At 41.4% G+C, this 288358-nt stretch overlaps 11 protein-coding genes, 1 long non-coding RNA gene and 4 other non-coding genes across 47 annotated transcripts; 8 read left to right on the top strand and 8 right to left on the bottom strand.

The window, feature by feature from the left end:
• Positions 1 to 58915: 58915 nt before the first annotated feature.
• Positions 58916 to 69090, bottom strand: LOC118125098. The gene is made up of 4 exons (XR_004698795.2): positions 69026 to 69090; positions 62192 to 62292; positions 61815 to 61952; positions 58916 to 59170 (listed from the first exon to the last, which is right to left on the bottom strand). It is a non-coding gene; the product is annotated as an uncharacterized LOC118125098 (long non-coding RNA).
• Positions 69091 to 73548: 4458 nt separating this feature from the next.
• rplp1 (ribosomal protein, large, P1) lies at positions 73549 to 75765 on the bottom strand. Its single transcript, XM_035183679.1, has 4 exons — positions 75538 to 75765; positions 74509 to 74583; positions 73811 to 73934; positions 73549 to 73674 (listed from the first exon to the last, which is right to left on the bottom strand). The coding sequence occupies exons 1-4, from the start codon at positions 75607 to 75609 to the stop codon at positions 73592 to 73594; spliced, it is 354 nt and encodes a 117-aa protein (XP_035039570.1). The 5' UTR covers positions 75610 to 75765; the 3' UTR covers positions 73549 to 73591.
• Positions 75766 to 76287: 522 nt separating this feature from the next.
• On the bottom strand, positions 76288 to 84433 carry clptm1l (CLPTM1 like). The gene is made up of 18 exons (XM_035183442.1): positions 84186 to 84433; positions 82982 to 83190; positions 82693 to 82787; positions 82292 to 82481; positions 81972 to 82171; positions 81807 to 81885; positions 81479 to 81596; positions 81281 to 81375; positions 80875 to 80959; positions 80544 to 80647; positions 80032 to 80097; positions 79702 to 79752; positions 79529 to 79611; positions 79390 to 79424; positions 79226 to 79281; positions 78810 to 78854; positions 78437 to 78552; positions 76288 to 78254 (listed from the first exon to the last, which is right to left on the bottom strand). The coding sequence occupies exons 2-18, from the start codon at positions 83144 to 83146 to the stop codon at positions 78167 to 78169; spliced, it is 1671 nt and encodes a 556-aa protein (XP_035039333.1). The 5' UTR covers positions 83147 to 83190; positions 84186 to 84433; the 3' UTR covers positions 76288 to 78166.
• Positions 84434 to 84672: 239 nt separating this feature from the next.
• trnah-gug lies at positions 84673 to 84744 on the top strand. The gene has a single exon. It is a non-coding gene; the product is annotated as a tRNA-His (tRNA).
• A 149-nt stretch (positions 84745 to 84893) lies between these two features.
• On the top strand, positions 84894 to 84966 carry trnav-cac. Its single transcript has one exon. It is a non-coding gene; the product is annotated as a tRNA-Val (tRNA).
• Positions 84967 to 85845: 879 nt separating this feature from the next.
• Positions 85846 to 144830, bottom strand: ptk2aa (protein tyrosine kinase 2aa). 29 transcript variants are annotated; one of them, XM_035182060.2, is made up of 39 exons: positions 134088 to 134355; positions 131020 to 131151; positions 126684 to 126710; positions 120256 to 120500; positions 118731 to 118894; positions 117500 to 117587; positions 116997 to 117076; positions 116546 to 116608; positions 114500 to 114554; positions 109083 to 109223; positions 108772 to 108849; positions 108467 to 108574; positions 108018 to 108135; positions 107582 to 107612; positions 106626 to 106690; positions 106237 to 106323; positions 104413 to 104430; positions 102053 to 102109; positions 101237 to 101257; positions 100622 to 100654; positions 99109 to 99206; positions 98547 to 98631; positions 98349 to 98449; positions 98108 to 98223; positions 97893 to 97993; positions 97388 to 97477; positions 97061 to 97265; positions 96616 to 96727; positions 96388 to 96462; positions 94943 to 95050; positions 94254 to 94358; positions 91292 to 91354; positions 90922 to 90961; positions 90488 to 90591; positions 90068 to 90076; positions 89230 to 89385; positions 88989 to 89069; positions 88637 to 88722; positions 85846 to 88550 (listed from the first exon to the last, which is right to left on the bottom strand). In XM_035182060.2, the coding sequence occupies exons 1-39, from the start codon at positions 134104 to 134106 to the stop codon at positions 88424 to 88426; spliced, it is 3492 nt and encodes a 1163-aa protein (XP_035037951.2). In that variant the 5' UTR covers positions 134107 to 134355; the 3' UTR covers positions 85846 to 88423. The 29 variants fall into 29 exon arrangements, with proteins under 29 accessions (XP_035037951.2, XP_035037966.2, XP_035037954.2 ...); XM_035182075.2 differs by lacking the exons at positions 131020 to 131151; positions 134088 to 134355 and adding an exon at positions 144589 to 144830; XM_035182063.2 differs by lacking the exon at positions 100622 to 100654.
• Positions 144831 to 145687: 857 nt separating this feature from the next.
• Positions 145688 to 145759, bottom strand: trnah-gug. The gene has a single exon. It is a non-coding gene; the product is annotated as a tRNA-His (tRNA).
• Positions 145760 to 146850: 1091 nt separating this feature from the next.
• On the bottom strand, positions 146851 to 146922 carry trnah-gug. The gene has a single exon. It is a non-coding gene; the product is annotated as a tRNA-His (tRNA).
• Positions 146923 to 147638: 716 nt separating this feature from the next.
• dennd3a (DENN/MADD domain containing 3a) lies at positions 147639 to 167300 on the top strand. The gene is made up of 30 exons (XM_035183525.2): positions 147639 to 147792; positions 151009 to 151106; positions 151304 to 151459; positions 151632 to 151767; positions 151942 to 152057; positions 152155 to 152285; positions 152390 to 152501; positions 152601 to 152720; positions 152864 to 152962; positions 153055 to 153174; positions 153978 to 154093; positions 154298 to 154453; positions 154578 to 154674; positions 154762 to 154865; positions 155002 to 155207; positions 155298 to 155457; positions 155567 to 155723; positions 156162 to 156384; positions 157705 to 157784; positions 158228 to 158407; positions 158602 to 158772; positions 159290 to 159419; positions 159680 to 159787; positions 161823 to 161920; positions 163739 to 163893; positions 164207 to 164273; positions 164480 to 164552; positions 164652 to 164770; positions 165330 to 165467; positions 165597 to 167300. The coding sequence occupies exons 2-30, from the start codon at positions 151026 to 151028 to the stop codon at positions 165789 to 165791; spliced, it is 3804 nt and encodes a 1267-aa protein (XP_035039416.2). The 5' UTR covers positions 147639 to 147792; positions 151009 to 151025; the 3' UTR covers positions 165792 to 167300.
• Positions 167301 to 169475: 2175 nt separating this feature from the next.
• Positions 169476 to 220475, top strand: LOC118124389 (solute carrier family 45 member 4). 4 transcript variants are annotated; one of them, XM_035182103.2, is made up of 16 exons: positions 169476 to 169615; positions 171524 to 171605; positions 187988 to 189308; positions 207801 to 207989; positions 210341 to 210520; positions 210660 to 210850; positions 210947 to 211133; positions 211340 to 211798; positions 211881 to 212152; positions 212300 to 212461; positions 212776 to 212875; positions 212973 to 213053; positions 213146 to 213276; positions 213601 to 213669; positions 213770 to 213924; positions 214068 to 220475. In XM_035182103.2, the coding sequence occupies exons 3-16, from the start codon at positions 188996 to 188998 to the stop codon at positions 214240 to 214242; spliced, it is 2664 nt and encodes an 887-aa protein (XP_035037994.1). In that variant the 5' UTR covers positions 169476 to 169615; positions 171524 to 171605; positions 187988 to 188995; the 3' UTR covers positions 214243 to 220475. The 4 variants fall into 4 exon arrangements, with proteins under 4 accessions (XP_035037994.1, XP_035037993.1, XP_035037996.1 ...); XM_035182102.2 differs by having other exon boundaries at positions 169485 to 169656; XM_035182104.2 differs by lacking the exon at positions 169476 to 169615 and adding an exon at positions 169673 to 169877.
• Positions 220476 to 222463: 1988 nt separating this feature from the next.
• On the bottom strand, positions 222464 to 224489 carry LOC118125131 (G-protein coupled receptor 20). Its single transcript, XM_035183501.2, has 4 exons — positions 224322 to 224489; positions 223845 to 224101; positions 223627 to 223759; positions 222464 to 223438 (listed from the first exon to the last, which is right to left on the bottom strand). The coding sequence occupies exons 1-4, from the start codon at positions 224487 to 224489 to the stop codon at positions 222851 to 222853; spliced, it is 1146 nt and encodes a 381-aa protein (XP_035039392.1). The 3' UTR covers positions 222464 to 222850.
• A 4230-nt stretch (positions 224490 to 228719) lies between these two features.
• Positions 228720 to 230774, top strand: LOC118124392 (cilia- and flagella-associated protein 20). The gene is made up of 6 exons (XM_035182110.2): positions 228720 to 229107; positions 229742 to 229821; positions 229926 to 230037; positions 230158 to 230346; positions 230439 to 230552; positions 230655 to 230774. The coding sequence occupies exons 1-6, from the start codon at positions 229024 to 229026 to the stop codon at positions 230658 to 230660; spliced, it is 585 nt and encodes a 194-aa protein (XP_035038001.1). The 5' UTR covers positions 228720 to 229023; the 3' UTR covers positions 230661 to 230774.
• A 1655-nt stretch (positions 230775 to 232429) lies between these two features.
• On the top strand, positions 232430 to 233807 carry LOC118124393 (cilia- and flagella-associated protein 20-like). The gene is made up of 3 exons (XM_035182112.2): positions 232430 to 232985; positions 233068 to 233175; positions 233283 to 233807. Exons 1-3 carry the CDS (start codon positions 232737 to 232739, stop codon positions 233286 to 233288), a joined length of 363 nt encoding a protein of 120 aa, XP_035038003.2. The 5' UTR covers positions 232430 to 232736; the 3' UTR covers positions 233289 to 233807.
• A 979-nt stretch (positions 233808 to 234786) lies between these two features.
• LOC118124394 (cilia- and flagella-associated protein 20-like) lies at positions 234787 to 237179 on the top strand. The gene is made up of 6 exons (XM_035182113.1): positions 234787 to 234972; positions 235776 to 235855; positions 235958 to 236069; positions 236484 to 236672; positions 236803 to 236910; positions 237018 to 237179. Exons 1-6 carry the CDS (start codon positions 234889 to 234891, stop codon positions 237021 to 237023), a joined length of 579 nt encoding a protein of 192 aa, XP_035038004.1. The 5' UTR covers positions 234787 to 234888; the 3' UTR covers positions 237024 to 237179.
• On the bottom strand, positions 237177 to 251217 carry dgat1a (diacylglycerol O-acyltransferase 1a). The gene is made up of 17 exons (XM_035182108.2): positions 250771 to 251217; positions 248996 to 249083; positions 244268 to 244308; positions 244010 to 244095; positions 243645 to 243697; positions 243023 to 243128; positions 242610 to 242738; positions 242089 to 242163; positions 241885 to 241988; positions 241655 to 241693; positions 241331 to 241372; positions 241108 to 241152; positions 240571 to 240683; positions 240259 to 240324; positions 239946 to 240033; positions 239544 to 239606; positions 237177 to 239408 (listed from the first exon to the last, which is right to left on the bottom strand). The coding sequence occupies exons 1-17, from the start codon at positions 251067 to 251069 to the stop codon at positions 239262 to 239264; spliced, it is 1584 nt and encodes a 527-aa protein (XP_035037999.1). The 5' UTR covers positions 251070 to 251217; the 3' UTR covers positions 237177 to 239261.
• Positions 251218 to 252349: 1132 nt separating this feature from the next.
• Positions 252350 to 264716, top strand: zgc:63863 (uncharacterized protein LOC393372 homolog). The gene is made up of 10 exons (XM_047344145.1): positions 252350 to 252579; positions 253815 to 253869; positions 254773 to 254903; positions 255014 to 255094; positions 255854 to 256040; positions 256138 to 256239; positions 256702 to 256843; positions 257958 to 258142; positions 258852 to 258961; positions 260697 to 264716. Exons 1-10 carry the CDS (start codon positions 252510 to 252512, stop codon positions 260876 to 260878), a joined length of 1245 nt encoding a protein of 414 aa, XP_047200101.1. The 5' UTR covers positions 252350 to 252509; the 3' UTR covers positions 260879 to 264716.
• The last annotated feature ends 23642 nt before the right edge of the window (positions 264717 to 288358 follow it).

Below are 288358 nucleotides of genomic sequence, written 5' to 3'. Positions count from 1 at the left end.
CCAATTTCTAAGAAATGTCTTCAAGGTGTCGTTGAGATATTGTGTTGGTCACTGTGACCTTGACCTTTGACCACCAAAATCTAATCAGTTCATCTTTGAGTCCAACTGAAAGTAGGTACCAGATGTATCAGATTTCGTGTTCACAAGAATGGGAACAACAGAAAAACATAATGCCTCTCGTCCCTGGCTGGCGTCGATGCAGAGCGATTAAAACTGTGACTTGTTTCAGAAAGACAAGAATCAAATTGTTTCTATACGTGAATCGTCATGTTAACTTGAAAGGTCCAATTTAGGAAAAAGCCCAAGAACTGTTCACCCTTTTCAGTTTGGCAGTAATATCCAAGCCAAAGCACGAAGCCGTGTAAAACGTTCAATGGAAATATATTTCACATTTTTATGGCTCGTTCGTCCATCGGCCCAATATTCCTACTGCTGTCAAATGATTGTGATTTGTCCAAAAGATTGTTACCATATGAAAACAAAATGAACAGCTAACTCAGTCGTTTCCAAGTAGCAGTGGATGCATTGTGATAATACAAAACAATCTTGCTTTGCTACAGTTTTAAAAAAAACACCCATGAATAATATTCCATAGACGTATAATCGTCTAGCTTCAAATCTAAAATGGCCCCGGCCCCCCCCTCGGCTGCAGAACGTTACACAGTGTGTTAACATCTCAAATTTAACAGTAAAATGAGGCAGCACACTGGGCTTCAGCAGCCAGAGTTTCAATGTTACACAACACTTTTTTAACTCAGTATTTCCACCCTCTTCCTTTCTCTTACCCTTTCACTCGCTGTCGTCTCCGTGTCCCTGGGGAAGCTGGAGTTGACAAGTGGAAGACAAATCGGGCCATCACCACCCTAAATAGGGGACCCACTTTAAGCTGGCATAGAGGTTATAACACACACACACACACACACACACACACACACACACACACATGCATGCAACGATCAGAGTGTCATCATTTGGCATGTGACAAGAACTTTCAGAGCCTGAGAGATACATGCAGGGAGACATGGAGAGATACTCGCAGCACGGTACAGTTTGTGTAACTGTGCAGAAAGTCATGTAACAAACTTAGTAACTCTACCCACACACACGATGCACTGTCCCTGTGGTGGACACTCATTAGTCCCTTTAACACAGCCTGGTCAAAAAGCCAATGTTTTTGCCTTAATTCCACAAACCCACAGTGACGTCAGCCAATGGTTTGTGAGCTGCTGTTTTCGAAGCCTCGAGTTTCGTATTTTGTTCAGCGCCATCTTCGATTTTTAAACCAGAAATAACCATATTTGGAGGAGTAGGGGGGTGGAGCCTAACAGAGCAAGTGGACACTGCACGACCAACTACACCTGCGACAAGCTTTATCGTCTATTTCACTTAAAATCCGATGTTAATGCTATGATGCTATGATAATTTACGAAATGAACATCATGCTGTATTGCGGCAGACTCGAAAGAAGCGATTGAGACTATAAACTCTGTACAAAAAAGTTATCAGACATTATAAATCACATAATTTGGCAAATAGTGGAGTGGCCCCCTGTAGGTCATTCGAGAAAAAGCAGGTTTCAGCCTTTCCTGCACTGCTAACCCCAACCTAAATGCCTGACCCCCACCCATCTGTAAGCTGAACCATAAAACAGAGTCTTAAACCTCAAACCGGAGTCTCTGCCCTCAGGGACCCCAATAGTGTGTCCCCACAGCGATTCAAATCCCCAAGGGTTAGTATGTATTCAGGTTTAAGTCCCCACCAGGATATAAAAACAAGTGCCCCCACTCTCACATACACGTTCTTCATATGAATAATACATTACTATGTAAGAGCTGTCCTAAAGTCTAAAGAGAACCAGAGAGATGTGTGTGTGTGTGTGTGTGTGTGTGTGTGTGTGAGAGAGGCAGAGGATGTGTATGTGTGCACACACATATGAAAAACAAAGTGGGTGGGTGTCAGGGTGTGCGTGTGAGGTGGCGTTGCATTTAGAGGCGAGCAGCAGGTAAATTGAGGTCAGGTGAAGTCAAAAGAGAAAGCCAGCATCAGAGTCCCCGCACCCCCACACCCCACACACACACACACGCACACACACACACACACACACACACACACACACACACACACACACACACACACACACACACACACAAAGAGAGAGAGACACACACACACACATTTGTAAATGCATAATTGCAAACAGCAGTTGTCTGAATCCATTTTATCAGCATATTTTGCAGTTTATTATTAGAAGTCATTGTGTGTATTCTAATATTTCCCATGGGCCATGTGTGTGTGTTCAGTTTGTCAGGAAACAAAGCATCACGTGTCACAAAATGTGACTTTAGAGCCAAAAATGCATCATGTGCTCTAAAAACACTTTAGGGACGAATACAAAACATGAACTAATAATTAGAACACAATGACAAGACTGCAGTATGATATTTTCGTGAATGATTGCACTGTGGGTGACATGGTGGTATAGCGGTGAGCAGGTTCTAGGTTCAAATCCTGATTCTGTGTGAAGCCAGGCTTCAGACATGCAGACTTAGATAAATTGAAGACTTTAAATTGGTGTGAATGTGATTTGTTTGTCTCTGTAAAGTCATTTTTAGACATGAACTCAGTAAAATGTTGGGAGAATTGGGTCCTGATTCTCCTTCACATATGAGAAACACAGCAGGAGATTGTGCGGCTAAGACGCATTCACGACAACAGGAAAACCTCCGGAGTGTTCAGGTAAGAGGTGGCCTCTGGGTAGAGGATGCAGGAGGCAGGGTATAAATTCTGCTATAGACATCATGATCATCATCATTGGTCCTCATCACCTCTCAGAGCTCTCGAATGCCTACTAACTCCTGGGCTCACTCAGACACAATCTGAGTTGTGTAACGGGGGCTGGCAGGAAAACATCTAGAGAATGTCCGGAGCAAGTGACTCGGACACACAGCCCCTCTGGATCATTTCAGGAGATCTTAATCTCAGTGTTTGTCTGAAAGCAGCTTATGTTGTACCCTGCGTGTCGCTGGGGACGTGTGCAGGGCGTTCCCCCCCTGCCTCTCGCCCAATGTCGGCTGGGATTAGCTCCAGCCCTCTCTCGTCTCTTAAAGGATAAGCGGAATAGATAATGGATGGATTGCTCTGTGTGCTATACAATACAACATTGGTAAAACAAGTGGATTTGAACTGTAATGTTCTCATCCTCCCACAGCCATCCCCACAATGCAACAGTGTTTGGCTGCTTCCCAGGATCTTTGTTGGGTTGGACGGCTGCAGACTTCTCAATGTGGCCGCTCATCAGCTGAATGAGTTTCTGTAGCGATGAGTCGATTCCTCTCTCACTCGGTTTCCTCTTGCATAATTATCTTCCCTTACAGTTAACACTTTTCACACGTCAGTCCTTTTGAGCTCTTCTTCTGTGGCAGATTTGACCCCCGTTTGATTTCTGCAGTCAAGACACTGGGAGACGATAAGAACTCATTCACTCGTCAGGAATTTGTCAGTAGCAGAACACGTTACAGCAGCCTTTAGATACTTCTGCAGGATCAACTGGACTTTAAGGCTGATTATCTCTGAAAGACTCACTTTTAAAAATGCTCACTAGCCCAGCGACATCATGTCTTCAAAAAAAAACATGATGGAACACCACATAGAAGACTGTACCAACCCTGCTACTCTCTCCATGCAAGAAGAATAGCTGCTCTAATGTAGGAAGTTTCAGAATAGTAAATTATACCCAGTATGCTACCCTCTCTATCCAGAGCAAATTCCGGTGATGTGGAAATATACTTTGCTCCTGCACTGTAGTCCTATAATGAAAAACCCTGTCCCTTTCTTGACTTGTATCAATCACTGCTAATGTATTTTCTAAATGCATCAATCTCAGGATAATGGAAAATTAGCTTATTGAATCCACTATGATAACATTGTAGCCTGTGCTATCAATCAGGACCACGACACTTCATCTGACCTATCCCATGACCTACCTATCGAACTGTAAGGGCACGGTATGGTACCCCCCCACCACACTGCACACCATCACATCAGTGCACTAATCGATGTGTACATACATGCACTTTCATTAATGCAGAAGTAGCTGTAGCTTTTTGATACTGTCGTGGACACTGTGGACGAATGGACTGCAAAGGGAGTGCAGATGAGTAACATTTAAGTTTGATATTGCGCATTAAATGAGTAGTCTTATCAACAGGCGCCTGCACGGAGTTGGAGCAGCTGCAAAACACCATGTTTCAAATTTGAAGAGGTCTTCAATGGGTGTGACAGATTTCACACTTTCAATTAACCTGTCTAATCAGTGTGTTTTATCTGATGATGTTCGGCTTTCCTTTTATCGACGTCCTTGGATTGCACACATCATCACATCACATCGATTCATGTCAAGGTGATGCTACGGGCAGGTTTATGTCCCCATCGCTGATATTTACCTTTATGAGGTCTATTTATCTTCACCTCCCCACAAATCCATACCAGACGAAAAGCTGGCGTGTTCTCCGACGAGAAAGTTAAACTGTTTATGTGTGTTCTAGTTTTTTATTATCATTGCGGCTCCGGGAAAGTGTTGAGCACAGGCCTTGATCCACTTCTGATGCGTCTTGAAGTGGGAAGAGAGGGATCTTTAATTTTAGAATTTTGTTTTGTTTACCCCGCCACGCTCTGAGGAACGTGACAGCAGCTTCTCACCGCGCACAAACTAATCCTGAGCCGTGCACATGAGAGATTCGCGGGGAGTGAAAAGCGAGGGGATGAGAAGTCCTAACAGCCATGATATACACTGGGAGAAAGAGATTGAATGGAGATGCAGGGGCTTCGAGCGGACACTTAAGCGTCAACGGGACGAATAAAAACTCCTCAGTGGCGATCACGCAGCCGGTTCAGGGGCAGCGGGGAATGAGCGAGTTTACAAGATGTAATACCGTAAAGGACACAGGGAGAGGAGAGGAGAGGCTGATGATTCTGCGAGAGAAACTGCTCAGTGTTCTCAAAGCAGCTTGCAAGGGACACAGAGAATACAGGTGTGATTGTGCTGCCGACCAAACAGCTAAGAGGCAACCGCTGTTATTAAGCTGTCACAGCGGAGGTAAACTCACAATCACAAGGTGTGTACACGTGTATTTGTGAAATACAACTGTATTTGAGCTGCTCACACCCATTCTGCTGGATTTCCACACCACTACAAAGCATAACAAGGTAACCGTGGTAAACACCAGCTGACGTGTCGCTGCTGGACAGAAAACACATTTTAAATAACAAATTCTGGATGCTGCGTTCCCGAGTTATCCCCGTCTCCGCTCCTCCTCCTCCTCCTCGTGCTGTGCCCCTGTCATCGGCCGTGACACACACATGAAGATATTATTTACAGGGTGCAGAAATTATTGCCGTTGTTAAAATCCTTTGCAGTACACTAAACTTTCAGCTCCGGCCCAGAAAAAGAAAAGAAAAAAAGAAAAGTATGAAAAATTGTAAGCCTGTTATGGGGAACATCAATCCTGCTGTCTGGCTGTTTGTAAGCTGCACATGTACTTTTACTCTGCGCTGACCTTTTCCACACGTACATACAGAAGTGGCTGCGTTATTATAGAAAAAAGGTCACCGTGAATGGATGGTATGAATGTAAAGGAGGACGTGCACACCTGTATGTGTACGTACGTATATTCCAGGTCGCTGTGAACGGCCTTATAAACTTGTTTTTTTCGTTCCGTGTGAGCATGTGTGTGCTCACTTTCAGGTTTTGGGCCTGTAATTGCATCACTGCTGGAAACTCTCGATGCAGGTGGAGGGAATCCGAAATAAATCAAAAATAGCAATAACTTTTTTTTTCCCCCACTCACTCACATGCACGAGCTGCACATGCTGATCTCTTCTCTCTGGCACACGCCCATGCTGTAAAGTTCATTAGGGTATTTCCATGGCGACGCGCACACACAAAGACTTGCATATGCACACACACACACACACACACACACACACAGCTAAAACAGTATTTGCCCATAGAGTCTATTTCCATGGTTTAGTTGTGATGAATGGGACTCAGTTGAAGTCAATGAGATAGCGCAATGCCATAATTCAAGTCAACACACACTCATGCACGCGCACACACACACACACCACCAAGTGTGGGGAATAATTCAACATTTATGCATACACACACTTACAGACACACAGTCACATTTGTGCACAGAGTCAATGAGACCGCAGTGTACCATAATTCACTGTAAAAATAAATGCCCAGTGTGCATTATCTGTGCGACTGGCTGCTGCTGCGTGTGTGTGTGTGTGTGTGTGCGTGTGCGTATGTCTCGTGTGTGTGTGTGTGTTACAGGAAGTGAGAGAGTCTCCTTGAGGGGGTGACGTCAGTGCATCAGGACAAAAAAACACACATTTATGGGACAAATGTGATAAACCAATTCGTACTGCCTATTCTTGCTCATGAAAACTCACCTTATCTCACCTTTAAGATCTTTATTTAAGCTGTGACGTGGACAAAGGAACATTCTGCAGGAGAAGCATAAAGAAACTAAGTGCACGGGTTATGGGTTAAAGTAAATTTGCCTCTAATGAGGGTTTAAAGGAAAAGTACTACCTTGTACTATAATAAGTGCAGGTTAGAGAATTAGTTTGGGGAAAAAAGAGGCTGCTTTTGTGTAGGTTTCATCTTCTTCCCTCCCACATGTTTCTGGGGTATTTGAGGGGGTAAACGAAATGCGACTGCAAGTTCCTCGTAGCTTTCGGTAAATCTTCCTGAGGTCGTGTTTGACAGCTCTAATATTCTGACTGCCGGTGAAGACGAGGGAGATGTCTGATAAGATTGATCTGATTTTATTGAAAAGAGAATAAAAGGGATCAGGCTCTCTTATTCAATATGAGTCACCAACACAACACAGCAAGATGCAAAAGCCTACGAGGATGTACGAACATCGGTGAAGTACGGGCGTCAGCTGATGTATTAATAGTTGTTAGTCCCAGACAAATAATGCAAAGTGCACCGAGAAGACCTCGAATATGTTATCAGTAAATCCTTAATCATAGACTACGGAGGAAGTGACTCATAACAGGAGTTAAAAGTTGTTTCTGAAGACTTAAAACTTTCAACCCTCTCTGGTTTAGAAGTTTTGAGTCTGTTTAATAACAATAAAATCTCAACACGCCTGACAAAACATGATTTCCCATCATTTCAGGTTAAAATAACTAAATTTGGTGACTGTAACTTAAAGGTTAAGTTCTATTATTGTAACCATAATGAGCCCTTAAACTTTTTATGAGGATATTGTTTGAAGAAAAATTAGAAATAGAAATAAAGAACATGAGAAGAACACTTCCTAAATTTGTGGTTTTACTTCCTACTTCTTAACTCTTTTGGTTCGAAATCCGAGTCGATAAACAGCCAAAAAAACTTCAGATGTTAAAAACGAGGTGGTTATATTTACTGCATCATTATATTAGGTTATGAGTTTTCTGTTGAAATGCTGTTAACTGTAAATCAAAATTGTTGTTTTAGTCTTTTTTGCTAACTGGAGACAGTTTTAGTTTTTGATGAATGTTGCTTTTAAGTAAATGAAATACTGAATAACTTAATTGTATTTGTAATAAACTATTTCATAATATGTTTTACACATAACACCTTCCCTAATATAATGGCTCTATCATCTGTCATGCAACAAGCAATGCATGCCAATCAAATTATACAGCGTCACATTCTAAGATTGGATGTCTCTTTGTATTCATGCTTGTAATAGATAATTAACACTGCTCCCTTACAGTGATTAACAGTGTATCCATCAGTATAAGACATGTTTCCTCTGATTCCTCATTTTGATTCTAATGTATTTTATCGTCCCTCTGGGGAAACTTGTCCCTGGTTTCATCGTCTTAATTACAAAAAGCCACATAAATTAAAAAAAATATACAGCTCAATTAAACAACTAATAAATAAGTACATTACTCCATATGGCACATTACCACATGTCATCTTCTCCACTCATCCCAATCATGCACATTCGCAAGTGGCACGTGCAGCGGGTTAGTGAATCCAGAGCCGACACCCTCTCCCCCCCTTCGGTTGTTTTGTGGCAGCTACACTTTATATCACTTTCCTCTCTGAGAACGGAGTTTATCCGACCTGCTGTTGGTGAAAACAAGCATTAAATAGGATGAAAACCCTCCTCCTCTGGGCCTGAGAAAAAACAAATGAGGTCACAGCGCTTCACCCCCGCAGCTCTGAAGGAGACGTAACTTGCAGCTTTCGTTGAACTTCTTACTCTGTACCTCTCGAGCGCGACACCAGATTCCTCCTGTTAAGAGGCTGGATAAGTCCAGGCCACAAGGTTCACGAACAGAAGCCGTTAATAACACTTCTCCGTCTGCATCTCTTCATCTTCCTCCCCTCATTAACCCTCTCTGTCAGTTTATTCCGTTTCAGAGGATAAACTTTAGTACCTCTGCGGGGGAATTCTGTTGGTCAAACGCAATAAAAAAAGGATACACAATGAATTACACTGCGAAGTGAACTCACGCTCCACTCCCACTCGAGCATCAATCACGCGCTCACCCGTGTGCACACATGCAATCGCGCCAACGGGCACAGACACACACATATATATATGCAACCCACACAAGAGATATTAGGCTTCAATAAAACTCAATGCATCTGAAAACAAATGCAGTGCCTGCTACTGCTCTCTCACTCTCCGTCTCTCACTCCTTCTCGTCTCCGGCGATCCGTCCATCAACGATTCAGTTTCATCTCTCCCTCATTCTCTCCGGTATTCGCGCACATACTTAGCCAGCTAATTTTGACAAAGCTACAGTTTCAAGACTTGCGTTTCGGGGCCTTTTTTAACATAAAGATCTCCATCGGAAAACCCCATCTAAAACCAACCCAGCTTCATCTCTTTTTCTTTGCCTTGTTTCGACGAGCAAATGACAAAATTGTGCATCACAGCCCACATCTGCTAAGACGTGGGGCCTTCTGGTTATTCTGCACAGTCACAGCTGGTTAAACCTTGTCCCCTCCTGCTTTTTAATACAGCAGAATTCAAGATGAAGTCGTGTTCCATTACATACAGTATTTCTTCACTGTCAGCAGGATTACCATGAAATTTAGTTTCATTATCTAAATAAATGGGCCAAACCTGGATTTTCTTTCCCCCGGACTTTCTCAAACATGGCGAGAGGTTGGGGCGTTAGCCTTGGCAAATATATGCGTTTTCCAAGTGCCCTTCTAGGTCTTTTTTTTGTTTTCAGACAACCGAGCAAAGCACAAAAATGAGCTTGAGTTCATGACAAAAAAAAAGCAGATTGAATTAAATTGTTGGCGGGCCGGGGTAACAAATGGGGGCTGAACGAGAACAGTGTGGGTGGGATACAAGTGGAAAAGACAGGGAGAGAAATTCAGGTGTTAAAGCTCAGGTTGGTAAAACCTGAAAAAGCAAAGGCAGGCTACACTTATGCAACAGATACCCCCTCGTCAAAGCTGCGACGAAAACACATGGACGTGCAGTACCATGACAGTCCTGCGAGGGCCACAGGCACCAGCTTTGTATTTTACACAACTTTATTTATTGATCGGGACGTGAAAATCCAACCTGTAGTTAACATTTGTTTTTAATTAACTGGAGTCATCACAAGTGAGGATTTAAAAAATGTTGGTATCAGCGTTCATACTTAATGTGGACTTCTCTTCTTCTTTCTGTTTCTTTCACTATCATTCTTAACGGCATCACATCCCCCTGTCCGTCTCTCGTCCACCTCCTTCTATCACTCTTTCATTACTCTCTCACACCATCTCAGCCATATTTCTGTTTCTCTCCTTCTCTCTCTCGCTGGCTCTTCAAGCAATGCAGCCTGTCTGCTCAAATTTAGCTCCCATCAGTACCACACATACACACACACGCACACGCACGCACACACACACACACACACACACACACACACACACCACCACTGGAGGGGAAACAAATTATTCCAGGACAGGAGAACTGTTTTGTTTGGTTCACCCGTGTTTGTTTTCTCTCTCTCTCTCTCTCTCTCTCTCTCTCTCTCTCTCTCTCTCCCTCCCTCTCTTTCTTTCTTTCTCTCCCCCTCTCGCTCCAACAGATGGGGTATTTTAATGAAATCAGCCTTGCCTGTTCCCATCTGTGTGAGAAATGAATTTCACCATTTTTTAAATGAGGGAATTCACAATGAGACAGGCTGGAACGTAAGGGAACCCCGGCATCAAGTTTTTTGGTTGTTTTTTTCCCCTCAGCTCTTGTACCTTTTATACTTTAACTGCATTTGTCTGTGTCTCTGTGGCTTTTCTTTTCATACAAAACCTTTCTTACACATATTTCCTCTTTTATAACCCTGCACCACTTCTCTCGGTTTATCTATTCATTTATTTATTGGAACAGCACAACTCTGTTAACACTCACTGTCGATGATGGTTAAAACATTTCCACATTTTTTGGGGAACATGCATCTTCACATTCTTCCGAAGAGAAAGCGTTGTGAAGCAGCTGTTTAACTCAGAGTAAAGACTGGAAGAAACAGTGAGCCTGTCCTGATCATAGGAGACAATCCAGACAAGGATGTAGGACACGTCTCCCTGCCATTGTACAGAAGTGAAGGCAAACGTCCCAGATAAGGATGCAACCATTTTGCGCCTTTGAGCCAGTGCAGTAGTGAATGTGGTCTGGAGTCGAGGTATCAAAGTCAATATACATGCTCGACCAATCAGAAGTTACTGTCAGCTGTCAATCATGACATTTTTATAGCATCAAATAATTAAAACCACCTACTTGAGCAAAAGAATCGAGCCAAACCGAGCGCGCTCCTCTGGCTCTTCGTACATTGTCTAAGTTTACAAATTGTTGACACACGTGTCTGATGACACTGTTTGTGTGTGCGAGTGTGTGTGTCAGCACCGTAGAGAGAGGAAGGGAGCGAGCCGGGCTGATTTAATGAATGAACGCGCGCAGCTATGAAGACAGTTTTTACTCATTGAAGAAAAGTATCGATCATTATGTGGTGATCAGTGTTGACATTGTGGCGTCATTTTAATTTGGAAGGACAGACGTGATCACTGCATGGTTTCCACTGTATGTATTTACCCGTCTGTGATATATATATGTGTGTGTGTGTACGTTTTTTGTTGGTGGTTTCTCAGGCATTCTCAAACTCAAACTGAGAGACACTAGCTTCTTTTAAACAGTTTCCTCTGGCTTGTCTCTCTTGTAAGTGCTCCTGGTGGCCCACTGTGGTTCGATTAGCATAATGGCAAAGAGAGACAATCAAAGCTGTTGGTGATAGTCTCATTTACTTAGAGTACGTAGAGCCTGTGTGTTTATATATTGGAGCAGTTTCCTCCTGCAGGACACTGGGGAGCGCTTCATCCCAGTGCTTTCAATAAAAAGATATGGACACATGCCCTTAACGTGCAGTTTAGCAGGAAATAAACCAGAAAATAAACGTGTAAGTGACTGAAATTGTGTATTAATCTTGAAATAACAGTTAAACAATGCGTCTCATATTTTATTGTTGTATTTTCAGGACAATTGCCACAACTGTAAAAAGAGAGATAGTTTAAACTGTATATGTTTTCAGGATCAGTATCCATCCATCTTACTGCCATTTCCATGTCATTGAGCAAGGCATGAAATATCCAGCTGCCTCAGTGGATCAGTACAGAGACCAGCACTTTGTGTGGTGTTATTGTGTGTAATCTTTTGAGTCCACTGGATGTGGTTCAGTCATGTTCAGAGTTTGTGATCTTTTGTTCCATTTTCTTTTCATCCCTGTAGTTTTTCTGCTTCAAGTCTCTAAAAAATTGAACATGTTTTCTTTCCAATATGCTTTTGATGCGTTTGATGTTCAGCGTTGTACTTTACTTGTTTTAACTGGCACAGTGTGACTTCGTATTTTGATATTTGTATTTTGAACAGAGCCTCCTTCTTTCTTTTTCTAGAGAAATTACTGTTACTACCACCAAATATATAAAACCTTTGCAAATGAAATAACTTTCACAACCTTGCTTCACTTCGACTGTTGTTATCGTTGCGTTTTGAACATGTAAGAATAAGGTTTCTTTATGTGTGCTCCAAGTTGTAGGAGTCGGCACAGTTTGACAAACAGGGCTATCAATCAGGAAAGGTCGCCCACAGAAATGTTGACTTTTTGGAAACGTCGGGTTTTCATCTGTCACCAACATGGGGTGTGTGTTGTGTTTTCAAACGAGTGTTTGCATTTGTGTTTGCTTGTACACATGGGTCGGTGTTTGTAGAAAAAAAAAAAGAAATTACTCTTTGAGTGTGTGTTCCAGCACAGACTGCGTGTGCATGGCAGTGGGTGTTTTCTTAGGTGTGTTTTCAGGAAGGGAGCTGTCAGACATGACGACTGACGTCACACACAACCACCCACACACACACACAGACCTAAGTTGGCAGGTTAAAGCAGTTAGCTACTGAGAAAACAGAGAAGTCATTCAGGCAAACTGCACCTGCTTTTGAAACAGCTTAACGAGCAATTACACAGGGAAAAAAGACACACACACACACACTCACACACTCACACGCTCACACACACACACACACACACACACACACACACACACACAAAGATAGCTAAATTCAATTCCAGACAGACTATTGGGAAGAGGCCAGAATAATTACTGATATTACTCGCAAAAGTGAAATCGAGAGGGAGAGAGAGGATTAGAGAGTAAAAGAAAATGATTTCAAACATCTAAATTTAATAGAGAAGGAGCTCCCAGTCACTCTACCTGTGTGTGTGTGTGTGTGTGTGTGTGTGTGTGTGTGTGTGTGTGTGTGTGTGTGTGTGTCGCGTGCATGCGTGTGTGTGTGTGTGTGTGTGTGTGTGTGTGTGTGTGTCTCTGCAAAAAGCAGGTGATGCGTCAAATACACTCGTTGAGGCAGCAATTAAAATATGTAAATCCACGAGAGTCTGGGCAGAATCTGATAGGCCATGCTTAACAGCACTCAGTGTTAATTGTTCATGAATATACATGAGCCACGGCGACATATGATCAGAAAATACTGATGAATACATACACATGCATATGTTGATTATAAACATACAGTAGATTAGATAGATAAATGCAGGTATGTGTTTTACCCATATGTTTATGTAATGTACAGTAAACAGGTGTGTGAAACTGTACTCTGGGTGTGTGTGTGTTAGGTATTACTCATGTTGTGGGGACCTATACCTGTTTACAGTCACATTCAACTTTCGTGAGTCCCCATAATACAAATCGTTGTGTTTTAATGAGAGGATACATTTTATTGTTTGGGGTAAGTCGGTGGTCAAAGTCCTCTGAAGTCATGACGACACAAATGTGTATGTGTGTGTGCGTGTTTGTGTTTGTGTGTGTGTGGGTGCTTTGATTGTAAACAAATGAGCAAGCCTGCATCGTCCTTATAACCCTAATCAGGACTCGGGCTAGGTGCCTGGAAAATATGCAAATAATTACGGTTTCAAAAATATGGTAATGAGGTTTGAGCACAGAATTAATTAGACCTCGGTCGTTTCTACAGAGATTCTACAAAACCTAGCAGCCGTCAAACTGTGTGAAGTGTGATTATGGGAACATTTGCATATTATTCCTATTAAGGGACATTAGCGAGCCTCTTGGTCATATTAGACCTGAGAAACTGGTGTTTACTTGTTACGTTAATGAGGGATGTGAAAGGTCAATGAGTCAAAACCCCACAGTGGCTGGTGAGGTCCGGGGCCGGAAGAAAAAATGAATGAGTCATTTACGCCGAGGCGAAAAAAGTGTTGGACGACAGAACTTCATAATATGATATTTTGCATTAATATTTTAACATGCCACAATGTTACTATACGAACTGGATTCAGCAAGATGTAATCTGAAAGGTTTCACTTGTAGAGACAAACCCCAAAACTACAGTTTCCCTGTGCTTTAACGAAGCGTTTTAGGGTCTTTCAGCTTATTGTTTTGGTCGTCTCTCGATGCTTTCAGGAATCCTACAGAATTAACGAATAACTTCCAGTCACTTCCAACAAACAAACCTTGTGCTAAAAGCATTAATTAAAACAACCTATCCCATTCCCACAACACAACATCTCCAATAAACAAAACCTGTATCTAAATCCTAACAGACACAAGGCAAAGTTCCTATTAAATTCTACAGAAATAAGACTAATATATAATAAACAATTGCCAAATTTCTAAATTCATTTGGGCTCCAGAGAATTTCAATATTCACTCTCCTATTACCTCTGGTTTGGTCTCCTCCAGCTCCTCAGATACATGAGGGCTTTTAGCTTTCTAGTCATGTTAAGCTCTTTGATTATGTCCTCTGTCCTTTCCTTACAGCCGAGCAGGAAGTTGAGTGAGTTGAGTGCTCAGAACTTTGAGTGACTCATCATCCATTTTAATTTTGATATGAAAAAAAATAGATTTCAGGTTCTAGGATAAAGGCTCTACCATAAAATTGTCCTTGAGCGATTTCATGAACCAACGGCTCCTCTGGTGGAGCAGCTGGGTACTGTGTTTTCAAACAGAGGAGAAATCCCTGAACTTCATGAATCTGAAGCACAGCATCGCTCGCACAAAGAGGTTGGACCCTCAGCAAACAGCCGCTGGGTAAATAAAGGAACGACTGATGCCGATTAGCGGGCAGATATTCCTCTTAACAGTGTCGGCTTATCTCATGTCTCGGTGTCATTTTGTTCAGCGGCTCCTCTCTCTGTCTGTCATTTAGCAAGTTTCAGGTCAGTGGGCTCCAAGCAGGCTTTCAGCGGTACGCCCTCGCTCAAATTACAGACAGGAAATGTAGACATGAATGATAACCAGCGACAGGCTCCGCGCTCATAGAGAGAGCAAACAGCTTGTACAAATATCTGTGTGTGTGTGTGTGTGTGTGTGTGTGTGTGTGTGTGTGTGTGTGTGTGTGTGTGTCGAGTGTATTTAAAGGTGCGGGAAAGAGCCCCATTAATTATGCTCTGCTGTAACCTGTGTCGGGTGTGAAGCTTCTGTGCGTGTCTGTGTGTGCTGGGGGGTTTATCAGGGCTAAGCAGGATAAAATGAATCATTACTACAACATGAATCATTGCTGCAGCCTACCATTACCACGACTTCGGGGCCTGAACTTTTAAAGCTGAATAAGAGAAAACGGATTTAAGCGTCTCTTCAGGGGGCGGTAATCTCCGAGCTTCTGTTTTTCTGCGGCTCATCTACGTAAATGGGCATTTTCATAGAGAGATAAATAAACACAGAAGGTTGCGTCTTCCACTCTGGACAAAGCGGCCCATGGTTTGCTGTGTAATAAAAAAAGGAGCCGTTTGTAGGATTAGACAGTGTCACTGCACTCGAAACAGTGAGGCGTCTGGTTTGACTGCACAATTAATCCTCTTAGCTCAGTATGTTGCTGCCGTGCTTTGTGCGCCGCTCTTGATGTGGACACTCATACTCTGCAGAAGAAGCTGAACTTTGCAGGCTGGCAAACAAACGCTGAATGAATCAGCATGATAAATAAATCACACTAAATTGGCGTTTCATTTTCACGTCTCTGTTTTGTTTGGCGTCAGGTTCACGTTAGTCATTTTATGTTTGGGTGGAGGAGGATTTTTTTTTACCACTGCTAACTGGCGTGGAGTTATTTGTCCACATTGGCAGCGTCATTGAGTTGGCATGGAAGCTGTGGTAGCAAATGCAAGCAAGAGATGATTTTATATTAGTTTGTATCTGCATCTCATCCACACTTCTCACTAACTCTATGTTTATTGTTCGTCTCACATGTTCTGAATGTCTTCACTTTAAAAATCGTGTACGAAGCCCTGAACAGCTCCATTGTTGATCCAACCCATGAAACAGTCATCTAGGAGTAAAATCGCTAATCTCATTATTTACGAATATTTGGACGAGGCCCACACACTGAGCGACAATTAGCATGCTAACCAGCTAGCCTCGGCCTCGCCTGGCCACCCGCGTCTTGTAATACCACTTTGTACCTAAGGAGGCGATCACTGTGGCGTCCAGTCGGCCTTCAGACCAGTAAGAAAACACTTTCAACTGCAAGAAAAATAATGGTAAAGAGAAGAAAAAGAAGAAAGAGATAAAAGAGGTGAGATGCTGGTTTGTTGGTTTACATAATGATAGCAGAGACAGATTTAGAAAGTTTATTTTTGACCCCTGAAATGGCAGTTTACCACAAGCTGTTCCTCAACTTTCTATCACAACACATGAGCTTCATCAGCAGATGGTGTTTACCCACTTATTACAAAGTTGTAGGTGTCGCGTTAAAGGCCGAGGTTTAAAAGCTCATTCCAGAGGTGGCACTTTACTGATCTGAACTAACATTACAGCCGTTGTCAGCTGTTGTTGTAGCTGCTACACGTAATTTTTCTGCTTTTCAGCTGCTTTATATATAAGCGTCAACATTTAAAACTACTGCCTTTACAGACTTACAGTATATATCTGTCATATTCAATTCATGCATAGGAGCAGTCGGGGACCGCACACATCGACGAGTCACTTTTCCATCCATCTCAACAGCAAATCAATCATCGCACATGCATTCACATTCCCTCGAGGAAACTGGGTCATTACAGGAGTAGAAGACTACAAATATGGATGAACTAACCGACCCTCCTGTGTTTGCCTGGAATTCTTATCAAAACAAGTCCAGTGTGTGTTTTACTGTGTTAATCACTTTGTATCAGTGCCTCAGTAAAGCATGACTGGCAAATCTGTCTCTTAATGACTTTAATAGTTCCATCATTTCTCTATCAACCATCAACACTGGCATCTCACTCACACACACACACACACACACACACACACACACACCTGCATTCTTACTTTTCCAGTTGGCACATTTCTCCAGTTGCCGTAAATAATAAGGAACACCAACGTAGAATTTGTGTGTGTGTGTGTGTGTGTGAGGAACTTGTTGACTAATCTGACTGTGGAATTGAATTATGTCATCATAGAAACAAGGATTAGGTTATGGGATGTTTAAGAATGGTCAATTAGTGTTACTACCGCAACATATGTGAGAGGCAAACGAGAACGGCAGAGGCATGCAGTGGAAGAGAGCAGGAAGTGAAGAAAGAAGGGACAGAAGAAGAGAAAGAAACCATCGAGACTCAGTTTCTGCACCAAAGTGTCCATTCTGACCTCTGACCTGCCGAGAGTGGAGAACTGAAAAGAGAATATACTCTACCAGATCCCAACTGATAAAAAGTGAAGTTTTCTGGATGCCAGCTGTGTACAACAAGCGCCAGTAGCTTGTTGGGGGAGATGTCTGCGCCGTAAACAAACCTTACCTCGACCGAAGACACAGGACAACTGAGAGGTTTAAGAAAAAAAAAAAGGCAAGACGACAGGGAAGAGACAGAAACAAGGAGGAAAAAGGGGAAGAAGCGAAGAACCAAAGTGAAACAGTCATCAGACTTCAAAGTGTCCTTTTATCCTATCTGTTTAGAATTTTAAATCGGCTCCACCAAAACAAAAGATGAAACGATAATCCGATAATCGTTACAGCGTTTCACAGAGGGAACATATTTCTGAATATATTTATTTATGCGTTTATGGGATCGCGAGAGAGAGAAATGTGCTTAAAGCATGATAAAATGTTTAATTCAGGTTTAAGTAGATTTGTGTTTGTTACGTTTGTTTGTTGGATTTTTTTCTGGTCACAGTGGGCATCTGCACGCGTGCGTCAGAGTACGCGTTCCAGTGTGTGTGTGTGTTTACGGGAGAGAGAAAGAAAAGTGGGGGTTAATGGAATAAAGAGCTACTGTCAGCATGTGCGTTTACTCGAACCCGACCACATCTTGACATTTAGTCTTCACTGTATATCCTATCTGAACTTCATTTTGGTTTTCATGTATAGGGACTGAAATGTCCTTTTTTTTTCTTTTTGCGTACGTAAGGACAAAGTCACTGCATTCAGTGAGCTTGTGGGGCAAGGTACATTCATGTCATTTTCAATCATTTTTAAACAGAGTTTGACTTTAGTTAACTTTGACGTTACAAATTTGTAACGCTGACCAAACGTAAACTCTCCTGACAAACCTGATTTAGTAACTCAGAGAAGTGGAGAGTCAAAAATGGAGGAAACTGCCACATGAGTGGTGTTGGATGGCCGACAATTAGTGACTGGGGTTTTTGTGATACCATCTTTTCCCTCACGATAATTATTTCGATACCTGGACTTTGTGGCTTGGCCAATACTGCTACCAGTGCATTAAAAAATATATATATATCTAGTTATAATTGTCATAATTGAAAACAAACCCAAATAGTGGAATCTACAAACACATAACATTAACTCCCTTTACATTAAGAGATGCTTTATGAGATTTGTTATTGTTGTAATTGGCAACTCTGTTGCACCCATGGAAACTGAAGTCTTGAATATGGTTCATGACGCTGTTTTACTTGTGGGACTCTTTCTTTTCGGCTTATCGAGGCATTTCTGATGCTGGTATCGTTAAGGGATCATCTCTAAATACTAAGAAATAAAACTGAAGGTGAAATTGAAGGTAAGCAGCTCAGAAGAAAAGTAGCAAGACAAGATGTTAGGAAGAGCTTTGGTGAAACTGGGCTTTGAATGCACAGCTTCATGGCCAACTTTACCTCCACATCGTGCTCCTTTCTTGAAGGTATATTATCTTTACGTGATTAATGGATCAAAGTACAAATATGGAAGAGATATTTCATGGTGATAAATCTGCAAAGAGTTTATCACCCAGCTCTGCAGCTCCTCCTCAGCTCCTCCTCAGCTCTATGGAGCTTTACAGCATGTTCGAGTTTTGGTTTTACAGCCCACGAGTTTACCGACTACCTCTCGCCGCTCTCATCAACCTCGTTTCCAGCCACAACAGGCACAGCAATCACCAAACAAGCTCTGATAAATCCACCATCAATACTCGCCCAGCACCAGACAGTCCAAACTGGCAACCACCAGTGAACATGGTGGAGTATTTAGCTGCAGAGGCGACAGATATTTCCTTCAGGATCTCCTGGAGAGGAGCGACAAGAAACACGACTCTTATACAAATGTTATGCGTCTGCTGGTTTGCCACATGTGTATTTCCTTTCACATGCATTTTTACACATAAAGGAACCCTTAACTCACATGATCCAATTTAAAATAATTCTCGTTGGCTCTTGTGACTCAGCATGGGGTTTGTAAAATTGTTATTCGAGAATGAGAACTCAACCAAACTCATACCTCATTTAAACCTGGAATCAAAATGTGTTTTCGTTTGATTATATTTGGATATCACTTGACCACATGAAAGTCAATGCGCCCTGGATGCATGGAGGATGGATTGAGATCCGATCGGCCAAACCATGTCCGAAGGCGTTTATGGACCCATTGTGACCTTGTTGAACATAAGTGTCAATGCCAATGTGTTGTCAATCCACACACAACAACTGTGTGGGCAGAAGGAACAATCGCACACAATCGTTTCAAACCAGTGAAGCAGCAGCAGCTCGGCGGCTAGCAGCTGTTTGCCTCTCGGGTTATTCAAGACGACTGTGGATAGAGTGAAGTCGAGACCAACGAAAAAGCAAGTAACACAATAATGCAGCATCACCAAGACATCCATGAGCATCACTTATGACTAACTTCCCTTTTTGTTGTTGCTTTTTGAAGCTGCGCAAACGACATGAGGATGTCACCTGGACAGAGCAATCAGGGGACAATCAAATCTCAATGTGGACATCGGAGACACAAATGTAATCAGGATAAAATCTTATCAAGATACAATCTGGATATGAAACACATTTTAATACAGGTCAGTGTGCAGGAAGGTTTTCCTTTGTATAGTTGCTAAGACACCTGGTACAATATCGGAACGTGCTTGCACTACATAGCGGTTTGGAAAGTCGTTACTATGGAGGACACGCAGACAGTTTTGATGTCTGTATTCTCATTACTAAGCAGGCGAAGTTCATCAGTGGGCCAATCTCCCAAAATCCCAGAGTGTTTTTTTTTTAACAACTGTTAAATTAGTCTGGAGCTGCAGGCGCTTGGTTTAAAAAATAATAAACCGATATGTGCAGCCTGCTCTCCTGACCACTGCTCATACGTCCTCATTTGCATGGAAATGTCAATATCTCCAGGCCATGTAAACCTACACAAAGTGGACAGGGGCAGTGTTTCCATACTGGGAGTTTGCCTTTAACATGTGAAGAACGCAGTAACAGAATGTCTGTGTCAGACACAAAAACATAAAAAATCTCTGGAACATTCAGATGAGGGTGCCCCTGGGTAGAGCACGCAGGAGGCAGGACATGACACTACATATCAATTCTGATGGTGAAAGCAGTGTTTGACACCGGAGTCGACCCTTATCAGCAACAGCTTTACAATCTCCAGGTGGACGTCTTTGTCTGTTTCAACCCAAGATCATTTAACTCTTAGTTTTTTTTCCAGTTTTGCATCCATCGTTCATCATCATGTGTTGTCACTTGGGCTTACTCTGACATTTTTCAAATTTTGTACTATAGGGCTAGCAGGAAAAGTTCTGGAAAATGTCCGGAGTGACTGACTCGGATATTTGCGGTCTCACAAACAGCCCCAAACAGAACCAATGGAAGAATTAAAAGGCCTGGGTGATGGAAAGGAGAAGTGTAGTTGGTATTTTTGACGAAGGCCAATTGTAATAGGCACACCCCCTCCGCCAACACACACACAGATTTGACTCTATACCTTTCGGCCAGAATTATTGACCACATCAATGGGAAACTGGCCCCTGGACCTCGGACAGTGAGGGTCTCGGCCTGGGCAGGACCAGTGGTGGTGAGTGGGCAGAGGGTGAACACTAGCGTAGCTCTTTAAACTTGTGGATGAATTATAACATAATGTGAAATAAGCAAAAATAATTTTTGCCGCTGCCTAGAGCAACGGGTTCCCGAAGAGATCGATAGTTCGCGCGCCCGCCGTGGCCTCCCCCGCTCCGAACACGGCCTTGCCAACGCACATAGTCCATGTATACAAATATACACATTAGCACAGCCATAAACACATACTGTACGCACACACTACTGCTTTGAGTTGGCAACAGAGACAGACCATCTTTGTCATTCCTCTCTGTATATGTCTGTTTATATTCGCCCCCCTCTTTGAAGTGGTCATAGCATTGCGTGTTAGTTTTGATGCTCTAATGAATAGACAGTTTTCTTGTGACGCACTGGAAAATGGAAACTATGATTCTCTCTCTCTCTCTCTCTTTTCTTTAACTCGCTCCGTATTTTCTCTCACCCGAAGCGCTTCTCCTCATCTCCGCTGTCGCCATTTATCTGTTCGACCCGTCGCTGTATTTTTTGTCAGTTTCTACGCAAATTATGTCTCTGCGAATATCAATCTTGTGCCTTGTCTTCAGCCCATCTTTTTTTTGTCAGTTTATCATTCTTATCCCTTTGCTTGGTATCTTATATTCCACCTTGTTTTCTTCTCTCCGTGCTCGGTAAACAAAATTTGGATTCGAAACAAATTCCTTTTTGTTGACCCCTCGTTAGGGTTGTACATTTGTGCGTGGTTCTCCTTTTACATTTGCATGATGCTGTGTGGGGAAATGTGCAGGGCGTCATGGTGTGCTCATCATCATATTTGTGCGAGCTGGTTTTTCAGCAGAGGCCGAGTAATGATTAGAAGTCTCTGGCCAAACAGAGACAGAAAAACTGGAGAAAGATGCAAACAGATCAAGGCAGGTCAACACATTCCCTCTACTTGTATTTGCAAATTCTAGAAACACGTGATGAAGACAAATCAGTTACCTTTGGCATTTTACAATAGAAAACATTAAAGTTTCTTCCGCACACTTTGACTCTGGAACAGTTTTTCTCTCTTTTCTTTATGAGCCATATCCATTCTTCTGCATCTGTTTAGTTATTGTGGCTCTTTTCTTTTTATGACAAATGTGCATGGCAAGTTTTTTTTTATGCAGACTTAGTTTCACGCCTCGAGGCTCCATAAATTCAAAACTAATTCCTGTCAATATTGTTCGGTCGGTTAAGATACACAAACACCAATTTCAAAAGATTATTTTGAAACTGTTTTGAAGTTTTGTTTCTCTTGTAGGATTAAATGCACTGTCCAGGTTCGGGGCGTTTTATAAACATGTTGCTTCTCATCATGTTTAACCGAGAAGTGTTGGCCTGAGGTATAAATACATTTTAATACATGAATTTAAAATGCATAGGCACATTTATTTATCTTGGTACGGTTTGCAAAGGAAAGGGGCGGGAGCCACGGCCAAACCCGAGTGAACTATGGTAACGGTCCACCGAGCTGACACCAGCCAGTTCCCAGACTTTCCACAGTTGTCATATATCCAGGTCTGTGGGTATTCATGTATGTGTAAAAGAGGGGGGGGAGGAAAAAAAGAGTGCCTGTGCATGTGTGTGTGTGTGTGTGTGTGTGTGTGTGTGTGCGTGCGTGCGTGCGTGTCCATGATTGCTATCCCCTGTGTTGTGTGATCAGATTTGTCTCTTTTACCTTCAGGCGTGTTGTTTTTGTCTGCTGGCCAGTTTATAAAAAGCTGTGGACACACACACTCTCACACACAGGTTTGCACAGCTATACCTATCAGGACTTTGCATTGACTTCCATTCATTGTAAACAGCCTAACAAATACCTTTTCTATTACTTTAACTAATTCCTACCTAACCCTAACCTAACCACAATTTACAACTTACCCCGAACATTAACCAGGACCTTAGAAATTAAGTTATCTCGTTAGGACAGGACTTTGGTCCCCACAAGGTGTACTGGTCCTGACAAGGCTTTGCTGGAGAGGCCCTTAAGAGGCAATAGAAATGAGTATACACACACACACACACACACGTTAAAGACCCTTGTGGCACAGCAGTGCATAGTCATGGATGAGTGCCAATAATTCATATATACTGCCGTATTACTCATGTAAAATGCACACATGCATGCAAACACACACACACACACAGACGGTAAAGCCATTATACCCTCTTAGCTCCAGACACTCAAAGCTGTGTAGCAACGACAGCTGCTGTTGTCGAGGATAATAAAAGTAATATGAAATGTAACAACAATTTAGACCGAAGCTGTTATGAAACACACAAATGCACCAAGAATCCACAAAGACACTATTTAATGAAGGTATTCAATAAAAGCATCATAAAGCATTGTTAAAAAAAAATGTCCTTGTATTGTATCCCTGCTCTCATACGCAGAAGAAAATAAAGACAGAAATCACATTTGCTCCTAATGAGGACACAGTAATCTGCAGAGGCCAGCAGGTGTCAGGAGAAACGTTTCTGATCATTTAGACAAACAAATTACTTAGTGAAACAGAAACGAAACGATGCAATATCCCATAAAGTACCTGTAAGATGTGTCAAACACAAACACAGACACACTGCGATGAAGACACAGACACAATTCACATACTGTTTCAGTCCAGAATCAAATAAAACTGTAATAAACCCAAGGAGCCATTTACGTTGTTTAGGACGTGATGGCTCTTGCTGCTTATTTTATGCTGCATTACACTCAGGCACATGCACCGAACAGCCGAAGAGAACAGAGAGTAAACAATGGTGTGGGATAAAAATTAATAGAGTAATGCTGGGAAAGAAGAAATTCAAAAGAACTACTAAATCTTAAGTTGTTTTCTAGACAGGGTATATTTGGAAATTGGTTCAAAAAGTTGTCCAACAAGCACCAGAGTTTATCTTGTCCTCAGAACTGGCTTTTTTAAATTTGTGCACCACCATCTTGGGTTTTTTTTGGTAACCATATATGGAAGAGGGGGTGAAAGCTGCACACCCACCTACACCTGCAACATGCACCCATTGGACAGTACCTGCTGTCAATCACATAGAATCCACACACCAATGCATACAGTGCTTTATCATGAATCATCTCAAATGTCTCAAACTCAATGTTTTCCCGACTACTGCATGTGCTAAAACCCTAAAATAATTAAAGTAGCTATCCTGAACCTAAATATTCAACATTTTTGTCGGGATATGGCCCAAGCTCTATGCAGTCACCCTCTGCTGGTTATTCTGGAGAATGCAGGTTTGAGGCACTTCCCCATTGGCTTCACTTTCCAAAGTCCATTTTAAAATACAGTCTGTGGGCAACACAGACAGAGGCAAGATGTGATAATTGCTCCCATGCTGTAAATCCTGCGTGTCGTCTCATCTCTGCTCACCTGCATTGCTTGTTGGATAATTGATTTCAGAAAGTCAAAAATTGTCTGATGCAGCTCCTCCACCTCAAAGACGTGAGGGGAGCAGATTTCACACACTGTCCAACCAACTGACAAACACTTCTGATAAAGTACACTGACATTTTATGGCTGTATTTTAAGACAACAACAACACTGTGTTGAAAAAAAATGCAGCCTCCTGTTTGACATCCATGAAATAACTACACGTGGTGACAGAGCCGGGAGAAAAGAATGCATGGTCATCCAGCAAAACAATGACCTCCTTTTGCTTTAAGCTGTAAAAGCCTGTCTCGTATTAAATATTTTAAACCTGCCTTATCTGACTCAGTGTTTTGGTTCTGATAAACTCAGTAATTAAACTGGACTTCCCACACTGCGTTTCATCTTCTCACCAGTACCTATAGCAACACACCCACGGCAACCCTGCTCCTCGAGTGTGTGTGTGTGTGTGTGTTGTTTTTTAACGTGGTGCTAACTTCACAGTGAACAACTTTGGGCCCCAAGCTGACCAGGAAACAGAAAACATGCAGAATGAGAGACAGTGCTGAGGCTACAAGAGCAAACCAGAGGGAGCTCATACACGTTGGCCGCACAATACTGTGCTGCTATGAGAATTAAAACGTATAGAATGGCATGATGGTCTCAGAGGGATGTTATATATGGGCTGGGGAGTCAATGAAGTGGAAATTTTCCCTCCGTATCCTGTGACTGATTATCGTTTTATACAGGCAATCACTAATCTGTAATGGATTATGCATGGAGAGTAACTTTCCAAACTTTCCTGCTGGGTGCTGTGAAAAATTTGTGAGGCGAAAATGGAAATAACTCATTCCAGCGCTGTTTGTGTCTCGGGCCGGCGTCGTAAAAAACTCTTTTTTTTTTGGACCGCTGCAACTTTTTTCTGCTGCAACTTGGTCACAGCTTGTTGATTTTTCAGAGGTACAGTTTGTTTCCAGCCCGCGCTGCCACCTCCACCATTGCCTCCCACACACAGATACATAACGCACACAACTGGACAGCAGTCCCCTTGTGCTGCCCACTGACTCAGAGCCGTGACTCAGTGGATGTCGACTGCATGATTAAAGGAAAATTCCACCCTCAGGTACTTGCTCGCTCATCAGTCTGCGATGCTCAGTGCATTCCAGCAGTTAGTTTGTGATTAAGCATCGCAATTTACTCGTTCGCGGTACCCACTCCCGCTCAACCTGTCCTCTACTCCAGTTAATGCTTCCCTGCGTTTCCCAGAACGACTTCAACCAATCCCCTCGGATCAGAAATGAACTTGTTGCTTTCTGCTGTCAGTGTGTAGGTGGAGAGAGAGCAGCGGTGAGAAGCGAGAGAGCCAGATTTGTTCCCTATCAAGAAAAAGTGAGTCACGCTTCATTGGTGAAAATGCAACATGTCCGGAGGCTGCGATGCATTATGGACTGACCGTTACAGGCAAACCAGTGGGCGGAGAAATTCAGACCGAGTTCCTGTTTCTGTTCCTGGAAATATCTCACATGATGTAATGACATCCTCAATTTGTTTATATTTAGATTTTCCAGATATTTATGTACAAGACACTGTTCAGAGAGGGAGATCTTCCCGATCATTTAATGTCATGTTTAACAAGTTAATCCTCAGACTAAAATGTCATCATCGTCTTTCCAAACGTCTCCGAAGACAACAAGGCTGCAGCCAGGTTTTTATAAATACTCAAGTTGTTTCGGCGGCACAAACATAGACTTTATATAAAGATGGACGACATGACAGCTCCCCTAGGGTGAAGCCAAAGCGCCTCGATGACCCCGTCATGAATCCTGCCTCCTCCGTGTTTATGAATGGGACATGGAATGAACCAAAAAGTCAAAGTACAAAAATAAATTTCAATCAAACAAGGTTTCTGTCATTTTAGGTAGTTTGGTTTTAGTAATAATTTGATGCAATCAAAAGCGTGTGTATTGACAGGACCTCGGTACTTATTTCTAATTCCTATACGACACTATTTTGTATTTAAAATGTTTAGATTTTAATGTGTTTTTGTTTTGTGGAACAACCTGAATAAATCTTTTAGACCCCGAATATTGTTGTACTTTTGTCAATATCAAGAATGAGCCCTTCCTGGGATTTCTCCTCTCCCTGCACATTTCCACAGTTTATTTTTATTTTTATATACCATCTGTTAAATTTGAATTTATGCAAATAAACATTTACAAAATACTTTTTAGGAATTAGGAAAAGTAGCACTCGACAACAAAATGGACCCAGGTGTAAAATAAATGAGCACTTTATTCTTTACACTAACTCTTTTTCCCGTTAGTGTCAAGAAGATAGTTATTCCTATTCCCGGACTGATAATTGAAAGACTTTTTGCTCAAATTTCGTCAATTTACTGCTTCACTGTGGGAGAATAAATCCGATATCTTCTCCGGTATTTACTGCTCTACAGTATAAGCACTTCTGACATTGACAGTTTGTACTGTCCACAGTAAAATCCTGAGGTTTAACCACTACAAATCATCTCATAACATAGGAATATACTGGCCCGATTTCAGACCTCTCATCCTCCCCGGGAGGAAGTTGCTTGTGTATCGCCTGTAGACAGAGCTATTGGATTCACAGGGTGATGCTTGGAAATTAGTATGAAAATAAACCTGCCATCACATGGAGAATAATTGCTATGACTTGAAACCTTTAACCACAGGGGAATATTTCCCGCTGGATGTCGTCTCCTCTCCTCTCCTCTAACGCTTTCTGGTTAAATGTCAGAAACAATGAGGTTGTGTGATGATTTTATTACTATAACACTCCATCGCAGGAGCAGGACTGAGCACACGGACACACATTTTATTAATGTAAAACTAGAACAGCAGGCATGTAACACATGTGGTTCAAATACAGCGAGGGCCCTCATGTAATACAATCAGAAACAGCAGTTCGCGGGCGCCACACACACAAGCAGCATGTGCACACACGCACAGACCTACAGGTACTGTGAATAATGGCAGGTTTGTTCGTTTCGCTGGAATATTGAATTTATTATTCCTGTTGTGGAGGCAAGCAGACCGGATACATATTGGGTTGTTATGGTGAGATGGACAGATTTGGAAATATTACTCATGTAATCCACATTCCGGTAGAAAGCCCAACTCCACCTCTGCCTTTTTTTTTCAGCTTGACACCATTTACCACATTAAAAAAAAAAAAAAAAGGTTTGTGGTGAACAGTTTTCCCTTTGACGAAAATGTGTTTTAATATTGCAGAAGGCGGCATAAGAGTTTTCTTGTGCCAAGGTCAACTGAATCGGAGAGGAGGGAGACAATGGGCCTCCAGCAGCAACCACTCCAATGATCATCATCATTCTTGTGGCAGATACAGTCAAACTGACTTAAAAGACGTTGTGGCGTTCAATAATTATCTTCTAAGAAATATATCTCAGAAGTTCGGTCCAGACCACTGTCGTGTAATCTGTCCATTCTCCACAAGGGATAATAAATACTTTGGACTATGATGCCTTTAATCTGAATGTAGTGGGAGTTTAACTCACCCAAATCAATTTTGAATTAAAAGTAAATAACTAAAAGCAAGATGGCTAAGGAGTCGTGTAGTAGTCGGTTAGGTTGCTGGTTAGATTCCTGGGACCAGAGAGTGTGGCAAAGTCCCATGTTGTTGTTAAATGAAACTTTCCTACATACATCGTGGAGCAGAGGTTTAAATCTAATGCTCAAAAACCTGAACATCTGCCATTAACCAATTTAAACAAGGTTTGCGAAGTCAAAGAGTTTTGTTAATCCAACACAAAACAGAAAAGGTTAAGGGTAGAAGTACAAAAACATTCTTTCATTCAGCCCATTGCCAGATATCAGTAAAAAGATTTTAGCAAATTACAATAATATTGGTTATTTGTGAATGTGTTATGATGCAAACCCAATCTTGAGTAAAGGCAGGTCAACTTTGGAGTTGGGCGTTTGTTTTACAGCAGGATTACGCAAAAGCAGACACGTGAATTTAAATGTGGGTTCATAAGGGGACTGTTGGGCCTTGGTTTGAACTCAGTCCCATTTTAATGTATTATTGTGTGTAACACTTTTCTGTTGTTTAAAATGTTGTCGCTGAAGAAAAGGGTCATAAACAGCCGTGAAAAGGGTTTTCAAAGTCAACCATGATGCATGATGGGACAGCAGGGACCTCCCTCTTGCTAAATACATCTTTAAAATGGTGTTGTGTGATTACATAGGAAAGTAAACACTGCGACATGGAATTGACACACTGGATGGGAACCTTTGACTATAACCATTATGGGATATTGGAGCATTCATCACTCCCCCTCCACCACCGCCAGCAGCAGGAGAGTCTTGTAAGGTATCGTATTATCGTATATTTTATTTATCTGCTTTTGCATCTGTGAAGAATGGCACTGCTCATTGTTGTTGTCCGTCTTTCTTGGCGAAATTGTTTAGCAATTGGTAAAAAACAATGAATAGGCCTGTTGTTTCTGAGACAAATAACTCTCCGAAGTGAAAGTACCCTCCATCTCTCTGCTTCTTCTCCTTTTCTGTTTTTTTTTTCTTTTATTCCTCGCTTGTCTCCTCGAGGACCATTTCAGGGTCAGGAGAGGATTTTCAGGGCAGCGAGCCGAGGCGTGTTGGTTGTTGCTAATGATGATTTAAGAATTGAAGCTTATTCTACTGCTGTGCTGCCTGGAAGTCAAGCTGCATAACAGTGGGAGCTAAGTGCCAATAATTTGAAATGTAAAATGTACACAAATGTGAGTTTTATCTGATTTGACTGCTCAACCTGCGATGCAAACCGCAAAGACAAATAAAACAGACAAAAGTGATTTTCTGCGGGCGCAGACCTAAGACAGCGTTTTGTTTGCAGGCTTTTTGGAAATAAGTCTTTGGTAAACAATTCCTGTGCGCACACATAAAAAGACACACGCAAACCCATATCAGTTACATAAATGCACCCAAACTGCTGTTTATTGTTTATCTAGTCCCATGTGCAACCGACAGACCCACACAAATACAGACACATAATTCACTTATCGATTCTGCCAACCCAAATACATGAAGTAAAATATATATGCAGCGGAGCACACACACGGAACCACATAAATAGTGCATAGTGCAAACTCAAAGTGCTTCTTTGCATCAAAAGAATGAATGGGTTTAACGCAGATCCTGGCGAGACAGAAGGTTGAAAGCAGCCAAAAGATGTTCAGAATAAGAATAAGAAATAAGAGAAGATGTAAAGACTAGTAATACTGCACGGCGCTTGTACACCTCTGCACTTTAAGTCTATATAGATTGTTTCCACATTCATATGAGGCCCCTGTGACTTTTGACCACTGAAATCAAATCAGTTAATCTTTCAGTCCAAGCGACAACTGGTCAAAATTTAAAGACATTCCCAAAAGGCAAACTTGAAATATCCTGTTCAAGAGGCCAAAAGCATGTTCTGTTAAGCCACTGCTACCTTTACTAAAATCTTATCAGTTAATCTGAGGGTCTATGGGAACCTTTATGCGAAATATGAAAGGATTCTCACTGGGTGATCTTAAGATAACACGTTCACAGTCTAAGGTCACAGGTCACAGTGACCTTTGACCTCTAAAATGTAATCAGGTCATCCTTGAGTCCAAGTGAATGTTTGTGCCACATTTAAAGAAACTGCCTCGAGCCGTAGGAGATATTGCGTTCACAAGAAGTGGACGGATGGACAGAGTAAACAAGATTATATTTAACATCGTACATCCATCATCTGAACAGCTGATCTTTTGATGGCTACAATGGTTCACCAGCATATCACAGAACTGACATTTAAAGACAACCACCATTTAGTTTCCAATTAACTTCATCACCTCTGGACTGTGGGAGGAAGCTGGAGAACCCTTTGAAAACACTGGAAACATGCCAACTCATCACAGAGAGACCCTCTAGGAACCAGGATTCAAACCAAGAACCTTACTCCTGTGAGGCCACAGTGCTAAACTGCACAACCCAGTTTTACATAAATGATTTATCAGGTTTTTAATAAACACTGCTTTTAATACTTTAATTAGAACTGATTTATTGCTGTATTATTAGTTGATTGAAGACGTCAACAGAAAATGACTGGGGAACAATTGTTTTGTCTTCCATTACAATAACATTAATATTTGGGGAATTTCCAACCTGTAGATTGACAAGCAGTTTGAAGTACTTTGCCATTTTCTGACATTTCATTGACTGAATGATTAATCAATGAATCAAACTAATTATGAATCAACAGTGAAAATGGTAATTTGTCGTCTTGCTCTGTAAGAATATCCCACACAGAAAAATGAGCTACACAAACCTTAACAGGTTCCCTCAGACACAATCTCTCTCACAAACACAGAGATGCACGCAGCCCATTGTCAGTGATCTACGCCTCCATTACAACAGACACATGCACAAAGTCTCACACAGACAAACACACAGGCAGTCCAGCTCATTGCCAATGATGTATGTGTCCAATAGAGACAGTATTGATTAGCAGTACATGGCAACAATAAATATCCTACTGCCAACTGTAAAATATTCTGCTGCATGTGCGTGTGTGTGTGCGTGTGTGTGTGTGTGTCTGTGTGTGTGTGAGAGAGAGAGAATGAGATGGTGTGTGAGGATAGTTTAATGTGTAGTTAACTTTGTTTGTGTTCTTGTGTGCGTGCTTTGTGTCCTTTGTTCACCTCATCCTATAACTGTAAATACTGTGTGTGCGTTGGACAGTGTGAGTCAGTAACACAAACAGCCATAACTATAATTTGTGACTAACTGCGTCACCCTGTCCAAGGTACCAAGATATTTATACACACATTCTCCCAACAACCCAAATTAACTGCTCCGACAACTCTCCCTCTCTCTCTCTCACACACACACACACACACACACACACACACACACACACACACACACACACACACACACACACACACACACACACACACATAGCGTGTTTGTGAGATTGCTTGCAAGGTGCATAAAGCAGGTTGTTACCGGTCGGTTGCTGGTCAGTTGTTTTTGACTGAAATACGCAGACAGGGGATAGTGAAAAGTAATTTGAAGCATAAATGGGAACATTAAAAAAGAATTCCTCTCCAATATGAAACTCAAACAAAGTATATTATTGTATATTATAATATTATATAACAATTTCTGTGTGGTGATTCCAGAGACTCGCCTGATCAAACGTGAATTAGGAATAAAAGCCACCATGGAGCTGGACTGCCGGTGTAGTGATTGTATAAGGATTTGCACGAACAGGACACATTAATTAAGGACATGTACTGTATCCACAATTCTATGAGTCTGTCCTTTTAATCTGTCCATCTGGTACGTGAAACAAAAGCCTAATTTATGCTGTCGGCAGCCACGGTTCGTATTCACAATCCGGCGGCTCTTAATAAATACGTGACGTCTCTCAACCCCTCACACGACAGGATTATTTGGCCAGATGACCAGTTCAAGTCAGGAGTACGCCCCCATCAGGAGAGCTGAATCTGACCCATAGTCACGTAACAATCCTCGATTGTGCAGAAGGCATTCTTGTATTATAATGGAAAACCGAGACAGCACAACAACAGTGTGTACCAACATTGTTCCTGCTTTCTACCAGAGAGAGAAAAGTCCATTTTAATTTTCTAATTTGAGACATGATCCTACAGCCCAGAACAAAAAAAGCCCAGAGGATGAATTCAAGCAGATTTTTTTAGACTCGTCTTGTTCGTCACATCCACTTTGATGGTTGATGTGGTTGATTGAAGGCCTGTGGCTTGTTATGGCAAACTACATCAGAGCACTCGGCCAGTGTTTGTATGCGTTTGAAAGAAAAAACAAAAGCAAAGTCAATGCAAACTTCTGAGCTTGTAAAAATACTGATCAAGGCTCAAAAGGCTTGAAATGGTTTTTGTGTTGTCTATTCAAAAGGCAACCACATGAAAAAATGTAATCAGCATTTGAAAAACATTTCTACTCCGCGTCCTTTCAATATCATTAGCGAGGGGGGGGGGAGTTACTGCAAAACAGCCTTCTCCACAAGGCTGGTTTAGATATACACAAAGATATAAAACATCAATATTTCCTAAACGAGAAGTAAAGCACCCCCAGCTCGTGTGGAATAGGACATAACGGAGCCATGTGACTTTGTAGGTCAGAGTTCAATCAAACTAGAGGAGATGTGGTCAACCCCCCGACAGCTGGCGGATATAAAGCATCCCATTCCGCTCTGAAATGGAGACTGAAATCAGATTTGTCCACAGGCTGTGCAGATCATAGACTGGATATAAAGATGGATGACATGACAGCTTCCCAAAGGTGATTCCAAAAATCATCTTAAAATCCCCCTGGTGGCTGGCTGCAGTATAGCTCATAAACCCCACCACCTCCCGGTAAGTTTCATCTTAAAAAATGATTGAATGCTATGAAGACAGGATGAAACCTCATGCTGGACAGTGAACTGTGGCTCCAAATTATGTCTAAACTGCAAAAAGGCAGCCGGCACATGGATTTTTTAGCTTAACATTATATACAATGGGAGGAAGTGGTCATGCATAATCCATCTTTATAGACCCTCTATGGTGCAGATTGATCGTCATCTCCCTCAATCCTGTAATAAAGGCATAATCTGCACCTCAATCACATATTAGCTATCATTTTGAATGGCTTTTGCATACAGCACGATTTTGTCATCGTAACAGAAACAGAAATAATGAACACCACATACCCTGTAGACTTTTACCAACCTTCATCATATTTAAATGGTATGAAATCGTGTACAACCTTCATATAGATATTTCTCTCAGTGAGTCATGGGCTACAAATGTGCTACAGCCGCATAACTGTGAACTGTGATTCTTTCCCCCTTCTGTGCAGATGCCGCTGGGGAACAACCCTCGGGTCAAGAAGACCCCCCGAGGCACTGGTTCAGTCAGTGCTGAAGGTAGAGGTAGTGGATTTAATATGTAGCACAGGGAACCAAGATCAGAAACCCAATGAGATCCAACTCACTGATATGTCAACACCTGTCAGCAGAGCAGAGTCTGCCTCCCAGCTGCAGGCGATCCCACACTGACCTTTGACACGTGTCCTGAGAGAGGACCGACACATCACCGGGGAACATCACTGACAGGATAGCTGCATTATCGCCGTCCGCTATCCAATGAATGATCTTGGCTCATTCGAGAAATGTGAGCATAAGCCAGTCTCTCCTCAAGCTTGGAAACTGCAGAACAAGGCTATCTTTATTTTATTATGCCATCAGGACATAAATTCTCGAGCCGGAGACAAATCCTTGAGCTGCTTCAGTGGTGGTGAAAAGGAGACTGAATTTGTGGTCACAGTGGCAGCGCCCAGTGTGATTTTCCAGGGATGCAAGCACATTTTTCTGGTTCACACCTGTTGGCTCGGCAATGACATTAAGCTCAATTGTGGATAACAAAGTTGTGGTGGTGGTATGTGGAGCTTTTGGACCACGGAGAAATACAGATGAAGAACAAGTCATGTAATAGAGACAGTTTTCATGGGGTTTATTATATCTGTGAGACAAAGGTCAGCGGGTGTCATGAGCTGCTTTCAGACATGCACTGAAGTCTGGACATTTTCTAAAAGGGGCTGCATGTGAGAATGCAAAACGTCTGAGTCGGTTGCCATGGATATTTTATGGAACTTTTCCTGTCAGCCGCCCAGTAAAATCATGTGAGAATACAGACCAAAAAATTCTGTTCCATTCACAGGGAACGAGTAAGCTTGTTGATGTTTCTTAGGTGTGATGAACACAAAACACCTGGAAAGCCGATGAGATTCAAGGGGCCGACGCCAGTGTTGATGAGCCAAAATGTCAGCATCCAATTTTCGAGAGTCCATGTCTGAATAAAGCTTTACAGGTGTGTTACGCGTTTGAAGACATTGAGGTATCTCTACACAACCAAAAACGATGCACCAGTGTCATTGGTTTGAGTTTATTACTTGTTTACTCGATGCGTTTGAGTGGTCAATGGAGGAAAATAGTTGAAACATACTTTTATTCTGGGGTGAAAGAAGAAAGAGAGACAGAAGGAAGAAAGAAGAAAGAGTTGTGAGTGTGTCCGCCAAATCCTACTTCCTTTTCCTAGCAGCCATTTTAACATAGTAGGAAACAGTAACAGTTGGAGAGGCACAGATGTTACTAAAACCATTAACATGGCTTTGCTCTCTTTCAGTGTGCCAGTGCGCCATGACGGTGCGACAGGGAGCCAACATGTTCAATACTGGGACCTTGAAACTGCAGCAGAGTGAAGGAATCCAGACGTCACACATTAGAATATTTACACCTGAGTTTGTCCGACTGTAACGTGTCTAAAATATCTGCCACGAGAGAGTAATGGCAGCACGTTTAATTAGGTTTGAGCGATGAATAAGCAAACAACCTGCGACCAGCGGTGATGTCACGAGAGGAAGCAGGTGCGTTCCTCCTGAACCAATGAGCTCTGAGCAATGAAAACATAACCTCCTTGGGCGAGGTAATTGTTTTTTGAGGCAGTTTGTAGGATTACTGGAAAACTGCTGAACTGGACCAGTTAACCAGTGAACCAGTTAACTTTTGGAGAGGATTCGAGCAAGAGGGCAGATTTTCCCTTTAACATGGTGAGATTGTTTGCAATATTTGTGAATTCCTCAAGTAATAATGCAGAGATCTTTATGAAAATAATCACGCATGTGTATGGTGCTATTATCTATGAGCACTGTAAGTATGTATTATGGTGATGAAGTGGCCATTCAGCCTTGGTGGAGGTATTCGCTCTTTAAGTACCCTTCTGGTTTGAATTTGTTTTTGAAGAAGGCAGCACTCCAATCAAAATGAGAAAATCACCTGACGTGTTAGTCACATTTAATAATCGTCTAATGGAAAAATGAAATAACACGTCAGCGTGAAGCTTCTATCAAATTATGTTCAGATATAATCAGAACATGAGGTGATTTTCTCATTATGACTGTAGTGCTGCCATTTTTTTAAACACTGACATGAGATGCAACTTAACAAAATCTCAGAACGGTAACATTTGTTCCTGTTAGGTTTTGGGTTTGCAGGCCGACCAAACAACTATGGTGAAATTATTTTTAGCATTCATAAAAAATATCAGTGTCCAGTTTATCTAGGGTCATAATAAGATTCAAAATATTACAAATATAGGTGCGTCTTGTTTATCTACGGTAGCAATGATATCTGATATGATTAGTTTTTCCACCGCCAGTGGACAATGAGGAGATATTCACTGAATTAAAACGTGTGTTCCTTTAGAATCACTCACAAAATGACAGAAATAGAGAAACGGAGAAGAACAACACATTTGCAGACAGCAGTAAAATTTGTAAAATGGTGATTCCGAATGTGATTGTTCTCGATTGATCAAAAAAATTGGATTTTCATTGATATCAATTATTCAAAGAAAGTCGTTAGGTATTCATGAGTACAGGAGACAAAGTGGTTCCATTCTGGAGATATGACGGTCTGCTGAATGAATCCTACCTTTTCTCCTTTGAGCCGTTGCTTTCTACAGCCTTACTGAAGTTCATTTTTTTTAAATTTGCAAAAAAAGTGCTTTTCACACACTTCTATCACTTTCTCACACACACCCTCCCTGTTCTTAATTCAATTTCACATCCTTCTCAGTTTTTACTCTCTCCTCTTCATCCAGTGTCTTCAGTCACTTACCTCCTGTCTTTCTGTTGTTTGCTTTCTCAGTGCCGTGGTTTTCAGCCGTTTCATCTCCAGTTTAGTTTGAGGTTTACAGAATAACCAAAGAGAAAACGCAGAATAACAAATCAACAAAGAGGAGACAACGAGTGTAGAAAGGTTAATTGAGGTACTTGTATAATGTTTTGCTAACTTTGTATGGGACAATTTGTCCCTGCTGCCAACTATAATGCATCTAAAACCTAAATGTACTTAAGTGCATGTTTGTGATTCCTGTTTGCACCTGCCCAGTGTACGAGAATGGTGGTTTTCAGGTGTGTATGGAAAGTGATTACGATCCATATGGACCTAAAACGCTTGTGTGGAAGTATATCAGTTCTTACATAAGAATGTTGGTCCACGTGAGTCTCGATTAATTTTAGCATTCACTCAAAGCAGGGTTCATTATGAAACTGTAGTGGATCAGCTGAGTAGGCGGTCCTTCAGCGTCACCCCAGACTGTGGCCACATGTTTCCCAGACCACCTCCCAATATGGTCTGAGTGATCAGAACTCAAGAAGCATTCACACCTGAACTAGGAGCTGTGCCTGTTGCACACGTGAGCTGACATGTGACGGAAAATATAAGCTTTTATAAAAAGTTAAATCTCGTCCCAACTCTTGTGGAAATGTGAAGTTGATACTTTAAAATGAAAAACACACACTCGTGCTATTTCTCTCTTTCTCATGTTCTCAGTCACACTCGATTAATTTCCTTCCCTTTCTCCCATTATCTACCTCACGAGTATTCAATATCCATTCTGCTCTTTGTATCGCATTCAAACAGAAACATAATTTGGACGGACTTTTTACATTGAAAAGAAATAAAAATGAAATAAAATAGAGTAGTAAAAATAGGCAATGAGGGGACGGAGGAGGGAGGGAGACAAAGAGAGGCAGACTGGAGGAATGCAGGGAAACTGGATATCAAGTTTTAAAAGTTCCATGTGGAAGATTTCTTTGGACTCGCAAATGCTCACAGCGGGGTTTTTTTTCCAGGGTCTGACGGAACCTCGAGACCCTCATCAACTCCTGGATCATCGATGAAGGTCCAGCTCGCCTCCTGGCAGGTCATCAGGGGCGTTACTGTCAGTACCTGGTGGACTGGGAAGGTTATGGTCCTGAGGAGAGGTTGTGGGTCTCCACCATCGACTGACATAAAGACGGATGACACGTCTGCTCTTCCTCCCGCTATCTAGAAGTAAAGCTCAAATGTCGCTGTACGAGCGTCACCATCTTGTGCATTTGGAGCCAGAGTCGAGTGTAGTAGTGATCGGGGGACGGAGCGACGGCAGCAAAGCCCTGTTGATACATACTCCACCAACCTCGATTTATTTTTCAGAACATAAAATAACTAATTAAAGGATTTAAGACATATACCGCAGCCAGCCACTTTGGCTTCACTTTTCGCATGTCGTCCATCTCCATACAGTCCATCTCCACCAGCTACATTTCGGATGTGGACGTCGGGGGAGGTTTCATTGATCAGTCTGGGCCGTCAGTTGCCTCCTTAGAGCCATTATTGTTGTTTTATTTGTGTCGCTTGTTTCAGACCTCCACTTCCTGCCCTTGTTTTCCGCCTGTGTGATTGTCTGCTCCGCCCTAATTGGTTTCACCTCCGTCTCCTTGTCTTCACCTTCCTCGTGTATTTCTTCCTTGTGCCCCTCCTCCTCTGTTCCACTTTGTCTTTGTCCTCAGCACCAAACATCCCAGCATCTCTTCGTGCCTCAGTATCTCAGGTTTACTCGTCTGTGCTATTTCCTTTGCGTAGCTCTGTTGGATTTGTTTGCCTGAACCTCCGACGGCCTGTTTACCCTCCGTTTTGCAAGTAAAGACCTTCTCGTCTCGTGAGTTGTGCCTTTGAGTCCTTTTCTTTATGGTTTACCAGTTATTACAAGAGCTTGCAAGTGGATGCCATAACTTTAATGAGATGCTTATGAACAGCATGTTGCTACACTCACGTTATTCAACCCAGCATTCTGTGAAAGTGTTTTTTTTTTTTTTCTTTCTTTCTCAACATCTGGCATCAAGGGTTTACACATCCCCATTTTATAAGACTGGAGACAATTGAACATGAGTAATTACTGAGGTAGATGTGCAAGCAACAGTCTGGGGGAAGTTATTAAGAAGCAATATAAACAACAGACCGATCAACATCCTTAATGAGAACGTCTTGAGTAAAAATCGAAAGAACTCTCATCCGGAGTGTTGCACAATTGGCCGCGTCTACCTCACACAATCTCATCAGCAAACAAGAGCACAGAGACATTTGAGCTTTTGTGCAGATGATAAAAAAAAAAGAAACGTTTGATTAATTCTGGCATGAATTACAGTAAATATCCCGACAACAGATGTGCAATCACATTTCTTTTCCATGCAGCCTTCACTCAGTGAGGAAAGTGTCCATCATTGTGTCCAACAATACTCAGTGTTTATATGAATGACTCAGCGGTGCAGCTGGACCAATCCGAAACCCCTTCTCTCTCCGAGGCCTGTTCGTTGCAGATAACAAGTGTTGCCGTCCTCCACACATCACAGACAGATTGCTGTCGAGGCCTCGTCTACACGACTACGGATATTTTCCCCTTCTGTTTTTGAAAAAAAAAACTGAGTTCGCACAACTGTTGTTTATTTCCATCCAGAAGAAAACGCTGAGGCAAGCATACCGGGTCAGCAGGTGGCGACGGTCTACATCAACTATCCATCAAACACCAGAGAGAATCACCGGGGTCATGTTGGCAGAGGCAGACGCCTGTGAATGCTGGTAATGTGGTGTAGTAATGCTAAATTAAGAGTTGACTAGCAGTCCTAATCAACCAGAGAGAAACTGGTATAGGAAATTCAACTTGAATCGGCGTCATTTACACCGTGTGTTTAGTCTAAACATTAAAAAAGAAATTCTGCAGTTTTTTAATGCTAACTAGCTGCTGCCCTTAGACCGAAGCGGACACCTCCATCGCTGGACGCAAGTACCAAGACACGACGGGCCGATTGCCTTCACCATAGTTACGATTTTACTCTGACCTGCTCCGCACGGCAGAATATTATCCTTCTAAACTAGCTAGTGCGTTAACTTTTTTGAAAATATATGCACCTAAGAAGGCGTTTGTAACAATGGCCCTTTGTAGTGAGTTAAAACGGCGTTTGCATGCGGAGGAGAGGCCCAAACACAGAGGAAAAATCTGCATCAGTGTGGAGAAGGCATGGATGTGATGGAGCTGAGTAGCTAAAACATGAAGTGTACAGAAGTGATTCTGGTCACACACCAACTACGATGAGATATCAGTTATGGTCTTTAAATGCACAGTGAGCAACACTCACCTTGGTCAAACTGCCGGGGAGTTGGGAGGCAAACACTAGTGCAGAGGCTCATTCGCTCGTGTCGATAGTTTGACTGATTCTGCTGATGTATCTTCCCCACAGTTGTGTTTTCTATTATGTACACCCCCCCCCCCAACATTCTGTCTCTGTGTATAAATAGTGTATGTGTGAGAGTGCACATACCTACAGTAAAAACAGTGCGTGTGTGTGTGTGTGTGTGTGTGTTTGTAGTTTGTAGTCATTCAGGTCTTGAGTGGACTGCTATTGAATTGATTTACTGCTTTGTCACTTTGCTGCCTCGACCCAGAACTTACTGCTTACATTTATGGGTGTGCGTATGTGTGGTGTGTGTATGTATGTGTGTGTGTGTGTGTGTGTGTGTGTGTGTGTGTGTGTGTGTGTGTGTGTGTGTGTGTGTGTGTGTGTGTGGAAACGTTTCGTAAACGTTTTAAACAATCAATGGTAATTCATGTTAGAGAATGTCCCCAAGTGGACAGTAAAACTATTAAAAACATTCATAAAGTGTGTGTGTGTGTGTGTGTGTGTGTGTGTGTGTGTGTGTGTGTGTGTGTGTGTGTGTGTGTGTGTGTGTGTACGCAGAATCCGAAATGGAAATTAAATGAGAAGACAGATGGAGGAAGAGGGAGCCGGGGAAAGTTGTTGAAAACTTTGAATCAGATAATAAAATTCAGCTCTATAGCTTTTCTTTTTATATATATATATATATATATAAATTATTCACAGAAGGAGAGCCACGGGGAGGGAGCGAGGGAGGGTTAGAGAGAAAAACAAAACGAGAGGCAGGAGAGAAGAAGGGAAGGATACATGCCTGCGTGGTTATGGTGCAACATTCGACAGTGAAGGATGCCCATGCTGCCTGTGAGCCTGAAGTACATGTGTGAACCAGCAGGAGGTGAAGCGACCCAGCCTCTCTGACCAGGAACTGAGTTATTATCAACTATTATGCTTTTTTCTGACATTACATTGGACGGCTTTACCACTTTGTGCCTCGTTTAAAAAAAATAGGGCCTGGACAAATATGAAAAATAAAGTTTTTCAATAAAAGGGGTGAATCTATAGAACTATCTTGAGGATGAATTGAAAGCATGTAATACAATTTACAGTTTCAAATTAGAGTTATAGATAATGTAAGACACTTAATTCTTGTGATATTGGGTTTTGCCTTATGCGCTTGTGTTTGAGAGTAGGCATTATAAATTTTAGCCTACACATTTTTTGGTCAAATTATATATATTATTCTATATTTAGACAGAAAATTAACTATTGACTATTTTTATAAAAATATAAATCATATACATATAATTCATTTTTTTCAAGCTTCTAAATAAAGTTTTAGAAACCCATCTTTTAAATTTGCAGCAAAATTGCTCTTACCCCCAAGTCTTGGAAGTCACATAATTTTACATAATTAAAGTGCACTTTTCATTAAAATAAAATCTCAAAGTGCTGCGATTCATATGCATTATCATCTGCACAGCCGAACAACATGGGAGGCAAGGGTCAAATTATACATTCAAATACAAAAGTAATGGGATTAAAATAAAGTGCCTGGGAACAGAGAATAGTTAAAGTTTTAAAAAAAGTGTTGAGGCCTGTTCTATCCAAAGTTTGGTGCAGCTGCGTTTCAGAGCTGGGGGGCAGCTTCTGTGCTGGAGGAGCAAAGGGTCAAAAAGTCGTCAGAAGTGAGGCGGTGGATTTCGGGAGTTTGGGGCTGAGCAGCTCTTTCAGGCAGCCGAGCTCTGCTATAGGATCTCTGATACAGTAAGAAGAATTTTTAACTCTGTCCCGAAGGAAACGAGGCAGGATGGCTCCAAAATGATGGTGTTGCTGCTCTCGTAGGAGCCGACCACTGCTCTGAATATACAGGAGCTTTCTACAGACTCCCGACAGAGGAGAGACAGGAGTGAGGAGATGAGGAGCTGATTCTTTCTGCCTCTCTGTGCTAAAGTAAAAACATGTGAGCCATCGTAGCAAAGATTGCACACATCAGTTGAAACATGAATCCACACTTTCCATCGCAGGAACGTGCAGATCTCTGTTCATAAACCTACATGAAGCAAACTTAATATATTAGTATACAGTGTCAAATTCAAGGATTAAAATGGTTATTTTAAGGTGAAATATTTCAGGAAACTAAAGTAAAATCTAATTGAATATGCTTCAGTCTGTCACCAGTGTAAAGTCTCAAAACAATTATAATAAAAGCAGCACAAATTCTGCCTTTGTTCCATAAAAATACCCTTTATCCATCTTATTTCTAGCAGTTTAACACTATTCACTCTGACACAATCATCCTGTAAAGACGACAGAGTGTTGTTCAACAAACACACAGACCGAGTAACGCGAGGGCCGTGGGTTTGCCTGCAGTGATTGGCTGAGGGCCGGCAGCTCCTGGCATCAGTCACGCAGTCTGCGGCGGTGCTGATGAGGTTTTCAGTGGGAGCCATCAACAGGTGGCGGGGCGAACGCTCGCATTGCAGCTCCGTGCAGCCGAGCAGAACGACTTCAAAGACCGGAGCTCGCCGGTCTGTCAGACCCAGAGGAGCTGGAGGTTCTCGAGTCAGCGTCTAAATTAGGACTTACTTCTGTGGCCGATGACACGCTGGCACACACTCACACACACACACAGCTGACCACTGACGGTGTCCAGAGCCCAGAGTGGGTGCACTTTGACAGAGGAAAACTAGTGGCAATGAGTCACCGCGTGTGTGCGTGTACAATCATTGTGAGGACATTTTGGTTGGTCCTCACAAATTCAAAGGGCTGTTTGAGGTTAGGCATTTAGTTTGGATGGTAAAAGGGATAGTTCACCAAAAAAGAAGGAAAATTCACTCATTATCTACTCACCACTGTGCCGATGGAGGGGTGGGTGAAGTGGTTGAGTCCACAGAACACTTAAGGAGTCTCAGGGGTAAACAGTGTTTCAGCCAACCTCTTCTTCAGACGTAATTAAACAACAAGAACAAGCCCCGACATTCATATTTGACTCCAAACGAGGTCATTTACACAAGTTTGAAGCCTAATAGTCCAACAGAAGGGGCTACGCTAACGGACATAGCCGCACGAACGCGCGTGTGTGTTATTTTCATATCAAGGACTGATAAAAAGAAAGAACGAATGAAAGCTAGATACACAGAAGGAAACAAAGAGAAAGAGAGTTTAACAGAGAAAGTGAGCTTCACATTCTTTTTCTCTTTACAAAGACACACACACACCCACACACACGCATCCTTTTGCTGTGTGTTCAGTACCCTTCACCCTGTGTTGCTCTCTGCGTGGTGCAGTGACAATTTCTCCACAGTAAGTGAACACTACGTGAGTGTCCGTCTAATGTTTTTTCTTTCTTTTTCCCCCACAGGAATAATTCATCTGTGTGTGTGGTGGGGGCTTTGTGTTTTAGTGTAACATAGGCTGTGTGTACAATTCATCTACATTAGCAAGAGATTAACCTGCTCACCTTACACATCCATCACTCAGCACACACACACACACATGCACGCATGCACATACACCGCCTTAGGGAAGGGCAGCGGAGAAACACACCAACGTGTACATGCAAATAAGCAAAACACAGTGGTGCAGGGCTGCCACGACCGTGGGCACCGCGTTTAAAGACCATAACACCTTCCACCAAGCACACACATTAGTACAAATGTGACACACTCCGATTCACAGAGACATTCATCCCATAAGCCTTCTCCTCTGCAAACTTTCTTATATGTGGTGTCAGAGCAACTTTTTCCCATATTTTTCTCTCAGAAACTTAAACGAGCCGTGTAAAACTACCAGGAGGTCTTTCTATAAAATTGGATCATAATCCTGTGTGATGCTAAGCCTCAAAAAAACGTCTGCATCCGAACAGTGAAGCAGTCCGTGTATGATATACGACAATCAGAGAAGAAAGGGAAGACAGTAAATCTGATCACCCGGGTCACTTTAACATATAGTCACCATATATTGGGTTCACTGTACATGGTCCAATAGGGACTAGAAGCAATTTAAACTGAAACTCACTCACTCTCTCCACATGTCTGTCTTCGAGCCCTGTTCAGACCTAATATTAAAGGGGAATTTTGGTATTTTTCAAGTTAAGTTTTTAGATGTGGGTGTGTAAATGAATGAGACATACAAATCTTTTCAGTCCAGTAGATCTTCACTGGCAGCAGAGGCTACAATCTAAGCTAATGGGGCAACTGCGACAGTCCATGAGACGTCCACTAAACCAAACTAACACGTCTCGCTCAACCTGAACCAGCTCACAAAGGGAACAAGCTTTTGGACTTCAAGTGTATTTACAGGAGCAGTGACAAAGTGGAGAAGTACAGTAGAGATCAATGCTAATTATGTCCACATCCACACAAACACTTTCTCTCCTCTTGTGTCGAGCTCTCTTTCCCCAAAAGACTGATGTAGACACACTCATGCTGCACATTCCCTGTTTCTCTCTCTTTGTGAAAAACATAAAGCTTTTTCTGTGTCATGTTGACAGCAGGATAAAGTTTTGCAAAGCAGAGAAAGAGGAGGAAGGGATCCAGACTGGGAAGATAGAGGGGAGGAAAAGACGAGAGAGGGGGAAGCAGGGAAAGGGATGAAGGGATGAGGAAGAGGAGCAAGGGAGAGAGAGAAGAAATGATGCAGCGAAGGAGTGACGGGACGAGGGAATGAGGGATGGAGGGATTAAGGGACTGAGAGAAGGAAGAAGGAGAGAAAGACAGGGAGGCATTGTGCTGTGCGGCAGCCCCCGGTCGCTTGTTGCTTTGGTTGCTACGGCAACAGCAAGAGAGAGGACTGATAAGTTAACCAGATGGTTCGACTGAGAGGAGAAGCTGTGTGTGTGTGTGTGTGTGTGTGTGTGTGTGTGTGTGTGTGTGTGTGTGTGTGTGTGTGAGACGGCTGTTCCACTTCGTATTAGACTTTTAATTTCTTCGAGGAAGACTGACACTGGGGAACAGGTGAGGAACTCTGGGAAAACAAAGCCTTCCAATCTTTGCATTTTTACCCTCGTTCCCGTTTATCTTCCTCCTCATCACTTTTTTTTTCCTTTCTCCCCCATCTTTTTTGCATCTTTTTCTTTTATTCCCCTGCTGCTTATTTATTCGAGGTGTGCGGCCGGAGCCAAGGTGTGTGTGTGTGTGTGTGTTTCAGAGAGCGCAGGTCGTTGTCAAGGCCAACTAGAAAGAGAATTTTATCAGTTTAATTTAAAAGTGAGAGGGTGTGTGTGTGTGTGTGTGTGTGTGTGTGTGTGTGTGTGTGTGTGTGTGTGTGTGTGTGTGTGTGTGTGTGTGTGTGTGTGTGTGTGCGCGCGTGCGTGAAGAAAGACCAGGGGAGATGAAAGAAGAAACTTTTTTTCATCCTTTTATGAAGATTAATTTTTACAACCCAAAGGCCTCAAGCATGAGGACGAGGGGAGAACAGAGACTCTCAGGGTGAAGGGGAGGGAAGTAGGAAATAAGAAACATACGAGAGAAAGGAAGGGAAGGGCACACAAAAGAGCAAAGGGAAGGAATAAAGGATAGAAGTAAGCTAAAAGGAAATAAAACATCGAAAATCTGCTTTTGACGGTTGAACAGGTGGGACAAAGGAAAAGTTGCTGCAGAGACAGGTCTTAGAACAGATCAGGACTATAATCGCAAAAACAATCGTTACAATCATGTCTGCAGTGGTTTTCGAGGCACCTGTACTAAATGTGGTGGGAACATAGTGTGAAGCTCCCAAATATTTTCCCCTCGTTGGCAAGTGAGAAAACAAACTTTGGAGGAATGAGAAAGTTAGAGAGGATGGTCCAAAAATCACAAAAAAGCCTGGAACACAATACAAACCATTTATAAGTAATTGAAACCTTTAGTTAAAAGAATAGTTGGACATTTTGGAAAATGGGCATATTCTGAGAGTCGGATTAATTTCACTGTAACAGTTGTTTTTGTACTAAGACTTTTTAAGGATTATTCTTTCTGGTGCACATCTGTTCTAATGCATCTTAAAAAGAGGCTTGTGTGTAGGATTTAGTGGCCTCTAGTGGTGAGGTTACAGATTGCCATTACCTTCCTAAGAGAACTGGAACTACAGAGTCATGGTTTCAGGTGATTATTTACAATAATGAAAACATGATAATGAGATTGTTAGATATGCAAAGAAAACAATACTTATTATTATTTATTTAAAAAAAACACTGCATCAATAAAACATCTGCTGGATGTAAATATTTAGCAGTAATATTAAATATTCATAAATATTTCAAATAGCTTCAGCTTTATGTTGTTATGTAATTAAAAGTACATTTTTAACAGTGTGATTTTGTATAAAGATGCAGATGCATGAATTGGTCCTTTTGGGATTCATTCATGTTATTAAACAGTGCAAATACAAACAAATATTATTATTCTGAATATTTTTCAAAGTAGTTTGTACCTTGTGTACATGCATCATACTTCATACGTACATGTGACGCACACGGAAACAGAAACATGGTCATAGTTTCCTCAAAGGTGGTGGAGCAGCAGGAAATAAATAAATAGAAAAAATAGAGGAAAAAAAAACAGGGCTCTACAATTTATCCGGGGTGTGTGTGTGTTTCTAATTCTGCCTGTCTCCTCTGTTTGAGGTGTGCCACCCTGATGCCAGTCTGGCTGGTACGCGCGCGCGCACGCGCACACGCACACACACACACACACACACACACAAATTAACAGATGTTAGAAAATATTAGTATTTGTGAAAATGCACAAACACATAAAACTACGTACACATCCACGCTGAGGTGTGCTGGTCTTAGGCCAGCGGACGTCCAGTGAAAGACAACTTTGTCTGCAGGAGGAGAAGTAAGGGTGAAGGAAGGGAATGAGGGAGGAGAGCGGGAGAAGGGGAAAAAGAGAGAGGGGCTAGACAAAGACTAAAAAGGGGGGGGGAAGACGGGCATTGAAGACATTTTAGAGGAAAGATAAGTGAATCTCTGCTAATGCAAGAGGGGAAGAGGAAGGAGTGAGGGAGGAAGATGCAGACTAAAACTGCAGGGAAAGAGTCAGACAGATGGATAAATGGAAGATATGTGCAGATAAAGGAGGAGAGAAAAATAAATTGTGTGGGGAGATAAAGGGGTGCAGGGAAGGGGGGAGCTGCGGAGAAACAGAGAGTGTGTGTGTGTGTGTGTGTGTGTGTGTGTGTGTGTGTGTGTGTGTGTGTGTGTGTGTGTGTCTGAACAGTGTGGCAGCAGTAGCAGTAACATTCCTGGCTGAACAGATCAGCTGGCCCGAGGAGAAAGACAAACACAGGAGAGGAAACCACGTCTAGACTACTGCTAGTCTCACACACACACACACACACACACACACACACACACTGAGCAGAGGCACAGAAAACACACACATTTACAGACGCACATCAACCTGCTAGTTAGACAAGGTGGGCGACTGCCAAGCACTGCCAAGAACCTGGGAAGAAAGAAGGGAGGAGGGGATGGAAAAAGAGGGTGGAACAGAGATAGGAGGAAAAGAGGGGGCCAGGAAGAGACACAGGGAGACGTAGGCAGAAGGTTTCACCTAAATTTGACTTTCTATAAAGTTTCTGCAACGATAATATGGAAAAGCAGCAGATAAACAACGAAAGGAGGAAGCTGAAAACTGTTCTGACTCTTGAAATCAGGGCTATTTGGTAACTTCAGGATGCCAAGATATAACAACCACCACTTTGAATAATACTCGCCTGCAGTGTAATGTCTGTGGCAGCAGTTCCGTGAAAATAGTTTTTCTCTGCAGTGGTGGATCTAGGATTTCTTTTCGAAATCAGGGGCCATAAAGGTGCCAAAACGTACACAGAAGAGCCAATTATCCAAACCTCCAAGTCCTGATTCAGTGAGATGCACATTCAAGCACATCCTTGTTTTCGCAACATGTCACCTTTTAACTGAGGCAAGTGATTATTTGAAGACATTTGTAAAACCCTCAGTGTTGAGTAGAGTAAAAAGCCCCGACCAACCTCTACACTACAACACTAAATCAGATTTCAGATTATTATAAAAGAAATAGATTATTTAAGCACTGGCTGATTTTCAGCTCATTAAAAGCACTTGTCCCTGACCCATGAGCTAACAGTGTTGGACAGACATGTGTGTTCGGTGGTCAGTCCATGTTTCTCAGAGCAGTCCGGGTCTCCAGGTGAGTGACAGGTCAAACAGGCCGTGCCCTGATTGTTCCTTGGTCACAGGTAAGTCCGACTCCAAAGGCCAATCAGCTCTAGTTCCTGAAGTGGAAAATAGACTTCCTGTGACACTCCAACAAGTTTCCCCCAGCAGTGTCCTTGGAGCTGACCTTCTGCACTTTCTACCCCCTTCTCCTTCATGCTAGTGTTCAGTGTTTGCCACAGCAGCGTGTGAGGCAGCATGTAGCCACTCTCAGGCCACGCGATATAATATAAAGAAACTTTTAATAAACAGCCCCAGCTCAATCAGACAGAAAGCTGCAACCGGCAACACCACAGGCCGAGCAAACAGCCCATTCAATACAGGCAGGTTTAGAACCCGCATTGCGCAAATATGGAAAAAAAAAAAAGAAGCTTGGAGAAAGTTCAGTCAGGACACAGGCCTCTTAAGTTCCCTCTCGCTCCTCAGCAGTCATCTGCTTCCATGGTGTTCCACTTCCTGCCGGGGTCCAAGCAGGAAAGTCTATTCCTCTTGTGCACAACAAATCTAATTTCATTCTATTGCCCCAACATACATATTATATACAGCAGGGTTATATAGTATAAATCTGTTAGTGTCACAGGTTCATACCATTTATACTCTGGTCACTATCTCTTTGGAAAAACTGCAGATGGATTAGACCATTGTCGTCAGACCGTTGATTTATTGAACGAACCAGAGAATAAACCTCCCAGTTTGATGATTTGATCAATTTACAATTACTCAACTGATTGACTGGTTGAGATATGATCCAGAAAACACATCAGAGAAGACAACAGACTGAACGTGTAGGTCACCTGCGAAGCTCACCGCCATTTGCTTAGTGTTGCTGAATGAGGGAGTGACACACACACGCGCACACACACACACACACACACACACACACACACACACACACACACACACACACACCTTACTCATTGCTTATTCACAGCAGCTCAGTGAGACCGTGTTTCCAGGGACAAGCTGCTGCAGATGGATAGCTCATTGATAAATGTAGCCTCTCTCCTATTTTGATCTGTTGGGTTTATGGAAATCTATTCAAATGTCACTACAGGACACCAGACAATCTATTAAGACACGGCTGAGGAGCCCCCCCAACACGAGGGAGGCTGATGCTGAGCACACGCTCTCTCTCTCTCTCTTTCCTGTCTATATGGTTGTTTCTGAACTTTACTATATCACATGCCTCCATATATTAAAGTTGTTTTCTTTACAGTTTTTCTCCTGAGCCTAGTTTTACTACAGTATAACTACAGATAGATTCACAAAGAACCACTAACACTGCATGTCAGCTCCTTGGTGAACAAATAGGTAAATGGAGACACAAATATACATTTTTAAAGGCTGTATTTAATGTGGAGTAACAAAATAACCTCCAGAAAAAATAAAATAAAATAATAAAATAAACACACAAGAAATAATTTCAAAATCAATAAAATTAAACAAGGTAATGTTTTTTAAGGTCATGGCACAGCTGTCTGTGCCATGAGTAGTAGGAATAAAAAATGTGGGTGTTATTTTTTTATCAGTTTGGAACATCTGGATCTGGGGTATTATCCCATTTTACTATAAAAAGATCTGCCAAAACACATTGACATCTTTTTCAACTCGATACTTGGCTCTTCCACTTTGTTTTTATGAACTGACACGTTGGTTTTGCTTCCTCATCTTAATCCCAAGATGTTTGTCAATCTTCGACAGGTTCTGCTGAAAGATCTTGTCTCCATTAATTTTTTTTTCATCTGTCATACAAATCTTCCATTTATTGCCTCTGAAAACCTCCCGTGAGCACGATACTACCACGAGCGTGCTTCTAGCTAGAGCTGTCGTTACGCGGGTGATAACCTGCGTCTGGTACCTGCCAGATATAACCCTTTTCAGGACAGTGCGGGTTCAGGTTTGGATTTATCAGAGCACAGAGTCTTTTAGCTAATGCACTCAGCCCTCGGTGATTTCTTTTAGCCAAATAAAGCTGTTTTGTGTCTTTTTCTCACGAGTGCTAACCTCTTAGCTCTTCTTCCATACAGCAAATGGTGCTTATTTGAAATTTCCTTATTTTAAAAGAACTACGACTTAGCTTCTAGCCTGTGAAAAACATTTGGTGGTTGAATACTAAATGCAGGGGATGACACGCGGAAAAGGACCCAGGATGAATCTGATCTTCCAACCGCCTTTGTGGCAGCAGAGTCAAAGAATGTATTGGGTAAATTTCGGAGTTGGAGAAAAAGTCATAAAAAGTGCATTGAGCCAGAAAGTTCTGCTGTAAGCGATATTTCTGAGTTTTGTATCATAAAATACTCGATTATGGCTCATGCAAACATTTCTGTATTCATTATTGCTCTCAGGTCTGCCCTGGTTTGTTTTTCCTGCTTATTACATCCTAACAGATTGCCAAGAATGATGCATGTCATCTGAATCCATTGTCGCAATTAACACCAATAATCAAGTGTCATGAAAACAGAGGAATCACCTGCATCTGTGTTTCTACAAACCTACTGAGGCAGTGTCACATTATGAGGGCATTCAAAATACATTTAATAAAGCCGTTTGTCACAAAATTATTTTTCAATAAACTTTCATGACGCTAAATTATCACACTGGCTGTTGTTTCCCAGTGTTTTTCTGATACATACAAAAAGAAAGAGACAATGTGATTCATCGGACGTCACGCTCCATGCTCCAGTTCTGATTCTCTCATGCACATTCGCCAATGGACACGGGTCATCACAGGAACTCAATCCCCTGTATGTTCTCACAGCTTTCTATCATACCCAGCATTTATCCTACAGTAGCTCTTTCATTGGATTGGGTGAATCTTTGCTTCCCATGTGTATTAAGGGGCCTTGGGCAGCCATGACCTCGTTGCCAGTTGTCCAGTTACCTGTCCTCGGATCACTTTTGGCAGGAACTTGCCACTGCACACGAGGAACACAACCCAAGGGACCTGCTGTTTCGGAGATGCTCTGACCAAGTTGTTTGGTCATCGCAATTTGGCCTCTGTCAAAATTGCTCAGATCAGACTATGTGGGGGGGTTGATGTTGATATTGTGGCCACACATATTGAACTAGATGGGCACTCAAAGAACCATAATCATCCATAAATTATGTAAATTATTATTTTAAACCCGTTAAACATCCTTTCAACAAATTTCATGGTAATCCATATAATAGCTGTTGTGTAATTCTGCTAATTAACAAAGAAACAAACGAAAACAAACACAGGTAGTAATACTTTGTCTCGCTGAGTCGACAGTCCTTCAATCGGTGGACGTCCAAAAAACGAACCTGTCTCACAACAGTCAAACCCCAGCTCCCTTTCAGTCGGTGAATAATTCAACACTCTGTGATTTCTGCTTCACAATGATCGGGAAAGACGACATGGAAGGATCAAAAAGCGACGTCGCTTCAAGCCAGTTATTCTTATGGTAAACTTCTCTAGCACCTTCTGCATTTGGGTGCGTCCACATTTGTACTTGAATCTAAAATGATCCACTATGAATGTTGATGTCAGGTCTGAACTGGACCTATGAAACTACACATCGCTGCCTTACTCAACGAGAAAGTATGGAATCTCTGTTGCACACAAATATGAATTTAAATGACTTCACACGGCGCACATTGTGCACAACTGCAGTGTGAGTTACTGTTCATGATAACAACCAGCACTGCCAAGGCTAGTTTTCTGAAGGCTAAATGTGTGTGTGGTCTCTCCAGACAGGGCCCGCCGCCCACTCCCCTGACACTTGGGTGAGATATGAAGAGAGACAGAGTGCTGCGGAGGAAATATCCAAGTGTTGACAAGCTGAAACACACACTGCTTTCCTCCCTTTTCTCTTCCCTTTCCTCCGCTCGGCCTCTCTCCAGTACCATCTGCTCCCCACCTTTCTGTTCTGCATCTCTCCGAGGAGCAGACCTCCGACCACATGAAAATAGAAAGTATTTCATCTTTATCTAAGAGTGTGAGAGGAGGATCCTCCATCTCCGCAGCAGATTAGTGCACATTAGGGGAGTTTTCTCAGCAGTACTTCAGCGGTATTAGCAAACACAGATTGTTGGGGGTTTTCTGCCTTCAAATTTGAATGTTTGATTCAGAAAATTAGGATGTACTCTTCTTACACAGGGTTTTTCAGTGCAATGAACTGATAAATACTGGCCACCAGCCTCGTTCGACTCCACTAGAAGACTCTATGGGCACCGACACTGCTTTTATTTCATATTTTTCTCATGTAATTCAGGGTCATTTAATCTCCAGGTTAACTGATCTTTGTGCAGGAGGTAACATTGGAACACTTGGCACCGAGAGCATGACAAATGTTCTGTTTTTAGGCCTTGGCCGTGCGGTCAGTAAGGTTTTGTACTGGGCTTCAGTACAAGGTGTTGGGAAGAAAGATGGCTGGCTCTTGTAGAGGAGAAAAGAAAATACTGATTTGGATCTCAGCTTGAAAAGCTGAAGAATCCCTGACTTGCAGGATTGCAGATGGTCAAACAGCAGGTTCTGTTGACGTGTTGAAAACTGGGGGAAAGGAGAAAAAAGATTTTTTGGGGGGGGTTTGACAGAACTATGTGTTTACTTGTTTTGGTATAGAATATCATTTATTAATTACCAGAATATATATGTAAAGAATGAAACAACAACCTTAAGACGCCAGTGTGATGTTCTTACTGTGTTATTTTTATATAATTATTGGATTATTAGGGTTAGACTGAAGGGTCCGTCTGAACCCAACCGAGCCCAAAGGGGTTAATTTAAGCTGTATTGAGTTTGGTGGGTTACGATGTGGCAGGTTTGCAAAAACCTGTGAGTAAATAAATAATAAGTGGTAGAGTAGCATAAAACTAAACTCAGTACTAAATGTACTTCTACCACAAGGAACACAGTGTTGAACAGATACAACTTGGGACCAGTCATAGCTGTCAAAACATTTCATTCACATCCAGCTGCTTTAATATCCATCCTTTAGGCAACATTGTGAAAGTGCAATGCAGCAGTTAGATCCACTTTGTGGGGGAGCTGCAGTATTGGCTACTGTCGGCGTGAGGAGTCAAGCTGCAACCTTTGTTAAATCAGATGTGATGGCTGAGCTGTCACAGTTCGCTGTCCGCGGCCAAACTTCGCAGCCATTTTGTGTCCGGCTGTAAGCGAGCAGTCAGTCAGACTTGTCCTCGCTTCCTACTTCACTTCAACGCCGCCCCCCCCCTCCCTCCCCGTGCAAACTGTTTTCTGGTCGGTTTGGAAAGTTTGGCCCGAGCGCGATCATGGGTTCTGTGATTTACTCGTTTGCTGTTATTGACCCGCTGCAATATTAAGTCTCTTGGCAAGCGTGTTGGTGTTTTAACTGTCAGCTCCACAAAGGAGCAAATTTGTTTTGCCGTTGTGTTTCGGAGGTGTGTGCGTCTGGCACTGCTTGCGGGCTCACTGATCATCGACAGAGGTCAATCTTCAAATTGTGATGATAAATCGCGGCCTCTCCGCACATCTTGATTAAATGTTTTATTAACTTAAAGCTGGCCGTCATTGTTGTGTCCTCTCGGGTTGTATACGCTCATCTGCCAGTTTATCAGTCGCACAAATCCTATGATTATGGGTTCACTTTCTATTTTAGATGCTTTAAATCAACTCTATGGGATTTCTGGAAGCTGTAGTTTGCTGTATTTGCATGTGTTGTGACTTTTTGCATGCGTTTTCTTAATTTGCATGTTTTTTCTATTTGCACAGTGCGGTTGAGCCCTCTCAGCCTCCGTAGTTCCCTCTTATGCTGCACATTTTAAAATGGAGGGATGATTGGATTTTCTTGCCGTTAACTGAATGTGGGTTGTCATTCAAAATCCCGCCCTCACACACACTCACACACACACACACACACACACACTTCACTGAGACCGGATGAAGTGCTCTGTACGACACAGTGAAGATGACGACAAATTCACACAAACCGCTCATATTTGATTGTGTTCTCTACGTGACAGCGGCCTCCTCTGAAAGAACAGAAGTGATTTTTTGTGACCGGGCAAATGACACTTTAAATCCCCTCAGGAATAATAAACCGTGGGAGGTTAGTGACTGAGAGGTAATCCCCTCTCCTGAAGTGCTCTTCAGCAAAACACTTCAGAAATAAAAAAATAAATAAGAATCCAGTGACGCCGACACTGGACGACTGCAGTTTCGTGCAGCTTGTAGTTGTACGCGAATGCAACTGATGCAAGTGTGTGATTGTGAGGCAGGGTTGTGCAGCTCGTCTCCACTGCAGCAGCAGCAGCTTACGATTACATGCTGTACAGTTTTGTAATTTCACAATACTCTGTAAAGCCCGCTGTAAATCTTTTGGATTTTCCAATGCTTGGTTGCTGTGACAGTGCGTTTTTAGTATTATGGGGTGTCTGCTTTAGTAATAAACGATACATTACCCAGAACGACAAGACAGAGGTAATGCGAGTGTGAGTAAAGGAGGGAGAGGGAGAAAAACGACCCGACGGAGAAAAAGACAGCGTATGTATGTGTGTCAAAGAGAGGGGGACGGAGAGGGAGGAAGAGCGAGAGACAGACAGAATGCTCCTCTCCATCTCTCGAGCCTGAGGTGGCGTTGTGTTTGCCAATCTCTGCTTCTTCGTGTGTGTGTCTGTGTGTCTGTGTGTGTGTCTGAAGTGAGATATGGCAACAGTGCCATCTACTGCACGTTCTCATTCTGGGGGATCATTTTAAACTGTGTTAGAGGAAACACACAGACTGGATCATAAGAGATAAACACTGTGAGCTTCATTCAAACCCTCAACTTCCTGAGGAAAGTGTCATTAGACTGATTTAGTGTCTTTCTGCAGATACTTGAATCTTGCAGAAATAAAATGGGAAATCCATCACAATATTTAAAATTATTGTTGCATTGTGCTGCAGCTGTGAGCGGATACTGTTCATCAGCTTTCTTTCATGGTGCATTCACGGATGCTCAGAAACGTAACTGAGATTATCCTACGTGGATCCTGAACACACCATATTTAAATATCTATTCTCTACTAGATGTTCAAACTTCACAATACCTAAGGGTTCATATAGCTTCATATAAACATTACGCCGACACACTTTCATGTATTTGTTCTCGCTGTGACTCAGGGGATCCGACTGTCAGGCACTGGTGCCCCATACGTTACATACAGGGACATGAGATGGGAGACGCAGATGCACAGAGCAGAATGAAAGACAGGAAGAATTAAATATATAAAAGGATGACTAATGAACGAAGGGCTGCAAATTTCAATATCAATTAATTTTCTGACTATTTTTCTGATTAATTGACTGAAAGTTTGCTCTATAATATATGATTAGTTAAGAAACTTACAATAAATCTAAATTACATTCACGAGCTGGTTGCGACGTCATTTCATTCGACTGTGCACTCGTCTTGTGTCTGGTCTGAATGAAAATCAACTAAATCTTTAATCTTCTATGTATTCACATTAAACTTGACTTATCTGAAGAACTGTCTGATATCCATAGATATTCAGTTTACTCTCAAGGATGCACCGCTCCAACTTTTTCTCTCCCACCGACATGTTTGTTTCTCGCAGGATTCTCCTCTTCTCTCCCTCCGCCTCTGACCTGATACCGTTGTTAAAAAAAAATCACCTTCACTTAGGGAAACAACACAAACCAGCAACCTTGATGTTCAAATGTTCCACTAAAACATGTTCCCCAACACTGTTTTGCGGAGGCACCTTCGCTGCATCCTACAACATCTTTATCACAGGTAGTTTGTCAAAAGTTTTTTGTGACCCTCAGTTGGGAGCTGCCCAGTCTAGTCGTTCTCTTTTAGCTGCTGTTGCACTTGCAGGTTTGGCCCAGAGGCACTTCAGTAGCAGCTGGGAGGGCAAAGGGTGTTCCTCATTTCCTGCACGAGTTTTTACAAGCAGGTCTGGAAGGTTTCAGCCACTGGATTGTATTAAGTCATTGGATTTCCATCGGGCTACTGACCAGTCAAACAGTGGGGTCTCATTATCTGGATCATCTAGTTTGATATTAGCCATAATTATATTTAGTGCATTGAAAAGAAGTCTGTATGTTATGAGTGTCTGACGTGAATCTTGGGGCAGAGTTTTGTTTTTTTAGATCTACATTCAACAGCGGACTGAGTAAAACGTGACAGTGGTGTCACTTCAGGGCACGCCATCAAATACCAGACTTACAAAACAAGATGCCTGAGTTTTGGTCTGCCAACATTTTGTAAATGTGGCTGCGACAGGAATCGAGGAACAGAGTGCTGCTGTTTCTCGGCTCAGCCACTTCATGGAGATCTGTTTCAATGCCTCCACTTACAAAGAGAGTAATGTTTTCAGGCACCGGAGACATTGGTGTTTTTGAAATATCAACCTATAAATATGCAGATGGTATTTCCTCTTCAAAATGGATTCAAATCTTCTTCTGTGTGTGTGCTCCTGAGATGAGGGTAATCAGCAGTACTTATTTTTGCAATCACACACACACACACACACACACACACACACACACAGCTGATAAACTTTATCAACTGACACACACCTGTGTTTGTGCACTACCACACACACTTCTTGCTTGACTGTCAAGGCAGACACCTGCTACCATTATGTGTGCATGCATTAGTGTGGAAACTGTATAAATGTTGTTTGGAGATCTGAACAACACTCCTGGTTTGTGTACATGGCACACTTCACTGCACACTCTCAAACACACACTAAAATAATAACAGACATGGAGAGAACAACATTTACACACCTCTTTAGAGCTCGTCATTGTCATTGTATGCTGCAGTATAGGTCATAAACCCCACCTCCTCCATGTTAGTGGACTTTAAGTTAAGGTTAGGGTAAGTTTCCAATGTTAGGTTGTATATTATTAGTCAGATGTAGATTAACACAGGGTCAATGTTAAAATGAAATCCGCTCAGTGATAAGATCATATAAAATGTAAAATACAGACATGACAAAACCAACTGAATCTCCAGGAGAAGTGGAAACTGGCCACTTTCTAAACACGAAGGAAGCTTGCAGTGGAGTCCAGCACTGTCAGAGTCTGACTGACACTGTAAAGCCACTGAGAGGCGACATGTTATTCACGTCACATGCTGTCCGTGTGTCTCCGTGACCCAGAAGGTGACCAACTGTGCCGTCAGACTGTGGACGACCCATCTGTCAATCCACTGCTGCTGATGCAAGCAGGAGGACGTGTGCTCACGCTGGTTTGGAAATAGCCCCAAGTTTGATTTTAAGAAAAGGAAATAAAATATATATTTTCAATTGAGGCATAAGGTATAGTATTCTGTGTGTATCCCAGTAGACGGGAGATAGTGAAAGTGTGTGTTTCAACATATTAAAATGCCTACAATTGTTTAGACATCTGATGCAGTTGAACATGTCTCCCTGCAGTTTTGAACACATTAGCTACACATCTACTTTATGCCTAAAACACTGGACACTGAGGTTATGCTCATCGTTAAGAGGGTCTTTACATAATTTAATACTTCAAAAATAAAATTCTAAACTATTAAGAGGCGTACATTTAAGTTTTCGAATGTTTAAATGTGTCAATCTATGGTCAGAGAGAAGACTACGTGGAGACAAGATGAGGCTTTGTTTTCTGATGTTGCTGTACAGAGCTTTTCTGTCCATGATTTCAACATTATCAAGCTTTTATAGAGCACAAACTTTACAAAATAAAAAAATACATATTTTTCACAATTTTAATGGGGAGCTTATATATTTACAACATCACCACCTGACTCTGTATCGGTCAGAAACATTACGATGACGAACGCCAGCCACTCTGCTTTTGTCCCTCTGTCAACCTCTCTGTCCGTCACTCTGTCAATGTCAAGCAGCGAGAGGAAAGACCTGCATCAATCAGGCTGCGCCAGCGAGGGGCCCATTATTTCAGAGGGATTATGATATCGGAGCTCGTCGGGCCTGTGGGCCAACAGAGCGAGAGACGGGTAAATGTTGGGATTTTTAAAAAGTGTCTCCATTAACATCTCATCCAGCTCATCTAACTGTGCAAATATTTGCTGCTGTAAAGCCTGTTGTTTCTGAATCTGGAGCACTTGCACGCAAAGAGAATATCAAGGACCTTGATGGGTTTTATCTCCACACATGCAAACACAAGCAGTGTTGTGGCCTTCAGGAAGGGATTGGGGCAGAGCGAGTGCATTATGGATTCGAACATGAATGAATTGGAAAATAAAGGAAGGAGGTTTGCGGCAGAATGTCATTATTCAGTATGGATGGTGTTTATTTCTAATTCTGTGAGCGCGTCAAGGAGCATTTCTGATGCAAGTTTCCAGTCATACATACGCATGTTCATGCATGTGAACACACACACACACCTTCCTATCCTCTATTACTCAATGTGTTCATCACAGTACCACAGTGACCCTGACTGGTAACAAAGCTGTACTGCAGCGCCAGAAGGTGTGTGTGTGTGTGGTCCAGGTATATCTCATGTTATGAGGACCTAAATCTTTTTTCTGTCTTCAGGAAATCAATCTAAGTCAATGGGATGTCCTCTGAAGACACGATGGAGACACGTGTGTGTGTGTGTGTGTGTGTGTGTGTGTGTGTGTGTGTGTGTGTGTGTGTGTGTGTGAAGAAGAAGAAGAAGAAGTGAGGTCATCTTGAGAATTAGGTTGAGGTTAAGGCTTGGAAATGCATCTCACAATAAATGGGGGAATCTCGGTCTGTCTTTCGATTTTCAATTTTCTGAAAACTGCTAAATCCTAAAGTGTTGACTGAAGTTTTTCGGGATGAGCAGTTCTCGAGAAAACTTCATTGATTTTCTTGATGTGAAGAAAAAGTATGAGCTACACAGAGCAGACAGCACCTGGACAATGTGCAGCTCACACACTCAAAAGGTAAGTTTGGCTCGTTTTAGACATTTTCAGTCGTCAGTCACTTGTTAGTCTCGTACGCAATTTGTATCACTTCTATGCATTTTGAGGCTGGTTCCGGGTGTTTCTCTTGTCTCTTGTAATGTGTCTATGTCCCTCTGTTCTGCAGGAGTAAAACTTTCTCCCTAATCTAATTTCGTTCCTGCTTCCTTCCCTGTTCACTGCAGAGCTGGGTTTAGTTTGAAATGTTTGTGATTTAACGAACATCTAAAGGATTATTTATATGAATCACCCACGTTATTCCTGCAACTCACTCCTTCTTATAGCAACATTAAAGCCAAGTAGAAGCACCTTGATAGTCACATAAGCTCTATACTCACTTGCATGTTTTTCGTAGTCGGTCTTAAACGTTTTGATGCTGCCTCTCGTCTCTGTGGGTGGTGAATGAATTTAGAGCACAATCTGCTTATTCAAAGAACAACATCAGAGTAGAGGACTAAACGACAACTGTGCAACGCATTTCTTTTTCCAGATTTTGAGGAGCAGAGGAAACAGTTTTACAAATCAGGAGCTACAGTGAGAGACTCCACAGATGCAGGTTGTTGAATAAGACGCACATTCATTGGTCTGTATCATTATCGATTCGTTTTTATTCGTTGACGGGAAATTTCATACATTTCACCACAGTTCTCATTTTGAATTGTTACTTTTTACCCAGTTGTCAATGAATATTTTCCTTAATAGCTTTCATTAAATACGTCAACACACACTATCGTAGCGGGGAGGGGACCCGACTGCATCATGGCAGGTGCGTTTCTCAGGACCAGAGCGGGGAGCAGCATCGACTGTGAAGCTGTTTGGACGACGCTCTACACAGGAAGCTGCAAGATAGATTAACGCAGGCCAAGCAATCAGCCCCTACCGACAGGCACATTTTGAACGGGCACTGCACTAGTTCAATGAGTGTCCTCACAAGGACGGGGGCATGAGGAAGTGTGTGTGTGTACTGTAATTACTAGAGAAGATAAATCTTGTAAATGAAACAGACGGAAAGAAGAGGACTCTGGAGAGAGAGGGGAGGAGGGGAAGGAGGGGAGAGAGCACAGAGGAGGTGAAGAGGGGAGAGGGGGGGAAACAGAGGAAAGAGGAGAATGAAAGAATGTGAAGAAAGGAGGAGAAACTAAGGATGAAGAGAAGAATCGAGTCGGGGTAAGAGAGTCGACTGTCACGGTTTGTTTCATTGCATCATATATCAGTGACGAGAGCACGATGTAGAGAAGCAGGAGAGAAAGATGGAGACCCCTATTTATGGTGTCTTTGCATAACGTACATCTAGTGTGTGATTTCTCCATAGCAGACCACCATTACGAAATCAGAGGCAAAGGCGTGTAACACAACTCGCTTGGCGTGCTGGGTTCCTCTTTTACATAGACGTCAATACTGCATCTGCGTCAGTCCACTGTGCTAAAAGCCGAAACACCTTGCAATTCCGTGTTTGTAGCTTTAATACAGAACAGCAAGGCAGAATAAGAGGTGCCACATTCCCACCTGGAGCAAACTGTGTGAGACAGAAAGAAAAAGCAACATGGAGAAGCCACAGGAAAGGAAGTGTGTGTGTGTGTGTGTGTGTGTGTGTGTGTGTGTGTGTGTGTGTGTGTGTGTGTGTGTGGCCGTGCAGATTCTAAACAGAGCATTTTAGATGAATACGGGTACAAAGCCTGAGAGTCGGCACGAGGTGTAACAACCTGTGAGCCAGTGTTTTGCATTTCGAGGATCAGGGGATCCCGAGCGGGCACAAAAATACAACATTGGAAAATGAAAGACAGAAGAAAGCTCCGTGCAAACCGTGTAACTTACAGGGACAAAAAAGCACCTGGAGTTTGACACACAAACACAACTGGCCCACAAATACGTCCTTGTCCCTTGGAGAATAGTAACAATTCCCAAGATATACATGTAAGACCGACTATAACACACGGTGGAGTAAAGTGAGTTAATGACGTTCAATCATCCAAAAGAAGTGCAACAACTACTTCAGATCCAAATAAGTGGCACACGATCCGTTCAGGTACTAATGAGCACACAATGTAAACAAAGGAAAACGACCTGGAGGATAAAGATGCTGTCGAGTGGAATCATAAATTATTAAAGGTGAGGAAGCCAAGAGAGACATAAACTTTTAAAAAAAAAAAAAATACAAAAAGAACACGATGTCCACATCTCGACTCACTGGTACTCAGGTGTCACATCAAGTATCCCTGCTGGTTTCGCTCTGTAGGTTTAAGGGGAAACTAGTTTTTAACTAGACATAAAAGTAGAGTCTAATTTATTATCACACACACACACACACACACACACACACACACACACACACACACACACACACACACACACACACACACACACACACACACACACACACACACACACACACACACACACACACACACACCACTTTTAACTGTCCAGTGTCCGTAAGTTTGATTTTGCCCTCTTCACGTTGCCATGGGTAAACTTCTGGTGCCATAAATCACTTCAAGATTTCCTTCGGGTTTTGTCCATAAGATTTTGATGTTTGAGTTTAGAAAAGATCGAAATCAAGTCCGCCTCCATGAGAATGATCATCAGAGGAAGATTCGAAACTTGACGTGTTTGACAAGTTTCTCAAGCTGAAAATGGGAACTTTAGATACGTACATGCTCGCTGACCGCTCGTACATCCTTTGAAAAGTGCACGCAGAAGAAGTGTGTGTGTGTGTGTGTGTGTGCATTCGTGTTTGAGAGCACACTGGTAAAATTGAACTGTCATGGCCAGAATGGGCACTTTGATCATTTTATGTTCACAGGAGACAAGAATGTAGACGAGTTGAGCGGAAGTAAACGGAAAGGAGAGGAGAAGAAGCCAAAGCAAGGAAGAAAGGAAAGAGGAAAGACAGGAGAGAAGAGCAAAAGGAACAGGGGGTCGCAGGAAAGAGGAAAAGAAAGGGGTGGGAAGGCAAGGAGAGGAAAGGAAAAAAGAAAAGGAAAGGAAAGAAAGGGAAACTATGAAAAGAAGGGGAGAGGGACAAGGCATTAGAAAAATGTAAAGAAGAGAAAAGGAAAGAAAAGGAAAGAAAAGAGAAAAGGGGAAGTATTGAGTTAAATGGGAGAAAAACGAAGACAAGTGTGAGGAAGCAGAAAGGAAAGGAAAAGATGAGAAATGGAAATAGGAAGAAGGAGAGACGACAAAAACGGAATAAAACAGCTGAGAGTAAAGTGAAGGGGGAGAGCTGAATGAAACGGAGAGAGGGAAAGAGGTATGAAAATGAGGAGGAGAAGAAATGAGCCGCGAAAAGAAAAGACAGGGAAATGAAATACAACAAAAGAAAAACAGAAGAAAGTGAAGACAGGGGAGAGAAGAAAGAAAACGGGGGCGAGGACGAGGAGAGGGGACAGAACGAGAGGATATTGATAGAGGGAACGGATAAGAGATGAAAGCCTTCTTTCACTGAGTGATGAGGATGTACTCACATCACACGCTACTTACCCAGGATTCATAGCGTGAGATGAGTTCCCAGCATTCCTTTCATCTCCACAACGCCCAGTGGTGGTCTATCAGAAAAGAGCCTCGGGAGACACTCAGCGGCAGACAGTCGCACATGTGGACACACGGAAAACACAAACACTAATAGACAATCGATAAAGACACATGCGTCAATCCTTTTTCTCTCTCTCTCTCTCCACACACACACACACACAACACACACACACACACACACACACAGAGAGAGAGAGAGAGTAACACAATCCCTCACACACACTTAAAAAGAACCCTGTACGACTAATTAAGCTCTCACACACACATCACTCACACACACGTTTACTACATGAAACCAGGCACTACAAAGTGGTTTGTTGTCTCACCGTATCCGCGGTGATCACAGGAACCACTCATCGCCGTGGCGTTTGATCTCCCGGTTGGCAAGGTTGCCCAAACGGTCTGTGAGAGACGCAGCCCACAAGATCTGGGGGAGGAAAAAAAAGCAAAAACACAACAGAACATTGTGTAGTGTTGTGAGTCGGCTTGTTCGTTTGTTAGAGTTTTAAGGAACAGTTTGACATTTTCGGGGAAAATGTTAATTTGTTCTCTGCTGGAGACGAAGATGAGAGGATCAATATTAACCGTGCTGAATGAAAGGCTGGTTAGCTTAGCTTAGCACAAGCACTGGAAACGGGGGTAAACAGCTAGCCCGGCTCTGAGCAAAGGTGACCAAAACTATCCACGGCTATAGCTCAATATTTCACTTGTTTAAAGTTGTCAGGCAAACAGCTGTAGTCTCTCTTCAGGAGGTTACATGTGCTAGCCTCATCCTATATCTTGTAAGAAATGTGAGTTACATGCAGCAAACATGGTTTGTTGAAAATATAATCTCTGGCTGGGCTACGGTTCCTTTAAGGAATGAAACGCTATGTTTAAGAACAGCAAAGGCGTCACCAGGCAGTGATTGGGTGGCTGGGTTTGGGTACAACTGTCACACTAGAGCCCAGAGTTCACATCCAAAAACCTCATCTGTGGCCTTATCTTTTTGTCGTCTTTTCCACACAGCAGCCGGACTCCGCACGTGTGTCGTACTGTGTCGCTTAAAACACAACTATCATTTTCGTATGTTTAAAAATAGAAAAATATGAGAATCGGCCAAAAGAAATAGTTAAATGATGTACAAAAATAAATCAATACAAGTGCATCTTCTATATTAATTTGTATCAAAAGTTCCCATTTTCAGTATGAAAGTTATAACCTTGGAGGTCGTGGTTTTTCCACTTTAAAGTACAGCTTTTATTTTGCTATTCACCCATTTACACACATTCATACAGTATATCTACAGGCAGCACTTTTTTTTCCTGAGGGTCATTTTGGGGTTCAGTATCTTGCCCAAGGACATTTCTGAATGCAGATGGGAAGACTGGCATCAAACTGACCTTCTGGTTAGAGGACGACCGCTTTACCCCATCAGCCACAGCCGCCCCCAGTAAGCGGAGTACCTTCAGACAGAGCTGAGTTATGTTTTCCTAGTCCCGGTCTTTGTGGAAGCCAACAGCTGCTGACTGCAGCTTCATATTTGATGTACAGACACGAGAGTGGTATCAATCTTCTCATTTAACTTTTGGCAAAAAAAGCAAACAAACATATGTTCCAAAATGTAAATGTTTACTTTTTCCCCTCTCTTGCTCATTCTCCATCCTTGCCATCATCCCTCCATCTTCCTTTGTAGCTAAATAAATTACACTTATCATTTATATATCATTCATCGAGGGAGACGCTGCCACATTTGCACAGAAAGCTGAAACCAATTTCCTGTTGTGTTAATTTTCTCTGTTTGAGAGGGTACTGATTTCCCCTGTGTTCTTTTCCCAACTGTGCAAGTGTGTGTGCAAGTGTGTGTTTACAGATTGCAACTACACTCATGGCTGCCCCAGCGAGAGAACATCAGATGTCTCTCCATCTCTCCACCGCCATCTCTCGCTCGGTGCATCTGTCCCCTCAGCCTTCCGTTGCACCTTCCCTCCATGATCCACCCCTCTCTGCGTCACCACGGCGACGAGAGGCCCTCCATCCAAATTGACACACGTTGAGATGAACAGATTTGGGGGAATAGGAGGGAGCGGGAGGAGGGGAGGGAGGAAAAGGGAATGGTAAAGCTGGGGTGAGATGGAGACGAATAAGGTGAGGAATAAAAGAGAGGACAGGTTGAAGGTGAAAGAGGAGAAGTGGAGAATAGGAGGAGAAAAGAGTCGAGAAACAATCGAAGCTCTGTGGAGGCCAGCGGTCTGTGAAAGTGCTGAAGGTAAATTTATTCGCAAAGTGCCGTTCAGACACAAGTCAATTCAAAGTGCTTTACAAAAGCATGGGAAAACATTATGAATAAAATGTTAGTCAGCAGAGCAAAAGAACGAAAAGGAAGAAAGAAAGAAAAAGGGCTAAAGATAGAGAACTTGCAACTTTGTTTTTAATTTGCACATACATCTCAGATAGAACAGCTTTAAGTTTAGGGTCGTGCAAAAGTTTGATGGAAAGTGGACTTCAATTTATTTTCCTTTCGCTCCTGACAGGTGTAGCTTTGACGTTTTGCTGCCACCTACTGTCACACGCCGTGTCACTCGAAAAGCTCCAAAAGTAAGGCGAGACATTCTATTAGACTTCTGACCTACATCTGCTTGACATGTCAATGTTTTCTAATGAGGACGAGAGATCGAGTGACGGACGATGCAGCGATGGTGACCTGGATGTAACCGTCGTCAGGTTTCTCCATTTCCTGTCCCCCATCGCTCGTGGACAGATGATGCACTACCTCTCTGTCACACTGAGGCGACTGGACATTGGACAATATGTTTACTGGGGAGGAAGAGGAGCGATACAGACAGGAGAGAAATTAAAGAACATTTACGACACCACAACTGATGATACAAAGTAAGAAATGCGTTGGAGCGTCACAGCTCTCTAAACGTGACCAGCACTGACAGTGGGACAGGGACACGTGTGACAGGCTCACCAGTTACAAACTTTTCAAATTGGTAAGTTTGTGCAGCTGAGGATCCAGTTCCCAAGGCCAAAGATGAAATTCATAAATGTTGGCAATTGAATGTTTTGAGGGTATTATGATGAAATAATCAATTACATAATTTTGATTGCATAACCATGAAATCCCACATCATGCTGCATCTCTTACATTATAAACAACATCGAGGGGGAAAGAAAGAGCTGACTGGAGTTCAGTGTTGTGGCTGGAGGTGACTTTGTCTTGCATGATTGTGTGTGTGTGTGTGTGTGTGTGTGTGTGTGTGTGTGTGTGTGTGTGTGTGTGTGTGTGTGTGTGTGTGTGTGTGTGGCCGGTCCTGGTCTTTCTGGGATGGATAACTGACAAGTCAAATGAGGCTTGGTCCATCCTCCGCTGTCCTCTCCCTTTCTTCTGTCCACTCTCTCTCTCTCCGTTCGCTCTCTGGGCCGTGTGACAGACGACATTTTATCAGCCAATGACCTTGTGTCTCAGGTGAGTCCCCACCAATTAAAAACTGGACCATTTCCTTGTCAAGCCTGTGTAATGGAAGTTCACACGGTCCACAATCTAAACTAGCAAGCAGCATGCACAGACACATATGCGCACGTGTATGCAAACACACTCCTGCACAACCACACAAATTGAATTGGATGTTCACCATACATTCAGTCAAGCATGTAAAATAGCAACAAGAGCAGAAAGGCTATAAGAGCCATTGAAATGATGTACACAGAGAGGTCAGCTTGTGTGTGTGTGTGTGTGTGTGGGGTTAACCTTGGATGATCGTAGAAGGGCATCCAACTAACTTTTCAACTCACTTCATCACAAAGAGAAGGAGCGAGGGTGGCTGCAGACCAACGGAGAGGAAGAGAAAGATGGAGCGAGACAGACGGAGAGTGACAGAGAGAGAGAGTGACAGAGACAGAGGATGACACGCGGAGACTGATTGAACGAGGTTAGAGATTCAGATAGAGTGTGAGAAAGGAGGCGAGGAGGGAGAGAGGGGAGAAATTAAGAAAGAAGAGTGTGGGAGAGTGAGAAAGAAATCCTCAGCGTGGCATTGCTTAATCACTGGGAAATAATACATGGAGGAAAGAGAGACGAGGAGGAGGAAGAAAAACAAGAGGCGAAGAGAGAAAGAGTTCGCATTAAAAAATAAACGGAAAAACCGACAGACAGGCAAGCAGATGGGAAGAAAGGAAGGAGGGTGGAACTGAGGAGATAAAGGAAAGAAAAGAAATAAGGAAGCATAGAAAACACACTGGGGGTAGTGAAGGATGGAGGAAAGGAAAAAAGGACAGAAAGAATACAGGAAGGAAGGACAGAAGGATGGAAGAGCAGTCGGGTGGATTGAAGAGCGAAGGATTAAAAAAATATCTATCTGCATTTTAAGCAAAAATCAATGGGGGTTTAGTGGAGGTGGATGATGCAGAAACAAGGCAAGTAGATAGGATGGAAGGAGGGCGGAAGAGAAGAAGGGAGAAAAAGAACAATACAGGAAAGAAAGAATGAACAGAAGAGATAGGAGGGAGAAAGCAAGGAGCATAAAAGTGAGGAACAAGGAAGGTTTGTATAAGGACAAGACAACGAATATACAATATTAGCATATGATGACATCAAGAAGTCAAATGGATAAGAGGACAGAAAGAGGGAAGGAAAAAAAGTGAGGAATAATGAAAATGAAAAATAGAAGCAGAAAGGAATGATGGATGGACAGAACAAAGTAAGTAAGGATTTACACTGAGTGCTGGTATGATGATTGGAATCAAGGTCAGCTCAGTGTGATAAACATCCATCATCTGTACAGAGAGGTACAGAGGAAATAGACCACCACATCCACTTCCTGTTATAGTTTGTATATCATTGCATCCTGTCTTTGAAGTTACTGTTTCCCGGTCAATTAATTTGTACGCTTCTGTCCCTGCATTATTGTACCTAGAAACTTTTTTTATATAGACTGTCCTTCCCATCATCCTTCTGCCACATTGAGTATGTATTACAGACTTTTTCCTCTTGTGACCTTTGCTTGTGTTTTTGGATTTGGACTTTTGCTTCCCTTTCGCCTGTATTAGTTGAGTTATTGTCAGAGACTTTTGAGTTACTTGTCCTCATAAGTGGGTCAACCAGGTAACGCCTCATGTCAGAGAATATTCACAACTAAGCATAACATTTTTTGTTAACCCCATAGGCCGTATATAAAGATTGATGACACATCTCCTCTTCCTCACACTATCCAGAAATGAAGCCAAAATATACCAGATACGAACGCTGACGTATCTTGGGCATTTAGCAAGGTAGCGAGTCTCCGCCCATACACATGCTTGACCAATCGTGAATCAGTCTCAGCTGTCAATCATGACGTTTTGCCACATTTCCATAGAATCACGTAATTAATTCAAACAAAAGTTATCAGAAACATGAACACAAAAAATTATATAACTTGTACTTTAACTGTAATTTGGCCCACATCCCATCAGTTAACATGGAGGAGGTGGGGTTTATAACCTGCCATGTCGTCCATCTTAATTTACAGTCTATGGTTAACAAATGGCAACATAATAAATGGGTGTAGTGGCCACTTTTAAACACCCGTGACATGATGATCCGACTGTACTATAAACTTTACTTAATTAACTACATGAATTAAATATATTTATAGCTATAGTAGCTGTCCGGTGTGTGATGGATGTTTCGAGTCAGTGAGCAGACTTTACTCTTCATCATCAAGTCTCCATGTGATGTGCATGTAGTGTAAATCCTTATATCATTCCCAGAGATATAATTTCTGAATGATGGCTTCAAGTTAAACAAACCAGTTTGATTTGCCAGAACTCACAGCCACAGCAGCAGCAGCAGCAGCAGTTCACCTTAACACGAACACTGTCTGCGCTGACGGAGGAGGTGATTGATAAAAGCAGCATCAGTAATGATTTTCAGTCACGGCGGCGGCAGCAGAGCAGACCGCTGCGTCCTGTGTATTTATGCAGCACTGCCGCGCCACAAAAGATGCATGAAGGAATAAAACGATTTTTATGGTGAAACGTGGTTGGAAAACTGTCTTTGTGTCTGATCTATGAGCCCTCGCACAAAAATATCCCATATTCTGCCAACCTGTTGCCACAGCACTGAATCTTCAGCTGAAGACAAATTAGCATTTAAATGAGGCAAGTTATTTTCCTTTTTACGCCCGCTCTAAATTACCAACGCAGTGGCTTTGACTGAGATGAGACGAGGGAGACCGGCGGCTTTTTTTAGTGTTATTGACCCGGAAAAGGTTGAGTGAACACGCTCGCTCTTTCTTCAGCAACGCCCCTGCATCAAACTCACAAAGTTGAGCTGAGAGCTGCGGCTCAGTCGTCTACAACCACAAAACAACAATGTTTGGCACCAAGCAGCTTGACTGATGCAAGCTGTCCTGCCTACAGGAACACTCCAGTGATTTTCAACCTTATCTCTACAGTGCGAGTCACACAGAGGTACCTGAACGCACCTGTGCACCTGGCGGCACATGCTGTATCTTGTCGGAAGGCTCTGTTCACTTCCCCTGAATCCTGCACAGGATGATGCAGTCATTGGCTCATAAGTGGAGAGAAAGCATTGTTTTACTCCATGTTTAACGTTTAATGATCTGGACACTTCAGAGGCAAAGTGTTATCAAAGATTCAGCCCAGATTTGAGGACATTTCAAATGAGGCTGGGATTTAATCGAGGGGATTCGAGTGGGTAAGCATTGATTATTTAATGCTTGAAGGCCAAAATAAGTTTTTTAATTGATCAGCAGTGCAGCTTTAGAACTAGAGATCTGCTTGGGCCACAATTTTCTGGCTGAACTCATCCAAGCCTGAGAGAAAACTAATCCAAACCCAAAAGGCTTTTCTTTATGTCCGAACCCAACCCGAGCCCAATGTTTTCCCTGATTACAGACACAAGTCAAGTTAATAGCCCCCCCCCAATGGATCGGAACTAGAATATCATCTCAAATTTATCCAAAACTGGCCGACCCGTCAGGTATCTAATCTGTATCCAGGACACACTCATCTTCATGTCATTACTGTCCAACTCCCAGCAGACTGCTCTGCTAAACTGAAAAGAAACAAAACACAAAAGAGGAGAAATACACGTAGGAGACGCAGACAAAGATGTTAACGAGATTCGAGAGCTTCTGGTTTAGGTTTGGTTTCTTTCTTTGTGTTTGATTTACCTGTGATCATGGAGCAGGTCACTTCCTGGTTCAGTAAAAAGCAGCATGGCTGAGGACCATTAAAGGCTGGGGTCAGCTGATTGGGCTGAACCATGTGCTGCCATATCATAGGGGGGGTTTGAGATTCCCCTTGTGTGTTATTTAATTTGGCCAAACCCGTTTATATGTTCCCTCATATCTCATCATGTCAGGTCTGTTTGTTCACTTAACACCTCATTAGATTAGTTATTATTTTGAGTATAGTAATATAGTGTTCATTTATAGGCCTGGTTGTTTATATGACACTTTATATTACGATAAACTCAGGTTTCCTCTTTGCCTCAATGCTTCGTCTTTTACAACAAATTAAGAATACGATACAACACATAACTGAATGAAGCAACAGGTGAGGAACCAGCAGATTGTGTTGGGATGAGCTTAAAAACTGCACCAGAGTTTCATGACGTGTCTGTATCAGCTTGAACTTTGCTGTTATTTGAGTTCTTGGTGTTTCCTTCTCTCCATAGACAGAAATTTAAAAAAATTCTCATTTTAAATGTTACATATTGCAGTTCTGATTCTAAAGCCGTTTTCAGACATAAACAGTTGTATGACATATAAATTCTGCTGCAAAAATCACGTTAGCACATCGACACAGGTTTGTTTTTATCCCTCTGTCGTGTGTTAAAAACATCATCAACGTGCCAACTCGCCTGGTGTGAATTTTCCGGACATAATCCTGCTGTATTCGGACAGTTTTTATAGGGGTCTGGCAGGAAAAAGTCCGGACCCGGAATGTCTGGAGCAACTGACTCAGACATTTGTCTCAGGACCCATGTTTCAGGACGTTGCCAAGTCTCTTCATCTGGATGAAATAACTAGTCTCTATTTCTTTGGCTCAAAAAAAACCCAGAAAGGAGATTTATCTCCAGAACGATCTGTGAAAACTGAAAAAAGGCAATTTATTCAAATGAAATGAGCAAATCCGCGGGGCTTCCCCAGCCGGAGAGCTGAAGGTATGTGGTGTATCCCAGGACTGGAAACGTTTGCGCAGCGTTACACGTTCTCTGTATCTGGGAGGTCATTTGGAAATAGACTGCTGAGTAGCCTTCTCTCTGCCCCTGACTGGAAGGCTGTCTCCTCCTCCTCTCTCTCTCCATCTCTCTGCTCCGAGCCCCTGACTGTGAAACTCCATAAAGAGTGATGGATGTTGATGGAGACACATGGAGTGGTGATTATGGATCATCACAGAGTATCGAGGAAGGACAGAGACAGACAGACGGAGGCGGAGGAAGAGAGAGAGAGAGTCGAGAGCGGGCTCAGTGTGGTTAATGACAGAAGTGAGGCCATCTGATTCTTGAAGATGGAGCTGTTGCGCCACTGAGAGGTGAAAAGTTTCACTACTGAGACCAAGGTTAGAACACTTTTTACTATTATAGTCATATACAGCAGAATGTCTTCTGTAATATTTACATTATCATACTGTGTACTCTATCACTGGATGATGATGTTGATGATGATGATGATGATCATTATTATTATCATTATCATTAGGTATTTAACAATTATGTTTTATTATTATTTAAATAGTGCATCTGAATGATATAATTTATAGTTTGGACTACTATGTTTTTATGTGATATATTGTGAAAGGTAATCGCAGAAATATAATAAGTAAAAGTTGTTTATAAGGATCAAACTCACCCCTGTCATATTTATATTATCACACAGTTTATTTTATCACTGAATCCTCATTATTATTTGAATTATTTTGATTCATAAATGTGTAAGAAATGTTTCAATGGGGCATCTGAATGATAAAATGCTAATTTCAATTACTTTATGTAAGTGTTAGAGTAAAATGATCGCATAAAACCAGCTGTAATGGATTTAAAAGTACTATATTCCTCTGTGAAATCTATAGATACAGTAAAATATTGCAGAAAACTGAATTACGTTGGTGCAGCATTTGAATAAACTGAAATGGATAAAACAGGAGCATTAAAGCAGAACGTGACACTAACAAATGACCTTTCATGAATAAAAGTGAGAAGAGAAGTTGTAGAAAATCCCCCCGGCCGGGTGCTTCAGAGGTCGGATGCCCAGGAAGCAGAAAGTCCGGTCACCTTTCCTCTCAAACTGGGGCTGAGGAACCGTTAAACGAAGCTGCCCGAGGAGCTCTGCCCGCTCCCCGGATCACATGGGACCAGAAACTCTGCAATCTAGCTAATGTATGAGACTCTGGTTTCCTGAGGGAAGGGAACGAGCACATCACTTGTGCGGGATATCGGCTGAAGCCCTTTAATCACTTCTGACAAGTAAATGGACGTGGAACCCATCAGGGGAAAGTTCTGCCCTTCTCTTGGTCATATATTTAAAACCCTGCCATTTTTTTCCCTTCACATTTCTCTCTTCTGTGCTGGTCTGGACGTACTGTTCCGCCCAAAGGTTCAGAAACACACACTCACTATTTCATTACTCTGGGAAGCTTGATTGTAATGGAGACCCACTTTTTCCTCCGGCTGCCTTTTTTATTGTAGTTTCAATCTTTCTAATAACGGATTAAATAATAAACTCACAATATTAGACAGAATAATAAAAGAGACCATGAATGATCCCATCGATAAATGAGCAGAAACGCTCGTAAAAGAACAAATACAGGAGGATGAAAGAAATCCATTACAAGTAAAAGGCCAATCTACTTAAAGGATATTGACAAAGGGCCTCGGGTAGTTTGTAATTGGTCACAAACATAGACTGTAGATTGTAAATTATACTTAAGTCTTCAGTAAATGATCTGAGCTACTTTTTGTCAATGTGAATGAAGTAGATAACTCCCACTGTTAAAATGATGAGCTTTTTATATTAAAAGATATTTTTCATTTTAAAGCACAGCGAAAAAAGAAACAAACAGAGGTTCCATCAGATTCAGCTCGAGCCCTCTGGCCTGTTTCCAGCTGCCATTCAACACATGACACCGTCCTTCATGTTACTGCTGATGAGGCCCGTTGTCAAATCTATGCACGAAGTCAATTGTGCAGAGAAAGTGGTGTCAGCTCCAGTGACATCGCAGCGACAGGCGGGGTCACGGCTGGCACAGGAAGTGGTAATAATACCAATGCGGCAGATTTATGGAGGGACGTTCAGCTGGGAAATTTGCCCACAGAGCACTTCCAGAATGATGGTTGCTCAATTCCCAGCTGTAGGTTCCACGTGCGCTGTCCTGATGGCAGAGTCACCGGGGGTTGCAAACAAACTGCTCGGACAAATTGCAGGGCCGCGTCGGAGCAGGCGGACACTTCGCTCTGTCCGTGTGCCCGACTGTGGCGGGTCAAGGAGCGAGGCAGTGATACATCCAAGATAAGAAAACACAGGGAGCCGCAAGGACTCCATCAAGACGGAGGTCAGGGGCCTGAGCTCGCACAGGGCCCGCTGACCTCCAGCTCAGCAATGAGTCATGATTAAAGTGGGCTGGACGTCATTTAGGGGCAAAAAGTAGCCGGTGAAATGTCCCCGTGACTCTTGTATCTTCTGGAAAATACAGGTGAACGGCTTCTTCACAAGCAGAGGAAAGAAACCACTTTTTTATAATATCATAGATTTGATGCCCTGAGGTTATGTGAGGAAAAATTGGTGTTAGACATTAAATAATTTTATCCCCCCCTCATAGGCATCCCACTTCTTTCTCTGTTTTACACACAACCTGTGCAAATTACCCTGCAAGTGAAATGTATAATTAAGAGCAATTTAAATGGATATAAATTCAGGAAAAGATTTGATATTTTTATGAGGGAAATTTCTGTATAAAAAAAAAAGCCCATAATAAACAGGCCCTGGATCTGTTTCTATCAGTTTGACTGGGCTGAGAGTCCTTAAAAATGAGAAAAGTCAAAGTCTCTTAACTCCCAATCAAACAGCCACTGAGGCACCTGGGGAAAGAATCGAACATAGGAAACTAACTACTGTATACCAATGCTAATGAAAATTATAAATACAAAAAAGCAACCAAGTAATTAAAACTACAGGAAGAAATATTTACTCATTACAACAAAGCAGGGGTGGGATGTTTAAATCACCTTGGTGGACTACAACATTACACATCCATGTAACTTCATTACATGAGTTGAATGTAATGAGTCACATTTAGTGTTTTCTGTCATGCTGAAATAAAGTAGTGGCAATAAATTGACCTCAACTCTTGTCTGTAAAGTGAACTTAACCCTTTAACCACACCTACATCATGTCCTTTTGATAATTCATGGATTTAAAAAATATGTTTAGGATACTAAAATGTATGAGTTTGTGCAATTTGGTGCAGCTCCAAATAACAAAGGTGAATTTTAATATGGTTTAATTAGTGGACTGTTGAGTCTTGGTAGAAGTACAAGCTCTGTTGGACTTAACCCTCAATGGAGCTTGTACATTCCAGTGTTTTCCCCATTGTCTCTATTCTCATCAGTCAATGCCCCACAACCACAAAAAAACATTTCAGGGACTTTTGTCTTTACCAGACATTCATAGAACATTAAGAGTCAGACAAGTTATTTCTCAGTTTTTGTACTTTTATTGTTTCATTACAAAAACTGTTTAGTCAAAGAGACCGAAGCCCATGTCGTCATCAGACTCCTCGGACTCGTCCTTCTTCTCCTCTTTCTTCTCCTCCTCCTTAGCTGCAGGGGCGAAAAAGATGGTTCATGTTTAATAACATTAAATATTTAGATTACACATGCTAGCCTTTGCGGTCAATCTGACAAAAAATGTGAGATGGGTGATCCTCAAAGCTAAATGATCCCAGGGTCTCGTTACCTGGGGCGTCTCCAGCAGTGGCAGCAGCAGCTCCAGCTCCAGCAGCTGGGGCTCCAGCTGGGGCACTACCTCCTCCGGCTCCAACGTTGCAGATCAGGCTGCCGATGTCAATGCTGGACAGAGCCTGAGACATTGAAACAGTCACAGGTCAGTGTCATGTTACATCTTGTGAGTGATGCAGATGGAGCCTGACAGTGTTGATTAGAGACACTGCAGTATATTTTCTATCATTTCATACATAATACTTCCATGTGTTTCATTTTTTATGTCCCAAGCTGTGGAAGTTAAACTGCACCTCATGCTCACTCCTCTCAATCTTAACCTAAAGTGACAACTCCCATAACAGATTGCAAATGTCGCCCATTAGAGGAAATTCAGTTGGAGCAGAGGGTCGTATTTTGTCCTACTTATACGATCAACTTCACCTACAGTGTCAGTGACCTATTACACCTTTAGGTACTCACATTTAACATTCCCTCTTGCAATAATCCATTAAGCAGTAAACCGACTCTGGGATGTTAACACATCACTTCTGTCCTGCTGACAGTTGTCTATATTCTACTGTGGAAGAATTTATCTCAGCTCAGGCGACTCTGAAAACCCCACAGGTTTAAATCCGCAAATGTAATAATCAACGTCTTCATGTCATGATACAGCAGCACTTCACATACGACTCGTCACGTGTGTCCATCCCTCACCTTGGCAAAGAGACTTGGCCAGAAAGGCTCCACAGTGACTCCTGCAGCCTTGATCAGAGCATTGAGCTTGTCCTCCTGCAGACACAAGACAAGTGGTTACAAAAAACAATCATACATATACAATTAATACTCCTTATATAAATAATGAGCATACAAAAATATTACAAGCTAGATTACTGATTGGTCTTCTGTCATCAATTAAAAACTATTGGCAGAAACTACCACCAGAATAAAATAATCAAAAGTCATGCTTCTAACTTAATTTGAGTAGGTTGACTGCATTTCCTCTGTTATGATTGTAAAATACATATTTTGGGTTAACAGTCTATAAACATTCTTTAGGACAATAACATTTCACAGTTGTCTGACAGAGTGAAAGTGAGAAAATAAGAGAATATGTATATGATGCTGCCTCAGATATGATCACACACGTGGGTTTAGTGCGCATGTGTAATATATGCAGCGGCAGCTCTGTAGGAAGTGGAGCAGCCTCCACGTGTATCAACACCACAAGTCACTGAAGCAACAAGATGGACGAAACTTATTTAACCTGAATTAATAATATTCTGTAACAGCGGTCAAACCCTGAACTCAGCAGTCACACTCCTGATGTTAGAAGTTTAGTGTCCTGGTGTGAAGCTTAGCATTAGCATTTCCTAGCACCTGTCATGAATGAATGGAATATAAACAACTTCCAACTATTAGTTTAGTTCTTTGACAGGTGGTGAGAAACAACAGCGAGTTAAAGATTTAAGATTTTAAATGAAACAGACACGAGCTCCTGACACACAAACCGGTTCTGACGTTAGCATCTAGCATGCCGCCATTTTGACAGGTACATGACTGTTTACAGACACCGGTGCACATTAATAAGTCATTTTAACAGATTTAACAAAGACCCGGTGTCTCCTCAGAGCTGTTACGGTCTCACTTAAGATTTCAGAGGCGTTCACCACCAGCGCGGAGCCTCTACCGGGGTGAAACACAGACATGCAGCCGGGGCGAAGCGGGAGGAACCGGGACACTTACGGTGACGGTGACTTCATCGTCGTGGAGGATGAGCGCGGAGTAAATGCAGGCGAGCTCGGACACGGAGGCCATTTTAGATGTTCGGTTTGGTGTCTGCGGGGTCGGATGCCTAAATTTAACGGTGCTAGTCGCCGGATTGTGGGCCTTAGCTTCAGATGAAGAACCGAGCACCTTCAGGCACGTTGACTACCAGCAGCGGAAAGGGAGGAGCAGAGGGCGGGAGCTGCGCTTATATACCCTGCGTCAGGGCTGCGTGGCTCTGACGTCAGCACGCACACAGTGACGACAGACGTGCTCCATAGACGTTTATCAGTTCATAACTTTTTCTCTGACTTTGTTTTTTACTATAGAATCAGTATAAAATATATATTGTAGTTTTCTTTATTAAAATCATTAATCTGATATTGTTTCTTGCCAAGTTCCACATCCACAAATGCAAGTTCACAACGGGTTACAAACTCAAACAGATAATAATAAACAAATATTTAAAGTACCTTAAATGCTTGCTCTTTTCTATGCATTTATTTATTCATTATAGATTTTGTTTAAAATGTTTCTGTTTAAATTGAATTACCTCAATTCAATTCAAATCTATTTATACAACATGTTCTTATATCTTCTTCAAAATAGACCTTGGGTGTAGATGCAGTGTTGTAACTGTGCCCGACAACCCTGCACTCAAATCTAAACTATAGAGAATATGAACAAAGCCAACAATGTCCAGCGGTATTAAATCCACAACCAGTAATGTTCAGTCAGTTATTTTATTACATCTCAATCAAAAACACAAACATCACAATAAGCAAAATCATTTCAAGGCAAATGTGTGGTGCATCTCTCCTGGATGCACTCACACTGGAAAAGAAAAATCTGCACTGAATCTCTGAGCACAGACAAAATATATTCTGATAATTGAACTATGGAAGAAAGTATTAAAATGTGACTGTGTAAATCCAGATGTAGTAATACTTTCCACAAGTCTCGAACATTTACCCGTTCCCCACCATAATGTGAGTGTCTGTTTATGGTGACCATACAAAGCAGTTCAAAGAATCCATTTCACATTTGGCACTATCAGATTTTCTTGGCCCTGACACGTAAAAAATACTTGAGCAGGTGCAACTACAAAACTAGAATGGACGTAAAGGACAGTGTGGCTCTCAGAGGTGTCCTCCTGTGTTACAGTGCAGAGGAAGCCAGCGCCATTTAACATGTGGACAGAGCAAGAGACACAGACACGTTCAACTCAGCAGATTCTGGAATGTTGAGGCAATTTCTCCCCGTCTCCATGGCAACAAATCAGCATCCTCTAATCTGCTTCCAACGTAAGTTAAGATTCCAAAACATTACAGGAATCCATCCTTATCGCCATGGCAACAAATCTGAATCTTCTTATCTGCTTCTACTGCAGCCATCTTTTACGTGCATAGATTAAAAGTACATTATTTAAGTGATGCATTTATTGTTTAACATGTTAGGTGTCTTTCCCTTTATTTCGGCCTCAGTCATTTTAAAACATATTCTGTATATTATCACTTTAAAATGTAGGTGACACAAAGTCATTCTGGAATTGATCAGCTAACATGTGTTTGCTTTGTTCATGTGGTAATTCTGGATAAAACATTGGAAATTTCTACATATCTATGTTTTCTAAGAGGAAAATAAATTGTTGACAGCCCTTTAGGACAATTTCAGACAATTTCTAGAAAAGCACATCGGGTATTTTTCACAAAAAATCCATTTATGTTTCAGTGTCGTCCTCATTTTCCTGATTTCATGTTATATCAGTCACATTCATTACCAGGTTCTGACATGTAAATTGAATTCACTTCAACACTTAAGCTGTAATTATGACTGGGGAATTGATTTTTCTGATAGCTCTAATGTATCAGACTTGATACATATGGAATATTAATAATAATGTGAAAACGCCTTTTCTCAGTTTTTTCTCATTTTAGTCCACAGTTCAAAGTGGTTTAAACCAAATTTAATTGATAGAACATTGAAATGCAGTATTTTTCGCTCTCTGCAGTCACAGCCTTGCAGGAGTCTGAATAAATGACGCTTCTTTGATGAACTCAGCAGCTCTTGTGTTAAAGCTCCTGGATGTATCTATTTGTTTGTTCCTCGAAGCAGTTACGACCAGGCTCAGGCTGTTTTAAGTTTGATTCCATATCATATTTACAGTGGTTCTCAAGGGGCAGTTTCATCTTAAATAAGAGTGGCACCTTGTTTTACTCTTGCAGCGTCGCATATAAAATGTTCCCTTTTGTTACATCAGTTCAAAAAGAGTTATAGATTGAACTTATCGATGTTACTGACCTGTCACACACTGCAAAACAAAACAACTCTCCAGACTGCAAAAGCCAGATAAGCAGATGTTGAACTTTCCTTGGAACCCTTCACACTATGGGACGGCGTGGAGAAAAAAAGAATCAGAACCAACAAGCGTTTTGATGCACTTGGTCCATTTACAACTAACTGATGACACAAAACACATGTTTCCCCACTTGCACCTGGACCATTGAACCAGCTCAGTTGACACCAGATGAGATCGGGAGAGAGCAGTGGACAGAAGATAAAACCTGCAGGTTCCAGTTCATGGAAAACAATTATCTGTGTTTCCTCTTTAGTCCTTGTGAGGCTTTTTTTCTTTGGGTTTCTCATCATAAGAAATCCCGTATTCATTGACTCTTGTCTTGTCGACTGGGTAGAGCCTGAGGAGAGAGACAGGGGCAGAGATTTAGAGATTCAGAGTTAAGGTAAGGGCTGGGGTTTGGTATCTAGTTGACAGGGTGGAAGAGAAATGGAATATGTTACTGAGGGTCCTAAGAAAGATATAAGTACAGGTTAGAGTCTGTGTGTGTGTGTGTGTGTGTGTGTGTGTGTGCGCACGTACCATCTCTGATAGAGGTAAATGAGAAACACAACATCGTCTCGGAAACATGCCAGTCTGTGAGACGTTGGCATGGTGATGATGAAGGCGAACACATCGTCGATGAAGGTGTTGAAAGCCTGTTGAAGATCAATTGATAAATATCAATACAAATTTATTTTACTCAACAGCAAACAAATCCTCCTTTGTTAAACAGGATAAGGATAAAAAAGAATTCTGTCCCAAATCCCATCATTAACATATGAAAAGAAAATGTAAATGAAGCCCACTTCATAAACACTGTTGTACTTATACGTGCTCATTAAGTTAATAAGTAATGTGTGTTGAAACCATGTTCATCCGTCATTTCACTAACTGTCGAGGTTTTTGTTCTCACCTTGTACATAAAGGCTTTCCACGGCAGGTGGGCCACAGATTTCAGCTGTACAATAAAACAGAGAAAAACAAGTTAGTTTAATGTTTGTTTCTAAGAAATGAAAGCGAACATCTGGAAAATGTTGTTTTGTGACTCAATCTATTATCTCTTTTTTAAAACAGCATGAATGATCAATTTCCCATTAATTATCAAGACTGTTGCGGCTCGACATGTTCTGATTTGTTCTGTCACAGTTTCATATTAAAGCAAAAAAATGTACACTTCTCATAATACAGAGTTTTGCCTCGTTTTTGTCTTGCCTGATACTCACAAGGTGTCTCCTTCATAACCGCAATTAAAATTCGATGCAGTTCTCTCCCACAAAAGATCTTCTCTTTCTGAAATATTATAAAATCCAGTATCTGTGATAAACTGACCTTATAGTTGACAAACAGTTGAGGAAGCATGAAGAGGAAGCCAAAGGCATATACACCTGAAGAGGTTACAAAACACTTTGATTAGCCTTTTCTTTAGAATCAAATAATGAAGAGCATTGATTGATAGTTATGAATTGATCAGGTAAAAGGGTGTGTGGGCTTACCATTCACTAGACTGTTGATCAACCACGAGTACCAACTATGACCGGGAGAGAGAGACAGACAATGGCATAATTACTACACACTTACTAGTTGTGTAGTAAATACTGTGCTTGTTATTCATACACACACACACACACACACCTCTTGTATCGTTGGTATACTAGAGCATACACAGCCCCTCCAATACACAGTGGGTACAGGAGGTAGGACAGATACTTCATGGCCTACAGAGAAACACAAAGCATGTGACGATTAGGTTATTAAACCTGTATTAAATAATTAAAGTCATGGTTATCTGTGTATGTTTGTCTTACCAGGGTATCATATTCCTCTGTTCTCCTCTCGGATTCATCTAATTTGCCAAACTGTTAAAACAGAAAAGACACAAAATAAAATCCTCTGAACACATTTTCAAACAATCTGCACAATGGTGACGTCATTAGATCGGAAGAAAAAGACAGTTGCACGCTTTATTTGTTCGTTGCAGCATTTTAAACTTCAATTCATAACTATTTCGCTATTAGGTCCCAGTCCATGTATGTGTGTCTCTCTAACACACAGACACACACAGACAGCCACACAGACAGACACACAGACAGAATAAAAGACTAACACTCACTAACACACTAAACACATAAACCTACCAGGAATGTTGGTTTGCCTCCTTTCCAGAAAACTTGAATCTTAAAAGCCTTCTTCACTTTCCATACCTGCAAAAAATAAAATATCCAAAATAAAAAAAGATCTTACATCGATTAAAGAGATTCATATAATTAACCATTTTTAAATTCCACTTAATATCGCCTTTATTACGACTACTATGTTTCTTTCAATCAAGGTGAAAGACATCTCAACTGTTATTCAGGAAATATTAAACATTCATATAGGTGTCATATACGAAACAAAGAATTTAAACAAAGACGACACTCAACCCACAGAATATTTAATTAGACTTGGTCATAATTAAACCAGCAGTCGCAAAATTTTCCCCCAACTTTGTTAACCCCAAAGTCAAAATAATGTCTAAACAATGAAGGTGTTAAGGCTGAGAAAAGAAAATGATTATAATAACATATTTACATTTCCCTTTTGTTTTGAATACATCTGAATCTCTGTGCAGTTGTGAAAGTGTGTGTGTGTGTGTGTGTGTACTTGCTTCAATGATAGAGCCGACTCCAGCGGGTATGAGGACAAGCAGGCTCGTCTGCTGGTCCAACAAATAGAGGAAAATCACGATGGTGCTGAAACATCTCCAGAGCACTGAAAGAAATAAACATTTCACACTTTGTTAGTGAAACACTGCTGACGAATCACCTGGTCGATGGATAACACTTAATAAAGCAAAGATAAAAGTATTGCCACCTCTTTAATTATTTCCTAAGCTAAACTGACATTTGGCAGATGGCTCATTTTTGCAGACAGCGGTCAGCAATCATGCAAAAAAACATACATATATAAATATTGGCAGAGAGAACAAAGTGACCCACCTGCTTTGCTCGACATTCCCACCATGCTTTTCTTCTCCTTCCAGAAGCTGATGTCGTTCTTGAACGCCAGGAAGTCAAAGAGAAGCTAAAAAAGCAAAAGTTCAAGGTCATATGTGAAAAAAGGGTAAAAGATTTCCTCTTACGAACGCAAGTATCAACTGCATATAAATCAGAATCAATAACTGATGATGGGGCAGCATTAGAATTTAGGATTGTTTAAACCTTTAATGTTTGGTCTGTTATACTGATTTTATATCTGGAGAGAATGGCTGCAGTTTGTGAGTTGGAAAATCATACAATGCTTAGACTTTTGCATTAGGCCAATTGTCTCCGAGCTCTCTTCCATTTTATTTAGTCCAGTGGAATGTGGCTCTAATGTGGGAGAGCGATCTGAAGTCGGACTCACATGGAACGCAGCTACAAAGAAGGTCAGAGCCAGGAAGTAGAGGTTGGTGTCCACAAAGATCCCTTTTATCTCATCAGCATCTTTCTCTGTGAAACCTGGAAAAATATGAGGTGTTAAGACAGAAATAATCACACAGGGACCGAACAGAGAGTGAGAGAGAGATAGAGAGACAGAGAGAGGGGGGGGGGAGAAACATACCGAACTGCTGCAGAGAGAAAACAGCGTCCTGCATGTGGATCCAGAAGCGCAGCCTCCCCAGAGAGATGGAGTCGTAAGAGATGGTCAGAGGAAGTTCATTGGAGGTGCTGTTGATCTCCTGCACACACAAACAAATGAATACACACACTTGTCAGCTCATCAGGGACTTTTTATTGATATTATCCTGAGGTTTGATGAAAACAAACCAATATAGGTCTGAATAATTTCTCTATTCAAAAGAATGACTCAGTGAAATGTGAATTTAACCACCAGGGAGTCAGTTGTCAGCTGTGTGTTACATAATATTTATTTAAAAGGGAAAACTCACCACGAGGTCCTTGACCCGGTTGCTGAGCTCATCGACAAACAGCAGAGGTAGATACACCATCTTTTTACCATCTTGGAATCTGAAACATAGACAAAGAAAACTGACTTTTGTGGTCTCCATTGGTCGGGTATCCAAAACGCGACCAAAACGTGTTCATTGTCTTACGCTCTGAGGTATCTGTGGACATCACTCGGCAGGTTCTCTCTGTCGAACATGAAGTGGTCGCCGACAATGTTAAGTGTCAGGAGCGTACGCCAGTGGGAAACCGGGTGATCCGACGTGGAAGAGGCTCCACTTCCTGCTCTGCCCCCCTCTGCACGGTTACCCTCACCTAGTTTGTTCATCTGGCCTTCTTCATTCAGACCCTGTAACGTGAAGAAGAAAGTTTTCTTAAAGAAAGGATCAGAAGACAGGATTCACACGTGTGCAGCATCTCTCGGACTGACATAGTGAAGGGTTCAGTGAGAAAACCTGATCATGCATACCAGTGGTTGATCCTCCCCGGATATCAAAGAGATCTCAGGCGGTTTGGGGATCATGTACGTGGTGAGCTGAGCCACAAGGTGGACCTGCCGAGGGTCCTGCCAAGGAGTGATGCCAGCCTGATGGACGAATATTAGTGCAAATAACGTTCCATTGTTACGAGTCTTCTTAGGGAGGGAGACATTTACTATCCTTAGGGAAAGAAAGAGAGGAAAGACGATGCATGGGCTCAGTGTCATGTTCCAAAAGTTAGTATTTCTTTAAAAGAGGACATTTCATGGGTTTCTGATTCAAATTTCTACATATTTGGAACAGCACTTTGTGATTAAGCATGAAAAGAACTATATAATAGAAACTTTTATATTAACCAATCAGATCTGACCCCAGGAATCTTCCCACCAACCTTTCAAACTTGCTGTTGACATCAAAGTTCTCTTCCCTGTGGATCAGGGTGTGTCCTCCCTCTGCATTGGGCCGCAGTGCAGTGTAGATACTTAACTAATAAACAGACAGACAGAGATATTACAGGTGTTTTTACATTATTATCTCAACATATTTCATTTGTTTTTCATTTAACGGACATTATTCCTACACTGCCAATTAAACCAAACCAGCCGAACAATCAGCTGAATAGAAGACAAAGTGGAATCGAAGCCGATCGATCGCTGGGACCATCCGTCTGCTTCACTGACCTGTAGTTTCGGGTTCTCTGCCAGGAAGGGTGTGATGCAGTTTTCGCCACTGGGGCTGTCGCAGGGTTTGGTGTACACGATCCCGTACATCACCCAGCAGGTGTGGAGCACGTACACCACAAACACGCCCACAATCAGGGTGGTGAAGGACGTTTTCAAAAACATGATGCCCCGCGCTGAGATGCTACCTGAGGAGAGAGGCCATACGTCTGTGGAGGAGGAGTCAGAGATGGAGGATTAGAGTGAAGTATGAGGTTTAAAAGGGATTTTTAAAAAATGTACTTAATGACATAGCTCGATTTTCCTGGCTTGGGCCTAAAGAGTCAACAGAAAGCCAGTGTTGGTGTTAAGATATCCGTAGAGACATAAATATGACACCAATTAGATTTTTAAGCATCTCATTTCATATCTTAAGGAGACTTGTTTGCTGCTGTGACACCTCCGCTCTTCCAGGTAGGCTTTCCTCCCAGATTTTGGGACATAGCTGCTCCCAGAGAAATGGTAATGGATGGTCTGGTTTGTATGTAGCACCCCGAGTATGTCTGAGACTCTGTCTTCTTCTTCTTCAAACATAATTTTATCGTAAAAACATATTCGGGAATTCATGTGGGTTGCCAGTTTTTTTTGTTCCTTTATCTCCATTATCATTTATGCAGTTCCATCTGTATTTTAACCATTTTGTTTCTGCTGTGCATCAACAAATAAAGTTATTATCATGTATTTGCATCCGGGCAAAACATATTTTCACTCTCTCTTTCCTTTCCATGGTGAAGGTTGACAATAAGCAGAGGGCAGAACTGGTTCCACTGGTTTTGTCATTGTTTATATGACACTGACTTTTAAAAAGAAACGATGACAGACGAGATACCAGCGTGTCGTCATGGGAGCAGAGGCCCTGACGCTGACAGAAACATTACATTGACATGATTTCCTGCAGCTGTTATAAGATAAGATAAAATAATCCTTTAATAGTCCCACAATGGGCAAATTTGCAGTATTACTGCAGCAGTAAGTCTTGGTGGTGACTTACCACCATTTTACAAATTGTAGGGAGGTTTAAAACTATTTAAAACAGCCTTGGGATGATTTAAAGTCACACACTTGTTCGCTTTTCAGATGTTGTAGACCAAAGCCTTTGTTTTCAGGTGTTTAATCGGACTGTAACATTATCGCTGCTCATATTGTGAAGAGATGGGAAACAAACCGGTGTTCAATCCACCAGTCACTCGGTCAGTCGCTCGCTCGGCTCGTTTCCATCCGCTTCTTCCAGGTCGTTAAACGCGACGACATCGTTGCTTCAACATCGTGCCGCGCTTTCACATCCGGCCCCGGGCCCGCCAGTCTGCGTCCAGGCCAAACAACAGCAGCTGCGGGCGAAACACAACGATCGGTAAGCGTGAGGTGGATCTGATAAGAGTTCCGCCATTCGCTTCCGGGTTGGGTTCGCTTGGACGGGATTTGCGGGAGTCTCGCGAGACGCACGTCACCGAGACGTTGGTTCAAACCATAGACTGTATATAAAACCATCTCTACAGTTTATGTTTAAATTAAATATTCAGCTGTTGTGAATTATTAGTGTCACATTTTACATTTACAATAGTTTTCATATAATTAACAAACCATTTCATAAACAGGGATTTGTATACAAAAGTCCTGTGACATCACACGAGCCGCATCCCCGCCATTGGCCAGCCGTGATCGTATAGTGGTTAGTACTCTGCGTTGTGGCCGCAGCAACCCCGGTTCGAATCCGGGTCACGGCAGCATTTTTTTAAAGGAGGAAGTTAAACTGTAAATGTTCAATCTTCATTATGATCTGTTTTAAAACACCGCAAAGGAAGAAACGCATTTTCACACTTTCACAGCGCTTTCATAAGATATAATAGTACTGACGACCGCACGTCTATCATCAGTTTCCGTAGTGTAGTGGTTATCACGTTCGCCTCACACGCGAAAGGTCCCCGGTTCGAAACCGGGCGGAAACACATTTAGCTTTTATTTAATTTTTAATTTGATTAAAGATGGAGAAAAGTGATCCTTTGTGTTTCTGCAGTTCTCAACAACCTTTAATTCTGCCTCTGTCAGTTTTAACACCTCTCACACCTGGATTTGACCAGTTTGTCTCATTCTTCCAAACAGATCCTCTGGAGCTCCGTCAGCTGAGGTGAGAAGGATCCAGCTGCTCACAGATGTTCACTGGGGTTAGAGTCTGGCTTTTGGTTGAGCCGCTCAGAGACAGTCAGAGAGAGATACCTGTTCTCAAAGCTGCTCAAGTGTCATGTTGGATGTGTGGGTCATCGCCCCATCTAATAGCTGGAGGCTGCTTCACTGCGCGGAGACAAGTTATCATCTCATGAGACCCGGGCTTCATTTCCCTCATGTTTGGTAAACTGGGCTGTCTTGTTCCTTTGATCCCAAGGAGCTTCAGTCTATTTACTCAGGCTTGATTGATGGAGAACAGCTGAGACTCCAATCAAGTTCTAATGAAAGCACACTGGACGTACATGACCACAGTTTTTGGCTTCTGAAACAAAGGGTCTGAAAAAACTTTCAAAAAGCGAAGTTTCTAAAAACACTATCATTATAGGTTATTATATTTCAAATTGATACTTACTCTAATAAATGTAAAATCAAATTCTTAATCTTTACCTTCTGAAGTCATTCTGACATAACTGTGCTGACATGTATTTTAAAATCATTTGGCTTTTTAATAGTCTGAATTCAAACTTATAAAGGTCTTGTTTTTAGTCAGTCAGCAGATACGTATATAGCAACTAATAATTATATTATGTTTCCACACATTGTTCAGAAGCAATAAAGAGACAGTGAAAAATAAAATAAAAGACGACAGCTGACAGACGTTCTTCATGATAACAGTGTTTTTATTTGCTTGGTTTAGCAACTGTACATGTGGCTCCTTCCTGAGAATACCGCTCACCTCAGGGGAGAGGGAACAGTGGAATGGAGAGAGAGAATCTGAGAGGGAGGAGAGGAGGACAGAGCGCAGGGGACAGAGGAAGAGGAGGAACGAAGGGTGGTAGACTAGAAGAGGAGAAGGAATAAAAAAAAAGGTATAAATAACTCCGATAGAGGAGGTAGAAAGATAGAGGAAGACTTGGAGGAGAGAAATAAGAGCAAATCCTGTTGGACACATTTTTAAATTCAAAAATCTCATTTCAGTCTCCAGCCCAAAGTTTTAAGCGACACGTGACTTTTGCAGAGCAACAGCGCCCTCTGCAGCCACACATGGTGATTACTTAATTAGTTGTTTTCACGTAGAGACAAAAACAAAGCCTGTAACTCTCTGACGATGAAGTCCCATTAAACCTAAACACAACTGAAAGATGGATATTACCCATGATCCCCGGCTTCCTGAACCAGATGAGCTGCTGGTGTAACAGATCCACCAAACTCTGTTTAGAATTCTTCATATTTTAAGTTTCCTCGCTGAGTATTGGAGATAAATGCTGGTTTTTAATGTGTAATTACACTTGAATTGCTGGAACCTGATTCTGGCAGATACGAACTTCTCACAAATTAAGTTCAATAAACTTTTAGCCAATCATACATGAATCTGCAACTGTAATTCACCCCTAAAATAAGTTTTTAAAGACCCTGAACTAAACGACAATAAATTTGACGTAGTGAAACTGAAATGTCGTGTTGCATATTGTTGAGTGAAAATGAAAGTGAAGACAAAAGGAACCAAAAACATGACGGACACACCTGGCTCGAATCAGACTGTTTGTAAAGATGGACTCCAACAGACCCAGTACCTTATTCTGGGATAATCACCCCATCCTTAAAACTACTGTGATATTTCTGCTGTTGGATTTGAACATCACACTGTCCTCGGGCTGATTGCACACTCGCACTACAAATGTGTAGCTTGATTTTTTTTATCTATATTTTAATGAAAGCTAATTTTATCTCTGGGATTTGGGAACAGTGCTGTGCACCTGCTGATCTAGGAATGTCTCCATCTTTCTGTGTGTATTCTGCTTAATGTAAATGCTATATTTCCTACACTGAGACATTTTTAAAAGAGAGATTTTATTCTATGACACTCAGATATTTTATTCTATTTATACAAAATAAAGTAGAGTCTCCACTTCCTCCCGCTGTTCAGAAGTGAAGCCAAAATGTCCCAAACACGAACGCTGCCATCTTGCTCGTTTGGAGTCTCGAAGCAGTCACGGTAGTGAAATTCTGAAGATACACTAGCTTGAACAATCGACTTTGACTTTTTACTTTGGTCCATGTCCCATATACTAACATGGAGGATGCAGGATTTTCAAACTATACTACAGCCAGCCAGCAGGTGGCGATCGAGACGTTTTGGCTTCACTTTTGGAAAGCTGTCATGTTGTCCATCTTTATTTTCAGTCTACGGCTCAAATACACTGAAAGCAACAACGTCACCACAAAGACTTGAGTATTTTAAGTGAAATGTCCTTTTTTAAAGTCAATATCAGTTCATTTGGCACAGGGCGACTGATACAATGTAATTAGCACCTCCATGGTATATAAAAGACAACCCCTCCTCCACCTCTCCATCTCCACTCCCCCCCCGTTCACCCATCTCCCTTTTTCACTCGCACCTCAGAAATGTGTTAAAAATATAGCTTCTTTGTATATTTACTATGTAGTTAACTTAAAAAGTGGCCTGTGGCAGTTTTTTTCAAATGTTCTTTAACCATTAAAAAGACATTTAGTTTGTTCTTCAAAAATTCACCTTTCATATTTCATGTTTTATGCCTCGATGCCTGAGATAGAAATATTTAGGGAGGAAGATTGAAAAAAAGAAAGAAGAAAGAGATGAAATCATGACATCAACGAGCAGCTGTAGTGTAAATCCATTTGTGCACGTACACGTTTAGAGAAGGCTGGAGTAGCTGTCGACTTACTGTGAGAGTCCAGGCTGAGAAGAGAAGTAATAATCAATAGTGATATAAAAGAATGTTTAAACAACAACATTATGAAATCGTCTTCATTATCCTCGTCGTTCTGGCTCTTCAGTTCCAGTTATTACGTCCTGCCGGTGCGGAGAGGGTTAGTGTTGTGTTTACGCGGCGGGTTTACGGTGTGCGTCCATTTACCCAAACATCCGTACGGTCCTGCAAAAGGAGCCTCTGCTTGACTCAACGGTTTAAAAAAAGTTGTACTGATGTTTTCAGGATACGTGATGAGAGAGACGAGCGTTTATCTGGATACAAAAGCAAAAAAATAAAAATAATACGACAAAAAGTACAAAACAACACAATATCGACCAATAGAGTGTTGCCAGAGGGGAAACGACGTGATGAAGGTAAGAGGGAGATGATTGTTTCAGTCAGTCGATATTTTTTCATCCGTCCATCACTGATATCCATCTAAAAGTTCTCTTCCGTCGCCACAGCAACATCATCATCAGCAACCAGGCTTGATTGGATCCCCGGGGGGCTAGTGTGGGCGAGTCTGGGTGATCATCTTGAGTCGTGATTGGTCGATGACGTCCAGAAGGTTCTTGGCGTCCACTGCGAGGGCATGAGCTGCCATTAGCATCTGTTTCTTGTAGTCCTTCTGCAAACTGTGCGGGAAAACACAAGGCGAGTGTGAAACATCAACATGGTTTATTATTAGAGCGTCCAGCAGCGTATGTGGTCGTGTTCTCACCTCGTCATCACATACTGTTGAGCCAGCTTCATCTTCGCTATCAACTCTGCCAGATCGGAATTCAACAACTTCTGAGCCATTTCAATCTGTGACGACAGAAACAGCCGCTGATGAATCACGTCAACGAATCATAGAAATCACGATAAAGAAGAATCCACCGATTTAATGCTTCACATTCATAAAGTTGTGTCGTTTGTGTTGGAGGCTTTGACAGAAACGCTGCTTATTCTATTTTATTGAGATGACGTCATGTGTCATGGTTCCGTTGTGATGCGTTACTCGTGCTGCGTGCAGTCGAAGTCAAGCAGAGTAAAACTTTGTGTGTTGCTTTGTAAGGAGAGTGTGTGTTTACCTCTCTGTGTGTGCTGGCTGGCAGCACAGGAATCGTCTCATCTACTGTCGCTAGCAGGGTCCTCAGAGCCAGACCCACCTCCTGCCACACACACACATTTTGTATCTTGAGTTAACATACACAATAACACAATTTAATAAAGACTCATTACTTTAAAAAAGTAATAAGTAAACCAATGCAGGATAAAGTTCATGGGACACTGAGTTGTAGCTTCTTCCATAGACTCAGTGTGGAATCGTACCTTCACCATGGGCACGTACTCCTCTGGTGCTGCAGGCTGAATCCTGTTGGACATCTCAATCACAGCTTTGACCAATCCCGTCACATTCTCATACACTTTGTCGTTGGAACGATCCAAGTTGGCGGTGGGAGGCGGACTGATCTCCTGGGGCTGCAACTGGACCGGGACAGGAGAGACATTTTATTTGTCTGTTTGTTTGTGTGACAAAGTTACATTTTCAGCTGCCTGTCAATGAGGGGAGTGTAATTACACAGACAAAACACTAGGAGGCAGTATGTGACTTCACAAAAACTAGAAGAAAACTAGAGGATTCACTCGCACACACACACACTATCTCCCTCAAACTCACACACACACACGTCATACCGACCTGAGACTATTACCATCTACATGCATTTCTATCTAGAAACTGGATACCTCACATTTCCTACAGTGACAGACGAGTGTGTAGGTTGTTAGTACAAAGTGTTAATGACAGGAGCTAACTTCCTGCTAACGATGGTAATGTCCTGTTGTCCTGTCCTGCAACATCTACTGTTCATCTACTTATTTGTGCTAAACCACAGACAGTGACATTTTATCCTTCTTCACCAGAAATATTCAGATCATAAAAAGATTGTTGACGTCACCAAAATATAACCAGTGGCTCTTTGGCTCATTGTTACTGTTGCTACCAACGACAACAACAAAGTTTTCTTTTTTTCGTCTGATTTTTCCGATAGATATTTTTCTACGTTTCTGGTGAAGAAGAAAAAAACTTGGATGTTCTATGCAAAATGACGACAACTAAGAGGAAACTAACTCTACGATGATAACGGACACACACAGATCAGCTTACCCTCCATGGCTATAGGGTTGGGGGTGGGGGGTTTGAAGAAAGAAGAGGGTGAAGTGAAGTGGGAGTGTGCATGAGAGATGGGTTGGTGAGGGTGATGGATGCAGAGAGAAAAGGAGGATATGGAATGAGGACAGGACGATGGGTGTTAAAGGAAACAGGATGGAGGGATGTTAACGACAGAGGGGGAGAAGAAGTAAAGGGGGGAGAGAGGAGGGGACAGAACATTAGGGCAAAGCCAAACACAGAAGAGGTAAAACATGGCTCAGCACACAAGCCATTAACACAATCAAAATCAAATCAAAAAGAATATGTCAGAGTGGGAGATTAACACAGCTCATGACGTCCATGGTAAAAGAGGATAAATAATCTTAGCATCCATCACTTTACTGCTTGTGTGTGTGTGTGTTTGTGTGTTTGTACCTTGACGCCCTCGTTGTAGCTGTCCACAGGGCAGAGACTGGCCAGGTTGCCAAGGTGACCAGGAGCTCCAGGGCGGGGCGGCTTCTTAGGAGGAGCTACGTGTTCTGGAAAAAAGGAGTCAGCTCGTGTCATTGGTTGGAGCAGGCTAGCGTGCTGAGTAGGACACATGTTGATCAGTACTTTATTGTTTGTTTGTTTGTTTGTCCGCATTCCAAGGTTTAAGGTGAAATATTTTACTTTCTACAACGATGCAGTTGTTACTTGCTGATCACAAAAATGTAATATAATGTGATGGGTTGATGAACACAAGGTTAAACTACCCAAAACATTATATAAAATATTACCTGTATAATGAATACTTTTACCATATTTTGTTGAGACTACTTTTATAACTTTTGTTGAAAGTGTAAGTGTCAGTGTGATAATTCTCTCACCTGGTTTCCCAACAGGCTGGTAGATGTGTTGGCTTCCACTCTGTGCAGACACAGAACACAAAACAAGTTAATGCTAAATAACTTTTATGGCATAATTTCAAACTGTCAATAGTCTTTAATAATGGAATAATGGTTCTAACTTTCCCATGAGCCCACAGTGGTCATGTGATTGGTGTGTAGGCAGAGGCCTGCCTGCCACGCTGCTACCTTAGTCCTAACTTCTTCCTACTTTTCTTTCCCTTAACCTTTTTCTTTATTTACACAAATTCCTCACGTGACTGGAAATTCAATTGTGAATTTTCTTTAAATATAAATACAAACAAAATGTTCATCCATCAAGACAAACACAAAACACACAACAGTGACTGACCGGTGCTTGTAGTGTGCCGTCCTCTCTGTCGATGCTTCCTCTGCTGTTTCTGGACTCTGTCTTCTGCAAGGAAGAGACAGAGACACAAAATGGACATAAGCATGTGGTTCCTTGCAGTTTCCGTTATAGTGAAATGATATCCCACTTTTTCAAGGTTACACAGATAAACAGCCTTTGCAAAGCAGCTAATGCACCGTTTCTTTTTAAGCCCAAAACCAGACTTCGAGAGAAAAATGCACAATTTAAGCAGAAAAGGATTTTGCAGCTTTTAAACTCCACCTCTTTTCATCTACTCTGCACAATAACCAACACAATTTGACATCCTCATGATCAAGAGCAGCAGATAAACACAACAGAAGTCACATAGAGAAAACCTCCGCACTGCAGACTGTTCACACACAACGTTATACAACTGTCAAACGTGACTACCACTGCCGTTCACCCCTCCCTCTTCTGTCTCAGTTTCAGTACCGTTTTGGTGAAGCACGCCTTGAAGAGATGCATCCTGGGAGAGTAGAGCCTGAAGACGATGGGAGGAGGAAGTGGAGGCCATCGAAAGAAGGGCGGAGATGGGGAACGAACAAGTATGAGAGCAAGGGAGAGAGATGGAAGCAAAGAAAAACTTAAAAGATGGAGTGAAAAATCAGAGAGAAAAGGAGACGAGAGGAACTAGTGCAGAGAGAAAACTGAGAGCGAAGACGACTGTTTGCAGAGATGGAAGAAAATGAACGGAGAAAGAGAGATGAATTGAGTAAGGGAAGAATGGAGGGAAGAAAAGACGGAGAGGGAGAGTTTTTCCAGAGGAGGAAAAAGCTCCACTAAAGCCACAGACCCAAAATCCTGGAAAGGAAAGATCCAATGAACCGCCTCACTTTCTCCTCCATTTCTCCCTCCCACTCTTTCCATCTCGCTGCATCTCCCTCTCTCTGATGGCCGACTCCTCACTCGTTCCTCCCTCTCCACTGCTCATGCCAATCCCACTTCCTTTCTCCCTCCCTCTGTCCTCCACTCCCCAAGTTTTCATCTCTTTCTTTCTTCAGGACTTATTTTCCTTCTCTCTCTTTGCACTTTTTTCATTCTCCTGTCGATCGTCCTGTCATTTATCACAAAGTTTACTTCCAGATTTTACCAGCAGGTATTCGCTTCTTCATAACTTCTGCCACATAATTCTCCAACAAGCAAAGTGAATTGTCAAAGTATCCCTTTTTACGTTTTTCGACTTCGCAGACATTTTACAAAAAGTCTCTAAAATTCACTCAAGGAAAGAAAAACTGAAAAAGCAACACAAGTATCCTTTAAAATTGAGGATGGATTCTGACATAATCAAGTCTGTTTTTTTCCACTGCTTTCATCTTCAGCCTTTCATCTTCAGGCATTCCACATGACGAGGATGTGAGCTGGACAGAGCTATTAGCATGTACACTGGAGACATGTATTAGTACCAGGTAAAATCCTATTTAGATATTTAATGGGTAATAATCTACATCCATGTAGCTTTTCACTCAGTTACTTCTAAAACAGCCTTATAAAATAATCCACTCACAATTCGTCTTTGTGGTTTGATCAGCTGATTGTCAGAACTGATTGTTTCTGATGTTTATTTCAGCAAACGACTATTTTCAGCTTCCACAACCATGATATTATCAGATTAAAGCAGAGACTTTGAATTCACCACACTGACCTTCTTGTTTGTATGAAGGGACATGTGGTTTTAAATGGTTGGTACATCCAGGACAGTGGAAAGAAAGTTAGTCTCTCTTAGATGTGGTTGAAAATTAGCTATTTTATTGAGGAAAGAGATCACGTCATGCTAAGTAATGGGATATTTTATGAAATCCAATGAGGGATGTTTCCTCTCATGTGTCCAGTTCAGCTGGGAAATAGGATCAGCAGCATAGTATTGCACCAGCGCATTTCACCACCTAACTGACATAAATAGTCTTAAAAGCAAATACCACATATTAAGATTTGGTGATTAAGTCTGTCAGGTCTTTTCAAGCAATAAGCGTGCCTTTCAAACGTGGCATCCCAACTGGCCCCACACAAACCAACTTCACAACACTCATCTGTGTTTTCCCTCTTTATCTGTGCTCTCCCTACTCCTGGCTCAAAACAGAAACAGTCCATCAGAGCAAGAGGGAAAACAACCTGATGTGAAGAGAGAAGAAAAACAGACTTGTTTTTGCAAAGGACGAATGATTTGGCTTCGTATTCTGGATATTTTAGTGTCTGATGGGAAAAATCAACCACTCAGCCAGTTCAAATATCTGAAAAAGAGATTCTTCAGTTCATTCGGGAGCTACGACACACAGAGCTGCTTTACTGAGTGGAATGAGTCATTTCTATATTTAAATAAGTGATGCTTTTAATTAACCAGACTGTGTAACAACATTTTGTGACAACGTTACAACATCCAAAGGTTTGTATAGATAACAAATGTGATTTTCTTTTAATGACAGAGGATGTTTTACTTTCACTTTTTATAAAGTATTGTGTCCACTTTGTTCATGGTTCCAGCTCTATTCTGTTAAACTTCTGCAAACTCAAAGATAACACAACAGCAAGTGATCCAATTTGCCCACTATTATATTCAATTCCAAGTTACTCCCTGCAGAGAAAACCACACTTTTTTCATCTGACAGCCTCAAATTACTCATTGCCGCTAATCCAATGTCTCAACACTTGATCAATGTTGACAGACAAATGCATTTGAATGAAAGATCAATCTATAATTAGTTTTTGCAGTTTTTCATGATTTCTTGAATCTCCTCTAAAAACAAGAACTCAAACACAACATCTCTCAGACTCGTCACAATCCCATGACTGAGACGCACTTTGAAAACCCCCAGAAGTTCCCTGTAAGGCTCCAGTTTTCTCATAATAAGGCAGCAGTCCACAAACAAACCACTTGCTTGTGTAAGAATGAATATTTCTATGATTTATATGTGTGTATGATTTTTACCATGAAGCTCTCCTCCTGCTCCAGCCACCGCTGGTCATCCTCCATCTGTTGTTGCTGCATCATCAGCCTCTCCTCCATCAGAACCTGGCCGACACAGCCACCCTCCTGTAGAAAACATTTCTGCTTTAATATGTGCTTTCTTTAAAATATAGTCATACTACATAATTAGGTAAACTAGTCGATAAAAGCAGAAAGTGGATAAACAGGTTCAGGTTTATCCAGTTTCTTAAAAACTCAGACTAATAAAAATTATTTCAGGGATCAAGTAGCCATTTTCCGAAACACAGAAACTCTGCGGTCTCACTGAAAAAACAACTTCACCATAGGGTTGAAGTGCCAGAGCTTCACTGCTATAAAATAACCTGTTATGTTTAGTTCAGAAGAAAAGTAAATGAAATTCTGGTTTGTGAAATTTAAGAGTGATCTGGGGAAGACTAAAACTTTGCTTCATCATTTACTGTAATCTACTGTTTCCTCTTTGTGTGACTGGAAGTGGCAGTGATGCAACACGGGGCTTTTAGGGTTCGAGGTAAAAGTTCAACATTAAATTCAAGCCCATTGCAGAACATGTCATTCCATAATAGACACTAAAATATTAAAACGGGAAAATATAATGTATGTACAAGTGTGTGTGTGTGTGTGTGTGTGTGTGTGTGTGTGTGTGTGTGTGTGTGTGTGTGTGTGTGTACCTCCATGCCGGGATTCCACAGTGCAGTGTGTTCAGGTCTGTGTTGATTCCAGGTATCAGCAGGAGGGAAGCTGCCTCCTACTCCTCCTACACCACCATGAGCTGACGGCTGGAGGAGGAGAAAAAGAGAGGGACAGACAATTTGAGAGAACACGTAAAAAAATTTAAAAAAATTTCATTTCCAAAACCATTGCTGGAGGCTTTTAGAGAAAAATTGTGAAAAAACTTCATGCAATAGAAAAATAAATTATGTAAAATACTGTTTTCGTATATATTATAATTCCTTCTTTACAAGATATTTCTAAATTTCTTTGATATTTTGAGTTAATGGATACATCTGACACAGCAGCACATGAGACAAAATAAAGTAATTTAATAAAATTACTGATATCAATGTTATGAGTCTGGAAATTATCTGATATTTCCCTTGAGAACAACAACATTCCTTCACTTCACTCCAGTCTGGGTGAATAAAAAAAGTCCTATTGCACAAATTCAATGACTATTGTGCAAATCAGACCTGGTTTAGTCAAAACTGATTTCAATACAGATAACAGAGATAAGCCCAAAGTTCAAGAACACAAACACACACAGGACAAGTTTGTATATGATAGTAGTTACTACATATGACTAATAACAATATTATATTATCAATTATACTTATATGAAGCAAACTGTAATAACTTCAATAACAAGCATGTAATGATTTGATATGGAACATCCATTATTCTTGTGAGTACTTCAACAAAAGTCTAGTGTGTGATACATTAATACAAAGATGTTATTCTTCTTGTGATATGATCAAGTTTGAGTTAAACAGCAGCTCAAATTATACAATCACTCCTTATAAGGACAAGAGAGAAAGAGGCAGAGTGGCCTATTGCCATAAAAGCTGAAAGAACGGCTTTGATTTGTGTGTGTGTGCGTGTGCGTCTGTGTGTGTGTATCTTTCAACACTACAGGAAATGCCTGCTGTCTGCTCGGTTTATGAGGAGAGGAATAACTGCACTGAACGTCTCCTCTCGTCGTTTTCTCTCCCTTCACATTTCTCTCTTTGACTTTGACACGTGCAGCTCACGCTCCTCGTCCTGACTTTATCATCCTGTCCTTTATTATGATGAAATGCTCAACCTGGAAATGTCAGGGACCTGAGATCAGGTCGATAGTTGAAAGTCTGATTTATAGAACCAGACGAGATATTTTTCCGATAACGTAGTTTAGACATGTATTAATCTGTTTTTAAGATTTGTGAATAGTTCAACTTTAATTTAGTACTTTTCCTTCACTTTTCCCAGATGCTTCTTCACTGGATTTAAGAAACTTGGTCGGGGATTTTTTGTTTGATGACTGTCTATTTATCACATTAAGTATAAAAAAGAGAACAGATTATGAAAATTTGCCACCTGTGTGCATGTGCGTGTGTGTCCGTGTGTGTGTTTGTCTTACTGGAAAGTGGTTGTGTTGAGGGCTGGAGAAAAACCCTTCACTGGAGCGAGGACTGGGGTAACCTGGTCGACTGGGCTGCAAACACAAAGATAAGTTTGTACTGTTTACTACATATTCAAAACACACACAGAAACCAACACACCCACCCAGCCACACGCACACGCACACACAAAATAATGAGAATGAGGAAACGGTCGTGGATGAAACATTTTGGTCAGTGAGTCTTACTTTAGGTGGAGCTTCATCAGACCCTCCCGAGTCCCAGGACACGGTGACTTGTCTCCTCATCTCCATTCGAAGTCTCTCCTCTTGTTGAAGCTTCTCTTCCTCCAGTATGGTGCTACACAATTATACACAACACTAGCAGTCAGATATATACATTTATACATACATAGATATATTTTAATGTTTTTTATTATTTTATTTTTTTATTAGATGCTGACATAAATCAGAAGTAAGTATATATATAATGTATATACCATATGCAAAGTTAAATGTTGAATTAGGTTCTTTCCAAATACTTTTTCCTTACATGTTTCTACAAACATTACAGATCCCCTTATTCATTATTCTATGATAAATTGATACGACATTTACACATTATATGTGTTTAAACAAGAGAATTGTAATTCTGTAAAACACAATGACCAGTGAGAGAATTCATGTTATTTACTTGAGCTGTGTTTTGAGTTCTGTGAACCGCGGCCTCTTGCTCGGGTCGTACGACCAACACTTGGTCATCAAACTGTAGAGGGTGGGGGGGCACTGAGGAGGCATCGCCAGCCGCTCCCCGTTCTCTATCCTGCCGATCACGTCGTTGTTCTTCACCCCCTGGAAGGGCTTGATGCCGTACATCAGGATCTCCCACATGCACACGCCTGCACAGACACGGGAAATAACAGGCAGGGTTATTTAAGACAGGAAGTGATTTACAAAGACACACTTGATGGACCTGATTGTTGATGAACACTGTTTCTTAAAGACTGTAAATACATCTCACCAAACATCCAGACATCACTGGCAGACGTGAATCTTCTGAAGTTGATGGATTCAGGGGCCATCCACTTTATCGGAAGTTTACCTTTAGAAGCTGAAACAAAGAGCGACACAGATGATGACAAACTACCGGCAGATTCAAGATCACCTATAAAGAACAGAGCAGGTTTTTTATAGCTACAATAAATCTGTTAGTTAAATGGTGGAATTCTGCATCCACCAATGAGAAGGTAGAATAGGTGATTCCCCTAAAAGTAAACTGTAGTAGCCCGATGTCACCAGTAGATGATGGTAAAGTACAAGCAACAGGAAAAGACTGATGTCTCTGGGTAGCTGCTTAATTCTATTAACCAAGAGCATGAAACAAACTAAAGACTGTGGAGTTGAGGTGGTTAAATATAACAGCGTGGAACATCAGGACGTTAAACACTGTCTTGAAATATTGATGCATCACTGTTCTATGTTAATTAAAAAGCCTTGTACTGTATCTGCTCATGGTGTTTCACTACCTTTGTAGTAAGAGCTGTCCTCCATGTATCGGGACAGACCAAAGTCCCCGAGCATCACACAGTCAACTGATGAGACCAAAACATTACGAGCTGCAATGTCCCTGTGAGGCACAAAAGAAAATTGACGTTATTTATCATTTGTTTGATGCTAAATCTCCATCAAAGAACAGGAGAGGTGAACACAGTTAATCACCAGGGCTTTGTATGCTGTTTACCTGTGTACGAAGCGTTTGCTCTCCAGATAGGCCAGCGCCGTGCTGAGCTGGTAGGCAAACAGAATGAGAGAGGCCAGGTCCAGACTGTACTTCCTCACCTGAAGGAACGAACGCAACTGTGGAGAGAGAGGGACAGAAACACGGGGATGTAGTATTAAGAGAACGATGGTTTGGAGAGTGGATACAGATACTATGTCAAACAGTTCCTTCTGTAAACCCAAACAAAGAGCCTGAGGCGTACCTCTCCGAGCGTACAGAGCTCCATGATGATCCACACCGGGTTCTCTGTGATCACTCCGATTAGCTTGACAATGTGAGGGTGGTCGAACTGACGCATTGTCACTGCAGGGGGAACAGGAGACGCATTCAAAACCCAGTGTGCGTGAAATGAGTCACAGTTTGAAATGAGTCACACGCAGAGAACACACTCTGGTCTTACATGCTTCTTGTAGGAACTTTTCTCTGACGCTGTCTGAGGTACAGTTCTTACAGGTCTTAATGGCGACAGGTAGAGCGGGGTTGTCCTGCGCGACACACACAACACAAGTCAGCAGATTAGCAGTGAAGCATATCCAACAACAAACTTCTGACATTACTAAATAAAAATACAATATTTTCAGCAAATTCATGTTTTATGGAATAAACTGACAAATTGTCACACATGTAAAACAAGCAATTGTATTATAGTTTATTTTTGATTACAATTTGCCTGGATGGATTTGCAGTATGTTCATATCAACTCAATATAATTTCAGTGAGTGAATAAACAATAATATTGAATTTCACAGACCTATTGTAGCAGGTGTATGTACAGGATCATCATAATCAGTAGGTAATCCATCATTTGTACTTGTTATTAAGATGAACACTTGAGAATATGAGGAATTTTTAACTTCAATGGTTTGTTTTAGCTTGATAATAAAGTTCTTTAAGAAAAGAAGGTAGTCTATTTAATTATTGGTGCACATTTAGAAAAGAAGAGTGTTTTGATTTGTACGTACCGAGCTGTTATAGACTCCTTGGTGCACATCTCCAAACTGACCCTCTCCGATACAGCGACCCAACTCGATCCTGTCCCTCTGGATCTCATAGTCCCGCGCTGAGAGAGGAGGAGCAGAGAGAGGAGGGAGAAAGGAACAGAGATAAATTTACCTGCTGTTATTCATGCACGGGAAAGACCCTTCACATCTGACATGCTTCTCTATTAGACCACATGGATGGAGCTTACCAGGACGAGACAAAGTGGATGGTATCAGGTACCAGGTTCTTTGAGTAAAAGCATGAAGATACTTAAAAATACTTAGATATTATTTCAAATTTTATTGTGGTAAGCCCCATCCACAGGCAATTGGGTTATTTTTAAATAAACCATTTATGATATGTATAAATACATATTGACCCAGGGTTGTAAATCCACAGTAAATTCCCATCCACAAAATTATCTAAATACACAAAGTTTGTCTTGTCATGCGCACTGTAACACAAAATTGCAAACACACCAACATTCATAACATAACATTAACCCATTTTACAGACAAATGTATGATTCATAAACTGTGTTCACATGCACAGCAAAAGTCTGATTCCTGTATCGACATTAGCTGCAAGAGAACACAAACAATTACTTATGAATGAGATCATTAATTTGAGGTAATAACCTTGAGGCCTCTGTTCATTTAAACATCAAGAGTCCGTTTATAAAACACAGAAGGAGCCTGGGTCTGCATCGTTTTTTAGAAAAGTGTTCAATGTCGAAATGTTTCAAAGTGGTCTCAGATTTTTGTTCCCCACTATATATAAACAGTTGCTGTGTATACAAATTGTACAGCCAAGCCCAGACAGAGCTGAACATACTTCAGATCCAGTGCGAGTATGTCCAAAATAATTTATGTGAATATACAGAGGACTATTAACGTCAGCTGCGAATCAAACATCTTTAAAACTGACTTAATAGTAAGTTCAAGAGGTTTACGCATGGCAATCATGAACTTACACTGTCAAAGTGTGTTGGGCTAAATAAAATCAAGCAAACCAACGGATTCATGCACTAGAATCACAAATGCAGCATTGCACAATTGCATTCCTTTACAAGGAGATTTAATGCAATTATTCCGTAGGGCAAATTCCCTCACAGGAAATTAAATACCACTTCAAATGAAAAGACAAAACCCACAGAGAACTTAAAGGAAAACAAAACAAACTATAATCATCATTCCAAAACAAAATAAAGAAATAAAAATGTCACAACCATAGACTGTATATAAAAATGGACGATCCCCCGCCACTCCCTCCCACTATCCAGAAATGAAGCTAAAATATCCCAAATACGAACAAAAAGCCTTCTTCGGAGCATTTGGAGCCAGAGTCTGCACTGTGGCGATCAGGGAACGGAGCTGTGGCAGCAAATTCCCACTGATACAAGCACTCAACCAATCACTTGTCAGTCTCAGCTGTTCATCAGGGTGTTTCAGTCCATTTTTATATCATCAAAATACGAATTAAAATCAACCTTACCGGGAAAAACAACATCAGTGTGATAAGAAGTACCTAAAATGACAGAAACCATCTTGAGATGTACTTTTACTGTTTAGTTTGATCCATGTCCCATCTACCAACATGGAGTTAGGACCTACACAGCAGCCAACCACCAGGTGGTGAATGAGATGTTTTGGCTTCACTTTTGGGGGGGGGCTGTCATGCCATCCATCTTTATGAACAGTCAATGGTCACAACCAACATGATGGACCAAGCCGATACACGATGCAAATAACTGTGAGGTAGTTTAGCTCGTTTAACATTTTGAATTGTTTATGGATTAGCTCTCTCTCTTTCATTTCCAACACCAGACCTGAATGAACTCAATCTACAAAAACAATCACAAGTCAACGACCAACCTCTATCCCCTTAAATCTTTGCATTTTTCTTTGTTGGGTACTAGTTGTGAAAAAAAGTAAACCATCCTACACTGACTCTTTATATCACTGATACAGTTACTCAGGTTTAAATTAAGAAAATGACTTGAGGCAAATTTGTCCCTATAGTTTAGACTAGTGCCCAGCAGAGAAAAACATTTCAAAACATCAAGAGTTTTCAGTAAGACAGACTGCGACAGAGACGGACAGTTTTTACCTTCGACTACTCCATAGCTCACTGTGTTGGCGATGGGAGAAAGAGGAAGAAAGAGAGATGAAGAGAGATGAAGAGAGGGGAGAGGCAGACAGCTGCTTTAAGATTGAAAATAGCTCAGAAAACACACACACACATTTATAGTGAAAGACAATCCACCAATTTTATTCTATATTAAATGTTTAGTGCATAAATAAGTGGATGAAAAACTGAGCTGATGCTGCCACAGAAAGGTTAAAAAGTAGGTTTAAAAGGAACGAATGTTATACAGTTTATTTTATACTTGGAGCAGATGGTGCAAACTCATTGACAGAGCAGGAAAATATGTCAGAAGTGTGTTTAGGGGAAGTCTGCCGAGAGAACCAAAAAAAGAAAAGATATAAAGCTGCACAAATAAAGCAACACGGAGAACGATAGGAAAAAAAGACTGTGTGAGGAAAGAAGAACAATCCACTGTTCTCTGTCCCAACAATCAAATACGTAAATCAACTTTAAAAGTATTTGCAGAGAGGCTAAAGCCAAACGCACCAGCACATGAATGTATCCGACAGATGTAACGTGTCTCCATGAACCACATGTTTGAGTTGTAGCCTCCGTGACCTGCAGCCTGAGTCTCCACTGTTTACATAAGACGGCAGAACTGGCCTGAATCTGATCAGTCGCTACCAAACCGAATGTCTAACTCCTTGTGTGAGTTGGAGATTCACACCACGCTCTTTTTTAAGAGATAGTAGAACAAATTAATGTTTGTTTGAGAGCATAAAACATTTGACTGAAGAACAACAGGTTTCTTTAGTGGAGACGGGAGAAGTTACTTACTGGAGGGCATGGTGTACGTGTCCTCTTCATCCACTATCTCTGCATAGTCATCGGTCTCTGCAACATGAAATGGTGTAAAATTAACTGAAGGTACATGAAAACAATAAAGAAAACACACACACACATACATGTATATACGTCACACACAAACACACACACAAGACAGTTGTGCACATGTTGCTCTATTTACCATCCGTCCACTACGGTCAAACGTGTGCAGCAAAAGAATAAAACTCCACAAAAACACTTAAACGTAAAGCAGCGAACTCTTAAAACAAACTCAGTTTCGACAACTCAAGAGAGAAGCAACACCCACGTAGCTTCTCTCTTTCCCTCTCTCTCCCTCTCTCTGTTACACACACACACACACACACTTGGCGGAGAAGGTCAGCTGAGCATGTGTTGTGCATATCTGTCTGTGTGAGAGCAGCTGGGGTGCAGGGAGTAGCCGGCCCGGGATGGAAAAGCAAAGACAGAAAGGAGAGAGTGCGAAGGAGACGGGTGGAGAGACGGAACAAGAAAGAGAGAGACTGGGATATAAGAGGAAGAGGGAGACTCACACACACACACGGTAGAAGAGGAGAAATGGTGTGTGTGGCTGTCATGTAAGCAGATGGTAGCGTTTAGGATCAGATCTGTGTCAGAATCAGAGCGATAGGCAGAGAAAGAGACGCAGCAGGAAAAAGACAGGGAGAGATGGACTGAGTCAGTCCCAACCAGATGGTGGTGTTTAAAATAAAATCAGTGTGCAGACTCAGCTGTTGGAAACGAGAGTCAAACATCTGCTGCTGTCCTGAACACCCCCGCTCTCGCTCTCTCTCTCTCTCTCTGCTCACTGCTATGGTTGGGGATTCATCAGGCTCTGTGGGAACGCGTCCCCAAATTGATCAGAAATCCTTCTCTAAAGCCTGTGGCTGATTATCTCAAGATATTTCCCAACAACCCACCGTTTAGAATAAGATGGATTAGATGTTGATGTAAAGGAGGCTAAATAAAAACGGTGAATCTTTGCCAATGCAAATAAAACTGAAAAGTGCTGATTATTGAAGAAATAAAGTACTTTTGACATTAATGCTTTTTACACTAACTTGCTGAGGGTTCGCCTGGAAATCAGACCAATCAGTGAGCTCGTTTATTGGCTCTCGCAGAGGAGTCCGACTCTGCTCTCGCCAAGACCGATTTCCATCTGTCCTGAAACTGATCAGGCCAATCACAACAACTTTAGCAAATGTTACTGATATATACTAAAATTCTCATCTTACATACAGATGGTTTTTCTCAGTCAGTTTCATCAGTGGCAATAAAATGCTTAACTTCTGATTTCAAACTATTCTCTGACTTTTTGTTACTTTTAAATCTGCAGCTCTGCTTCCACATAATGAGAACAATTTCCCACTGATGTGGCCATTTGTGCTGTGAGGTCCATTGTTTGTATCGCTGCATATTCAGGCTCATGTGGTTTTTGTTCTACAGAGTAAACTGTTTCTAAGTTTGACTGGTCTAACTCCGTCTCTTTCTGCTTCCAGTGGAGGGAAATGTGTGCGCGTGTGTGTGTGTGTGTGTGTGTGTGTGTGTGTGTGTGTGTGTGTGTGTGTGTGTGTGTGTGTGTGTGTACGCTTGCATGTGTGTGTGATCTAGTTTGCCCATTATAGCCAGGAATGCACCCGCTCTCAGATCCAGCAAACCTCTCCTGCTCCACTGTGTGTGTGTGTGTGTGTGTGTGTGTGTGTGTGTGTGTGTGTGTGTGTGTGTGTGTGTGTGTGTGTGTGTGTGTGTGTATGTGTGTATGAATGAATGCAAGTACACGTGTGCATGATTTTGCATGTGTTGTGTGGGTGTGTGCATGAGTGTGTGTTTTGTGCTTGTGTGTGTGTGTGCGTGCAGAGAGAAAGGTTTGGAGAGGTTCCCTTACAGAGAAAATATTGCTTCATTTACTAGTTCTGTTTTTTCTTGTGGTTATACGCAGACATATTTTAAATTTAGTGGGAATTTAGTGGCGATCCAATTTCAAAATAATCACCAATAGACATGGATACGAACACACAAACATCTTAAAACACAAAACTAAACTAGAGAGCCACTGTAGCTTCTAACAGATCAAACCCATTAAAGCTACTGGTGATTGATTCATGTTTCTTGAAACATGCTAATCAACACTGCATATTACACACTGTATTACCCAATAGACCACGACAGCTATTGTTAAAGAAGAAGGAATGCATGCAGAAACATCAGTCCCCACACACACACACACACACACCCCAATACACACACGCTATCCTTTGCAGGAGGGTGCCGTGTATTGCAAGACAAGAAAGAAGGAACAACGGAGAGATTGATAAACAACAGCATAACTTTACCATCCCCACTAAGATCTTCTGCAGGGTCCAGGAGAGCATGCAGGAAACGGAACAGCAGAGGAGGAGGAGTGAGAAAGAGAGAAGAGCAGGAGGCAGAGCAGAGAGCAGAGAGAAGAGAGAAGAGGAGAGAGGAGAGGTTAGAGCATGAAAAGCTTTGAAACAACTTGGGAGATGTCGCAGGATCTGCAAAAGCCAAAAACTCAGCGAGCAGTTAGTACAGATCCAAAATGTCTCCAGTGAGTTAACAGCTTCCATTAATGTTGTGAAGATGACATGGCAAAGAAATGAATGAGTGCAAGAAAACAGCAGCAATATGACTTGTTCTTTAGTCCCGGCATTGGCCCCTGTTTACTCCGGCAATTCACTCAGAGGATCTCCAATCAGGAGCCCAGTTTTCAAAGGTATCTTTAGGCTTCATCATTTAAAATTCTTTGAGAAATTATTAGAAATGATGAAATAATTGAATTAAGAAATAAAAGCTTGTAAAGAAGCTTCACAACCTGAAGGAGAAACTGAAAATTAAATTGTTTGTTTGTTATTGAGTCTCTACCTTTAAAGCAGATGCCCCCTGTTAAGTTACATTTGATTTAGAATGAGTTTAGAGGGACTAGAAGAACCTAAATAATATAGAAACAAATATGAACGACAAATAAACCTATTAATGCCTGCGCTCAACTGACTCTTAGATTCTGCAGCAGGAGAAGTTTCTACGTCTCTACAACAAATCAGCTGCCATTCAGATCCACGACTTTGTTTCTGTCAGTCGTCCTGTGAGCTACTGACGACAGCTGCCAAAGCCACAGATGGAGACACGAGGGCATCTTCTGACCCACTTAGGATGTCAACCTCACTGCAGGAAACATTCAACTCATCTATAGGAGTTGATTTTTTGCAGAATTAACTTTTAAGTGTTTATCATGAACATTATTTAGATTTTTATGACAGTTCTTGTCTTTGATCACAGAGTAACAATCTTGAGCTGATAGTGATGAGTTGCTTGATGGGGAAGATGCTCAGTGGTTGACCTCAAACAGAGCGATGCGTCACTGCTAGGCCACAAATAAAGCTCTGCCTCTTTGAATTGACTGCAATAAAACATTGAAAATAAAGATTTAAAATAACCAAACGCTGACCTCAGCAGCAAGTTCTGGGCTGAACAGAGACTTGAGAGAAACATTTTGCTCCGTCTCCGTACATCCAGTCACATCGTTCTGTTAAATCTCACAAAGAGTAAAACTGAAAATGTCGATCTTTGGCAGCCCTCGTCAACAGGCTCAGGAATAATCTGAATACTTAATCTAAAATGTGAGAGGTAAAATGTAAAACACATAAACCTCAGGTTTTACAGGAGATACCTCTCAGAGTCGTCTTTATTTGTGCCCCAGTTGTTTGAATGCTTGGTTATATGCAGCAACATGGACACCAGTTATTGTGGTTTAGTTTTGTTTGTCCTTTTGTGAAGGATTTAATTAGTTCAAGCAACCACGCAGCGAGGACAAAGAGGGTTGAGTAGAGGAGAGCATCCTGAAACTGTTTTAATCCCCAAAACAATTGACAGTTCACTTTAAAAATGTAAAAAAGTTGCCAAATCTCTGACAATAATTTAATGGCCATTATTTTTAGAGTCCATATGAACCAAATTAGTTCATAAACCAATCAAGGAAGCCAGAGTAAACCTTTTAAGTCGCTTCCATAGATGTTTTTTCGGACATGATGCGAGTTACCCAATAACCACGACGATTAAATCAGGCATTTTTATTCTCCCCACATTACAATTTTGTGGATACACTCCTCTACGAACTTTCCAATCAGGGCCGAGGATACCGTTGGGCGGCGAATCTGAACAGAAGACAAAGGGGAGGAGGAAACGCCGCGCCTTGGTTGGCTTAGGAGGCGTCGATGTCACTAGGTCTTCAGCCAATGAGGAAGTGAGGGGGAGAGAGGACAGAGGAAAAAAAAACACAGACAGAGTGAATGGATGAGGGGAGGGATGTGTGAAAGACCGAAGGGGGAGAGGAGGAAGTAAACAAAAAAGAACGTAGGAACAGAGAGGATGGGATGAGAGAGGGAGAGGAAGTCCCCACAGAGGAGAAAACAATGAGAGATGAGAAGAAAAAAAGAAACAGATGTTGGGAGGACAGGAAGAGAAAGAAAGGAGCGAACTGACGGAGTTCATCTCACCTCTACATATGTTTTTGTTTTTATTATCTTACCTGAGACGGAGATCGCTCTGACTCCACTCCTCACCGCTTCCGACTTCTTCTCATTGTTTGACACTCTGGAGAAAAAGATAATACGGTAAATTAGACGAGGATTACACATCAGCAACAGAGGTAAACACTCAGTTGACACAACATAAACATACCGACGCCGATTCAAAACATATCAGCGATTTCCAGCATCAGAGTTCCAATAAAGGATAAACCATGGAAACTGTTCTTCACATTAAGAGTAGGATACAAGAAGCAAACGCTGCAATCGCTATCTATAAACGAGCCCGCACTGCTGCAATTATCTCCCTGTCTTTGCCGTGGTCCCTCTGTCATCTGAGCTCCGCTATCTTTACATCACAGACTACAACGGGCGGAGAGAGAGAGTGAGTGTGCGACGGACAGAAGGAGGAGGAGGAGATTTCCAGAGTGTCTCAAAAAACCCTAAGTGGAAAATATTTGGCTCCTAAACTTTATCTCCTTATTTGACCAGAGACGGAAAGAGAGAGGAAGAAAGAAAAGAGAAAGAGAGAGAGAGAGGGATTTGAGTTTAAATGACCTAAAGTAAGTGAAAAGTTGTTGAATCTGTACGTCTGATTGGCTACGTCCAGACGGACTCGCAGATAAACAAACACAACGAGCTCCGCGCTGAGGTCACAGTGGTTTCTCTGTAAATCTTTTTAAAGCCTAATGACACGGAGCCAGAAATCCTAAATAAGGATCATTTTGGAGGAAAAACATTAAATACAAGGTTGTCACTGTTCAGATTTTCTGATGCTATATATGGGTTATACAAATACATTTAATTGATTGATTCTGTTTGTCTTAAAATTTTAGAAGAATTATGTTTCAGGTCTGCAAAACTTAAAAAGAAAATATTCTCACACAGTCAACACACAATGTTCATGTAGAACAGTTGTTATTTTTACTGTAACAGTACTAAGAATAGTTGGACTTACTTTGGGATGGAAGGCAGCGCTCTCTCTCCCTCTAGAGGATGAAAACACACATTATAATGTGTCATGACTCAGACAGGACCTTACTCACAGTACACAGGCTATAACCACAGTTTCTTCTGCGTATAAAATACATTCATTATACAGCATCAGAACTGGATGTAAATATGCCCATAGCCGGGGACTTGTGCTGTAGTTCAGTGGATCTTGTAGCCTTTATTGAATAGAAGCACTTTAAAACCAAATAACAACAAATATATGATTATTTTAAAGACAAATGTTATAAATGAGAAATATTCTTAGTGTTGAGGATAATGGCAGAGCTCATAGTTTAATTTCGTCTAAAAAAATATTGTATCTAGTGCACAATGTCCGTGAGTAATATTTGATACTGAGGAACAGAGGAGCTAGAAAAAAAGAGGAAAATATCGTTTCGTACCTTTCTGATAACGGACAATGAAGGAATGAGTGTCCATGGAGACGAGTCGACAGTAGCCATCAATCAAGTCAGCCAAGTTCTCTGCCATGGTGAGTGATGCTGTTGTAACTGTGAGAGGCTGAATGCAATGCACACACACACACACACACACACACACACACACACACAGATGTGGCCTGTTACAAAGAGCCATTATCTCAGAGGACACACACATACTCTTCCATGTCAGAGCACACTGGGGGTTTCCAGCTGCTCCTCGTTTCAGAGGAAAATTTCTCTCTCTCTCTCAGTGGGTGTGTAAATAAATCCAATACTTAAAAATGTAAGTGAAACTGAATTCTTATATTCCTACAGCTGTGGGTGTTAAGAAACTCTTCCTCAGGTTTCTGACTTTATTGAATAAATGACATGAGAAACTGACAGCGAGCAAACAGAGAGACTGGCCGTACCTCAGCCGCTCCAGCTACATTCAGCTGTAACATGCCTTTCCTGTCCTTCTCCTCCATAGACGAGTACTGGATGGACTGGACCTGGTTAAAGTTTGCTAGATGGGTGGGCTGGGGACAAAAAGAGAAACACAGTCAGAGAATAAATTAAATAAAAGTTAATGTCGAAAGGTAATCCTGTTAATTCATAATCTATAAATGGCTGTTTTAATCTCGGGAGTAAAGCCTGAACTTTCCCTTTATGTTACTTTGCTTAAATAATATTTGGATACAGAACTTTATCAGTCGTGATCCCAGAAGAAACTCACCGTGGATCCCTTGTCTGTGAGGTAGCTGATCCCTTCCTCTGGCCCGATGGCTAACTCCACCTGAATCACCCAGCTCGACTGTTAAGAGTGAAAAAGAGTTGAAAAGAAAGAATAAGGAGGGGAGAAGACATGGAAATACATAAGAAAATCTCATTTGTTTACTCACTCATAGCTTATAAGACACGCCTCTCACATCTGTCATACATGCAACACCCAATGCTACCAACAGGGGTCAACCTTGCACAACTAACCCGAGCTGTCACACTACACGAGGACACAGTAGAGTGAAGGCAAGAATGGGAGAAACCTACACCAAGGGCACATTTGAAGCACTCTTTGTCGTAGCGGTAGACCGGCGCAAGAATCTCCAAAAACTTGAGGATGCACTGTTCGTCGTTGAGATTGGCCACCTGCTTGAAGGTCTGCTGGATCAACTTACGCAGAGTTTTAGCCTGAGGAGACACAGAGGAGATGAATGAAATTAAGGTCAAACAGTCATCGTAGCCAACGTTTCAACTGGGAGAGGAAAGTTCATGACATTTGTGGGTGTTTTTCTGTGTGGGTGGAGTGACAGTGGCTCTAGGAGAGGAAGGCATTGATTGACTATTAGGCCACTATGCTGCCGATCAAAGTGACCTCAGCACTTCAGTGGAGGGGCACTCACAGTTCAGATCAATACCTTCACAGAGACACATTGGTGCCGTTAGTTACCACTCAATTTAACAGAGTCCGTCTGTTTATTTCTATAGTAACGTAGAGCTCGCTATGCAACTCACAAAGTGCTCTCTAACACAGAGTGACAGGTACAGTCACACGCTCACAGCTGATTTATTCAGGTTATGTCACTACAGAGGAGACAGATGGGAAATACAAATCACTCTAGGAACATTAAACCGCCATTTACACACCTCTACACTTCACCACTTCAGACATAAAGATACAGTTCACACACACACACACACACACACACACAATATCCGATGTATGTCTAGAGCGCCATTGCTTATATGTGGATTTACTAAAGACCTTTTTGACCCTTTCCACTTCTCATCTCAGCCCTTCACATAAATCTACGTACAGATTCCCTGACCAATGCACGTTAAAAAGTTTATAGGTGACGAATGATCCAAAACCCACATTCACACTCAATACATAAGCTGCTTTCGGACATGAACTGAACTTCGGACATTTTTATGGAGGGGCTTTGCGCAGGAACTAAAATATGGAAACATTTCCAGAACCTTTCCTGCGAGCTCCTTGGTAAAATGTCTGGAAAATGTCCGAGTGAGCCCATGTGAGAAAACAGCAGGAAAATGTACGGGAAAAAAAGGAAGCGAACGGGCGAGTTGATGACGTTTCTAACATGATTGATGTGCTGTCAACAAAAGCACGTGACTTCTGCAGCGGACTTTATACGTCTTGTCCTGTCTCCTGTACCTCTCTGAATGTTCTGGACATCTTCCTCTCGTTGTGAAGGCATATGCAAAAGGCAAAGTTAGGAAAATGTCTGGTCCCAATTTTCCCAATTTCTCAATTTTGTTCATGTTTGAAAACAGCTGTAAAGTGAGAAGACACATTCACACAAGCGCACAGGCTGTACGGACGAAGCAAATCTATAAATAACTCTCCATATATAGATTAAGATAAGGATTAGAGGGGATTTAGTGCAGTACAGACCAGGCTTAAAAAAACGTGCAGATTTACAGTAGACTGGGGCATCAAATTAAGGTCATTCAGCACAAAATAAATCAGCACTTTCAAAGCTAAGATTATTACAAAGAATTTACCAGTTGTATTGAATTATTGACAAAAAATGTGTAGCAAAAAGTCAATTGGTTGATTTGGTGTGAGTCTAATGAGGCTTAAAATCATATTATCACAGAATGTTCAATCTATGTAACAATGTGTGTATTTTTGGAGGCTGAATCAATCCTATAATAATGGCAAAGTCTCATTTTCTTTTCTAATATCTATTGTTTTCAGCCACTATGTATTTATATAGCTTTTTTTAATTTGTAAATACAGTGAAAGCCTTAATATCTATACTTTATTTCAGAATTACATTATCAGCTGTCGACTTACTAAGCCAGAAGGCTCTAAAAACTTAACACAATACACACACAGCAATGTCCCTGTGTGTTCAGGTCTGTGTGCCATCTCAACACATTTCATAATACACATGATAACAGAGCTCGTGCTCTTGATAGGATCACGGTTTTAATTCCTAGAATTCCACACACACACACACACACACACACACACACACACACACACACACACACACACACACACACACACACACACACACACACACACACACACACACACACACACACACACACACACACACACACAAATATTGTCAGTCCCAAGTGTCCACCCTTCCTGAGAGGAAGTGCATCAAGTGGCTATCACCTCACAGGCTGACCACTCAGTAGTCACAGCACTTACACAGTATGTTTTTTTAATTTTGGTGAAATCCACTAGTGTGTTTATGGCTGAAGAACTGTCGGTCTGCGTGTGTGTGTGTGTGTGTGTGGGTGGGTGGGTGTGTGTGTTTGTGTGTGTGTGTTACGTGTCTGTTTCCTTTCCAGCTGTGATTTGTACCAGTAGTGCCTGGAAGCAATTTGGACTTTTGGTCGTCACCAAGTTGTTTTTTGCTTTTACTGCAGAATCGAGTGATAATACACATCAGACAGCGTGAGCCTCGGTTGCACTGTGGCACTTCTGGTTTAGTTTCTGAAACATACCCATTAGTGAAAGCCTCAATTATTATTCTTTTCCTTTATTTTTACTACGAGTCATAAATCCCAATGATGGTCAGTCGGATAACTGGCATCTACTAAGGTAGTGGTTCCCAAATGGGGGTTCGCGGACCCTCAGGGTTCTATGGCACATTTTCAGGGACGACATGAAAAGTTTCCAGATGAATCCATAAAAGTTATCATGATATATGGATATTCTGTATTGATACATTTAATACAAGTCTTATATCATTCTAAGACATTTCTCTTGTGTTGCTCTTTCACAAAAGGGGGAATAATTTATATCTTGTACAGGATCCATGGCTGAAAAAGAACCAGTACTGCACACAACCTAATTCCAGTAAATTCAGATTAAATCTATTCACAGGTGTGAATACAGGCCTGTTGAATAGAGATATCTATAATGTGATCAGGAATAAATGTGCTTAAATGTCAAAATGTGTGATGTGAAAAAACCTCATTGTGCCAGTCTTTGCTTTCATTATGTGTGAAAGTTACTGGATGTGTTGCTGCTATGACAAGAGAAACAGAAAGCCTTATTCAATGAAAACATTTGCTGACCCTACTTTCACTTCTCCCTTGAAAGCAGCTGGTATTTGTCTTAATATGTCCTCGGAGTGTGCCCCATGTGTTCAGAACGTTCGCCTCTAACCTCTTCCAGTCCATAACACTCATCCTGAATAACCATTCAAATGTGGGCCTCACTTTAACTAAAACATTAAGACTATTAGCTGGGCTTACAGCAGCGGAAAAAATTGGTTTGTACACGTTGGAAGCCTCAGAACTCACTCTGCATAGGTTTATGGTCACACATACGTTAATGCAAAGCGAATATAGCGGGTTAGAGTTCACCAAAGTTGAACTCCACGCGAAGCCACGCTACGATTTGCCACGCCACAGGAGGAGGATGTTTATTGGCCTCCTCGCTCGCACAGATTGGAAGTGAATGGGAGGCGAAGGTTAAAAGATTTGCGTATGTGTGACCAGGCCCGAAGTGTGAAATGGGGAGAGATTAGGGAAGACATGCAGCAAAGCGCCGGGTCGGAACCGGACCTGTGGCTGCTGCAGGAGAGCTAAACCCCCCATACGCGGCTTCCAGCTTTACAATATATGTTAAGTTACATCTCTGACCAGTCAGTACAATATGCACAATTATGTACTTTAAGATCCTCGGGCTCTTCTGTCCATTCCAGCAGCCGAGCTGTTCCATTTTGAAACTGTTGATTTTAAATTTTGCCGCGATTGTAAAGCACTTTGTAATGTGTATTTTGAAAAGTGCTCTATAAATAAAGTTTCTTCTTAATATTGTTTTTACTATTTCTATATTTTGTACGTTTTGTGTACATTTATTTGTTTGTATTATTTTCTTATGAAAAAAGGAGAAACAGCTCAAGCTGGAGCCGGTGGGTCAAACTCCAATCCCCAAAGCAACCATAAGGTCAGTTTTACTAAACCTGGTGTCCAGCCTGTCAATATGAATGAACAGACTCTGACTCTTTATAACAGCTAACATCAGTCACTGTTTACTACCACAGCCATCTGCTCTGGTGTGTGTGTGTGTGTCAAGTGGAGTCCATTGAGGGGGAATAATCCCATTAAATGACTACCATTCTCTTTCACCAGAGTGACCGACTGAAACGTAAATGACAGCTGTGCTCTCTCTCTATCTCCACACACACACACACACACACACACGCAACAATTAATCAATGAACAAACTTTTTAAAGTAACTAATACCTCCACACATTCTCTTTACATACTTGTACCATGATAATTAAATGATCTATAATGAAATTAAAATAATATTTCAGTAGGGAACTCAAGTCACATGTTAGACTTCACGTATGTGTGTTTGGTGACGTCAGGGGAGAGTGTTTTCTCATTGCAAAGAAGGAAAAGCAGTACGTAGATGTGCAGCTGATGAGGGGGGAGTCGGCCGGGCTTGGAGGAGTGAGTGGGGGTGTAGTCCTGAGGAAGACACACATTGTCGCATCCCCCTCCCTCCTCATTGTTGTAAAGAGAAAGTGGGTTTAAACATGACCTGAGGGTCGCACAGTTTCGCTCCCTCTGCAGAGCATCTGTCTGCCCGCCTGCTGACATTAAGACCTTTTCGGGTCACCAGGCCTTTCTTTAACACACACACACACACACACACACACACACACACACACACACACACACACACACACACACACACACACACACACACACACACACACACACACACACACACACACACACACACACACACACACACCTTCAACGCGTGCCGTAAATGTATCACTGACAGACACTGTTTATTATGCAAGAACACACAGCCATCACATACAAACACGCTCAACCAAAATCAAAACTGGTTCACTTAATTTAACATGACTGTTCATCAACGTGAGTAAAACTATAAAGTGCAGGGAGCTTACAATTTGTGTGGTGATAAGAGCTGTATGTGTTTTATCAAGAAAATCACATGATCTCTGCAGCTGAGTTAATACATCACTTCCTGTCTCGGCCTGATGCACCCGGCGGCTCCACCTCTCGCCTGAATAATGCGGAGGATTTGTTGTGTCTGTGCAGAGAATCTGCTGCGGTGTGCAGTAGTCTGTAAAAGGCAGACTACTCTGTTGCCAAATCTCCGAATGTTACTCACAGGTCATGTCTGAAAATGGCTCATGACTACTTCAAACTTAGTCAGACCAGACTGTGTCTGTTGACACAGCAAATAACACATTCGAAAATAGCGTATCAGGGAAACCCTTAGTTATACCAGAGAGCTGCTGTCAAAACCACATGCTTTGGTTACTTGTGGTAACCGAGCGACTCCAGAGCGGTTACATGAAGCCCCATGGCAGCAGCTGCTGAGCGTGGAGCGAGCACTACCTACACATACTTCTTTCACAAATATTTCAAGTGGAGAAAGTGAATGAGTAAAAAATATCTCCTTAGAAAGTCTCATCATTCTCACCTTGACTGAATCCAACAGGTCTTTTGGGAAAAAACGCCTCAAACCAACATCTTTCCTGTAAAGAGAGAAGTAGAGATAAAGAATGTTTATTATACTGTAATTACACTGAGGAATGTTAATTGTCAGGCGCTGCCGTCTTTATCTGATCTTATTTTTTCCTCCGCTGAGAAATTACTAACAAGAGCTACAGACAGATATGAGGCAGACTGCGACTGAACACCAGCAGAAACACAAAGTTTTGTGACTAAGCGCTGACTTCAGAGCACTACTCATCTTTTCCTACGAGACGGGGCTGAGGAAAAACAGAAATAGAGCGATAGAGAGAGGCAGGGGAAGAGCACAAAGAGGGAGACCACAGAGACAAAGAGGGATGAAGGGAGCTAAAACAGGAAGCTGGCTAATGACCCAAACTACTCTGGAGAAAAGACCAGTAGAGATGGAGAAGCAGAGAAAGAGAGCGAGGCTGACGTCATCCTTTCTCCCCCTGCTCCTCCAACATAGGTCAAATATCAGTCTCAAACTATTATTACCATCACAGAGAAGGACTGCTGACAAAAACCGACTGATTAAACGATTTGCATTAGTTCATAACCCACAGGGATGTCTGCCAACTGCAGCCAGCTGATCACCAGCAGGAACATGTGTTTTGTTGCTGTGTAAGAGGAAACAACTAGTCAGCAGTTTGTATTTCTGAAGCAAAGAATGTGTCAAAGCAAAGAAAAACGATCTCTGACCTAATGTTTCACAAAATTAATAGATACTGGACGTAAAACACCTGCAAAAAGTATCTCTGTTTGGGTTTTGTGTGGACATACGTTCGACTCATGTAATTTAAAAAACTAGTCAGACTGTAAACAGAGTACAGCAAACAGAAGATGGACTCTATGTCCGGATATCAGCTGTTTACACCGGAAGCCCCAAAACATTGGCCGTTGCCTCCACTGGCTAGTTCATTATCACACGATACCAGATTGGCAAACATCCCACACATATGGAGAATAAAGTTTCTGATGATAACCAAATAATGACTTAATATTTCCTTCAAGGTTAAATTGTGAATCTGCCAAAGACATTTCTGTTTCCCTTTAAGTGGTACAGAATCATGAAGATCATTCCAGGAAATGATAAGGGAATTATGGACTTGGAAAAATGTTTACTGGTCTTTTGCTTTTGGAAGAAGAAACAGACAAAGGATGAAACAATTAAGCTAATAAATTAGTGAAATATCTGATTAAAGTTCTGATTGGAGCCAACAGTGTCAAATATATAGGAATTGTTTTTTTAATCCACTAATGCTCAACACATGCCCCGCAGCCGCTCACGGCCAACTGTCAACTTGGTTTACCAAAAACTCGACACGGCACATTTTCTCTCCCCTTTTCTCGTTGGTTTGTAACAGTCACGATACAACAGCTTTTTCCAATCAGCAGGAGATGCGGTGAGACAGAGACACAAAGCAGAGAGAAGAAGAACACGGGAGGAAAATCTGACGAAAATAGAGGATGAGAGCATCGAGAAGAGAGACGGATGGACGCAGGATGAAGAAGAGACACAAAGAGAACTCAATGGAAAGACAGTGTGCATTCTTCTTGGTTAATTGGAGAGCTCGTTAGGCGGATGGACAGAAAGAAAGACTTCAGTGGGAGAGGACAGCTCATTAGAATCAGACCAAATTAGAGATGAGCAGCGTTAGGGACGGAGTTTGTTAATGCTCTTCATCGACATGCATCTATCGGGGAGCTGTTAGTGGATCGACAGATGAGGCAAACACGAAAGAGTCAAAAATGAACGAGTGTTAAACACGAGCGGAAACATGAAGGAATAAGATATCACAAAAGTGAGAGGTTAAGTTAGTGTTGAAATGAAAAATGTGAAAACTTTCTAATGACAGTTTGACTAAAAGAAAACAGGACAGATTTCCACAGCAAAATTCTGCACCTAAAACTGAGATACTGTGTTATCGTCTGGCATTAACATGTCCCGAAGATGAGGAGCCACATTGGGTGTGGGCCCCTGTAACACTTAGATCATGCAGAAAATACTCACTCCAGTAGTTCATAGTTGGATTTCTTATCCAGGGCGTTTCCTCTCATCTCTTTGAAGAACCTCCTGGAAAAGAAAGCAGTGGGACACAGAGAGAAAGATCCAGGTCAGCTACGTTCACTGAATACACCTCCACGTTCAAGGGATATTAAAGATTTGTTGTTTCCAGTTGTAAAACATAGCTGTTGCTTTGGAAAATGATAAATAAACGTTGATTATCAGTGGAGCTGAAGGAAAAACACACAAAAACAACTCAGCTGGAGAAGGAAATTATTCAAATGGTCCTTTTAAATGCAAAAATGTACCAACTTATTGATGGTTTCAGTGTGACAAACAAATACCAGGTGGGATCAAACCTTTACAATTTTTAATTTAAATAGACATCAAAACATATACAAATAATAACATAAGTACTGAACTTGATTAACTGGTCACTGCTGTGAACGTGTCTTACCTGATTTCTAAACAGCCCAGTTTGAGAGCCACATCTTGTTCTACCTGATCCCCGATCTCTGTCATGTAGTCATTCTTCACCTGAAGGACACAATTACACAAAGTGTGTTTATTACAACGTTTATTTCTGGGAGCAACCTGATGGCCCAATGGTCAAGGCACGCACATGGGCATACAAGCCCCTGTGCAGAAGGGTTTCGGACCATTTACTTCATGTCACCCCTCTTCCCTTCCTGTGTTTACTGTATCTCTACCATCACTATCCAACATGCCAAAGAAATTACTAAAAACATTTATTTCCTCAAGAAACAAATGGCATCACATCTATTTCTCACACAAACACACACACACAGTCCTACTGACCGAGTTTACCCACAGGCTAACACACACACACACACACACTCTTCCTGCAGAACCATATGTCTCGGTGCTGCCTGCCGGCACAACATGAAATATGTTTGTGCGCCTGGGTGCCTCTGAGACTTTGTGTGTCTGTGTGGGTACCTGGTGGTAGAAGTAGTTGAGTGTAGGTTTGTCTTCTGTAAACTGCTGCACGAAGCCCTTCGGAAGATACCGGATCCTTAATTCATACCTACAGTGGAACAGAAGAAGGAGGGAGTGAATGTTATGTTGTGCAGAGTTGCACTGACGCCATTTTAAATCAACCAGTAGCAGAGACTTGAAGCGACAGTATTGTAAACGTTCGGGCAAAGTTTTTTATGTGTACCACTACTAAATTTTGTAGATGAGTTTAAAAATAATCCAGTTTAATTGATAATGAAAAAGCATAGTCAGCAGTCAGCTACTGCCAGGGAGGGAAATTAAGAAGCGAGACAGACAGAAGGAGGAGAGAAGAAAAACAATATGCAAGAATGCAAATGAGTAGACGGAGTGAAAGATGAGTAGAGCAGAGACAGAGAGATGTTGACTTGGTTTGACAAAGCAGGCATCTGGTTCTCTCTCCCCGTGCCAAAGGTCTCGAGCCTTACAATAGCATTAGCACCACGGCCGCCACAATAGGGGTAAAATATAGCAGAATATTAACATCCAAACTGCCGAACCCACACAGACACACTGCACCGCACACGAGCCCTCGCATCACTACACCACAGACGGGGTCGCACTATTTTACACGACTCTGTTTGATATAAATCACTAATGCTACTGTGTTGTACAAAGGAGCAGGCTGCACTTTGGAGGAAACAGTGTAACTGAATTCACAAGGCTAAATAGGTCATGTCTGACCAAGACAGGAGGCTGTTTGTAAAGTGTAACCTCACAGTTGGTCTCAAGAGAGAGATCGTTGAGGACAAACAACACCTGCATCAGGATTATAAGTAAACTTCAAAAACAGTTATTTTCTAAAATCTCAAGTAAAGCTCATCTAGGACACTAGATTATAACTTATTTAAAAGGTCAGGTTAGATAACTTCACTAATCTCCAAACGGCAAATAAAGTAGAGAGAAATCAGAGAGGTCACAGTGAACAACATACTGAAGACAAATAACTTATATTCCAACAGGACGTCCCTGGAGTTCAGGAGTCTGCCTGATCTCTTCAATGTAAATGCAATTGATCAATCAATAAATTAAATACCAATGGCAAGGGATGTACGTTAAAACAAATAAATCAAATATCTTAAAAAATATTTTTAGAAGACAACACTTATCATCATTGATTGAATAGTTATCATAATTATTTATTATCTTCCCGTTGCACAAACACTTCTCTTACCTCCACTCCTCGTTTGGTCGTTCGTATTTCTCTCTAACTTGGGAAACGCCCATATCGGGGTGGAGCCAGTGCACCTGGTCTCGGGATTGGCTGTTGCTGAGGTGCAGACCGAAGCAAGACGTCCAGCGCACTTTGTGGATGTCCAGAATTTTCTGGATGATTCCCTGGACACAGAGAGCGAAGAATTAAAAACACTTTCCCCTTTATCTGAAGTGGTGCTATCCTGGTTGAAGTGTCCCTGCACATGTTCAGTATATCAGTGTTAAAGCAGAGAAGCTCAGTGGACAAAAACATTGACCAAGAAGTCATTGTGCCAATTGTGCTAAAGTATATGTCTGGCATTTTGTATCAGGTCAACGAGGGCATCAGTCTATCCATGTGTGTATTTGTCTGTGTGTGTGTTGCTGATTTCATTTCATTAAACATGACGTTCCCACCCAAACAAGTCATCATACACACACACCCCATAATGCTCACAGAACCATGTGCGTTGTCTTGTAAAACGCTAGGGGGTCTGACCTAGATACTGAAGGAAGGAGGGATGGGAGAGGAGAGGAGAGGAGGATGAAAAAAGGAAGAAGAGAGGAGAGAAGAGAAGAGAGAAGAGGAGAGAAGAAGAGAGGAGAGAAGAGGAGAGAAGAGGAGAGAAGAAGAGAGGAGGATGAAAAAAGTTTGAGTAGCACTAAGTAGTTTCAGCCTCATGGGAGTGGATCTAAAAGCACTGAAATGTAAACATACACTGGTACACACACACACACACACACACAAACACACACAAAGACGGTGTCCTGAGGTTACATGCATTCACACGCAAATTTGTCTCATTGTTCTTTATCAAAGCGGACAGTTGGGACCTTGAGCCAAGGACAAAAAAAACAAAGATCCACCTTTAAAACCACCGCCAGAGGAAACATACTGTAGGTGAAGACAGCCTCATGAACATTTCTGCCCCATGCAATGAAATCCAATGCAATTGCCGTGCACAAAATATTGCCGGCGTGAAGGTTGCAATGGTCACTTATAGTCGAGTAAGCCTCACAATATTCTGTGTTTGAATTGTGTCTGAAAATATCAACAATATCAAACACGTACAGATTATATAGAGCTAAACAGTAAATACAAGCATACATCATTTCTAAAGTTTAAAATAAAAATAATTGTGGTGCTATAGTGTGATTGACTTAAAAACGATCCACTAATAGAGTTTAAAAATAAAAACTGTGCCACAGACTTCAAGTTCTGTCCAAAAACTACTGAAAACTCATCAATGAACTACATAGTTGCAGTGAAGGACTGTAATTTATTTTACGTTGATCCCACACACACACACACACAGTCCTGCTGCTCTATACTCACTTAAACACCAAACGTGGCTGAAAATAATCTAAAACCCTTCAGATTGAATTTTTAATTCCACAGTTTGGCACCAAAACTGTTTTGGATTAAACTTAACTACTAAGCGTTTAACTATAAAGTGTCTCTGATATTTTGCACATACAGTAAGTAAGTGTTCATCTCTTCTTACCCTGACATCAGTTGCGTCTCCATATCTGATATTGGACGACCAGTGGCTGTTCTCAGTGTTGGTCTCAAAGTGGTGGAAGACTTTGAGAACCCTGTCCACGGAGCCGGCAATGGTTCGGTCTGACCCCCCCGCGCTCAGCCGCGACTTGGCACCTCCGAGGAGGGCGTGATTCAGGTTGGGGTCCAGGTAGGCCGTCGCCATGGTTTTCCTCGCCGACACAGCAGCTGCTAGGTGTCTGTCATATTCTGAGGAGAGAAGGCAGTTAGAAAGATGAGGAAGAATGAACAGATGAATGAGAGGAAAGTGAAGGAGATTCTTCAACTTTGAAACAATGACACCTTTCCTCAATTAACCAATCAATCAACCATTTAGGGCAGTGATTTCTGGGAGATACCAAACGGATGTTAGGTGGATCTTTAATATAATAACTATGAGAATAATCATAAATTTCATGTTCATGTGTCAGTTGTAACCCCAGAAGACAAAGTGCTACACTGATAAAGTCGTGACATCTAGTTAGCATGAAAGCAGAGGAAGGCTACACATTAAAGACTGCAAGAAAAATAGAGCCACGTTTTACACAGAGGAGCCAATTATATAGCAAAAAGTCCTGGTTCAGTAAGTTGCAGATTTAAGTCATTCCTTGTTTACTGTTGGCTCTATAGCTTTGAACCTTGAATATATTTGGATAATGGGTCAAATCCATTGTTAGTGAGTGACGAGTATATATCAAAAATAAAAAATAAAGACTATGGCCAGGATAGTGCATTTCAGGGGTCAAACAGATTTAAGCTGGGGCCAGTTCCCCCCCTTGCCCCGGCCCTGGATCATGCCCTGATCACAATTTCTAAGACTCTCAGATGAGATTCGATCAATGAACTTACAAAACTGTTTGTTCTCTGCCGCTCAACTAATTGCTGCGGCTCTAGCTCATTCAGTTACATAACTCCTCCTCTCTCTGCTGTCGGCTACAGATTGATGCTGTTGTATTGCTGTGGACTTGAATCCTGCTCCTCTCTTACTGCAAAGAAACTGTAAGTTCCTGATGTGATATACTTTGGCAAGATGAACCCACAGGAACAAATGAGAGAGCAGAGGGAGAAATAAAAACAACAAGAGCTGCAGTCCAGGTCAAGGCTCAGTGTTTGAGCGCTCGTATCTGAAGACAATGCACCTCAGGCTGACGTTTTTCCGGAATTAGAAGTCCTGACATTGACACACTTCCTGGAAATTCATGTTAACTTCATGTGGGAACGGCAGACCCAAGTACACACGTATTTTTATGTGCATGTGAGCTGCTGTATTCACGTAGAGAAAGATACTGAGATCTCTTTTCACTCTGCAATTTTCTGCTTCGCTATCTTCCTGTGCTTCTCCTCTCTCCTCCATTACAGGAAAATTGATATGTTCCAGCAGGTAATTACACCTGAGAGAGAGAGAAGGAGACACACAGACACACACTCGCCTCAGAGGAGAGATTTTAAAGTTGCTGATGGATATATCGCACCATAAAAATGTGCTTCCATCTTACTTTGCCAATTCCAATTAGTAATGACTTTCATTGACAAATCACTTTGCTCCCAGCTCACTCACTCACTCACACACACACACACATTTGCTGGGTAATGGCAGTGTTGGCAGTACACCAACTCAGTTCCCATGGAGTCAGATGTCACTCTTGTGTTTCCGTGTGTGTGTGTGTGTGTGTGTGTGTGTGTGTGTGTGTGTGTGTGTGTGTGTGTGTGTGTGTGTGTGTGTGTGTGTGTGTGTGTGTGTGTGTGTGTGTGCTGTGTGTGATTTTTATTCATTCATACCTCTGTCCCAACACATGGGGAAGGGGCTACAGCCACTGGTCGCCATGGAAACACATGTCTGTCCCTCCCTGTGTCTGTCTGTGGCGAGGACAGATAGACAGCTCGCGGCTTCGCAACCTCGCATCACACACACACAGCAAAGCGAACTTCTCTTGTGCAGGAGTTACATAAATAAACACACTGAGCTGCTGACACAACTGTGAGAAAGCTTTCACATAACCCAAACACTAACACACCACACACCACACACACACACACACTCCGTCTCCAAGGCAGAAATCTCTGTCTCCAACTTTTGTCAACAGCCTCTTCAGCCAACAGTTTCTTCCAGGGCAGAAATCAAAAAGGGCAATGTTCTGCTCTGTTGACACGTTGTAAAGAGTGTGAAGATGCTACAGAAAACAAATGAGGGAAAAAGTAAAAGATTCCCATCCTTCAAAGAGTTTCATCTCTGTTAAGTTTTGCCTCCTTAATCTTCTCTCGTTATCCACGGTGGCACAATATGAGAAAATCCACCCAGAGATGTAAAGTTTCTCATGCAGAAACTTCTCCGCTCCTCCGATTCTGTCCACTTCTGAATTACTCCTCAGTGGCCCCTCTCTGATGACAACACTCTGTTTGTTTTTTGCCCGATTTCTGCCCCCATGCCTGTGCTCCGTAGTTACACAGTTGCCTTGGAAGCGTGAAGCGACTCTCGCTTTGGAAAGGGTTCGGGATCCTGTGATTTGTAAGAAGACGGCTTCTCCGGCAAAAGTTCAAATCCAACTTTCTTACAGAGTTTTTTCCAAATGGATTGTCACTCAGTCAGCGGTCACAGAGAAAGAGGAGCAATTACTGTGCTCAGTGAGAAACAAAAAAGAAAGTTGTCGTCTTCTCTTAGGAGACAGAAAGTGAGAGAAAAGAGGGAACCAGAAAAACAAAAGGAAACAGAGACAGCGGAGCAGGGAGAGAAAGAGAGCGGGAGAGAAATGCAGCAATTGTTTCAAGTTGAATGAGAGGAAAAGGAGGACAGAGCAGAACAAGTGACAGAAAGTTGAGTGGGGGAACAAGAGAGCTGGACAGAGGACTCCTGGAAGAGCAGGAGGAGCTAGAAGCTATTAATATGCTAATCAGGGCTCTTCCATTCATTAGAAACCCCACCCACCTCTGTTACTGCAGGAGGAGGCTGTGTTCTGTATGTAAACTCACAGCTGCAAGAAAAACACAAACCACGAGCTCCCAATCAATCATTCTCCATATTGTACATCAGGTCATACTCTTCTTTCCTTTCCTTTCTGTTTCTAGAGCGCTCAAGGTGCTTTCTGGGAGCTTGTCTCCGGGGCAACGTACCTACAAGTGAGTGGCGCCTATCGTTGTGCCGGTTACGCCTGACCAGATGCCAGCCGCCGTTAATCAAACGGACGTTTATACGGCTGAACACATCCTCGACTGAAGAGCTGACTGAACAGACATAAGTCTATTACTCAACACTCTTTACTCTCTGGGCCGTCTAAGGCCAACAATTCATATTTGCAACCTCTGTTACACATGATATATAATGTACCTCCGTCCATCCTGGGACACGTGTCCCTCAATTGTGACTCTCTGGTTTTGTTTCCTGTTAAAAGGGAGTTTTTTTGGTAGATTTTTTCTCTCCAGTTGAGGGTTAAGGAAAGAGGATGTTGCCCATTGTAGAGATTGTTCTGATTTGTATGTTTGGGCTATACAAATAAAATTTGATTTGATTTTAATCTATTTCAGAAAAACATCTGTCAATCTGACAGACCAACGACATTCCCGAGTGACCACTATAAACCAATTGGCAATCCAGCATGACCATTTTTTGTGGGCTGCGGTTTTGAAGCCATGATGAATTTGGCATTTTGTTCAGTGCCATTTTGGTTTCTTCAAACCAGCAGGAACCATGTTTGGGTTAGACTCTCTGACTGAGAGCTTGAGGACACTGTCCGCCCACCTACACCTGTGACCTGCACCCATTGGTTGGTACTAGCTGTCAATCAATCACATGGTATTCATGCTCTGATGCATAATGTGCTTTATCGCCTTTTTGACGATAAATGGAAGCATAAAATCACACATGCCCTGCAAATAGAGAGAAAGATGGGCGTTCTCTGGTTTAACGTTTGAAAATGTGGACCTGTTGTTTTTGGAGCACTGGCCAGGTAGAGCTGCCCCAGTCGCTCAGCTGTCACCACAACTAGAATCTAATTATACGGGAAACACTGAAAAATATTTAAAAAAATCCCAGAACACATGTTAAAGTGACAGAAACTTGAAATCCTGATGTTTCATCGTGTCCCAGATAAGCGTGCGGACTACAATGTTTTGTGTGCGCTGCCTGAGAGTGTGTTTGTGTGTGCACGTGGTTTGTGCTCCATCTCAGGCACTGGCCATTGTTAAGAAAATCTTGTGAGAGCAGGGGGTTTTGGTGGAGGGTGTGCGTGCGTGTGTGTGTGTGTGTGTGTGTGTGTGTGTACTATTGAAAGCCTTTTGTCAGGAGGCCGGATGTTGCCATGACTAGGAAGCGCTCTTTTGGGCTCGAGCCAAAGTCTCTTTATCTATTTCTATCTCTCGCTTGTGTTTACGAACATCATTATATTATCAGGGGAGGAAAACACTCACATTCTGCTCAATGTACATAAAATCTGGAAGGTTCAGGAAACCCTCTGAACTGTAACAGCCACTTTGATGTTTTATCAGTGAACCATCAGTGTATTCACATTAATGCTGTGAAATGTAAATCCAAAGGCTCTTTGAACTAAAGGCATATTTTACCATATAAATACAGTATTTTCCCAACATTTCTCAATTCTGTTTAAACTAAATGTTAAAATATACATTTTTTTGTACTTGCAAATCGAAGATAAAGCAAAGAACTACTGACCTTTTGAGTCAGCGCCCCAAGACTACTGGAAGTCTAATTTACAGTTCCCTTATCAATTTGTAATATTGAAATGAGGTTCCATTGATCTTAAAAAACAACCACTGTGTGTCAAAAATAAATTAAGTACTGTGCCACATCACAATGATTAAATCAGCACACATGGATGTAGCAGTGATGAAACGTTCTTGTGCTGCAATCTTCTCAACATAGGAGAAATACGAAACCGGTTTATGCAGGGATTTTAAACATGAGTAAACCTGCTAAATAAAAAGTCGGGGAGTCCACTAGAGGAGTTTGCGTTTCAGTCCCCCCCCCGATGCGTCATATTTGACGTCATGGAAGCACAGACAACTGCGGCGCACTCTCACCTCGCTGTCTTACCAAATTAGCACATTCACCCTGGTGTCATGTTTCCTTCACGGCCGATCGGAGCCGGAGCCGATTAAATAGAATCAACTGACACGGGAGTGAATGCGTTTGTATCCATTCCCATTGCAGACGAGCCAGATGTTAGCAAGTGTTAGTGGGGGTTTTGACCCAAGGGAGAGCAGCTATAATTTACATTCTTCCTGTGTCTGTGTCAATTAATTGCTGGTATTTACAGTTTGACACGATCTCATATTTGCAAGCTTTACAGTAGGATAAGCACTAATTAGAGTGCAAGTATTAACCCTGGTCTCGCTCATCAACTAAATAAATACAGTGGATAGATACAAGATTTTAACTTCAGAATTAAAACTTAATTACAGGAAAACGGTCCTTTAAATAAGCTAAAAAACACATGTACACACTCTGGTGTCAAACATCCTGCCTCCATTGTTTTTGTCTCGCTTCCTTGCAGCTGGCAACAGGTTTGTGAAACGCATTTACAGATGATGATGCAGTAAAGTGACAAAGCAGGAAAACAGAAGAAGAAGTGTTATTTGGAAATGCCGAACTCTATTGTGTTTTGGGTGAAAAAGATCAACAGGAATTGCTCTTGATAGTTACAATATGTTGGTCACTGGCAACTTCATTAGTTAAACATAAGTGGCCAGCAGGGCGAGCTTTCTGGGCATGAAGCCACGAGACATGAATATGCTCCCCGGCTTAACTCGTCTCAGTAGCACAAAGGAAAACTAATTTTCACCCTCATGTTATAAAAGCTATTCTAAACTATTCTGTTTGCACTAATGAGAACAAACCCACACAGATAAAATGTCTCACAGTCAATTTTCTCCTGCTCAATTATCTTACTTATATCACACACACACACAAATATGACTCACTTAAATACAGATCTTTAGAAAGTCTTTACTAGCATTAGACTTCTTACACACTGCTACTTTAAGAAAGGCGTTTAACCCCCCCCACCTGCTCTGCCTGATGGCCAACAGCTCAGACTGTCGTTGTTTAACATTTAATCATGGCCTGAATAAAAGTTTAATTCTAATTCTGTCCTCCATATGGCTGAGGTAGCAGCTTGTGAGAGTGTGTGTAAGAGGAACCTGACACACATAAAAGGCTGGTCATGCAATGACACAGGGAATTTTAGGCCACACTAATGTGAAGCAAAAAAGCTAATGTGACATTTGGTAAAACTGAATTTGTTTTTAAAATATCAAAGAGGTATATTTGTATGGTCAGACAGCCAATGATGACATTTGTTCCTATTGTTCTCATAGGTACAAATTGTGAATGGATGATTGAATGAAGCGGCTATAGCAGGTGTTTGAGGGGCAGTTACTCACCTGTGTAGTAGGCAAGCCTGGAAATATCTGAAACACAAACATAGAAAAACATGAGGGTTAGCTGGTTTGTTTAATTATGGAGGTGCTGCATAAGGAAATCAAAAATGTCAAAAATGTGTCAGGTCCCACAGCAGGTGTTCACGCTTCAGCAGCTGAATGTGAACTGCAGAAAGGATGCCAGTGCCAGCAGCTCTGTGATACTTACCAAATTAAAAATCAATATCCTGTTGAAATGTAAACAGGATATTGATGTTTTTTTTCCTAAAAATCAATACCTGCATTGTTACATAAATGACCCACACCCCCGATGGCTGAATGTCCGCCTCGGTCTAAAGAGCTAATTGGGACATGGTTTATTGTTCAGGGATTTAGGCGTCGCTGCTTTGTGATGTGGATGTTACACTGACCTGCATTTGTCTGGTGGAAAACTACAACATGACACGTGGTGGTAGTATTTTTTTGTTTTTATAGTTTTATTGATATTTCGATGGAATAGAAAAATAACAAATACAATACAATACAATATCCCACAAACCTTACATACTTTGCACATGACGTACACAGCACGACAAGCAAAAGGAGGCATAACACATTTGACAGGAAAGAGTGAGGGATGGGAGGGTAAGGTAGAGTTGTGAGGGGCTACTGATCTTGGGAATGTGCATCAAATTACAACAGTCTAGAAAGAGGTGCCAAGTTTGTTAAATGGGCCCTGAGCTGTGCATCTGATTTTATCAAGTTTGTGGGGCAGGAGACTTCCAGCTAAGAAGAAAAATCCTGCAGGTTATGTTAAAAATGTGGTTGTACTATTATAGGTTTATATTTAATTTACATTCTGTCAGGATATTAAGCACAAATTGTAGGAACATGCTTATCTGACTTCTGCGTGAATGTGCATGAGGACTGTAGCATGACTGCGAAACTCGAGTTTGTGAGGAGAAAACACGCTTGCATGCTAAAAACAGCACAAAATGCTTCATGGTTTCTAAGCTGAAAGCAAACCTGGCATGGTTATACTCATATCATTGAGTGGTGAGGTACACTACACTGTATATACACACTACCGCTCCCAAACTCTCACAGGAAGCACAAGAGGAGCCTTTTGGGAACCTGACACCCAGTTACAGCAGTGATAGGGGCTGTATGTAGGAGGAGGTCAGGAGGATAAGTGCCTAAGTGCTTTAGACACCCTGATGTACACACAAATACTGCGTAAAGACACACACATGCATGAACGTACACGTACACACAGGGGGTGAAATGACAGCCAGGGTCGTCAACAAAAATGATGTCATGTTAAGAGGAAAATCCTCAAAGAGAAAGGAAATGCCAGCAACGTGACTCATAGTGTGTGCGTGTGGGTGTGTGTGTGCACACAAACCCTGTGTAATATAGAAAAGGACCTTACTGCTGCCCAATGTGTGTATGTAGAATAGTGTGGGATTCATCTTCACAGGAAGAGAGCAACTGACAAACCTCATTATCATGAAAATGCTGTAAGAGTGTATCATTTGTTATCTGCAAATCTAACGTTATTATATCACATTTGTTTTCAGCATTTAAATTCAGGTTCATTTGTCTATTTGCTTAAGAACGGGGGGAAAAACCAGCACCAAGAAACGCTAAGGCTGCGAGCAAAAGACGTCACTCGATTTTAAAAACAATAACAGAAATATTGTATAGCACAAAAGTAAGTTGTGTAACCTCTGACCTTTGCAAAAATGCCACATCATGAACACAGTGAGGATGATTCATTGCTGCACTTTATCTTCCTTGGTTTGGAGAAGAAATTCACCATGGCATCATAATATGGACATTTTTGCCGCTTGTTATTTTGGTGATGTTTTCCTTTTCTATATTTTTATGGCATGGGGGGGGGTTCTCGTTGGCTTGATGTCCCACTAGGCCTGTACTATATCAGGGGAAACCCGCCCTTGTGTGAAGGTTCCCCTCACATTGCTCAGAACGCAACATCCACTCATTATGTCAAATGCAACGACGGGCTAAATAACGTATGACATGTAATGTAATAATAATGTGAGGCCTTGTCCTAAACCCCCATAAATCATTATACATCCCATATCAGTATTTTACATAAATCTGCAGCCACGTCTATTTTCAAATGTAATCAGATTTCCTCAATCTAAATGTATCGTACCTTTAATATGAAGCCAAATATACGCACTATAATAAATGATCCATTAGTAGCACAGTGCTTTAACCCACAATGGACAATGATCTGGATAATGATGAGACTTTAAGTGTCCATAATGACATCTAGATAGACCTGAAACCTACAGACACCATCTGTCTCATGGACACTCACTCAGTTAGTCTTTCCCCCGTCTCTCCGGTAAGAGTGCAGTTGTAGGTTAAGTGCTGTGTTGCCTGACATCTGCAGCCATGCTGGTTCCCGCTGCAAACTAGAATCCATAGTAGACTGGAGCCTCGCATATTTCTCATGTCTGAGAAACAAGATTAAACGGCACCTGAGGAGTTTCGGAGCGTCTTAATAAAAACTATTGAACAGATTCGCATCGTCTAACTCTGTTTTTCCTGTTTACCGTTTTGTTTTTGATGTCATGTAAATCACGAACAACTCTGGGCTGAAGAGTGTTGACTATAGCTCACTGTAAGTTTATTTTCTCCATGGAATATCCTGCAGGAGCACCAGCATGGTGCTAATTACATACCAGTCTGTTTAACAGCCTCCACTGCACATATATCAAAGAGGGACTTGGGTCTTTCTTACACACACACACACACACACACACTGGCAGACAGCCCAAAACACCTGCTCCTCAAGCTGTTCCCAAGAACAGAAACGAGTCGGGATGAGCAGAACAGATTCATTTCATAGACTTTTTATATAAATGCATTAGCCTGTGGTTATCACAAAAGATGCTGAAGATAAATTCGATGCAAGACGCCCTCGCTGTAACTCCAAATGTTTTCCGACAGAGAGTTTGTGACCCAAACAATCAATTGTGTGTGAGTGCAAGCTAAATAAATAGGAGAGGTCAGGAAGCACAAACACTGTCTCATGCCAAAACAGCTGCTCTGAGAATCATGGCTCTCAATGCAGAAAAAAGAAAGGTAAACAAATGTGGATGAGTGTCTTCACCACAGCTCTGAATGATTTAGATTCAGGAGGCCTTTACAGCCTCTATGAGTATATACTCAGAGTATGAACAGGAAGGAAGAGCAGAGGCTTCTGTAGAAGAGGTAAGCACGCCACGTGGAATTACAAGTTAGAAGTTTAGTGGTGGTGAAGCTGAAGGCGTGCGAAAGAGGAGTAGTTCGTTAAAAGTTTAACTTAGCTTTTTACTTGTGGTAACTGTATTTAGGCTTCAAGAATTGCAAGTGATGTTAAATTGTATAGATTATTAAATTGTAATGAACTTTTTTGTAACAGTGCTTTCTGCAATAATCCAGATGCCAATGAAAAAAATATTATTTAAATAAGTATTTTTCAGGCATCAGTAAAAAGTATGAGGGTACCCTTCACTGTTTCCGATGAAAGTCGACCATCTGTGGTGGTAGCGGTCGTGGTGCAGGGTTATATGACTGTGATTATAGTGAATGACAGGTACACATAGTTCAGGTGTTATGCCGAGGTCCGCCTGCCTGCTGAGGTCTGAATGCCAACTGCGGGGACACACAGCTAAGGTGGAAACTAACAATGTTATGCAAAGTTCAGTCTGTCTGCCAAGGACAGTAAAACTTTTTTGATGGTTCACAGGGTCCCTGACGCAGTGGGATATGTCCTGGTGCTGCTCTTTAAGGGAGCGCTACACAAAGATCGACAATGAAGCAACAGCACAAAACACTAAAGCTTCTTGAAATTTTCTGGAGAGGCTGCATGTGAGAATGCAAATGCCCGAGAGAGTTGCTCTGGACAGGTTCTGGAACTTTCCTGCCAGACCCCTAATAGAATATACAAGTGAACCCATGTGAGAATATAGCAGGAAAATATCCAGAAAATTCATTTGTTGTGTGCTTCACACAACATTATCAAAATACAGGAAATAAAAAATTAAAGAGCAAATTCCCAACATCAAAATGAAATCACGGTTATCAAAAATGTGTTTTAACATTCGAAATAGTGTTTTTTATATAATTTTTAGTGGCAGCTTCCATTGGATCCATATATATGTTAGAAACTGTGACGCTAGGTTCAATGGTGACAATCTAAAGTGGCTGAGGAGAAACTGAGGCAGATGTTCTTTTCCCATAAAAAATAAAATAAAAGCACGTCTCCTCTAAGAATCAACTGTTTCAACCTGAGGAGAGCAGCCAGCTGTTCTGCCTCATTGCTCAGTGTTTAATGGCCCACCTTCAAGCTGAGCTGGCACACACGCGCATGTGTGTGTGGGCGGGTGTGTGTCTGACCCTCTGGACAATGGGGTGTTACTGGAGCGTGCTGCCTTACGATGCAACAACGTCACGCCCGAGGCATCAATCACACCTGCCAGGCGCACACACACACAAACACACAGAAACAAACACACAAAATGTTATGTCCTTGAAATTGCACTTGTGAGGGTTTAAAGCTCAGTTTTGACTTTGTCTGAGATAACGTACTTTTACATAATGGTGGCACAAGTCAGTGTTTTTAGTGACTCGTGAGCTGTGTAGGTGATGTGTTCAAACAGAGGCACATGTGCATTTTCTCATCTCATTATTTCACATTCAGATACACATCAAGCAATTATTCAAAACCACTAACACATGATAAAAATGCTCTGCACGCACACACACACAGATGATGCATACTCCAGATAAGTCCTACACGCATACAACATAATAAGGTCACATAAACGCATGACTGCTCATACACATTTATCTGCAAAAGCACACACACTGTGACACACACACACATTCACTTGAGTGTGTGTGTAATTCAGGTGCAGCGATGAATCTAACTGGCTTACTGGAGCGAGCACGCATTTTAAGGTATCGCACCCAGTGCAGATACACCATGTATAATTCAACACAACAGATTGAGGACAAGTGAACGGGTGAGATAGCTTAAAATTATCTTTATAAATGATGCCACTCAATGTTTTTTAAATAGATCAGAACACGTCTGACATGACTTACATCTAACAAGAAATTTAAGTGAAGACCCAGCTGTGGGTCAAAGCATAAATTTACACATGAAAATCAAACTTAACATTTAATATTGAACGCTTCTTTGATTTTGCATCAGAGAAAAACACGGGGGAACTGGTTTTACAAGGCAAATAATGAATCCTTGACTCTAACTGGCCAATAAATGCAAATCCTGATAGACTGGGCTCTGGAAGAGTTTAGTTGAGTGGTACCAGAATATGCTAATGAATGCTAACATGTATATTTATCTATGCTAAATATGGAAAACAAATCGAAAGCTTTTCATCGTTAAGGGTATTCCTTATATTTAAGTGGAGTTCATCCTCATCTGGATTAACGGTCCTGGGATAAAGCATGTTTTATACCTCTTATACACCACAATGAGTAGGTATACATAGGTTTTCTGAAAGGAGGTAATCCCGCTAATAAAAGGTGACTCCTTTCCCATTGCCAGTAGAGGAGTTAGGAGCCCTCGTGGATATTTACACGGCAAAACCCGGAAGTATTGTTCACGTCATTACATTGTCCCAGAAAAAGTGTATAGCGTCATCATCTAGACTGCCAAAATAAAGATGAAGAAATTGGTACGTTCATCTGGGTGACATGTTTTCAACACTGTCGATCGGAGCGGGCCCTGACAAAAACCTGTGTCTACAGCAGTCATTTCATCCTGGAGTGAATGTCGATCGTATCCATTCCCATTGGAGAAAAAAGCCAGATGTGAGTGGGTGTAAGGGAGTTTGTTGACCAGTGAAAAAAGGGGCTTTAAACTATAACACCCCCTGAGCATCTTTTTTTTTTATAAAATAGATTTTACTTGAGCTTACCTTTTATAGATGCTCTTTTATGTGCCTCTGTATAACCTTCTGGCATTCACAAAATCAATATCACATCTAAAGAGTATGAGTAAAACTGCCTGGATGTAAGGCAGGTAAAGATGTAGGTGTGTGCATGTGAGTGTGTGTGTAGCTGCTAGCTTTGCTTCTAATTTAGCAAATCTCCATCAATTATGAACAAAGATCGAACTATTAAAAACACACTGAAATATAGATGATCTAACCCAGAAACAAAACGCCGCGGGAGGATTTTTACTTCATGCTTACAAACTACACATGCGTATGTACACGCATGAAACAATTGTACATGCAACACACAAAAGTACACACCAACGCCAACGCACAGAGCAACATCAGCCACACTGCACATGGGAGATGCACACTTCAAATGCAACTGACTAATTTGACACACACCGCCTCCCACACACACAAATACACATTTACAAGTAGCGCCATCATCACTGCACATGCACACTTGAAGTGCAAGCCTCCTACCCACACACACACACACACACACACACACACACACACACACACACACACACACACACACACACACACACACACACACACACACACACACACACACACACACACACACACACACACACACACACACACACACACACACCTCGTTCAGAGGTAATCAAAACTCAATGATGGAATGGGTTAAGTCTGCAAATCAATAACTTTCATTCATCGATTAATCTGCTGTTTATGTTCATGATTATTTGGGCAATAAAACGAAAGGAAAATTGAAAAAAAAGGCCTGTTACAAATCTGAAAACCCCAAAATCTTGTTTTGTAAAATGAACAGTCCAAAATTACAAATGTCTGATTTTCAATGTGAAAAAAACAACAACTTATTTCTCACATTTGAGAGGGTGAAACAAAAACAACTTGAGCATTTTTGCTTAACAAAATCATTGTTATGTTAAGTAATTTCTTCCTTAATTAACTAACCGATTAAGTGACTAATCATTTCAATCAGCCGGGACTCATGCATGCACAATGTACAATTTTGCCGCCCTCTTCTACTTCCTCTACTTCTTCATCCTCCTCATCATCAGCATCCTGGGCACCATCACTACAGTAACAACTGGAAAACTACCTGCATCAACGATGTATTCAATTTGCTACTTTTTACACCTCTTTACCATCATTATTGTCATTAGTATTACAGCTTTTACAACACTGAATTTATCATTGACACTGTATCATATACATTTATATCATTACTATCAATGTATATTTTCAGTGGTAACTGTTCTTCAGTTGCACCAAACATTACTACAATACAAGTAAACCTTCATAGAAATGCATTGCATAAACACAAGCTCATGTTTTGAAATTACAGACTGAAAACACTCCTTTAAGAACACGCGTACTAAATAAACTTGTGCATTAATATACTTGAACACGTAACATAGTTGCTGTATAATATCATCCTTACCATGATATAGTCCTTCCATTTAAAAGTGAAGAAGAGAAGAGAAGAGAAGAGAAGAGAAGAGAAGAGAAGAGAAGAGAAGAGAAGAGAAGAGAAAACCTCTTCCTGACAGACAGCTAAATTGGGAAAAGCCAAAATCCCGGGCTTCTGTCGTCTTTGGGGCTAATGCTGTGATGCACTACAGTCAGCTAACTCAGTAATGATGATGAGCTTAAAGCCCAGCCTCCTCCTCCCTCCTCTACTACTACAACTGCTGCTGCTACTACACTGACACACAGATGCACACAGCACGAGTGGGAGCAGGGTAAAAGAGGGAGGAGAGAGAGAGAGAGAGAGAGAGAGAGAGAGAGAGAGAGAGGAGCATTAGGCAGCAGCAGCGGCAGCCTATGACCGTGAATGGGGGGAGGGAGGCAAAAGAGAGAAAAGGAGGAAAGAGGAGGGGAGGTGGGGAGAGGGGAGGTGTGTCTTTGTCTCCCTGGAGAGGCGGTGGAGGTGGAGAGAGAGGGAGTGAGATGTACAAGAAACGAAAGGGGAAGCAAGTGAGCAGGGAGAGACATGATAAGAGATGGAAAGAAGTGATGCAACAACTGCAAGAAAAGAGGAGTGGAAAACAGGAGTGGGACGATATGGACAAAAAGAGGATAAAGTGAGGGGCAAATAAAAGATGGAGAGGATAATGACATAACAGGAGGGGGCTCATTCCCCTCCTGTTATGTCATTATGTCAGTATGGGTAATTTAAACAATGCGTGTGTTGCCTTTGGCTATTCTGCCTCTACGACACACATGAACCCCTGAGGAGCGACTCGGTTATTCATAATGTAATGTCCTCAACTCATCACTGTCCCCCAGAAGTCATCCATCTTCACAACGACTAACACAAATTATAGAGAACGAGGGACACGGGGGGAGAACAGTCAGTTGTTCCACTGACTTTGCTTAGGGGTGCACATCATTAATTTCCATGCAGGGGCACGGAGGAGAGTGAACCCACCTCAACTCATTCTGCACATGTCTTCAGAAAGAATAGTTTATTCAGCCATTACTCATGGAAACTGAGTCTGTCATAAATTAAAGATAATGTTCAGCATTTCTGCATTAAAATGTCTAAAAATGACCCATTTTATATATTTTCTTGACTTGTGTACTTCCATTATCCCAAAAGTTTCCAATAATGTTCAAATAAACCCAGAGAAATTTCCAATTTTATTCAAGATAATGGGACGTTTCATTTTGGTCACTTTTAATTTATTTATTATTAAGATTTATTTAACCAATCTCTCTTTCAAGGGCCAAGACAGGCATCAACACAAGCAGAGTACAAGCTAAACAGGTAAAAAACAAGAAAGTCAGGGTTACAATATAAAAACATGAATTAAGCTTTCAATGAAGTCAAATTAGGTCCTTTTTAGTATCTAAACGCCCTTAGCAAGAAAATTATGGGACAAGAGAAGGTGAAGAAAATGACTCCCAACGTTATCTGTGAACTTTGTTGGTCAATGTTTGTTACTTTTGGGAGTAACAGCAAATCTATTCTACAAATGGGAAGGGAAGCATCTTAAGGAACAGTGATTCACTCATGTCGGTGCGAAGCCCACTCATCCGTGTCTCACAAACAAGCAGTTGTCTCTGGCCAACTCATTACAGCAGTAGAAGAATTCAATAAACGCAGCAAACGATGGACAAAGATGACTGAGGCGATCACATTCTATCTCAGGATCCTGAGCCGTTCAAAGCTGTGAACCTTGGGGACTTGAAATCAATGTACATCATTATCTACCAGCGTCGTTAATGCAAAATAGATGAGACAATTTGCGACGTTTAGTCTGGATATTCTCAACTGTGAATTTCAAAATAGGGAAGAAACTTACATCGTGGATTGCGACTGTGTTTTAACCAGATTGTGTTGTGATTTTTTTTTAGGACAATAGCTCACTACTATTGGATAAATTCAAAATGTTGCCTTGCTACACTAGTTAAGGGTTTAGTGAGGTTATCTTAAGGGGACATGTACCAGACTTCATGACAACCCATCAAACAGTTGTTGACCCATTTCACCCAATCCACAAATATTAACCTCATGGTGGCGCTAGAGGACAAATCGCCACATTCAAGTTCCATAGATACATTATCGAGTTACGCCTGCACCTTTTTCTGCCAATCCACCAAGTTGTTGACACACATTACTGTAAAAGTAAAACATTATAACCTGCTGGTGGTGCAAGACTAAAAGTCAGGGGACTATGAAAATAAATAGGATTCAAACCACGAATGTCAGCCTCATGGTGGCGCTGGAGGAAAACTCAGGCAGTGGAGGCAATGTGTGGTTGTCAGAGCTTTAACTATCCCAGTGACCTTTTCCACTGTTGGTGCCACTCATGTGTTAACAACAAAACGTTCTCAAAGTGCCATGAAAATCAGTGAGCTGTCATGATGTCAGTGACTCTGCCTTTCACTCCATGACAGTGTATTGGTCACATTGGATACAGAGAATAAATGAAGCATCACCAAGAGAATATCTCCCTCTACAATCTCAGGGTCTCTCTTATACCCACACATAAATACAGTCTATGGCACAGACACACACAGACACACAGACACACACACACACAGACAGCCGGAATAGACGAGAGTTGCTCAGGAGTAAAGCAGATTAATGGGCCACTGGATTAGTAGGCCAAGATGTCACACACAGTACACACACAAATACACACATACACATAGTCTCTCATATAGAAGGTAGACCTAAGCTCTGCCCACCCCCCCACCCCCTTCCACTCCATGTCCCTGCCGGATGAGCTGATGTGTTAATATCGCCCTCTGGTGGATATGCAGTTTGAGGTGAACTCTGCTGTTGACAGTCTGCCTACATTTGTCACTGGGTCTGCCTGTGTTTGAATGATTGTCTACTTTACCTGAACACCCAAAACCTTAATAAAAGTATATTTTATATTTCAAATAACAACATAGTCACATCCGTATATCACACTTTCCAAGAGTAAACTGATGTGCGATTGTCCGCAAATCCACGAAATGCATTTTTACTTTTACCAAAACCTTTTTGTGACTTGGTCTACAGCTTTTTGATGCTCCAACTTAAAATACAACTGTTTTTTTAAGCAGGAAAAAACAAAAAATGTCTTTGGTTATGTTGTTTTCTGGTGTTTGTTCAGACTTTAAGAGACAGACTGACAGACGAGCCTCCAGACTATTCTTCAATGAACCATTGTTACAAGAGAACGCCTGCTAGTGACTAATCACACAGACAGACACATATACATTGACACACACACACACACAGACAGACACACACAGTGGCATTATACTCGACCTCAGCAACACCAGTCTGTGAGTACATGTGTGTGATGTCATACCTATGGCTCGTGTCCAGGTGTTTCATTGTGTGTGTGTGTGTGTGAGTGAGTGTGTGTGATCCCTGTGATCTATTATGACTGTGTATTTATGTGGGTGTGTGGGTGCAGTGTTTGTGTGTCTGTGGCTGCTGGGCCTGAATCGAGAGAAGAGATGAGGTCATATGATTGGCCAAGCAGACACTGATGCGCCCGCTCTCTCCCCCGCTCTCATTCTCTCAGTGTACTACTACTTCCATACTCACGCTTGCTATTGTTGTATTGAGAGTTTTTGGAGATTTTAAAAAGGTTCAGTTTGTAGAATTTAGTGGCATCTAAAAGTGAAGTTGCACATTGTAACCGAATATCCTCCCCCTTCCAAAAGGAAAATCTATGGAGGCCTTCCTGTGATACAAAAATGTGAAGGTCTCTCTCTAGAGGCAGTGTTTGGTTTGTCCAAACTGGGCTACTTTGGAAACATGGCTGATTCCCGGGAAAAGGACCCGCTCATATACATTTGAAGAACTCATTCTAAGTAAATGAAAACACAACAATTCTTAGTTTCAGGAGATTTTACACTGTCCTATTAGAGGAATAGAGCAGGCTAGGAGATAAATACCACTTTTATATCTTTCCTAAAGTAAAATAAATCACCTACCAGCATCTCTCAATCTCATAATTTAACACGTTATAATTTATCTAATCAATATACAAACTAAAAATTATAAAACAGGCCACCAGAAAAGCAGCAAAAAACCTCCAGGATGTTACAGCATCCATGAAAGAAATAGCGGCATACAACCCCCAATGTTTAACAGGCAGTTAAAGTCTTGTTTTTACACTTGGGTTTTGTTTGTTTCCAGGCTATGTGCTAAGCTAACAACCTCATTATAACATACAGACATGACAGCGCTGATCTAACTCTCCACAAGAAAGCAATGAAGACTATTTAACTCCCACTCATCAATACATTCTTATTGCTTGGTGCATATGTGGTGTCTGAGTTATATCCTCAGACTTCATAACTGGTGGACAGCTGAACAAATATACACACAGACACACACACACACACACACAGCAGGGTGTAAAAGACACCAAGCAACAAGCTTTTTTACCGTACAACAGCTGCTGTGCAAATTAAACATCCTGCCTCTGAAGCTAAAAGAAGCTTTTTATTCATGTCCAGTAGGTTAATGACACATTTTCAATATGCACTGGTACAAAGATAATGTCTCCATGAGTTTAAAGATCTAGGGATGATCATGAAGTGCATCTCAGGACCCTCTCTCCTTCCCTCATTTCACTATTTCTGTTTTTCTCTCTCTTTTTCTCTCCACGCAGCTTTTTCCTCCTACCACCTCTTTTCTCTTTTGTCTATATGACAGAACTGAAACAAGTGCTTCTTTCTCTTTCTCTCGCTCTGACTCACTGCAATGTAATTACGGCGAATGTCCGCTCAAACGCCACACACACACACACATGCAGACCCACACACACACAGAGGAGAGAGCGATAACTTATTTACAACATCGGTGGTTGTAATTGTTCTTTCGTAAGCTGCAGTTCGATCTTTGCTCAGAGAAAAATTATTGGGCGAGAGAACAGAACATTAATTAGTTTGTAGATTAATTCCATTCCATTCATCACTAGCTGACATGCTGCACCAGTGACCTGCATGAGCGAAGGTAGCTTATACTAAATTTGAGAGTGTGTGTGTGTGCACAGAGGAGAGACAAGTCATTAACTATGATGTCATTTCCTTCCATTGTAGCACATTTCTGCACACAGACCACTACGCTGCTGCGGTCAAACCACACACACACACACACACACACACACTAAAACAACTGCATTGAGCCAAGCCCAGAGAACCTACCAATAAACGTTATGTAACTTTTGTGACCACAGAAGAAATGGAATACTGTAAAGTACATGGCCACCTGTTTGAAAGGATTGGTATCTATTTTGCAATAAATCCAACCACGACTGGGTTCAATATATTTTCAGGGTTATAGAAAAAGACACAGCGTTGCACCGATCTGATAAGTTAGGACCAAAAGAATGTCCAATAGCAAGCAATATTCTGCAGAAATGTCCTCTCTTAAATGGCTGGCGCTTGTATGTAGAAGTGAATTCCTTTCTAAACACTTGGTTTGGTTTGATTAGAGACTCCTAAGGTAGACCAAGCCCCACCCTGGTTGATAAAACGAACTTGATTTGAACCTTGAAAAATCTTGCATTAAAACACCTTGTTTCACTTACTTCAAGCAAACTCACTGCAGTGACTATACTTTAGGTTTCTCTGTGTGCAGCTGCCTAGCTAGTGTCTGCCAAATCATGCATATGAGCCGTTTAGAGGACATCTTTAAATTGTAGCTACAGAAAAATTACATGTTACAGTCCCCACATCTAAACTGAATGACTTCTCAACCTCTGGGAAACATACTTTAAAATCTGTTTACGTTACTGCATGGTAGTCTTTTATGTCAATTAAAGGCCACTGTGACAACATTTATATTAATGCAATAAGGTTTGTTTATAACAAAGACCACAAGGACACACACACATATTGCTAATCCATCTTTTAAGGAGTACAAAGATATTTTTTCCAATGGCAAAAGCCAAGAAAATGTTTACACATGTTATCTTGGGTAAACACAGTTATTATCTCAGTACAGTACACACAAGCAAGCATGCAAAAGCGTGCATGTTGGGACTTTCTGCAGTTGTGAGGACACCAGTTGCTGTAATACATTTTGTAGCCCCTTGCCCTAATCTTAACCATCACAACTAAATGTCTTACCCTACCCTTACTCCTAAACCTAACCCATATCAGTAATTAAACCATTAAACAGCCTTTTCAACTTGTGAGGCTGAGGATTTGTCCACACAACCACAGAAAGACATGTACACAACAAACACACACATAAACACTTAGGGGGGCCTGAGTAGCACTGCTGCTTCTGAGAGGAAGAAGGCGTTTTCCTTTCAGCTCCTGAGGGACGCAGCATGTTTGAGGATGTACAGTAAGTGCTCTCTCTGTGTGTGTGTACATCCATGAGAGGGTGTGGGGGCTACATCCTGAATGCAACCAATCCAGAAGCAAAAGGAATGGACCCTTATTCAGCCTCCCGTCGGTAAACGCTGTGTCTCTCACTCACTCACACACACACACACACACACACACACACACACACACACACACACACACACACACACACACACACACACACACACACACACACACACACACACACACACACACACACACACACACACACACACGGCTTCTTCACAGCTGAAACCACAGGCAGGAGGATACAAGGAAATAAGCTCTACAGAAGAAAGAAGTTAAATTTATGGGCTTAGGACATAAACCATCAAACACTCTACATGCCAGCACTTGCACGGACACACACACACACACGCTCACCATACTTCCAAATGAAGTTGCCGGTGCGAAACATAGAACCTCAGTTGTCCTGATCAACTGTCCATTCATGCCATTTTCCTTCCTGAGGTGAGTTGGCAAATAGCATTCATACATTGGTGCAGGATGTGAGAAAACAGCTTGGACGTCCTCACGGCTGCAAATATTTACACAGTAGGAACTAAGAGGCCAATCACTGGACAGATAAAGTGCTGCTGTGTTTCATTCGATGCTTGGAAAGGAGCAAGCGATTTATTAAAAAAATGCTCAGACTGCAAAGAAACAAGTACAGAGTAATTCTTTCCCCCCGGGACAAATTACTTGATTTGGTATCATGAATTCCTCATGACAGACACACATATTAAGTAAGGACACACACACTTATTCAGGCCCTCTACATACCTCCACACACACCACACAGTATGTGTCTGCATTGATTGTTACCACTAGTTAGAATCATTAGAGTCCCACCACATACTGGAATCTACTCACACTAGACTGCTGGCTTTGTTACCCTTGGGTCTTTCTCTACAGTTTTTCTCTGTCACTGTGTGCTTGACTATCCAGAGTGACTAGAAAACCTTTGAGCAATACATAGCAAATTTTTGCATGTAATAAAAATGAAAAAATGAACTAAAACGGAGAGGAAGTTTGCAGGAATGAAAGAGGCACAACAGTGGAGGTGTCTGCAAAGTAATGGACGGCTCCTGCAAGATCTCTGAGTGTAGTCGAGTGTTTCTATAAATACAGGCCTCCTGCACTGCTCTGCAATTTACACACACAAACACACACACCTCTATCTTTGTGAGGACACTCATTGACGTAATGCGTGCCCTTGCCCCTTACCTTAACCGTAATAATCATAACCGAATGCCAAAGCCCAACCTTTACCCGAACTCTAACCTGAATGCTTTTAACCATCAAACAGCCATTTGAGGTCGCAGCGACCGGCCAAAACATCCACACCTTCCCAAAAAAGACCTCACTCAGCAGAGTCAAACTCACATACACAACTGCTACACTCGTATTAGCCCGCAGACTAGACTAGCCACAGGAAGTGTCGAGTCAGAAAGGTGTAGCCATTTATTCTCGATGAATTTTGTTTATTTCTTCCAACTGACCTCTATCTAAACCTAAAGCAGAGGGTCCATGTGGAGGAATTTCCCAGATACATGTGATGCGTGTCTGAAAATGAAGCAAAACAACTTCTTTCTCTCGGTAATGATACGTTTCTGCTTGAGATATAATGGATTACACGGCGTTCATTTTGGTCCTGTGATGCCAAATGAGTGGACTGAGGCTGTGCAATGTGGCTCGAAAGCACATGAATTGGATGAAGTTCAGTGTATTTCAAAATTAGACCATCTTTATCTCTACAAACACAAAGATCGTCTGCATAAAAACATCCACAGGAAGTGATCACTTCCTGTACAAAGACTGCTTCTCGTGTGACGTCACACTCGGTCGAGGTAAGTGACCTAATGAACGCAGCCGGAGTGGAACTAAACACGAGCTCATCAAGTGGATGAGCAGGGGGGAAGGCTTGTTTGCTGGTTTGCTCTGTGAATGTCTCTTCCAGCCAATTACATTTAAATGAATAGGCGAGAAGATTCGGTTTTGCAGTTGACAGCGTTTGGAGCTATGTGTTTTAATCGAGCAACATATGAGACATTAACACTCTGGCTTGATGTGCTGTAAGAAGACGTGTCTGGTGAAGACTTTCTTCTCACCAGAACAGCTGTTATTCAGATGATTAGAATTCATTTTCAACAGTTAATTGTAACATTACCACTATCATCATATTCTGCTTGTTTGAGTAAATGAGAGCCTGGATGATTTGAGGACAACTAACTGTCGGTAAACATTCAGTGTTTGTATTGTATCTGTCCAATGCCTTGGTTGGCCGATAAGTACCTTTCACAGAAATATTGTGTATTGGCGGTTATGTTTGATTGTTCAGAATAAACAATTCCGAAAAGATTTGTATTTATGTTCAAATCTTTCATTAAAATTATGATTATTTTGTATTCGAGTTTCTATATTTGGTTGTATTTGTGTTTTCTTTTTATTAAGTTATTTTTAATAAAATGAAAAGTTAAACTGTAAAATATCAAGACTCAGTAACATTTCTTTGTTGAAGGGTTTGATAACGACATCTTAGGAATCATTACAATTGGCCCCCAAAAAATCTGTTATCGGTCAGACTCTACCTGCAAAACACCAAATTGTACAAGTGCATCTAAATTTCACACCACATCCTCAAAGAAAGTTTGGTCTAAAAGAAATAATCATAGATCTCATCGGTGTACAGACTTCAGGTTTAGGTGCAGCACGTACACAGAATTCAAATATAAGTGTGCTCTTATTAGTACACTGCAAGTCTGAAGCTTCAGTGGCCTCAGGATACTGCAATTCATTAGCATTTTCTTGCATGTGGAATATGAAGTGGAGGGGGGAAAGGGCTCCGCACCTCAGCCCTTTACCACACTTTGCAATATGCAGAACATAGAGCACCATGTTTTTCTGAGTAGTGACTTCAGTATTTGAAAAGCACATTGAATCCTTGAGTGTCCAATTATCGATATATGAAATTTGTTCACAAATTGGAGATCATTAAGGCAGAAAATGTGTTTAACCAAACCTCATGAGGAGGCTGCAACATGAAAGAGAATATGAATGAACTTCCCTGACTATTTCAGCTTATCACAGATATCACAGGCATCATATGCTTGTGTTTTTCAATAAAATAATCACCTACTCGATAAAGCTCTGAAATGCAAATTTGAGGGCTTCAAATTGTACAAACCCACCCAAATATTAAATAAAATTAACATTTGCTTGATCTGATTCCTAGAAAAAGCCTAAATTAGGCACTTTTTTGTGGAATAAACAAAGGACTGGGCGGTAAAAATGAAACAAAAATTACCGCAACATAATTTGCACAAATAGAAAGTCTGATATAGACCAATAGCATGCTCATGTGATCTTCCTCATTTCTATTAAATAGAAATAATAATGTGACATCAATCGTGATCATTATCGATATTATCTCCATATTATTTTTGCCCATATCTCCAAGTCTTAACTAAACCCCTGAAGTAAACAAATAATACTCAAGCAAGTTGCTGATCAACTTCCAGCAGATTGGCTCATTGATTATTTGATAAATAGCTTGATGTGTCAAATTCTGTAGAGTTTAAAACACACCTGATCAACTATTAACAAAAACCAAACTACTTAGCACACTCACGTGGTAAATAACCCAACATAACTGGGTCAATCAAACCTCCACATCTGAATCCAAAAGGAGGAAAACTAAACAGAACTGGGTGGTTGCGATAGAAAGTAAAGAGCCCGGACACATGCAGGTAAACTCCGGTTCTGATACAGAGGGGAATCAAACGCCCGAGGAGGCAGATTTAGGCTGAAAATGTGGGTTAATCCGGTTTCCCTTCGTTCGACTCCACATTGACTCCATGTGACTGTGGCCGTGACGGTGCCTCGCTCTTTTTCTCCCCAACTTACTAAAAAGGAAAAGTGCGACGCCGCCGCTGGAGCTGGAGCTAACTTCTCCGGATGTTATCCCGGTTAGCGTGAAAGCGAGCGAACGGTCAAATTAGCTCTTTTGGGGTTTTTTTAGTTTGTGAAGGAAACGGCGGCTCACACACACTTTTCTTCGCCGTTCAGCTCGTGGTATAGTCCCGCAAAACACACACATCACTCACCGCCGACTTGTTCCAGTGGAGGTTAGGGGGGGGACGTGCGGGCAGCTTCCTGCCGACTTTGGCGACTGGGGAAGCGGCGAACAGTCGGTGGTTAGTCCGTTAGAAGGGTCGCGGGGGCTGGGGGTAGTTTACGGTCCGAGTTTTTTCGCTTCGCCCCGTCTGGCTCACCCTCTCCCCGCCTCCTCTCACCCTCTCTCCCGTCGACTGTTCCTGCTCTCCTCCCTCTCTCTCTAGCTCTCCCTCTCTCTCGCTCCCCTATCCAGCATTCCAATATGGCTGCTGCAGGAACACACACACACACAGACACACACACTCTCCCTGAAGCTCCTTGCAGCAGGAAACCCATGAATGAATGGACGTGTTTACACTTCACATGCTATTACAACTTAATTATGCACCATTAAGACAAAGTGTACTCTTGTCTCGATTAGATAAACACACGTGATGGAGGAAATATACTCAGAACTTTGATGTACTACAAGTAAAAGTCATGTAGTCAAAGTTTCAATAGCAGTATCATAAAAATACAGTAAAAAAGTACAGTAAAGTACAGTAACGTGTTTTATATCATTGGATTATAACCCTGTGCAATATTCATTCTGCCTGTGCAATACAAGGGTCCATGTGCAATTCATTCACTGTACATATTCTCACACTGAACATATGTGTCTTGTTTTTACACTGGCTGTATATATTCATGTTTATTACATTCATATGTTCATATATTCTGTATATTTCCTCACACTTAAGTATCGCATGTTACTTATTACAACTGGTGCCTATTTTTGACTCTTGCTGCTGTAATATTACAAAATTCCCCATTGTGGGACAAATAAAGGATTATTTTATCTAATAAAGGATTATCTTATTTGAACTTAATTAGTGGTGCAATGTGTTCACGCTATTGAAAAATATTGTGGAAAGCACCTCAGATATTTAACTAAGTACAACACTTGATTTTCATCAACAAATATCCACACAATCTATGACTACAGCATATAAACCCTCACGTGTATGAGTTGTGAAGTACTTGATGTGTGTTGAAGGCAGGTTAGTGCACCATCTCATTACACTGTGGGTACATCCTGCCAAAAGGAAGTGCCGTGACCCGGATTCGAACCGGGGTTGCTGCGGCCACAACGCAGAGTACTAACCACTATACGATCACGGCTGGCCACTTGGGATGAAGACCTGCACCCGCACAAATAAGTTCAGTCTCTGCCCCTCCCCCTCATCATTGACGTTACAGTCCATTCACTCCCTGGAAGTTGAGAAGTCTTCATGCTTTTTGAAGTTGTAATGTGGGAAAAACACAATCAATGTGTTGTATCTTTATCTTTATGTTTAGACAACATCCTGACACCTCTGTTCAAAAGCACCAAGTATGACCGGCACATAATTCTTATAAAATGTTAATCATAAAAACGTCTGAAATGGCAAAAAAAGTCTGGAGGTTACAATTGACGAAAGTGTAACATTGTACAAGTTAAAATTATTAGAAGCTACTATTTAGAGTTGATTCTAAAACTGTGTTCATTGGTTTACGAGTGATGATGTCACCAACTCGCGTACCCCAATGTTTGCTAAACTTTTTGAGTTGTTTCAACTTGTACATGCTTTCATGTGACTTTTTTCCCATCGGAGGAACTCTTTGTTTCAGATTATTCAGACACCAATTAAACGTGTGATTAGTGTAAGCAAAAAAAAAAAGAATACATATAGCTTAACACTATTGCATTTATATAATCAATATATAAGATAATGCCACAACATGTGCTTTTGGCTCATTCCCTCTCTACACGGGCTCAAGGCTGACACTTGGTGGTCACATGTCACAATCGCAGTATTTGCATTTCCTGAGGGTATGGATTTTTATATAGCCCCAATAATCTAACATGCAGGCTTGTATTGTTTTTTTCTCTATGTCGTGGATGAATTATAAATTATTTTAGTCGTCCCTCCATGACTTCCAAAAGGCTAAGACCTTTGGAGTTTGGTCCTGAGGCCTCTCTGTGGGGGGATACACGTCTGCAGCCACATCCATGCAACCACGTCCAGTTTTTAAAAATAAAAACTGTAAAACACGTGAAAACACCAATGATCTAATATCTTCTCTATTAATTACAGAGGAAATCAAATCAGTCATGTAAATAACAGCAGGTGGAACATATCATATCTGTGCTTGTAATGTAGGTTTAGCATATTATAATCTATGCTGGATATATCTACCAGATTTCTACTATGTCACTTTTTGAAAATTGCTGCCGTGACCCGGATTCGAACCGGGGTTGCTGCGGCCACAACGCAGAGTACTAACCACTATACGATCACGGCTGGCTGTCCGTTAGTGTGACAGACCTTGCTCGAACAGCCACGATCAGTTCCTACAGATCCGTCTATAACAGGCGTTTCTGAATTAAATCTAAAGTAAAACTGTAAGATTAGAGAATAGATATTATTTCCTCTATGACACAGTTGCATGAATCCTGTGATCTTCACTGTGATCTGTCTCACTCTCTTTTTAAAAAACTTTATTCAACACTCAACAGTTTACACACACGTGGACAAAAAGGAACTATAAATATTAACACAGCAAAAGATACAATAGAAGTATAAGTGAATAAAAAAATTGTCAAATTTAAATAGAACAAATAATAATATTAAGCTGCCATGACCGAGAGTTGATAGTATAAGTAATATAACAATATAATTTTAAAGCTCATGGGGCGTTCCAGTTGCAACTTCAGACTCGGGGGTCAAAAAATACTTAAAATGACAGAAACCATCTTGGAGAAGAATATGTTGAACTTGTACTTTAACTTTTTCTGGTTAGCTCCATTCACTAACAAGGCGTAGTTTTATCATCTAAACCAGCCACCAGGGGGCTGTCAAGACGCTGCTGGCTTCACTTTTGGGTCCATGTCTATACACTCAGCCCACAGTAGATGGCGCCATAGGAGCTCTTTTGGGACCCAGACCTGAGAGTGGGGTTTTACTTTGAAACGTGTCACACAGGAAGTGATGCTGAGGGCAGTTTGACAGTGTGTGTGTGTGTCTGTGTTGAATCAGTGTCGGTGGCCAGAGACTTTGCATGAAAAGCCGTTAGTGAGAGCTGGAGACTTCAAGTCCAGGAGGTCGATGACAACAGGTGGAAGAACTCTGGAACTTCTCACCTGTGGAAGTGAAATGATCGCGTGAGCTCAGGTCGGTCTGCGCTTCTTTTTAAACTTGTTGCAAGAATCTGGCTCGATTGGTCTCAACGAGGTCGAGTTTTCCTCAATGCACGTTGTCAATATGGATTCAATTCATGTCATCAACGTAATCTGCGTTGGTAAATAGCAGCTTTTACTTTTCTCACCCTAACGTTAAAAGGGAGTTTGTTCAAATTATGCTGACTCAGGTTTTTTTTTTTTTTTAAATAAATCCTACACTCACCAAGGTGTTTAATGTTCCATTGGTTTCGAAACTGCTGCAGAGAGGGTGTGATTTGTATTTTATTATGTCATTCTACTTATTCTACTTATATTTTATTTATCTGATAGGCACAGAGCCAGTTAATCAACATGCAAAATACTGTAAATGAGCCAGAGTCAGCTCTATATGGTCATTTTCATCTATAGGCAGCCTGGACTAACATACATTTACTGATATAAATACAAATATATATGGATAATTCATGTGCATTATACATGTATATGCTTTTATTATACCTAATAAACTGCAGAGTGTATTTGTGTACACATGATAAATCAGAGGTAATTGTTTCTTCACATTAACCACATGCTGCTCAGTCTTTACTGCTTTTCCTGCCAAAACAATGAAATCATGATAAAAACTTGGTAGGAAACAGTTTAAGCGCAAAGTTTTATAAACTGAATTGTAAACCAACTTATCAACATACTTCAATTGGTAGTACACAAATGAATTGATGTTTACAAATTGAAGTTATCAGTGTGTTAGTATGATTCTAATCTGAACAAACCTGTTTGATTTGTGTGTTTTTTCATGTGGGTTCATGATATCACTTGGATTTAATAAAGAAAGACACCTGGTGGTTTTTGGATCAATATCGTGCACAATATAGGAGGAATGTGTTTACATATTCTAACATTGCTCACTGGTCCATCTAGAAACGTCAGCCTCATGTGAACAATGCAATTGCAAAGAACAATATTGAGTCAGCAACTTTCCCATGTGTTTCCATTGAACGGTGCCAATTTGTAAATTCTGATTTCCAATTCTATTGTAGTGTTTCAAGTTTCACTGTGACACCAACGTCACATCTGTGAACTCCTAGAAACACTTAATCTTCTGTGTAAGCATGTTACTCATAACCACATTTATTTTGGAAGCAGTCTCCCTCCTCTATGCATTTCAGTTACATAAAACACACACTTGCCAGTAACTGTAGCATTAACTTGTTCTTGAGTCGACTACTTCAAAAGCTGCCTCCTCCCTGAGCTATGAAGCCAAACTTGTTTGTTAAAGGTCCCTGTGCAGCCTCTGGATGCCTCAGCATGGGGTTACCTCCTCAAAGCTCAACTCTATTATTATTGGGTTTACTGATGGAGGAGTTCTTCCACTTTTCCTCTTCTTATTACTCAAAATCTCGGCAGAACGAAGCAGAAGCACGGATCTTATTCCGAAAGATACAAATTCTCGATGGATTCTCTCTGTTTTCCTCTTTGTGTGCCTCAACAACATTCACGACATCTGGATTTTATTAGATATTTGAGTGTGTGCCTGTTTGCAATAGTTTGCATGAGTAAGATGGTTCTAGAGCCGCTCTAATGTGGGAATCTTCTGAGTTTATGAGCAGCGCAAACAACCTCCAGTCACACACGCACATGCACATACACACACGTACACTTGGTTTACAAAATTAGGGGTTTTCGGGGAATAGATGACTTTAATGTGTGTGTTGTGGTTCCGTGACACAGCAGGTTAGTTAGTCAGAGGCCGGAATGGCCCGAAGACAAAGAGAGACAGAGAGAAAGAAAGCAAGTGTGTTGAAGGTGAAGAAAGAAGAGAAAAGGGCAAAGTCGGGGCCAAAAAACGACAACAAATATAGGATTAAAGAGAAAAGTCGTGAAGCGGTTGATAGGCAGTGTCCAGGGAGGTGTGATGAGAGAAAACAGGAGGAAAGTTGAGAGAGAAAAGGACGAGCTAACAGTGTTGTTTCTTGGGTTCAGTCTGCAGCTGCAACTAATGCAAGTCAGATGTTTACTCTTTGATGTGTTCGCCCACAGATACAGATGCAGTGGGCAGGTAGGTTGATATGGACTTAGAGCTCCGTGCTGTATTGATGATACCAGAGTATGAGTATAAGTATGTAAGTGTACTGCAGGGTTACTTCTGTGAGAAGACTGTGGTTCTCTGCAGCTTTGTTCAGTCGTACGAATGCTAACTTGACCGAACCAACCAGGAACCAGAAGGGAGAGAACATGCCTCCACCAAGGCTGATTGATCACTTTATCACCATATTTAATGTACACGTATTGCATCAGATACATGAACAATATACAAAGAGATGTTCTGCAAACTGCTCACATTAAACCCAGGCAAAACATCCATTCTCTGATATAGTTGAAAGGAACATTTGTTTCCATACTTGAAAACCCACCTGAAAATACCCTTTTTGATCCTTTCCTGACCGATACCATGTCCTTCCACCCAGTTTCATGGTAATCTGTCCTAAAATCAGCCAAAGCAGGATCACATTGTCTTCTTTGAAGAAAAGGACATTAACAATATTACAGTTGAGTGATAAAAATTAACCCGGAGCTGTGGGAACCACAAATTATCTGTATCCACCAAGTTCTGCTTCACTGTTTCCCTCTCAGTTCACTCAGCTGATGCTGCTGACGTTTGCACCAAACCTAACATCTGCTGTGTGTGCACATGAGATTGCATTTGTACATGTGCAGGGGGTAGTGAGAAAAGAGAAGTAAGTGTGTGTGTGTGTGTGTGTGTGTGTGTGTGTGTGTGTGTGTGTGTGTGTGTGTGTGTGTGTGTGTGTGTGTGTGTGTGTGTGTGTGTGTGTGTGTGTGTGTGTGTGTGTGTGTGAGATATCAGCGATTCATGGTTAAAATACACTGACCTTTACCGCAGCCTCTCGTCCTCATGTTACTTTACAAGTGGCTCTCTGTAACTATAACAAGGATGAGTGATCACAGTACATTGAGCTGAATATAGTGACATTCCCAGTGTGTGCGAAACAGTCCAGGTAAAATATTACCAGATGAAAAGGTCTGTTTCGGGATGATCCAGTAACTTTGCCATTAGTGAAACTGTTATTTGTTGTTGCTCATCAATTTGCAACATTTCCTCTTTGGCCACGACGGTCGACAAAGGTCTTCCTGATTTTGTGTTTTTGTCGCATCACTCAAAGTTATAATGTTATGTGTGTGTTTCTCGCAGTGTGTGTGCTGGGCGTGATGGCAGAGCTCCCGTCTGGACTGCTGGAGGCATGTGTGGTGTTCGGGGCCCCCAGTGATAAACTCCGAGACATATACCAGGTATGGACGTCCACAAAGACGGAAGAAAACTCACGTACACACTGTCACATTCAGGAGACATACAAAGTGGACAAATACAAATAAAAAGCCTTGCTTTGGATTGCACTGGATTCTGGATAATGTAGCTCTTCTGTATTTCATGAATCACACAACTGCGTTTGAATAAAAACTTGAAATATATCCCAACTGTGTCGCAGCTTCATCAGCAGAATAAGCTAAATGAACCCCCCCTGCTGGATGCGGAGGTACTGCAAGTCCATGCCCCGCCCTTTGTTACCAAGGAGACCAACTCCAACCAGGCGATTGGTCCGGCGTTCAGCCGTGTCCAGAGGAGGAGGAGCTTCATCAAGAAGGTAAACTCAACGTTTGTATTTTGAAATACTAAATTATTTCATTAAAGTTTTAGGACAGTTAAGAAAGTTCATATTTATGGAAACGTACTTTCTGTTTTGTGATGCGTCGTCCCACCAGCTGAGTCATCTGTGTGCAGTCTGATCCAGTTTTTATTTGTTTTTGTTTTTGCAGAAGCGGCGAGATCGTGTTGCGGAGACATTATCTAATGGAGATACAGCCAATCGTGCCGAAGTGTCGTCAGCGACAGAGGACATCAGTGTTCCCAAGGATCTGGACCTCATCGCTCTGCCGCAGCTGTGCTTCCCTGGTATAGTGTAAACAGCATCGTGCTATATCTTAGTACTTTGAATGATGGTCTTTGGCTGATGTGAGGCATCCACGTGTTTGTTTTTGTTGTCTCCTACATCAGAGCTTGTAGACAAATCCAGCTTGTTTATTTACAACACATGACTCTTGCTCTGCTCTCTCTTAATTTTCAAAGGTGGTCTTCAGTTAGCCAATGAGCAGAAGGACGACAGTTACCACTTCCTGGTTTTTACCGACTTGTTTGGGAACCGAACCCACGGAGTTGTTGTGCAGTACTACAGATCAGTACAGGTACTAACACATCACACTCTCACAGCGTGATGAAAACTTAAAAGAGAATCACAGTGAATCCAGTAAATGCAGATAGCTGCTCTCATTGCTCTGTCAGTCCTGTCAGGAAGGCGTTGTCCAGAATGGCCACCGATGGAATTCATCAAAGAGTCGTCTCTATGCTCCCTTCGCTGTGTGCGTCATCTCCAAGTTCCCCTACTACAACGCCCTGAGAGAATGCTTGTCCTGGTAACAACTTCCGTTAGATGATGGATAACCTGACCATTGTTTAATGTTCAACTTTAACCCCTTCTCTGTATCTCCTACTTTGTCTCTCACCTCCTCGCTCTCAGTCTCCTGGTCCAGTTGCGGCCTGCAAGACAAGCGGACATCGAGGAGACCATCAAGGAGTTTTCAGCCAAACTGTCACTGGTCCCTCTACCACCTCCTGGTCAACTGCACGTGGTCAGAAAACACTCCTCCGTGATTTTCTTCTTATGTTTGTTTTTCCTCTTTTCTTTATCTTTATAGTAACGTGTGTGTGTGTGTGTGTCTGTGTGTCAGTCCTTCAGCCTCCGTCCTCTTCAGGTGGTTCTTCCATCCAGGGAGGATCAGGACAGCCCGGTTATCGACATCGATCTGCATCTACCTTTCCTCTGCTTCACGCACACAACGCTCCTCCAGGTAATTCACAAATCGACAGAGCATCACAGCAGAAAAAAGGGTAAAATATGAATTAATGAAATAATGGGTCCTGTGAGAAGTAATTTCAGTTAAATTGTTAAATGAGAAACAAATATTGAGTTTAGTTACACTCTCCTCTCCAGGTGCTGTCGTGTCTTCTTCAGGAACAGCGGCTGGTCTTATTCTCATCAGACTGGGCTCGACTCACTCTGGTTGCTGAGAGTCTTCTGCTGTACCTGCAGGTCAGTGTCAGAGGAACTTTACGTCTTTTAAATACAGAGAACAAAATTATAAAACTCTCTCCTGAGTTTCCATTCCTTCCTTTCTCTCTCAGCCTCTGTGCTGGCAGCAGCCCTATGTTCCTGTCCTGTCCAGAGGAATGCTGGACTTCCTCATGGCGCCCACTGCCTTCCTGATGGGCTGTCACATCAGTCACTTTGAGGAGGTTGCTGCCGTGAGTTTACCACTGTTACTTTCTATGTTCAGGATTTTTTCTTCTTTTTTTCTGGCTCATCTGCTTTTCTCACCCAAGATGGTGGAAGCAATGTTGGATATTTGGGGATTTTGGTTTAAGATGATATTAAATTAATTTCAGAACTGTTGCTCTTCCCTTTATTAGGGAGGATGTATAATGGCCATGTTCTTGCGTTGTTTATTTAACTGAATGTACTGCTTTACACAAACAACAATCATCACAACCAGGATTAATTCCAAGATAAACAAATATTTCTTCAGCTTTGCCTTAAAACATCTTTGCATTTTCAGCGACAGCAGACAAGTAGGCTATTGTTGAAATGGGTGATCAATGATCAATAAATTAATTGTATTGGTTGAACGCATATATATTAAGGACTGAAGCTGCCCAAGTTAGAAATAAATAAACGTCTTAAGAATAAATAAATAAATAAATACATACATTCAAAAATAAGTAATTAATACGTATATAAATGAAAAAATGTATTCATTTCTTTTATTGTATTTATTCATTTTTATTTTTAATTTTGTTATTTATACATTTCTACATTCATTAACATACCATTAAGTCATTTATTCATTTCTTTATGTATTTATGAATTTGACAGTTTGGCACAGTATTCAACAATAACTGTCTATTCTCCTCTGTATTTGTGCTCATTCAGAGTCTTTAACAGTAGCTGCCTGTCAGTGACACACAGTCACTCTGTGTAGAAATGAATTGTGCCCATTGTACCTACAACAGTAGAGAATGTGTGTGTGTGTATTTATTTTACTGTATAGGAGACAGAGGACCTCATCCTGGTGAATGTTGACGATGGCATCATCCAGTCGTCGGGTTCAGAAACCATCGACCTCCCAGCCGTCCCTTTGTCTGCAGCCGAGAGCTTCATATCACGGTCACACACACACACACACACACACACACACACACACACACACACACACACACACACACAGTGATCCTGCAGTGGATTCTCAGCTTGAATTAGATCTACTCTATAAATACCTGCTAAATCAAATTAAAAGGGGGAACAAAGCTAAGTCATTTAAGGCCACACTAAACAACATAGGTGTGACAGACTTGTTGTCTGTACGTACAGGGCCGAGTGTCTCCAGCTTCATTATGACTTGGAGCTGTGTCATCTCGGAGTGGGCACCGATGCCAATGCCCTGCGGTGCCAACGCAGAGACTGGCAGAGACGACTGAACACACAGATACAAAACATCGCCCTGGAGCTCGTGGTCAACATTTTCAGGTGAGAGCTCTGCAAGTGTCACTGGGTTAATGAGTCTAGAATGAAGTTGTTTTCATCACCCAGCCTATTATGTTGTCTGTCTAAATGTACCTCTGTCTCTCTGCTCTGTTTGTTGCTCTGTCAGAGACGTTCAGGACTTTTTAAACCACGAACACAGAGTTTTTAACAGTGAGGAGTTTCTGAGGACCAGGGAGCCAGCAGACCAGAGCTTTTACAAGAAGGTACATGCACACATTTGCACAGGCAGACACACACTGACACACTCACGCTGACACACGCTGCACGTTTCTCTTTGTTGCCGTCCGTAGGTTTTAGAAACGCATATCTTCCACTCATTCCTGCGAGACAGGCTGAACAGGAAACGGGACACCTTCAGCCGCATGGAGCAGAACACGCGTAACAATGGTCACAGGTAGGATGCCAGTGTTATATCATGACTGATATAATGACAGACATAATTTAGCCTACTTAAACCTCATCCTTATTCCCTCCTGCATGTACCAATCGTTACCTCAACATCTGTCCTCTCACGCTCTCTCTCTCTCCAGGAATCGTGCAATGACGGAGACTCCTCGCCGTCCTCCCATGTCTGAACTGTCCAGGACCGGCTACAGCAGCTACGCCAGCCCCAGCGACCGACTGAGCAAGAGGCTCGGAGCCAGCCTGCCCAACCTGGAGCAACCCGCCAGCGACGCTGTGACCGCCATCAGCCTCAGCCGGCCAGCCTCATTCAGGAAGATGACCCCTGATATCGGTCAGTGTCATCGGAGGAAAAGGAGAAAGATAAAGCGGAGAGACTGAATTAAGAGTGAATTCTTTTCTAATTTGGTTTATTGTATTCCAGGGTTGAAGTTACCTCAGAAAGCAGTGAAGGTTTTCCGTCTCCCAGAGTTCCCCCCTCCTTTGGCCTATCATTACGTGCAGAACTATTATTCTGACATGGTGGGTTCCCTGGGGAAGGCTATTAACGCTACACCACCCGAGGAATCTGCTCTTCTGGCCAGGTGGAACAAATTTAATATCAAATATGAATAAAGTTCCACACAGATAATGAATATCTCAAGTAAACCGAATGACTCTGACTGACAACTACAGTATATGTCTTTGTTCCAGGTACCACTACCTGCGAGGTTTGGTGAACACTGTGTCAAACAAGCGTCTGGATGCACTGGAGGACTTCCAGAGTCTCTATAAGACGGACTCAGAAATCTTCCCCTCCCAGATGGTGAAGTCATTGGTGGACTCCCTGCCGGAGGCTGAGCGGTTACAGGTCAGTCCAGGCCGTCATGAATGGTGACACTATTTCCTATTGCACTGTGATTGTCTTTAATAAAGGGAAGTGAATCCAAGGAAGAGTATTTATGATTTAGTTCAGAGACACAAATTAAATGAGAACAATGGTCACTGACTGTTTAGTTGTTCAATTAACCCAATAAAAACCAACTTATCTCCAGATGAATGACTGTGGGTGTATTCAGGTTATCAATGACTCAGTTTCTAAGCTCTCAATATATGTTGGGTACTGATTATTCAATCATAGTGCTGTTGTTGGATGATAACATTTCTCAGATGTGATATAAACTGTCTATAAATATAGTTTTGTAGACGGAGCTAAAATTATTAATCTCGGATTGATTGTGTAAATAATCACTGGTTACAGCCCTAATAAAATTAATAAAAACAGTTTTTTTTTTAAATCTCTCTACAGGCTGACAGGCGTCCAGAGCTCAAGCGGCTCATCAGCCGGGTCAAGAGGGACCAGGAGCGAGAACAAGCGAGTCACGCCAACGGCCACGAGGAAGATGCCGTAAAGCGATTCAAGCTGCCGAAAAAATACATGCAGCTGGAGGAGTTTGTGAAATGCGTGCAGGAGTCTGGGATCGTAAAAGACCACGGGACCATACACAGGCTCTTCGATGCTCTAACTGTTGGTGAGTCGCACAAGTTGCTTTGTAGAGCTCGTCTTAGTACGCACACACACACACACACACACACACACACACACACACACACACACACACACACACTCATGCACGTAAGTCTTCAGCTGCACCCTCCTTCATCCTTTTTCCAGGCAAACATTTATTCCTTGGGTTAATCATTACCTCACCGCTTCCTGAAGAAAGAGGGCTTATCGTGAAGGCCTCTCTGCTGTTGTAGGTGTAACCAGGGCTCCAGTGGGCATTTAACAGCACTTACAAACCATGATACCCACATACCTTACCTTTCCGGTCCGGGGCCTGTGCTTCCACTGTTTTGCATTGCATTTGGATTTGATGTTCTGAAGAGGTCTGTAGATTTGAGCCTCGGTTCAGACGTTGTTGAGCAGCCACTCTCGGAGTTGCAGTGACCTGAATGTGACCTGACAACATTCCTGCAATCTCAGATTGATCATGTTAGTAAAGGCATAGAGGAAAATCTATCTATTGAGTGTAGCGGACTAGTAGTGAAATATAGAGATATTTGTTTTAAATGTAAGATAAGAACTTAGGAGAGGAAGGAAACTGTGAGAAAAGGGGAACTCACATATTTTTCCAGAAGCTGATGTTTTCACCGGAGTCGTGACCTGAAAAGCAGGAATCTAACGTTGCACTGAGAGCTTATCATGTCCTCCACATTGGTTCAGTTTCCCCTTACTGACCTGCCCTGGTTTATTATGAGATAGAATAAACTGAATATGTGCTGGTATCCACATAGTACTAAAATTTGGTACATTTGATTAGATTAGGGGCGTGAAAGGTCAAAGGTCAATTTAACATGATAGCTCAAGTCTGCCTTTTGGAAATCTGTTCAAATCATTACCAGTCGTCACGTGGACTCAAAGATTACCCGATTGTATTTCACAGTGACCTCATATGAGTCAGGAAAAAAAATTAGGCTATATGTGACTTTACTGCTTCTCGTGGTCATTGACAGAGGCCTGTGTCTGTATGGGTCTGTATGTTGTGTGAAGGGTGTGAGTGAGTGTGCGCTCAGACTTTGTACTGTATGCAGTCATTGTTGTATTACAGTTAGGATGTCAACCCCCCAAACCACTCACACTGCTGGCAGATATGACTGCATGGAATGAGATAAAGTTGGCTCAGTCAGCCACCACGAGTGTGTGCGTGTGTTTGTGTGGGTGTGTGCGTTGCACAGTCAACCATCTTGGAAAATGAGGGTTAAAATAAACTGTGAAATGTTTGTCTTACATGTTTTCTGTCTTTGCTAACACAGGATATTCACAATTTTTGTGTGTGTGTTTGCTGCAGGTCATCAGAAGCAGGTCGGCCCAGAGTTGTTCAGAGTGTTTTACACCATCTGGAAGGAAACTGAGGCTGAAGCACAGGAGGTCTGTACATGTATCTATGTTTTCCTTCTAAATTACAGTATAATGGCTCAGACAATATCTATTAAATATTAGTAATATACATCGTAAGACATCTATCATAAGTGAAAATGCTTACAGTGTTTACAGCCAAGGCTGAAGGAATTATACTAGCAGTCAATAGAAAATGATTTTCAAGCAGAAATCCCTGACATGCTGCCTCTGACTTCTCAGATTTGAAGATTCCTTCTCATATGTGATAGTAAATACTTAATAACAACCCTTAATAAAAATCTATTCTCTTGAGATGACGTTGCACTGATCGATGAAATGCTGCCGGGGTTTGGTTGAAAACAAAACCAGCATCTGCGTACTGTAGCCTTTGATGTCACATGGTTTGACACCAGGATGAATCAGCAGAAACTAAAGATTCCACACTGCTGACTCATATTTAATGTGATTGGCAGGTGTGTTTACCGGCATCTGTGTTGGAGCACATTGAGCCCAGCGAGTGCGTCTTCAAGCTGTCCTCCTCGGTCAAGACGAGCCGCGGCGTGGGCAAGATCGCCATGACCCAACGCCGGCTCTTCCTGCTCACCGAGGGACGGCCGGGATACGTTGAGGTGGCACAGTACCGAGATTTGGAGGTGAGACAAGAGGGAGGATGGAGAGGGGGTCGTTTTAAAGTAGGTTTTCTTGGTATTTACAAATCGGATTAACGTCACGAAACAGAAGTGCAGTTTTATCAGGACTAAAAGCTTAAAAAGCCAGAATCCGTTTAGGATATTGATCCTGTATTGTTGATCCACATCTCTCGTCTTTATCTCCTCTCTCTCCTCAGGAGGTGAAGGTGTCCTCGGCTCCCTTCCTGCTCCTGCGAATCCCCAGCCTGAAGCTGCGCGTTCGGGGCAGAAAGGAGGCGTTCGAAGCCAACCTGAAAACGGAGACGGAGCTCTGGAACCTGATGGTCAAAGAGATGTGGGCCGGACGCAACATGGCTGATCAACACAAGGTAAAGTTCAAATTGAAAAGAGTGTGTGTGTGTGTGTGTGTGTCCGATATGAGGGCATGTAAGTGTGAGGGAGAAGCGAGAATTTGAACCTAGTGGAATAAATGCATGAGAACAGAAGATAATTAGATGTGTTTTTATTACTCACACAGTGCCTCTATTTAGAAATCACTTAGTGTGTGCCTGCGTGTGTGTGTGTGTGTGTGAGTGCGTGCGTGCGTGCGTGCGTGTGTGTGTGTGTGTGTGTGTTTTAACTTCAGTGACTCTGTGGGTGTGGTTGAAATTCAATGAGTCGTACATTACCATAAATACCATGAAACCAGATGATGTCATAATCTGTGTCTCTCACTTCTGTCTCTTTCTAACTCTCATTTACATCTTCTCTTGTCTCTCAATTCCCCTTATTTACAGTATATGAACAGTTTATGTTATTATATTATATATATGAATTTGCTCTGTCCTTCCTGATTTTGCAGCGTGCTCCACATGAAGTTTGTAGTAACTGTGAATGTTCCTCCAGGACCCTCAGTACATGCAGCAGGCTCTGACCAACGCCTTGTTAATGGACGCAGTGGTAGGCAGCCTTCAGAGCAGTAAAGCCATCTACGCTGCTTCTAAGCTGGCTCACTTCGACCGCATCAAGACGGAAGGTAGAGGAAAGATGCTGCTCATTATAGTTGGCTTTGATTTTTACAATCTGAAGTGTTGTTTGCCTTCAGCTTGTTATTTACTGACTCCGAGAGGGGGTTACTGCCTCTATTTAATGCTATTTGCTTAGTAAAACACTTAATTAAATTATATATGAAATGATTTGGAAACTTAATGACTCTTGATGACTCTTCTGGGCTTTTAGAGTTTGTGCCGTCACCACCAGGTAAAGGTCAGTGACTTCTCTTTTGTGTATTTTCAGTCCCCATGATGGTTCCCAAGACGACTGCAGAGACGCTAAAGCACAAAATTAACCCCTCACTGGAGCTCGCTGCGCCTCAGCCTGTGGACGTACTTTTATACACACCAGGTACACACACACACACACACACACACACACACACACACACACACACACACACACACACACACACACACACACACACACGTGCATTGTTTCTGAGCACCATGCAGCCTGTTTTCTTCGAATGTAAAAAGGCAGATGATCATAAAACTGCTACGTAAAGTTTCTCGACACTTCCTCCTCTGCTCTCCTTCACAGAAAAACCACAAAAAGGAAGTTGGTTAGTATTTTGATAAAACTGTTTCAACTAAGTACATTTAATTGACAAAATAAAATCTTTAAAGATTGTGGTGCGACTTTGCTCCTCTTCTGTGGCGACAAGCCTTCCTACCCTTGTGTCCACAATTATGAATTTATGAAGCTGTTAATAGATAACCTACCAAATCTCTTTTGTTGTAGGTCGGTAAAAGCGAATATACAAAATCCTCACACTAAGAAAATAACAATAGCTAACTGCAGTTTTTCTTGTTTTTTAATAATTTGGTAGTAAAATGACTCTACATCCTCTTTCATCAGTGAAATATTAAACGTTGTCAGGCAAACAATAATCCATGTTACCCTGAGAATCATAGAGCAGAAAGTGTGTGAAAAGTCAAGGTCATTTAGAGAATTAAAGGATTTTGTAGTGACTTATAAACTATAAAGCTCCACTTGTTGCTCAATTTAACGACATAGATTGGTGACAAATTAGGAAATAACCCAAATAAGCAGGTTGAGAAAAACCTCCCACACATGGCATGAGGGGGCAACTGAATGATTTAAATTGAATTAAAATATTTAAATATCTGATGTAAAGATTTGTGTTTCATTCCTCCGGTCGAGCCTCCAGAGATTTGTAGGATCAACAGTATACAAAGATGGACGACATGACGGCACTCCCTAAAAGTGAAGCCAAAGAATCTCAATTGCCCCCTGGTGGCTAGTTGCAGTATTTGTCATAAACCAGGTGAAACGTCATGATTGACAGCTGAGACTCACTCGCGATTGGTCGAGAATGTGTATCGCCGGGAGCTCGATGCCACTGCGACTCCACGCCACGATCGCTGCTGCAAATTCTCTGGCTCCAAATGACCTAATATCGCAATATGGCGACGATCGAATCTGGGATATTTTGGCCTAATTTAGTGGCCATCTTTATATACAGTCAAAGGAACTTTTCAACACAGTTAATGATGTTTCTGACTACCGTTCCCCTGCCCTTTAATTTTACAATAGCTGGCAGACTGGAGCATTATTTGGCAGGAAACATCTTACCACAAAGCCGCGTCCTTCAGCGGACCGACCATCTGGGGCCACTTAAATGCCCGGCTGGTGGCAGACTGACCCCCGGCACTAACACACTCATTCTCTGTGATCCACACATGTACAGACACTGCTCACTTCTTCTATAGTCGTCAGCTCTTTGGGATTTCTCTCGGTGAAAAGAACAAATCTGCCTATTCAGATCCTCCCTCCCTGCCTCTCCCTGCCTCCCTCTGACTCCCCCCCCCTCTCCCTCGAGTGTGGATATAGGTCACTGAATTGAATTTGTGGCACACGGCCACCTCACTCCACACTCCTCGCCCCCCTCGCTCCTCTTCATTCCCTTCTCTCTTTCACTTTTTGAATCAAGAGCCCCCCTCCTGAGGTCTCACTTTTACTTGCCTTGTCCCACTATCGCTCTGTGTCTGTCCTATAAAATACAGGACGTTACTCTTTGTTTTCGCCAGCCTTGCTTTTAAAATAGCGATGGACCCGTTAGAGGAAATCTGACCGTTAGGTGAAACCTGGGTGGAGTCAGGCTGCAACATGAAGTGTTTCCATTCAAACCGTTGACTCTTCTCTCCTGGGAGGTTACTGACATTTCAAAAGCACAAGTCACGGAGTTGTTTCTTTTCGCTGTCAGGGTTTTACAAAAGTGGTTTAATATAATTTATGCATCTTTTGTAAACTGCTTTAATAGTAAGTTACTGGTAAAGTTAGGTTAAACACTGGCAGCTGTTGTTTGCTATAAGGTTTTGAGAAATATATTTAACGTGTGTGTGTGTGTGTGTGTTTTCAGGTCAGTTGTGGGTGTCTGTGAGCGGAGGGAAGGTGATGGTATTCGATGCCTCCAGCTGGTCCCTCACACACACCTGCCAAGTTGGCAATGTTAAACTGGTAAGAAAAGCATCCATAGACTAGACCATCTTATTCTACAGTCACACCTTAGTTCTTAAATAAAAAACAATTTAAGAAGAACTGGTAAAAGAGCGTTAAACGTGCTATAATCAATTTGTTTTTATTATTATTATCAGGGGATGAAATAACTACTTATATGTTCAAGGTCATCTTCGGTAACAAACTCACTCTCATAACTGTCATTTCTAGAGTCCACTGGCTCTTGTTTTGATTTTTAAAAAAAGCTTTGTGCTTCCTGGCGAGCACCAAACGACACCGCAGGGGAGGTTTCAGCAGATAAAGAGACAGATATTTCCTTTGGTGGAGTTAGTGGAGAGCAAAATGTGAATGCTAGACAATAACAACACCATTTCACCCCTGTTTTACTGCACAGTGTACACGTGTATAAGTTCAACTCCACGTCTGTGTGTAACAAATGTTTTATTCGCCTGCTTGCCCGCACATATATATGTATATAGTTTTCTTTTTAAAATGATAAATAATAGTTTTCCACAAATCTTTAAGTTTATCGGCAAAATACAAAGAGAGAAACAAGACATGGATATAGAAACCAAGCCTTTTTATCAGCAGTGGTGCCGAATCGAGATAGTTTACCTTTTTCTCCCGTTGCTTCATTTCAAACAGCGCCGGTGTTATCTCAAGGCTTTCAAACAAGGGGAGTGTACCACAGTGTATTATTTTACATTACATTTCTACATTCCTCCTACGGCATTCCTGAGAAAACGTAAACAAGTGGAAGTCGTCAGCTCCTGTAGGTGAACGTTCTGCCTAAACGAGGTTAAGGACGAGTGTAAAGTTTTCGAGGCACTTCTCAGGACCGTGCTAATCACTGAGCAGCACCACAAGCATGCAGGTCACAGTCACATGAAGAACGTTAACTTATCTGTGTGTGAGAAAGATACAGGGAGAGTGTGTGCGTTCCCTGGAGTCCACAATATTTGCACAGGCTCTGCCACAGTTGGACCGCGCTCTTACAGCAGTAGCTGCTTGAAGCCCGAAGGCTGAGTAAAGTAACAAGTGATGGAGAGTAAATGCAGACGTTGATATTAGATGAAGTGTTGAAGAGGACAGTGGGTTTTGTAGTTTCTAAGAACAATGCGCCACCTAGTGGAGAGGTTGGGTATTTCACAATGACTTTTACACCTCCACTAAAATATTTCCCCTAGTTGTTGTGGATACAAAAATATTTGTCACCATTTCCTGAAATCCAAAGTAATCCATTAACTATCATCTTAGATATTTATTGATGTATTCAATCATTCATTCATGGTTTATCTGATAGGGACAGATACATAGACAAACTGAAAACAGCCGTCTGATGCAAGTACCACAGCGTTTATAGAAGAGGCTTATTTGGCTTTTATGAAAATATTAGATTAAACAGAGAGATAAAAGATATATAGAAATATAAAACGAAGGAATATAAAAGTGACAAAGACAATATACAATGAAGCACTTTAAGAATTGTTTACATATAAGATAACGAAAAGTATTTTCGGAACCAGCAAATATTTTCTGGTGTTTTAGTTTGAATAACAACTTGATCAGCTAATTAGGATTTGAACAACTCAACTCTACTGTTTATTTATATACAAATAAAAGTCCAACTGTACTAAGCCCTTTTTACACCAGCTAATCACTTAATGGGCCTTAATCTAAAGGAAACTAGTGTCGCTACTGTAAATCTTCTATTACTCATCCAGACACGTTGTGTGACTGTGGAACCTGAAGACTCTTTGGTTTTCTCTTCTCTGTGTCCGTGTGACTCCTGAACGGTAAAGTGTGTTTTCCTTTCAGAACTGCATGCTGGGAGTTGACAAGGATCAGGTGTGGATGGGCTCCGAGGACTCTGTTATCTACATCATCAGCATGGTGGCCATGGTGTGTAACAGACAGCTGACTGAACACAGGGGGGAGGTCACGGGACTGGCGCTCGACACGGACAAATACAGGTAATGTACACACACACACACACACACACACACACACACACACACACACACACACACACACACACACACACACACACACACACACACACACACACACACACACACACATGCACAGAGTCAGAATAAGACACACCACACTGACTATCAAAGAATTGACACTAAGCCTAAAGTCTAATATTTGACCATCTCTCTATTAAACCATACACAGTATCAAAACACATGTGTAACCTTAGAATTTATTAATGTACAAATCCATTCAAGGTCAAAGGGACATGTAAAGTGTTAAAAAGTACTACTGTAATATGTTCTTCAGCCAGAAGGTGGCATACTCCTGCAGTGCAGAGGGAACAGTGATGGTGTGGGACGTATCAACACTGCAGGTCAGTTTGAAACCAACATGTCATTTGAAATTAGCTATATATTGTCATGAAAGGTCAAAAGGTCATAAAAAGTGATTCAGTTTGCTAATTCAATCATCAACTTTTAAATTTAACTTAACTTTCACTCACTCCTGTTTGACGCTGTCCTCCCAGAAGTTGCAGATTTGTTTCTGGTTCATTGAGTTTTCCGTTTTGAAACCACTCAGGTGAAGAGACACTTCCGCCTCTCCTGTGATCGACTGGTGTCTGTCTCCGGCTGGAACGGGAAGCTGTGGTGCTGTAAGTTTCACACCATCACGTTAATGTGTTAAAGTGGAAATCTGAGAGCTGAGTAACCAAATCATGTCTGTGTCTCTCTCTCTCTCTCTCTCTCTCCAGGCTCCAGAGACAGTATCATGGAGGTGTGGAGGAACGGCTCCTTGAAGCATCGTCTGAATCTGCCAGAGAAACAAAAAGGAGCTACAACGACGTTCAGCTCTTTACTGCTGTTATCTGAGGTGACACACACACACACACACAGACACACATGATTACCTTCATCATAGACTGTATATAAAGATGGATGCCGTGTCCCCACTTCCTCCCACGATCCTCCATCTTGTGCCGATGACATGATTTGGAGCCATAATCTGCGCAGTAGCAATCAGAGGAAGGAGCCAAAGTAGTGAGGTCCCACCGATACACATGCTCGACCAATCGTGAGGCAGTCTCAGCTGTCAATCATGACGTGTCACTTCCTTTTTGGAAATAACTAATTGAACCCAAACTTAATGGAAAAATGTACCTTTGAACAACCATCAGTGTTTAGTTTATGCACTCTGACTTTTTAATGTGGCCCATGTCCCATCCACTAACATGGAGGAGGCAGGGATTATGAGCTATACTGCAGCCAGCCACCAGGGGTTGATCGAGACGCTTAGGCTTCACTTTTTGGAGCAGGCATGTCGTCCATCTTTACAGTCTATGATCTTTCCCTTTCTGTTGCTCTGTATTTTATTTAAGCACTTGTGACTCATGTTTGAGTGTGATATGTGTTTTGTGTTGTGTGTGTGTCAGAGGGAGGAGCTGTGGAGTGTGTGCGTGGACTCCGGAGAAGTGTGTATCTGGTGTATGAAGGACCCTACCAAACCGTTCCACCGTGTGGTGCTACAGGACTGCAGTGGATGTTACTGCATGATTAAAGTGAAAAATCAGGTTATTATACAGCACTCGTGCACAAACGCGCCACACACAAAATTAAACAAACAAATCCCTTTTTATGCATTATAACATGAGCGGTGACTTGGAATAAAACCCCACTATGTGACTTATTATCCCCTCCAGGTGTGGGTGGGTGGTGTCGGCCGCAGCTCCACCAAAGGAAAGGTTTACATCTTGGACACGGAGCGCCGAGAGGTCCTGAAGGAGCTTCACGGCCACAGCGACAAGGTGACGGCGCTCTGCTCCGCCGAGGACCGCTACATCCTCAGCGGTGCCGGCAAACATGACGGGAAGATCGCAATCTGGAAGGTGGAGTAAGCGAGGTCTACGGACTGGAACAAACGGACAAAGTAACTCTGTTCTGTTTTGGAATCTGTGGGAAAAAATACAAAGGGCCAAGTAACAGGAGGGGAATCAAATTCACAACCTCGACCTGCAGCTGCGTCACAGAGATGTGAAGGAATCACATGGCAGTCATGTGAAGTTTACATTAAGCGTCACCAGCTGAGCGGCTGAGCTCCTGCCTGCTATGAAGTGGGGAAATGCTGACATTACCGATTTTACAGGAATATGAAGGACGAATGAAGACTGAAAAAAGTCAAGTGGATGCCGACAAGTTCTGCTGGATTTGTGCTTTTAATCCAAATTGCTTCACTTCACTGAAGGTTTATACATTTTTTTGTATTTATATTCTGCTCCTCCCATGCATTATGTAATGCTGTACCCTGTTTATTGTGAGTTTAATCACACTAGTGTTATGTGGGAACATCGTGTGACTGAGCCGAGCCTCCAGCTGTGTCTCTGAGCCGAATCCCGCAGCTCAAACTACCCTGCAAATAAAACTGGAGAGTTTACCGTCGCTGTGGGGAAGCTTATTATGATGGAAGTTATCCTTTGATGGAAAACACACAGAGGAGAGTGATGGGGAAATAGGGTGAAAGCAGATACAGAGCTGGGACTCGTGACACACCACCGACATGTGATGTACAGTGAGGTGTGTCTCGGAGGAACTTGGATACGTCCTGCAACAACTGGAGTCTGTCAGCGATTAAAAACACAGAATAAGGACCAATCCCCACAGTATAAGCCTGATATAATTTACCTTGCTGTTAAAGTTTCTACATTTTCTTAACAAATATAGTTTGATCTGTTTTAACCAGGAAGGTTTTTGTCTCACAACGAGATATGAAGGTCCTGGTCACGAAAAATAGCAAACAAACCCAAGTTCCTTGCTTTAAAACACTTAATGCATATTAGAATGCAGATATTTATAATTTTAAGGAAAGAAATAAGCCATAAAACACATATGTTAAATATCTATTTATGTGCTGTAGACATTAGTGTTATTTTACAGTGTTAGTGTTACTTGTATTAACAAGGTGAAACCAGACAGACTGATGTTATTGATTCTTCACATATGGAGAACATTGTTTTTCTTACTTTTACTCTTCCTGTCCCGTCCAACAAGTCAACTTTCTGTGACTCCTTAAATTTACATTTATATAGAAAGTGCACTTTTTTATCAAAACATTACCAGTGGGATTTTAGCAATAAAACATTTGGGAGACACCTGAGGTTCGATCAAAGGTTCAACTCCTCCTTCACTAATAAATCTCTACAGTGTATATAACTGTTGAACATGAATGTGACGCGTATTCTTTTGTAATCGAAACTCTGCAAAAAGTCAACCAATGTATTTATATATATTTTTTTCCAACTGGATTTTTGTATGACTGTATGAAACTGCACAATATATATTCTCGAAGATTGTTAGCAAAGGATTTTTTTAAAGCAACAGTGAAAACGTTCAATACACTATTTAAAGGATGTGTGGAGTTTGTCTTTATTTTCCACCAGAGATGACTTTCAGTCGACCTGTGACCTCAGGGTTGCCGAGGACACACATGTCAACTCACAGGATGGGAAAGCAGAACTTTTCATATATATATTATATCTATTGTACTTTTTTCTTTACGTGCTTATCACATTGATCGTTGCTTCTTTCTTGGGAATCACTAAAACACCTTCAACAGGTTGGGTACTACTGTCTGCGCCATGTAGTAAATTCAGGTTGAGCATTTTTGCAATATGGCAAATTCATAGATCTTGAAATTGTATTGCGTGAACTTTGTTTTACTTTGCGCAAAACTAAGTCCTGGAAGCAAATGATCATATTATCACTACTGTTGTGCACTTCTTCCAGTTGACCGAAAGAGGGCGCCACATATTTAGACAGGTTAAAGTGGCAGGCAAGTGTTGATGAAGTTGAGTTTAACAGATCACAACTCCTAAGTAAAAAGCTTTTCTAGATATTCCATTAATTATATTCTCAGCAGAATAACAGTTTTGTTTTATTAGATCTTAGAAAATATGGTTTCAGCCTCAGTGTTTCTATTTTTTCTAACATCTGTTCAGAACTTCAGAGAAGATGAAACCAGGAAGTATATTTATAAACTCCAAGGTGAAACCTACCTTCATGTAGGTTTCTCATCAAATAATATTTTTTCTTGTGCAATTACGTTTGTGCAACTGTTTGTGTGCTGGGTGTTGTTTTGTTTACTGAAAGCCAGAAAGCGGCTGTCAATCTCTCACCATGAGAGTTCACTCGAGCCTCAGCTGCTGTGGAAGATAAGATGTTTTCTGTCTCCCTGCAGCCGTTTATCAGTTTCCTAAAATTCGCTAACTTACAGGAAGTGAGTGCTGTTTGTGCTCTATACTGAAGCTTATTGAATTGACTCTAGAGAAAAAAAGATCTGCTCCGTTTTTCTGGATTGATGAGTTAGCCTACCTCAAAATCAAGGGAAAAAACCCGACATGAGAGCTCCCCAAAAGTGAAGCCAAAGCATCTTGATCACCACCTGGTGGCTGGCTGCAGTATAGGTAATAAATTCCAACTCCGCAATTTGTTTAAAGAGTTCAATTGAAGCAGATATGCCTCAAAATTAAATTACATGAAGGTCCCCTTGAAAGTAAATCCAGCCTCTCTGCTTCTTTTCCAATCCCTGCCGGCTTTTATGCAAATTAGCCATGAGATCAGCAGAAACCAATGCTAGGTCCCTTCTCATTAAACTGTACTGTACTGCAGCCAGCCACCAGATGGCGATCAAGACACTTTGGCTTCACCTTTGGGGAGCTGTCATGTCGTCCATCTTTATATACAGTCAATGGTTAAAACACTTTCCCCTTGAATGTAGTTGAATATACATATAAAGAAGCCTAAAATGGAAAGAGTAAAGATATTTTTCGAATAACAAAAGAGGAATATTCAACTTTATTTATAAAGCACCTTTCAAAACAGTTACAAGGCACTTCACAAGTTAAAAACTAAATATTGAAGGCAATAGTAGCAATAGGAAACAATTTAAGAGGAATGTTAAATATGATTATATGCTATTATTTGATATACATTCTAATAGATAGATAGATATATAGATAGATGATAGATAAATGGATAGATTACTTTGTTGATCCTTGGAGAGAAATTAAGTTATCATAGCAGACAGGCATATTAAAATACAATAGAATAGAAGGTAAAAATACACAAGGTGCAGTGGAAGTCCAATACACTATTAAAATATGATAGAATTTCTATTAATGATAAGGTGGAGGAAGCTATTGGAAATAGAGTAATTTAAAATGTAATAATATGTTATTATATTTAAAATTGCTTTATTCATTGTTTACATTTAAAACTGCTTATTTCATTGTTTGCTTTTTAACTGTTTTCTATTGTTTGCCTTGAATTTCTCGTTTTCAACCTGTAAAGTAACCTTGTGTTTTGAAAGGTGCTCTACAAACAAAGTTTAACACAAATATTTTATCATCACATCATTTTATCTATACAAAAGAATTATACATTAGCCTTGTAAACACATTCTAATGATAATGAGCCCCAAACGTCTCCTTTAACACAAATCAGCTCCTGCTTGTTTTGTGTACCACCGCCGCGGCCCCGCCCCTTTATGCAGATGAAGCCGTGACGTCGGCGGAAGCCATCTCTTCCGACGCTTCTTCCTTTAAAGGCGGATTTAAAGCTCCGACCTCAGCTGCAGCTGCAGAACCACCGAGGCTACACGAGCCGCCGCGGAGCGACCGTCCCACCACAACACCAGCGGAGCCAGCGGCTGACACCACCCGGCGAGGTGAGCTGCGGGGTCCGGCTCAAGCACCGGGGGCCACACGGGTACGGACGGGGGTTTTTTGCAGCCGCTTTTGCAGGCAGGTTTCTCCGGGTCTCCGGCTGTCAGGCTCCGGCTAACACAGCATCTCAGGTTGCTGGTGCAGAGAGGAGGAGGAGGAGGAGGAGGAAGAAGAAGAAGAAGCAGCAGCGTTTACTGTAGTTTCAGGAGGCCCGTGTCAAAAACAAGAAGAGCCCGAGAGGAGCAGACAGGCGCTCAGGCAGAGGTCAGGTTTCTAAGCGGGCTGCTCTAATTATACAGTGTTGTGTCGTCGCTTGTGTCAGGCAGGTAGAGAGGGTTTAGAAACAGACCGGAGGCTGCAGGGCACGACTTAGCTTCATGCGCTTTCATCGCTGCGGTGTCGTAACCAACCAGGAACGAGAGGTTTGCATGTGAGAGCGGAGCTGCAGGTGTTGACAAGCTGACATCATGAAAACACTGAGAAAAAAACAGGACGAGATGCCTGTGGTGCGTTTTTAAAGGTCACAGGATCTGACAGGACCGAGCGATATATGGTTTAAATTGAGTCTGTCGATATCGGTAATTATGTAGAAAAATGTGACATTGTTTTTTTTTTTCAAGTTTGATGCTGATTTTGGCTCCTGAGTGCTTGTTGTTGTGGTTAGTAACTCTTCTTTCTGTGCAGAGAATGAAAGGTGATGTTTGTTTGTTTTTTTAATTGTTAGCACACGATAAATAACTTGTGCACAAGATAAATTACTCGTCCGCTCACGATGAAACATAAAAACTCATCCGCACACGTTTAATACCTTGTGCACTAAAGGTAAACAAACTCTGTCACACACAATAAATATACCTATCATGTGCAAACAAGATAATTAGCCAGTGCACACACGATAAATAACTTGGTAGCACGACAATTAAAAAACTTGTTAGCACAACAAATATATAACTTGTTAGCACACGATAAATAACTTTTTAGCACGACATATAAAGATATTGTTCCCACAAGATAATTACTTTGACCTTTAATGTATGTGCAGCAAATGTTTCCTGCTTCTTCCTGTTTTCTTGCGTCTCTGGACACGAGCAGCAAAAAATGAAGTATGACATTCCAAGGTTAAAATAAAGATTTTTTTTTTTTTACCTTCTTTTACAAACAATATATATTGATCGTGTTAGCAAGAACAAGATGAAGAAATCTCACCTACTTTTGGTCCACTGTAACACTTGATAAACAGCAAAACATTATATGAATCTGAGGTAGATCTATTGTGTGTTATACCTCCCTGCTGTGCTTACTCAATGCATAAGTATTAAATCAATACGTATTGGACTTTTGTTAGATTGCTATCGATTGTGATTATTGCTGATATTGTTTAATCTCCCAGTCCAAGGTGTTATGTTGGGCTCCTTGACATGTTATAGACCAAGTGATTAATCTCTTAAAGCAGAGAATAAGTTAGTTGCCTTCACAGTTAACTAATTTGCCACTAGGAGTCCCCATTAGATAGATTTGATCTATTTTCATTTACATTTCAGCTTTTAAGTGAAAAAATGTGTGTTTGGCGGCTGCAGCTCTGTCATATCACTGGTGCTGAAGGCTTGTGTGTTAAGTAGTTAGTCGGTTTGTACGTGTTGACAACTGCTGATTTATTTCTATGCTTGGGTACATAAGAGTGTTGGAGCGCACATGCCATTTTGATTTAATGTATGTGTACACAATGACTTACTGCATGTGTATGTGTGCACTGTCATAATTTGCTGGGCCTTAACTGTGTGTGTGTGTGTGTGTGTGTGTGTGTGTGTGTGTGTGTGTGTGTGTGTGTGTGTGTGTGTGTGTGTGTGTGTGTGTGTGTGTGTGTGTGTGTGTGTGTGTGTGTGTGTGTGTGTGTGTGTGTGTGTGTTCAGGTACGACTTCAGGACTTAAGATTGCAGCCTGGACCAAACAACAACGTCTCAACGACATTTATGAAGCTTTTAGGGCCTTTTGGTGAGTGGAAAGCGCACACACACAAACACCAAGGAGGCACCATTCGTTTTGTTGTTCTCTCTCTCTCTCTCTCTCTCTCTCTCTCTCTCTCTCTCTCTCTCTCTCTCTCTCTCTCTCTCTCTCTCTCTCTCTCTCTCTCTCTCTCTCTCTCTCTCTCTCTCTCTCTCTCTCTCTCTCTCTCTCTCTCTCTCTCTCTCTCTCTGCATTTTTGAATGTTTCTTCTTGTGAGGGAGTTATTTTGCCTCTTGGCTCAGTAAATTTGCATAAAAACAAAGGGAGATGTAATTAACCAACAGATGTTCGCCCTCTATTGTCTTTGAAAGTCTGATGTGTTAGTCTTGGTTTCGACGGGATCAGCAATAACACGCAAACACTTCCTCATCCAAAATCGACACACTCTTGGTTTTTGATGCGCTTTGATGCTGTGTCACGTTGCTCGCTGCAGAGCGGCCAGCTCAGCTGAAGTGACAGGAATTGACTTCCTCTTGATGAAATGGTAGCTGACTATCAACTGGTGCTGCGTCAGCATTGTGGTATTGCTCACACACATGCACGCACAGGGACGACCACATAGATGTTGTCAGACACAAAAGATCACATACACTCAGTCACATGAAAACCCACACTCAGGCACATTAATGCACTTTTTGTACATGTTTTGTCTACTGGGAAAAAACACCCCTGTATACATATGCACATTATGGAAGATTGGGTTTGCGAAATGATATATTAGACATTCATGGGGGACTTCACTTTGACAACGTGTGTTTAGGGTTGAGTTGTGGCTCAAATACACTAAAACAAACAAATTTCTTCATGCACCAAAGCCGGTAGTATTAGTCTTGTTCCAAATGGACCATAGCTTGTTCCCAGACGGCCGCTGAATACTGCAACGTGAGCAGAGCACCAGTACCCTCGCTGCAACTCCAGATCTGTTTGGTTAGCGGTTTCCACATCAGGCGAAGAAGCTTGGGAGTCTCAGTTGGAGCAGACGAAACCTGTAGCTTCCTCAAAACAACATGGGTGTCCTGCTGCACTGTGGTTTCAGGTGCTTATTGTGTATCACCGTCACCAGCGGTGTCAAGTCCTTGCTTTCTTTTCTCACTGCAAACAAAACGGTCCAATCAAGCTACATCCTCCAAACTCAGATGAAGTAAACATGGAGCTGCACTGGAACTAGTCTATGGAAGTAAAGTGAAAAGCTGCAGGACAAAATTTGAAAAAGTTAACCGTCCATTTAGACCAGAAACCTCTTCTATGTGTAAGGAGGAGTTTCACATTTTAGGGACAAAGCTTATTTTCTTTCTTGCTGAGAGTTATATGGGTGCTGAAGGGGGGGGTTTAGTCAAATAAATGAGTTTGAATTCTTATCCCACGCAGGATTTTGGAAAGTCACAGCAACAATCATCAGTAATGTGTTTGTCTGGCTAAACGTTTGTTGAAGTGATCAAACCACACTGCTGCTCCCGTCTTTTATAAGTAATACTCTGCTTCATTCTGTCCCTTTGCCCCTCCCTCAACATCTTAGCCTTTCTTCATACAACACACTCACTTAACAGCAGATCTGGCTTTGAATCCTGAGCCTTGATCCTGTGTGTAGATAACCCATTTCCTATTAGTGTGAAGGTTTTGTACACAAACCTGAGCGAAAGCGGGAGAGAGATGAAAGAAAAGAGCGAGCGAGTACGAGTTCCCACCTCTGATCGCAGCACAAGACTGTGTGTTTATGCTGGTGTGTGTGTTTGTCGTCTCACTTACATCAGTGCCATCAATAGCCTCCCTTATCTTCACCAGATCTTACACACACAGACACACTTGTTGCAGCTATAAATGCTGTTGTGTTGTTAGAAGCTGGTTGGAGACACAGTATTCGGCAGCTGAGGGACAACCGGACCAGTCGTGGCCTGTTTGCATTTTTTACAACGTTTTTGGATGCAACAAACATTTCGAAATTGGGTTTGGGTAAAGATCCTGCACGGTGGGACTCAAGACTGGTAGGTGCTCACTTTCCAGCTGGGTAAAAACTACTACAGTTGTTCAGTTGTAGGCTCCTAATTGTTTGATTCTCTCTGAACTTCTGCCTCAGATCACAGAGATCAGGAGAAAGTGACAGTATTTCTAGGAAAAACAGATAGTAGTGATAATGGAGTAATGATATTGATTACTCTGCAGTGCAATAGATCAATGTTAACGGGAAATCTGCAGGCCAGCGAGTACGTGTGTGTGGATCAGCAACACAGCTGCATGCATGCCTGGTTGTTTTCTAGTGGTGGAGGACGGTTATCAAAGTCAATATCAGATGGCTGTACTCTATTTAGCCCTGGCTTTGAGTTAGAGGACACACACACACACACACACACACACACACACACACACACACACACACACACACACACACACACACACACACACACACACACACACACACACACACACACACACACACACACACACACACACACAGCAGTGAGAGAGATTGTCAATAATACAAAAGACTTTCCACTCTGTTTGCTTGCGCTCCTGTCGTCCCTCCTCTTTATTTCTCACTTGTTTCTCCTCCAAAATAATTTTACCCTTATCTTCTTCCCTCTTTTGGTTTCCATTTTCACTCATATCTTGAGCTTGTATTTGGTTCCAGGTGGTTAAACCCATCACTCACAATCAAAAGAAATCAGTGTGTGTGTGTGTGTGTGCAAAGATGCATGACATTTTTATCACGTAGTGGCTCCAACTGAAAAAATTGTTATTGGCTTTGGAACAAGTCGCTCATAAAATAACCATAAGGCCCATTTAGTATCTGTTAAGGTGCCTTAAGTCAATCTTCCTCAGCAGACATGGTTTTTATTCTTTCATCAAATACTGAAGTAGAAGGAGAAAACTTTTAATTGAATCTCAAATTCAAAGAAAGGTTTATGCCGCTTAGAAAATATTACATTTGTACATGTGTGGCTCTATTTAAGACCATGATCTAAAGTGAATGGTGCAAATGCATTCAGGGTTTTAATAGCTTCTAGACAAAAGCACAAAGGGTCCTCGTGCTGGGTGCATGGAGCGAAAGGGTAGCATGCTCTTTATTACCTCCGCCAAGGAGACTATGTTTCATCAGCGTTCGTTTGTTGGATTGTAAGCAGGGTTACACAGAGGTATGCACTGTCTGAGTTTGTTTCGCTTGCAATAAACCAATCAGAGCGCTGTTCTGCAGTCTGATGTGCTTGTACCTTGGTGGATTTCTATTAGAGTGGGGGATTTGCCAGATAGTAATATAAAAGTTAAAAAAATATATATATCATGACTCCACGCCCTTGACTCAGCTGTGCCATGTTGTGCCTCTTGCATGAGACCAGGTTTTTTGTTGGTCGGTTGTGCAACCGCTTTCTGCTGCCTCAGGATAATGCACCGACAACACACCTGACCACGCCTCGTTTTAAAAACAATGGGCTAATATGCACTCAGATGCTGGTGCAAGTGCATTTACAATTGCACCAGCATCGATGTGGGTGTTGGATGGGAAAATTACCACTGCGTAGATCTGAAACTAGCAAAGACACTTTAACAGAGAGCTTCTGCAGCCTGATCACTGGGAAAAGTGCGTTTCCTTAGGACGGTTGTGTGAAGCAAAATAAAAGCTACATAATAGCCACTAAATGGACCTTGTGGTAAGATTGTTTTAGTTCATTTTTAAAACTCATGGGAACATAAAAATCATCTATTGGAGTTTAGAGAAGAAGCTGTTAGTGTGAAAGAGGCTTGCAATATGCTTAAAACAAATACTGTGTTACATTACCCAAGTGAATGGGGAAAACTACTTTGATAATACCTCTTTTGTCAAATTTAAAAAAACAAAACAACCTGAACCCACTTCCTTGTTTCCACTGGCATCTTTTCATTCCTCCCAGTCCTCCACGGCTAAATTTACTGTTAAAGGTCCCCTGTGGTCACTGTTCTTTATATAGAAAACAACTGTCCTAAATCAGACGTTCCTACCCTCTTGTACCTGCTGCCGCTGCAGTCAGCACAGAACAGTGAGCTGGTGTTTCTCAGAAGCTTGTGGTGGTGTGAAATCCTGCTTATAAATCAGTTCAAGTGTGAAGAATGTTCTCGTCCTCCAAAGTGCAAACACAGCCAGACGGACGCAGCCAGCACCAGCATGAGCCAAATCTCGTCCTCTGAAAAACACAATGCAGATACTTAATGAAGTTGTCGTCAGGCCTATTAACTTGCTCAATTATTTCTTTCTCCATTCTTGTAGAGATTTGGACCAGCAGCCTGCTTCTCCTTTATCTCGGCCTGATACTAATTCAGATTATCTCTTAAAGCCTTTTGTGCATTTACTGATATTTCTCATATCTTTCCAATCACAGTTAACTACAGAATGCACTGAATGTTATGATGAAGGTTAGATTTCCCTTCAGGGCAGAATGAGTCTCAAATTAGATAGCATGAAAAGCTTGAACAAATTTAGCTTAACCACACTCCGGAGCTGTTTGGCCGCCTGTGGTTAATTTTAATACTCCCATCAGCGAGTTGTTTTCTGATGAAGCAAATGCACTTCGAGCCAAACGTTCAGAGAACCAACTGCAGCACGTCATTGAGGTTTCTTTCCTCAAAGTTTTTCCCAAAGTCATTTCATCCTGCACTTTGAAATCAGGTGATGAAATTTCACTCTTAAAGCATCTTTTTGGGTTTCCTCCAATCAGTGTTCCCATCTTTGCTGAGTCATCCACTTTGCTTTGTGGATCTTGGCTGCCTTTTACGTCTCTTTGTTGGCAAAAGCACGCACCACATCCAGTTCTGACCGGTAGTCTCTACAAAGTGCAGTCATTGTATCGTGCATTAAAGTATACAAATGTGACAAGTGAAAACATTGTGATGACTGATTGAGTCACAGCAGCGCAACTAAAGAGGCTCCTTCAAATGCAGACGACAAATGTGTCCTTCCACAACCGAGCAACGAAGGATCCAACGGGTGGAAACTTCCTGGGCCAAACTATCCCAGGATTGATTGTGCATCGTTGACAAAGCTAATGAGCTAGCTATCTGGGTGGCTGAACCGCAGCAAGTGCACTCGCTTAAGGTAGCTAACGATGCAACTGTCAGAGCAGGACAAGCTGGTGATGCAAATAGCAAATCCTCAGTAGACCAAACCGTCCCAGCCCTCACTCTCCTCATTGCTCTCGAAGATGACGGCCCCTGAATTGGAACATAACAAGTCTGTATTGTGAAGAGAGCGCTGTTCTCATGCTCATTTCTGCATTAGATGTTTTTAATGTTAAGAAAACTATCAAATCTCCACATTTGAGATGCTGGAACTGATGGATCTTTGGCATTAACTTAGTATGACCTTCTGTTGACTAATAATAACTGTTCTGGATGTGAACATGCGAGTGTCACAGAGGCCGAGGCACAGAGGCCGTACACACAGACAAGTAGTCAGGTATCGAGGTTGAAAGGGGAGAGAAGATATCTGGCTGTGGGCCAGTAGAGTCGTTAACGCTTTTAGTAGTGCTGCACTCAGGGTAATGGACACACACACACACACACACACACACACACACACACACACACACACACACACACACACTTTAGAGCAGATTTCTCAGCAGCCATAGAATAAAGAGGGTTCAACAGAATTCAAAATAAAAGCAAAGTTATCACAGACAGACTTTGAAACTAAAGACCGGCTGCAGGACTCAAAACCCTAATTCTGTGCCACCGCTGCTGCACAAAGAACTGTTCACCTGTTGATTCAAAGTTCAGTGAAGCTCGACTCTGTGCACAGAACCCCGAACTGGATTTGTTGTTGTTGTTGCTGTTGTGGTGAATATGCTGTTGTCGGTCACTTTCGTTGATGAGTCTCAGTCGCTGTGAAAGAACGCTAGTCGGCTATTTCTTCCAATTTTACTGATATTAAACGTATCGTGTGTCCAAATCGCACCAAATTCGACACAGCGCCTCCTTGGGCCCTAAACAATACACAGGCCAAGTGTGAAGTGGATATGATGAACAGTTCTAGAGATATGCGATCCACATACAGATACAGATGGATGACATGGAGTCATCACACACATCTACTGACATGTCTCTCATTCTCAAATAGACTCTGTTTGTTTTCATCCTTCAGAAGTTGTTTACAGATTTGGTAAACCAGTTGGATGCAGTCTGGTTTGTCCACAGCCAAAAAACAGTTTTTTCATTCCCGCCCTGATCTGACAGAAAAACAACATGAAGGAGAAGGAACAGAAAAAGGAGGAACTTGACTTTGATCTCGGTTTTAACTTCTCATATAATAGCTTTTTTATTACTAATGGGAGGGGGAGGGTGGTTTTCAGCAGCTAGACAACAGGAGATTATAGTGAACAAGAAGTTCCTCTGTGATTAAAGCAGCAGCGAGCCAGAGCAATGCTGCGGCAAAAAGTTCATCAAAAATGTTGCTCTGGCAACAATATCAAGAGTTATTTCTGTAACGTATCATCACTGCTGCAGAGCGTGTGTTTGTTTGCATGATAATTATAACATGTATTTGTACAAAGTTGTTTGACAGATTGGGGCTATTTGACTTAAATGTTGACAGCTAGAGTGTGTGTTTGTGAGGCGCTGCAGTTTGTTGTTGCTGATTTCAGTTGGCCTTTATCAGCAACAAACGTGTGCATGTGGGAGGTGTGTGCGTGCATGTGTGCGCTGTGTTCGCTGTGCAGTGGAATATTCCATTAGATGTATGATCAGGGTTGCCATCTTTAAGGTCCTTAGCATTCCTGAACTGGTCAGTGCAGGCAGTGTTAATTATCTTGGCTCATTGTCAACGTGCCACTGTGATGATGAGGTGTTGTATTGGCACATCAGCGTTTTGTTGTTAATGTGCTAAGACGGTATGAAGGGATGGGAGTGGTTAGTTATGGGGCCATTATTGTTGCAAACCTATTGACAAATGTGAGTCTCAATCCGTCTGTGTTTGATGAGATTTGTGAATGTGTACAGGGATCTGCAAATCTGTATTTAGACTGTATGCAATTACAGATTTGTCTAGACATTTACAGATATGAATACACTTTCAAATCTGAATATATATTTGAAGATGTTTTCTTTTCACATTTTCAAATCCTATAACACACACACATTCTAAATACAGATTTGCAGATATCTGTACACATTCACGAATTTGATGAAACACAGACGGATTGAGACTCACTTTTGTCAATAGTTTTGATACAATAAAGGCCCCATAGTTAGTGTGTCCTCAGTGAGGTTAGAACTGATTGAGAGGCATGTTCAGGTTTTTCATTTTGTGTTGATCAGAGAGGTGAAGCTGTAATGTGTCAGACCGGGTCACACTGATTGCCTGGAAAGAAGCGTGCGTGCACACACACACATGCACAAATAGTGAGATACATAAAGCAGATCTATATCATCTTTTTTTTTTTTCTTCTATCTCCTGGTTGGCGTGCAGCTCCCCTTTGGGTAAAGGCCTCAGGGGACTGTAAAGGATAGGGTACACACCCACAAACACACATAAACACTCGCACACACGCATACAAATACATACACACACAGTCCCTCCAAAAGAGGGCAGCCCCCCCCCTGAGGTTAGAAAGACACGATGCAACTGGGGGGTGCTGTAATGTGATGTTGGGTGGGGGGTACTGTAGTCAGAGGGGGCCCAGATGAGGTGTGTGTGTGTGTGTGTGTGTGTGTGTGTGTGTGTGTGTGTGTGTGTGTGTGTGTGTGTGTGTGTGTGTGTGTGTGTGTGTGTGTGTGTGTGTGTGTGTGTGTGTGTGTGTGTGTGTGTGTGTGTGTGTGTGTGTGTGTGTGTGTGGTTATGTGGCGAGTGCTACACACAGCTAGCAACGTGACTCCGGTGTAGAACTAGGCCAAGGCTGCTGTCAGCAGCTTGTCAAAACCTCAAAGTATCTAGCTTCAAACTTTCAGACCTGCAGTAGTTGAAACAGATTTTTTACTTCAGGGGTCTGTGATTATCATTTGTCTTCGGGGCTACTCATGAAAAAAATATCCTCCGGGTGAGTATGTTACGTAAACATGATACTATATTTATGAGATACGAGACACAACGTTGACATCAACTGTCTAGACATGCACAGATCGGCAGGCCTGAAGGATTAAACTGTGTGTGGTTTAAAAACCAATAACTGTGTTAGAAACTGTACATATCATAGTGTTTTTATAAAGCTCTGGTCGTCTTTGACTTTGTGCTACTTCAGCACTTGCAAAAGGAAACTTGCAAACCAGTTTCCTAGTTTGCATAACTACCTTAAAATGCAGAGAACTCTCACGCAAACCCTGCTTTTGAAAACTGGATTGAGCAACAGAGAACAGGTTCGTTCATTTTGAATGAGTTCATTTAAATGAGTTCATGTAAATGATCCTGTCATGTGCTAATTCTATCGTGACCTTTGGGCAAGTTCTGCCATAAGACTGTCAGGTTTTGATGGGTCATTGTTCAAAAACCATAATAATTGGATGAACTTTAATAGCATAAAATGTATGTTGTAGTTATAATTCAAGACTAGTTAATTGATATTTTTCAGTAAATTCATCACATGTAAAAAGTGGCTCATGTTACTTTGTTTTGTCCTAGTCCTTGAACCTGTGTTTCTGAAACCCCTCAAAATAGACCCGCACCCCAGTTTGTGACTCTTAACATTCAGGACCTTTTACCACCGGCAACTTTAGTCTGTCAGAAAGTCTCCTGAAAGTACGATGAAGTACAACTACAAGTTCAGAGTTTAGTTCAGGATTAAGGTTCCCAACATTTACCAGATTTCTTTACTTGAACTAAACTCTGAATTTGTAATTGAAGCAAATTAATCAGTACCAGTAAAACACTTACTTGTTCATACTGGTACTTGAATGTAAGTACATGAGAACCTGACTCTGAACATCAGCAGAAGGGGAAGGTGGTTGACATGTCAGCAGGTACAACCCACCAAAGATCAATAGAGAACCTGTGGAGAGGCTCGACTTTAAATACCTTGTCGTATCCAGCACTGAGAACTGATCCTCCACTTTGTCTTGATCTGCGCAAATATTGAGTGCGTTCTCTTTAGGCCTATGTCCCCTTCCACCAAGTTTTATGGAAATACATTTTGTAGATTTTGCATAACTCTGCTGACCAACCAAGAAACGGGAAACATAACCTCCTTGGTGGAGGTAAAAATCAAGACAGGTTCTACCACCAACAGCTGTAGAAGTTCAAGGATTCAACCTCCCAACAGGCAGCCTCCCCGCCTGGTATCGGTGTTGGTCCGTTCAGCTAAACGCAGCACCCAGACCCCTACACCAGGAGCGTGAGAGCCCAAAAACCCCATGAGGAGACACTTCACCCCCCCAACAATGAACTGTTTAGACTTCTGAGGTCAGGCAGACGCCTCTGCAGTCACATGGCCAAAGCCGAATGACTGAAGAGGAGTTTCTATCCTCAGGTCCTCAACCCACACGTCTTAATGTAACAAACGTCCACACATACATAAACACTCAATACTGAGCACATATTGCATGATTGTTTCTGCCGCTGTCACTTTTACCTGCACACCAGGTCATTTTAGCTGGTAGATTTGATAAGATTAAGATGTGTGGTAAGATTTGCACGTATATTTGTACTTGTAAATATATACATTTAAATGCATACATCAATCTAATAATGCACCAGTACTTTTTTATTTACATCTATTTGACTCCAGTTTATCTTCCCCCTCTGATACTCTTGCACAGTAACTGAGCATCTCTTTCATTCCACTGCATGTTTTGCTCTGTGCATGTGACAAAGACTTGGAACCTTGAATATCTTGCCTTATCATTTCCTCACGTTGCAGGCCATCTTGCTACACATCATCTGAGCACGTGTGGAGTACAAGCTAGTATTGCTGTTGACGTCGTGAGACCCAATTTCGGCCTTCACAAAATTTTGAAAGCACAGAAATAGTTTGTAAGATATGATGGTATTGAATATGAGGCGTTCATGTGTTATCCCAGAGAGGTTACCAGCACTGCTCAGCTTGTAGCCACGTTGTGCATTGCAAATAAGTTAACTTAGATATTTTTATCATTACATATATGTAGCAGTTACATAAAATCAGATTAACTTAATAGAGAAATCTTGCTAATATTGTTTTATTGCCGTTCTATTTGCTAACTTAAAGCTGACGAATACTTGACATGAACTTTTTTCCCGCATGCTGCTCGTGAATATGATCTTAATAACATTAAGTGTATTTAAATCTGCCTGCTGGCTTGTTTAATGTGGTGGAGCAGTCATATTTAGATTTACTGGGATTACTCTTGAATAATATTGACGTATCTACTTCCTCATGGAAATCCAACATGATATATACCTGCATGAATCAGAATCAATCAAGAAATCAAGTATTTCCAGGGAGAAAGTTGACCAGTGTGTTTGAGAGAGTGCACGTATGTGAACAGCGGGTGTGTTACGTCACATTTCATACCAGCCCATATACTGATATAAGCCCTGTGTTGTGAGTAAGGGATTTGTCATTGATGCTGGTGCACGTTGATTCACATGTGCACCCCCCACCCTGCACTCTCTGCACTGCAGCAGCATTGCACCATAATGCACATATCCAGTCCCTGTTTACCTCTCTCTCTCTCTCCCCCTCTTTCTCTGCTTATCTCTGCCATCTGCTTCCCAGCAGCTGGGAATATGCTTATTTTTCATGGGAGTATTATCAGCTGCATGGGAATACTGAAGTGTTTGTGTGAAAGTGCGGCTTTGCGAAGCAGCCCGTGTGTTTACATGTTTCTGCTCTGTGGGTGCAGACGTCCTAAAACTGTCTCCTGCTCGTCCAAAATGTGAAAAAGGGAAACAGAGTGTGACTAAAGGCATGAGAGTCTCTGTGGTTCCAGTCAGACCGATGAAGACACATCTGTCAGTGACACACACGTACACAAACACACGCTGGCCGCTCGTCATTTGCTTCACAGTTGCCATCCGGCCAAAAATACTTCTATACACACACACAGTACCAGGCGTTGCAATGATGCAGACTCATCATGAGCGAAGGAAAAGCAGCTTCTTGTTACACCAGGAGATGACTGAACTGAAATGAACTCGCTTGATCATTAATAGAGGGTTTCACACACTGAGGAACATCTTATCGCTCTCAGCAGCACTTTATAAAATCAGATTATGTTATTTCCCCCCATCTTATCTGCCTCTGAAGTGAATCCATATCAATAACCTGAAGGGGTTTCTTGGATTTCATAGGTGATCAGTGTGACAAATACCTAATTTTAACCCGATAAAGCACCAAATCAGGTCATTGGGTCTGTCCTGAAAAATATTTCTCAGTAACAAAATCCTCCCCTCTTTATTTTAAGTTACTGTATCGCGCTTTCCCTCCTTTAAATGCACATAAACGTCCATAGGTCCCATCAGTATGTGAACTTGATCCTATAAGGTCGTCAGCCTTGTAATTTATATCAACCTCTATATGGGTCATGGCTGTGTTATTTGTCATGTTCGTGGTGTGTTCACGTGCCTCGCTGGTGTGTGACACCCTATCTCTTGTCCAGATTCAGCCTGATCAGATAGTGTCGGGGACTCCAGAGAAACAGTAGCACACAGAAAAAGGGTTGGAAAAGTTCCAGCAGCGGTAACGTCATGAGCAATCATGAATATATTGCAGTCTAAGATCACATACACTCAGAGATATGTGTGTTGACCCTACACAAAGTATCAGTTGTTGTAATGATGTAGACTCTTCTTCTTCTTGTTACACCGGGAGCAGATTGAACTGAATTGAACTGGCTGTGATGGTTATTAGAGGGTTTTACAGAGTGGAGATCATCGCTCCCAGCAGCAGCTCATAAAATCACATTCATTTACTCTCCCCCTCATTTGTGCTTCTGGAGTGAAAATATCTGATCTATCTTTATGGTTAATTTGGGGTTTATATTTGGAGGTAGTTCCTGTGATTGACAGATATACCATTGGACAAACCCAGATTTCTTTGCTTTAAAAAAGACATACGAAGCTTTTTTAGTCTTTAGTGTGTTTTATTGGGTTTTTGTGTTTGTAAATTATCAAGGGTAAAAAGCCCAAAGTCCATAAAAGCACCGAAGGGAGAACCTACTTCTCCTGAAGCTCTTTTAACGCCTCGCCAGTTGTCGATACTTCCAGGACATTGTGATGTAACAGGCAATCAAAATGCCTCACATTTGCATAATGAGCCCATGTTTTTCTACGATCAGTAGTCTGCATAAATGGCTAATGTCAACAGGGTGGTCACGAGAGCATCCAGAGCAAGTGAAGCATTTTTCACCGCTCATTTACACATTGACGGTACGTTTCACACATGAGACCTGCAGCAGAAACAAGGCCGTCTGTTCTCTGACCTGCATGGGAGAAGGAGAAGAAGAAGCGGCAGAGAAATAGATGAAATGAGAGAGACTGAGCTGAGCCCTGATTTCATGCCTGTGTCACAGGTAATCTGGTCTGTGGCACAAGAATAAACGCGCACTGAAATAGACCAGGCTGACGTGTTTTTAGTCGGTGTGTGTTGTTCTGCGAGTCACAGGAGACGGCCAACTCTTAATTTGTCTCTGACCTTGAACTTTACAGGCATCTCCTATGCCTCGCTCTCATTCTTGTTTTCCTCTCGTCTTCTGTGCCTTCACCTTGTTTTCTTCGTCCAGTTTGTGACAGTATCGTTTTTCAAATACTTTTTTCGCTCCTCCCATCGTCATTCATGCTTCTCCTCACCTTTCTCCACCCTACTTCCTCCTTTTTTGTCATCTTCCCTGTCTTTCCCCTCCATTTACTCTACTCCAGCCCCATCTACTCCCTCTTTTCTTCACCTTCCCTTTCCTCTATCTCTCTCCTCTCTCTCACGTGAGACTGTATTTTGTTTATGTTGTCTCCCAGAAAGGCTGAGACGTAATCCTATACCAGCTGAGCTCATGTTACAGACACACACATACTTTGCATTAACACACAGAGACAATGGTACAGCTGACTGGTGCTGCAAATGTACGGAACATATAATCAGATAGCACTCAACGCTTTGTGTCTGTGTCTGTGTCTGGGTGTGTTTATATAGGACTGAGAATTACAGATGCAGGCCAGATAGTGCTGTCAGCTGAGAGAACAAGGTGTGTGAATGGATTGCAGCACAGACACTTGTTTAATTTGACCCATTTTTCAGTCTTAAAATCACTCTAATGTTCATTATTTGCATCCATTTAGATAGAAGCACTCAAAGCTGGTGGGTTATCCTTTAGCTCTTCTAACTTTCAAAACAGCCTCGAACTAATTTCACTGTCGGAGTAGTTTAAACAAATCGCTCAAAAAGGTTTGAAATGGATTTAGCTCCTTTTTAATTTCAGTCTGAACCTTGATGCGTGTTTTTTTTTTTTACATTTCTTTGTTTTTGACGACTCTTCTGGCTCATTGTTCTCATGGTTTTTCCACTTTCACAAATATGAGCCTCGTTCAAAGCGCAACACACTTGATCTATGATGCCAACAATGCTATATGTTATGTTGTCCAACACTCAAAGACTACGCCAGTAACTTGTAGTAATATTTAGGCCATTGCCTTCACTAGGAAGTGTAAAAATTAAGCTGCATGATCCATTTTCTTCAGTAAATGTGTGGTAATGACAGAACAGATTTTTATCACAACACCATTGGTGCCACCAAAAGGTTTCTTGGCAAAATCTTGGCGGTTACAGACACCAGAAAATCAAATTGGGTCAAAGAGGAAACCGAGTAGTAGACTCTGAAGTTGCTGGAGTAAGGTGCAGCCAACAGAGGGGTGTACGTTTGGCTGTTAAACTCAAACAAACAGGCCCCCGGCTTTTCTCTAAACATGTATGTTTGCTGGATGCAATTAGCTGTTTGTTATTCGAACAAATGTTTTTGTAATGTGATATTCTAAACTATGTAATGCAAAAGAAAATACCAGAGGGTGAAAAAAAATACGCATTAGATGTTGACACAACTTCCACGTTTGTTTATACATTGTCTGCGAAGTTACCCACAGTATTTTATGGTCGGAAGCCACCTGGCTCACTTGAAATAGGATATTTATTACCTCCGCAAACAAAGTTATATTTTCACCTCTGTCTGTCTGTTTGTTGGTTGGTTATTTTGTTGGTCAGCAGGATGACGCAAAAACTCCTGAACCGATTTTCTTCAAACTTGGTGGAAACACGGAACATGGTTCAAGATAGAAACCATTAAATCTTGTGGGAATATCATGAGTGTATCCTAAATGGCAATGGAGACTTGTGAGAGCATTGGAAATGGAGAGGAGAGATGAAGAGAGGAGTGAGAGAGAATAAGAACCAGGAAAAGAAAGAAATGTTTGACCTTTTGTACTTCCATCTGTCATTTGTCATCTTTCCTTCTCTTCCTCTTCAAACTCTCCCCTCCCTCCATGTCTACTTCCTCACACTCTCCACCTGTTCCAACCCGACATCCATCCTTCCTTACCTCCCTCCTTTCCCAACTCCTCTCCTTCCTCCCTTTTTCTCTCATTTTGTTTTCTTCCCTTCGCCTCTCCCTAAGAGGCTTGATGAGGGTCTTAGTGCTGTTTTTAGTGTGCGTGTGTGTTTGTGTGTCGTTCACGTGGCAAGCATTAGTGCACGCTGGGTGTGACGAAATGTGGCGTCGCCATGGGTTCTAATCCAGCGGCCCCGCTGCATGCAAAACAAACGCACTTTGGAATTCAACTCTGTGGGAAATCGTAACGAACATCCATGCAGTGTTTTACTCTCTCTCTCTCTCTCTCGGGCGTGTTAGTCGCCAAAGGGCTTCACTACTTGTACTCCTCTGTCTCTTTCTCTCCTTTTTTTTTTTCAGTCTACATTTCTCTCATTTCTTCCCACCACACACAAGCCCTCTGTTTTGAAACAGAAGCTCAGTTTGAAAACGTTTCACTTCATAAAACACAATTGCGCTCTTTCATCCTTCACATTTTCAATTCACATTTTCTCTCTGATTCTGATGGTGTCAGGACCTGGGTTTTGATGTTGAATGTCCTTTTCCTTGTTAGTTACTAACCTCAGGAGGTTTTTGCACTTAAGGTGACTGTGCCATTAACAAAATACCAAACATCCTTGAGTTTCTAGAAAGAGAAGCTATTTCTAGAATTTAATAACCCCATAATAATATTAATAATCCCCAATATTAACAAGATTAAATATGTGCATAACGGTCAGAGTTTTTCAACGGGACAATTGATTTCTCAGCATAATCACAACTTAGTTTCTGTTGAGTATTTACTCTTATGGTCATCACCTCAATTGTATTTGAGGTCAGGGTTAAGCTTCAGATGTGCACATCTCAAAATCAAGGCAAATTTGCGTGTAAGTACAGTTATTGTGTATTGGGCTCTGAGCGAAATATGTCTGTGAACTACAACTCAATACTGTGCCTGCAGACCCTCTGGTGTACCATGGAGTAAAGCATGGGAAATTAGTCCAGCAATAAAAGCTCTGCGAAAAACTGTGAAAAAGAGCTGCTAAATTGTGTTATTGATGTGCTAGAAGAAGGCATTGAATGTAGAAAACGAGGAAAGTATAATACAGTAAGCTAAATACGTTTTTAAATACATTTAATGTCATTAGAAACACAGAAAAAACATGGACTGGCAACTGCTCTGGACTGCAGATCTTCCTAAAGCAGCATTGATGGAGCAATTAAGGGAAGAACACTGACCCTATACCCTCTGACTCCCAGTTGGCAATTCCAATTTTTTTCCAGCGTTAATGTGCATCACCTACCCAGGACCAGAACATCTTGTACCTGAACTAGATATTTTAGATATGAACCCAGGAAAATGCCCTGAGACTTTGGTCTGGACATTTTTTCCAAACTTTTCCTTTCAAGTTTGAAGAACACAGCAGGAGTTTATCCGGGTCAGACACGCTCACAACGTTAGGAAGTGGAACTGCCCCATATGAGAAACGACTTTGACATGCCCACTCCTTCGGTGTGAATTTTCCGGACATTTTCCTGCTCTATCCTCACAAGGGCTCAATTTGGCATTTAGCGGACATTTTGTGAGGGGGGCTGGCAGGAACGTTCCTGGGGCAACTGAGTCTGACATTTGAGTTCTCACATAAATCCCCCTTCGGAAAAAACTTCAGGAAAAGTCCAGAGTTCAGTGCATGTCTGAAAGCTGCTTAAATAACTCTGCATCTAGTATGTAACACCTGAGAAACTTGCATTGCAGCATTGCTTTGTGTATATGCAACAACACATCTTTTAAAGTGAAATTGTTGTGACTCATTCATGTTCTTTTTCTCTTTTTCTCCTTCTCTTCTCAACCAACTCCAATCTCCTCCTGACCAATGGGACACTCCTCACCTACTCGTTGCGTTCCGGTTGCCGCTGTCTTCCTTCAGATTGATCAGCCAATCGATGGGGATTTTCAGAGGAGCTCCGCCCACCATCGCTGCCTGCCCTCCTCCTGCCCCCTCCCCCCGCGCCCCCACCCTCTCCGTCATCCAGCCCTCCATACACAAAATGACTCTGGAACTCACTGAATGGTCTTCTATATGGATTTTCACTGCTTGTAATAGACAGTAAGAAAAAAAAAAAAAGAGGGAGACAACCTCAATGACAAAAAAGCCATAAACACACACACCACACACACGCACAGACACAGACACACACACACACCACACCACAGACACGCATACACAAACACACCACTGGCATACACAAACAGGCATGAAAACACTGACATACCAACATACGCATTGAAGCTTACAGAGTTTGCCAGGCATGCTCTCACCTGACAACACACTCACAAAGAAGCAAACGCACAAACTCCCGCTTGGAATGTACCGCAAACTCTACCTGTGAAAATTCTGCTGCTTCCTTTTTATTTTTGGGGATTTTTTGGAAAGCTGATTTTTGTGATTCTTCTTTTTCCCCACTCAGTGGAGAAAACGAGGCGGCAAGAGGAGGATTTAAACAAAACGCCTTGAATTTGACGTGTTTTTGGACAACTTAGGACAAATGATTGCTGATTGACTCTTTTGTTTTCTGTATTTTAGCAGATCAGGAAATTGAGATTTGTGTTGGGTGTATTGATAATAGTTTCTTTTTTAAATTTAGATAGATTTCATGACCTAGCGTGCTGGGATATGATCTGTTATTCTTGTGGTATTAGCAATTGATCACTTCACCAACACCTTTTTAATAGGTAATAACTAGCAAGTTACAACGACAGGCGAGTTGTAGCATGTAAAGATTGTAATTCAGTTACTTCCAGGAAGTCATTACTAGTTTTTAGAGTAACTACAACCTTGATCTACAAAGTAGTTTGTGGAAGTAGGGAAGTGGTTGTTTTTTCTTTGGTAGTTCTCAGATTTTTCAAGGGGTGCGCTTGTTTTCTTGTTGCGTGCATGCTTACCGCCATGCCTCCTCAGAACACAGAGGCTGACGCTATGCAGGTCGGATCTCTGGTTGGCGGTGTCAACGACAAAAATTCCTCTGCATCGGGATTGGACGGGGAGAATGGAGGAACCGGAGGCAAGGCGGATGGATCGGGAGGAGGTGGGGGAGGAACCCGTGGTGGTGGGGAGGAGGTGGCGAGCGAAGAATCGATAGAAGGCATCACCATGAAAAGATGGTTGATGCACGGAGCTGTGATGTTTGGCCGGGAGTTCTGCTACGCCATGGAGACGGCGCTGGTGACGCCCGTGCTGCTGCAGATTGGTGAGTAAAGGATCCACAAACCTTCAATCAATCAATCAAATGTTATTTGTATAAGCCATATTCACAAATCACAATTCGTCTCATAGGGCTTAACAAGGTGCAACATCCTCTGTCCTTAACACTATTAACCATAACGGGGGGTAAGGGATGCAATAGGTGCTGCCTGTCACTGAATGCATCAACAAATCAACAGTATTTACAACATTGATTAGAAGAAAAAGCACAATGTATTTACATAAAAATCCAGTTGCATCACATGTAAGCAAAGATTAGCACAGAACTTTAAAAACGGCATTAGTCGAGTGTTCAGTGCCAAAAGAAAGGGAACCAAACTAATGATTCTCAGTCAGGAGAATCATTGCATCCATACCAATAGAAACAAGGAGTATTATTTAGAATGAACAGAAGCTGTAAACTAGTGTGTGGGAACAAGAAGTCTATTTAGTCCTGATGTTGTTCCGGAATAGAGGAAGACACCTTGGCAGTTAAAATGTCCCACCTCCTTCAACCTTCTGAGATGGAACGTCCACTGGTTCTGCCCTGCAGGAGATTAATGAGTTTGAACTGTGATTCGCGCATGCACGCACGCACGCACACTGACCTCAAGTTGCACAGCGCATACTCTCATTTACACCCAGCATCATCATTGACAGTCTTTGAGTATATGCCAAGTCCAATTTTATCTGGAGTACACTGGAGCCCATACAGAAGGCTCTGAGGGTTTGAGGAGTGAAAAGGAGGAGAGGAAGGAAGAAGAGAACGAGCGGAAGAAGAGGAGAGTGAGAAATGGCAGGAGTAAGACAGAGATTAAAGGCTGAAGCAGCAGTAACCTTATTTATAATTTAAAGTCACTTCCCTTGGAATTACCCCACCCCCTCAACCCCATCGGCGTTCTTTTCTATTCAGATCTCACCTTCCCCCTCAGCGATGTCGAGTGATCTCTTAGCTTACATAACCAAGGCGACATGAGTGGCAGGTCGCTCTGTGGCCACCGTGACTTCTGGCCGGCTCCCCAAGGATGAGCTACCCCAGGGAACCAGGCTTTGAGAGACTTGATTCCAAAGGACGATGCTAAGATTGGTCAGATTTTGGAAGTAAAAGAGATTCATGTTTAATTCAGAATCTAAATATCTAAGGGACAGATTTGAATCCCCCAAAAAATAAAGCTTTTACCATAACTGTCATGACCAAATTTAAAGTTTTTCTCCTGTGGCAGTATCGGAGAAGGGGAGTTTCTGTTTTTCCTTTTTTATTCTAATTATAGCCCTGATTTAGCTGTTCTAACCTATTTTGTTACATCAGGACATGTCTGAGCTCCTCTTAGTGCGATTCTGGAAGTGATGAGAGGTACAACTGCTACAGATTAATCAACTGAAATGGATAAAACCAAAGCAGACAGGGTGGTGAATTTGGTGTCTCGATGAGATTCATCACTGATATGGAGGGTTAATCCTGTCAAATCTGCCCTTTTTTGGGTCAGGCTAATTCACTGCTTTTCCTTTTACCCTTTAAACTGATCGTGGGTACAGAGGCTTGTTTTCCATCCAACTGAATTATGTAGTGGGTTTCACACAGTTGTGCCTAGATCTCAAACATGATAATGCTGTCGAGCTGCATCACTGTGCCTGATACACGATAAAAGTCTGTAGATCTGTTCAGATTACAGCCAATGTTAAGCAATTTAGCTGACTGTCACAGTGCATTCAGCACCAAGTGTGTTGTGAGAAAACAATACTGACACCATTTCATCAACATTAGCCTTTTTTCATGTTGTCCTTCTTGTCACCTGAAAGATTTTAGTCAAATCATATCTCTCCTTTTAGCTCCTCTCCAACCACTTAGGGACAAATTTGGCTCATTTCCCCAAATTCTGTCGATCTGTCCGTCCGTCTGTTCATCTATACATCTATACATACATCTATACATACATAGCAGTTAAATGCTTCACTGTTTTCACCAGCTAGTCCCTAACTTCTGCTTTTCCAGCTGGACAAGTAGCATTTAGTTCATTTATCAAACCTTATTTGTTAAAAATAATTGCCCATTGTGGCTGGAAACAATGTTAATAACAGGTAATCATAAAATTAAGGGTTGTAAAAACAAAACATTGCACTGACAGAGCCTAAACAGAGCTGTAGGGAGTTGAGGCTGAGAATAGTTCAGTGTGAAAACCTATGGAATGATTGGTGTATTCCCATTGCAACCTGATGATCACTATGGATGCATAGATGTAACCTGGCAAAACAGCCATGTTGCCAATTTGTCACTGTGGCCATTGGCCACAAGGGCAACAAAGATGTCCCTTGTGGCCTAAAACCCTTTCTGCATAAAACACCATTGCAACAGTGTCGTCAGGACCATTGCAACACAGTTAAAAAGCTGTTGAAAGATAAGAACCTCTGGGTGACGAACAGTTGTTATCCACGTCAAACCCGCTAGATTTACCAACCTTTACCATCTTTTTCAATCATAACCAATATTGCCACAAAGGTACGTTTTGCATCAACCCCCGATCTGGTTAAAGTTCCATATGCTGGGGACTGACTTCAGCTACTAGAATTAGCTGGATAGCTGATAAGCCGGCGGGCTGGCTGGCCATAAGTGAAACCATTGTGTGTGCAAACCCCCAACACTGGGGTCAGAGAGGGAGTGTGCGTGCATGTGTTTGCACAGCAGATAGTCCGGTCAAGGAGCCCATATTTGCCCAACCTAGAGAAAGGAAAGAAACTTCTACCTTACAAGGTCTTCTTTGTGTAGCTCTTTTCTGTTCCGTCTCTGAAATCCTGGCTGCAGCCACTCACACTAGGACACAGGACTTTTCTATAGGGACACAGGTTGTAGTTGTCTGGCTGATTATATTTGATCTACATTTTCATTAAGCAAGTTGGACCCAGTCTGTTTAAGTCTGGCCCAGGTGGTGCTGACTATTGTATTGATCCTATACTGTCGTTTACCTCGGAGTTTACGGTCCTTGTTGTTGTCTTTCCATCTATCATCTCAAATGTAGCATTATTCCTATATTTCTTTACTTGCTTTAACATAAACTAGCAAGGCACCTGTTTTCAGTATATCTATTTATTTTGTAGCCTGGGTCTTGACCTCTGGATCACTGCCCACAAGTCTGGTGTGTTCAGCAATTCAAATAAGTGTGGTGTAGTTCCCACTGATGATTAAGGCAGAGAGATATAACCATGTCAGCAATATCATGTGACGATAAAAAACGTAGATCATTTTATGTTATGCTCTGTCGTTTAATTAGTTTTGCTGTAAATTTTACTCTTTATTTTTTGTCAGAGGGAAAGTGCTTTGCATTCTTCGACAGAACTTAGATGTCAGATTTTGAAGTTTGCATGAATGCAAAACAAACAAACATGGAGGAAAGCACATGAAACAGAACAGAAGGACTCTGACCAGCTAAGAGAAAACGAGGAGCTCAAACCTAAATGACAGACTCAAATATCTCTAAACTCTTCCACAGTGTGAAGAGAGTCTAGAGATTAGAGCCCAAAAAGTAGTTTGGTGCTAAAAAAAAAAACCTGACCCATGATTGACATAGATTCTCAGAGCATTTAAGATCTGGTCCCACCTTGAGTTGTCACACACGAGTATAGATGTTAGTCCTTTTGATTTATTCTTCAAGTCACCCTCAGTAGGAGCATCACCTAATTTTTTAATGCAGCTAAGTGAGATAAAAGTGAATGAGTGATCCAGCCAGTCATAGGAAAAAGGGATTAAAAGAAATGAAAGGACTTTGAAAGGAGAAAATGAAACAAAGGGGAGGTGATGAGTGCAGATGGCGTTTTAAGTACTTTGTTTGGAACGTGGTACATTACATAACAAGCTTTCTCAGAACTGAGCTCTCAGTGACAGAAAACAAAATGTTCAAGTATCATTATGTTCCCTGAAGATAAATCTGAAGGGATAAGGCTGTAAACAAATTGAGAATTTGTTGCTTCTTCATTGACTACTGAAGGTTCAACCGCTCCTTATACACAGCAAGGACAGTAGGGTTGTTGGGCGATTTATCTGGCAAAGGGTTTCTCTCTCTTCTCTCTTCACGTCTAACCACATTAGTCGGGTTGGGTATCAGGAGCAGCACAATCTGAAGTCAAACCAAAGGTTTTCTTTTTCACGATTAGTCTTGTTTATTACTAGTCTGTTTATATCTGTACCTGCAGAAGCAGCAACGTGGTACCTAACACTGTCCTGGGTCGGCAGCTCTGCAACAGTGTTATCCTGCTCTGAAGGCCTTCTTGGCTTTACTAAAGGAGATTACTACAATCCAAGAGGAAGTGCCCCTCTGTTCATTCATATGCTGTGACTGGAAGCCTTGGCCGACTGTATTAGCGTCTATATTTCATTCGAGTTCCTTGGCTAAGCGTCCCTTTCCTTTGAAACACCACGTGATATTATAATTTGCACACCACTACAGAGCGTGTTAATGTAAGAACCAATCACAGGTCCGAACCAAAACCTTTCTCGTGACTCATGCATGACCATCCGAGAGCCCTGCTCAAAACTCTATCAGTAACCGTTTGCCAAATCATTTGTGAAATGTGACACCAGTTGTAAGCAGCCACGGATCATCTTTGTAAAAATGGACCAACTTAATTGCTCTTCACATGTAGCGCTGAATAGTAGCTTTCATGTTCACACATTATTCAAAGAGTTTGGCAGGATTTTATTTACTATCACACTACAACTCACTATTTTAACGTCAGTTTATTACAAAATACCATCTTGTTTTACCGTTCGGTAGCTTTAGCGACATTTATTGTTTAGCGGAATACCAATATTCTTTGTGTTTTCTACTGCTTTCTTTAGCATGCTAAGCTAACATCAATATCTAACTTAAATCTGTCTCCTTTAAAATTTTAGCAACGTTTTAAACATTTTTTTTTTTTTACTGTATCCTTCAACTAAATGAAGACTCCCTGCTATTTGTTGCGTAACCAACCAGGTTGATCTTGCGTTGTTATTGCTAGCATGCCAGGTGACCTAATCCACTGAGTGATCCCATCATGTTAGCTGGTCTAATCTAGCAGATGACCTTGCAGACAGTGGAGTTATATAAATGACTTACTCGATGTCACACAGTGACTAATCACCATAATCGGACCGAGTCATTCATGGGACAGACGAGATAGAGGACAGAGCAGGTGGACGAATCAAGTGTGTTTTGGAAATCGGTGCATAGTTGAGACAGGTTGAAGTTGTGGTCATTTATTAAGGGGCAGATAAAACAAGTGGAGGGGGAAAAGAAAAAATCCATGTCGAGAAAAGGTGACAAGTGAGACTAAGGAGCCACTGACGGTCTTGCGAGTGCGAAGCCCTTAAACCAATGTCCAGGCTTCAGTTATCTTTGTACACGTCTGTGTCTCTGCAGAGAGCAAGACAGTGACATCAGACTAGTCACTTATTTAAAGCTTTCCTATTTATAACCCTTTATATAATCGCTGCAGTAACTTCTTTCATTTATTAATGTTATCACTGTGCACACACAGAGAGACAAAAGGGCTTTAGACGGGGTTGTTTGTGATCATTACCGGCATTACAGGGCGAGGTTATGGGTGTATTGCTGTGGCAGTGAAAGACAAGGCAAACAGCAACACAAAGATGCAATGTCTGATGGCAGTGGTTCCCAACATGTGGCCCGTGGACCATAAGGGGGCTGTACAATAATCCGAGCTGTGGTGCACGTTACATTCATGTGTGTTTTGTTTGTGGTTGGCATTTTCCAGAGTCAGCGAACACTTAAGTCCTTAAGACAAAGCCATGTTATGTGCACCGATATGACTGTGCATATTTTCCCATGCAACAGGCGATAAGCAAAGTATTTGGAGGCTATTAGTGTAAGATATGTGAAGAATGCAGAACAGAATGTGACTGTGTGTGCGGTGTATTTGTTTGTCAGCACATTGCTCCCCTCCCCCACCCTCCAGGGAGGAGAAGTCATCAAAAACAAACCACCACCACCAGCGGTCTCAGGTGATGACGAGGGACAAAGAAACATCAGGGGAAGCAAATTTTTTTAAACAAAGGCGACAACAAACTGTTATTTTCACTATACTCTCCGGATTTTTATTTCAATAACTTCAAGAGTTTAGTTAATCATTTGCTGTATTTCTGGGCTGCAGGGAAACAGAAGCTTAGGGTCAAATACAAAGCACGTAAGCACATAAATATAAAGTGAAATGAGTCAAAAGTTTATTTAAAATTGAGTTAAATCATAAAATAATTCAAAATCATTAGAAAAAGATAAAAAGGTAAAATAATTAAGATCACTGACTTGATCCTGTACTGAATCTGCAGTTATGTCACATTTTAGCATTCGCCATTATCTTGTAGTTGTGCCTTATTGCCACAGTGGGCGCTGTTCTTCAAAAGAATATTGACTCATCCTGATCCAGAGCGATGAGAGTGAAAACATTATCATCAAAGATTAATTATATATGATCATTATTGTGTATATATATATATATTCAAATCGATACTATCTAATTATTATCTAAAACAAAGTGCAAAAGTAAGTGAACAAGAACAATTGCATCGTCTAGCCCCAACACAGGGCGCAAATAGAATGAGCTTTCAATAAATAAAGGCAATTATGTTTTATTAATGGATTCTGTATGTATGAGCTGAACTACACTATAGCCAGTTAGTTGAACCAGTTATAAAACCTAACAACACGACACATGCACTTAAATGCACAACAGGCTGAGCAAGGACACCAGGATTGTGTGTGTGTGTGTGTGTGTGTGTGTGTGTGTGTGTGTGTGTGTGTGTGTGTGTGTGTGTGTGTGTGTGTGTGTGTGTGTGTGTGTGTGTGTGTGTGTGTGTGTGTGTGTGTGTGTGTGTGTGTGTGTGTGTGTGTGTGTGTGTGTGTGTGTGTGTGTGTGTGTCTCTCTAAAGGGCAATTTAAAAACATCTGTCCGTCATCTACATTGATTTTGACAGTACATGAATGACAAGACGGATGGATGAACACTGACAGATTAATCGTGTACAGACAAATATTCGGTTAAAAAGGTGAATGCACAATCCAGTTCTATCATTAGGCAGGCAACACTGCAACTGGCTATAAGGTTCATTTTAGGGTAGTAAACAAAGTCAGGTTTCAGCCATGTTTATTCATGTCGGTGCGCCTCTGGCCAGGTATCAGTTGCAGCCTGAGAAGTTGGGTCTGTACATCCTACTCTCGTAAACACAATAATCTACGTATACCATGAGGGAATTTCTTCAAAATTGGTGCAAAGGTTAACTTGGACTAGGTCAAAGGTTAAATGGCACTTACTTATAGCACTTTGTAGTTTGGTTTTCTTGAAGAAGCACAATAAGTGCATTCAACCATGAATTGCAAGTGGCTTTGGATAAAAGCCTCAGCTAAATGAAATGTAATGTAATGTTAAGTTCACTATGACTACACCCGACTCCTTTTTTGCATTCAATCAAAAAAAAAAAAAAAAGGTGCTGATTATGACTCAATTTCAGGCAAATGTTGTTGAGGTTAGAATGACAATGATGAAGTGATGACATTTAATATTCAAAAGGCCAAAGGTTGACTTTGCTGTTGACAACTGCAGAAACACTTTATTTAACACGATAACTCAGGAACAGAAGGAGAGATTGTGATCATATTTGCTGCAGCTTGACTTAGTGGGAAGGCAAACAAACGTGAGGCGATAACTCTAATATGTTTACTTTAGTTATTATTAACATATAAACACAATAACACAGAATTTCAGTGTATGTACTTTTAGTTTAACTTGGAAATGTGGGGAGGAAAACCAATGGTACTTCCCTTTTCTCCTTAAACTGAATCCATAAGTGATTTGTACCAGTGTGGCTTAAGGAGTTGATATCTTGAGTTTCTGTTTAAAAATGTGGAAATTAAAGTAATCCCCCAATAATTTTTTTTAAAGAATTTGTTGTAACCAACTAGATTTAATGGAAAATCTTCATGCAGGTGCCGAGAAATTGTGTTTAATGCACAACCCGAAGAAACCAAAATCATACACGGACATTATAATAGAGAAATGGTAGCTTTATTTCTAATTTGATTAACATCCGCCAGGGAAGCGTCCTAATTTGTAATCTCACGTATTACCAACCATATTTTTAATTTGTCCTGACATTTTCAATTGTCAGCTGCATCCTTCTAATTTAATCTAACCTGCTGTACTTGTGGTTACACAGGAACCGAGTGATCACTGCTGATTGGCTTTATCGATCACTTCTGTGATAGCGAAAGGGCATTTGGTTATGCAGTGAGCCCACTGTGTGGGATAGGTCAGTCACAGATGCACGCCCGCCTCCCTGCTGCCAGTCACATCTGGTTTCTATATTAATGTGACTGGCAGACGGTAGAGGCATTAAAACGGTACACGATGTATACACTTAAATGAGCCAGATTTTACACTTTCAACTACTTTCTCAGTATCAGTCTCTCCTTCTGTCTGCCTCTCTCTCTCTCTCTCTCCCCCAGTAGGAGGTCAGTTTACTGCAGTGGTGTTACATAACTCTGCTGACTAGAGGCAGCTGTGTGTGTGTGTGTGTGTGTGTGTGTGTGTGTGTGTGCGAGTGAATACACGCCGGCTTCATGCAATTTTAATGACACCTTTTACGTAGAGAGGAATCCTTGGTGGGGTGTTTTTGCACAGCCAGTGTGGATATGGCACGTTTCTTCTTGTATTGATGGCTCTAAAACCAGTTTGTAAACCTGTATTTTTTGTGCACATTCCCTGGCCCTGCAGCATGTGTGTTAAACAGGAATGTTGGGGTTGGGATAGGTTCAGTGCAATTATTTAAAATTATATCTAAAGCAGCATGAAGCTCATTTCATTCCCTGGTGGTGTTTTATCATGATTGTTCTGCCTTGATTGGATTTCTGCTGCACACAGCCATACGTCACTCAGTATTTCACTCAAGCAGGCACTTTGTTAATGATGACCTTGGCTGTGCAGCCTGCGTATACCTTGTGTCTGGGTGCTGGAGACTGTGTGTGCCTGTTGTGTGATTGATGCTCACACCATCACTGGCTGCTGGGAAAGCTCTATGACTCACTCCTTTCTTCCCTACTGTCGGCCTCTGTCCTTTTCTTCCCTCACTTTATTATCCGTGTGAGCATAGATGTTGGCTGAAGCTGCAGTTAGCATAAAGCACAAGCTGCTACTTTCTTATTTTCTGTTATCGTAGCATTTTGGTCACTAGAGTTTGCAAAAATCTGCCTGGTGATCTGTGTCGGTGAGAAAGATATTTGCTCCACATTTACTGTAAAATTCTGGAACTCTTACTTCTCTGAACTAGTAATTTAGTTTTACAACTTCAAGTCACAGTCGATTAAGATTTCACTGAGCTCACAGAAAAGTAACAGTTGTATGTGTTGTGTTGTGATAACCGTAGCTTCTGAGCAAATGAGTTGTGCAGGTCTACTTTGTATTAAACTAAACTGAAGAAGTTTTCAGAGTCCTGGCGATCTGATCGGTGTGTTCTCTTGCTGATGCCCAATGATGAAGGTAGACAAAGCAGGCTAAGGGCACAAAAGGAAACTAAGTAAACTATGAATTGAAATTAAATTTCTCTCCAAATATGCACACACATTTTTGCTGATGACAAACAAACCTTTAACAGCATCAGAGTTCAATGACTTGGATATAATTCAAGACACCTGCCCGAGGTACTGATCCCTTTGTCCTCCATGTTTGCACATGTTAAAGGTGATGGACAGTCCCTTTATGCAAAGAACAATACAAAAGCAATCTAGCTGCAGGCACAGATGGGCCTCGAGTCCTCATTGTTGGCACAAAACCTTCATCCAGATTCTTATCAATTATAAAATATTCATGTTAATATTTTAGACCGGTCCCAAAGACCATCTGTCATGAACTACTTTTCTTTTTTTCCCCTTCTCTCAGTTTTATACACCTGACTCAGTTCATATGTTTTGTTCAGAAACACCTGCTTCCTCTTTTCCTTTCCTCATGCTCTGTCTCGCACCCTCTCGCTCTCACCCTCCTTCCTTCCTGCCCACTTTCTCCCTTCTCGACCTCTGCCCCACTCTCATTTTCACACCGTTTCTTTGGCTCTTTTCGGAGACACTCGTCATTTTTCTTGTGGTTTTCTCACGCCAGCGCAGGATATGAAAGGATTGTTTTGTGTTTATGGGAGAATGGGCATGGGAGGGATGGGGAAAAAGGGAAAAAAGGAGAAGAGAGGTGTCGGAGAAAGAAGGAGAGAATGAAGCTGAAGTTTGTTTGTGTTTTTGGAAGAGAAGGTCAGATTGGTTGATTTTTACAATTGTGAGTTTATGAGAGTTTGTGGAGGAGGAGACGTTCACTTTCAGTTCATTGTGTGTGGAAGAGGGGAAGATAGAGAGAGGGATGGAAAGATGTAGACGTCAGGGTAGGACGATGAGATTTGTTTATTGGGCATGAGATGTGAAGTAGTAACAATTAATAATAATAAATGTAGCACTTCATTCTTTCAAAAACTATTTTGCCTGAGAAATATCACGAAAATAATTGAATGACGGATAATATTGACAATATTAAATATATTATAATCCTTTTGTAAACAAATTCCAGGTCTGTCTCTCGACTCTATAGCTTATTTCAGACTTGAACTCTTCTGAAAATGTCTAAAAATTGTGTTTGAACATTTAGAACACAGCAGGAGATTGTTCAGGCCAGATGTGTTCACAACAACAGGAGAATATCTGGGTGAGGTTCATTTGCTTTCTTGCATACAGCAGCTCTGGAAATTTTCAGGAACATTTCTGGAGTTCAGTGAATGTCCGAAAACAGCTTTTGGCTCCTACTGAAAAGTCTTTAAAATAACTTAAAACATAGTGTGGTTTTAAAAAAAACGTGTTGAATGATTAAGTAACCCTGCAGGGCTCTGTAGCGTTTAGCCAACGTTACTTAAATGGTGCATTTATAGGAATCTACTTTAAATGGATAAATACAAATCCAGGGCTAAAGTGATTATGCAGCAAAGCAGCAGCAGCGTCGTCCATGTTCATGGTGGAAAATGAACACGCACCCACTGCAATGGTGTGACTCATTAATGTTGTTTTAATAGCTTTTAGATGACAATGGAAGTTCCTTGGCACAGAGAACCTGCTTTGGATACGAACATAATACTTGTCAGTATGAGCGATTCATTATTGCGTTTTTATGGGATTAAAAAAAAAAAAAGAAACCTTTAACAAAAGCTTTAGTTTTTTTAAATCGATAAACTTTTAATTGCCTCCAGAAAGTTTAGTTTTGTTCTATTTTAGTCATTGTTTCTCAATCCTGTAACACGACACAGCATGTCTCCTGCACATTTGAGCATTTATAACCAAACCTAGGGTTATTTATCCCAAAAGATAATTAGCCACTTCACATTTTTATTTAAACTTAATTTCACTCTTCTGCTGTAAAACTGACAGTGTTTCCCTGACAGTTTCCAGTGTTCTCCTATTAAATCAGCTGATGGCCCATATTCCTCCACATTTGAGGCAGATCTATCACGTTTGCAGTAAAACAGTAAAAGTACCATACATTTCTTGTTTTCATGTCATTTCGAGGTCTAAATCATTTCCCGAGCAGTAGAGGACAGAGGCCACTTTCTACGAAGTTTTTTTTTTTTCTTTAAATTTCATGTAGCTGTGGGAAACAATTTTAAAACAAATCGTACAAGGGCCGAAAACAGAGATACAGTAATCCTTGTTCAGGTTCCCGCTGCAAACAAGGAGAGGACTGTTGTAAAAATATGCAGCTAAGATGGGAGGATTCATAGTATTCATATCAACTGATCTCAAACGTCTCTTTGAAGAAGCAAACAGTGGGTGTCATTTGTTTTTAAATATGAAGATTAGAATTAGACTCTTCAGGTATATGTTAGATCGAGTAATGTTGGAGTAAAAGGGGGAAAAGCTGATGCCCATCTGAGTTCAACAAGGTTTTCCTCTATTGACGTCTCCCAGAAACACAATAGCAAAGTGTTTTCTTATTTTTTGGGGGGATTTAGATTTGGTCATATTTGAGAAAAACCTCCCCACACATCAAATGAGCTGCGTCTAATCTCAAGATCTGAAACAATCGCACAGACAATGGGATCTTGAAAGTTTTGCTGTTGGTGCGGCGACGATGTGGAGGAGCACACAAAGTCCGCAGAAGTTGTGATGAATGGGCAGTCTGTGCTCGCAGCGGTCACACATTGAGCTCCATTTTTAGTATGAGCATGTGTGTGTGTGTACACTTTTATAGATATGGTAGTTATTGCTGGGGTGGTGGTTAGGATTAGGTTTATGTTGGGGTTAGATATTTAGTTGTGACGGTTAATGTTAAAGTTGTTGATGGGTCAGAGGCTTGTCAGGACCAGGGGACCTCATGGGGACCAAAGCCGGGTCCTAATGAGGCAAAACATAATTTCTTAGGTTGTTGTTGTTAGGGGTTAGATATGAATTGTGGGTAAGTTAAGATTATGGTTAGGCATGATTTGGCAATGGTTAAGGTTTTGCTGTCCACAATTAATTAATGCAGAGTCCTATAAGGAAAGCTGTGTTGATCTGTATGTGTGTGTGTCTGTGTGTGTGGGAAACGTGCACAGTAAAAATGAGCGCTTTGATGATAGATGGAGCAGACTGTAAATATTTCTTTCCCACGATTAATCATCTACACTCCATCTCGCAGCCTGAATATGAACAGTCTCTCCATCCTGCCTGACTCTCTCCCTCTCTGTCCTCCATGCTTCCTCCCGCTTCTTTACTTCTTTCTCTGCCCTCCTTTTTTCAATTTCTTTGATGATAATCCTTTCTCACACTCTTTTTTTTTTTGCTCTGTTTTCACCCTCCCATGTCTCTTGCTGTGTTCATTTCTCTTTCTAAAATACTTCCTGCGTCTCAATTCTCTCAGTATTGTTCTGTGTGTGTGTGTGTGTGTGTGTGTGTGTGTGTGTGTGTGTGTGTGTGTGTGTGTGTGTGTGTGTGTGTGTGTGTGTGTGTGTGTGTGTGTGTGTGTGTGTGTGTGTGTGTGTGTGTGTGTGTGTGTGTGTGTGTGTGTGTGTGTGTACAGTACCAGGAGAGTGTGGGAACTCAGCTGTGTGTTTTATTTTGGTAGGTGAGTCGGTGTGTGGGAACATAGACACGTCTTTATTCTCTAGGTGCTGACTGTTTTTCCTCTATCATTTGAGTGTGTGTGTGTGTGGGAACTGTTTACTAGAAATTCTCTTCCTGTTTTTATGTTGACAAACCTACAGACAGATTCCTATCTGCCGCCCTGTCTCCTCTTTTATGACTGTGTGTGTGTGTGTGTGTGTGTGTGTGTGTGTGTGTGTGTGTACGTCTCTTTATTCTCTGTCGAGTCTTTCAGGTACAAATTAATACTTAAGGTGTGTTTATGTACAGCTGTGTGTGTGTGTGTGTGGCAAAAAGAAAAGAATGAAAGGGGGGGAAAAACAATAAATGTGAGACAAACTGAGAGAAACAAATCTTTCCTCAGTCTGAACAAACCCCACAACAGGAAGTCCTCTGTGAATGACACCGCCATATTAGGAGCCAGGAAGCGAAGGTGATGGAGTCTCTGTGGTGACAGGGTTCCCAAGACCTGGTCACCATGGCGACAGAGGGTCAAGCCCTGTTTATGGCCGTCTCACGAAGGAACGCATGGGTCAACAGGAACATGGCCTGTAAAGAGTGACGTTTAGAGGGTGTGCTGTTGGTGTGACGCTGCGTTGCCACTTTAATGTCCCAGGGCAGTTCAAAGTCAGTGTGTTTAATTAATAGCGTCTCCACTTCCTTCCAGAAATGAACCCAATGTTTCCTGATTCGAACGCTGTCGTGTTGCGCCAATTTTGTCATTGTGAGCCAGAGTCTGTGGAGTAGTAATTGGGGGATGGAGCAGTAGTATCGAGGTCCCGCTGATACACTCACTCTACCAATCATGACGTTTTGCCCTGTTTTTACAGCATCGAATAACTAAAGAAAACCAAACTTACCAGAAAGACTAGCACCAGGACATACTTCAGTTTGATAAGAACCACATATTTTTGTGCGATGTGCAGTTTGACATTTTAGTTTTACGTAAAAAAAAAAATTCTCATGTGTCTTAAATTACGGTTCAATTAAACTGTTGCCTGTTCTGCCTGCTAAGTCAGCATGTTGCAATATGTTGTTATTATGCAATTACAAACTTTATTATAACAAAAGTTCCCAAAGGACGAAGCTGCACCTCTGACTCCTCGTTGAAAGATTTGCCGAATCTTGTTATTTCTTCTCTTACTATAAAACAGGTTTTACAGATGCAGTGTGTTTACATAGCACACATGATAGACAGGTCATAGACACGCCCACTCTGTGAATCCCCTGGACAGTGACAGACTCTATGGCCTCAGTTGGACGGTTCACACACTTTGCACCGTGGGAGCTGTTAACTTATTTGTGTGGGATTGCGAGAGACAACGTGTTCGGGAGGTTCATCATTTTCAAAACTACCTTATGTTTTACTCAGTTTGCTAAGAAAAACGAGGTTAAGAATCTCCCAAAATGTAGGACAATAGGAACAAGCTAAACCAGCCCGCCACAGCCTGCAGCTACGTCACAGTGAAAAGCGTTCCAATCCGATTGTTTTGCTTGAAGGTTTTTACTTTGGACTCCAAAAGACGCTAATAAGCCCAAAACACTCCACTTCGTCTCAGCGTCATGCTTCTGCAGAAATCTGTCCCTGCTGAGCAGTTATTTTTATTTTTTTGTTGATTTGAGGGTCAATCAGACAAAGACATGTTGTAAAATAACCCACAAAGTGCTGGATATCCTTATTACTTCCAACAAGGAGGTTATGTTTTCACCCCCGTCCATTGGTTTGTTTGTGAGCAAGATTATGCAAAAAGTTTTGAGCAGATTTCCACAAAACATCGTGGAGGAAAGGGACACGGGCCAAGAAAGAACCCATTACATTTAGCTATGGATCTGGACAAAAGGATTCCTCCGTGTTGGACTCTCAGAATCTGATTTAGGGAAAATAAATTGCTTAAACTGCGACTTACTATGTTTTTTCTTCACGCAATTCAATAATAATATTCCTTGGAAGTCATGTTGTTGACTTACTGTCAGAGAAACATGTGATCCATCAACAGCAGTGGAAAAAAAAATGATTGCAGCAGCTTGAGTCATTCAAGGTCCTCCTGTATTTACCTACCAAATGAACTTTATGTCTCCTGTGTTTTTCTAGTTGGATCAATTGAGGTGTTCATGCCACATCTCATCAGATAAAATTCTTCAGCCACTCAGCAGGTGAACCATCCTGACAAACTGGTTCACACCCTAAACCGTGTGTGTCAACGCGTCTGTGCAGAAGTTTGAAGTACAGACGAGCTCTATAAATCACGGCTTTCATATCGATGTTTGCGTCACTATAGCCTGTTCTGAGAAATTTGAAAAGTGCATTTTGAATTTAACACAGTCTGATGTGCTCTCAGTTAAATTAGTTGCCATCCCTCTCTCTGTGGTCACTGAGTAATGGAACCTCAGTGTCATCTTCCTCGAATGAATCTACATTTCTGCTGTGTCTCGTCCTTTGAGACACCGCAGATTTAATAAACAGTATCATCGAGTGAAGCAAGCTCACAAAATCCCTCCTGTGTGTCTGTATACAGTCTTTGAGCAATAAGGTAAACCTGTGTTTTGAATAAGTCTCTCATACAATCATATGCGCACACACATGGAAATACACCCCGGCCAAGCTTAAGGTTTAATTAAACAAAAATAAAATGCATAATAAGCTCTTGTAGGGTTAAAGTTTTTTTTTCAAGTTAATTCCAGGAAGTGTTAATGGGCACTTAAGACTTTTTCTTTTACTTGTGTGGGATTTCGGATGACTCCATTAACCTCATGGAGTGGGAGCGACTCCGTAAGTGGACATTAAAGTGTCTGTGTCTCTTCCGATCTTTGTCTCTTTAGAGGAAGGCTGGTGTGGCAGCCAAAAGGCAATCGATGTATTTTTAGTGTGCGGCACTAAGTGACAGTTTGACAGCGGGACGACGATGAAGTTCTGATTTAATTATGCGACTTTCAGCTGACTTCACTTAGCAGAGAGAAAGTCTGCCCTCTTCCTCCTCTTCCTCCTCCTCCTCCTCCTCCTCAGCAGCTCATTCAAGTCACCGCTCTGCGTGCACGTCTGTGTCTGTAGGGGCGTTGTCTGTTGTTGTTTTGTTGATATGGCATTGAAAATGAATGGGTGTGTGGTGACTAGGTGTTGACTTATTTCGTTATGATTGATGTTATTATCGTGTCAACACAGTGTGAGATCAGACAGAAACTTTGATTATTCTCATTGTGAGTGGTTTAATTGTGAGTTTAAATCCAATGGGTAAATAATGGGTAAGACCAATGTGCATGTGTGTCCATGTTTATAATGTTCATTTTTTAAATATACTGTAAAACAGGTTAATTCTAGTATTGGCTTTTGGTGATTGTGAATACGATTAAACATTTAAAGAGTCCAAATGAAAAATGAGTCTAGATTGGCAGATTAGTTTGCAGATTTTAAAAACGAATGTGCTGCAGTGAATGCCACCAATTTGTTATTCTATTCACGATGTCCTCAAAACCACTGTTTGGTGCTGCAGGCTGACTCACAGCTTAAATAACGACAGGATGATTCAACCCCACCACTGGCTTTGTGTTAGAAACACATGTTAGTCCTTGAAGGTACAAAGAAAATACTGGACTCTGATTGGCTGACACCACTTACTTCAAACCAGACCAACCTGAAGATTTCTGTTTATATGTGCTTCACTCAAACATAATAGGGATTTATATAATGCATTTATTATAATGCATAATCAAATATACCTTATAGTTATAGCAGCTTTGATATTTGGACATCGTAAAATCTGTCAAAATACGTCACTTTTCTCAGTATTTCATCGTTGCTTCTCTCATTTATTGTCTTACGTCATGTGAATCCTCTTTTCTTTTTCTTTTTTTCTCTCAAGGCCAAATAACAAAAACAATCATATTAGTTGGTTAGTTAGTTATGAGATAAGATTAATAAGATTACACATTATTTTCAGAATGCGCTTCTGAAATTTGTCTTGCTTCCCAAGATAGACACTGTTTTACATAAATGACAACAAACACGAAAAAACATAGAAAGTATTGTAAACTTGTTGTGAAACAGATATTGAGATATTGTGTGGTTTGCTCACATCGCAAGCTGATAAAGGAAAAGACAAATTGTTATTCTTCACAAATACAGTGTGATCTCAGATCATGATGTTTGTGCATATAGCAAATTAACATCTAATGTTCCTGTTTGTATAAATACTTATTAAAATAGTGTGTCCCTTGTCCTGACTGACACTTTTATGAGGGGTTGTTGATGGAGTGTATGTGTGTGTGAGATGGGTTTACAAGATGTTATCTAACATGATTTAAAGGTATTGAAAGCATGTGTTGTGTACAGTGTGTGTTTCCATTATGTGGCTGCATACTGTGTGTGTGTCTGTTTACTTATCAGTTATTCCCCCTGACCTTGAAGTCTAATCTGAGACCCTGTCATGCAGCGTGTGTTTGCAGTCCTCAGCTGCGGCAGTGGAAAGGTCAGGAACCAAAATAATTAGACATGGGTTCAGTAACGAGGACACATGAAGTACAGTATATTTCTTCCTCCTCCATCAGCCAGCATCACTTGAAGTTGTGTTGCTGCGGCTTTCTGGAGCCTGGTGAAGTTTATTTATGAGCCAGTTGAGGTTTTTCGACACAAGCAACACAAAGATGTGCATTTCATCCATTTGCGGACTTACTCTCTGTGTCCGTTACTCACAAAAGTCTGAGAAACTCGATCACTCTTCTGCTCATTTTCTCTGCATTAACCCGCACACAGGAGCCGGTGTAGCTGCCCTTTGTGTGATAATCCAGGGTGAACACTCACACACACACACTCTCAATAGAGCCCGGCTAAATCCTCGTGTTGTGTACGGTTGCCGTGGCTTTCTTCCGTTCTCTCTTTGTGTGGGTTTTAACTGAGCCGCAGGTCAACTCTTAGGTAACTGAGGTGACAGCACAAACACATATTGATGTGTACCTCACCTGTGACGGCAGCAACACTAGGACCACATGTAGCTCTCAAACAGAAATGTTGTTGTTTTACCATGTTATGTTATACAATGTCTACTTGTTATTAGCTGAACTTAAATGATACGTTACTTTAATAATGTTTTCACGGTGTGTAAATCCAATCCATATGTGTTTCTGTCTGTAAATCCAATTGAAAATTTGATTTCTAATCCAAAACAATCAGGAAAAAATTACCTACTCTTACTCCTTCAATTAGGAAGTTACTTGCTCCCCCTGGTGGATTATAGAAAAACTTCATGGTCAAACCTCAGTTGTTTACAGGTTGTCTTTCAAAATCTCTCTCTGAAAATCATAAAAACAACTCAACTTGAATATCCCTTCACTCTTCACAGTCTAATACTCCTGTCCCTCCTCCGTCTGTGTGTCTCCAGGTCTTCCAGAGCAGTACTACAGCCTGACGTGGTTCCTCAGTCCCGTCCTTGGCCTCATGTTCACCCCTCTGATCGGCTCGGCCAGCGACCGCTGCACTCTGCGATGGGGCAGGAGGAGACCGTTCATCCTGGCTCTCTGTATCGGCACGCTGATCGGAGTGGCTCTGTTTCTGAATGGATCGCTGATAGGTGAGTGTGTGTCAGTGTGGACACATAACAGTGTCTCTGTGTGTTTTAATTTTTTTTAAAAAACATTTCTATAGTACATTTTTTATCAATGATTACTCTAACACTTATTTTCCAAATTAACCTTTACTTAATTCACCACTATTGTCTATAAAAGATCTGATAAACCATCCATAACGTCAGAAATCCTCACATTTCCATCCTCACACATTTTGATTTTCTAATCCCCTAAAGATCACAGCTGCAGTTTACACAACAAACCCACTATGTTCATTCCACTTATGTTGATGTTGAATATTGGCCTGAAACTACATGAGTTCGCTTTGTGCCATCTGCCGAACGCTGTTATCTAAACCACCGGAGAGTTTGATGAACCCGGAGGGAGACTCTGTCGCTTCACTCAGCATGCGCTCAGCCCACAGAGGAAATAAAGCATCAGTTGTGAAAAGCTTGAGTGTCGTGTCCTTGCAGTGATGTCATCCTCGGTTATTGCATCACTCAAATGTCATGACAAGGTCGTATCCATCCAATCCAATCAAACCAATTGATTTAGCTGTCAATCAAACCACAAAGATATTGATCTCGGGCCAAAGTTGTCAACGTAGCTCCGGATGTAATTCGCCATATGTTGTGATTGTATACGTGTGAACATACACGCACGTATGAAAGGAGACAGTGGTGTGAATGTTGTGAATTATGTTTGAGTTAAGGCATCAAATACATTCTTCAGTCGCTTTTCTTTTTCATTACTGAACCTTCTGCTTCAAATCTTATTTATCACGCTTGTTACTTAGAACTTAGGAAGTAGAGCAGGCCCTCGACTAGTCATCATTAAAGAGCAGGGGTTCGTTCTCCGTGTGCTCCAGTGCATTTTGGGAATCTCGATGTACGGAGAATTTAGCCCCCTTGCAGAAGCTGTAGGTTGGGTTGAGATACGTCCCTTTGCTGCACATCATTCTTCCCCAGTCTCTTCTCCTTTCCCACCTAAATTCTGTCCTATCAATAAGTTCATAGTGCCCAAATATATCTCTTAAAGAGAGTATTGTCCTCAATCTCGGAATCCATTCATCTCTGAATTAGCTGTTGCCCACATGTACAGGCTCCATATTCAAATATGAACCACGTGCACAACAACAGCAGGCCGAGTAGAATGGAACAAAGTGAAGTCAAATATCAGAGAAGTTATAAATAACAAGAACAAAAGTGTGAACTGTTTTCTTTCAGCAGATTCCATTCAGCTCCATTCAGTTCTGTTCTGATCTACCTCCTTTCTTCTGCCCAGAGGTTGGCACTCGTGCTAGGGCACCAGGGAGTCTGTGTGAGTGTGTGTGTTTGTGAGAGAGAGGGTGACCTATGACCTGCACCTGTTTGAGAGGTTGATATTGGAGAATAAACGAGGGAAAGTGTACATTTCCACAATTGTTTGTTTATTTATATATGTATGAATGTGTGTGAACGACACAGTGCTACATGAGAAAACTGTAGTAACCTGTGCGTGTGCGTTTGTGTGTTGATATGGGAACACAGGACCAGGCAGTTCACAGGGAAATGCTTCCTGTTTGCTTCCCCCTCTCCCACCAATCACAATTCACTTCCTGTCTGTCTGCCTGGCTAGTGTGTAGTATGACTCCTCCATTGTCCCATACACACACACACACACACACACACACACACACACACACACACACACACAGTACACACTTTGTCTTCTATGAATGTTTTTGTCCCTAACGTTAATGGATTTGAGTTTGTGAAGTCATGCTGCGTCACACTGCTTCTAATATTTCTCTCTCTCAGAAACACACACACACACACACACGCACTGTCCCGTGTCTCTTTTTTCTGTTCTCATACATTCACACATTATCTCACTCAGACACACAGAGCAGCTCGAGGCTCAGACCAGGTCACTGATGTAAAGACACACACAACATCACACACATCACGCAGAGCAGTATGGAAAATGTGCAGTGACCCGTTTGTGTGTGTTGCACAGCAGTTGTAACAAATCAGCTATTGATCATGCGCTGACCAGCGTTGCATTACAACACAAGAAAACATCCACTTATTAAATACTGTTATTGTTGTATTGGTGTTGTAGTTACCATTCATTTCATTTCACTTCTTTTATATTCATTCATTTTATTTTGACATTTGTTATTCTAAGACTCATACTGTTGTTTTATTTTATCACTTATATTCTATTTATAGTCTGATTTGTTCTTGTGTGATCTAGTATCTAAACAAGTGAATTGCCCCATCTGTAAAGAATAAAAGCAGTAAATTTCATTGAACTGACGTTGTTTGATTCAGCCTCCACTGTTAAAACACATTTGAATATTTTTCTCCATCAGGTCTGTCACTAGGTGACGAGCAGGGAAAACAACCGATCGGCATTGTTCTCACCGTGCTGGGAGTCGTGGTGTTGGACTTTTGTGCAGACGCCACGGAGGGACCAATCAGGGCGTATTTGCTAGATGTGGCAGACACAGACGAACAAGACATGGCGCTCAACATCCACGCTGCCTCAGCAGGTACGGCGGACATCCGACACACGAATTCACTCAGCGAGATGGAAACGAGAAACACACTAAAGAATATGAGAACAGACTCTCATTCTGCTCATGTTGCCTCCATCTGCTTCTGAACCTCTTCCTCCGATCATGTGTACAGGTCTTGGCGGCGCAGTCGGCTACGCTCTCGGAGGTTTAGACTGGACGCACACCTTCCTCGGATCAATCTTCAAGTCTCAAGAGCAGATCCTGTTCGTCTTCGCCGCCATCCTCTTCTCAGTCTCTGTGGTGTTGCATCTCTTCAGCATCGAGGAGCAGCAGTACTCCCCCCAACACGACAGGCTGGATCAGGTACTGTCAAATTCCATTTTTTAAATGACAAAATAAGCAAGACCTCTGTTTTCCATTACGTCTCAGAACACGCTCCTCTCGCTGTTTTCTCACCAGGAGAGCCCAGATCCCAACAAAAAGCAACTTTCGTCCAATGGCAAGGCAGCAATTCTTGGTCCCAAGTTGGAAATGATAGGAGAGAATGAAACGATGGACAGCTACGACCTTTACGACCCCTATGAAGATGACATGTCAGATCGGGGAGATAGTGAGATGGACTTTTTAGAGGTGGAGCTTGTAAGAAGTAAGTAAAGATGGGGATATCTGCTCCTGTGTTTTCAAGGTTTCCTTCCTGATGTCAAGCAGCTTTTAACACAGTTGATTTTTACAGTGGCTCATTTGAGGGAAATTCCTTTTCAGGCCACTTTGATACGTCAAAAACATAACAGGCTAAAAAAAAAGGACAAAATCCTCTCTTCTAAACTGAGTCCTCTCCTCCTCTGTCTTCAGGTAAAAGTGACAGTGTTCTCGCCATGGCTGACGGCGACCACCTGGACCATGATGCAATGTTCTTGTGCCACCTAGAGCCGTCCATCTTCACCGACCGCCTTTCGCCCTATCGAGGCTCGCCACCTACGAACTCCTCCTTCTTCAATGCCAATCACAGCACTCCCCCTCCGCGGTTTACCAACATCAGACGCAGCAGCAGCACAGGAAGCCAGGACCCGCTCCAGCCCCAAACCAACAACAACCACCAAACAAACGCTCTCACACCCAGGATTTCCCGCCTCTCGGCTTTCTTGCAAGAAATGGAGAACGACGACGGACAGGAGGCGCTGCTCAACAACCAGCTCAATGAGCAGCGGACGCTGAACGGTCGGCTGTTAGCTGGTGTAACCAATGCTGATAGATTTAACACCAACAGCCTGAGCTCTATAGGGCAGGCCCACCGTGCTGGAATGGTCAAAGGTTTGTATCTTAATGAAATATTATTTTCTAGAATATATACAATTATGACAAAATATAATTCATAATGTGTCTCTTATTCCAGCCGCCAGTACCGGAGCTCCCATGAGGCAATCGCGTCACCGCCATATCTTCTACCGCCAGCCGTCCTGCACCTTCTCCTACTACGGCCGAGTAGGGAGCCACCGTTACCGCTACCGCCGGGCCAACGCCGCTTCTCTCATCAAGCCGTCTCGCAGCATGAACGACCTGTACGAGGTGGAGACCAGACACAGGAGGAGGAGTCGACAGAGGAACAGACACAGAAGCGGAAACACCAACTCCTCCAGCGGAGACACAGAGAGCGAAGAGGGCGAGGTGAGGAGCGGACGGAGGGATTTACAAGTCGAGTGATAAACTGTGACACTATTCATATTACGGCTGCTACTCCTGATGTACTGGTAGGAAAGCAGTGCAGTTTTGGTAGTATATTGTAGAGTAATTCTCCCCCCCTATCCCTTTCAGGTTGAGACCACCGTGCGACTGCTGTGGCTCTCCATGCTGAAGATGCCTCCGGAGCTGCTGCGACTCTGCGCCTGTCACCTGCTCACCTGGTTCTCCATCATCGCCGAGGCCGTCTTCTTCACCGACTTCATGGGACAAGTCATCTACCACGGAGATCCCACCGTACGAGCACGAGCAGCTAAACACACAGGCAGAAATAGATAATATGCATATGTGATTTCAGAAGATTACCAGATTACATTACATAATCTCATAATATTAACCATATAATCCGTAGTTAGATGAATGGAAAGTGTTTAAAAGACTTGAACATAAGCATGAGAACATAAATCAGAATAAACATCTTATAATCTGTAAACATGTTGGTGTCTAAAAGAAGAAGCAGTTTACTTTAGTTTTAGTTTTATTAAAGAAGTGGATGAAGTTCACTCCTGCATTGATCTCACATAGAAACCGTCCCTGTTTTTCTCTCTCAGGCTCCTGCCAACTCTACTTTGCTGGAAAACTATCACAGAGGAGTTCAGATGGGATGTTGGGGACTCGTTATATACGCCATGACTGCTGCCACGTGCTCAGGTAACAACACAACTGTCACATCATCACATCATCTTAAATTGCCCTGGAAGAATAACACATCTGAACTTTAAACTTTGAACTCATCCTTCTCTTCCAGCTCTCCTTCAGAAATACCTTGACAACTTTGACCTGAGCATTAAGGTCATCTACATCCTGGGGACACTTGCATTCTCCATAGGTGAGAACCACAGTACTTTGATAGATACTTAATACATGTGAGCAGCTAATAAGTAACTTTGGAATTGATCTGTTTTTTGTTTTTCTTCATAGGAACTGCTGTCATGGCAATCTTCCCTAATGTGTATGTCTCCATGGTGATGATCAGTACCATGGGCATCATCTCCATGAGTATCTCCTACTGTCCGTACGCTCTGTTAGGACAGTATCACGAAATGAAACAGGTACAGAGGATGTTAGTTCTAAATCTAAAGTTAACTCTGTGGTTCAAAGGATGATTCAGGAGGTATTTTAGGTTGTTCCTAAGAATAATAAAAAAAATATTGCAGAACACCAGACTTATAATTCAATCTTTATTTCAAACAAACTTTTACTGTTGTTCTCTTTTTAATTTATGACTTATGAACAGTTGAGTAATAAGTGTAATATGGCAGCTTTTCAAGATGGAGATTTTTTGTAAATTTTCTGTGATTCTGTATTTCAAATATATTTAACTCTAAAAGATTTAAGTGACATTCATGAAGTACATCTTCCTCTGTCTCCTGCAGTACATCCAGCACAGTCCTGGAAACTCCCGGAGAGGCTTTGGCATTGACTGTGCCATCTTATCGTGCCAGGTGTGTTTTCAAGAAATCTATCTACCTGCTTGTTTTTACACAGTATGTTCTATGTGTTTGCTAAAAAGTTTGTTGTATGATCCTAATGTGACTTTCACAGGTGTACATCAGTCAGATCATGGTGGCCTCCGGTCTCGGTGCTGTGGTGGAAGCTGTTGGCAGCGTCCGTGTTATTCCCCTGGTGGCCTCTGGGGGCTCCCTCCTTGGATTCTTCACTGCGTGCTTTTTGGTCATTTACCCGTCGCCAAACAGCGGGTGAGAAAAAAAACACTTGGTCTTATTTGTTACGTCTTATATGTCATTACATGAGCAGTTCAACACATTTAGAAATAAGCTGCTTTGTTTCCTAAAATGTTGAACTATTCCTTTAACTCCTTGATTTTAATTGTGATCCTCAGCGGTGGGGACTCGGCCAAAGCTTCGGAAAAACGGGCCTTGAAAAAGCCGGAAAATCCCAACAGCACGGCCGTAGCCGTGGTGAAAGAGAAACCCAGCTTCCTGAAACTCAATAAGGAGGGAAAGGCCACGACCACCACCACTTCCTGTCACACGGAAAACGAGTCTGCCCTGTGATTGGCTGGCTAAATTCAACAGAGACTTTGCTGCAAACACAACTAAATTCATTTTAATCATCAATGCTGTTGGAAAAGACGAAAGGATTTACCCTCCAATCTCGCTGTTCTGGAGTTTACAGACCTCTGGAGGAGAGAGGGGGGCAGTCGGGAAAAACAGAAGTCCAGAAGACCAGCGTCATACCAGACCAACTTACCCCAAAAAAAAAAAATCATTCTGGTCCCAGTGCTGTTTTAGCTGTCTCCGAAAAACCTTTCATTTAAACCTCACATCGCCCAGAAGTGAGTCATTCACTGGTCATGGTTTTAAAGCAACACTATGTAACTTTTACTGAGCAGCAGCGCCCTCTGCAGCCACAAGTGGTGAATACATCTGTAAAGCAAAGAAAAATTAGCTCAGTCCCACTTGCTGAACTAAAACATGGCAGAAAGGTGTTTATTCCTCACGATTCTCGCTCCCCGAACAAGAAGCGCTGTCACTGTTACAAGCTCCAAAGTCGTTTTGGAAAGTTGTCTCGTTGAATATCGAAGATTGATCGGAGATTTAATTGAACTTGCTGGGCCGGATTCCAGTTTAAGTTAAGTTTAAGCTGCAACGATCATCTAGAAGAGAATGTACTCACTCACCAAAGTTACATACAGTGACGAGGCGTTCAGGAATGCGGAGTGAGAATGAAAGAGGCACCATTGACCCTTTTTTAGAAATCAGAGTTCCATCTAAATGATTCTTGAGCTGTTATCTTAGAGTAAAGTAGTTGCATAGTGTTGCTCTAAGTTGAGGTCTTCTCTGTCTCTCAGGGCCTCTAGGAGGTGCTACTGAGCAGCCGCCTGGACAGGAAACTTCAGGGGATTCTCATTCATACAAACTCTCACATGCACATAAACACCTCTTCATCTGAATCAGATGAACACCTGAATAATGAATGCTGTTGATGAACATTAGTCTTCGAAAGCTGCAATCATTAAAAAAATATTGTTCTTCCTCGCTGTGGAATCGGATCGATGGAATCTTTGCTTCGTCATGTGGATGCTCATCGACGAGAGGGTGTGTGCGTGCGGACTTGGCGTCACCAAAGTGAACACACTCGGTTTTGCGGGACCTTAACAGCACTCAGCGACAGTAGCTTTAAGACTCTAGAGACTCTTAGAAGTGGCATTTCTGAAACTGAGAGCCCGAAGCCTGTTTCAACAGGGGAAATAATTGATCTGGAGCCCCCACGTTGATTGCAGGTGATCTGTTTTGCCCTCCGTCACACGGCAGAGGTGCTCACATCTTAAATTCAGCTTTCACTCCGGGGCAAAGGTGAATATTTACGAGGCTCTGCTGAAAAGTGTGCAGTTGCCCGTTAATGCTGAGAGTTAGGAACAAGAATAAAAAGACTGCTGATTTGTATTGAGTGAAATTCCAGGAGAGAAAGAGCAGAAAGATGCAATATGTGCAGCAAACAGGGGCATTACAATCCAAAATACTATTTTCATGATTTATTGAGGACTCAGAGAAAATAACGATGATGCTTCTGTTCATTTTGAATAATCAGACTAACCTACATGCTGCATGTCGGAGGAGCGGAGGAGAGACGAACCAAACAGCACAGGAGAAGAGAAGAGATGTGTGGAGCTTCTCTCTCCTTTTATTTTGCTTAATTCTTTTTTAGAAAATGCTCTTAACACAATGTTTGTCACCAACTGCACATTAGCTGAGCCATTGTCGATAAAAGTGTTGTAGCGTTTAGTTGTTTGCGATCCTTTCTGAGACTTTTTGGGCTGTTGGATTTGTTTCCTGACGCTCCTCTTTCCCAGTGGATCCAGTGACTCAACCAGTAATGACCAGTGTCTGCAATGGGACACAAGCATATTAGAACGGATCCTGGTTCCTGAAAAGAAAAATCAGGTTTCTGGGGCCCATGTGATGTAAGAGAGAGAGAGAGAGAGAGAGAGAGAGAGAGAGAAAAAGAGATGTTACTTGAGCCTCTATGGAGAATTGTGGTTCTGCTACAGGAGCCTTGGTTCCATTTTAACAGGCCAAATATGATCAGTACAGTGAAGCAGTAATTGGTAGATAAGTTGCTAATGACTTACATGTTGCATGTTAAAATCCAACAGAGGGATTAGAAACCAGATTAGAGGAGGATTGAAGACATTTATTCACTTCAAAAAAATGTCTGCTTTATGGTAAATATGAAGCTACAGTCAGCGGCTGGTTCATTTAGCTGGCTCTGTCCAATGATCATAAACACTTACTTTGTTTTTGTGAATGTTGAATAAACATTTTTTTTGATTGAATGTAGATCAATAAGCTTTTGAGGTGCTGGTAGGCTGTTTGTTTGTTTTTTACCTCTGGACAGAGCCAGTTTAAGAGTTTCCCCCTGTTTCTAGACTTAAGGCTAAGCTAAGCTATCAGGCTGCTGGTTTTAGCTTCATATTTATCGTAGACACTTTAAATTTTCAAACTAAATTTTCAAAATTTTCAAAATCGTCTTAACTTTGCGTTGATTCAAAATAAGCCAGTGAGGCAGATTTATCTTTTTTGAGTGACCCTAAAAACCCAATAATTTAGTTAAATGACAAAGCTGTTTTTTACTTCACTTACTGGCAAAATCGAACTTCGCCTCCATAAAAACAGCTAAATTTACCACAAAAATAATAAAATTTACCCTAAATGAGAAACATTTATTTCCTGAGCCAAACCGCTTCAGTAAAATTCACTGAAGATGGTTCTGATCCATTTTGTATAATGGAATATTAGGGCCAATTAAAGGGGAAACAAATCTGTTGTAATTCGTCAAGAATTCAAGGATAGTAGAACGTCTGCATGTGCTGTTTAAGGGGGGAAATCAGAGATGCGATGATGGATGAGGACGTAAAACTGCAGAGTTTAGTTTAACTTTGACCTTGTAAACATCAGTGCAGAGGGGTGAGACCGATTAGAGAGAATACATGCAATAATCTCATAATTGTACTGTGTAAACCCTTGAGGTTAAATGACCTTAATCTTTTGAATGTTTCATTCGCTCACGATGCTGGACGTGTAAAAGTAAACTTGACGTTAGGAGGCGAAAAGAAAGATTTTATTTGTTTTCTGACAAATCAGGTGGTTTGTTGCAATATAGGCCTTAGTTAATCAGCCGGGTGTTGGCCAGCGTGAGGTGTTTTTTTGCGGACGGAGCAGGGTTGTTGGTTCCAGGTGTTTTTCCTGCTTCTGTCAGGGGGAAAGGCCGTGGATCTGGGTCAGTTTTTCCTTTCAGCTCAATCAGCTGAAACATGCAAATGGAAAGGAATCGAGATGTAAATTGCTGTGGGTTCATTTAACGATGAAAGGATGTTTTATTTGAGCGTGTATTCCAGATTTTAGTGCAGAAGTTTTTTGGTTTTAGGAGAGAGTTTACTGATTGTTGTTATTTTTGTCGCAATCGGGTGGATGCTGTTACAGAGTTTTTCGCACGAACTAGATTCCTTCCATAATTTCAGGTACATTCACTCAGTCCCAGAGCAGAGTGGAGAGGAGGAGCAAGATTTTTGCTTCCCAGGTCGACACTGCTCTTGCTGTAGTTCTGGGACGATGTCAAAGAGACGAGGGGGTGCAGGTGCTGTGGGTTTTCCACAGCTTCTGGAACCACTAGGGCAATAAAACATTATGTATTAAAACACACCAAAAAAACAGACACACAACTTCAGTTTATGGAAAAACATGAAGATAAAAAAAACAACAACTTTGGGTTTGGGAGGTTTGCATGTGACAACAGCGATAATGCATGTGTGGAACACCAAAGTATGACTCTGTACAACTCACTCGATCTCTTTACTTATTGTCCTCATAGGTCAGGGATGTATTTTCTAATGCATGGCTGGATGTTTGTGTCTTTTTTTTTTAAAACTTGTGTGTTTAAAGAAAAACAAAAAGCCCAACATGTACTCTTTTAGCTGAAGCATTGTGCTTGGTGTGGGTTAGTACACTTTTAACAAGCATGTGACTTTTTACAGTTTTGCACATTTATCAGTGAAGTTTCCGGCAAGACGTGTGTGACGCTCCTTGTTAAAAGTGTCGGCGAGAAACTCCAAGCCGTGAATACTTGAAGTGCAACTCGAGCGTTTCAGTTCCAATGCAGTGGAAAGTTTTTAGATTTTTCCTTTTCTTTCTCGGAGGGGGTGTTGCTCTTAATATCCCAAGCCTTCTTACTGTTGACTCTGGAATGTTCAGGCAGCGCGGCCGCCCGCTCGGCCTGCTGGGAGGTTGAGTTCTTACCTTTTGATTCCATCTGGTGACTTAAATTTTTTCTCTTTTTTTTCCGAAAAAAAAGTCAATGAATGTGAGTGGATTTCAGGGAAATCACTTTTAGTTTTGATGTTTGACGAGCCGGGGGGGGGGGTCTGACATTGCACAGAACTTGCACATAATAAGTTTTTAAAAAAACAAAAACAGTAGAATTGTGTTGTATAAGAGAGAAAAAATAACTGTGGATATTTATTTTTTTGTTTTTGAGTTTTCCTATCTATAAAGGACACTTTTCACTATAGTTTCCAAAAGGGTAAAGTAAAACTTATTCTATTTACTGTTACAGGAGATGGTTTAGAAGTGGACGGAGAAATGTGTGTTTGTTTGCACTTGTGAGTGGTCGTGTCACGGTTGCTCACGTGAAGCAAAAAGCAAGGATGTGTTTAAAATGTCATCTCTGTGTTTGTACTTTGGTTCTTGTTCTTTGTTCGTTGCAATTACCTGGTTTACACTTAACTCTGGAATCAACGGCTGCAATACCAGAGGTTACTTACGAGTCTGTCGTCTCTGTTCTGGTGTTTTAACTCAACTAGGAAACGTGTTTTTTGTTTTTGTATCTGTTCTTTAAACTTCAGGCAGGGTCACACACTCGCATGCACACACGCAAGAGTTTGGCCTTTGCACTTTTTTCAGTGGCAGCCGTGTTGGCTCCACCATCCTGATCACTGAACGAATGTGACGCTGTTTTCTTATTTCCAGCCAGCAGCTGTCCAGTGGCAGCAGCATGGCGGCCACGCAGTTAGTCCGACCTGGTCGAAGTGTGTGTGTGTGTGTGTGTGTGTGTGTGTGTGTGTGTGTGTGTGTGTGTGTGTGTGTGTGTGTGTGTGTGTGTGTGTGTGTGTGTGTGTGTGTGTGTGTGTGTGTGTGTGTGTGTGTGTGTGTGTGTGTGTGTGTGTGTGTGTGACTCTGCCTCCAGTAAACTGTGTTAACGATGGAGGAGAGAAATGCCTAAATACTTCTGATCTTCACTGAGATTAAATCAAGAAAAATACTTAAAGAATGGGAAAGCAAGTATGCGCAGTGTACTATATATAATATGCCTTGTTATTTGAGAAAAAAAGATGTAAATATACATATTTCTCTTTAGTTTCTTCTTTTTTGCTGCTATGAAAAAGATGATTATTTTTGTTAGTAGTTTTGTTTTCTATATAAAGACTGTATATATATATATATACATATATATCTCTCTGTGTTCTGTAAATATGCTTGAGCCTTCATATGTAGGACTCTGGATGAACACTGTATGAAACTCACCTTAAATCTGTTCAGAAGTTAAACAACAACGACTCATTTCATTATTTAACCTTTTTCAATCTCACCATCAGTTAAACAAAAAATGAAGAGCACAACGACACCACACGACAAAAGAAAACAAGACTTAAGACGAGATAGAAACTTCTTTCTTTTAGTTAGTGAATCATTTCCTGTGGGTAGAAAAGTGAGTTTTGTGTCTGCGTCATCAGACTGTTGTCAGCTGGAGATCAAATCCCGAGTGTGTGCAGGAAACTCAAATCATGATTACGACCTTCACTTATGTTCCTATTTTATTGAGTTGTGTGTTTTACCAGTTCATGCAGGAAATAGATCAAATACACACGTCATTTAGAAGACAAACTATTTCTGTTCTAATTAATCCTAAAAATATGTATTTTAAAATGTAACTGTATTTAGAAACAATATGCATATAATGTAAAATCAAAAGATTCATGAATTCAGAAGGTTAGACATTTTTTTTCAACTTACTACAAGTGAAGGTAATTAATAATAACTTCCCCTAATGGTATACATTTGAATTGCATTACAAATACAGTTTGCCGGTTTCACTTGGTAGATTGTTGTTATGTAAAATATGAGCAGGAATGACTCATTTATACAAATTTGGTAACAGAGAAGAGAAAGCATCCTCAGCTACTTCAGACAGAGCAAGAAGAAAAATAACAATAAAAGTTTTAATTTTTTCAGATGTCGGGTCACAAAATCTTCATTGGGTCTGAAGAACATTTTCTTTTGTGTTTAAGTTTTGCAAGTAAAACATAAATTCTTATTAAGAGAACAATTAAGCAACACTGTTGACCAAAATGAGAATCCTTAACTTTATTAGGGCCTTTTTGTGTGTTTCCTGACACACAAACTAATGATTCAAGAGCCATGAATTATTTTATACACTCAAAAAGATCATTTTCTTGTGGTAAATTCGCTTTAATACACAAATCTAAGTCGAGATGTTTTTTTTCCAGTTTGCTTCTTAAGAAAACGTTAGAAACAAATCACATAAAAGAAATGAACAGTCAGCTGTGAGTGGATCAGCACTTAACAACACGTCTCCATGTCTGTGGTGCAATAACCTGCTGCTCTGCACTTTCAGGACCCGTTTTCTCCTTTTTTTTTCCCATGTCGAAACATCTTAACTCAGCATCCCGAGAGCAGATGACTGACTTCCCATGATGCCGCGTGGCCAGACCGCGGAGAGAAGAGATGGAGATCAAAAAACTTTGTTCATGCAGAATCAGATTTCTGTCTTGCACACAGGGTCACAGCCTCCCTCTCTTTCCTTACATAGAAACCAGAGGAGGAACCTGAAACTGTGTGTGTGTGTCTGTGTGTGATGCACTTATGCAGCGGTATAAACTTACAGACCCACAGCATTACGCTAAACGAACTGTAATGACCTGTTAGCACTCTGGGGGGATTAAAGGGAGACGCCACTCGATTTAATGACTGACACCTGCTGCCAGTGACACTTCTCCTGAACAGCTCTTATCTGGTTTATCACCAGTAAAAATAAACCATGTCCACAATGAGACCTTTCTAATAGATTCACCGCATATTATTTTAAATAATTAGCTCCAAGGTTGTGTTCTCACCTCTGTCCGTTCGTTTGTTTGTGAGCAGCATAACACAAAAACTACAGAACCGATTTTTATGAAACTTGGTGGGATGATGTTGTGAGGTGTGGCATTTTTTGATAATTTAACCCATTTTCAAGGGGATAATTCATTCTGGATGAAAGAGATCAGGCATATTCAGGGGACTGATTTCTACAAGTATGTGCAATTTGGTGCACATTCAAATAAAAACTTTAGATCCAGCAGATTTAAATGTGGTTTCAATGTGGTCAGCTTTTTTTCCACCTTTGTATTGTAACAAATAGGGTTAAAAACCTGTATTGATTTATGAGGGAATCAGCTGTTTATATGTATCTTCTTTGAGATAAGACTTTAAGGGGACAGGAGATATGAGCTCCAGCTGAAGTTTTACTATAAGTTTTGTTTTAGATTAAATTCTGAGAAGACAGCTGAAACTGTGAAGTGATAAAATTATAAAATGAATCCTCCTTAAATGGTCTGATTATCGTGTGGTTTGTTCATTACAGCTGCTCCTGCTGCTGTGGTGAAACACTGACCTCTGCTGGAGTGAATCCAACTCACTCTGAGGATTGAGTGATTTTATTCAGGAATTGATGCCATGGTAAAAAGAAACAGAGTACTTTTAAAAGATGAGAATACATTTATGTCCAGAGGTTTTAGAGACAAAGGGATTTTTACATAGAAAAACATAAAGAAAAACAGCATATTCAAGAAACGATTAGGAAGCTAAACAAGCAGTATTGAGGATATAGTTGATGTTTAATAGAATTGACATGACGTGTTATTTTTCAGTCCTTTCCCATGAAACAAAAAATAATAAAATAGCACTCTCATTTAGCTTGCCATAATAAAACATATGACTCTATAGAAAGCAGTTTATGTACGTCCTGTTGACAGATTGTTCCGGATGACGTGGTGCAGCTTTAGCTACAGTCAATATCTCCCAAATTATTGGGAGCTTTTATTAACACTTTTATTTCAAACAGAGAAAAAAATTATGCATAAAAAGTGACAAAACCTGCAAACTCCTAAACTTCTGCAGTCTCCTCAGTTGTCGCTATATCCAGGAGTTTTTTGGGCCACGGTGAAAAAAGGGACCTAAGGGGCCTCGCATCAAACCACCCCATCCAAGGTCCCCAGACAGACCTAAACTCAAGGAAGGTGTGTGTGTGTGTGTGTGTGTGTGTTTGCTCTTCTACAGCTTCTTTGTGAGGACCAGTTTGAGTCTACAACCAACGGAGTGAGGACATTTTGTCCGGTCCTCATTTTGTGACCCCCCCCTTTAATGGGCTGTCAGATGTCAGAGGGATGCAAAGGTGAAAACATGGAGAGATAGAGGGATGAAGATGGATGGAGGGGTGCCCCCACTGAAGTGTTGTTTTGTTCATCTTAAAGATAAATTTGTGTTTGAGTTTCCACTGTCTCTCTGGACTCTTCCATCCACAGGTATGGGGGGGGGTTCCACCGGTCTAATCAGACTGGTCCACGCTGGCTGCAGAAAGGGGCCTGCTGGTGAGGGTGAGAGTGGCCACACTGTGAGCTATCGCCAGCACCGCCCCTGAACATTTATTCACCGAGTTCCTCTCCCCTTCTCCCCCGCCACCACTCGTCTGCCCGGCCTCCCCCTCTGTCCCTCCCCTCCTCCTCGTCCTCCACACTCTCTTGAAGCTGTCCGTCACAAAGCAGTAAACCACTGGATCCAGGCAGCTGTTGAGACTGCTCAGGGTCACCGTGATGTGATAGGCCAGCACGTGCCCCGCCCCCTGGCCCAGCCCCTTCCCACCATCTCTGACCCAGAAGTAAACCAGCACCTGGCGGACGTGAAAGGGCGTGAAGCACACGGTGAAAACCACGAGGACCGCGGCCAAAAGCCTTACGGCACGGGCCCTCCTCACCCTGCTCTGCTGCTGCATCAGGCCGTGGCTGGAGGTGAGGAAACAGGCGACGCGCAGGGTGAAGACCACCACAGTGAGGAGGGGGAGGGCGAACTCCAGGATGGTGAGGTAGAAGAGGGCGGGGAGGAGCATGCAGGAGGAGCTGAACCCCAATGCCGTGGTCTGGAGAGAGGAGGAGAGATGACCACATATGAAGTTTAAGAGGGTTTCTTCTGCTTTTCTTGTTGGCCGACCGTGTTTATACGTGTTTGAAAAATGAAAGCTGTTTTCAGACATGACCTTAGTAGAACGTCCACAGAAAGTCCAGTACATGTCTGAAAGCAGCTTCAGTGTGTTGTAGTTGTCATCACCTGAAAAGAGTAGGTGACCACCACTGCTATGAACCACACTGCGGCACTGACACACCTGGCCGCCCCTGTGGTCCTCCATCGATGGAGGGTTCCGGACGAGTGGACGACAGCGAGGTATCGATCTACACAGATACTGAGAAAACAAAGGAAGTGCAGTCACAGAGAAAAGAAGAAGGTAAACATTTTTTAAAAGCTGCGCAGTGACGTGACCCACCCACCTGGTCAGAAACAGGATGCTGCAGTACATGTTGACGAAGTAGCTGAAGGTGTGGATGTAGGAGCAAGCCAGGCAGCTCCCTCCGCTGTGATACAGGGCTATGCGAGCGGGCAGTGACAGCGCCACCAGCAGGTCGGCTACGGCCAAGTTCATAGTGTAAACCACAGAGGCTGAGGAGTGGGTGGAGGCCCCGCAGAAGACGTAGAGAGCCAAAGAGTTGAGCGCAACACCGACCACCAGCATGAGACAGTTACACACCTGCAGCAGAGGGATGGACTCTCAGTGCTCCAACACTAAAGTCATGTGAGTATGTGAAGGTGTGGTGCCTTGCTCAAGAGCAGTTTGAGGTCATTTAACACATTTCTTTAGCCTTTCAATATGTTGATATTGACTAAAATAAACCTTTATCCAAAACCAATCCCAATCAATGAATCCAAAAAGGTTTCTGCAGAATACATGTGGTGTTGTTGTATCTCACCATAAGAGAGACCCACACGGTGTAGAAGTCTTGGTACAGCTGCAGATCCAGGTGACCTAACCTGTGCAAGTGTGGCGCCCCCCACCGCTGCTTCCAGGCGCTGCAGTTAGTCAGGTCTGGAGTCAGGAGGGGCTCGGGGGAGCTGATGTTGTCAGGAAGACTCTCCATTGGTTAAAGAGGATGAATGTCAGGGTTCTGAGAAACGAAGAAGAGAAATATGCATCATCAATGATATTTTTCATTTAGTGCGAAACTATTTGAAATTCAACCTGCTTTAGACCGGAACGATTGTTTCATCGTATAAAATTGTGCACACAGAGACAGAAATAGAGGAGATAACGTCATCACAAAGTGTGATATGAAAAGTAAAGTAAAGTACTACAAATACACAGTATATGAGAGTATTGTTGGTAAATTACTCTATATGGTTGTGGAGGAAACATAGTCATGTAAAGTAGCTTCTGTACTGGGAGGTTAAATTTAGTGTAACTGCTTCTATTTGAACTCTCATAATATTTGCTGGAGTCAGCCGTGGATATTCAATTATAAACTGCTAAACTGCTAAAATCCAAAGTGATGGGGAGAGCTCTGTCGGGTTTAAAACAACCCAAGGCTCTGAGCCAAGGGAGAAGACACACACACACACACACACACACACACACACACACACACACACTCACACTCACACTCACATTAAAAACTCCTCTGGATGAAAGTGCTTAACACCCAGAGAAGTTACTCCGGAGACTCATCCTATAAACAACGTTTTGTCGCACTGCAGCGACGACTGAATCCATCTTCATATGCTCTGAAAGGATGTGACAGTTTCCACAAAGTTAAGTGCACGACCTTGTGTGTTACTTTAAACACAGAGTTTGTTATTAATATGAACCATGTCAGTGTTTGCTGCTATTTAACACGTTGCTGTTACATTTTGTGTTGAAAACAAGACGCACATTCGTCTTGTATGAAACACAAGAATTTGATGTATGGTTAACGTCCAGTTTAGATAAATGGAGCCTTTAAAATCCTAAAACTTTTCTGAACTGGACACTTAGGTGAAATACTTTTTCTCACTGAAAGCCAAAGTAATTTCACCTGAATCATTTTAAAGAATGACTTGTCAGAATCCCTGGTTAGAGCCACAAATCTGCTTTCTTTCCTTATAAATACCAAAGACAGATGACTTCCTATTTGAACGTCCTGCTGAGGAAGATGTTTTCCACATAAAACTTGACCAAGGGCCTGAATTAAAGACAGAGAATTACCTGCACTCTGCAAACTTACCAAGTATGATTTTACTCTAGTCTTTTAAACATGTACAAAACAGACAAAGAGCAGTTTATAAATCTTGTTTTGTCTTTTTGTGCAGATTATTCTTTCCCACCTTGGAGCGGGTTTCAGGTATTAATTAGTATTAACGTTTTATTTGGACATTATTTAATGTCAAGGCTGTTTGACAATTTATGGCAGAAGCTAACAAGGATTCAATAAAATAAACAAACCTGCAAAGAATTTGAGTATATAAGTGTTCCTCCGTGTAATTGCCTGGATTTGCATTGGGATCATAATAACCATCAAACTATAGTTTCCTTCCAGATAAACCTTTTCTCAGTACACGACAACATTTTTAGGCAGAACAGTGAAATTCTCTCAATTTTAAAAGAATAAAAAGCTCCTGTTTTCCTGTAACTTCGCATAAAAATATCAGTGAATACATGAGAGTGATGTTTAGTTTGTGGTTATTATATACGAGATAAAATTCATGACATTATGATCTAAGCTTGTCTGAAAACATTTACCGACAAAACAAAGCTGAAACAAGGAAACTAAACATGTTGAAAATGTCTCTGAAACATACCTGGTGAAGACGGGGGGGGAAAGTGAACAAGAACCACACTGGATGTCTTAAAGTTTTGATGTTTATGTCCAGATATTAAAGTTTGAATCTGAGGTGTTTCCCTTTTGTTTCTTTTTTTCTTCCCGTGTCTTCGTTCTGTCGTCGGTCAGCAGACGGACAGGACAGCGAGGACAGAGTTAGGATGTGAACCAGTCATGGAAAAGACCATTTCTCCAGCAGAGTAAAGCAGCTGAACCTCCTCCTCTTTATCCTCATGTCACATGTTGTGTAGAAAATGTTTCTCTTTTTTCCTATTTCTCATCTCTCCTCTGCTTTCTTCTCTTTCTTCATTTCACAATACCTAAATTTCCATTCTCGCTCTCATCATCCCCGCTTACTGGTGAGTTGTTTGATATATGAAATAGTGATTAGGAAAAGATAAGAGGAAGGGAAACAGAAAAACTTAATGTAATTCCTGAAAAACAAGATTTCTGGCACAATAGCATTAATCACAGGGAATTAACCACTGAATAAACTTAAGAACATAAGATATCGTGCAAAAATGGTGGAAAGGGATCAGAAACAAAACAGGGAAGGGACTACAACACTCTATTTTTAAAAAATGAGGATTGGACATATCCACTGGAGGCAGCGGCTGATTGGATTGGGAGTGAGTAGCTGTTACTGAAAAGCAACATATAGAAAACAAATGCTGAGTCACAGAAACAAGGGACAATTTTATTGAAGGGTTTGTTTAAGAAAGTTTATTTTAAAGCTGTCTCTGGGGTGGTCCAACACTGACCGGGTCTGAGGGGACATTTTATCTACGTTTCTGTTTAAATACCTGACTCAGTGAGTGAAGAAGAGTGGGGGGGGGGCCTTAGAGAAAGAGAAAGAAGAAGAGCGGGTAGAAAAAGAGATGGAGAGGAAAACACAGACATTCATTTGAACACAGATATTAGGTGGAGAGAAGCAGCACCTCATAAACCACAGTAACGTAAACAGCTGGAGAGGTGGTCGCCACTCTGCAGCATGTGTGTGCGTGTGTGTGTGTGTGTGTTTTTTTCTGACATAAGCTACATTTGGGGACAGGATTCATTCTAATAACCTTTTAACTGGGGACAAAATGTGGTCTTTGGGTCAGTGACTGTAATGTTAGGTTAGACAAGTAGTATGGTTAACGTTACAGTAAACCTCCAGGATATCAATGTAAGTGAATGTAATGTGTGTGTGTGTGTCTGCGTCTGTGTGTGTGTGTGTGTCTGCGTCTGTGTACAGTACCTGCACATGTTACTATGTCAAACAATTCAAGTAATAGGCTTGTGGACTTTTGATTTATTCCCCCCTCTGTTTGCGATACCGGCGCTAAAGTGCCTGGTGAATGTTTGATCGACTGTTTCTCATGCTTGTTCAAATATTTGAAACAACTGTCAGACCGTTCCTGGCCCGGCTTGTTGAAAGTGCTGCAGGCCGAGAGGAAGGATGTCCCACTTGATACTTTAGTGGGGGTTTAGAGGGTGAAGTGCAGACATATAGTCGTGTGTGGGTCGTCTATTTTTAGAGACTGGCTGTCATTGCATTTTGGGAATTTAAAGGGCAGTCCAACAATTTTATATGTAAAAGTCAGTTTATCCTGAGAAGCACATCAGGTGCTTGCACAGCCTGTTGAATCCGTTATATTGTAGAAGTCTCATGTGGTTGTGGTGGAGCTTTTTAATGTCTGAGGAAATATTGCTTCACTATCTTGGCGTGGACATTAAACATCGAGCCTGTGTCGCAAGATTTGGGGGAAGTTATCAAGTAGCTTCCAGAGAAGGGATTTAGAGTCTGGATATTTGTGCCTCTGCTGCATCAGTTTTTTAAAATTTTGTAGCTGTGTCTCCATAACTTAACTGAATACACCTTAACTATATAAATATAAATAAACTAAATTGCCCTGGGTGGTGTATATGTCTTCCTCGGGTCCTCAGAGGCCCCAGAGATCTGGGAGTTTGAGGGTTTGTAGGTTCTGTGCAGTGTCTTCTGGGCACACGACTACACTCTTCTGACTGTACCTGGAATCTGCTCCTAGTGTGTTGGGTCACAGTCACAAGTGCTCCTCTGACCAAGGGGACCAGGTGAGTCTCTGCCTTCCACATCTGTGCCAGTTGTTCTCGTCGGTCCTTACTTCTTCCTGATGTTACGCTCACGATGCCACATGCATCACTGCCTTGTCGAGGTAGGTGGGTCAGGTCAGCTATTATATATATGTATAATGTATGCGTACATACACATGTACACATATACATGTGTTAACTACATTTTTTCAATTTGAAATTACATGTAGGCTAAATATAATATATGTATGTCTATCTATCTATCTATCTATCTATCTATCTATCTATATGAACAGGTCTTTGTATTTAACTGTATTCTACCTCCAAGTTTAAATACTAATGTTTAATACTAATACTAATGAGTTTTAATTCAGGTTTCATTTATTAATTCATCTCTTTTTCAACTTGTTGAATGCGGCTCACGTTCCAGCATTATGTTGCTAAGGCAACCGGGGGTGGGTCACGGTTTTAGAGTCGACGTGAAAACGAGACCGAGCGATTCCGTTCCTTAGCAACAGTCAAATAACGGAGCGGGGCTTTCACTTCACGCCTCCGGTAACAGAACCGTGTGACCGTCACGAACTGAACTGACTCCGACGGTTCTTGTGCTTTTTTTATTGAGCCGGAACTTCTGTGAATCTTCTGCAGCGGAACAGATTATTTAGTTCCCCACGGAGGCGGTAGCGTTGGGAACGGAAACCTAGACTGTAAACAAGAAGAGTTAGCATAGCAACAGTGGTGGTGGATCCAAACACGAGCACAGACCATGTTTAAGAACACGTTTCAGAGCGGGTTCCTCTCCATCTTGTACAGCATCGGCAGCAAACCTCTGCAGATCTGGGACAAAAAGGTGAGTGACACCCCTGAGCCGACCACCGACTTCCGTACCATTACGTGCTAATGCTAACTAGCTGTTCGTGTTTTAAAGATTGACCATGTTTATAGTTCAGCATCATTTGTGGTGTAGCAAAGGTCATGGACCCAGTGTCCCTGTGTTATTGTCATGTTAATGTTATGTTATTGCTGTGAGTGAAGATATTCTGCTCCAGTAAAGGGAGGAAATTAAATTTGTTTCATATATTAGAATAAATAGTGAAACATGTTCTTTGTTTCAATTACAACACTTGACAGGTTCAAAATGGATTCACAGTAACTTCGTCATCCTGTCAACATCTGAACTAGAGCCTGACTGAAACAGGATTTTAGTGACTGATATAATATGATCAGCTGATTGTCACATTAAAACACTACATTTAATCATAAAAAGGTTTTTATAGACAATGACATGAACTGAGCAGGATCTCTTTTACAGTTGAAAACAAACAAACGAGTCCTTTGCATTTCTTTATAGTTTTTTATTTTATTATCTGCAACAAACTCACATCTGTCCAGTTGAACGATGGTGATAGGGCTCTTTAACCAGAGAGAAACGCATGATGTCTGCTTATAAAACCATAAAATATCACATATTTCTCTGTTCGCAGGTGAGGAATGGGCACATCAAACGAATCACTGACAATGATATTCACTCCCTGGTGTTGGAAGTTGAAGGGACAAACGTCAGGTGAGTTTGTGTGTGTGTTAAACTCATCCCTCGGCTCAGGTCAACTTGTGTTAACACGCTTATTCTTCCCCTGTCTCACCCTCTAACCTCTCTGACCCCTACAGCACCACCTACATCACGTGTCCCGCAGACCCAAAGAAGACATTGGGCATCAAGCTTCCTTTTCTGGTCATGATCATAAAGAACCTCAAAAAGTATTTCACTTTTGAGGTCCAGGTGGGAAAATCACACGTGTATTCCTTAAACCCAGGAATGATATATATTCTGAGTTTTGTTCCTCGTAGTGTTGGGATTCACGGTCACACATTCTTTCTCCCCCATCTTTACAACTCTCAGGTGTTGGATGATAAAAATGTCCGGCGACGTTTTCGGGCGAGTAACTATCAGAGCACAACACGAGTGAAGCCATTCATCTGCACCATGCCCATGAGGCTGGACGACGGGTGGAATCAGATTCAGTTCAACCTTTCGGACTTCACCAGGAGGGCGTATGGAACGAATTATATCGAGACGCTGCGTGTACAGGTCAGTGCAGACAGAGGAACGAGCTATCTTCAGATGCTACTTCAACTGGTGAGCCTGTTCTGTTGCTAATGTCTAATGTGTTTTTCTCTCAGATCCACGCAAACTGTCGCATTAGGAGGGTGTATTTCTCCGACAGACTGTACTCTGAGGACGAACTCCCAGCAGAGTTTAAACTTTATCTGCCCGTCCAGAATCAGAAGGCCAAGGTGAGACATGCCCCTCCACACGCAGTCAGATATCTGTACATGTGGTACAATGATCATATTTGATATTTGTCTAACACTTGTCTGTTTGTGTGTGTCTTGCAGCAATAGACCTTCTCCACCTGCATCGCTCCCTGTGTGATGAAATTTGTAATATAGTAATTTTAGAGCTTGAGTTCTGAGTGATGTCTTGTGTTCTCTGCTCAATAAAGCTTTTTCAATTAATTGTTGTCAATTCATCCTTCTCCTAGTTTCTGCTGCAGTTCTCACGAGAACTCGTGATAGCGTAGCAACACTTATTTTACTAGTTAACATTAACGCTTTAGTTTTTTTCCACTGAGAACTTTAAGGCCCATGAATATGAACATTTTATAACACATCAATTGTATTTTTCCCATCTCCATCATCAGCAGAGAGCCAATATCACCCTGAACTTGAGATAAAACATCATTAATCATAATGGAAAACAATATTGGTCTAATGACACTGCCCTGAGGAGTACCATGTCCCACCATATACTTTCCTGATTAACGAGTCCCAACTCTTACTTGAATAAACCATCAAATAAAAAGTCTGTGATCGAATTATACGTCCTACCTGTTGTCCCTGCCATGTTTAATTTAATCACTTATCCCTCCTTCCAAACCATTTCATAAGACTTTTCTACATCCTAGTTTATTGGATTTTTAATCTTCTTCTTCTTGCTCCAAACAAAGTAAAAGCCTTGGAAGGTAGGTTATCCTTTGATTAAGAACCTATAATCTGACCTTTTATCTTTGATGATGCAAATGCAGTTTGCACCTTGACTTCTATATTTTTGCTTTTTACTGAACTGAACTGGAACTTCTTTTAATCTCTGGCAGTGGAACGGATTTAGTCGCCCAGAGAAGCGGTAGCATTAGGAATGGAAATTTGATCTCTAACTGTTGTGCTAACTGCTGTTTAACAGTTAGCAATAGTAGTTTTCCAAACACAAACAGAAGATGTTTAAAAACACATTTCAGAGCGGATTGCTCTCCATCCTTTACAGCATCGGCAGCAAACCTCTGAAGATCTGGGAGAATCAGGTGACTGAGAGCCCTGAGCCGACCACTGGCTTCCTTAGCATGACGTGCTAATGCTAACTAGCCATTCGTGTTTGAGTCTTAATTTTTGATGTTTGATCTGTGGTGTAAATTGTAATGAAGTCAGTGTTCAGGCAGCTGACTGAGGTTGAAGTTGTAAAGTTTAAAGCAATTGTCAGATGTATGTGAGTGAAGCTAATCTGCCTCAGTAACAGACAAATGAAAAGTATTTGGTTTAAACTATATAACTTCAAACCTCAGTTTGAGAACAAGGGCTTTAACAAAACTTTAACAAAATATTACAGCCAGAATATATGAGCGTTGACAAACTGTGACACTAAAGATCCTCAAATATGTCCTTTGCACATCTGTCCTGCTGTTTCTTGTTGTTATACAGATATAATCTGCTGCAAACTAATATCTGTTGAATGATGGTGGTAGGGCTCTTTTACAAGAGAGAAACAGGTGAGTTCTCTATACTAAACCATAAAATGTCATATTTCTATGTTAATAGGTGAAAAATGGTCACGTCGAGAGAATCACGGACAATGATATTCACTCCCTAGTGTTGGAAGTTGAAGGGCTGAACGTCAGGTGAGTTTGTGTGTGTTAGACTCATCCCTCAGCTCAGGTCAAGTTGTGTTAAAACACTCATCCTCCTCTTGTCTCACCCTCTTACCTCTCTGACCCCTACAGCACCACCTACATCACGTGTCCCGCAGAACCAAAGAGCACACTGGGCATCAAGCTTCCTTTTCTGGTCATGATCATAAAGAACCTCAAAAAGTATTTCACTTTTGAGGTCCAGGTGGGGAAATCACACGTGTATTCCTTAAAGGTTCAGTGTGCGATTTATGTGAAAGGGATCTATTGGCAGAAATTGAATCTAAAATAATCCTAATGATGTTTTCACTAGTGTGTGATCTTCTATATTGTACAATTAGTTTTTTTTCTTGACTCTAAAATGGGCCCTTTGTATTTGAATACTTTATATTTACATCGGGAGAGGGTGAGGTGAGGGGTATTCAGCTGCAACATGCAACTTCACCACTAGATGTCACTAGATCCTACACACTGAACCTTTAAACCCAGGAATGATGTTTTACCCTGGGGTTTGTTCTTTATGGTGTCAGGAGTCCTTCTGACTCATTCATACTTTCTCCCCCATATTTGCAACTCTCAGGTGTTGGATGATCACAATGTCCGGCGGCGTTTTCGGGCGAGTAACTATCGAACCTCAACACATGTGGCGCCGTTCATCTGCACCATGCCCCTGGACCTGGATGAGGGGTGGAATCAGATTCAGTTCAACCTTTCGGACTTCACCGGGAGGGCGTATGGAACGAAGTATGTCGAGACGCAGCGTGTACAGGTCAGTGCAGACAGAGTTCTTTTTAAATATTTATGACTGTATTGTCTTTCTGTTGCTAATGTCTAATGTGTTTTTCTCTCAGATCCACGCAAACTGTCGCATTAGGAGGGTGTATTTCTCTGACAGACTGTACTCTGAGGACGAACTCCCGGCAGAGTTTAAACTTAATGTCAAAAATACGAAGGCCAAGGTGAGACATGCACCTCCACACACAGACAAATATCTCTACGGTCATTACTCATGTAGATATTTGATGTTTGTCTAATACCCATCTGTTTGTGTGTTTCCTTCTTGCAGCAGTAGACCTTCTCCACCTCTCGTTACCTCTGTTCTTCTTCTTCTACGTGCTCCATTCTCCTCCTTCTGATGAAATTCAACACTTTGCAGTGCTATGAGTTTTGAGTGCTGTCTTGTGTTGCTCTCTGTACAGACACGTATTTTCTGGACTCACTTTCTGTTACAGTTTTCAATGCATTGTTGTTAAATGTGAATATTTTTGGCAATAGAAACAAAGAAAGCAAGGCAGAGTTAAAAGTAAAGAATGTAAAATAAATACACTTGTACTGCATAGCTGGGTTTGTCTCAGTGTTTGTGCCATAACTGCTTGGGCCAACCTTACAGTATCATATCGAACTTATAAAGTCTGGTATCGCCCATTTCTAACTTCAACTGATGGGACTGTAAAGTCTTTATAGTAAATGTTTAATGTTGTAAGGTCCCTGCACAATGTTATGTGAATCAACTTGCAGAAATACTGATACTGTGTAAATTGCTGACTGTGAAATGAGTGCTTTTCCATATTTAAAAATATGTCAAAATAAATATATTTGACCCTTTGTAATAGTGTAATATTGGAGCTACGAATTTTGGTTGAGCAGGGTGTGCTTCCGGTCACTTTACCACAGTACCAGCAGGGGGTCCCAAATATTTTCAGGAAGTTTGGACCTGGATTTGTGGGGATACTGGCAGTGGCAGGGAGTGTTTTCGGTGGCATGAGAGTACATTTCTTTATGGTTTTGGTTTTTGACTTCTGAGCTGTGTGTATGTCACCAAATCCCTACACATATTATCTTAATTACCATCTTATTGTTTAATATATAGCACCATGCAACCAACTCACAGCCAGTGTTAGCAAGGCTTGTGAAAAACTCCACACAGCGGGTTAGTTGGAACATGGTGTTAGAAGTAAGACGCTGTCTTGTCAATATTTATATATATTTTGATATGTGGATATACTCCAATAAAAGACCTATATAGACTTCTATCCATTCATCCATGATATAAATCGAAATATTTGTCCAGATAGATGGATAATAGATAATAGATATTGACACATATATTTATTCATTAAGATATCCCTTTGTGTTATTCTATTTGCCTGAAATGCACCGTTATTGTCTTTGAATGTATTGTTTTTTTGTTGATACTTTTAACTGAAATCCAAAGTGAAACAAAGCTATATGTTTTGGGAATTGAAATAATTTTGATGCCTTTTTATATGAAATTATTTGTTTTGTTGTGTTACAGATTAAGTTTCCGTTGCCATATAATATGCTAATATGCTAACCTTTCCCCATATGTGATGTCATTGATATTGGCCTATAGTTCATTACCTGAGGTTTTTGCCTATAGTTCATTTCCTATAGTTCATTGAATTTGTTTAATCTTCTTCTTCTTCTTGCTCTAAACATAGAAAAGGCTAAAGAAGATGGGTTGTCCTTTGATGTAGAACCTATGATCAGACCTTTTACCTTTATGAATGAAGATGCGGTTATACACTTTAATGTTGGTTGCCACCCGCCAATAAACCCGGCATCAAACAGACGCAGATTTAGCCCCCCGAGGAAATTTGATCTATAAACAACAGTTAGCAATAGTAGTTTTCCAAACACAAACACAGAAGATGTTTAAAAGCACGTTTCAGAGCGGATTCCTCTCCATCCTTTACAGCATCGGCAGCAAACCTCTGAAGATCTGGGACAAACAGGTGATTGAGAGCCTTGAGCCGACCTCTGGCTTCCCTAGCATAACATGCTACTGCTAACTAGCTGTTCGTGTTTGGGTCTTAATTTTTGATGTTTGATCTGTGGTGTAAAATGTAATGAAGTCAGTGTTCAGGCTGAGGTTGAAGTTGTAAAGTTTAAAGCAATTGTCAGATGTATGTGAGTGAAGCTAATCTGCCTCAGTCACAGACAAAAATAAAAATACATTTGATTGAAACTTTATAATTTAAACCTCAGTTTGAGAACAAAACCTTAACAAAATGCTTTAGCCAGAAGGCCCCTGTAAACATAGTAGGGTACACGGAGGGCCAGAAGGCACAGTTGTAAAGCCAATAATATTATTATCAATAAATAATAATAACAAAAATAATGATTATGAAAATATCATTTTTTAAAGACAATTTACAGTCAAATGACAACACTTTAAAGATTTAAAATGCAACGACAATATCTTCATCATATGACTGACTCCACCCACATCAGCATCTGAACTGTAGCCCGACTGATAATTAACATAATACAATAAATGTTAAATATTTTAATAGATTATTATTTGAACTACGGAAGTTGTTAGTTCTCTCTGGTTGACAAACTGTATAACTGTCACACTAAAGATCCTCAAATATGTCCTTTGCACATCTGTCCTGCTGTTTCTTGTTGTTATACAGATACAATCTGCTGCAAACTAATATCTGTTGAATGATGGCGATAGGGCTCTTTTACAAGAGAGAAACAGGTGAGTTCTCTATATTAAACCATAAAATGTCATATATTTCTATGTTCATAGGTGAAAAATGGCCACGTCGAGAGAATCACGGACAAGGACATTAACTCTTCGGTGTTGGAAGTTGAAGGGCTGAACGTCAGGTGAGTTTGTGTGTGTTAGACTCATCCCTCAGCTCAGGTCAAGTTGTGTTAAAACACTCATCCTCCTCTTGTCTCACCCTCTTACCTCTCTGACCCTTACAGCACCACCTACATCACGTGTCCCGCAGAACCAAAGAGCACACTGGGCATCAAGCTTCCTTTTCTGGTCATGATCATAAAGAACCTCAAAAAGTATTTCACTTTTGAGGTCCAGGTGGGGAAATCACACGTGTATTCCTTAAAGGTTCAGTGTGCGATTTATGTGAAAGGGATCTATTGGCAGAAATTGAATCTAAAATAATCCTAATGTTTGTGTGTGATCTTCTATATTGTACAAATTGTTGTTTTCTTGACTCTAGAATGGGCCCTTTGTATTTAAATACTTATATTTACATTGGGAGTGAGTCTTCTCTATGGAGGACACCATGTTTTTTACAGTAGCCCAAACTAGAGGTTGAGGTGAGGGGTATTCAGCTGCAACATGCAACTTCACCACTAGATCTCACTAAATTCTACACACTGAACCTTTAAACCCAGGAATGATGTTTTACCCTGGGTTTTGTTCTTTATGGTGTCAGGAGTCCTTCTGACTCATTCATACTTTCTCCCCCATATTTGCAACTCTCAGGTGTTGGATGATCATAATGTCCGGCGGCGTTTTCGGGCGAGTAACTATCGGACCTCAACACATGTGGCGCCGTTCATCTGCACCATGCCCCTGAAGCTGGATGAGGGGTGGAATCAGATTCAGTTCAACCTTGCGGACTTCACCGGGAGGGCGTATGGAACGAATTACGTCGAGACGCAGCGTGTACAGGTCAGTGCAGACAGTGGAACAAGCTGTCTTTAGATGCTACTTCAACTGATGAGCCTGTAAAATCTTCCAATTAAATATTTATGACTGTATTGTCTTTCTGTTGCTAATGTCTAAAGTGTTTTTCTCTCAGATCCACGCAAACTGTCGCATTAGGAGGGTGTATTTCTCTGACAGACTGTACTCCGAGGACGAACTCCCGGCAGAGTTCAAACTTAATGTCAAAAATACGAAGGCCAAGGTGAGACATGCACCTCCACACACAGACAAATATCTCTCCGGTCGTTACTCATGCAGATATTTGATGTTTGTCTAATACCCGTCTGTTTGTGTGTTTCTTTCTTGCAGCAGTAGACCTTCTCCACCTCTCGTTACCTCTCTTCTTCTTCTACCTGCTCCATTCTCCTCCGGACTCCCTTTCCGTTACAGTTTTCAATGCATTGTTGATAAATGATAATAGCACCTGATATTTTTGGCAATAGAAACAAAGACAAATAGACAAGTTCATTCATCAAATATAAACGATCTTTATCCAATAACTTAAAAAAAAAAGCCGTGGAAATTATTCTCATTCCCAAAACATATAATCTTTGTTTCACTTTGGATTTCAGTTAAATGTATCAAGAAATAAACAATACATTCCAAGACAAGAACTGGGTTCATTCCAGGCAAATAAAATAACACAAAAAGGCAATCTTGTTAGAATTTTGATAACCACACCTCAAAGGACATTTCTTATGTTAAACTCAGCTCAGTATTTCCATTGACAAGAAATCTCATGAAAAACTAAAAGCAAGGCAGAGTTAAAAGTAAACAACTCAGGAAATACATTTTCCATATGAGGGTCATGCAAATAAAAATAATAATTTATTCCATATTGCTACTGTAAATTTGAGTCTGTTTACCAAATAATGTCAATTTAACTGAGATGGAAAATTTCTAGTAAAGTTAAATTTAAGAGCTGTCAGACATTTCCCAGTATATTTTTCACTCTTGATTGTTTCTTTCCTCCCAATTAACAAGAATGCACTGAGCCATGTGATTTGTATTATGTGGAAAAGCCTCCCAGACGGCAGCTTATTAATACAGAACTCCAAAGACTGAACAAATCTCCTGCACTCACTGCTGCTCACAGAACATACACTCAATCACATGTTGGTAGAAGTGGCTCAGACTTAGAAGATATTAAAGCTGCCATTTGTGCACTGAAATACCAATAATATGATTTATAGATTTACACACAACTCTTCAAAAAAAAAAAAAATCCATCAGAATAACATCGAGTCGGAAATTAACATTTGAAAAAGGTTCGTATTGCTAAAGGGTTAGAATAAACGTGGAGCAGAATTTGAAGTAAGGACGGGAAGCTTTAAGCAGTTTACCAAATACTTCAACACACCATACATACAAATGCATTGTGAATCGGCTACAGAGAAAAAATGTCTTTCCTTTTGAAGTATTTGGCTTATTCGTTGTTTCTACAATAAACTGTTGGTCAATATATTTTTTTCGATCTGGTTTTAAAGCGACAGGCACTTATAATTTTCAACAAGGAATGTGAACAGTGTTTTTTCAACGAGGGAAAAACATTTTCGGAAAAATTAAAAGTCTGATTTTAAAATGTACACTCAGATCTCACTTAGTGTTTAACAGATTAAAATGTTAAATTAAATAACACTACACCTTTATCAACCTTTATGTGGCAATATTCAGATTGGCAACGATGTCAGGCTCTAGTATCTTTAGCTGTAAGATCAACTCAAGGAAGAAAATCAACTATATATGTTTACTTAAAACAAACTGAATTAATAAAAAACAAAACCTCATCTAGGATGGTACAGAACAAACAATTATATTAAAACAACATATTTTCCTCAGACAAACCAATAACATGTATAGAAATCTATTGCTTTAACAGCATGCATCTCTTTAAAGTGCAAAAAAACATCCATTGGTTCAGATCAGTAAAATCAAAACTGCATAATTCACATTTAACAAAAGACATAAATAATAAGCTGAAGATGGCACAATACAACTGCAGTCGCATCAACAAATAAAATCACACAAAGTATAAAATAAAATATTTGGCACATAAAATCCGATCATGCCAAGGTGTATAACACATGTAGCATGTTACACAAAAACCTTTTATAAACCTTTTTTTTGGTAATTGGGTCCTTTCTTCACATTTTCTTGCAAATCTTTTCAATATAAATATCTGTGATACTTGACAACTGCATTGGATCGAAGAGCGGGATGTGTGTGTGTATGTGTATATATATATTCGCACATATATACACAGATTTAATGTAAAAACTCTGACTGTCGTCATTGTTAAAAGCCGAGTCAGGACGACCACCAATATCTGCCACTTGGGGGAAAACGTAGAAAAACACATTTGCTTCTGTTTTTGATAAAATCATACGTGGGATCAATTCCAATAACAGAAATACAAATGTCTTTTCACTTTAAGTTCAAAGTTTAAACATCCTGATGACAGCTGGTGGGGATGGTGGTTTTTTATTACACTGGAGGCTGACCACCACGTTGTCACACCAAAGTGGAGCAGAGCATGTGTGCATTGATCCGGTACTATGTGCTGCTGCTGTAATGAATGACGTAGTAGTCATGGACATACATCAACACAGCGACAGGCTGGCCAATGATGAGGGAGATCCACACGGCGGCGTTTCCATAGATTCCATTTAGGAAACGACCCACAAACCAAGCCAGAGGAACCTGCAGAAGTCAAAGCTGAGAGGTCAAAACGCGTTTGTGTACAGGTTTGTGTAAAAGTGTGTGGGAGGGTAAGGGATGGAGTGCAGAGGAGAGAAGGTGAACAACAGATATTTGGGACAGTTCAACGTGTCTCACCTGAGCCATCATTCCCATAAAGGCCCAGAGTCTGAACATCTTCAGAGGAACACTCATCAGGTACTGAAGAGGAAAGACAAGGATTTTTATCATAACAAGTCATTTGTGTATTAAAATGTAGGATTATGGATAAAAAAGTTGCACAATCAAAACTCTAATACAATCTTATTATTTTTTACGCTTTAGGAGTAAATAGATGCATTTTCATTCAGGAGGAAGGAACTTTAAGGAAGTCAGTTACATTTAAATGTACACATCAGTCATGTTAAATTACATTAATGACACAATTTTCTCAGTTGCTACTGATTTAAACAATTCTCCACAACAGACACTTTAATGCACGGATATTAAGTACAGTATAAATAAATAGGAGGGATGTTGTTAGTGTTGTTGTGGATTTACCTCGTGGAAGAAGGCTGACACCAGGAAGACTGCGGTTTGAGCCAGAAACTTGTTGACCCCCTTCCTCAACATTGGCTTATAGAAGTGTCTGGAACACACAAAGACACACAGACCAGCTCATAAATCCTGCTGATCCTTATCTCTTCAATCTCGATGGCCTCTCACCACTGTGTGTATCCACTGTCTGGCTTTTTATTTCAAAGATAAGGTGCTGCAGAAAATCTATTGCAGCAACGGAGAACTTTAACCACAGAGGATAAAAGCCAAAACATCAATCAAGGTGTCAGTGTTGAAAAAATAAAACTGTGCTCACCTGAGACACCACTTGTGTACTGGGATGTTCCAGTTGGCCCAGAAGTAGGTGACAGTCTCAGAGTTCCTAAAATGAACAAGAAATGCACAGATTGAGAGCGAGCTCCCTATTTTAATACATGAGTGACAAATGGTTCGTGCACATGCATAATCGTTTGCATCTGCGCATTTAAGTTTAAGTTCTGCAAAAATAAATTTACCAAATTACTGACAAACGGAGCATGTGTGCCTGTTTTCATGTCTTGTATCTTAAAATGTATGAAAAGTGTTTGTATGTGAACAAATACTTTGACTGTACGGAATCTGTACTCACCACCAGTCCCTGTAGAACTCTCTGTCTCCAAACTGCATCAGCTCTGCCACAAAGTTCATAGATGAGTGGAAAAACCAATAGAAGAATATTAACCATATCAGATGGTTAGGGACCTGGGAGAGGACGAGGAGAGGGGGAGGAGAGGAAGAGGAAGAGGGAGAGGGAGAAGAGAGTGGGAGAAACAAGGGAAAGATGTGTGGGTGTGTTGCCATGTTGCTACTCGTATCAGATATACACATTTACTTTCCATTTTGACAGGTCAAGTGATGAAATAATAAACTGGCATTTACATTGCACTCTTTTAGTCTTAACCACCACTTTAATCGCTTTACTCTACGAATCGCAAATCACAAATTCATACAGCGTCTCTCTATATCTCATATACTCCACACACACGTTCATTAGAAGACGCTCAACCTCCTGAGCCACATGTGTGAAGTGCTGTATCTTGATTTACCTCAACATATGTTTCTTGTTTTTTAAAGTTATGAAAAGGTCATTGATGTTTGTCCTGTTCGACCCTGTGATGATACTCACTGCTAATTTCAACAGGCGCTCCACCATCCGGGAAAAGTCCATCTCCTGAGAGACACAAGAATATAACGTTATAAAGAGTCTTTATGTATTATTGTCGATACTGAGACGATTAAAATGACAGTATATGATTTCAATTTAGGCCAGAGGTTGTTAGCAGGGCTGCAGTAAAGGTGTATATATTGACAACATATAGGGGTTAAGTGTGTGTTTATACAGTACTCACCTGGAACGGTTTCATTGAGTTCTGTATAGTGGGAACCATCCACTGAAAAACACACATTTCAATGAATTAATGTTGTTTAAATATGAAAAGACTTTGATTCAAGTAGTTTGTATCGTTTTTATATTTATATGTCATTGTTTTGCTGATGATATGATTTGCTATCTTTGCAATTATATTTCATTTTGTGAAGCATTTGTTCCTCTGGTTTGGAAAGCTGCTTCAGGAATAAAGTTTGTTTGAAAAAAGTTTTATTGTGTGTGTGTGTGTGGTGTAAATTCTGAATGACTGTCTTTGTTGTGTGTTATAAATAAATATTGTACATACCTGCTGTATCAATCCCACCAACAGCTGTATGAAGAAAAGCTGCAAGAAAGAGCGAGTTATGATTGAAACAAAACATGCATGCAAGTCGGTTCGTATTGTATCGTTAACTGTGCTGGTGTGTGTGTGTGTGTGTGTGTGTGCGTGTGTGTGTGTGTGTGTGCTGTGTGTGTGTGTGTGTGTGTGCGTGTGTGTGTGTGTGTGTGTGTGTGTGTGTGTGTTTTCCCTCTCACCATTTCAAAAAGTCTCCTCATCAGGAACCTCTTACGTATTCGTGGTGACCGTGGGAAGTTGAGCTGGTAGCAGAGAGTCGGGGCAAACACAAAGTAGTACATGTCTGAAGACAAACAAAGAAATAGAGTATTAATAATGTTCATTATTGAAATGTTTCATTATAAACTGTGCACTTCATGTGTGTGCAGGCGTCATGGCGTCACCTCTGTGGGTGAGGTTGCCTGGGTAGGAGACATGAGTGTGAACTGCTGAGCCATTGGACTGAGCCACAGACGGACCTGAGAAACACACAAATACAGACTGTAACAAACTGCAGGTTTCTCTTATGAGATAATTCTCTATTGACTCTCATATTTTTCTACAGTTGTTCCTGAAAAATGAAAATGGAATTTTAAGGGCTACTCATGCGATGTCTAGACAGAAAGTCATCATGTTGCATTCATATTCAAGATTTTAAATAACGTCAAAATACAAACGGTGTTAAAGCTGTTAAAGACAGATATTAACTATCTGTATCTATTTGAAACTGTGTGTTTGGGCCCAAAACCTGAAGTTTACCACTAGGTGGTAGTAACAGTACAGAAAAGTCAAAGTCAAAATGAACATCCTGGTCAGTGTGAATCCTTTCTTTAATTTATTCACAGGATCATGAGCAGTTTCTAGGCCTTGGTCGAGAAGATTCAACATTTGCTGCATGTGTGTGTGTGTGTGTGTTTGTACTTACATGAGTAGGATCGTGTCAGTTTTTTGGCTTTGGCTTGTCTGATTTCTCTACACCACCTGTTGGTGTCTTGGTAGGAGTACAGCTTGAGAAGCAGCACTGTGTAAACACCTAGGGACAGGACGCCACCCACTGACACGTGTACACACACACACACACACACACACACACACACACACACACACACACACACACACACACACACACACACACACACACACACAGCTATTGACTAAGAGCAATAAAATATAGATGAAAGGGCATCACTTTACATCTCTTATCATTTGATTGTCATTTCTGAAGCAACTGACACATATTTTTGACTGAGCATCAAAATATGCACATTAACACTCTTATTAAAGATGCTTTACATGTATATGTCATATAATAAATCTCCTGTATCTATTTATATGTACCTGGGGTAATGGAGGTCACAGAGAGCACTGTGGCTGAAGGGACGATCAACAAAGACATCAGGTTAAAAATGTGAATGATCAGTCCTGTTGTTTTGGAGATGGTGCCCTGAAAAGATGAAAGAAGGAGTCGATCAAGGAGTGAAAATCAAAGTTTCTCGACTGTGCAACACGAGGACTCATACTTCTTTCAAATAAAATACCACGTCCGTTTTATAATCTAATCTGGATCAGCAGTGTTGTTCTTATCAAGGTTAAGAGCAGGTATAAAAAGGGCAGGTGCTGGAATGGGGAATTTAAATTGTTGACTTAAGGAAAGTGTTAAGATCCTGTTTCTAACAAATGGGAGATACACGACTGACAAAGTTAAAAACAAGCCTACACATTCTTTTACAGCTCATCTGACAGTGAACAAATATTATTATAACGCCAACGTTTGGTCTTCTGGAGACAAACAAAGGTGGAGTCAAGGTTTACAGCATTTTTATCAGCAGAGTTCAAAATAAAGAAACATGTTTGTGAATTGGAGAAATAATTCAACTTTGCCGAAATTTGATCACAGGATGTCAATAAATGTTTTTGTCCAATATGCAAATAAAGTATGAAAATCCCTGTGGAGACTCACCACAGCCAGACGTCTCTCTGTGTACAGGGCGACTAAGATGCACACATTTGATGCTGAAACACAGAACATAGAATCTTTTAATTTTTTTTACTACAGCAACACAAACTGATGATGTTAAGTTTATTTCATTGCATCAGACCATACTATATTAGCTGAGGAAATAATGTCAGGGGTCAACCCTCTGTTAGCAGGTAAAAGGTCAAATAATCTGTTCTGTCGTACACAGGGAACAATGTTAATCTGATTAACTAGATGTAAAGGTGATAAAGACACAGCACTTGTTTGGTCAGTTCAACATGAACAGGCTCAAAGTCATTCACAATATATTTACATAATATTGATGTAGTAAAATATAAGGTCTGTACCAATGATCAGGCAAGCTGCTGGCCAGCTATAGGGGTCCTTTAAGAAGAGAGACACCACCTGGATAGGGTCGACCAAGATGCCATACCTGGATGAGGAGAGAGAGAATTGAAGTTATTGATCCCACAAGTGATAATTTTTAAAATGGTACTGTCAGAATAAGTCTTGAGTGGTTCAGATCAATGTATATTATTAAATTGTTATGTTGTGTGTAGGTACGAGTTTGGTGGAGTCAGGGAATGCTTCAGCTGAGTACTCACTTTATAATGTTCTCCAAGAAGAGACGTGCATTACTCAGCACCTGGAGGAGACGACACAAGAGCCACAAGAGAATCAATCACAGTCACAACTACAATCATACGAGATACATTTTAAATAGAAATACCCCCCCCCCGCCAACCGGTGCAGTTGCAGACTTGAGATATCAAAAACATTTTTGTGAGCTTTAGAGGTCACAGTGACCTTTGACCTTTGTGCCAGATGTTATGAAATTCACTACGGTTGTTCCTGATGTATCATGTCAACAACTAAATGAGGTCACTGTGACCTTCGACCACGAAAATATTATCAGTTTATCTTTTAGTACAAGTGAACTTTAATAGCACATTTGAAGAAATTCTCTTATTGGAGGCATTCCCATAATATTTGTTTAATAGAGAAAAATATTGAATATATTTATTTATATTTTATAATATATTTATTTGTTAAAAAAACATTTTGCACGGTTAATGTGCTGCCTTTGCTTTTTAATTTTTAGCCGTCTATAGGTATATAACATGCTTGAGTATAAGGTTGTCATGTAAGTGGCCATTCACTGAATCTGGCCTTTGTTTACAGGCTAAAAATACTTAGTGATAAATCTGGCTGATCATTTTCTTTGCATACAGCTCAGCTCATGATTAATCTGCAGATTTAAATGTCTTGAACAGGAATAGGAACGGTCTGGTGCCTTTCAACAGTTAAAACGTGGAAGAAAGCGTCTGGAGAGTGGGACACTTGCAGTATAAAAGCTACACGCTGAGACGTGTCTGTTTGTGTCTGATATGAAGATCAGATGAGCTTCCTGCCTAAACTTAGCCACACGTTCCTGTAACCATCAAACCTCGATTCCTGTTCCAACCTGCTGCTGCTCCCTCTGCTGAAAAGTTTATTATTATATTATGTTTTATAGTTCAAGGTCCGGGGTCCAGCTTTATCTCAGTCATCAATTATCTGAGCTCACACTGATCTGCACTCAACATACAGAGAGGCAACATGCATGTGTATAGTATATACACATTTCTTAGATCATTTTTATGGCAGTAAGGTTTATGAGTTTAAGACACAGTCCAGATAATGACGACAGTGATACATGAGGAGGTTGTTGTTACACACTCGTCTGCCAAGGCTCCGCAGCGATGTGATTTTTAATCCAACTATGAATGTCGCCTGAACCACTGAGCGTAACCTTCAGTGTGGACACGAGAACAACGTCACGTATAACATTGCAAAGTCCAACTGTGCAACATTGAAAATGGCAAAATTGTGCCTGTTCTCTCATCCCCGTCCACAGGAAGGTCAGAGTTCAAAGTTCAGAGCAGCACACAGGGAGTTGGCAGGAGTTCAGTTTCTTGCTCAAAGACACGTCTGCAGGGGGTAAATGAAGTGAACCCAGGCTGTAGAAGCATTTCTGTCCAGTTTTAAACTATTAGCTGCAGTTAAGAAAGCTGTATGAAATTATTTAAAAGTCAGTATTATCCATTGTATTTATAAAAATGTTGTTTACGTAGGTTCCTTTGTGTTCAGAAATATAAACTTAACATGCACAGAGACAACTGTGACCTGCGTGCTTGGTTTTAGTTCAAATCTCAATCTATTAATTATTTCAAAAAGGGTTAGGGTTAGGGTTAGGGTAAGTCATTTCTTCCAGCATAAAAAGCAAAGTTCAACATCTTTTCCCATATAAATCGCTTGATTTTTAAACCAGTAATAATCCAGTTATAAAAATTCAACATATATATGCACATGCCATGAATATCATCTGTGAATATACAACTGCACTGATATGATTGTGTCAATCAAAAGTTTTACATTCTGTTAAAGGTTTTCATAACCAATCGGTCATTTAGACTCATGATCGAAAATATATTGTAGAAAGACCAAGAGAACAAACAATTCATTTTCACATCGTCCGCTTTAAGTGTCTTGTTTCATGCTCTGAAACTGATTTGCAGCTGGCTGTGTGAAGTTTTTGCTTTGCTCTTGTCTGGCCCTGTCAGCCTGAGGTCATTTCAGCCCGACACATGGTCCATTTGGCCGAACACCAGAAGGATCAGTGATATGAAGCTGCAGAAGCACCAGTGGTTTACATCCTGGGAGGATTTATTTCTTACCGAGGATCAACACCGTGTCGTATTCCAAATATCTGCTAATCTAGGTAAAACTGAACCATGTGCAGCTCTTGTAGATATGAAGGGATCATTCTAAGCAAATGAAAATACAATGCTTCTCAATTTCAATGATTATACACTAATGAAAAGATAATGATGGATATTATAAATTTAATTTCTGCCAGTAGATCCCTCAGATCAGGTTTAAGTCACTTATAAATTCCCTCGTTAACACGTGGGAAAATCCCAGAGGCACAAAGCCGGAGTTTCTATTTCTTACACTCTAACGTTGTGTATTAATTGTAACCATGAGTAATATCTGTAAATATTCAGGCTGTAAAGAAGAAGGAGTTTAAATATCACGACTAATCTCTTAGACATGCACTTGTGGGGCTGACATTCTGGTCCTGCTTATCAAGGACAAATTGCACATGCAAGCTTTAATCGTGTTCACACACTCACACACCCACACAGACCCAGAAACACAAGACCCAGTGGTTCTACCTCAAGCTCTTGCGTCTATTCCCAAAACTGTCTGACCCAGGCCCCTAGTGGCCACAGAGGGGAGAATGTGGTCGTCACAGACATATAAACTTTCAAAGCTGAGATTAATCCTGTCAGAAAGCTGCAAAGTGAGGCTTGATTCAAATAAAATCACCCAAAATATATTGCAAACACACATCCACAAGTTCACAACATGCAGACAGTAAGCTGCTCTATTTATAGTCGGATCCATTTCAAATTCAGTAGGATTGCAGCTAACAGGATATGGGGCCTATTAAATTAACTGGCACACACACATGCACGTCTCTCTGTAGTTGTGAGGACACTCATTAACATAATGCATTCCTTGGCCCCTAACCTAGTTCTAACCCTAAGCCTAAAACCAAGTCTTAACCCTCAAACAGCCCATTGAATTTGGGAGGACCAGCTGAAATGTCCTCACAATGATTGTATTGAACCAAAATTGGCCCTCAAAACTACAGACACACACACACACACACACACACACACACAGCCACTGGAACAGGGCAGACAGTTTATATCTCTGAGGAAGGCCTTATTGTCCTTAAGTGACCTCAGCCCCGGACACATGAGTGTTGCAACTTCATCTGAGACTGTGGGATTCTGCATCTGACGCAAGATTGAAGCAGCCAAAATCAGAATCTCACTTCTCATGGACTCTACAGTAAATCCTGAAGCTCACCTATTTCCCTTTGCATCTGCAACAGCGTGGCTGCATATGTGAAGGAGCTATTTTTGGTTTATTTTGTTGTCATTTGGAGTGAGCAGCTTTTCTCTCATTTTCTGATGCTGCTTGTAAGAGATTCCTCTGAGCTTGTTACAGCAAATATTTGTGAGCATGAACTGTAGTGGATTGTAATTCACCCTTGATACACACGCAGGAGACAAAATGTCTACTCCTGATGGGAGGGAAAGTTCATCTCACAAAGCAAACTGTAACCTGAGATCATGCTGAAGCTCATCAACCCCATTGATCTGAATTGTAGAAATGAAAATTTCCAGGTAACCCAAACTGACCCCGAAGCTGGAATATTGAGCAATATGTTAAGCAACCACCCATTTACATTTCAATATGGGAAATGTCAAACAAGGACAAAACAAAAGCAACTGCTGACTTACATATGTGGTTAATGTGCTGGTGTGAACCGTGACAACACAACAAAAGCAACTTATCAGACTCCTCACACTTAAACACACAGAGACACGCCACTGTAACAGGCTCAACTAATCCCGAGTCCCAGGAGGAAGTGGAGTTATACTGTCACTTTTGTGGTTAAAGCAGCCGCCCGAAGACGTCCTGCAAGTTCAAATGTGCTGTTGTGCGAAGCAGTGTTATATCCTGTGTGTTTTATTTGTGTCTCTGTCAGCAGGTTACTCAAAAACTACTGACCTGGTTTCCATGAAGTGGCATGACCCAAAGTGTGGCATGACCCAAAGAGGATCCCATTATATTCTGGAGCAGATCCAGGAATTCTTTCACTTTGCTCTAGCGGAGATTTAGTTGTCATCATTATTATTCCTTTCAAGTTTATAGACTGGTTTGGGCTCTTGTGTGAAAGTTGAAGAACCCAGAGAGTTAATTGTGGATTTAAACTCCTCTGTATTTTTTAAAGATATATTTTTGGGGGCATTTTACCTCTGTTGACAGTAGAAGCATGAATTGGGGAGGACAAGCAGCAAAAGGCCTGAGACGGGACGGAAACCAGCTGCAGGAGGAGTCAAGCCTCATTATGATTAGTTACAGAATAATCTCATGGAAACAATAGTTTTCCTGATGACTTCTGGGTAGTTCCAGCTCTTTATCACCCTTCCTGCCTTTCGCATGGTGATGATCTCTGGGATTAAATCACTGTGCAAACTGGAAACTCTCAAACCTCAGCTAAGAAACACAAGACAGTTTGTTGAATGTTTTGCTGTTTACTATCTGAGGTATATGTGTACAGATAGATGTAAGAATCAATACAGATGTACGAGTCATTTCTAGTCTCATAAACACATAAACAATGTTCTGCCTTGTCAGGGTTTACATTGCTGATGGTGTGCTGTTTTGGAAGTCAAAGAACATGTTCAGTACTAAATGGACATATTACTCACCAGCATGACAACACACCAGTTGAGGATTCCCCTGTAGTTGCTGTAGCCACTGGCCGAGCTCAAGAGAGACTCCTGCAGGACGTGACAGCTGCAGGAAAACACAGAGCGGACAGTTCTTACAAAAGACTTCTGGGTTCCTGACCTTTGCATAATCACGACCTCAGGGATTAGATCACTGTGCAGATTAGTAACTTTCCAACCTCAGTTAAGAAACACTGGACTGTTTGTTGAAATCACAAATACTTAGAAATACCACTGTGAAGAAACCAGACGCATTGATTTAAAATTTAAGTGGTTTGAATTTGAGGAGGCTGTATTATTCATATCTTATACACAATATTAATTCACCCAGAGAAGGTCAACTCATAAGTCACCATATCTTCGAATGTACATTCATAGTTCTGTAAAATATTTTAGTATAAATATTTTTTCTTTGGTTTCTTGTCCTTTTTATTAGTTGTATATTTTTTATACTTTGTGTGTTTTTCGAATTTTTGTGTTTCTGGTTTGATGCATTTACTTTAATTTACCTGACCGTCAAAAGGTCAATGAAGAAACCCCCAAACTGGATTATTAAGCAACTTGTGAAGCAACTTAGTCTATAACATTTTATTTGAAATGAATGAATCACACGATGTTGCAGCAGACAATGAAAAATTGTGAAAATTTAGGTGAAAGGTATTTTACAGTGTTAAAACTGAGGTTAGGCAATAACCTTTACACAACCATACGTGACCGAGAAGAAACAGAGAGGAGACTAACGATAAAGGAGAGGAGAGCAGGAAGGAAAGAACGTTATAGTAAGAAGGAGGGCGAATTCGAAAAGAAGTAAGAAGACCGAAATAATAGAAAGTCAGAGGGAAGAGCTGACGGGTTCATTGAGCAAGACCAGCAGCAGAACGTGCAGATAGAGACGTAGTCACAGTATTGCAAAAGCACATGCCATTGTTGTTTGTCAGTAAGTGTATAGTTCAGGAAGTGACACTACTCATCTAGAAGGAGAAAAGTCCAGTATTACTAGTAGTACTACAGCAGTAGTACTACAATCGCTTAATTTCCGCTTCTTGGTTGCAAGGAAATTCTTGTGCCAGATAAAGTCATAGCTTTAACAACAAAGAATAACATAACAATGTAACAATAGGCAAAGTATAAAAATATCAAGTGTAATGAGGAGTAAGAGGATCAGTGCCTTAATATATATATATAAGAATATATGTAAGTTAAGCTAAAAAAACATACAAATATGAAGGAAAAACTACTAAAACTAGATAAAAAATAAAATAGATGAAGTAGTATTGGAAAAGACAAATGAGAAGCAAATATTGCACATGATAATGACTCTAATATTGCAATACTGTACATGATAATAGTGGAGGTGATATCGCACATGAAATAATACAACTAATATTGCAAATTATATTAATATAATATAGTACATGATATTGTATATATAAATACACATGAAGTGTTATTGACGTGATATATGACATGAAGTGATGTTGCACATTCAGGGATATTGAAGTGATATTAAAAATGAAATGGTATTGAAGTGATATTACACATTCAGGGATATTGAAGTGATATTAGAAATTAAGTGATATTGCACATTAGCTTACAGCTCTTGCTTCTCTTTCCACGTGATACTAACCCTAAATCAAAAGCCACCATAGCTGCACTTGTCATGTTTGGACCGTTTAATCCCAGAGAAGCTAATTGGTGACAGATCCGTGAAACCTGAGAAATGGAGGATAACTTGTTTTCCAATCACTGTTTACCTGAGTCTCTCGCTGATGTCCTCCGCTGCACTCGTCTCTTTCCTCGGGCTGTCGGGGAGCTGCTGCCGGGACACCTCTCTGCTGTCCCCCGCGTGTCCCTGCACCTCGTCCTCTGTTTTGGATTTAGCCGGATGCTGTCGAGGTTTCTCCCCCGCGTCGTGCAACTTGCTGCCGTTGGCTTGCCTCCCCGCCGCCGCCGCTCCGCCGCCGCCGGCAGCAGCAGCAGCAGCAGCAGCACCGGAGATGGTCGTCCTCCTCCGGCGGGATACGGGCCCTCTCGCATCGGCTCTGTCGCTCATTCCTGTGGCTGTCGTCTCACATCTGCCCGCCTCTCATCGCTGCTCAACCTGATATGAAGCGTGTGCTGCGCGGGGAGAGCCGGTGAGTCAGCGGTGACTCCGCTGGAGGAGCTTCATCCGCTCAAGGTGCAGTTTGACAGCAGGGTTGCCAGGTTTGCACAAGTTCCGGATCTGCTTCACAATACTGGGATTTCCTGCTCATATCTTCGGCCATTGTAAAATCCGAACCTTAGACACTAACCACTACTTCACTGAATAGATATTTTTTAAATATATATTATAAATGTATATATTAAGCTCATGGGCACAAGAAAAAAGTCGCTTTCAGATACTTATTACGGTGTATTTTCTTTACACTGGTAATGACGTCATTGTTGCAGGACTATGACGTGAAAACAACATTCTGCTGGTGGAAAATCCCACAATTAATTTTAAATCTTTATTTTACATTTTGTATTAATTCTCTTAAAGGGATAGTTCACCCAAAAATGAAAATTCACTCATTATCTACTCCCCGCTATGATGGAGGGGTGGGCGAAGTGGTTGAGTCCACAAAACACTCAGGGGTAAACAGATGGCGACCACTTCTTCAAACAGAAAAAACAGAAAATACCTCCATACTGCTCCTGTGGTGTCATCCAAGTGTCCGTAAGCCACCACATTCAAATCTGATTTGAAACGGCATCATTTACACCATGTTTTTAGCCTAAATGTCTATTGCTAGTATCCTGAGTATCGCGAGAACTCGCAGTAGTGACTAGGAAGAGGAGAACAGTTGGGTTATAATAATAATAATAGAACAAGTGGAAAACTGGACTTTATGAGTTGCATTGTCACTATTACAGATGTTCAAACTGGTGAAAAGGGCTGGATCAGCAACAATCTAGGCCGAGAGCATTAGACAAAATAATGCTGAGTCATAAGGATCATTGCAGATACATCATTATTTTTATTTTTTTATACAACACATCTGTAAACCATGTCAATTTCAATCTGGTTTCCAAGCAAGGATAATGAATATGATACAGATTATCAAACACATATCAGACACATAAACTAGATGACATGACAGCTCACTAAAGTGAAGCCAGAGGTTTTTTTATTGTTGTTTTATCCTCTTGTGAAGCAATATGTTACTTTGTTGAGAAAGGTGCTAATAAATACTTATTATAAATAATAATAAGCAGCTGTAGACGTGTATGATCAGTTTGCAGCTCGAGTCGGACGAAAGCCAATAGCATGCGTGCGCTGCGTCACGTGTGATTTTCGACCAATTGCAGCGCGCCGGGCTGATGACACTTCCAGCTGCTTCCTGTATCAGGCAGCTGGGCTCAGTCTGGTGTGTTCATGGTGTTTGTATCTGTTAAATAACACAGTTTTCACTCTTCGTCCATGACGCGACACGAACTTTCTTCTCCGGTCGTCAGTTTTTAAAAAGGGATGAAAAGGCTCAAGAGGAAGAAACAAGACGCGGGGTTTGCGGTGAATGGGAATGGATCTGCCTCGAGAGGTGAGTCAAACACACAAATAAAGCAGCTGAGTAGTTAATAAAGGTGAAATAAATGTGAATTCAGACTAGTTACACAAACCAAACTCTCTCGGTGTAACCCCGCCTGTGTATTTATACATCTCCATCGAGTGTCTGCACAGACAGAAACTGGGTCAGACTGTAAACCATGTGTTTAAAGTGTCAGTGAACTTAATACTATAAGTGCAGCTGACACAGAGCGACACTGAATCACCTGCTGCATGTTTCTAACCTGCATCCAATCTTTACACGAGTGTTTGTGAGAGGAAACTGAAACACCACACATCTACAGGTGGTGCCTGCGTGGCAGCCTCTGTGGGGACAGCCTGTGTGGGGACAGCCTCTGTGGGGACAGCGTGTGTGTCAGAGCCAACATGGACACCTAAAGCTGAAGAGATGGAAACTATCCTTCTTCTCTTTCAGCCAAGAGACAACTGTTAATCACTGGTTTCATCTTTAGACACTGGGGTTTTGTTTGGACGTTCAAAACACTTTAACTCATGTTTTGAATCTCATCCAAACTTCTTTATTCAACAGTTCAACTAGTTTGTTTGTTCCAGATCTTGACACTATAAACTTCTGAATAGAGCTGAAAGGACTTGTAAAATTTTCATTAAATGCAGTCGACAAACGATGATTAAGAAATAGTTTTGATTAATGCTTTGATAAAATGGCCAAAAATGTTGGTTGCAGCATTTTAACATGCAAATATATGCATGTTTTTTTTTTTAAATGACCCATATGCTCCTTCCTGAATGAAGGTTGTGGTTTCTGTTTCTGTATATACCCTTTATATTTTAATATATATATATATAATAACAACCTTGGTCGTATTGTTATTGATTCACTTTATGGTGCTATAATTACTGATATCATTACATTGCCCCGCCCTAATGCCAAATAATGAATTTATTTACCAAGAAAATAATAAGCAAATCATTTGGGTATAAAAATAAGCCTGCAGGGCTACTAATGAGTGAATTTGTCTTTTCGTGTTTAATTCAGATATTTCCTAGAGTCTGTTACTTCTTCTCTTTCATTGTTACTCTCCCTGTCCCTCATCCTCTCTTCTTTTTCCCCCTCTTCTGTCTCCCCCCCTCTATCTTCTCTCTTTCTTTCTTTCATCTCTCCATTGTTTCCTTCCCTCTTCATCATCCCTGCTGTTTTTCACCCTATTTGATATCTGTCATCCTCTCATCCTTGTCCCTCCTTTACAGAAGCAGATTGTGGGAGGAAGCAGAAGTTGGTTGAGATCCATCAGGCTTTGATCAGGTTATAATCTTATTTTCTTTTACAGCTTGACCATTAAGCACACTGATTCTTTGTTCTGCTCTGTACGCCATGTGAGAGGTCATTTTATTTTTAAACCCTTTTAAAGCTAATTTTATTTTCTCATTTAGAACTGCTCTAGTTACACATTATTGAGCTATTTTACAGGTAATTGAGGTCATCTGATTTTGATGAAGAAAGTCTCTTTAATATATAAAAAATGTATACAGTGTTCTAGCTCTGAAATACAACACCCTTTTAAACACATTCAGTGTACACAACACATTGGGTGTTAAGATTTACCCAGTTAATATAATGTTGTCATCAATCAATACATTTCAACCAAAATGTCCTTAAATCACCAGTTTTTAGAATCCAAATAGGTTTTCATGTTTCCATTAGCACCAGAGCAACAGGCCTCATTGTGTTTTTCCCAACTGGAAATGCTTGTCCCTCCGCTCGTCCAACTCGCCGTTCCACAATTAGATGGCATGCAATTTCTCCGCTGCACAGTGACCTTCATCGCTCCCTGCTAAGCTAATTTCACACATGAAGATTACTCACACGTGCCCAGAGGAATAGTGCGATGGGGATCATGAGGAGGAGGCATGTGAGATGATATGTGAAATGGTGCAGGAAAGCTCACAAAGAGGAGAACAAGATCAATGCAGTCACATAACACACGTCTTACAATCAGCTGAACAATATAAAAACAATAGTTGTCGATTCACCTTAAACAAGTGGACACATGATATATTGGAGGTTCAGGACAGATGCTACAGAAAGATTTAGAGGGAACAGAGCAACTGAATTAGACTAAAGCAAGTCAAGGTTTAAGTCTTTTTGCTTAATGGCCAGACTTTAAGGTCGTGCAATATTTTCCAATCCTGACTTTTCATTGTGCAGTGATCCAGTCGACATTGAGACCCTGAGGAGAACAGCAGGCAGTAAAGGTGGACTCCTCACTGATGAGCTCAGGAGGAAGGTTTGGCCCAAACTACTGAACATCAATGTCTATGATCTACCACACAAACCTGGTTAGTGGTTGATTGATATAAATATACACTGGTTGTCAGAATACTACAAGATACTACTGTTTCTGCAGGTAGTAGTTACAGTTATAATAGCAGCATTTCTTCTGTTGCAGGTCGAGATGTGAGGGAAAACCACAAAGACTACAACCAGGTGCTCCTGGATGTCAGGAGATCCATGAAGCGGTTCCCTAAAGGTGTGTGTCTCTGTGTCCCTGTGTGTGCAATCTCTAAAGATAGCAGCATAGTGCACAGTGCCATTTATCACAATGTACCCCCTGTACTGTACAGCAACATGCAGATATCTGGCAAAGGTTAATAATTAATCAGCCGAGAGCTCCACCAGGGCTTGACTTTTGTGTCTGAAGAAAGCCTGTGGTGTCAGTAAGGGAAGCAACAGAGAAAGGTATCTTACGTAAATGTGAGGGAGTCGATTTAATCGGTTAGTTGTGGATTTTTGGATAAATTGGCTGAAATAAAGAAAAACAGCAGGAAATGAGGGAAAGCTTGATTAAACATATTAAATCCTTAATTTAGTTGATTTCGAGCTCCTCAACAAATCTGAATATGAAAAATATATTTAAAATGGATATTTATACACATGTTGTACAAGGAACTTTTATGCCACAAGCAGCCCGTATAAAATCCTGGATGTCAGCAGCCAGATTGGGATTAATAATGTGTGCTGAACTTTTCACAATGCTGCCAAAGACATGATTAACTGTGATGAACACAAGCGTTTCTCAGGTTTTTTGTTAGAATGTGTTGTCGTTGCACAAAATACACAGAAAATAAAGGAGAGGGGTGATGGTCATGAAGAACATGAATTGCAAAACACTGTTATGAAAAAGTTACATAGTGTTAGTTCTTCCCTCGTGTGGCTGCCCAGGCTTTATCAGTCTCTGAGAGAACCATGTTTAACTAGATTGTCTGTGGTTGAACCTGCTGATCCTCAGGAATGCCGGCCGCAGAGAGAGCCGTGCTTCAGGAGCAGCTGATCGACATCATACTGAAGGTTTTGAAACGTAACCCTCAGCTCCATTACTACCAGGGCTACCATGACGTGGCCGTCACTCTCCTGCTGGTTGTTGGGGAGCGAATGGCCTTTGCCATGTTGGACACACTCTCCAATTATCACCTCAGGTTGTACAATTATCCAGAATCTCGGATTTTAGATTTTTTTTTTTACATGCCAAGTTATTTTATTCATATAACTTCTGTCTCTCTTGTCTGTGTGCAGGGATTTCATGGATCCTACCATGGACAGTACTAAACACATTCTAAACTACCTGATGCCTATACTGGAGCAAGTCGATGCAGAGCTGCATGACTTCATGATCAGGTACACAAAAGACACCATTTAGTAAAATGCACTGTTGATGATACCTGTGGATATCAGCACTTGCATACATCTAATTTCTTAAAACACTAAGCACACTTTTAGTCGTTTTTTAAAGAGATACAACTCTGGATTTTTTTTAAATTGCAGCTAGTTTTGTTCCTGTCAATTCTGAAACTTTGGATGAACCTGTCTGCTAAAAGGAAGGTGATGTAATGGAATAAACACTAGAGGGCAGCAAAGTGCTGATTTTCCTCTGCTTGTTTCACAGAAAGCTCATCACTGTGTTGTGTGGCGGAATTGCAAAAATTTAAAAAAGCATCTACATTGTTTTGAGTAAAGATGAGATATAAAGGAAAGACAGGACAACATTTAAAAACAGACATAAAAGGGTTTCTATAAGAATATCATGTCAGACTGTCTTTAAACATCAGTGGCTTCTGTGTTCTTTCCCTATTCTTGTAGAGCGGAGGTGGGAACCATCTTTGCACTGTCCTGGCTCATCACATGGTACGGCCACGTCCTGTCCGAGTTCAAACACACACTCAGACTCTACGACTTCTTCCTGGCGTCACACCCTCTGATGCCCATCTACCTGGCTGCCACGGTAAGATGACAAGCTGACCGCAAGAGGCAGGGGCTACACACACACACACACACACACACACACACACACACACACACACACACACACACACACACACACACACACACACACACACACACACACACACACACACACACACACACACACACACACACACACACTCATTCACAGAGTGAGGCAGAGCACTGTGAAGTCACTGGACTAGTTAATTAGATACCTCCTAATGAACAGATGAGAGAGAGAGAGTGAAAGAAGGGTACAGAACTATGGAGGGAGAGGTAGAAAGGGGATAAAGGAGGAAGCAGAATGATGAGGAGAAGAACTGACTGATATATGATGGAGAAGGAGGAGAAACAGATGACAAAGTCAAAGTGGTTTTTTTATGTTTCTGTCCTTGTCTCACTCTGGAGTAGAGTCTTCAGTCTCACACTCGTTCATAATTACTGCTTGGTGCAGACGTATGTGAATCATAGACTGTTAATAAAGATGGATGACATGACAGCTCCCCAAAAGGGAAGCCAAAGCATTTTGATTGCCATCTGGTGGCTGGCTGCAGTATAGGTCATAAACCCTGTCTCCTCCATGTTAGTGATTTGGATATAGACCAAAATAAAAGTCAAAGTACACATGAAATACACTTTTCTCCGCCATCTTTATATACAGTCCATCTACACATGTGCTCGTGAAAATCATTTATTTTGTGTGTGTACATGTGTCTTTTTAGTTCTTGCTGTATATTTGTGTTTGATGAGGCCCCTTTTATTTACATGAAGGGTTTTGAGTATGTTTAGTGTTGTGTACATTTTGTTTGTTTGCAAATGTTTGTGTGTGTTTGTGTGTGTGTGTAGAGGCTGGGCAGAGGGAGAGCTCTGTTTGAAGTGTGTGAAACAACAAAGCAGAATGTAGTTCATGTTTCCTCCAAGGCTGAGTACAGCGCACAGCATGGGGGGGTTGTTAACTCTTCATCTGCCTGTCTCACCGCCGTGCACTTGCTCTGCCTCACAAGTGGAACTGAAAAACAGCCAAAGTACAACACGTAGACTGTAATTCATATCTTACCACATTCTCGTACCTCAGGGTGAAAACATTTAACTCCTCATCCTCTCCTCCTCAGATTGTGTTGCACAGAGAGAAGGCGGTGAAGCAGACTGAGTGCGACATGGCCATGGTCCACCACCTCCTGTCGCGCATCCCTCAGGACCTCCCATACGAACTTCTGATCCCTCGGTCGCAGGAACTTTTCAGCCAGTACCCGCCATCATTACTGGCCAAGCGGGCAGCACTGCAATCTCGCAAGAGGTGAGGAGGCAATTACTGAAATGAAAATGGTTAATAGAAATGATAATACTGCTTGATAAACACACAGGGCGTCATTGAAGGCTCCAGGCAGGGTTAGATTAAAATAACATCCATATTTATTCATCATATTCATCACTTCACCTTCAAACACTTTGCAATAATAGTTTCCCCTGTACTTTCACTAGTGACCAATAATTTAAACTAAAGGTATGTTGGCCTTAGGTGTTGTAATGTAATGTAATGTCCTCAGTAACCAAGAGGGGGTGCTAGAAAAACACACCAATCAAGATTTTGTAGTGCTGTTTACACACTCAAACCTTAGTCTGTGTGTGTGTAAAGCAAAAATAGAGACACAACTACTCTCTCTCTCTTCCCATAGTCTCTCATTGTCTCTCTCTCCCTGTCAGTGCCCTTCAGTGTTACTTACAGTCATTGTTCAGGGCAGGAAGTGACATCACTGACGAGGGGATTCGACTGACTGACACTGAAAGATACCGATGTCCAATAATGCACAGCTCCCAATACACAAGAGCTACTGCATTAGCACTTTTCTCAAATCGCCTCTAACTCTCTTCCTCACCTGTCTTGATCCGTCACTTTACCAGACGTCCATCACCTCATTTAATTCCCTCTGTTAGTGCTTCGCCTTAGACATTCTCCCTTCTTCCTCTCTTTCATCCCCCCCCCTCCCTTTTCTCTCCCTCTCTAGTCTGTCCATCAGCACCTTCCAAGCGTTTCAGCTCTCGACTCTGCACCAGAGGCCAGACTCTGTTCTCCAACGCCTCACCAGGGCCCAGGGCTCCTCCACCTCCAGACAAGGTAAAAATAACTGTAATCCTATTACTGACTCCGAAGAAGGAATCCCCACATACTTCAGTAGATGAGTGAAGAAAAGCGTGAATTCTTCTCAGGTTCTCTATGAAGTTGGGGGGAAAAAGATGAATATTTATTGTGAGATTTTTAGAAAACAAACATTTCTACCTGATCGAAATCTTTCGATGGATCCGCACGTCTTGGCTTTTCGATGCTCTACATGAGAGAACAATTCTTCCCAAACCAGGCAACAGTAAATATGTCATCCCCCCACAAACGCTGCCTTTGGGCCAATCAATAACAAGTAAACAACTGTTGTAGCACCCCCATCAGACCAATCAAGTGCACATTAAAATATGCCAGAAGAGAACAAAGAGATGCATCATTCCCGTATAGGTTTTGGGGAAATCTGATTAGCGGCACCTGACACGTTGTCTGTGATGTACGAGTAATCAAAAGTGTGTCGTGGAATTTCCCTCAGGCCAAACGGTGGTAATATTAAAACTGATGCACGCCGTTCTTTGCAGTTTCATCAAAATTCAATTAGCAGCATCTAAGACGAAATACAGAGGGTGAATCTATGGCATTTCCTGATTTCACTGTGGCAGACGATGAATTGTGGGTCAACAAACCTGACAGACAAGGGGGCATGTACATCTTCAGACTCATAGACTCTCACAGATACTGTTTGTAGTTTGCATTTCAATGTATGCGTATTTTGTAGTATAGCAGCAGAATAATAGCTTTTTTAAATACTCTCGGCTCTGAGATGCACTCAAAATATCAAAATACATTTAATTGTCAAAGATAGATTCTCTTACTTTTCAGGATTTAAGTTGCGTATACTCACATGGAATTTGCCCGTGTGGTTAAATCTGATAATGTTAATTAACTTTCATTGTCCCTTTTCAACTAAGCAGACGGGATTCACAGAATACACAGCATGCACAAACCGCACATGATGCAGAAGACAAAAGCTTTCACGTACTGTCAAGAACAATATTCGATCATGTGTTCACTGTGACAGATAACACAATAGTCTTTTATTTTTTTTTATTCTACCTAATTAAAGAGCCACTCTGCTCCAGGGACTTTTCAATCTGTATTTGGTCCTTTTAGCTTTAACTAATGTAGTTTAATAAAATGGCTCTGAAATTAATCCAACTTCCATTAAGATTCTTATATTCAGTTTGTGGTTAATTCTGCTGTTTTAGAACTGTGTTGATTTAACTGTCATTTATTTCTTTATACTTAGATGCGAATCCAATATTTAATCTAATCTCATTCATATAAATGGGTGGGCAAAATAGTAGAAACACTTCTCAGTACGAAACAGCAGCTCAAACTGCAGCCTCAAACATCTTCAACAAACGCTGATCTTTACAAACTTAATGAAGCCATAATTTATTGCAGGACCTAATAAGCTGGTTGCTGAGTATAACTTGAAGTAAAGTCATTACCCATTTGGCCTTCAGGTTAATTAAGTGCTGCTGTTATTAGTTAAAGTGGTGCAGAATTGGTTGTTGTTATATTTAATGGATTGTGATATTTTGGCCCCTCCTTGTCTCTACTCCAATTGTTTTTGGCTTTCCTTGACCCCCGGTTTGTTTCCAGTCCCAATAACAAAATGCAGCTTGAGCCTCCTTTGGTTTAGCTTCGAGCGATCTGAAACCTCTTGACCCCTCCATGTCTCTTCCCCTCGTTGTCTGACCCCACCCTCCTCCTTGTTTTGGGCTCGTAGCCTCTCAACACTCAGGCATGGAAGCAGCTTTACCCCGGGACCGAGGCCAGCTGTGGGGGACTGGGAACAGGATGGTGAAGATGGCAGTGTGGGGGCTGTCTGCCACGCTCGGGGCGGCTGTGTTCGCTGTGGCTCAGACGGCCATGGACTGGGGACCTGAGGTGTTGCTGCAGCTGTTCTGACTGTTAGACACACACAGAGTGACACGTGGTGACAGCGGACACATGCTGCTCTCATGATGGATCAACAGCATACATACATACACAGAAGACTTTAGGCTCCTCAGAGGGGACGGTAGAGAGAAGCAGGAGGAGGTCAGTTATCTTGGTGCTGAACAGGTTGTTGCTTCTCAACCACAATGAACATATGCTAACCACTAGTCAGCCTCAGGCTGTGTGTGCATGTGTGTGAGCGGGTGTATGCTTTAATGTGTTTCTGTGCATCATGCCAGACCTTATACCAAACGTCGGCCCGGCACACGCGAAGGCGAAGGGGCCAGAGGAGTAAGGAAGCTCCAGGAACTGACTGTTAACGTTTCTTTGTGGAAGGTCACTAAGACAACGATAAGGAACTTTGGAGAAAAATGCAAAAGTACCAAAACAAATACAAAATGACTACAAGAGACACAAAACAAAACAAAAAAAACGACCTCAAAGATGCCAAATGTCTACAAAAAGAAGCAATACAACCTCAAAGAGATGCAAAACGACTTAAATGATGCAAAAATACACAAAGACATATATAACGTCTACAAAGAGATGCAACATGATCTTAAAGAGATAGAAATGAGAATAAAGGGGTTCAAAAGAACTACAAAGAGATACAACTTCAAAAAGACATAAAATGATACCAAAAAAAAGAAATGACCACAGACACAGAACAAAAATCAGACATGCTGGTGTTTCTTCGACGTAGGAATCGGAGGAGTTCTTTTACGTGATTGTGCCCGTGGGCCCGTTGTCTCATAATCCCTCCATGCACATGTGACACTAACGCGTCTCGCTCTTTCAGGCTGTTGCTCACATGCCGCCACTATTGCAACATTTTACTCGCGTCTCTGTGTATTTCCTGTTTGCTGATTATCTATCCGATAACTCATTTTTAGACCATCACTCTTGTTTTGTTGCGTTGCTGTTGAAAGTGTTTTAGCGCGCCTGTGTGAATAGAGCTGCTAGCACAATGACACACGACTGCAAATAATTAAAGAGCAGCGTTTTTCCGCCGAAAGCTTCCAGTTATGAACAAAGAATGAGAGAGAGAGAGGGAGATATGTTTTGCCTGTGAGCTTTTTATTAATTGCTTAACTCCAGGTGTCATTGAGTTACATTTACAATAATTTTTGACACACAAAACGAGCTGTTGCTGCCCGAAACATGAACACCACCCACAGTTTAGCCTGCAGCGCAAAATACAAGCAGTGGGTCTTTTGCAGATCCATTTTTTTCGGGAGGAAAACCATATATTTAAAGTGATTTTTATATTTTCCAAAGCAGTTTTCTTGTCGTCTGGCCCACCACTGCTGAAAGAATACGGGGGGAAGACACCACTACTTTTACATCTTTAAAATATTTAGTAGGTTTGCGCTAACATCCACCCTGAACAGCCGGCAACAGAGCTACACTACATAGACTCAGTTCTTCCTCAACATCATGTTTCTCTTCCAAATTCAACTGCTTTGCTCTTAAACGATTTACAATTTGAGGACAGTACAAGTAATTATTTTAACATAATTTTTGTATTAGTGGAAGAAGTTGAATACGTGCATCTCTTCAAAAAACACCACCCACACACTCACTGTAGATATTGTTGGACCAGATGTAATCACAGAGTTTCATAACCTAAAAAGTGATTATTAATAATACAGGTGAGGTACATACATGCGTACAGAGCACTGGGGCTCCTCCGAACAGCAACGCATGCTCTGGTTGTTGACTTATGCTCTGAAATATTTAGCAGCTTTTAGTAGCATGTAGCCGAGCTGCTGCATTTGTTAACACAGTTTCACTGGAGTCACAACACTCAGCTTCCTGCACTTCCTCTGTTGTCAGAGATAAAAGTGTCCGATCTTTACACCGTCTGTCCTGTTGACTTCACTTGCTACCGAGCATCTGTAGAGTCGGGTGTGTGCAAAATGACAGTGGACGGAGGAGGAGCAGATCAAGAGCAAACAAAAGGAGAAAATGAAGACGAGGAAATGAATTGGAAAGACTTTTTAACGATATGAATCTTGAGTGTCATTTTATTAGATAGTCAAAAATGGTTAACAGTTGTTGGTGTTTAAGTCACTAATTCAAATCACGGTTATAACTCATACTGTGAGGACCTGGTTTGAGTCACATTACAGTGACGAAAACCAGGTCCCCATAACGTACATTATTAAAAATGTAAAGTTGAAGGTTAGGGTTGTAGTTATGGTAAGAGCAAGTCTCAGGGTAATGAATGTAGGTGTGTGGTGTGTGTGTGTGTGTGTGTGTGTGTGTGTGTGTGTGTGTGTGTGTGTGTGTGTGTGTGTGTGTGTGTGTGTGTGTGTGTGTGTGTGTGTGTGTGTGTGTGTGTGTGTGTGTGTGTGTGTGTGTGTGTGTTAGCTTGACTACAATTCTTCATTAGCTTTCTGGGCATATTCTGTGTTTTTATTTGTTCATGGTTTTGATTCACTCTGTGCCTCTTTATTATCTGTCAAAAGTCAAAATATTTTTTTCAAGAACAACAATCTAATTGGTTATTTATTAAATGGGTACGTAATTGAATTGTATGAATGAAATCTGAGGGTTTTTAACTTTAAAAGTGAAATTATTTTGCATGTAAGAATCGGACTAGACCTTAAAGGAATAATTGCCAAACTGTCCCTTTTTTAAATGTTTTGCTTGTGTGCCAGTTAATTTTGTAGATTCATATTATAAACAAATGGCTTTGCAAAGGGAACATGTTCAGTTCTTATGGTGAATGGTTGGCCTTGATTTGTTTTAAACAAACAGCTCATTCTGAAGTGCAGTTTGTTCTGTCACCACTTGCTGAACTTTCAATTGTATGCAATTGTGCATCTGTAATAATGCCTGGTTACCTGTGAGTCATATAACATTGCTTTATCGATCTGAGGCATTTTGCATGTTTTCTATTAGTCGCCTAAATCATAAATGTGCAGGAATAAAACCCTGTTGATCAGGTTGTGTGATCTTCAACACAGCCCTAGATGCTACTGTGTAGTCATATCTGTACCATGTGCGCACACGTACTGGGAGAGTGTGGTGGTGCCAGATCCTAATGAGGGTTTAATTCCTGCCGCCGGCTCTTGGCGCGCTTAAGACACTTTCTCCTCATCTTTTTTTTTCTTCACATTCGCATTCAAACACCTATAGAACAGCACCTGCACTGGCCTCAGCCTGGCAGCTGCCTTCGATGAAAAATGATTGAAGCATGTTTCTCAGTTTGAGCGAAACCAAAATGCAAAAGTTGCTCCAGGTGTCGAATCCCTCTCCAAAGTATATATTTATTGATGCAAGTTTCAAGGTCATAAAATCAGTGTGAGCTGTATTTTAGGAGAAGTAAACAACATTTTATCTGACTATTGCAAGAAAGTCGTATAGGGGGTTTCTTTTTTGCAATTTGACCAGATCTCGTCAGTTTTGTGTTGATTATAAAAGAAGAGACGCCTTTTGGAGTCATATAAAGAGCTGACCTCTTATAAAGAGCCCCTGAGAACCTATGTGTTGATCCCCTGATGACTTTCTTTCCTCCCCTCAGGTCCAAAATCTCCCAAAAGACTCGATCACACCAAATCTTTTTTTACAAATACAAAATGCAAATTTCAAGCTGTTAACTGTGTGTGTATATATGATTGCTTTGGGCATTTTCTTGCATGTTTTGATGATGGTTACAAAGAGATACACATCGTATGGTTGAACATGTCGGGTTCTTTGCACCTTAATTATTATTATATTGAAATGTGTGTTCTACATGTAAGTGAATCCTCTTTCTGTTTATGAAGTAGAACGGTGAATAAATGGCAAAGGAAACACTTCATTCGCTACAGTGTGAAAGTTCATTCTTGACATTTCTAACAGAAGTTTGATTTTGACAATTTTATACAGAACAAACGTGGTTGTAATGTCCCCTAAAGTGAACCATAACTGGCCATGTTTGCGTGTCTGTGTCTGTGTGCGTGTGTTCGTTTAGTTCAAGGCTGCGCATCTGTCCGTCTCATCCCCCAGGGACACCAGAGAGCAAATCAGAGCAGAGACATGAGGTGAGGCAGAAAGGCAACGGTTAAAGATGAGCGAGGGATGAGGAGGAAAGATTGATACCGTAGAAAAAGACATCTGGTGGACGTGTCGGAGGTAGCCGCGGTCTTGGAGAACGTGTGTTTAAAAGCACTCCCCTGAGGATTTCTAATGAGCCGGAGTGGAAGTGAGCGTGGGTCTGATCAGAGCAGATGTGGAGAGGGATGGTCTGAATTTATACTCGAGGCCGTCTGAAGGTGTTACGGCCCTAATTTCAACAGTAAATGATGACCCGGATCCCTACACACACACACACACACACACACACACACACACACACACACACACACACACACACACACACACACACACACACCATGTCGGATTTTAGGTGCTCACCCTGAACAACTCTTGGCATTCTGTGAGGTTGCATAAGCTTGGCAACAATCTGTGTGTGTGTGTGTACTGAAGGCGCTTTGAACACACAAATGAAAAACACAAAGGAACAGATTGGAGGTTGGTGAAGAAAGTAGGTAGTGTATGTTTGAGCGCAGACAGAAAAAAAGTGGTGTGTGTGTGTGTGTGAAACATTGGGCATGCTGGGGACAACAGCTGCTCCAGGGGACTGTCTGATGTCTTTTTCCCCCCTGGTGACACAACACACAAACACACACACACACACACACACTCTCACAGCCTCAGTGCCACCAATAACAGGAGCAGCAGCACCCCGACGTTCACTGCTGAGCCATAACAGAAATACTTTTTTTGGGATTTTATTCATTCACTGGATTCAGTTTGCAGAGACGGGATGAGTTCCACGTTGCTCGTCTAATTTGTTCTTTTTGGAATTGATTGAGTCGATCTTGTCCCTCGGGTTTGTAACCCTGGAACCGTGCCAAGCCTTTAATTAATTGGTGTCATGGTAGTGTTTAAAAAAAAAGAGCATGAAAATCAACTGTAATTATCTTGGGATGAATGAAGATTGGGAAAAACCACAGAATGTACCGAAGCTCTACTTGTTCATGTGAGCTAACCAACCTTCAACATAATTCAGCCCTTATTTAATTTGGACGTAGTGCTACATTATACTGTCAAACAAGCTGTAATCTGTATTTAGTTGTTAAGGTGATTGTGTTAATTACCATGTATTTGAAATCATGTCACCTGATGAATCAATGTAATATTCACTCTTCCTATCAGCTCAGTTTTTGGTCTCAACTCCAACTTTGCTGATAAATGTTGATCAATGTTCACCAGCCAGTTACTAACTCTGCCTCTGGGTTGTTTGGTGCTGGTGAGTGGCAAACAGTGGGGATATTCATGCTTTTATTGTGAAACAGCTGCCTGATCAGAACTGTGAGAGCAGGTCCAAATAGTTATGTCTTTAGCCGCAAAACCAAAATAACAGATAACTCCCTGTAGGTCTTTCACTGTGAACAGTAACTTTTTCATTACAAGTTGTCATTTTTTTTATTCATTATTGATTAAAGCAGCTTCAGGTATTTTGCAAAGATCTTACAAAGGTTGTTTTTTAGTCTGAATGAATTTGAGAAAGTTTTTAGCTTTATCGATCACAAACGCTTATGAGCCTGGATTTCCCCATGGAAGCCATGGTCACACACACACACACACACGCAGACACACACAGACGTCACACAAACTTCTTTGTCTACAGCTTCTTTTCCTGCTCCATCTGCCCCTTGATCCCACTTGCAGCCCTTCACTCTGTCATGGATCAGAGAACATGTCCCAAAGTGTTTTACAGGCAACACACGTGCAGCATATCCCTGCTCGATCATGTGACTTTACAGCCCCAACCACAGGACTGTGTGTGTGTGTGTGTGTGAGAGAGTGTGTGTGTGTGGTCCTGTGACCTCTCATGTTACCTTGAAACAACTTAGAAATTTAGATAGGTAAACCAATCATTTTACATGTAGATGTCACATAATGAAAAGGTTGCTTTGGGAATTAAATTATAGTGAAATCTTTTTTTAAAAGCCTGATTTATTGGCTCGGCAGTTGCAGACGACAGCAATGAAAGTTTCTACATCACTTCTAAGTTATATTCATTGAACAGTTAAACTGTTTATCTGGAGGCTCATTTAGAACCTGAATGATGAATGAATTTGACCAGATTTCAGTCATTCACTTTTCAAGAGATTCTTTTTTTGTAACTGTTGAACATTGCACTTGTTTTCTCCAAACAGGTCCAGTGTCATTAAAAGATAAGTGAATAGCAAAATCAAACTAAACAAACAAGAAAGGGCATTAGATAAAAGAAAATCCCATTAAGATAGTGAAATCATCAAAATACTGTGGTAGATAAATTCACTGAGTTGTGAAGTAACAGGACATAGCAGCAGCTCTGTGCGGCTGTAGTTAGTCACAGCAGGACACTGAGGGGATCACCAAAATGTAATGTTAATCCATCCAATAGCTGCTGAGTTATTTTAGTCTGGAGCAATGTGGCGGATTAACACTGACATCCCCAAAGCAATGCCACTAGCACGGCTAAAAATAACAATATTAACATTATTAAGAAGTGGCGATATAGAAAATTTCATTCAACAAGAAAGAAGTCCATTAAATAACAGCGAGTAGTCTTGATGAGAATATACAGTATATATCAACATACTGTAGCAGATACATATTGAGGACAAAACTAGGACCAAAGTTGAAAGCATCTATCAGGTGTGATTCAGCGAAATGTGAAACTTTGAAACTGGAATGTGTTTTACTGCTTTCACGCTCTAACACAGTCATATCACTGTGAATCTCTGATAACCCTCGGGCCTCATTAGCTTAAACCGGGCCCGGTCCATACAGCTCTATTAATACCTGATACTCATTACGCCGTGTGAGCGCTTGGTGAGCGTCTGTGTGGACACTTGGGACTGACCTCCTGTGGCTTTCACACATGACCTCTTGTCCTCCTGGTTGCCTCCTCCCATTGGACCCAACCTCTGCTGACCTCACTCCTGTTTCTATGGACACCAGAGGATTTAGGGAAGTGTCCCAACGAGTCTTGGGTCTCACCTTTTACGTGCTCCTCTACCGGACTGGAAGTGGTGAAAGATCCTTTCCATGTGTGTGATAGTTTTATTTGTCTTTTCGAAACCAACAATCCGACAAGTCATGCACACCTTTAACAGCGATCAGCCAGGTGCACACATGGGGAAATGTGCTTATGCTTTACATACACGTGGTGACATGGTTATAGCAACAGTTAGTGGACAAGCCTAAGAAGGGAGGATTTATAACATTAACAGATTATTACCCCTTTATTACATGTAATGAAGTCAGTGTGAAATCTCAAGTCTGCCCAGTATTCAGTTGTTTTGAAAGACTAGAAATGCTCTGTCATCACCAAGCCCTCCAACCGTGTAGTTTTATATAGTGTCGTCAATTGGAATGTTTTCTTTAAGTTGAGGCACAAAATCTACTTTTGGGAAGATTATTATTTAGGTTTAACAAATTACTTCCCCAAAATTGGTGGTTAAAACAACTGTTGATTACTGGGATCATATAGGAAATGGACAGTGGTCTGTTGTATGAATGTTATGTTTTGTCGACCCATCCATCCCACCCCAACCTGACTTCCTTCTTTGATTCCATCAGGTTTACTACACCCACCATAGGTCACAAACATTAAACTCATAACATGGGAAGCACAGGTGATGAGTAGTTGTCCCCAGTAGGAGATGGGGACGACTGCTGGGTGGTGAGGAAAGGACTGGAAATGTTAGCGCAAGTACACATGGTTGAGCTTACCACTTTAAAAGAGAGTGCACAACTTCGCCTTTCTAATGTGATGGATGACTCGATGTCCAGCCTCGCTCTGCAGGTTTGTAGCATCACCTTTGGCTGACGAGGGAAAGAAATGGCAGCGTTACAGCAACCAAATTACACACAAGACAAATGACACTCAAAGAACATTAGAAGAGGTAGATTGGAATTTAAAGAATCTATATATAATCTTATAGGTTACCTAAATGCTTTTATGGGCCTGGATAGTCATCCTATGAAAGTTTAGAAACAGATTTCCCTGTTTAATATTCATCTGATCCATGAGAAAGAATCTCTCCTTGTCCTCAGGGTTCAAAAGGCTGTTGTGTAAAAGTTATTTTGCCGCGTGGTTTCAGCTGATTCTTTGCAGGCTGTTTACACAGTTTGGCATTTCGGTCAAAGTTTACTCCCCCTTTCTCCACTGACTAATTTAAGATGTGTCATAACTAAATCGTGATGTCTGGTTAATCTTTCAGACTAGCTCTCAGCGGTTCAGGCCCCGCTCAGCCCCCATCCATTATACCGACCTCACATAATCTAATTTACGCACACAAACTCTGTAGAGAAGGGGCTAACAAGAGACGGCGAGTAAATTTTCCGCTCGAATTGGATCTGTCTGTGTCAAGTGTGTGCAACGCCGCAGAGGAGCACATCTTCGCAGGCCGTGAAACAAGTTTTATGGTGGGAACGGATCAATCTGTCTTAAGTCACAGGGCTCTATCTCATGTCCTTCATTTGAAAAGGCCTGGCAGAAAAAAAATGTGTAGAGCTGGCAAAATGTCAACAAGCGTTCAGTGTGTGTCGGGTGTGGGTGTTTGTGAGAGCACGTCTACCACTGTGAGGACCAACAGGGTGACTGAGTGCGCGCCTTTCTCCGTGTGTGTGTGTGTTTGAGCACGTGTGCACACAAGTGTGGGTGTGTGTGTGTGAGAAATATGAATTTGTTGGTAAATGTCAAGAAGTTGGCAGTCTAATGGCTGCACTGACAGATGAGCCGTAAAGCCGTAAAGTGATTGGTTCAGAGATTCTCATTCATTCTAATGCAACTGTCATAGCGGGGAAGTGTGTGTGTGTGTAGTTTGCGTAACAGAGTATAGAGCAAAACGGTGCTGCAGGGTTGTACCAGTTTAACTTCATTCAGAGTTGCATGTTGCGTTTTCTACTTTCAGCTCTTTGAGAAGTAAGAAACTTGTTTGGAAAATTTCGGAAGTTTGTCGCTCAAATAAAACACACACTTGTTTTAATTCTTGAAATATTGGACTACAGAGGACAAATGTTGGACACCTCTCGTGCAATAGACCGGGTGAATGAATCTGTTGTCTTCTACTTCATGTTCTTAGAATAATTCTGTAAACCTTATATACCAAGAACTTTCAATTCAGTTAGTTCAATTCAGATATGAGGCAATGAGTTCTGATTCAATCGATCTGTGTTCTTCCACTTTACGAGCACACATGCTACAACTGGGTCCAAATGAAAGGTCATTAATTTACTACTATCCACTGACATGGGGTAAATGCAATGGTGTATAATTAATCAAAGATTGCACAGTGGAACAAATGAACAATCCTGACTAAGGGCGATGAAATGGGTGGTGAGGTGTACTGGTGATGATGCCGCTTGGCATCCGTTAACTTTTGGTGGTTTCTCCCAGAAGCATCATTGGTTGCCTAGTGATGGAGGATCTTCCAGCAGAGTCTCCCTTCAGTGCTGAAGATTTCTTATTCAGGTGGTGGGAGTGGGGGTGCAGTCTGCATGGTGGTTGCTGGCGGAACATGGTTTTTTACTGTACTTCACTTTAACAAGAAACTTAAAGGAGAAACTGTAGTCAGCTGGTGTGATCATGGTCCTAGAGGAATAAAATATTGTATCACACAACTAACAACGTCTGGTACAACGGTTTATATTCAAATTATTTTAAAAATCGTAAATCAAAATGGGAATTTCTAATTTTTTGTCATAATTTTTTGATTATTTGAATGTACCTCCTCTTAGGTTATGTGAAGCTTTGTCATTATATCATTTGCTGGTGGATTTTCTATGTTTAAAGTCTTACTCTACATATTCTAAGTTTCAATATACACCCAAAAACTGAGCTAGTTGTATAATCCTTGACATTAACACACATCACACAGCGTAATGGGTTACGGTTAACTAACAAGTGTCCTACATTGAGTAAGTAAATATGTGGTCGCAGATAAGCTCGGAATCAGTCATTACACTTAGAGAGTAAAGCTCTAAACGTTTTAAATGAGAACCACACTCTATTAGAAATCAAATGGACGACCATGGTGGAGCACTTAAGGACAGAGTGGGCTCAAAATTAATCTGCCAAAAGATGCATGAGCAGGAACTAATGTCATGGTTACCAAGCAAAGGGTAATAGTCATTTATACATGGCCCAGAAAAGCCTTTGGCTGCATCCAGTTTCAATGCATTTACTTCCTTACAAACCACATTCAGCTCGACCGCAAAATAAATAATATGTTTTGTGAGAGAGTAATCTAATCTCCTGGTTCAGTAGTTACGCTACGCCGGCTGTGTGCTGTAAGTGTGTGACACACGGATGTGCCGTGTCTGGTCCCTCTCCTCCCGTCTGCACCAGCGGGGCTGGCAGAACAGAAATAATGCTGCAAGGAGCAATTTAAAGCTCCAGTTTTGGGTGTCAGTGCTGTCAACAAAACAGAGATGCTGACAGGAGATGGTGGAGGATAAAAGGACATTAAAACGCCGGGAGAGGGGAAGAGGCAGGGATAAGGATCTATCAAGGATTGGTGTTTTTACTCGCAGCAGGATGGTCACCAGAAGCAGAAAATGCAAATTATTTTCCACATGCAAACGCATCACTGTTATTATTACTAATAGGATTTTAAGTGTGTGTGTGTGAGAGCGATCCAAAGCCATAAACCCATATCCATGACCACAGATTATGTTATAAATAAATACATCTGAGCATGTGCATGTCGATGTTTGATTACGCTGTCACAAGTTTGGAGGTGACATTACTTGGAATCCCGTTTCAATCTCATTCCGCTGCAGATCCTCATCCTCTCCGGGTTGGAATTGACTATCAGCTTAAGTTGCCGTCCACCATAAATTTAAATGTTTCTGTTTACGGCTGTTTGGAAATGGAAACTGACAAAATATCCTCCTCGTGTTGGAAGGCAGGAACTCAAGGACACACACACACACACACACACACACACACACACACACCAGAGTTAATTCCCTACTTCCTTCCTCTTATAGAAAGGGGTGGTTCCACTGTATCTGACTCTGTACTGTACATGAACTTTTTCTCTCCTTCATGTTTTCTCTCTTTAATCAAACAAATGCACTGTTAATCACCATAAAAAGAACCATTAATAATTATTTTTCTCATGTGAAACAAGCAGCCATGTGATATTTAACTTTTCTCTAAAGACAGTTTTAAGTTTATTGAAGTTTATAAGAGAAAACAGGGTTTGAAGTAATGTTTATTACCATTTATTACTTTTACTAAAATCAGATTTTATGTCTGGAGAACTTTACTTTTTTTTAATTCAAGTTAAACAAAGGTTATATAAACAGAGTCACAGGCAGCAGTAAGTGACACTACCAGTAATAAGTAATAATACATTAAAGCAGGATTTTGGTGCTTTAGCAAAAATCTTCACAAGTATTATGATCACTTTCAGTTGCCATGGTTGGGCTTCTTTTGATGTCGTTTCTCAATTATACGTATTCACAATCCCACTCACTCACACCTCCTCTCCGTCTCATTCCCTTTCATCTGGATCTCAGCTCTTCGTCTCAGACCCTCCTCTCACTCCTCCATCACATATCACAGAAACCTGCAGTCGTTTTGCTCCATGCCTGATTCCAACAGGATGCTTCACCAGGTAGACACATGAAGATCTCAGTAAACCGAAGCTGTGGCATGAAAGGAAGCAGATTCCTCTTGACCGCCGCTGCTCTCCAGCTTCACCTGCCGGCCACCTCGCATTCGACATTCATTCGTCAGATAGCATCAGTGTCCCGTACAAAGGAGCCAGGATTCAGCTGGTGTTAGTTTAGTCCCTGGAATCATCAAACAGCACTCAGAGATCAATTCACTCTGAGTGTAATGACTATTGATTCTGTAGGAGCAGAAGAGACAGAGAGGGAGTTGAATGTATTCAGATAAAATAATGCTTTGCCCTCTCGCGTTACACTGAGCTTCTCCTCTGCTGTCGCCGGGTGAACTGGAGAAGGGCTGGGCGTGCATCCCAAGTGCACCAGTGCATGCTCGCACTCACACTTGACATGCATACAGGTGTACAAGGGACAACTCCTAACACAGGAGCTGCGTCTCAATTCAGCAGCCGCATCCTTCGGAGGACTCGGACTATGAAGCCAGCATCTGTTGCACGCTCCAATGGTCGACTAGGTGTCTTTTGGTGTATTATTGCGTCTTATTGTCGTCCCGCCCTTACAGCCGTCGCCTAGCAATCAAGCAACAGACAAAACGTTCTCCAGCTGATTAAAACATTGAAAATACATTTTTTTCAGCGTTATGTTTTGTTGTCTTTGAGTGATCAGGGACAGACTTCAAGGTTTCTCAGTGCTGACAAAATTGGACATTACATTCTCACATTGTGACGTTACCTTGTCCAAGGCACGTGTATTATCACTAAAATGTCTTCATGTCATAGTGTGTGAGTGCTGCTATAGGAAGATAAAGAAAACTCCACATGTGATGCTCTCTGCAGGTTGTTGAAAGACTTTGATACTGCTGATAGTCAGTTTTTCCAGAATATGATAGGCAATCAACCCAGAGTTGACCAGCTGAAGACACCATTGAGTCGTGATTAAAAAGGTGAGTCAGTCTTTTCTGCTTCTGTGCTTCTTCCGTCCTTCTCCTCTGTTTATTTCATCTGATGTGTCATCACAGCCAAGAAATCCCTCATGCACTAAATGGCTGAAAGACCTTTCTGCTTCATGAGACGCCTTTATCTCCTCCTCCTCTTCCTCCTCCTCCTATCCCCCTCCTCCTTTTTGTTTACCCAGGTCAGTCTCCATTTTTCTCGTGCTCACGAGTCTTTTTAACATTTTCCCCTTCTAACATTTTCTTTAAGCCTCTCCCTCCATTTGTCTCTCCCCGAGAGCAAAATCTGCCAACTCACCTGGTCTAAAAATTGAGTGAATGTGTGTAGATATATGCGTGTGTGTGTGGGTGTGCGTGTGTGTGTGTGGCCCTGACAAGCTTTACAAGCTTTGTTGGGTCATGAATCTTTTACCCTTACCAGTCAGCACAAATCCCCCCTCTGACAGACACACACATATGCTTGCACACATACACACCTGGCAAGAAAAACAACTCCTTGCTGTGTTTTTTTTTTTTCTATCTCTGTTGATCCTATATCTTAACTTGGTTAGAGAGGGCTTGTGAAAAAAGACAAGATAAAATACCAGGAAAGAGACAGGAGAAGAAAGGCAGAGACGGGTTAGAGAGAGTGAAAAAATTAAACAAAAAATGCTGAGGAGCCTGAAATCTTGCAGGCTGATGGGAAGGTAGGAAGGAGGGAAGGAAGGGGAGAGCGGGAGAGCTGGACAGGAGAGAAAGGTGTGAGCTTATCTCGCTGGCCAGGCTTCAGCGAGGTCACTGCAGACTGACGGAGGATGGAGGATGTACAGAGGAAGGAGGTATAGTCACTCGACAGAATGACTCAGAGGAGACAGCAAGTATTAAAACATGTCCTGAAAATTGACCCAAAAAAAGAATAAGAAGTGATGTAAACATGTCGTGCAAAGTTCAGAGACATTCAGTTTAATGCTAATTTACAGTCTAAAGTTCTGATCAATAAGTGTTTAAACGAAAAGATGGCATCTCTTTAACCATTTAACAATCTCTGGTAACACTTCATAATGCAGTCTATAATGTAAAGTGTAATTAAAAGTATAAGTCAAATACCAGTAAAACACTTATTGGTTCCTACTGGTAATAATGTGTAGATGCAGTGGATGAAAACAAGCCAATGAGAAACAAGGGAGTAACAATGAGGCACTTGGAAGAAAAGAGAATAACAGTAAGGCGGTGTTAACAACCTTCTTCTTACTGTTAAATTAAAAGAATCAATTATTACAAGAATCCTCATTAAACATTAAAGACCAGCCACGTGTGCTCTAACTATATTTAAGTTACCTTTTTACTTAATGTTATTGTCCTTATTTCCAATCATAGATATAAATGCTTTTTTCATTCACCTACACAATAAATGGATTTGTGTTGCATCTTTGGATTTGGATTTAAATGTTGTTATCTCAAGGACTCTGAAGATCAAAAACATTAGTTCCATTAGCCTGTTCACACCCTGTAAATACCCAGTATTTACAAAAAACAATAAGGGATTATAAGTTATTTCTCCCTTCCTCTAAAATGCCCAGTTGTTCCACATAAGTATAAGTTATAATTTAAATTATTTTGGTGAGAAGCGGTATTTTATTGGTATCTAATTCACACAGGACTACATTGTAAACCATTGGCTGTATTTTGAATTGTTATTGCTTTTAAGTTTTCTCTTATCACAGAATATCCCTCATTGTTTTGGTGAACTAAAAAAAAATTGGATGTGTGTCACCAAAGTATAATCAACCCTGAATATACTCATATAATATACATTAGTGTATCATCAGTCTCAGCAGGGACAGGAGTATTTTGTGTTTACTTGTTTGGGAGCACCAAGTCTTTATGTCAAGTGGCTGTGAGTATTTCCTGAAAGCCTCGAAACAACCCAAACAGATTTATGTGTGTTAGTGAAGAGAAGGATGAACAAGAGGCTGCAGCTCCAATCAGCAAAGAAAGACTTTATGTTTGGAGCCGGGAAAAGTACGAGAGTTGATAGTGACGAGGTCCCTGGTCGCCCAAATTACTGTACGGAAACGCTGTCACGTTGTGCTGGTCCTCAAATGCTACAGAGGCGACACAGATACAAGCTGCTGCATTATTCTCTCTTTCAGGCAAACTGTTGTTGGTGAAAGTTTTATTCCTGTAATTGGTCTTAAAACCTGATGTTTACCGATTACACAGTAAATATGTAAAACTTTATTTTGACCATTAAAATCTTTGTTGCCTCCTGGAGGTGTCCCCATGTTGTGTCGCATCATCCGATTCAGCTGGCTGTCCACAGAAAGCAGAAAAACACCCCGGTAACAAACTGGATGAACAAATACGAGACTCACTAGAGTAGAGGCTGTTCTTCTTTTGTCTTCGCCAATTAGGTAATGTTTTCACCCCTGTCTGTTTGTTTGTTTATCAGCAGGATTACGCAGAAACTACCGATCGGATTTGCATGAAACTTGGTTGACGGATGGGCCAAGAAAGAACCCATTAAATTTTCCATCCAACTCTGGATCAGAGGATCCAGGAATTATTTTTCACTTTCTTTAACAATGGAAAAATTTGTGTTTTTTGACGTCGTCAGATTTCCCAGGGAATTGTTCATGGATCTATGTTGATGAGACCATTTGTAAAAAGGCTCGATGATGGAAAATTTGCAACAGAAATAATTACACGTCATTGTCACCACATCACAATGTTGTGATCGCTGGTAGACTGCAATTCTGGCAAAAAGTCAAAGCACCAGAGTTGCCATCTCGGATATCAAGATGGAATTTATTGTAATAAAGCTAATCTAATTATTATTTTGTACCATAGTCTGATCAGTGAGTTCTTGCATGTGAGAGATGTCACTTGTATTGAGTCACCGACCAGGAACAATCACTGGACTCCAGTTCTATGGAGCTTTTTGGGGTCTTTAAGCTCATTGTTTTGGTTTTCCAGCTCTCAACTGCTTTGATTCACTCCCCCCCTCTCTCAGGCAGCTGTGTTCAGAGACGTTTTTTTGCCTCTCCTTCACCAAATAACCAGCTTGTGAACATAATCATTTATTTAGCAGCTACCGGGCCAGAAATCGGCTTCAGGAGTTTGCAGAGATCAAAGGCAATAATAAGCAGATTGACTTTCATTCATCAGGTGGCCAGGAACCTTTCTCTGTATCTGCTAGATGCAGATTAGATGAGATAAACAGATAAGAGCTTTGCTATATCAACTTTAATATAAGACGATCATCTCTCTGTGTATATTTGCGTTAATGCTCCTGCTGCCTTCAAATGGGCAATAACACCAGTCAATGCAGGTTTAAGAGCAAAAACAAGTTACATTTGATGTGTGGACTTTGGGACATTAATACTGCAGCTTTAAAAATATTATATCCAACTCTCAGGTGAGAGGAGTGTCTCTGTTTAATGACACAAAATATTACGTAATTCTATTCAATTTACGTTCTTCCCCCGTCTTCTGGCCTCTTTCCTGTCACTACTCACTGTCAAACTCTGAGTAAACTCCGTAAAACCCTAATGACTCTCCTTCCACTCCCCTTCCATAGAGTAAAGGAACATTTAAACCATCCAAATGATCCTAAAGCCCACATAGTTTTACCTCAAAAAGGACAATAAGGCAAAAACAAAAAAACACTGACAGCTTCACATGGGGGAGTCCTGAGTAAACAAACGCTGATCCAGAAAGCGCTGATCCAGCCTTTCTGCGGGCTCCCTCGATGCAGTCGCTCCCCTCCTCTCTTCATCTGTTCATTAAGGTCAACCTGATTTTTTTTTTTTTGGGCGAGAGTGGGGAGAGGCGGTGAGAAAGAGGAGGAGGAGGAAGATGAACAGAGCGAGAGATGTAAGAGGATTTGGAGCTAATTAGGGGAGTAGGAGGCGAGAGGAGAAACAGATGAGAGAGGGAGACGGAGAGAGAGGAAGAAGGGAAGGAGAGGCAGATGAGTGGGGAAAATGGGGGAAATGGGAGAGAGAGAGACAACGGAGTGGGCAGGTGAATTTGCTCAGTTAGCTCCCTGGTGTTTAATATCACTCTCCCACTCTTTCACTCCCCCCTTCTCTCACCCTTTCTACCTCTTCTCTGTCCATTACTCCTCCTCTCTCTTTAATGTCCCCTCTTTTCTTTTTTTTTCTCCTCTTCCTCCTCTTTCTCCCCCATGATCCCTCTGTTCCTCTCTCTTTCTCTCAGTCGACTGATTTCCTGTGTTTCACACCTCTGCTATCAGAGGGGACCGGCCAGATGGATGCAGGTGTGTGTGTGTGTGAGTGTGAGTGTGAGTGTGAGAGTGAGAGAAAGAGAGAGAGAGGGGCAGGAAGTAGGCAGTGCTGCAGAGGCAGGAGAGCATGACTAATCCTCAGGACACACACACACACACACACACACACAGTAAAGTTGGCACTAGCATAAACACCAGTTTCCTGGCGTTGTGCTGATCTGCCAGTGTACTTAGCTCCTGCCCAGGTAATTTTTCATTCAAATTGACCAGGTGCAGAAAGATGGCAGCCTCTTGAAAAGGCAGTTTCAGTCCTCCCAGCCCATTCCCATGATGCACTTGCAACATTTCGTCCGAATGCAGCTACTTTGATATATTCCAGTTTTTTAGTGTTTATTAAAAAATCTGTTAGGAAATTCCCAGTAAACACTTTTTCATTATTTTGCCTTTTACTGGTTGTTTGATGGGCGGCACGGTGGAATTGGGGTTAGCACTGTTGCAGGCTGACTTCCCAGTTTGATTCCCAGCTTGGAGTTTGTATGTTCTCCTTGAGTCTGTGTGGGTTTTCTGCAGGAACTCTGGCTTCCTCCCACAGTCCAAAGACAGGGAGAAATTTCCTTTAAATCCACAATGGACAGGAATAATTTGATATGAAGGGGATTCACCTCCAGTGTTTGTCTCCACAGAGTACATTGGTTCTCTATATGTTCCCACATAGCCTCTGGCCAGCAGTCAACATGACAATCAAGGCCAATGAGATCTTTAACACTATCACTGTCAACCTTTTTTTTTATAAAAAACATTTTATCCTCTCCTTTATAACTGAAGCTTTGAGAAGCTGTCGTCCGGTAACAGCTGAAAACAACAATTCAGTCATTATTCACAGATATAATTTACTTTCTCTGGCCAATCAGAATCAGCATCTAAGGCCCTGATGTGATATGCATATTGGGTTTATGGATGTTATTGCAGTGATGGTAGAATAATGCACACAGAAGTGAACACACCATAGACTGCATATAAAGATCACATGTGCCATGGTTGTGTGTGTTTTATCAACGTAAAGTTTTTTTTTCCTCCAGTAGTGATGGTCACAGAGGTAAACAAACAGAAAAAGCACCATTATCTGATGTTAGCTTTGTTTATCTCTGTCACTCAGTTCAGCTCAGCTCGGCTCAGCTCGGCTCAGTTCGGTTTGGTTCAGCGTAGTTCTGTTCATCAGTGTGAATCACTGTTGTTGATGTTGCTAAACTCATCTAGTTGTGAAGTGTAGCAGAATCAATTACACGGCTAGATGCTCCCAATTAGACGAGGCTGATCAATGTCAGCCAAGATCACTGCGTAATCTCTCCCTCTCTCAGACACACACACACACACACACACGCACACACACAGATGCATAGATGATTTGATAATTAAATCAATCTGAATAACTAGAGCTTCACTAATGAAGCAATGATCTCAGATTCATCTGATTCATCTGAGATCATTGGGGGAAATAAAGTCTGTGTGTGTGTGTCTTTGTGTGTCTGTGTGTGTGTGTTACAGAGAGAGAGAGAGAGAGATTGTTGTTATGATGTTATGATGTTAATCAGTAATTTAGACGTGATCCCACTCTTTTCCTCCCCACCTTCAGAGAGGAGCTGTGGGAGACAGTTGGACAGTTGGACAGTTTAGAGGAAACGGGACACGAGGAGCTTTAGAGGATGACAGAGTAAAATTGGGATTAAAGGATACAGAAAATCAAGACAGACGAAAGGTGGCAGGTTTCATCTGATTTTGTCTCTTTAATTTGGAAAAAAAAATTGATTCTGTTGTAAGATGATTTCTCAGAGGAGAAAACACATCACCACAGGTCACTCTCTCTTTGGTTAGTTCACCAAAGAAAATCTTGAGGTCTCTGGGGCGTCTTGGACTTTCTTCTCACAATCTTTTAGTTTGGCCTATGAAGGATTTTTAATGAATTGAAATGGCTCTTTGAAGGAAACATGTTCACCACCCAATTGTTTGGTTATTGTTTGGACTTTGTTTTAGGTCACACTGTCTCTGTGTGTGTGTGAGTGTGAGTGTGTGAGTGTATGCTCTGATCCTAGCGGTGACGGTTTGATTAAGTCAGCAGCGATGAAGTCACTGCTGCAAAGCTGCAGGGGGCCTCCTGTGTGTGTGTGTTTGTGTGTGTGGGGTTGTGTTAACTGCTAATCACCACCGTGTGGTTTGGCTTTCTCTAACCTGCTGCTTTAGCCCAGAAAAAAAAAAATCCAGATTAATGACACGATCTGTCACCCCGGCGATATGATGATTAACGACATGATTCATCACCATGGCAATGCGATGGAAATAAAGCCATTAATTCTACTGATCAGATGACAGAGGGTTGGTGATGGGGGTGAAAGAGACAGACAGGCAGGGTGTAACACAGGGAGGGACGGAGAACCCTGAGAAAGTGTGTGATGAAGCAAATAAAAACATAACAAAGAAAGGAAGTAGGCATTAGGTGGGTGGGGAGGTGATAGAATGAAGAAACGAGGAGATGAAATTTGAGCCATAAAATAAAGTAAGATAAATAAATAGAGGATTGGAGGACTCTAATTGGGGATGTCAGTCTCTCTCCATTGGACTAAGGGACATTTTCATCTTTCTGCAGACAGGAAGAAAAGGAGGAAATGTCATTTATAACAGCAGACGGATCAAGTCAACCTTCTCTCTTCATCACCAGATTGTCTCTGACTCACACAAGATGCTTGTGTCATCATGGTGACGAGCCAGTGTAAAAGTCTGCTGAGGCTGCGGGACAACGAGAGGAAGAACACAAGAAATTGTCTCCACGTTTTGAAAAAGTGTGACCACGGGGAGAGGGATTCCAACAACTCTTTGTATCAAAGACTTTCCTGAGACAACCTTTTCAGACAACAGGTTGATACATGTTTATATGTTCGCAGATCTTGTAGTCCAGCTCAAATAGTTAAAAAATAATGTCATTCCTTTTTCTCAGACTTGTGCTACATCCTTACTATTTATTCTGAAAGTGCATCGCTCTAGCTACATTGACGCCATCCGTCCCCACGACCTTTTCAAGCCCCTGAAACAGAGGATTTTAAAAACGCAGCAGGCTCTTTTTAAGTCTGACAACTCTAGGTTAGCGTTTTAGTCTGGACGAGCAGGACCTGAGACGTTTGGAAATGCAACGTAGTCTCATGAAAAGGTTTGTGGGATATCTTACGAAAAATTATGCACAAATTTAACGATCTTTAGTTTGTTCGTTATCGTGACGATTTTTCAGGTTTCTGTCGCTTTCTGATTGGTTGTTTTAAGTCACGATTTATAAGCAAAATGTTGCTCGCGCTTACCGTCAGTAACAGTTCCGCCTCAATGTCGGCGCAAGTAAAGAAATCCCTCGTCTAACTTTTTACCCCTGCTGTTTCTAATTCGTAGTATTTTCTGTAATATGCATTTTCAGGTGTGTTGTTAGCAAGGACAGAGTTTGTTGTATTTACAGGCAAGTTAGAGACAGCGCTTTATTCGTGGTTGTGAAAGAGTAAGGATCACATCAGCGTCTACAAAATACAGTGACATGTGCAGGTGTGTTCACATGTAGTTTAATGTGTTACATCTGAGCTGCTAAATTGAAGCTCCTGCAAGAGAAGTGACAACAGCTGCTCTTCCTTTTTTTTGTTTGTTCGTTGTTTGTTCAAACAGCAAAGGAGAGGTTCTGTTTACTTCTTCCAGCAAAAACCCTCATGGCTGCACTGATTCATTGCGATTTCCACCAACATGAAGACATTGTACTGTTCGCTGCTTTCGGTCAATTCTTTAGTGTTTCTGACCGATTGGCAAGTGCACGTGTCTTGTTTTTACATTTGAATATTTCTTTTGTTAGGTGATGATGTGCTAGCTCAGTTGCCCCCTAAAAAATTGCAATCAAATGTTATTGTAAGCATTTTCTAGATTGTGTCAGTACATAACCGATATTTTTAAAACTTCATTTTACAAGTAAAGAAAAATGTCAATTTGTTTTTATATTGAGGGACACAAGGAAAACCACATGAGTTAGTTTTTTTTAAATCATTATATTTGCCGGAGCTTTAACTGTATGACCAAAGAACTGTCACTGCATTATTTAAGTGAACATGGATAACCTGCATTTTGAAAATTCTGGCAGAGAATTCATAATAAATGAACGTGCTGTGTCTGTGTCTCACTGTGGGCAGCTGTGCAGTTTCCTCCAGCCTGAGGAGTTTCATTCGTACTAGATTCAGTGGATAGATGTTTTATTACACACACGTAACAACTGTGTTACAAGATGTGTGTGTATGTGTGTAGGTCCCCCTCTAGGTGTGGAAACACCAGTGTGCATCCATTGTGATTGATATAAAACAGATTGTTTTGGTGTTTGTTGACAGGTGGCTCTTGAAGGACAAGAGACTATTGGCTTTCGTGCTTCTCCTGTGCGAGTGTGTGTGTTTGTGTCAAAGTGTAGCTGTGTTTGAGTGTGTGTGTGTGTATTTGACAGAAAGTGAGAGAACAGAGGGATTTGAGGGTGATAATGTGATGCGCTACTGAATGTGTCAGGAGGAAGTGTGTTGGTGTCTGGTTTATTTACACATGCGCCCATGAGTGTGTATGTGTGTGTGTTCATGACACTCTGTGTACAGCATGTGTTGTGTATCACACCTGCGACTACATCACCCAGTTATGTCTTTCAGGTTGGAGGTTGGTGTATTACTTGTTTCACTTTCTCCTCCTGGACCTCAGCGACTTTTCTGGCGCACACTCTTTGATCACCATGCAGCTGTGTGTGTGTGTGTGTGTGTGTGTGTGTGTTTAGTTCTTCTGGGATGATGCAACACAAGTTTTTATGGTCCAATAAACAGTCTTCGGGTGCTAAAGCTTTAAAAGGCATCTTTGTGATCTAATTAAACACTGGACACAGCGTTGAAACTGCCATCAGCCCTTTTCGTTACACAACAGTAAGTTAATCAAGAGACTCATTTGGCAAATAATCAGTGTTTGCCTTTGAACACACTTTGAACACAGGGAAGATTGTAGAAATAGATTCCATTTTGTTCCTCTCTTGTTTTGTTCCTCCATCGTTATTATATCCAATCTTGTTTCTGTCCTTTTCCATTCCTTCCTTTTCCTTTCCTTTCCTTTCCTTTCCTCCTTATCTTCCCTCTCCTCCCCTCATTATATCTTCCATTGTGTCTTTGCGGTACTATATCAGGTCTGTGTCTCTCTCATATAGTCTTCATCACTTCGAGCTCTAAGTGCTGGAACAGCTGGAGCACAGCAAATATTGCCAAACGCAAGAAAACCGCTCTCATCAGGGCGTTGCTGAGTGCGTGTGTGTGTGTGTGTGTGTGTGTGTGTGTGTGTGTGTGTGTGTGTGTGTGTGTGTGTGTGTGTGTGTGTGTGTGTGTGTGTGTGTGTGTGTGTGTGTGTAAAAGAAAGAAAGAATGAGAAAGACAATTAATAAGAGAGAACATATGAATGTAAGTGTGTGTGAATATGTCCCCAGATTCTCTCTCTCTCTCTGTGTGTGTGTGTGGTGTGTGTGTGTGTGTGCTGACCCACTTTGTCTGCCATGCAGCAGTGGCAGCAGCTTGTGCAACAGAGCAGGATGTGCATTTTTTAACAGCAACAGTCTCCTGTGCTCTGCACCAAACACACACACACCAGATTGTGTGTGTGTCTGTGTGTGTCTGTGTGTGTCTGTGTGTGTGTGCAGCCAGGACTATCAAGACCTGAACTCTATATCCCCGCCTACAGAAAACCTAGTAATCCTCTAAAAAAGTAAACCTCTAATGTAAACAGGTGAACTATCACATTCATTCAGTCATTCTGCTTCCTCATTGTTTGCTGTGGGCTGTTAAGTTGGAGTATTACGATTTGGTTTGTACTGGTTGATTAAAATGTAATATAATCAGAAACACGGTTATAAAGAACATAGCGAGGGTAACGTAAAATAAATTAGTACAATAATAAGGATGCTGGTCCTCAAAGCTGACTGACTGTGAAATTAGTTGGTCTCCATTGTCCCTCATGAAGAAACACCGGAACAATACTGTCTTCAACAAGAAGTACAACACAGTAATTAACCTAGAAATCAACCTTGTCTCCTGGAAATGTATATTTATATTCAACTCATTTGCAAGAGTTAGTGTTTTGTGAATATAACGTAGTGTAGACACAATTACATTTTCTCTTCACTCTAATGTTTGGTTCAAAATGTGCCACCTCTTCCTCAGGGAGAGGTCCCTCACTCCTCTGTTTAAATATACTGGGAGAGAATTTGAGCTATAATTACTCTTTAAATCTTCCACTAGATGAATAGATGTTGGATGTGGGCAGTTTCACGGTGAGGAAGGTTAATTGGTTAATGCTGCTCATACGGTCTCAGCACCCAAACAAGTAGTTTTTTCCAATTAGAGAGAAAGAAAGCAACAGATAAACAGAAGAATAACAGGTTGAAAATGATCTTATAACTATAACTAAAAAACTTTTTCAATTTGTTTCCTGGTATTAATCCAAATGTAACAGATAAATATGACAAATAGTGAAATTCTGCATGTATCTGCTAATGCATGCATATACTGAAATAATATAGTACATATATCTGAATACATGCAAGCATATTTGTGTGTATGCATGTACAGTATATGTATTATACTCTATACGTGCAAATACAAATTCTCTCTCTCTCTCACACACACACACAGAGACACACACACACACACACACAAAGTCGGACACTTGCTCTAGGAAATGAGCTAATTTAACAATGAGTCATCGAATGAGGATTTCTCTTCTCTTCTCTTCTCTTCTCTTCTCTTCTCTTCTCTTCTTCCTTCTCTTCTCTAATGGTAACATCATCTATATTCTATGAGAGATAAAAGCAGAGAGGAGCAACAAAATGCCATCTGAAGTGGCTGTGTGTGTGTGTGTGTGTGTGTGTGTGTGTGTGTGTGTGTGTGTGTGTGTGTGTGTGTGTGTGTGTGTGTGTGTGTGTGTGTGTGTGTGTGTGTGTGTGTGTGTGTGTGTGTGTGTGTGAGAGAGACAGAGAGAGGTGGGGGTAGAAAAGCATGGACTCAGACAGACACCGAATAATTTGTAAGACTATTTTAAAGGTATATTTTAATAATCCACTGTACCACTCTCAGATGATTCACCTTCACATGCACACAGACATGACTAAGATTAACCTGAGGATAAACACACGATGCAGTGGAGAGGAGAGGAGAGGAGAGGAGAGAAGGCGAGGAGAGAAGGAGAGAAGGAGAGAAGAGAAGGAGAGGTCTGGACCATCAGATACCCTCAGCTGTAATTTCATAACCTTACATCATTCCTCTCTCTGTCCAGGGAACTCTCTCTGTGTGCATTTCTCTCTCTGTCTCCTGCTGTTTTTCACTCACATCTTAGTGTATTTTTCTTCATGCATGTGTATGCACTTTTATATTTCTCCCTAACAGGTGTCAGTTTGTGCACACCTGTTTGCTCCTTCTCTCCTCTAACACTCCATCATTATTTCCTATGTGGTTTCTTGCTGCTCCACATCTCGCCAACATCATCAGCTAAAAAATGTGTTTGTTATTTCTGTTGTGCAGAAGCTGTTTCAGGTGTTTTGCACATGTGCCTCCGCTGTGAGCGGCTAAACTTTTGTACGTAAGCGATGGGAAGGTGGAGTTAAATTGAATTGGTGTTTAATTTTTGGTGTAATAATATTTATGTTTGTAATACATGTGTACATATTACTTAGTGAAGACATTTTATATATGATGAGGATTTTCACGTTGCCTTCTCACTGCTGTTCTGTGTGATCATCTCCTTTCTCTTGGTTTACTTCCTACACCTCTTCTTATCAGAAAGTGTTTTCCTCTTTTGCTTTGACTTTGCACTTTTAGTCTCTGGTAGAAATGTGCAGAGCTGGATGTGTGTGTGTGTGTGTGTGCGTGCGTGTGCGTGCGTGCGTGCGCGTGCGTGCGTGCGTGTGTGTGTGTGATGTGTAAGGGAGGGATCCATGTTAGCTGTAGTGGGTTAATGATTAACTGGATATTTAAATCTAATAGATGGTTTCACTTTTATACTTTGGGTTGTTTCTTTAAATTGTAGCTTTATTTTAACTTAAGGCCATGAAGACGTTTGTCAGAGAAGTATTTGATTCTGCATTTTTATGTGGAAACAAGTTTCCGGTAAAAATATGAAGCCATGGAAGGAACTGTCATGGATATTGATTGGCTTTGACAGTAGCCAATCGTGTTTCATGTGTATTTCGCCCTGTGGCAGAGTTGAATGTAACTAGCACCTCAACATGAAAAGCCATGACAAGATCCTGGATGTTCTCTGTTGTGGAGGACTTCTCTCCAGCAGCTCCGCCCACTCACCCATGGATTTAACCAATCAATCATACAGCGTATAGGTCCCTGTGCACCGGTTTTTAACTTGCAGGGTTTATAGTCACGGGAGGAGGGGCTTTATAATTCCAGGCAAAATTAGTAAATATCCCAAGAAGGAGAATTGAAAAGGATAGTGGTGTTAAATACTATGATAATGTTTTTTGGCAGATATTTGGCAAATGACAAGCAATATGTGATAAATTAATGCAGAATTCAAACTGAGGTATAAGATAGTTCTTGCATAGATCTCAATATAAAAGAAAAACTGGTGTGTTAACGGAACCGATTCACAGGCAGTGATAGTCTCAGTTGCAAAAACTCACATTTCATGATGATAATTGTTTGCAGCTACTTGCATGAACAGCTGCTTCATTCTAGTCAAACCATTGTACCATATCCAAAGTAATCAATAAACCATTTAATCGTAGATACCTGATCATGTTCTATTGATTTGTTTTTTCTGTACACATGGACGTGCTAAGATGTTGTCCGCAGGTTAATGGTTTTCATTTGATTAATTATCAATGAAGAGGAGACATGACAAAAGGAATAAAACTGTTTGATTCGAGGCTGTGGGCTCGACTAGCTGCTCCAAAAGCAATTAATCAATGTTTGGATTGTGTGGCTCTCTGTCTTCTCCTCTCATGCTTGAGATTCTCCCTGAACTGGACTTTACAATGTGCTCCTGAACCGAGATAAACAAGCACACAAATCTACCCACACACACACACACACACACACACACACACACACACACACACACACACACACACACACACACACACACACACACACACACACACACACACACACTGTAGGGCAGGACTGACCTTGAGCCACAAGTACATTCAAGTAGATGGGAAAAAAAGCAAGTATTTTTGTTTCAAGCTAGATTTTTTATATTTCAGTGTCTCAAGAGGATTCACCAGCAAACTTTCTTATGAGTTCTGCTTTGCCGATTCTCTTCACCGACCAATAACTGACAAAACCAAGTTATTTCTGACAGTGTCCGACCTTGATTTAAGTGAGATCTGATGTGTGGGACAGTTACAAGGGCTGAGCCAGATTTATTCACTCACTGCACTGTTATTCTACCAGAGTCCACCCAAAGCAATGAATTAGCTGTTTAAGGCCCCAAAGAGATAACAAGGCCCAAATAATGCTGTTGTAAAGAAATGTTGAGTGAGTGAGAGAGAGAGAGTGAGTTTTATTTTACTTTGTTCTTTGGTATCACTTTGTTATAAGTACTCTTTATTAAGGTTTAAAGGGTAGTAATGGTTAAGCTAAATAATAAATACATGGATATTTAACAGAAAACTTTCACTTAACTGATTTTGGTGTTATGTTGATTGTAACTGAAATAAGATACGTTTTTCAGGGGAAGGCAATTCACTTCCATTCATAGAATTCACCCTGATCACTCTTTGTTTGGTAGCTTTCTATAAAATACTTGTGCTGAGTCGGGAGGATCGGGACAAACCCTGCTGGGCCGCCAGGTTTTAAGAATATTAGTTTCCATAGAGTTTGTGTTGTGAAAGTCCACTGGAGGGTTCTTCTTGATGAAATAAATTGAGTATAACTGCTCAGAATAAATTGGAAAATTATTTATGACCATTAATTAACCAATAAATAAAGTTTACTGTACAAACCATTTCATAAACGAGGGAGCTTTATAATTCAAAAGGGGATTTATTATATAGATTTTTGCTGTGTTTGTGTTCAACATAATTTTGACTATTAGTTTTCCATTATCTCAACATTTTACAATGTTTTGTGTAATAACCACTTAATTAAACTTTGCTGCGTATTTACTTGCTATTATATCCAATTGATAAGATAACAATGTGCTGTGCTGTGCTGTGTGTTTGTGTGTGTGTGTGTGTGTGTGTGTGTGTGTGTGTGTGTGTGTGTGTGTGTGTGCGTGTGTGTGTGTGTGTGTGTGATGTTAGGAAATTAAGTGCTGAATTTTGCTGTTGAGGTAAATTACACAACAGTTTCTCATATCTGTTCTCCAGAGACAGCTGCAATACTGTCACAACAGCCGAGCAAGCTTATTACAGCTATAGCTTTATTGATCCACACACACAGAAACACACACAAATACACATACACACCCAGGTATATACTTGCACTCAGAGACACAACACCTGGCTGCATTCAACTAAGTGCACAAGAAGACACACACACACACTCAT

The sequence above is a fragment of the Hippoglossus stenolepis genome, chromosome 17 (assembly GCF_022539355.2).
Source record: "Hippoglossus stenolepis isolate QCI-W04-F060 chromosome 17, HSTE1.2, whole genome shotgun sequence".
NCBI lineage: Eukaryota > Metazoa > Chordata > Actinopteri > Pleuronectiformes > Pleuronectidae > Hippoglossus > Hippoglossus stenolepis.
The sequence above is the reverse complement of the archived record's forward strand: the minus strand, read 5'-3'. Positions and strand labels throughout refer to the sequence as shown.

Excerpts from the sequence above, each read along its gene's own strand:
- rplp1 (XM_035183679.1), bottom strand. The coding sequence starts at position 75,609 with ATGGCCTCCGTGTCCGAGCTCGCCTGCATTTACTCCGCGCTCATCCTC. Across the intron at positions 74,584-75,537 it reads ACGATGAAGTCACCGTCACC|GAGGACAAGCTCAATGCTCT; the intron begins GTAAGTGTCCCG and ends TTGTGTCTGCAG. Across the intron at positions 73,935-74,508 it reads GGCCAAGTCTCTTTGCCAAG|GCTCTGTCCAGCATTGACAT; the intron begins GTGAGGGATGGA and ends TCAATGTCTCAG.
- clptm1l (XM_035183442.1), bottom strand. The coding sequence starts at position 83,146 with ATGTTTTTGAAAACGTCCTTCACCACCCTGATTGTGGGCGTGTTTGTG. Across the intron at positions 79,612-79,701 it reads CAGAGGAATATGATACCCTG|GCCATGAAGTATCTGTCCTA; the intron begins GTAAGACAAACA and ends GTTTCTCTGTAG. Across the intron at positions 78,855-79,225 it reads AACTGTTTGTCAACTATAAG|CTGAAATCTGTGGCCCACCT; the intron begins GTCAGTTTATCA and ends TTTATTGTACAG.
- ptk2aa (XM_035182060.2), bottom strand. Across the intron at positions 99,207-100,621 it reads CACTGATGTTGTTTTTCCCG|CGCGGGACTATGAGATCCAG; the intron begins GTAAGGTTGATT and ends CTCCTCTCTCAG. Across the intron at positions 91,355-94,253 it reads AGCAGGAGGAGAGCTTCATG|AAGACAGAGTCCAGAAACAG; the intron begins GTAAAAATCATA and ends TCTTCCTTGCAG.
- dennd3a (XM_035183525.2), top strand. The coding sequence starts at position 151,026 with ATGGCAGAGCTCCCGTCTGGACTGCTGGAGGCATGTGTGGTGTTCGGG. Across the intron at positions 156,385-157,704 it reads CTTCGATGCTCTAACTGTTG|GTCATCAGAAGCAGGTCGGC; the intron begins GTGAGTCGCACA and ends TGTTTGCTGCAG. Across the intron at positions 161,921-163,738 it reads AAGTTGGCAATGTTAAACTG|AACTGCATGCTGGGAGTTGA; the intron begins GTAAGAAAAGCA and ends TTTTCCTTTCAG.
- LOC118124389 (XM_035182103.2), top strand. The coding sequence starts at position 188,996 with ATGCTTACCGCCATGCCTCCTCAGAACACAGAGGCTGACGCTATGCAG. Across the intron at positions 212,153-212,299 it reads CAGAGAGCGAAGAGGGCGAG|GTTGAGACCACCGTGCGACT; the intron begins GTGAGGAGCGGA and ends TATCCCTTTCAG. Across the intron at positions 212,462-212,775 it reads TCTACCACGGAGATCCCACC|GCTCCTGCCAACTCTACTTT; the intron begins GTACGAGCACGA and ends TTTCTCTCTCAG.
- LOC118125131 (XM_035183501.2), bottom strand. The coding sequence starts at position 224,489 with ATGGAGAGTCTTCCTGACAACATCAGCTCCCCCGAGCCCCTCCTGACT. Across the intron at positions 224,102-224,321 it reads CCGTGTGGGTCTCTCTTATG|GTGTGTAACTGTCTCATGCT; the intron begins GTGAGATACAAC and ends CCTCTGCTGCAG. Across the intron at positions 223,760-223,844 it reads AGCATCCTGTTTCTGACCAG|TATCTGTGTAGATCGATACC; the intron begins GTGGGTGGGTCA and ends TTGTTTTCTCAG.
- LOC118124392 (XM_035182110.2), top strand. The coding sequence starts at position 229,024 with ATGTTTAAGAACACGTTTCAGAGCGGGTTCCTCTCCATCTTGTACAGC. Across the intron at positions 229,108-229,741 it reads TGCAGATCTGGGACAAAAAG|GTGAGGAATGGGCACATCAA; the intron begins GTGAGTGACACC and ends CTCTGTTCGCAG. Across the intron at positions 230,038-230,157 it reads ATTTCACTTTTGAGGTCCAG|GTGTTGGATGATAAAAATGT; the intron begins GTGGGAAAATCA and ends TACAACTCTCAG.
- LOC118124393 (XM_035182112.2), top strand. The coding sequence starts at position 232,737 with ATGGTGTCAGGAGTCCTTCTGACTCATTCATACTTTCTCCCCCATATT. Across the intron at positions 232,986-233,067 it reads TCGAGACGCAGCGTGTACAG|ATCCACGCAAACTGTCGCAT; the intron begins GTCAGTGCAGAC and ends TTTTTCTCTCAG.
- LOC118124394 (XM_035182113.1), top strand. The coding sequence starts at position 234,889 with ATGTTTAAAAGCACGTTTCAGAGCGGATTCCTCTCCATCCTTTACAGC. Across the intron at positions 235,856-235,957 it reads GTTGAAGGGCTGAACGTCAG|CACCACCTACATCACGTGTC; the intron begins GTGAGTTTGTGT and ends TGACCCTTACAG. Across the intron at positions 236,070-236,483 it reads ATTTCACTTTTGAGGTCCAG|GTGTTGGATGATCATAATGT; the intron begins GTGGGGAAATCA and ends TGCAACTCTCAG.
- dgat1a (XM_035182108.2), bottom strand. The coding sequence starts at position 251,069 with ATGAGCGACAGAGCCGATGCGAGAGGGCCCGTATCCCGCCGGAGGAGG. Across the intron at positions 243,129-243,644 it reads CAGAGAGACGTCTGGCTGTG|GGCACCATCTCCAAAACAAC; the intron begins GTGAGTCTCCAC and ends TCATCTTTTCAG. Across the intron at positions 240,325-240,570 it reads GAGTTCTACAGGGACTGGTG|GAACTCTGAGACTGTCACCT; the intron begins GTGAGTACAGAT and ends TGTTCATTTTAG.
- zgc:63863 (XM_047344145.1), top strand. The coding sequence starts at position 252,510 with ATGAAAAGGCTCAAGAGGAAGAAACAAGACGCGGGGTTTGCGGTGAAT. Across the intron at positions 252,580-253,814 it reads GAATGGATCTGCCTCGAGAG|AAGCAGATTGTGGGAGGAAG; the intron begins GTGAGTCAAACA and ends CCTCCTTTACAG. Across the intron at positions 255,095-255,853 it reads CATGAAGCGGTTCCCTAAAG|GAATGCCGGCCGCAGAGAGA; the intron begins GTGTGTGTCTCT and ends GCTGATCCTCAG.